Below are 211,088 nucleotides of genomic sequence, written 5' to 3' on the forward strand. Positions count from 1 at the left end.
ATGAAATTTGGGCAGACACTAGCAGGCATTTGAAATCATAGCTCACTGTAAATAATTACCAATTAGCAAAAGAAAATCTATATATGGATTTTCTACACACATGCTAGTAAAGTAATGCCCAAAATTCTCCAAGCCAGGCTTCAGCAATACATGAACCATGAACTTCCAGATGTTCAAGCTGGTTTTAGAAAAGGCAGAGCAACCAGAGATCAAATTGCCAACATCCGCTGGATCATGGAAAAAGCAAGAGAGTTCCAGGAAAACATCTTTTTCTGCTTTATTCACTATGCCAAAGCCTTTGACTGTGTGGATCACAATCAACTGTGGAAAATTCTGAAAGAGATGGGAATACCAGACCACCTGACATGCCTCTTGAGAAACCTATACGCAGGTCAGGAAACAACAGTTAGAACTGGACATGGAAAAACAGACTGATTCCAAATAGGAAAAGGAGTACGTCAAGGCTGTATATTGTCACCCTGCTTATTTAACTTCTATGCAGAGTACATCATGAGAGACGCTGGACTGGAAGAAACCCAAGCTGGAATCAAGATTGCCAGGAGAAATATCAATAACCTCAGATATGCAGATGACACCACCCTTATGGCAGAAAGTGAAGAGGATCTAAAGAGCCTTCTGATGAAAGTGAAAGAGGAGCATGAAAAGTTGGCTTAAAGCTCAACATTCAGAAAATTAAGATTATGGTGTCTGGTCCCATCACTTCATGGCAAATAGATGGGGAAACAGTGGAAACAGTGTCAGACTTTATTTTTTTAGGGCTCCAAAATCACTGCAGGTGGTGACTGCAGCCATGAAATTAAAAGACACTTACTCCTTGGAAGGAAAGTTATGACTAGCCTAGATAGTATATTCAAAAGCAGAGACATTACTTTGCTGACTAAGGTCCATCTAGTCAAGGCTACGGTTTTTCCTGTTGTCATGTATGGATGTGAGAGTTGGACTGTGAAGAAAGCTGAGCACTGAAGAATTGATGCTTTTAAACTGTGGTATTGGAGAAGACTCTTGCGAGTCCCTTGGACTGCAAGGAGAGTCAACCAGTTCATTCTAAAGGAGATCAGTCTTGGGTGTTCTTTGGAAGGAATGATGTTAAAGCTGAAACTCCAACACTTTGGCCACCTGATGCGAAGAGTTGAGTCATTGGAAAAGACTCTGATGCTGGGAGGGCTTGGAGGTAGGAGGAGAAGGTGACGACAGAGGATGAGATGGCTGGATGGCATCACCGACTCAATGGATGTGAGTTTGAGTGAACTCTGGGAGTTGGTGATGGACAGGGAGGCCTGGCGTGCTGCAATTCATGGGGTCACAAAGAGTTGGACACGACTGAGTGACTAAACTGAACTGAACTGAGAGGTGGTTTTATGGAGACATGTGATACCATATCTGTTCTGTGAGCTATGTTTTCTTGGACTTAGGCTTCCAGGACCGGGATTGACAAATCATATACAACTTGTGTGACTAAAAGTCATTTGCCTCATATGATCCTTTAAAAACCCACCCTGGCAGTTTACACATGTGAGTTCAATGGGCCAGTTAAACTATAATGAATGCAGGACATTCTTCTTGGATTTGTTGAAAAAGAACTAGGAGAGAGAATAATCACCACTTTCCTTCTAGTTGCTTAATGGCTTTAGGGATTCATGGTCTCTAACTTTAGAGGTCCTTCCCCTCTAGACTTAAATGAAAGGCAGTAGGAGAAAAAGCAACCAGGACAGAACAAAATAATGCCCTGCTGAGTCTCAGAACAATGTGCTGCTGATAAAGAAATAGACATTCGGCAAATAAGGAACTGTTATTACAGCTATAAGAAGTTCTGAGATACTACCTTGAGTAGACCAAGTTGTATATGGAAACTTTTTTTGTTTTGGACTAATTTATTTTTATTTTTGGCTGTGCTAGGACTTCACTGCTGTGCAAGGGCTCCCTCTGGTTGTAGTGAGTAGGGGCTACTTTTTGTAGTAGAACACAGGTTCTAGAGGCAAAGGCTACAGTAGTTGTGGCAGACAGACTTAGTTGCCTGGTAGCATGTGGAATCTTCCCAGACCAGGGATCGAACCCTTGTAACCTACATTTGCTGGAGGATTCCCAACCACTGGACCACTAGGGAACTCTGTGTCTTTGTTTTTTAAGTGTTAAGCTAACTTGGGATAAAAGGAAGGAGAGAAGTTTCATTTGTTTATTTACCAACCGCTTCCTAAGAGAAAATAAGCATGGGTAAGCCATCTGCCAAGTAGGCACTGTAGAATATTGAGAAGACATGCCCACACTTCACTCTGATATGAAGTAGAGATAAGCACCCTGAAGCAATGAGAAGGAATGGCTCCGGCAGTGCATCAGTTCAGTTCAGTTCAGTCGCTCAGTCGTGTCCAACTCTTTGTGACCCCATGAATCGCAGCATGCCAGGCCTCCCTGTCTATCAACAACTCCCGGAGTTCACTCAGACTCACATCCATCGAGTCAGTGATGCCATCCAGCCATCTCATCCTCTGTCGTCCCCTTCTCCTCCTGACCCCAAGCCCTCCTAGCATCAGAGTCTCTTCCAGTGAGTCAACTCTTCACATGAGGTGGCCAAAGTACTGGAGTTTCAGCTTTAGCATCATTCCTTCCAAAGAATACCCAGGGCTGATCTCCTTTAGAATGGACTGGGTGGATCTCCTTGCAGTCCAAGGGACTCTCAAGAGTCTTCTCCAACACCATAGTTCAAACGCATCAATTCTTCGGCACTCAGCTTTCTTCACAGTCCAACTCTCACATCCATACATGACCACTGGAAAAACCATAGCCTTGACTAGATGGACCTTAGTTGGCAAAGTCATGTCTCTGCTTTTGAATATGCTATCTAGGTTGGTCATAACTTTCTTCCAAGGAGTAAGTGATTTCATGGCTGCAGTCACCATCTGCAGTGATTTTGGAGCCCCAAAAAATAAAGTCTGACACTGTTTCCACTGTTTCCCCATCTATTTCCCATGAAGTGATGGGACCGGATGCCATAATCTTCATTTTCTGAATGTAGAGCTTTAAGCTAACTTTTTCACTCTCCTCTTTCACTTTCATCAAGAGGCTTTTAGTTCCTCTTCACTTTCTGCCATAAGGGTGGTGTCATCTGCATATCTGAGATTACTGATATTCCTCCCAGCAATCTTGATTCCAGCTTGTGCTTCTTCCAGCCTAGAGTTTCTCATGATGTACTCTGCATAGAAGTTAAATAAACAGTGCATATTATTCATGATTTAGGAATTCCTCCTCAGAATTTACAGCTTCCCCTCAGTAATGATTCCTGAGCAACTGGTCACCTTCCTTAGCTCATCAACAGCTAGTATTACAGTCCCTGAAGTGCTTTCTTCCACTCTCTCCCCATTTCCTTCTTACCAACCCTACTTCTCTTTCTGGTCTACCAGCCTAATGGTAACCATGATATGGTTACATGGATGTGAGAGAAAAGGCATCAGGCAAACAAGCAGAACCAAGACACAGAACCAGAGAGAATTCTAGAAGCCTTAAACACAGCTGCAGAATTAAAATGAAATTATCAAGGGAACAGAGTGTTCCAGCTGACTTAACTTCCTGTTGATAAGTCTCTGGGGAGGAGGGGTAAGGTCTGGAGTTCTAGAATTGGGGTAGAGGGAGTGCAGGGGCCTGGCCAGAACCGGGGCAGAATGCCTTTGCATGAACCGTTATTCAGAGCTGGGTTCCCATCTGCAAGGCTGTTGACACTCACTTCCTGAGCCTGGTCGTGGTCAGAGAGGCTTTCAGCTACTGATGTGCCCAACCTACAGAAAAACAGGATGTTAGCTTTCAGATCTGATTAAGCCATGAGATGCAAATTCCTTCCCCACTCCACCCCCACCCCACTCCTCAACCACTGCCACCCACACCATTCCGCCTTTCACAGCAGAGACACATTCATTTCCCTGTGTGACTTCCAGCAGGGGCTGTCTGTGTCCTTTGCCTTATTGACAACTCATCTGTGCAAGGCCAGATTGAGTGCTAAGCCCACCTCATTATGGCTTTAGATTTATGGTCATTTTGATTAGGAGTTCCTTGCCACATCCTTGGGTAACTAATGAGAAATTTCACCAAATTAGAAAATGAGAATGGTTAAATAACTTTGCCCTTTAGAAAGCACACAGGTGGTAGGGTTCTGGAGTCCCCAGTCCTCAGCTTGGCCCCTTTGCCTACAGAGTCTTTATAGGTAAGTGGTTGTCAAGTCTCTTCCCCCCACCTAAAATCCCCACCATGTACAATAAAGGAAAAAGAAACAGAAAATATAAACCAGAAGCAACTGTGCTCAGGTCAGTCATCTTCAAGATGCAAATATCACCTATTTTTGCAGAGGCAAATACCAAGCACAAAACATTCCCAGAATAAGATTCCAGGGGCAGCAGTCTCCCTATGAGGAGGCCAGGATGGATTCTAAATTTAATACCCACTTAAAGGGATAATGTGTACCATGTTGGAGCAGACCCTGCAAAGCTGAGAAGAGCAGTCAAAGCGGGCCTCTGACAAACCCTGTCGTCCTTCTCCAGCCACTCCTCACTCTTGGAGAGCCCTCTGCTCATGTGAGCCTTCCAGGCACCCAGAGCTCCAGCAGCTCTATCTCACCAAGCACACTTAGGTCAGCTGCACCTCCCTATACCCCAAGGCACTCTGTGAACCTTCCATCCTTGACCTCTTGGCCTTCCTCAGGACCTCACAGAATCCAGTTTTACACTGCTTCAGGACATTTGGCATTTACTTTGCATCAGAGTGGTGCTAGTGGTAAAGAACCTGCCTATCAATGCAGGAGACACAAGAGACTCTGGTTTGATCCCTGGGTCGGGAAGATCCCCTGGAGAAGGGCATGACAACCCACTCCAGTATTCTTGTCTGGAGAATCTCATGGACAGAGGAGCCTGGCCGGCTATAGTCCATATGGTTGCAAAGGGCTGCAAAGAGTCGGATACAACTGAAGCGACTTAGCAAGCACCGCTGATTCAAAGGTCTATTTGATTATTGCCTTGAAGGGTCTATTAATTATTGCCTTCTCAGATAAATGATAAGGTTATAAGATAGGACACTGTGTGGGCTTCACAGACTGAATAATATACGGGACACCAAGATGAGAAAAATATGAAAAAGTCTCAAATACTATCAAAGGCAGATAAGTTAAATGTAGATCTATGAGCGTAGGAAATGTAATAACGACATACTCCAAAACTGTAAAATTGTGAAAAAGGTTTCGGCACCAGTAAGTTACGAGGTAGTACAATAGGATCAGAGGAAGTAGACTAGTCAGTAAGTGGCAAGAGTTAGGAAAAAAGATGAAATCCTTGACTACACCAGAAAAAAGACCATAGTTTCTGTGCATTAAATGTATGAATTATTTACATCTGTGTAACTTAAAACTTAGGAGAAGGCAATGGCACCCCACTCCAGTACTCTTGCCTGGAAAATCCCATGGACGGAGGAGCCTGGTAGGCTGCAGCCCATGGGGTTGCTAAGAGTCGGACACGACTGAGCGACTTCACTTTCACTTTTCACTTTCATGCATTGGAGAAGGAAATGGCAACTCACTCCAGTTTTCTTGCCTGGAGAATCCCAGGGACGGGGGAGCCTGGTGGGCTGCCATCTATGGGGTCGCACAGAGTCAGCACGACTGAAGCGACTTAGCAGCTACTTAAAACTTACACATAAGTGCACGGGCTGCGCCAGACCACGCAGAAGCGTGGCTGAGATGAGCTGCCCCTCGCCCGAGGTCAGGGGAGGCTGCCGAGATGGGCAACCCCACGTCTAAGAGCATTGGCTCACAGGCACAGTGGGGCCAAGAGGAGCTACTCCACGTTTAAGGTCAGGAGGGGCGGCCGTGAGGAGATACCCCTCGTCCAAGGTAAGGAGCAGCGGCTGCACTTTGCTGGAGCAGCTGTGAAGAGATACCCCACGTCCAAGGTAAGAGAAAACCAAGTAAGACGGTAGGTGTTTCGAGAGGGCATCAGAGGACAGAAACTCAATGAAACTAAGCCATGCAGTGTGGGGCCACCCAAGACGGGAGGGTCATGGTCGAGACGTCTGACAGAATGTGGTCCACTGGAGGAGGGAATGGCAAACCACTTCAGTACTCTTGCCTTGAGAACCCCATGAGCAGTATGAAAAGGCAAAATGATAGGATACTGAAAGGGGAACTCCCTGGGTCGGTAGGTCCAAATATGCTACTGGAGATCAGTGGAGAAATAACTCCAGAAAGAATGAAGGGATGGAGCCAAAGCAAAAACAATACCCAGCTGTGGATGTGACTGGTGATAGAAGCAAGGTCCGATGCTGTGAAGAGCAATATTGCACAGGAACCTGGAATGTCAGGTCCATGAATCAAGGCAAATTGGAAGCAGTCAAACAGGAGATGGCAAGAGTGAACGTCAACATTCTAGGAATCAGGGAACTAAAATGGACTGGAATGGGTGAATTTAACTCAGATGACTATTATATCTACTACTGTGGGCAAGAATCCCTTAGAAGAAATGGAGTAGCCATCACGGTCAACAAAAGAGTCCAAAATGCAGTCCTTGGATGCAATCTCAAAAACGACAGAATGATCTCTGTTCATTTCCAAGGCAAACCATTCAATATCACGGTAATCCAAGTCTATGCCCCAACCAGTAATGCTGAAGAAGCTGAAGTTGAATGGTTCTATGAAGATCTACAAGACCTTTTAGAACTAACACCCAGAAAAGATGTCCTTTTCATTATAGGGGACTGAAATGCAAAAGCAGGAAGTCAAGAAACACCTGGAGTAATAGGCAAATTTCGCCTTGGAATACAGAATGAAGCAGGGCAAAGACTAATAGAGTTTTGCCAAGAGAACACACTGGTCATAGCAAACACTCTCTTCCAACAACACAAGAGAAGGCTCTACACATGGACATCACCAGATGGTGAACACCGAAATCAGATTGATTATATTCTTTGCAGCCAAAGATGGAGAAGCTCTATGCAGTCAGCAAAAACAAGACCAGGAGCTGACTGTGGCTCAGATCATGAACGCCTTATTACCAAATTAAGACTCAAATTGAAGAAAGTAAGGAAAACCACTAGACCATTCAGGTATGACCTAAATCAAATCCCTTATGATTATACAGTGGAAGTGAGAAATAGATTTAAGGGACTAGATCTGTTAGACAGAGTGCCTGATAAACTATGGACGGAGGTTTGTGACATTGTACAGGAGACAGGGATCAAGATCATCCCCATGGAAAAGAGATGCAAAAAAGCAAAATGGCTGTCTGAGGAGGCCTTACAAATAGCTGTGAAAAGAAGAGAAGTGAAAAGCAAAGGAGAAAAGGAAAGATATACCCATTTGAATGCGGAGTTCCAAAGAATAGCAATGAGAGATAAGAAAGACTTCCTCAGTGATCAATGCAAAGAAATAGAGCAAAATAACAGAATGGGAAAGACTAGAGATCTAGTCAAGAAAATTAGAAATACCAAGGGAACATTTCATGCAAAGATGGGCTCGATAAAGGACAGAAATGGTATGGACCTAACAGAAGCAGAAGATATTAAGAACAGGTGGCAAGAATACACAGAAGAACTGTACAAAAAAGATCTTCAAGACCCAGATAATCACAATGGTGTGATCACTCATCTAGAGCCAGACATCCTGGAATGAGAAGTCAAGTGGGCCTTAGAAAGCATCACTATGAACAAAGCTAGTGGAGGTGATGGAATTCCAGTAGAGCTATTTCAAATCCTGAAAGATGATGCTGTGAAAGTGCTGCACTCAATATGCCAGCAAATTTGGAAGACTCAGCAGTGGCCACAGGACTGGAAAAGGTCAGTTTTCATTCCAATCCCAAAGAAAGGCAATGCCAAAGAATGCTCAAACTAATGCACAATTGCATTCATCTCACACGCTAGTAAAGTAATGCTCAAAATTCTCCAAGGCAGGCCTCAGCAATACGTGAACAGTGAACTTCCTGATGTTCAATCTGGTTTTAGAAAGGCAGAGGAACCAGAGATCAAATTGTCAACATCTGCTGGATCATCAAAAAAGCAAGAGAATTCCAGAAAAACATCTATTTCTGCTTTATTGACTATGGCAAAGCCTTTGACTGTGTGGATCACAATAAACTGTGGAAAATTTTGAGAGAGATGGGAATACCAGACCACCTGATGTGCCTCTTGAGAAACCTGTATGCAGGTCAGGAAGCAACAGTTAGAACTGGACGTGGAACAACAGACTGGTTCCAAATAGGAAAAGGAGTACGTCAAGGCTGTATATTGTCACCCTGCTTATTTAACTTCTATGCAGAGTACATCATGAGAAACGCTGGACTGGAAGAAACACAAGCTGAATCAAGATTGCCGGGAGGGGGAGAAATATCAATAACCTCAGATATGCAGATGACACCACCCTTATGGCAGAAAGTGAAGAGGAACTAAAAGCCTCTTGATGAAAGAGGAGAGTGAAAAAGTTGGCTTCAAGCTCAACATTCAGAAAACGAAGATCATGGCATCTGGTCCCATCACTTCATGGCAAATAGATGGGGAAACAGTGGAAACAGTGAGAGACTTTATTTTTGGGGGCTCACAAATCACTGCAGATGGTGCTTGCAGCCATGAAATTAAAAGACGCTTACTCCTTGGAAGAAAAGTTATGACCAACCTAGATAGCATATTCAAAAGCAGAGACATGACTTTGCCAACTAAGGTCCGTCTAGTCAAGGCTATGGTTTTTCCAGTAGTCATGTATGGATGTGAGAGTTGGACTGTGAAGAAGGCTGAGTGCCGAAGAATTGATGCTTTTGACCTGTGGTGTTGGAGAAGACTCTTGAGAGTGCCTTGGACTGCAAGGAGATCCAACCAGTCCATTCGGAAGGAGATCAGCCCTGGGATTTCTTTGGAAGGAATGATGCTAAAGCTGAAACTCCAGTACTTTGGCCACCTCATGCAAAGAATTGACTCATTGGAAAAGACTTTGATGCTGGGAGGGATTGGGGCAGGAGGAGAAGGGGTCGACAGAGGATGACATGGCTGGGTGGCATCACTGACTCGATGGACATGAGTTTGAGTGAACTCCAGGAGATGGTGATGGACAGGGAGGCCTGGCATGCTGCGATTCATGGGGTCACAAAGAGTCGGACACAACTGAGTGACTGAACAGAACTGAACACAGGCTAGTAAAGTAATGCTCAAAATTCTCCAAGCCAGGCTTCAGCAATACGTGAACTATGAACTTCCTGATGTTCAAGCTGGTTTTAGAAAAGGCAGAGGAACCAGAGATCAAATTGCCAACATCCGCTGGATCATCAAAAAAGCAAGAGAGTTCCAGAAAAACATTTATTTCTGCTTTATTGACTTTGCAAAAGCTTTTGAGTGTGTTGGATCACAATAAACTGTGGAAAATCCTGAAAGAGATGGGAATACCAGACCACCTGACGTGCCTCTTGAGAAACCTGTATGCAGGTCAGGAAGCAACAGTTAAAACTGGACATGGAACAACAGACTGGTTCCAAATAGGAAAAGGAGTATGTTAAGGCTGTTTATTGTCAACCTGCTTATTTAACTTCTATGCAGAGTACATCATGAGAAACGCTGCACTGGAAGACGCACAAGCTGGAATCAAGATTGCCAGGAGAAATATCAGTATTCTCAGATATGCAGATGACACCACCCTTATGGCAGAAAGTGAAGAGGAACTAAAGAGCCTCTTGATAAAAGTGAAAGAGGAGAGTCAAAAGTTGGCTTCAAGCTCAACATTCAGAAAACAAAGATCATGGCATCTGGTCCCATCACTTCATGGGAAATAGATGGGGAAACAGTGGAAACAGTGTCAGACTTCATTTTGGGGGGCTCCAAAATCACTGTAGATGGTGCTTGCAGCCATGAAATTAAAAGACGCTTACTCCTTGGAGGGAAAGTTATGACCAACCTAGATAGTATATTGAAAAGCAGAGATATTACTTTGCCAACAAAGGTCTGTCTAGTCAAGGCTATGGTTTTTCCTGTGGTCATGTATGGATGTGAGAGTTGGACTGTGAAGAAAGCTGAGTGCCGAAGAATTGATGCTTTTAAACTGTGGTGTTGGAGAAGACTCTTGCGAGTCCCTTGGACTGCAAGGAGATCAAACCAGTCCATCCTAAAGGAGATCAATCCTGGGTGTTCATTGAAAGAACTGATGCTGAAGCTGAAACTCCAATACTTTGGCCACCTCATGCAAAGAGCTGAGTCATTGGAAAAGACCCTGATGCTGGGAGGGATTGGGGGCAGGAGAAGGGGACGACAGAGAATGAGATAGCTGGATGTCATCACCGACTCGATGGACATGAGTCTGAGTGAACTCCGGGAGTTGGTGATGGACAGGGAGGCCTGGGTGCTGCGATTCATGGGGTCACAAAGAGTCGGACACGCCTGAGGGACTGAACTGAACTGAACTGAACTTAAAACTGATTTCCCAAATGAAAGACATTCAAGATAGTGAAATTTATTCAGAATTGAGATGTGAGGAATTCCCTTTCCACCATTTTTTTCAATTTTTGGCATGTACAAGCGAAAAATGCAGAACTGAATCGTAACTTAAAATATCCTAGAACAGTCAGGAAAAGTACAGCTGAGAAGAAATAAGACAGAAATGAATCTTATCCAAGTAAGCCTGCATCCAGCAGACAAATTTATTAAAAGTAGGTGACAACTGGGAATTCCCTGGTGGTCCAGTGCTTAGGACTTGGCGCTTTTACTGCTGAGGGCCAAGGGGTTCAATCCTTGGTTGGGAAATTAAGATTGCACAAGTCAAGTAGTGTGGCCAAAAAAAAATTAGGTGAAAATCACAAGTAGATAACTTGGAATTGAGAGATGAACATAGAATTATTTTGTCAAGGCAGCTGTGTTTGGGACTTCCCTCTGATTACAATCATTTCTTCATGATAAAAAGCTGCTGCTACTATTACTTCATGACAATAATGACCCAGCCTTCATCACACTATTTTGCTAGCATTATTTTAAGCATTTCACATGTATTGATCCAATTAATTCTTATAACTCTATTTGGTAAATTCTATCATTAGTCCCATTTTATAGATGAAGAAGCAGGAACAAAATTAAGTTACTTGATCAAGGTCACAGTTAGGCCCAGGAAGTCTGGTTTCCACACTAATCTTTAAATCTCTGTGTTATCCTTTGTGTTACAACTTTTCATGTTTATACTGTATTTTTAGGTGGACATTCAAGAACTGGATTACAAAATGGATTATCTACATTTTTTACATAAAGCCAGTGTCCATTCACTCATCCAGCATGTGAACCCAATATGTGAACTCACCAAATTTGAACCCAGCACCAACCTTAGAACTTTCACCAAGAGAGAATGAAATGTGCTTTCTTTAAGATTAAAGTTTTGTGGGAAGATAAAGAAAGTAAGCAGGCAAATATAAAGTAATCCTTGCAAGGACGAGAATAGTGCAGGCATGAGGTATGCACAGAAAGCACCTCTATTCCCGGTGGCGGGAAGCTGGGGATATGTGGTGGTCGTCAGGACCATCCGGAGGAAGCCTTATCTGAGAAACAGCAGATGAATAAGAGTTAACTCTGGGCTTTGTGCAAAGCAAGGAATGTGCTTGTGCAGAGAAAAGAGCCTCTTCGGGGACCAGAAAGCACACCAGGATAGTTCCAGTGTGGAGTACTGGGTGTTCTCTGTTGAGAAGAACCTGGAGATGTAAACTTGGTCATGTTAGGAGTGTGAGTTGCACCCTCCAATGTAATCTTCAGAAAGATTACTCCCTGTAGAGTGGAAAACAGATGCAGGGAGATGATGAGTCAAGTTTGGAGATGAGGACAATAATTAGGAGCTATGGAGATGAACTATATCTAATAGTTTTCTAATCCAAATGAAAGCTGGCAATGACTGTGATTGGTGGGAGGTTGCAGGGAGTAATGTCAGGAAATTTCAGAGCTTAAAGTATATAGCACCTGGTTGGTAAAGATGACAGAAGAATTAAGAATGACTGTCAGGTTTCTGCCATGAACAAATGGATGGATAGTGATACCACCACAAAAAGGAAAGAAAAACTAACAGGTAGGAACACAGATTTTTAGTAGAATTTTGTAAATGTGCACTTTGTGCAGAAAGCTTTCCACATAATTCTTTGTTGTGCATGTAAAAAAAAACCAAGAGAATGAGTGGCAAGTGGGAGTTGGGTACTATTCATTCTTATAATGTTTCACTTTGTTAGTGTAGAATCATCAGAGATATTCATTTTAAGGCCATGTGCGTAACCTCCAGCTTTGGACAGGCTCCTGTCCAATTCATGCTACTGATTCATTTTAGTAAATGTCCTTGTGGCAAACCTGCATTACTTAATGTTAGTAAAAATATCCCAAAGAAATTGTGATATGAATACTTCATGAAAACCACCTTTATTTCTATAAATATCACCCCACTTTCTTTCTAGAAAAAATCAGTTATTTTTCTTTTCTTTTTATTGGCTTGCCATAAGAAATGTGGGATCTTAGTTTCCTGACCAGGGATTGAACCCATCTTTCTGCAGTGAAAACTCCGAGGGCTAACCACTGGATCACCAAAGATCACCAAAGAAGTCCTTTTTGTGCATGTGTGTGTGTGTGTGTGTGTGTGTGTGTGTGTGTGTGTGTTTAAGTTAAATCTCTCCTCCAGGGACTTCTCTAGCAGCCCAGTGGTTAGAGTTCCAGGCTTTCACTGACTTGACCCACGTTCAATCTCTGGTCTTGTCAGAGAACTGAGCCGGTGGGCAAGCCCCAGGGCACAGGCAAAACAAAAACAAAAAACTCTCCTCCAAAACTTTAAAAGTCCATGTGTCTGCTGCAACCACTGAAACATCACAAAGATATCTGTAAGAAAAAAACTTGAATAATCTTCCACATCATGTCTCCATCCTCTGTCTTTCCAAAAGGGTAGTCTTTCTCTCGGAGAAGGCAATGGCAACCCACTCCAGTACTCTTGCCTGGAGGATCCCATGGACGGAGGAGCCTGGTGGGCTGCAGTCCATGGGGTCGCGGAGAGTCGGACATGACTGAGCGACTTCACTTTCACTTTTCACTTTCATGCATTGGAGAAGGAAATGGCAACCCACTCCAGTGTTCTTGCCTGGAGAATCCCAGGGACGGGGGAGCCTGGTGGGCTGCCGTCTATGGGGTCGCACAGAGTTGGACATGACTGAAACAACTTAGCAGCAGCAGCAGTCTCTCTCTGCCTGCTCTCTCTCTATCACCAGTGTCAACGGGACCCTGGCCCATCCTGTGGATCTCTGGGGGTGGGTTGGGGAGGAACAGATGATGAAGGGACTGGGTAGCAAATCAGTCTGAAAAAAGAAACAGGAGAGCTCAATTCTTACCCCCACCACCTTTTTTCTTAACTTTTTTTTTTTTTAAATAATCTCAAACTTTGAAAAAATTGTAATATTAGTACCAAAAACTCCCATATATCCTTCACCCAGGATCCTTAGAGTTTTGCCAATTCTAATGATTTCTCTTTTTTCAGCTTTATCGAGCTATAACTGACAAAACAGTAAGATGCCTAAAGAATACATCTGATGATTTGATATGTGTATATTTGATATATATATATTAATATATACAAAGTATGATTCCTTCAAAATACTCTATAGTAAAAGGAGCCGATCTAGAAGCACATGGTCAACCCAATTGTCATGTGGCTCTAGTCTTCTGTAGACTAGAGTCCTTCCCCAGCCTTTCCTTGACCTTCTTGATACTGGCACTTTTGGAGATCACAGACCAGTCACTTTGAGGAATGTTCTTCCTATTTGACTTGTCCAGTGTTTCTTCATGATTAGACTCAGGTTATGCACCTTGGGCCAGAGCATCACAGAAGTGATGGTGTCTTATTCTTCTTTTTTGAAAGAATATTTAATTAGTTAATCTAATTTAACTGCGCCAGGTCTTGGTTGCAGCATGTGGGATCTAATTCCCCGACCAGCAGTTGAATCCAGGCGCCCTGCACTGCGGGAAAGAGGCTCAGCCACTGGAGCACAGGGAAGTCCTGGTGTGCTCTTCTTATTGCAGCCATCAGTAGCATGTGATGTCAATTTGTCCCATCACTGATGGTGTTTGCTTTAATCACTTTCTTGATATGGTATCTGTTAGGCTTATCTCTGGGTGGCTCAGTGGTAAAGAATCTGCCTGTGATGCAGGAGACGTGAGTTCAATCCCTGGGTCAGGAAGATCCCCAGGAGGTGGGCATAGGAACCCACTCTGGTATTCTTGCCTGGAAAATCCCATTGACAGAGGAGCCTGGCAGGCTACAGTCCGTAGGGTCATGAAGAGCTGGACACAGCTGAAGCAGCTGAACACACATACAGGCTTATCTCTAAAAAGTTACATTTTCCCCTTTGTAATTAATGAACAATTTATAGGGAGATAATTTGAAATTATTAAAATCCTATTTCTCATCCCATTTTTACCCCATTAGCTTTAGCATCAAATGATGTTTCTACCTAAAATTACTATAATTGTTGTCATATGACAATTTTTTTTACCTTTGTTAGCATTGTGCTACAGCACAATGGAGAATGGAGAACCTTCCACTTATCTATCCACTTATTTGTTTATATCAGTGTGGACTTATGAACTCTTAGTTTATTTAAAGGGCCTAATGCATTTCTGGAGCTTTGCAGGTGGCTCAGTGGTAAAGAACCTGTCTTCCAGTGTAGGAGACATGGGTTCAATCCCTGGATCAGGAAGATCCCTTGGAGAAGGAAATGGCAACCCACTCCAGTATTCTTGCCTGGGAAATCCCACGGACAGAGAAGCCTGGCAGAAGTCCGCAAAGAGTTGGACATGATTTAGTGACTAAAGAACAACAACAATGCATTGCTATCATTGTTTATTTTGATCCTTATATCGTCCCAATATTGTCCTAGGCACCCCTGCAATCTGGTTTCTGTATATTCCTAACATCTTCTTTTCATTTCTTGAGCACTTCCATATTTTCTAGCACAAAATGTTTCAGGCTTATCTTGTTCTTTACCTGCCCCAGCCTTGTAAGCCATTTTCTCCAAGGACCCTTGGTTCCTTTAGTGAAGAATGGTATTCAGAAACCAAGATCTGGGCTCTGTTCACTGATTGCTACTGGGGTATCAGTTCTTCCTGGCCCTTTCAGTGGATCAAACTAAGAAATGTGTGTATGTATGTATGTATACACATTTATATCCACATATATGTCCGTCTAGTCAAGGCTATGGTTTTTCCTGTGGTCATGTATGGATGTGAGAGTTGGACTGTGAAGAAGGCTGAGCGCCAGAGAATTGATGCTTTTGAACTGTGGTGTTGGAGAAGACTCTTGAGAGTCCCTTGGACTGCAAGGAGATCCAACCAGTCCATTCTGAAGGAGATCAACCCTGGGATTTCTTTGGAAGGAATGATGCTAAAGCTGAAACTCCAGTACTTTGGCCACCTCATGCGAAGAGTTGACTCATTGGAAAAGACTCTGATGCTGGGAGGGATTGGGGGCAGTAGGAGAAAGGGACGACCGAGGATGAGATGGCTGGATGGCATCACGGACTCGATGGACATGAGTCTGAGTGAACTCCAGGAGATGGTGATGAACAGGGAGGCCTGGCGTGCTGCGATTCATGGGGTCGCAAAGAGTCGGACACGACTGAGCGACTGAACTGAACTGAACTCAATATGTTTCTACAGATTGAAAACCATGAGCTCGCACCAATACCTCCCATTCCATTCCAATACCATAGGGTTCATTTCAGTTCCCACTCCCCTTGCATATTTGTATCTCTCTTCACTATCACTGAGAAACTTGTCTCCCATTGGCTTCTACACATCAATTTCTTTGCTCAATTGCCCTATGTAATCAATTTTCCAATTCCCAGAGGGCCAGTCAAAACACTTCCTCATGAAATCACCAACCCCGGCTGGCTGTCCTCTCCAAGCATCAACATCCTCCCTGTGGCGCAGCTGTTACCCTGCTACCTTCCACTTCAATTTACCTTTCACATGCTACCATCTTCCTCTGGGAGACTCTCCATTACCATTCCTTGAACTCATAAAAGCACTCAAACCTTGTGCTTTCATTTCAGTTTATTCAGTTCTGTTCCTCACTGACAATCACAACAGAATGAGTTATTTTGTTTTATTTTTGCCAGATTCCCGGGACTTAGTGCTGAAGTATATACATTTGGAATTGAGTATTCACAGTTCTGAGAGGACGTTTGCTTCCCACTCTGTGTTTAAAGTCAACAATCGGCAGCACCGTGTGGCCACTCACTGAGAACGGCCTGACTGCAGCTCTGTGCGGTTCTGGTTTACTAATTAACTTGTACCCTTCCACGATCTCTCTTGATCTTTTCTCTCACCAGGTCTTTTCTCCCATTGAAGACCCATCTATGGAAAAAAGGCTCTGCCTTTGATTTAAAGGCAAAGATCCTATTGATTTGCTTCAGTCATTCATTTACCCACTCATTCATTCACCAAACAGTAACATGTATTTGGTAGTATTTATTTGATAGTATTATGGGCTTCCCTACTCAAGCTGCTCTGATGTTTCTTGTTTTTCATTCTGCGCTGGCCTCTATTTGCTGCTTGGCTGATTTAGGCTACCAGGGTGTGTAAAGCAGCGAGAGTAAAGGAAGTGAGTCCTTGTGAGATGACCAGTCCCCTTGAGACCGGGAGGAACGACTCCATCAGGGCCACTTTCCCTTCCCCTTGGGTTGTCAGCTCCTCACAGCACACCGAGCACCAAGTCAGAATCCCAGAGAACCCATCAAAAGCAGGGAGTTCACCACCTGGGTTATTTCCTTTCTGCCTTCTGGGGATCTTCAGGAGGGGTGGCAGGGGAAGAAAAGGTGAGCACAAGCCCCCACCTACTCAGGACTGCTGAAACAGCTCTGGGCTTCAGCCCTCTCTCCCCATTTCCATTGCTTCCTCTCATAAATGCCTCTTCCTAGCCCAAAGAACTATGGAGGAGCAATCCTACCCTGCACATTCTGCGACCCGGGAGCAAGGTGGCGGCCAAGTTTATCTGCATTGTAGTCATGGGTTCTCACATGGCTGAGGGAAGGCCCAAGCAGGGCGTGGGCTGCAGCTGCAAGTCACCTTGAGTGACTGTGATGCTATCTAAGCCTAACGGTTTCCTTTGGTAGGCACTTCCGCCGTTCTGTTTGTGAACCAGAAACCTGTGCTGGGGCAGCCCCATTCTGAGCAGAAAGGAGGACTAGATGGAGGTTAGAAAATATGAGAAGAGACTCTGCTCCCATCACCAACTCAGCCCTGCACATTTGAAAAAAAGAGAAAAGGGAAAAAATTATATGCACAACTATGCATTGCAAGGTACCAAGAAACTTCCTTTCTTGCTGCCAACTCTGCTCTCAAACTCTCACTTCTGCAGCTGTGTGGCTGGAATGGAAAGAGACTGGGAGTAGAATCCCATTCACTGGGCCTTAGAATGCCTGGGAATAAAAGAAATATTGGGTCCCTATTTATTTGAGCTTGTACATGAGGGTAAGCATTATAAAAGTAGCTACTCAAAAAAAAAAAAAAGATGTAGATTTTTTTTCAGAGTGCCTACTAAACTATACAGGTGAGGCAAATGAGGATCAGACTGGGTAAGTGACTTGTCTCAGAAAACACAGCTAGAAATTAGCAGAGCAGGAATTCAACCTTCAATCTGCTTCTGAAATACAGGTTAGGCTAAGTTAAATGAACTAGAAAACACTCTGGCGTTAGGGCTATCAGTGTTTCAGAAAGGCAAGTCTTAGAAGATTCTACAGGGAAGAGGCCATGTTTCTAAGGCTGGTACCCAAAGCAACAATCTTAAGTGCTGAAAGTCTGCAGGGAGTGCTGGGATAAAGAGCGGAATTAGGGCAGTTCTTTGTAGTGTGAGCAAACTCTCAGCTGGATTCTTTTACCCATTTTTCCACATATCTCTCTTCACAGTGCTCATGATTACCTGGCCCGCTGTCTCTTTCCCAGGGTGAGTTGGGTGAGGGTTTGGGGTCGGGTGGGACACAACTACCCTGCAGAAAGACACAGAGGCATCCCTGTGGGCCAATCCTCTTCACACTCATTGGTCTCTGAAGGCTTCCGCCTTTTCTTCTCTGGGAGGGGTCCAGATCCGAAGGGGCACTTAGCACTGGTGACCAGTGTGTAAACTGGTAGCAGAGAGAGAAGCTGCTCCAGACTCCAGTTCCCCTGTCCCTTCCTTGCAGCTCTGTTTTCTTCAGCCTCTTTGCTGCTCAGGGGGTTGGGATGGCCCTGGGGGAGGATTGCTATGTTGAGCCTATGGGAATCGGATGTTCGGGATCTTGCCCTTTGCTCTATTTCTTAGAGTACACTTAGGAACAGCAAAAAGGCCCTTTAGCAACAAGCAGTTTGTGGGAGATGAAATTCCACAAATCCAAATACATCAATCCAATCGGGGAGAGAAAAAGACAGATTGCTACAGGGAGCTTGGAAAACTTTGCTTGGATTCCTTTTCTCCTCCTCTTCTACCTGATATACAGATGAGAGATGGATCGATTGATAAAGGTCTCCAGAAAATGTGAGACTGAGAGGTGGAGAGCAAGAGAGATGACAGAGGGGGAGGTACTTGAGTTTGCAACACCAAGCGTTGAAGGCACCGCCTGAACAGTCTCTGAGGGGAGGGGAGGAGGGGAGTGGGAGAACCATTTATCCGTCAGGGAGGGTCCTCATTCTCGGCCCAGGAACGCCGGGAAAAGCAGGTATGCGGCGAATGCAATTTCTTTTTAAATGAGGAGAGACAGGGGTAGAGATGTACATAAAAGAAGTAAATAGAAAAGAGGGGAGATAAAAAGAATGGAAGAACCACTGTAACCTTTAGGGCAAGCGAAAAGAAAGAAGAGATGTTAAAGGAGGGAGAGGCTGAGGACTGACACCGAGCAAAGACCCCGGGTCCTGGAGGAACTTCACGAGAAAGAGGGGCCACACGGACTGTCCCATCCCCATGTTTGGGCAGCTTAATGGAGTCGTGGCTCCCTCGCTTGAGTCCTGCCCCGGGAGGGGACAGTATCTGTTTAGATTTGTGTCTAAATTTAAACCCTGATCGCCGGCCTCCTTCGCCAGCTCCCCACCCTCCCCGCCTCCTCTCCCTCCCCTCCCCTCCTCTCCCCTCCCCTCCCCTCCCCTCCCCTCCTCCTTCCTAGTTCTCTAGCGCGGGGCTGGGGCGGCCAGCAGTCAGTCCTGCAGCCAGGGAGCCGGGGGCGCAGCCGGTCACTTGCGCTGTGCCCGCCAGAGCCAAACCGGTCCAGGCGGGAGCAGAGCGCTGAGAGAGCCCCGGACAGAGCGAACGCGCGCTGGCGGCGCTGAGTCGGCACCTGGAGGACATGGAGGTAAAGGATCCCCTGGCGCGCGAGCAGGGTCCGAGCAGGGAGCACGAGCGAGGCTCAGCGCTGCGGCACTCCGGAGGCTAGCCCCCGGCCTTTCCTAGGGAACCCCTACCCGGCAGGCAGGGTGTCGGCCGGGAGGACCTCAGGGAGAGGGGAGGGGCCTTTCTAGAGGTTCAGCTATTTTGCTTAGGGACTCAAATGCTTCAGGAAAAAAAAAAAAGTTAGGTGCTGTAAACTTTGTAAATGGACAAATGTGTGAGCAAAACCTCTTTAGAAATCAGAAGCCGCTGGATCTGAAGAGATGAATATTGAAAGAGAAACAGAGCTATTACCCCGAGGCACAGCTCTGTGGGCTTCCCTTTTCGATGAAAATTGAGCTTTTAAAAGTCCAGTCACCCTCTTGCTTCTCAAGTCCCACTTTTGTCTGTTACATCTTTCAGAACTTTCTGGAAACTCCCCTCATGGGTAAATGGCACTATTTCTGAACAACTTGAGACTTTCCAGTATGTCCCTGCATGCACTGGGGTGTGCTGGCTACATCTCTGTGGGGGGCTCCAGGGTGAGGCCCACCACTGCTCCTCCTGGGGTTTTCCTGGGACAGTTCCAACCAGTGGGATCCAGGAACCACCCTCCAGTGGAGGAGTGGCTGGTGTATTCCCCTCCTCCCTGCCTTTTCCATATTTTGAGGCTCCCATAGATTTTCCCCTTGAAATAGACCTGACATTTAGCCCTAAGCCTATTTTAGCTAGATTTAGGCTTGCTTTTAAACAGAAGAAAAGCAAAGGTGATTCCCGTTTTCGAAAGCTGAACAGCTGCTGCCAGTGCTGTCGTCAGCACTCTCCAGGTTCACAGTTCTGCTAATTCTTCCCCTTCGCTGCTCTACACCAGGACGCAGGTTGGCTCTTCTAAGCAATCCTCACTGCCTGCAAAGCGCTGGGACTTCTCTGTGTGGGCAATAGGTCTGTCCTGGGCAGTGGCAGTCAAGTGTCCAGCTCCATCAGTTCTCTTCAGGGATCACCTTCAGAGAGTCTTTATAAAGTGCAGGGGCCCATGGGATCCACCAGAGGCTAAGATGACCCTCTGGAAACATCTGTAAACTGGGGAAACTCCAGGCAGATTAGGGTTGGGAAAGGGTGAGAGGAAATCCAGCAGTGGGTGTTCACCAGTCTACTCAAAGATAGCCTAGAGCAACAAAATCCTTCCTGGCTGCAGCTTCCGAACCAAGAAGGGAGATGGCTCTGGGAATGCCCATACGGACAAGAAGGGAGATGGCTCTGGGAATGCCCATACGGACAAGAAGGTTCCCAAAGAAGTTGCTTTAAGAGTTGGTTTCCTCTTCTGACAGTACAGGGTGCCTCAGGCCTTGGCTAGAGGTGCAGTGTAATTTAGGACCTCTTTAATCTCTTGCAGAAATGGATGAGAGATAAGAGCAAAGCAAGTTTTAGGCTTAGAAGCAAATTGCTTACTGTTAGAGGACCAAATTTGTTCTAAGAAGACACAAGGGAATCCTTCCAAAGGTACTTTCTTCTTCAGTTGAGGAAGGAACAGTGTGTGGCAGAGACCCTGAAACTTGCCTGAGCAACTTCCTGTGTGGAAGTGAAAAGAGAGAGGGGGGCGGGGGGTGAAAAGAGAAGTGAGTGGTGAAAAGAGAAGATCCTCCAGTCTATAAACAGACGTGTAGTCATTGATGGGGGATTCTGCCAAGACAGGAGCACTGCTGGCCAGTCAGGAAGGGTGTCAGTTCACACTGAATCTGCACAGGGCATGGATTTGCTGGTTGGCAGTGACTGCTTTTGAAGTTCTCTTGTCAAAATGCCTGAAAAAGGCACTCCAACAGCTAACACTAAGGCACTCCAACAGCTAAGGAAGTAAAGAGGAAACTAAGAGGCTGGAGAAGTGACATTTCTTAGCCAGGAAGTAAATTTTTTCATGGTGGGACATGATATGCAGGAGTGAGATTTGGGAATTTCTGAAAAATCTCAGAGTAAAACTCTTTTGAGAGGTGAAACCCACGTTTGAGACATGCCACTGTATTTGATGAGAAATGGAGCTACATTACTTCCCAGTACTAGTAATTTATACCAGGCCAGTAAGAGTTACTCAACAATTCATTTTCTAGAACCCATTTAACTTTTGGAAGTCTTTGGGGAATCTTTTTTTTTAAGTTACTTTACTGTTATCAACAATATCAATCATTACTTCAGCCCTCTTTAAGCCCTCTGGAGTAAGCAAGAAAAGATGCCTTTTAAAAGCTCACAATCCAGTAGGGAAAATAAGACTAATCTTGTCATGTGCATAATTTTCAAATGCGAAAGTGCCTTAGGCTATGGCATTTGCAGACCCTAAATTCTATAGTATTTCAGTATTTCTTACGTTTCTGTGTAAGACTCAGAAGTCTTAAAAGAAAGGTGGGTGGTGAGGAGGAGAAGCCGTAAGAAATGGGTGCACGGAGAACATGCCAGCTTTGTGCAGGAAAGTAAGCCAGTTGGCTGGAAAGGAAGATGAAGAAGCAGAGAGAGAAAAAAAATGAAAATAATAAGATAAAAACCACAGGGCCTCCGAGTATAGTGGAGGCTGCCCAAGTGGGTGAGTGGGAGCTGGAATTCAAGCCATCTGGAAGGCAGGGTTACTTTGCTTTGTAAAAAGTCTCCTTGCCTAGCTGTACCCCAAAGGGATGCCTTTTTCTGATTCAGAGGCTAGCTGCAGCCCTCAAAGCCAGATAGTGGATGGCCCTGGATTCTGCTCCTTGGACAATAAGAAACTCTGAGTGGTGTTGAGTAAGGTGGCATCCACCTTGTAGCAGGGATGATATGGCAGAAATGCCAGTGTATAGAGTGAATAAGGAAACCAGACTCAAAGCTACTTTGAGAGTCCAGGCATATTCTGATTTAGAGAGAGCAAGAATGAAAAAAATGGAAGAATAAAGACCATGTGTTCTATAAGGAACCGGAAATGACTTCTGTGTTTGAGCCCGCCGGGGTGCGCAGGTGAGTAGGGTTCTCTGAGATGCCGAGGCAGTGGCAGTGCTGCTTCCACACTTCTGTAATGAGCCTTTTGTAGGCAGCGACGCTCTTACTGGTCTTTAGGTCGCCAGAAGTTTGCACAGTGCCTAGATCATCATGTAATTTCTTGAGACGAGCTTGCTTGATAAATGAATTAACAGAAACAGAGAACTCTTCCCCTCTCAGTCTGCGGCTCAAACATCTCCACCTCGGGAAGCCTGTACAGATGCCCTCAGACTCTACAGCACACTCAGGGCGCTTTTTTCAAACTGAATTAGAGTACTAGACAGACCTGTAACTGTCTGCTTACCTGGTTCTCTCTCTGGAAAATTCCTCAAGGACAGGGGCCATATATATCTAGTGCCTGATGGCACTCAGATGCTTGTTGAATGAGTAACTAAATGGTTGAAGATGGGAGAAAATCAGTTTAAAACAACAACAACAACAACAAGGTTTAGATATGTTGGTTTAGGTTGTCTAACCAGGAATGTCCAGCCTACCACGACAAGTACAGGCCTCTTGTGATGAAAATATGATTCTTCTCTAGAAGAGAGGATAGGTGAGGTTACTCTGGATAGGAACTCAGAATGGAGAAGTGTATAATAAAGAAAGAGCTGGAGACTTCGTACATCAAAATCAAACCAGTACTCTTCAGTTCAGTTCAGTAGCTCAGTTGTGTCCGACTCTTTGCAGCCCTGTGAACTGCAGCATACCAGGCCTCCCTGTCCATCACCAACTCCCGGAGTCCACCCAAGCCCATGTCCATTGAGTCGGTGATGCCATCCAACCATCTCATCTTCTCTCGTCCCATTCTCCTCCTGCCCTCAATCCCTCCCAGCATCAGGGTCTTTTCAAATGAGTCAGCTCTTTGCATCAGGTGGCCAAAGTATTGGAGCTTCAGCTTCAGCATCAGTCCTTCCAAAGAACACCCAGGACTGGTCTCCTTTAGTATGGACTGGTTGGGTCTCCTTGCAGGCCAAGGGACTCTCAAGAGTCTTCTCCAACACCAGCACTCTTAGTTGCTTGAATATAAGTTGCAGGTACTACCGGATAACCTGAGAGTGTTTTAAAAGGTTTAATTTTACCACTGAATATGTAGTGAATTTCTGATTTAGATGGAGACAGTTAATGAGCCCTTTTTTCTGAGGTAACGCCACAGTCCTTTCCAGATAGTGTCATTCATCCATTTATTCAGTATCTGTTGAACATTTATTATGTACTGGATCTTGTGTGATGAATGTTAGTTAAATACTCTCAGACTATCTTGTCATCCTCACGGGTTATCAGTATTACTAATGACAGGTAAGTGTGTATGTGTATACACTGGTACATATAATATATTCATTTTGTAACCTACTTTTTCCAATGATATCTTTTTACTTCATTAATATTGGGGCGGGGCGGGGGGATGTTGTGCCAGGAATCTTGGAGTCCTAGCCACTGGACCACCAGAGAATTCCCATACTTCATTAAATATTTTCTACCGCAGTGTCACCAACAGCCTTCGCTGGTTTTGGACCCGCCCTCTCACTGAGCCATATGTTGGCTGCTGACTGATGGGCCATAATAAGGGATTGCTTGGCCTCTGGAAGCTGGACTTTGGCTCAGTGGACTTGCAGGCTTGCCCAAGTACCCCCCACATTCCTGTCTGGCTCCCACTCTGTGGGACCCTCAAAGTACCACTGGCTTCCACTTAATAGACACTTCCATTCCCAGGACCACAGTGACAGGGAGGGTTCCAGCAGGCAGACTGGAAGGGCCCAGGCCCCCTCACAGGAGGGGGTGAGCACACATTCCCGAGCAGAATCAGGTTTCAGAGCTCAGTCCACAGCGTGGCTGCTGACAGCCAGGGCAGCCAGAAGCTGGCGAGTGCGCTTCCGTGGGAAATCTGAACACTGGAAGCTCAGCAGCCTGGTAATCTTATCAAGGCCTCAAGAGAACGTTTTGGTTCCAGAGAAATCTGAGGGCAAGTCTGCCATCCTAAAGTAATAGTTTAGGTTTGCAGAATCAGCTTGACCACCTCGACTTGATTCATTAGAATCTAAACATCTCAGAGCTCTGGGCGGAATGAAACGATCTCCACCTGCCATATAGTGAAGGAGAAAACAAGACACAGAGGTTGAGGCTGCCTAGGGAATTAGGCACCACTGAACCTTTGGAAAGCTTGCAGTTTTTCTCTCACTTAGTTTTTCTCTCAGCCTAAACCTTAAGAGGTAGAATGGTTTGTTTCATCACAAAATAAATATCCACCTCATTTTGGCCTTTAGAGTCAGGTAGATGTTTTTAATCACTCTGTGCAGAAGATATAATGAAACTGCTAACACAGTACTAAGATTTGGTCACCAGCATCAGTATTATTGCTCTAGGGACGCAGAGGAGTTCATCTACCCAGTAGATCTACCTGAGTCAAACACTCCCTTATACCTTGGTCATTTGCAGATTGAGCTCTCCATCTTTTTCCTTTTGGGTTTCCTGAATATCTATCTCCTGGGAATTGTGGGAAATGACTGCTGAGCTTATGAGATTCGTCTTGCATGAGTCAAATCTTATCTTGAGGGAATGGGCCTCTGCAGTTGGGGCCCAGGACCTCCCTAGGAGAGGTGAGATGGGCTTTCAGGGTCTTTACATCTATAATGAGCCTCCTGAGATGCCATCAGAGCGCATACTCAATGGGGAGTGTTGGGGCCCCCAGGCTGGAAGCACTAAGTTCTAGACATTGGAGCTGGATATTCTCTTAAGCCAAGATGTCCCTAGCCCTTCATTTTGAACGTGCTTGCACTGTATCAGAGCCGCCTTCCTGGCCTTGGGATAGCAATCACAACTCTTTCCTAAGCTAGATCTTCAATAATCGATAATAATTCATACAACACACTATAGCATACAACACACTATAGTTCTTTAATTAGGTCCAACAGACATATACTGAGGCCCCACTGCTGCCAGGCAGTGGAGACAGGAAAATGAATGTCTCACCCTGCTGGTCTTTGAACAGCTCTGGTCCAAGAGCAGGGCCAGCACCTATAGGCATGTGCAGAACAGGGGTTTGAATTCACGTGGACAGAGGAGAGGCATCGTACCCAGCCTGGGATTCAGACGGGCTTCCTGCGAGAGATGGTTTCTACGTGGAGTCTGGAGGGATGGGTAGGAGTTGACCAAGTGCAGAAAATGGGGAGGTGCCTTCTAGTTAGAGGGAATGACAAGCAAAGCACTGACGCTAGAAACAACATCGTGTGAGGTACAAGCAGTCCGTTTCTGGAGAATCAATCAAGATAAAGGTATTTGAAGTTGGGGAGCTAGAGGGGGGATATAGAGAAATAAAAGTTACAGTTCCTGCCATAAAAGGACCTCTGTTCTATTTGGGGAAACAAAATATACACATATGACACAACGTAAAAAAAAGTACAAGATTGAAGATAAGTTCTCAGGTGTGTGAGAATTCAAAGTCAGCGTCTCTAATGGGAGCTAGAGAAAACTTGCTTCCTCTACTGGGGACTTCCCCTACAAGTGAGGCTCTTCCCAGGCTCCCTGGCAGCCCCGGGGTTGCACAGCTAACAGGGGATTTCAGCCCAACAATTAGCATACTCAGCCCAGGGCCTGCACCTAAAAGCTCTGAGGCAGAAATCCAATTTGAAATAGACCCCAGGCCACAAGGGAATGCCTGTGGTCAAGCTCAACCAAAGCCGCCCCCACAGCCCTCTTGCCTTGTCTGACAGAAAGAGGACTTTGGGAATTAACCACATTCACACACACAAAATCTCCTCGTTCAGTTCACAGCTCCACCTACAGCCCCACTCCTACATTCCTCTCACTGTGTTCACACGTCCTGTGCCTGCTCCAAAAAGCCAACATTTCTCCTCTTTGTCCAACGGCAGCACAGGCACAAGCCTAGGTGGGCCCAGGAGCAGCAGCCAGCCACGTGCCTCAGCTCAGGCTGGGTCCAGCAAAACAGTGCAACAGAAGCAAGACGCCAAGACTTGTGACTGCTATTACACAACCCAAGCATCCACACCAGAGGTCACAGAGAATTTACATCTCATGACGTGCCATAGAGGGCTTCTGGCTTCCTTGGGGCCTCACCCCTAGACCCTCACCTGTGATAATTTCTTCCAAGCACATGAGTCAAATGGACAGTTCTCCTACCTTGATGGGGCCACCCCACCTCCACCTCCATGTCTGAAATACATTCCCAAGCTTCAGATTCGTGGCTTGTCTTACTTTCGAGATATGTTTTGATGGATAGTGCAAAATGCATTTCTCAGCATCCATACTGATAATTCAGTCCTAAACATTCATTGGAAGGACTGATGCTGAAGCTGAAACTCCAATACTTTGGCCTCCTGATGCAAAGAGCTGACTCATTTGAAAAGACCCTAATGCTGGGAAAGATTGAGGGCAGGAGGAGAAGGGGACGACAGAGGATGGATGACATGGTTAGATGGCATCACTGACTCAATGGACATGAGTTTGAGCAAGCTCCAGGAGTTGGTGATACACAGGGAAGCCTGATGTGCTTGGGGTCACAAAGAGTCGGATACGACTGAGTGACTGAACTGAACTGATACTGATGTCAGTGTAGGAGAAACCTGAAGCTTGCCATCCTGGTAATCCACTTGTTGAACACCTTCTATATACAGATGTTTTACATAAGTTTATCTTTTTAATCTTCATAAAATCCTATTCCATCGGTTTTCTAGATGAGGATGCTGGGGATTCAATATGATTAAATTGTATGCCCAAGGTTTGGAAGGTGATTACCAGAAGTGCCAACATTTGAACTCACCCCGCTCGGTGGGATCCTGTGGCCCGTTCTCTTCCTCCTATAGTAGAGAGGCTCTGGCTGCCCACACAGTGCCCACAGCATGTGTGGCAGGGAGACCACATACCCCTTGACCTGTCCAGTTCTCCTCCAGCTCAAGGCCACTAGGGAGGCCAGCGGCTCAAGGCTTGGGGCCTCTAAGGTCTGATACACATTTACTCCGAGTCCTCATTTACACGTCTGATAGGCTTCTGAAAGGCTCCATTTGTGTTTCTGAATGAAACTAGTGCCAGCATCTATGGCACAAAGGAAGTTTAAATAAAAATTCATTTTTATGGCTTAGAGTTTTGGGAGCAAGAAGGAATATTAGCTGTTTCTTTCATTCCCTTCATTCTAAAAATGAGGAGGGATTCCCTGGTGGTCCAGTGATTAGGACTCCTTGCTTTCACTGCTGAGGGGCTAGGTTCAATTGCTGGTTCTGGTTGGGGAGCTAAGATCCCATGAAATGTTTGGCAAGACCAAAAAATGAGGAAACTGACATACGTGCTATACTGATGGTCACACTTAAAGTCAGTGAGTGGCAAAGTCAGAACTAGATAAGATCTTCTAGGTCCCAGCACAGGAACCTCCCTTCTACAGGGCATGTGTGATCCACGTGTCTAAATAAGTTCATAATTACTTTATTGCCTCCGCATGTCTGTGTATAGTCTTCTTGAGGCTTTCCAAGTCCATATCAGTGGTGCTTGGTTTCTAGGTTTTATCTGGCAAGCACTGTTATAGGGGGATGGTAGGGGTCAGGGGAGATGGACAGAGAGAGGGACAGCTATTATTATCAGTATCTTAAGCAACAAGTGCCAAGAGATCTTAAACTAAGTCTGCAAGGACGCCACCCCACTAGGGAGAGTACTCCAGTGGTCCTCCGACCCTTCTTTCTATGATGCCCTCAGAGGGTCTTTCTGGAGGAGTCTTTGGCCCCTGCTGCCTAGTCATTCCTGAATCTCTTCACAAAAGCCTAAATTGAAGTACTTGGGAGGACAAGAACAAGGATGATTCCAAGCCCATGTGGAATGAATGGAAGACTCAGAGGGATGCTAGTACTCTGGGCTACTATCTAAAGCCAGTGGAGTTGGCAGATGCCTGAGTTTGCTAGACTGCCATAATACCTGACTACAAATGCGGTCTCAGAAATCTATTCTCTCATGGTTCTGGAGGCCAGGTGTCTGAAATCAAGGTGTCACAGGAGACCTTAGGGGAGAATCCATCCCACATCTACTAGAACTTCTGGTGGTGGCCAGCTTTCTTGGCTGTGATTGCTGTAATCTCTGCCTCACGTTCCCTTTACCTTCTACCCTGTGAGTCTCTTCGTAAGGACGTGTCGTTGGGTTTAGGACCCACACTGATAAACCAGGATGATTTCCTCATCTCAGAATCCTTAACTACATCTGCAAAGACCCTTTTACTAAATAAGGTAACATTTACAGGTTCCAGAGATGGGGAAGTGATCATATTTGAAGGGGGGGGGGGCACAATTTAGCTCATGACAGCAGTCAGCCCGCTCTTCATTATAAGGGCGGGAGACTTCAGGCTTGGCGGGTCAATCCTTGCTTATTGCTCGGCTCTCTTGTGACACCCTGCTGTCCTGAGGGTGAATAGCGGTGGTGGAGTCCCTCAGTCATGTCCGACTCTTATGACCCCATGGACTGTAGCCCACCAGTCTCTGTCCAGGGCATTTCCCAGGCAAGCATACTGGAGTGGGTTGCCATGAACAGCCAATTCATTGATTCTTGTCGTGAGACTAATTTCTTACCTCTAGGGTAGCCCACACACATGTATATACTGTACTGGCATGAGGGACAGCCACAGCCCTCTCTGCTCAGAGCCACAGTCGGGAGAGGAGGGAGGAGGTCTGCAGGGCCGGGGCTCCTCTCCACGGGGCTGTGAGGGTCTGCAGTTTTGGGCTCCTCTCCACGGGGCCATGAGGGTCTGCAGGGCCGGGGCTCCTCTCCACGGGGCCGTGAGGGTCTGCAGGGCCGGGGCTCCTCTCCATGGGGCCGTGAGGGTCTGCAGTGCTGGTCTCCTCTCCACGGGGCCGTGAGGGCCATCTCTCTCTGCTCTGGTCCCTTTCCCATGGGATAACTATGGTGTCAGCAGGTTGAGAAGAGCTACTTAAGATTATCTGGGATCATCTCTACCTTCAGAGAGGATTGTGTCTAGCAAGATTATAGAATTACATTTTATATGATCTCATTTGATATTTGGTTATCAAATACCTTATTCATGCATTCGCCCATTGATTCATCTAAGCTTCTCTGGTGGCTCAGTCGTAAAAAAATCTGCCTGCCAGTTTTGGAAACACAAAGAATAGATTTGTGGACACTGGAGGTGGGCAGGGGCGCGGGGAGGAGAGGATGGAATGAATGGAGAGAATAATATAGAAACATGTACATTACCTTATGTAAAATAGATAGCCAGTTTGCTGTATGACTCAAACTGGGGCTCTGTGACAACCTAGAAAGATGGGACGGGGTGGTAGGTGGGAGGGAGGGGACATATGTAGACCTATGGCTGATTCATCTTAATGTATGGCAGAAACCAACACAATATTGTAAAGCAATTATCCATCAATTAAAAATAAATAGAATTTTTAAAAAAGACCCAGCATAGCCAAAAATAAATAAATAAAATTAAAAAGAAAATGAGCTAAAATTAATTAATTAAAGTGTTAAAAAAAAAAAAAAAAGAATCCACCTGCCCATGAAGGAGATGCAAGTTTGGTCGCTGGGTCAGGAAGATCCTCTGGAGAAGCAAATGGCAACCCACTCCAGTATTCTTGCCTGGGAAATCCCATGAATGGAGGAGCCTGGAGGGCTACAGTCCATGGAGTTACAAAAGAGTTGGACACGACTTAGCAACTAAACAACACGACTGAGCAGTTACCAGATGAGAGTTTATACGACACAGTACCTGCTCTCAAGATCTGCACAGTCTGGGGTGAAAGAAAAGCAACGATTACAGAACAGTGTGACTGGCCCTGTAAAGGCGGCCTGATTGGACTAGTGAGGACAGGTGACTATAGCAGTCCAGGCAGCTAGCGTCGCTGAAAGACAATTCCATAGTCTTAGTGGCTGAAAAGAGTGAACGCTGTTTCTCACTCTGTGAAGCGATGCCTGGGGGCTCTGCTTAATGTTATTGTTGTCCTCCGGGAACCCTGGTTGACAGAGCAGCTACCAAAGCACATTGTCAGTTGTCACAGCAGATGGAGGAAGGGTTCTGGAGGACTTGTCCTGGCCATGACTCTGGCCTGAAAGGACTGGAACGAACCACAGTCAACTCAAGCCCAGGGAGGAGGAAGTGCAGTCCTCCCATATGCCTCAAGTGACGAGAGAGCTTGACACGTTTCATGACCATCATTCAGGTCCTGGTGAAATCTTAGAAGACTTCACGGAGCAGATGGCCTTTGAGCTAGTCTGGAAGTTAGACTGTTGTGTCTTTCAGGTTGACAAAGATGTGAAGGCTGAGGAAGAAAGCATTAATCTGTGCTCACTCAGGGCTCACTCGAGACTTATACTACTCTTATGGTGAGAGATGTTCTTCCTGATTAAAACAAAAGCTGCTTTGCAAGCATAAAAAATGTTTTTAGTGATTTTAGTTGTTCTTCATGCTCTGAGGTATGATTAAGAGGGGCGGGTAGATTTCAAAGAGAATTCAGGGGGTGAATATATGCCCAGTTTGTATGGGTAAACATATTTCTTTATAGTCCAACTCTCACATCCATACATGACCACTGAAAAACCATAGCTTTGACTAGACTGACCTTTGTTGGCAAAGTAATGTCTTTGCTTTTTAATATACTGTCTAGGTTGGTCATAACTTTTCTTCCAAGGAGAAAGTGTCTTTTAATTTCATGGCTGCAGTCACCATCTACAGTGATTGTGGAACCCCCCAAAATAAAGTCTGACACTGTTTCTGCTGTTTCCCCATCTGTTTGCCATGAAGTGATGGGACTGGATGCCGTGATCTTAGGTTTCTAAATGTTAAGTTTCAAGCCAACTTTTTCACTCTCCTCTTTCACTTTCATCAAAAGGCTCTTTAGTTCCTCTTCACTTTCTGCCATAAGAGTGGTGAATTCTGCATATCTGAGGTTATTGATATTTCTCCCAGCAATCTTGATTTCCCGGTTGTGCTTCATCCAGTCCAGCATTTCTCATGATGTACTCTGCATGGAAGTTAAATAAGCACGGTGACAATATACAGCCTTGACGTACTCCTTTTCCTATTTGGAACCAGTCTGTTGTTCCATGCCCAGTTCTAACTGTTGCTTCCTGACCTGCATACAGATTTCTCAAGAGGCAGGTTAGGTGGTCTGGTATTCCCATCTCTTTAATTTTCCATAGTTTGTTGTGATCCACGCAGTCAAAGGCTTTCACATAGTCAACAAAGCAGAAATAGATGTTTTTTCTGGAACTCTCTTTTACGATGACCCAACAAATATTGGCAATTTGATCTCTGGTTCCTCTTCCTTTTCTAAATCCAGCTTGAACATCTGGAAGTTCATGGTTCATGAACTGTTGAAGCCCGGCTTGGAGAATTTTGAGAATTCCTTCACTAGCTTGATAAGTATAATTGTGCGGTAGTTTGAGAATTCTTTGGCATTGCCTTTCTTTGGGATTGGAATGAAAATGGACCTTTTCCAGTCCTGTGGCCACTGCTGAGTTTTCCAAATTTGCTGGCATATTGAGTGCAGCACTTTCACAGCATCATCTTTCAGGATTTGAAACAGCTCCACTGAAATGCCATCACCTCCACTAGCTTTGTTCATGGTGATGCTTTCCAAGGCCCACTTGACTTAGCATTCCAGGATGTCTGGCTCTAGGTGAGTAATCACACCATTGTGGTTATCTGGGTCATGAAGATCTTTTTTTATAGTTCTTCTGTGTATTCTTGCCACCTGTTCTTAATATCTTCTGCTTCTGTTAGGTCCATACCATTTCTGTCCTTTATCGAGCCCATCTTTGCATGAAATGTTCCCTTGGTATCTCTAATTTTCTTGAAGAGATCTTTAGTCTTTCTTATTCTATTGTTTTCCTCTATTTCTTTGCACTGATCACTGAGGAAGGCTTTCTTTTCTCTCGTTGCTATTCTTTGGATCTCTGCATTCAAATGGGTATAACTTTCCTTTTCTCCTTTGCTTTTTGCTTCTCTTCTTTTCTCAGCTATTTGTAGGGCCTCCTCAGGCAGCCATTTTGCCCTTTTGCATTTCTTTTTTCTTGGGGATGGTCTTGATCCCTGTCTCCTGTCCAATGTCATGAACCTCCATCCATAGTTCATCAGGCACTCTGTCTATCAAATCTAATCCCTTGAACCTGTTTTTCACTTCCACTGTATAATCGTAATGGATTTGATTTAGGTCATACCTGAATGGGCTAGTGGTTTTCCCTACTTTCTTCAATTTAAGTCTGAATTTGAAGCTGAAACTCCCAACACTTTGGCCACCTGATGCAAAGAACTGACTCATTTGAAAAGACCTCGATGCTGGGAAAGATTGAGGACAGGAGGAGAAGGGGACGGCAGAGGATGAGATGGTTGGATGGCATCACCGACTCAATGGACATCAGTTTGAGTAATCTCCAGGAGTTGGTGATGGACAGGGAGGGCTGGCATGCTGCAGTCCATGGGATCGCAAAGAGTCAGACACGACTGAGCAGCTGAACTGAACTGATACCTGAATGGTCTAGTGGTTTTCCCTACTTCCTTCAATTTAAGTCTGAATTTGGCAATAAGGAGTTCATGATCTGAGCTACAGTCAGCTCCTGGTCTTGTTTTTGCCGACTGTATAGAGCTTCTCCATCTTTGGCTGCAAAGAACATAGTCAGTCTGATTTCGGTATTGACCAGCTGGTGATATCCATGTGTAGAGTCTTCTCTTGTTGAAAGAGGGCATTTGCTATGACAAATGTGTTCTCCTGGCAAAACTCTAATAGCCTTTGTTCTGCTTCATTCTGTACTCCAAGGTCAAATTTGCCTGTTATTCCAGGTGTTCCTTGACTTCCTACTTTCGCATTCCAGTCCCCTATAATGAAAGGACATCTTTTTTGGGTGTTAGTTCTAGAAGGTCTTGTAAGTCTTCATAGAACTGTTCAACTTCAGCTTCTTCAGCGTTCCTGGTTGGGGCATAGACTTGGATAACTGTGATATTGAATGGTTTGCCTTGGAAATGAACAGAGATCATTCTGTCGCTTTTGAGATTGCATCCAAGTACTGTATTTCGGACTCTTTTGTTGACCATGATGGCTACTCCATTTCTTCTGAGGGATTCTTGCTCACAGGAGTAGATATAATGGTCATCTGAGTTAAATTCACCCATTCCAGTCCGTGTTAGTTTAGATTGGATTGTTATAAGGCCTAAGTGAAGTAATGCCATCATACCTCAGAATACACAGGGAATTGGTTCCAGGAACCACCCCGCCCACTCAGATTCTGTGGATGCTCAAGTCCGTGTATAAAATGGCGTAGTTGTTATTATTCAGCCATGTCAGTTGTGTCTGACTCTGTAACTATACACATCCTCCTGTATACTTTAAATCATCTCTAGATTACTTATAATAGTTAATACGATGTAAAAGCTGTGTAAATAGTTGCTGACACTTGGCAAGTTCAAATTTTGCTCTTTGGAACTTTCTGAAGTTTTTTTCTGAATATTTTTGATCCACAGTCGGTTTAATCTAACGATGCAGAACGGTGGAATTGAAGGGCCAACTGTACTTGAGAAAAGCGTTTCGAACAGTGCCTGGCACATGTTTTATGGGCAATGATTGTCATTTTAATAAACAGCCATTCTAAAAGAGATTGGCCTCTTTTGGTTTTGACTGCCACCCTGAATGGACAAGAGAACCCCCGAAGTTCTCCAGCCTGAGTGTGGAGGTAGAGGGGTGTAGTGCACACCGCACGTCACCTCTCCTAGTGGTGCACTCCAGACTCCTGTATGCAGTTGGTGTTTGGAAACAGAGCTTTAACAGTACCCACGTTAGTCCAGACTAGAACCAAGGTGACAGCCCTATGGGAGCCTTAGGCATGGAATAGCAAATCCAAGCTGCAGGCTCACAGGCAGCCAAGGCCTGCCAGCAGAAAGTATCATTAGCTCAATAAATGCATTTCAAAGAAAGGGAGACAGCAAGTGTATTCTATGGTTCACTGTGGTATAGCAGGTGAAATGAGGAGGTAGGAAAAAAGAAGATAGTCCAAGTGATGTATGATTTCCCTTCCTCTTCCTCCTTCTTTCACTAGTCACCTCTTCCCTGACCTGTCCTCACCTTTCACACCTGCATGAGAGGTCCTGCTAGGGGGCTGAACAGGGTGGGATGCCATGATTGCAAAGACACCTGCAGGGATTGGAGAGTTAGATGGTAACCATGCAGAGCCCTTCTCAGCTAACGTCAGTCTCAGCTGACATGTATCCTGAGCTTTCTGCTGGGGCTGAAGGAATTGAGTGCCTTCATATACCAACAAGGGCTTCCCTGGTGGCTTAGCAGTTCAGAATTCACCTGCCAGTGTGTGGGAGTCACAGTTTTGATTGCTGGTTTGGGAAGATCCCCTGGAGAAGGAAATGGCAACCCATTCCAGTACTCTTGCCTGGGAAATCCCATGGACAGAGGAGCGTGGCAGGCCACAGTCCATGGGGTAGCAAAAAATCAGACAAGACTTAGCAACTAAGCAACATATACCAACAAGGGTATTCTGATTTCTCAAACAGTCAAGATTGCTCAACCTTCTCTGAATTCATCCTGCCAAAATAATTACTTGTATTACAAAGGGTGTTTTTTTTTTTTTCTTTTTGTAACCTGGACTCAGAGCAGGTTGAATTACCTTACCTGTAGTGGACCTTCAGTACGCTTTGCATCCCAGGTCTTTCCCAAGGGGCATCTCCAGGGTCAGGCCCCTGGGCTCTGTCATTGGCCCTGGCTTGTTTAACGCTTTTGTTAATGAATGACTTGAATGAAAAATAGAAAGAAGCCAGATGACCCACAGCTGGGATAGTTAATATGATACATGACATATTCAAGTTCAAAATGATTTATATAGGATGGGATGCCAGGCCAAAACCAACATAATGAAATTACACAGGGATGAACTTCAGGTCCTCTGCTTAGCTTTGGAATGTCAAGCACCAGGGTAGGACAGACCTGGCTTGGAAATACTCCTTTGTTTAGTCAACTCCATGTATATTTATCAGGACCACTGTGTGAAAGATGCTGTCTGAACCCTCAAAGGGAGTCTGACATAAACATGATATCTCAAAATGCTAAAGGTTTGGTAGTGTTTGGGGGAAGTGATATGCATATCTATATAAACACAAGGTACACAATATGAAGTGTCATGTAAGTGACAAGACCACGGGGCTGGGAGACTTTCTCAGAGACAGATCATGCTCAGCTGGTGGTGCAGCTGGAGGAGGCTTCATGGGAGAGGCTCACAGTGGGCACTGAAAACCAGGAAAATTCTCTCTCTCTCTTTTCTTTTTAAGCAGGTAGCTACAGTGAAGGAGAAAGAAGTAACGGTGGTAGTCAGCTAATGCGACACGTTGGGGGAGTGGGGAGCTATGAGAACCCTAAGTGACAAGTGGGCAAATATGTACACACATGTGCCTGGGTATGTGCCCATGGGAGTGGGGAGAGGATGAAACCAGGCTGTGAACAGACCAGAAAGACCGTGTTGATAACGTGGGCTTTCTTCAGTGGTATTGAAGGTCTTTGAAAAGTGGGGGACTCCTGTGATCAAAGGAGCACTGGAGGTCTGTTCATCTGGCCCCAGGGTGTAGGATGAATGGATGGGAGACTGGAGAGGCCAGAATACCAGTTGAGAGGCTAAAACACCTGTGAGAGAGGGCCTTGAGATTGGAAAAGCAAAGAAACTGCAGAATAAACTGAAGCAAGGATTCACATATTTGGCATTTGTGGAGAAGGCAGTGGCACCCCACTCCAGTACTTTCGCCTGGAAAATCCCATGGACGGAGGAGCCTGGTAGGCTGCAGCCCACGGGGTCGCTAAGAGTCGGACATGACTGGGCGACTTCACTTTCACTTTTCACTTTCATACATTGGAGAAGGAAATGGCAACCCACTCCAGTGTTCTTGCCTGGAGAATCCCAGGGACGCGGGAGCCTGGTGGGCTGCCGTCTATGGGGTCACACAGAGTCGGACACGACTGAAGCGACTTGGCAGCAGGAGGCTGCCATAGGGGTGGGAGTTAGGCAGAAAGTGATCAGAGTGACTGCAGTTTCAGGAAGAAGAATTGTGCTGGTTTGGGAAGGAGGGAGGCTGTGTTTAGGTTGATGTCTTGGCAGGACATTCCCAATTGGATATTCAGAACTGGCGCATGGAGAGGCAGTAGCCTGAGACAGCTTCAGCGGTCTTCTGCACAGATTGGTCTCTGCAGCTGGCACAGTGAGAGGCTACTGTAAAGTGAGGAGCAGGCCAAGGACAACGCTGTGGGTGTCCTTCACACTTGAGGAGCCCAGGATGACTAAGGATGGAGAAGGGGCAGTTCATGTGCAAAGGGTTGCGAGTTTTAGCTGATCACAAGCTTCCCATAACCTAGTCCTTTTTTCTTTTTTAAAGGAAAGACTCAATCCCAGGCTTCATGTCTGTATCCCACAAATATAGGACTTAAACTTTTTTATCCTGCCCAGGTGTCCTCCTGGAACTCTGTGTGGTCCCATCTCCTTTCCCCTAACTCTCTCTCAGTCCAGGAGCAGAGGCCTTGAGGGAATGGGCCTCAGTACTTTTAGGCTGTAACCTGGAGGTGCAGATGTGGTGCCTGAGGCACAGAGAAAGGAGGGAGAGGGAGCAGAATTATCAATCCATTAGGTGAAGGTCTTCTAAGTGCTTTTAGTGGTAATCAGGTTACAGGCCTCACATCAGAAAATTTATAGACCCATCCACAGCCTCATGCTGGAAAGGTCTTATTATTATTTTAAAGGTCTTATTTATTATTTTAAAAACAATGATAAAGCCATAATCAACAACAAAAGTCTTTTTTTAGAAAATCCTAGGTCTTGGTGTTCAAGGGTTTCTCTTTAGTTTTAAAACTATTACTTTATTTTTAAGCTAATATTAAACATTTTAAGGTAAAATTATTAAAACTTTCCTTCTAACACAACTATGTTTTGTTCTTGCTCCCTTCTCACCCTCAATTTTACCCCCTTTATCATTAAAAAAAAAAAACTGGGAGAAAAAGACAATCTCACTTAATATAACTGCTTCCAATTGTATGTCTGAATTATTTCTAGCCATATATGTAAATCTTAAAAAATTGTAATCAGTGTCTGTGCGACTCTGTACTCTATCTTTTTACCTAACGTTATTTCCTTTTTCTGTATAGTCATATTTTCACTAAAAATGTCTGCATGATATTCTGTTACACAAATGTGCTCTCATTTGTTTAATCGTTTTTCTATTTTGGGACGTGGCATTTGCTTTCCTTTTCTCCTTATTGTAAATAACATGGCTATAAACAGTACATGTATCTTTTTTTCTTCTCTTGGATTATTTCTTTGGAAGCAATTCCCAGGAGTGAAATGATTAGGCCAAAGGATATGAATGTTTTTATGGTTCTGATAAATGCTACCAAATTAGCCCTGGGCGGCCTTCCTTCTGCAAAGGCTCACTGTACCTAGTATATAAATTGCAGGCTAAGTGAGGTGTGCCAGGAAGGAAGCGTGAGGTGACAGTGCCCCGTGGAGTCTGGTTCAGTCCAGAGCCCCATCTTCCCACTGTACTCTTGTGGGGCCCGCCGCCCCTGCTAGCAGGGAGGAGGGGAGGGCAGGAAAGGGGTGTGGACACCATGGGAAATGAAGCAACCAGTTGGACTTCCTACTGGAGCAGCTGCAGATAGGGGGAAATTACATACCAGCAAGAGGGGGGCAGGGCAGAGTGAGCCAGGGGACACTCAGAACTTCACCAACAGATCAAGGATGGAGGCAGAATAGCCTGTTTGAGCTGGCCTCTAGGAAGCAATGATTGGGCTTGCTCCTAGGAAATCCCTTGCCATCATGGGCAAGGATGGTCTGGGTTAGGAAGAAGTAATCGCCACTCACTCCCTTGCTTAATAAAGATTTCCTGTGTGCCCACTGTGTCAGGCTCTATGCTGGGAATTCTGGACTCAAAGGGGAATAAAACTGGGATACTTCCCTCAGAGAGCTTGCAGTCTAGTAAGGAAATCAGAAGAACAGATGATTATTATAGTTTGGTCAAGTATGCTGATAAATCTGTGCTCAGCAGATAGATCTAGGTGTGACTCAGGGGATGGAAAGACTTCCCAAAGGAAGTGATGCCTAAGCATGGTTGGAAGGATGAGGAAGAGCTGGAGAGCTGAAGAGAGAGAAGGATGCTGCAGCTGGAGGGCGTGCTGAAGAGGGAGGGGAGAACGTGGAGTGCAGTTAGGTTTAGTGGGCGCCGCCCAAGACTCCCCAGGGCTCGATCCAGGAAGCACCAGGCTTTCCACGCAGAGCCTCTGGGGGCACAGTGCCGTTGTAAAGGGAGGGCTTAAGGGGCCAGCTTTGAAGCTGTATCTGTAGGGCAGGTACACTTAACTTAAACTGGACACGTATTTGGCATGGCTGCTGAGACTACAGGGAACGTTCAAGCTCTCAAAAGCCACACTTTGTGTTGCCCCATGGTTGAGTCCCCATGCAGTGGAGGACAGGGAGTTAGGTGATCAGATTTACATTTTGAAAAGTTCTCTGTGGCTATGGTCCCCAGGGAATGGATTGGAGAGAGCATGACGTGGAGACCTTTCGGGGGCTATTCAGTTATCTGGACTAACAACCAGGCAAGGTAGGCTTTGGAAAGGGCCATGGAGGCAGAGGGGGAAAGAGAAGCTTGAGGGGTGACCTTCCTCACAGGCTGAGAATTTTCCATCTGAGTCCTAACTGAAGACTAAGGGAAGAGGCGGCGCGGTCCCCAGGGCCCGTGCAGGTGCACTGTGTGTGCGTGTGCTGGATGAGAACCAACTGAGTCTTACAGTATAGCTGGAAGGAGCCAGGCATGGTGGTACCGGAGTTCAGGGGTCTGCACCAAATTCTGTTGCTGTGGAAATTGCTGTGGGGTCTTGAATCATTGGTAGAAGACCTGGGGCCCTCACCAGGATGATCATTCCGGCTTATTGCATGCCTGGCTTATTGGGAGGATTAAATGAGTTAATGTGTTCATTGTCAAGGACTTAGAAGAGGTATAAAGGATGGGACAGATGCGAGGTGTCGTCACCTCTGTGTTTTGAAAAACACAGGGAAATATCTGTAAATAACTTGGTGCCTCAAAGAGAAGCCTGCTCTCTGGAGTGTATGAGGCAGGGTAGGGGTGGGAGGTCAGTGGGCGTGTGCTTCTGCTTAGGCCTCTGCTTCCGCCTCTCCTGTGGTTTTTCTTTGAAGCTCAGTGCAGCTGTTACAGAAAGGCCGGGCTGGGCCCTGCCCAGATCACTCTGCTCAGAGGCAGAGGCTGCATTTCAAGCTACAAAGAGGAAACCAGTGGGGTGGGCAGGACTTCCTGACTCTAGTGTGTGGGTCCGTCCCTGGCCTGACACCCCAGGAACCTGCCAGGAGGCCCTGCGTCCTAAGGAAAGACCTGCTGTCCATGCCGGGAGGACCACCGCCTTGGCCCACCATCTAAGAGCTCTGTTCCAGCCACAGTAGGGGCAACGTTCAGGAGCTACAGGGACTCCCCCGGTCCAGTGAAGCATTTTGAATTTTAGAAGCAAAGGCACCAATTAACAGAGCATAGAGGGGAAAGGGCCAGAATCCACCCCAGCCAGTCACTCTGCTTACGTAAAGTTGAGCAGTTTTGATAGAGTAGGGAAGGAGCTGCGGTGCCTTTGCCTTGCCAGCTGTGAGCACGAGTATATACAGTATGACGGGCTGGGGAGGAATGGGGCGCGGCCTGTACTCGCTTGCTAGGGCTGCCTGAACAATGTACCACAGACTGGGCGGCTTAAACCCAGAAATTTATTTTCTCACAGTTCTAGAGTACAATCTCATCCTGAGGTACTAGGGACTAGGACATCAACATATAAATTTGAGGGATACAATCCAATATATAACAACATCCCCAGACCTAAAGCCTCACTTCCAGCTGTGGGTGAGGATGGAAAAAATTGCGGTAGAGGTCACCAAGCCACAGGGAAGGAAATGGAACTTGAAGTCTCTGAAGACCCAGCCTTTTGCTCCCTGCCTGGCCGCTTCCCGCACTCCTGCCCTGGGGCCACTCCTAGGAAGAGGCACCCTGCTGTCTGCACAGCCGTTGTTGCTGCCTGGCTCTCCTACTCTTCCGCTCTGCCTTGAGCCCAGGCACAGCTTCAGTCACCTTCTGGGTAGATAAACTCATATCACCTCTCCTGCCAACACAGAGTACAATGCGATGGACTCCACCTGAGTTTTCCGGCCATTCTGAGCTGCCTTTGGTATTCTCAGTCTTTAGGGCTCTGCCCCGAACTTGCCTGATCTTTCCGTTCTCCTCTGGGTAGTCTTGTCATCCTGGAGCTTTTACTCTCCAGCCACTAGTCCATTTAGGGGGCCAGGGCTGCCCAGCCAAGGCGAAGGGCTGAGGCATGGCGGGGCCCCTTGTCCGTCCTGACCCACCAACTCCCTGTCACCCTTCTATTCTGAGATCACTGGGCCAGCAGGAAGAGGCTGCGCTTCGGACAGGCACTCTCCCAGTTATCCTGGGGGCTGCCTCTGCCCGCAGCTCTGCCCCTGCCTGAGGGGTGGGCCTCAGAAGTCTCCTCTCTCCCCTGGAGAGTTTGTCACCAGCGCCCTTTCCCACGGGAGGCTGCTGCCCTGCTATCACGTCCTGGGAGGAGTTTTCCCCCAGCCCTGCTCCTATCTCTCTTCACTGTCCATTCCTCGTGGAGGCAGTGATTTCTCCCCTTATCATCTGGGCAGGAGAGGATATGAGTTGAAAAGGAACCATGTTCCTTTTAGTTGAAACCTCTTTAAAGTTGAAACCTCACCATGACCAGATTCTGGAGTGTATTTTCAGCCAAGAGGCCTAGCTAAAGATACAAGCAGTTGTCAGACTGGAACCAGGCCTGCCCTCCATAAAAAGAGACTGACCAGTTGCTACCCCAGCTGGGAGCACACGCTTTCTAATGACAAAAACTGTGAATAAATTCAGAGCTGATGAACAATGTTTTTTGCCCCATCTTTCCAAATTCATTGCCAGTTTTTGTCAAAGTATATTTGTATGACTCTCATTTTTGTACAAAACACTGTGAATGTCTCAGTTCTTTTTCTCTTTGTGTTCCATGCACATCCGCATGTATTAGAAAGGTTGAATATTTGTAATTTTTAACAGGAACATTGTTTTATTGCCTTTATAGTCTATCGTTTTCTCCAACTATTCTCTGAACTGTGATATTCAGATGATTTTTACGTTTTCACTTCATGTGAAAAGCAATGCTGTAGATGATTTTGTATAAGCTGCAGATTTCTTATTTCCTCCGCATATATGCTAAAAATAGAATGAAGAATTTTCAAGATCTTGTTACATCTGTCCATCTGTCCTAAATTGCTTTAGTCATGTCCTATTGTGATGCCATGGACTGTAGCCCACCAGGCTCCGCTGTCCATGGCGTTCTCCAGGCAAGAATTATGGAGTGGGGTTCCCATGCCCTCCTCCAGGGGATCTTCCCAACCCAGGGATTGAACCCGTGCCTCTTACCTCTCCTGCATTTGCAGGTGGGTCCTCTGCCACTGGTGCCACTTGGGACGTCCTCTTGTTACATAGTCCTCGATTATTGATGCAAGAGAAGGTAGGATTAGTAATGTGTAGCGCTAATATCGGTTTCTAAGGGAACAATTTCCCCCACAACCCTGGCAGTTCTGGCTTTTTGTTACTATAACATTTTGCCGATTTAATAGTGTGCATGGTTACCTTAAAGTTAATTTACATCTTGGTATTGACTGTCAACGTCTTGTGTCTTCCCAAATTATAACTTTGAGTCAGTATTTTCTCTCTCTGCTTTGGAAGTTTATCTTCTTTGATGTTTGCTGATGTTTATTGTACACAGATTTCATATGTATAAGTATGTTGTGTGACTTCCCTTAGCAAGCCTCTCCACCAAGTCTTCTTTAGATCCAAGCCATAGTTCTCAACTGTGGATACATGTTAGAGTCACATGGAGTTTCTGAAATACAGACCCTGGGGGACTTCCTTGGTGATCCAGTGGTAAAGAATCTGTCTTTCAATACAGGGGACGTGGGTTTGATCTCTGATCAGAAGACCAAGATCCCACGTGCCATGGGGCAATTAAGTTAGAGTGCTGCAACTGGAAAGGAGCCCACACTCTGCACCTACTGAACCCAGTGCTACAACAAAGGCCCAGCATCGCCAAAAAACAAATAAAATAAATGGCTTCAGGGACTTCCCTGGTGGTCCAGTGGGCGAAATAAAGAATCTGGGCCCCCTTGGGAAATAAAGGAGAGGAGCTGAGCAGACTGCTGGTGTCATCTAACAGATGGGGACCCCAAGGCCCAGGGACTTGATCCAGAAACCAAAACCTCAGTCTTTTCCAGTGGGGATGTCTTTAAACCAATAAATATTTATTGTACACCTACTATGTTAGCCACTCTGCTAGGATATAGGGGAAAGTTGAGATGAAGGCTGTGGTACGTCCTTCAAGGGGCTCACACTCTGGTGAGGGGACAGACAGCTCAGAGTGGCAAGGGAAGTGTTATGAGAGAGGTTTCCATGGCTGGCTGTGATGACAGAACCCTGGGGAGGAATCCATGAAAGCTTCTGGGGGGACAGATCAAGAGTCTGGACCTGGGATGGAGACGAAGAGATATCCAGATAGAGAGAATAAATAAGGATGAAGGAATCTGAGATGGAGCCACAGGATGTACAAAGACACAGAGGCATGGAAATGCATAGTGTGTTTAGAGGGCTGCAGACAAGTTCATGCTAGGTAAGAGTGCTATGTGGAGCTGGACTGCCAGGGTTGGAATCCTGGGTCCAACACAGCTTTGTCACCTTGGGCAAGTCCTTTAGCCTCTTTAAGCTCTGATTCCTCCATCCACAATGTGAAAATCATAACACTTGGCTGGTTGGTGGTAGATCCAATGAGATCATCTTTATTAAGCACTAAGTATAGTAGTTGGCACATGGTAAATGTTCAATAAGTATTGGCTTTTCTTATTGAGAAAAAGTTTTATCTTTTAGGGAGGAAAGATGGACAGGAGCCTTAGATAGAAGTTTACTTTTTAATGATAGTATATTTTTATTTTATTTTTTAATTATTTATGCTCAGTTGCTCAGTTGTGTCCAGCTCTTTGTGACCCCATGGACTGTAGTCTGCCAGGCTCCTCTGTCCATGAGATTTTCCAGGCAAGAATACTGCAGTGGGGTGCCATTTCTTACTCCATTTATATTATTTGTTTGTTTATTATTTGTGGTTGCACTGGGTCTTTGTTGCTGCTTGTGGGTTTTCTTTAGTTGCAGCGAGCGGGGGCTATTCTTGTTGTGGAGCACAGGCTCTAGGCACTCCAGCTTCGGGAGCTGCGGCGTGTGGGCTCAGTAGTTGTGGCTCAAGGGCTCACTGTGGCACATGAGCTTAGCTGCTTTGCATCATGTGGAATCTTCCCACACCAGGGATCGAACCTGTGTCCCCTGCCTTGGCGGGCGAATTCTTATCCACTGCTCCACCAGAAAAGTCCCATACTAAGATGTTTTGATTGTGTAGTAGGTACTATATAGTAGGTTGACCAAGCAAAGACAGATTTTAGACAGATTGTTTGGGCAGCAGAAGGGAGAATGGGCAAGAGAAAGAAAAGCAGAGGCAAAGAGACCAGTTAGGTGACCACAATCAAGGGCGAGATGATTGGGGCCCATAAGTGCAGTGACCATAGGGATATGAAGAGGCCAGGCTGGAAATAGAGCTAGAATAAAAATGTCTAGGCTTGGTGACTTACTGGATGTGATAAGGCAAGGGAGGGAGCAGGATCTGAGGTTTCCTACTTCTACCACCTTTCTGGTCTTCTTAAATACATTTTTAGTTGTGCTGGGTCTTCATTGCTGCACATGGGCTTTCTCTAGTCACAGGGAGCAGGGGCTACTCTTCATCGTGGTGCACAGGCTTCTGACTGCAGTGGCTTCTGTAACAGGAGGAGAGCGCTGACTCCAGGGTGCACAGGCTTCACTAGTCGCAGCACGCGGGCTCAGGAGTGCGGCTCACGAGCTCTAGAGCGCAGGCTCATTGGTGCAAGGAGTTAGTTGCTCTGAGGCATGTGGAATCTTCCTGGACCAGGGAGCAAACCCATGTCCCTACACTGGCAGATGGATTTTTATCCACTGCACCACCAGGGAAATTCCTCTACTGCCTTTAAATCTGCTCCTCAGCCAGATCCTGCAGGCTCAGCAATCATATCCTTTCCAAATGGGCCTGCCATCCTTGATCTTCAGGACTCTCAGGAACTGCCTTGCGGGGATTAGGAAGGCTGTGGAGGAAGAGCACAAGAGCCTTTTATGTCCAAAACTAGATGGAGGCTACCCCTCTCCCAAGGAAATGAGCTCAGCTTCCTCAAATCTTCCCTCCTACAAAGGAAATCTCAAGTCTGGTGACTTGGACCCTGCTCAGGACCCTCATTGACACAATCTTAGGCATCCAGATGTCTTGGGCTATCAGAGCATGTGGTCCAGGCCTATGTCTGCCTGGGGGGGTGGGGGTGGCCCATAGGAGGGATGCTTTGCAGAGCAGAAATGGCTCAAACCAGATATTACCTTGTTCGCTTTCCCTGTGAAAAGAAGAGACCATTTTGCTTTCCTGTTTTATTTATTTTTTAGGGATCAGTCAGATATTTTCAATTCCTCGAGCTTCCTGCCGTCTACAGGTGTTTCCTGTGGTGTTGCACTCAGAAAGGGTAGAGCCAGGGCATAATCAGCTTTGTTCCTGAGACTTCTAAAAAGTCTGCCCACTCTGGCCTGAATGCGCCACATCCAGGTCCCCATAGGCAAGGTGGGGTGAATACAGGCCTCTTGCATAACTGGCTCCGCGTTCTCCACCACTCACCTGTGGTACAAGGCAGGACTCTCTCTGAAGACCAGCTGATAAGCAGAACTGTTGGGGAGAGAGGAGAGGAAGTCTTTGGTTTTCAGTGTTAACTCTGGTTGTTGAGTGCCTAGCAACTGTGGCCTTATTGACAGAGGTGCTAGGTAACTCCAGTAGAATTACTCTTCACTGCTCATGTGTAGGCCAGTTCTCCCATCTCCAAACCAGTTATGACAGCCTCACAGAGCAGGTGCTTGTTTGCTTTTATCCCCCAAAAGGTATGCTAAACTAAAATTTTAGGGAAATCATCATGTGTCTCATGCACAACAAAAGCACATGATGAGAAATCCCTTTATCAAGTGAAGAAACTGTTAGTAAGGCGCATAGTCTCTCTCAGTTGATCTATTTGACAGTATTTATGGAGCCTTACACCTGTCTTTTAGAAGGAATGAAGCAGACATTTACTGAAGACCTTTCTTACACAGATTGTCTTTTAGAACCATCCCAGTTGTTCTGTGAGCTGGCTGTTACTGATCCATTTTGTTGATTAGGAGGTTAAGGCTCAGGATGGTTAAGGAGTCTAGTAGCTGCTGATGGGCAGGAGTGGTACCTGAACTCTTTTCATTCTATCTGGAGTTCTGTTTTCTAAGCCCCTTTAGAATTGAAGGAGAAAGTAATAATACCTTTGATACTTATATTATTAAGAACAATGGTATAGTGATGTACAAATAGTAAAAACAAATTTATATATTAAACCAGAAGTTACTTCCTTGGATTATCCAGGAAAATAGGTAGAATATGATAAAAACATACTTCCCATAAATCAGAAGTAGCAAACTGGTAGCCTTCTGGGCCAAATGCTGCAGGCAAACATTCTCCACCCCCACTGAGGTTTTCTTTTCTTTTTTATCTGAACTGATGTTAAAAACAAAATACATGGTACTTAAAAATCTGGATTTTAATCTCTTGATAAACCAGATCATTTAGTAATGCTGGACCTTGAATTATCCTTTGAAAAACAGCTCTGTGTGACCCTTGCAGGCAGTGGGCTCGACCTGAAGAGCATCTGGGAAGGCAGGGGTTTTCTCCCAAACCCCTACCCTTTCCTTTACATTTCCTGCCTGGTCTCTGAAGGCTCTAGGGTTTGCAAGGCCCATCCCAAATGATGTGGGACGAGGCTGTGGAAACAGGTTGCAAAGTACACTCAGGACCTTAATGGGTCTTGCACCCTTTTCCATCTACTCCGAAAGAGGTCATTACTCCCAGCTGCCAGGCTGCATTCTCACAGTGGCAGCCCCTGCTCAGAATTCACATCATTGCATCTAGAGTAGAAGTAGCTTTCATAGAAGGGAGGATGTCTGTGTTATACTAAAAGTCACAGTGGCCAAGTTTTGAACCCAACTCCACTATACCAGCATGTGCCTCCGGAAAAGTAACTTTATGCTTCTTTGTAAAATAGGGCTAATAATATTTACTTCTCAAGACTGTTGAGAATTCAGTGAGCTATGTCTGTGATATGCCCTGAACATAATAAGCACTCAATTAATATTAATTACTGATCCCTTTTTCCTTTCCAAAAGTAATGAATACATAAGCCCCCAGGGGACATTGCTTATCACCAGGGAGTAAATGAGTCCACACTGAGCCATCCAAGACTTTTATAGAAAATCAGAGTATCTGCTAAGATGGAAGGGGACGTTTTAGCTTCAGATTGATCGCTTCCTTGACCAGAGAGCAGTTTGTAATACCAAAAAGAGAACATTTAAAAATGTTTGGGGAGCTATTACAAATGGGGCAAATTGGTCTAGATTTTAGTAAACCTAAAAACAGCTCTAAGGTCATGTTTTTAAACTAGTGGCACCATATCTTTCTGGAATTATGAAGTTCACTTCATCCTTCTCCCCTCTGGGCGTGTGTCCTGTCCCTCAACACCCAAGCCCTTGTTTTAATATTTTGAGAAGACTGACAACTTGCTACAAAGTTTTTTCCAAGTATTTGTTCACACGAGACTTCCCTGAAAGATTTGATGAGTAAGCTTGAAACTCTCCTTTCAAAATTAAAAAAATTTTAATTTGATGGTTTTCATACTATTTCTTGGCAACTTGCTTTCTTTCCCTTGAAAACATAATCATGGACAGCCCTATGAATTAGTTCTAATGTACTCTTTCAAATACACATACACCATTTTACATGACTGATATCATAGCAAGCATGCTGAGTTTTTACAGGCAGTGTTTTTCTTTTGGTTTGCCTCCTCCAAATCAGCTCTCCTCCCCGTCACCTCAGCTTCCAGAAACCTCATATATACCTTTCTGTAGGATATTTCATATTCTTTAACTATACATATTGTTGTTGCTTCTGTTTAGTTGCTAAGTCGGGTCCAGCTCTTTGCAACCCCATGGACTGTAGCCCACCAGGCTCCTCTGTCCATGGGATTTCCCAGGCAGGAATACTGGAGTGGGTTGCCATTTCCTTCTTTAAGAGATCTTCCCAACCCAGGGATCAAACCCGCATCTCCTGCATTGGCAGGCAAATGCCTTACCTCTGAGCCACCAGGGAAGCCTGCATATAAGTTATTACATGTACATTATACACACATATGACGAATAGGTACATGTACACATAGACACAGGTGGGGATAGATTGCTTCGTTGTTGCTTTATAAAACCAGGATCATATACACATTTCTCTGCATCTTACTGTTGTCACTTTACAATTTTTCATGGAAGTTTGTAATGCTCCAATTCATCCTTTTTAATGGTTTTATAATAGCTTGTTAATGTGAATGGACCACAAAACGTTTCCCCTTTTATGGGTATTTAATTTGTTTCCAGAGTTTTGCTTCTATAAACAGCACTGCAGTCAACCTCCATGTCTTTATATACTGGGGCTTATATGTCTGTGGAGCATGGGGCTGAGTCAAAAGGTTTGTGTAATCTAAATGTTGCCAGATAAATTTCCTAAAAGGCTGTACAGCTCAATTTCCTCCAGCAATCTGCGATGGTTCCTTTCCCATTTCCCAAAGAGCGATGGCTGTTTTATCCTCTCTCCCCTCTCCTTGCCTATCTGATATGCATAAAGAGAAATCTTAGTGCTATTAATAATTTAATTTGCATTTGCCTGAAAACTTGTAAGTTTGAGCATCTTTTTATGTTTATTGGCTTTTTAAATCTGCTTTTCTATGAATTGCTTATTTGTGCTGTGCTGTGCTTAGTCGCTCAGTCGTATCCACCTCTTTGGGACCCCGTGGACTGTAGCCCACCCGGTTCCTCTGTCCATGAAATTCTCTAGCCAGGAATACTGGAGTGGGTTGCCATGCCCTCCTCCAGGGGTTCTTCCCAACCCAGGGATTGAACCCAGGTCTCCCACACGGCAGGTGGATTCTTCACCATCTGAGCCACCAGGGAAGCCCAGAAATACCGGAGTGGATAGCCTATCCCTTCTCCAGGGTTTCCCAACCCAGGAATCGAACCAGGGTCTCCTACATTGCAGACAGATTCTTCACCAGCTGAGCTACCACGGAATTCCTTGCTTATTTATATCCTTTCTTATATATTGTTCCCATCATTTTATGAGAGGATTTTGTATAACAGATATTATCTCCTTTTCATCTGTGTTACAAAAAATTTTTTGGGTCTATTGTTTTCTTTTTACTTCATTTGTAGTATTTTTGCCATTACAGAAGTTTTTCTTTTGTTTATAGTGTGTGTGTGTGCACGCATGCTCAGTCGTGTCCAACTCTTTTGTGACCCTGTGAGGCTGCCAGGATCTGTCCATGAATCTTCCCAACCCAGGGATCGAACCCCAGTCTCTTGCATCTCCTGCATTGGCAGGAAAATTCTTTTCCACTGAGCATTTGTTTTTAGTAGAGGTACTTAAATATATATATATATATATCAGCCTCCAGGATTTCTTTCTTAGTTAAAAAGGGAAATGTTTCATTTTAACACTCTTTTACCCTATACTTTGCTGTTACACCTTATGTTTCAGCTAACTAATCTCAGTTTGCCTTCAAAATGACAATGAACCCCAGAGGCAGGCGTGGGAAGCTAGCAAAGCACGCTGGAAGCTGTTACCACAGGCTCCTCTCAGGCCGCGTGTGCATTCTCTGCCCAGCTCCTGTAGCTGATACCAGCCTGGAATTTTTCTGTCCTCAGCTCTTAGCGTCTGTCTGCTCCTCCCTGCCCCACCAGTGCCCTCCCCCATTTGCTCCTTAAATAGAAGTTTTTCCATCCATTTTCCCAGCTCTCTTCTGTATTCTGTCCTTCTTTCTGGTGGGATGCATGTTCCTGACCTCTCCATATCCCTGCTCCAGGACCTCCTAGGATCACAGAGTTCTTTCCTGCCATCTGAGCTGGGTCCCCCACCCTCCCCTGGATGCCCAACCCTCTCTCCAAAAGATTGTCTTCATCACTGCCTGACTGCCCCTTTGCAGTTCTGGTTTGCATGGGAAGAATTCAGGACAAATGTTTTCCTTTAAACTCTGTGCTGGATTTACCCTTTCAGGATAAATTCCAAATACCTTGGCTTCAAATATAATAATAGACTGTGTTTAGTGAGGACTATTATGTGTCAGACTATCCTGAATACTACATACCTCACTTGATTCTTACCCAAGCGTATGATGCAAATACTGTTATCCTCACTTTACAGACGAGGCCCCTGAAATTTGCAGAGGTTGGTTACCTGCCCCAGGACCAGAGTGAGGATATGAACAAACACTCTGTCTCCGGAGCACTGTCTGTAAGCACCTTCTGATCCAGTCCCCCCGCCCCTATTCTTACTCCACCACTTCCCCTTCCTGGGTCTTCTGACACATCCACATTTACAGCATGGGCTGCTCCTTGGGCCATAGATCATGCCTATATGCACACAGCTTCTATGCCATTGTCTGCTTAACTTGCTTTTGTGTTTGATCCACCTTTGCTTCATGTTTCCCCAGCTGGACTGTCAGCTTCAACAGAACAGGGACCGTGACTTAATTTCTATGTAACTGTTCTCTCCTCCAAAGTTGTTGGCTGATTGCTTTTTATTTTTCAGGAACTTCCTTCCGTTCAGTTTAGTCGCTCAGTCGTATCCGACTCTTGGGACCCCATGGACTGCAGAATGCCAGCCCTCCCTGTCCATCGCCAACTCTCAGAGTTTACTCAAACTCATGTCCATCGAGTTGGTGATGCCATCCAACCATCTCATCCTCTGCTGTCCTCTTCTCCTGCCTTCAATCTTTCCCAGCATCCAGGTCTCTTCCAATGAGTCAGACTTGGCATCACATGGCCAAAGTATTGGAGCTTCAGCTTTAGGATCAGTCCTTCCAATGAATGTTCAGGACTGATTTCCTTTAGGATGGACTGGTTGGATCTCTTTGCAGTTCAAGGGACTCTCAAGAGTCTTCTCCAGCACCACAGTTCAAAAGCATCAATTCTTCAGCACTCAACTTTCTTTATAGTCCAACTCTCACATCCATACATGACTACTGGAAAAACCATAGCTTTGACTAGATGGACATTTGTTGCCAAAGTAATATCTCTGCTTTTTAATATGCTGTGTAGTTTGGTCATAGCTTCTCATCCAAGGAGCAAGCATCTTGGAATTATCTTGAAATTATCACGGCTGCAGTCATCATCTGCAGTGATTTTGGAGCCCCCAAAAGTAAAGTCTCTCATTGTTTCCATTATTTCCCCATCTATTTGCCGTGAAGTGATGGGACCTGATATCATGATCTTAGTTTTCTGAATGTTGAGTTTTAAGCCATTTTCTTCACTCTCCTCTTTCACTTTCATCATGAGGCTCTTTTGTTCTTCTTCACTTTCTGCCATAAGAGTGGTGTCATCTCCATATCTGAGGTTATTGATATTTCTCCCAGCAATCTTGATTCCAGCTTGTGCTTCATCCAGCCTGGCATTTCACATGATGTACTCTGCATATAGATTAAATAAGCAGAGTGACAATATACAGCCTTGATGTACTCCTTTCCCAATTTGGAACCAGTCTATTATTCCATGTCCAGTTCTGAACTTCCTTCAGCCTTCACTAAATTGTTTATAACCCAGACTCTGTAGGAATATTCAGTTCAGTTAGGTTGCTCAGTCGTGTCTGACTCTTTGCAACCCCATGAATCGGAGCACGCCAGGCCTCCCTGTCCATCACCATCTCCCAGAGTTCACTCAGACTCACGTCCATCGAGTCCATGATGCCATCCAGCCATCTCATCCTCTGTCATCCGCTTCTCCTCCTGCCCCCAATCCCTCCCAGCATCAAAGTCTTTTCCAGTGAGTTAACTCTTTGCATGAGGTGGCCAAAGTACTGGAGTTTTAACTTTAGCATCATTCCCTCCAAAGAAATCCCAGGGCTGATCTCCTTCAGAATGGACTGGTTGGATCTCCTTGCAGTCCAAGGGACTCTCAAGAGTCTTCTCCAACACCACAGTTAAAAAGCATCAATTCTTCGGCGCTCAGCCTTCTTCACAGTCCAACTCTCACATCCATACATGACCACAGGAAAACCATAGCCTTGACTAGACGGACCTTAGTCGGCAAAGTAATGTCTCTGCTTTTGAATATGCTATCTAGGTTGGTCATAACTTTTCTTCCAAGGAGTAAGCGTCTTTTAATTTCATGGCTGCAGTCACCATCTGCAGTGATTTGGGAGCCCAAAAAATAAAGTCTGACACTGTTTCCACTGTTTCCCCATCTATTTCCCATGAAGTGATGGGACCAGATACCATGATCTTCGTTTTCTGAATGTTGAGCTTTAAGCCAACTTTTTCACTCTCCTCTTTCACTTTCATCAAGAGGCTTTTTACTTCCTCTTCACTTTCTGCCATAAGGGTGGTGTCATCTGCATATCTGAGGTGATTGATATTTCTCCCGGCAATCTTGATTCCAGCTTGTGCTTCATATTGAATCTTCCTAAATCTCACTTGACTTTAAAATACCTACAACTATGGACCCACCAAAATCTCTGCTTAACTTAAGGTGTTGACTACCAAACAAGTTCTAATGTGAGATTGTTCTTGGCCTCATTAGGTGAAATCAGTGGAAAGTATTAAATAGGAATGATCAATCAATAAATATTGGCTGATAAGATACTTCCCATGCATATTTCACTTCATCATGATAATGACCCTATGTAGTAGATCTCATTTCCATTTTATAGAGCAGGAAATGAAGTCCAGAGGAGATGGATCTGGAACTATGAGTCCTCTCAAATTGCATCACAACAGCCTGTGCTTGGACAGCAGGATAATAGCAGAAAAGCCAGAGTGGCCAGTCTGGTCTATCAGCCCCATGCTGATCCTGGGGTGGAAATGAGCACCATCTGTGTTCTCTGCTTTCTGCAATCCCAGATTTTCTGTGTGATGTGGCCTGGGAGCCACTAAGAGTGGAGCTGCCTCTCCTGGAAGAGCCATGCAGCTGAAAGGTAGCTCAGAGGTATAATTTATAGGTATGCTGGAGTGATGGGATAAAGTACTGTTGGCCTGTCCATAAGAAAACCAAACCATCTTGTGAGTTATCTGCTCAAATCTCTGCATGAGAAGCACTTTGGCCATTGTCCAGAGAGAGATTTTTCATGCATTTGGTGGTGGGCGGTACAATTGCTGATAAGAAGGGAGCAGGAGGAAGTTGGTTTACTTGTATCTTAGGCCTTGTATTCATGTCTCTTGAGCTGGGGGCCTGTATATTTCTGTGTCCATACTAGGAGGATTTTTCTAGGGTCTCCTGTGAGGAACTTCTCAGAGCCTGGCAGCCCCTGCCCTCCCCCTCAGGGCCCCAGAGAGTCGTTCACCTTAGGGGGTCCGTGGCTACTCCAGATGTGTCCCTGCTAGCCTGTTCTGTTCTTAGAGCCCCTAATTCTTGCTTCAGAACTGTGAGGCTCTCAAGCTGACTAAGGAGCCGAGCCCTTGGTGTGTGGATAGCAAAAAAGCAATAGGCCAAAGGGTGTGAATGAGAGAAAACAATGCCTGTACTCATTCCTTCTTTGTATGGCTTCCAGAGGAAACCAAAATGAGGGTTATGGTTTTCCCCAGCTGGGGAGCAGTGAACCTGGAGAAAAGCCTGAACTCTCTGCCAATATACTTTCCCCTTTACAGTTTGTGCTTCTTTTGCCCTTATCCCTTGATCGGGCTTGGTATTGTTCTGTGTTACTGATTTCTCACCCACCTTCCTCTTATTTTATTTATTTTTTTGTTTTGGCTGCCTGGGTCTTTGTTGTAGTTGCCCTGTGGCATGTGGGATCAATCTTAGTTCCTTAATCAGGGATTGAACTCATGTTCCGTGCATTGCAAGGGGGGTTCTTAACCACTGGACCACCAGGAAAGTACCCTCTTTGCTCTTTAATGGTTTTCAAATGCCCCTGAGGCTATTTGAGCCCTGTCATCTCCCTGTCCTAAAACTCTTCTCTTTAAGAGAATTACCAACTCTAGTTTGCTAATGTGGAATGAAGGGATTATATCAGATTACCATTTGGTTCCTGTTTAAGAGTAGGAAGTGTTCCATTCTTAGAATCTTCTTTGGAAGAGACAAGAGAAGGAGGGATGGGGTTCTTTATAGAGCTGTGTGTCAAAATGGTGGGGGGGAGGGGTGTAATATCACTTGGGATTCCTGATCTTCCTTTCAGAGTTTGCTCTGATTCTGCCTAGACTTAGTCGGGTATCCACCTCTGTTCATCCACATGAGGAAGATAACCTAAGTGTTCCCAATTTCCTCTTAGTGATGTTAAAGTTAAAAAAAAATAGTTGGCCAGCTGCAACTGCTACTGCTAAGTCACTTCAGTCGTGTCCGACTCTTAGCGACCCCATGGACTGCAGCCCACCAGGCTCCTCCGTCCATGGGATTTTCCAGGCAAGAGTACTGGAGTGGAAAGGGCCTCGGAAAGCATGCTGGGCAAGCTCTTCACCCTAGGAATGAGGAGACAGAAGGGCAGAGTGGGGTGGCGAGTTCACACAGCTCTCCTGACTGCTGGGTCAGCGGCCTCCCCTGCCCCTAGGATGCTCAGTTCTTGAAATGACTCATCTGGATTGTCTCTTCTGACTTTGCAGGACTTGTCTGCCAAGACGTATTTCTTCTTCCCACTTCCTGCATCCTTTAAACCCAAGCATGTTCCCTGGAGAGCTTCTCCAGCTGTTCATGCACCCACCCTAGCCCTTGAGGGTCCCTGATTAGGCTTGGACCTACAGGGGCAGGCACAACCCTCAAACTCTGGCCATGAGGCTGAGTCCTGCCTCCTCTTGGTGCAGGGGCCTGGGTGAAAGGCAGGACTCTCCTCACCTGCAGAAGCCAGAAGTAGGCATTTCTCTAATAATTAGTGAACGTCTTTTCATGTTCAGCGCAATAAGCTTTCAATAAGTTATCCGCTTTATTATTGTTAAGAAAATACAATACAAAAAACTACTATTACTAATTCAAAACCAAACTAATTCAAAATTCTCTAGAAATGGCTTTCTAAAGAGAGCCATGTGATTAGTGGAAATGGCAACCCACTCCAGGGTTCTTGCCTGGAGAATCCCAGGGACGGGGGAGCCTGCTGGGCTGCCGTCTGTGGGGTCACACAGAGTCGGACATGACTGAAGTGACTTAGCAGCAGTAGGTGTAAACAGAATCACTCGGTATGGGGATAATGCTGGACACAGAGAGGGCCTGAGCAGCCCAGCAGGTCTGGACTCCTGTGGGACTCTTGACCCTTGACCCTCAGTCAGTGACTGGAGGGGACACTCCCAAATATGAATCAGTCCCAGGCCCAAAGGGAGCAGGCAGAGGGAAGAGCAGGTGGAAGAGAGAGATCAGGCCATCTCCAAGCTGAATGTCAACACCCCACCCATGCCTTTCCCAGTCAGCTGTTTTGCCCTATAAAACCTAATAGACTTTTCAAGTAAAGCAACTTAACTCAGCCTGGTGGTTTTCTTTTCTTCTCTCTGCTTCAAGACCCTTTTTGCCTCATCCCAATGAGTCAGTTTCTAAGGCAGGTAGAACTTTTCTTGTGCTTTGCATGGGGCCTCTTTGATATACCAAAGATTATGGATTCCTGCCTGGACCATCCCTGGGCAGCAAGGTTGGGGAGGACAGCCTTAGTGTCTGAGGACAGCTACAAAAATGTGAAATTTCACAGCTACAGCTATGTGAAATCCACATCAGAGCAGAGATGTGGATTTCACAGCCTGGGCAGGTACCATTCTACACTGATAGGAGACCCATGCCTTCCCTGCCTCAGTGGCTCCTTGATGAAATATGTCTGAAAGTCAATAGCCAACAGAAAGATTCAACCACTCTACATAAAGAAATAGACACATTTTAAGTATTTTTTAGATATGTCATGTTTTAGGATAGATTGAGTTAATAAAAAAAAGAAGACAGATATACCCAGGGATGGGAAATATGAAATTATAATGCATTCCTTAGCTCCAAGTAGAAACTGGAGGCTCAGATTTTTAAGTACTGGATTCATCAGGGAAGGTCTCATTCTTTGCCCTCTAGTTATACTATTCCAGTGACCTTGGCTCAGTTCAGTGAACCTTAATGAAAATATTCAAGCCTGGTATGCCCAGAGCCAAACCTGGCTGACACATTGTTTCCATTTTTACCTTGAGGCCCTGTTCTATGTTTATCAACCCCTCACAGTGTCAGGCCATTGGTGTTGGTTTACTGATGTATCATTCATTCATTCATTTGACATTATTTACTGAGTGCTGAATATGGTAATGGGCTAGGGGGTTGGGACGTGAATAACACAGGGTTTCTGTGCTTAAGGCAGAAAGAAACAAGCTTGCAAAACCATGGGTATTTGAAAAGTCTTTTGATCCACTGTGTGGATCACAACTGTGGAAAATTCTTAAAGAAATGGGAATAGCAGACCACCTCACCTGCTTTCTGAGAAATCTTTATGCAGGTCAAGAAGCAACAGTTACAACTGAGCATGGAACAACAGACTGGTTCTAGATAGGGAAAGGAGTAAGTCAAAGCTGTATATTGTCACCCTGCTTATTTAACTTATATGCAGAGTACATCATGTGAAATGCCAGGCTGGATGAAGCACAAGCTGGAATCAAGATTGCCGGGAGAAATATCAATAACCTCAGATATGCAGATGACACCACACTTATGGCAGAAACTGAGAGAGGAGAGTGAAAAAGCTGGCTTAAAACTCAACATTCAAAAACTAAGATCATGGCATCAGGTCCTCTCACTTCATGGCAAATAGATGGAAAAAGAGTGGAAACAGTGAGAGACTTTATTTTGGGGGGGCTCCAAAATCACTGCAGATGGTGACTGCAGCCATGAAATTAAAAGATGCTTGCTCCTTGGAAGAAAAGTTATGACCAAACTAGATAGCATATTAAAAAGCAGAGATATTCTACTTTGCTGACAAAGGTCTGTCTGGTCAAAGCTATGGTTTTTCCAGTAGTCATGTATGGATGTGAGACTTGGACTATAAAGAAAGCTGAGCAACAAAGAATTGATGCTTTTGAACTGTGGTGTTGGAGAAGACTTGAGAATCCCTTGGACTGCAAGGAGATCCAACGAGTCCATCTTAAAGGAAAGCAGTCCTGAATATTCATTGGAAGGACTGATGCTGAAACTGAAACTGCAATAATTTGGCCACCTGATGCAAAGAATTGACTCACTGGAAAAGACCCTGATGCTGGGAAAGACTGAAGGCAAGAGGAGAAGTGGACGACAGAGGATGAAATGGTTGGATGGCATCACCAACGCGATGGGCATGAGTTTGAGTAAACTCTGGGAGTTGGTGATGGACAGGGAAACCTGGCATGCTGCAGTCCATGGGGTTGCAGAGTCAGACATAACTGAGCGACTGAACTGAACTGAATTGAGTTCTATACATTGGCCTTTTATTTCCTCAAACACATCCTGCTCTTCTCATTTCCAGGCCTTTGGGTAAACTCTCCTTGGAATGCCCTTGGCTATACCCCTCCCTTCCTTATCACACACACACTGCTTGGATCACTTCTTCTCTTTCAGATCTCTATTTAAACATCACATTTTTGGGTCAGATCCCCTTATCACTTGCTTTTCTAGTCCTTTCCCTCTGCAGGGTTTATCACCCTAAGAAACAATAAACTGGAGTAAAAATAATGAGGTTGCTGAACGGTTGCCCTCATTAGACTGCAGCTTCCATTATGAAAAGACCTGCATCCTCTTGTTCATTGCTATATCCTGGCACAGGTCCTGGAGTACAGGAAGAATGAGTGAATAAATGAATCCAAGATGTGGTAAAGCAAAAAGAAGCCTAGCACCCAGCACTACACCCTGCCCAGGGGGACCCAACCCACAGAGCATCCCAAGAGACGTCCTGCTAAGAGTCCAGCTCCAGACTGCAAGGGGAAAGGGGAGGGAAGGAAGAAGAGCCGCTGTAATAGGAGAGGCTATAGCTAACTGGGAGGCAGGCCCTTGTCCTTGAGCAACTTGTTCTAATCTTAGAAGGTATGCTTGGGCTTTCTGTTGGGACATGAAGGACAAATGTCCCAGGCCTCAGGATTCACTCACATGTCACTCCCACTTGGGAGGCAGAAATGGTCCCCCGTGAAGGATATTATTAGGAGGCTTCCAGGTGTCTGCAGCAAACCCCAGGAGTTAGAGGGACTTTCAGCGAGATCAGGCTTCTTAGGGGACTAACCAGCATGGAGAGCATGTGACATGAGTCTCTGAATTCTCTTTGAAGAGCTGATGGGTTGTAGATTTACTTGTTGGCCTCAGCTGTGAATCCCCCTGAATCACCTAAGCTAGCTATGTAGGCATTTTTCCCATATTCTTCTCTTTCCCCTAAAAAGAAAAAACAAAAACAAAAGCCAACTGCTCTGAGGCTGCCAGGCTCACAAGGTTGAATTTGATTTTCCTTCTCTGCACACCCACAGTTGGAAGAAGACTATTTTGGTGGTGCAGGCACCCAGCCTGAACTGCGAAGTCACTGCTTCCTCCTCTTCATCCCAGGACCCTCTCCATCTCCTTTCTCGCCTCCACTCACCCAACCTGTCTTCGAGCTGAGCCAACACTTTGTAACAGGAGCCAAGTTTCAAGCGCAGGTTCATCTGACTCCAAAAATTCCAAGCTTTCAAGGATCCATCCTGGACCCTCTGCTGTGATCACTCTCCCCTTCTGGGCACCTTTTCCTTCTCTAGCCACCTCTTGCCTCTTTCCTCCTAGCCCTGCTCTCACTGGGGCTCACCATCTCTGTGGATGGCACCCCTGTCCACTCAGCATCTGGGCAGCATCTTGACTCCTCTCTGCACCTACCTGGTCCATCACTCGTTCCAGATAGTCCTTTTTCCTAAGTTGCTTTTAAGTTCTGTTAATGTTCTCCATCTCCATGGACCCTCCCCTAGTTCAGGGCACCATTCTGTCTGGTCTTATACTCTTGAGATCTGCAGTGTTGACTGCAACCCTATGTCAAGTCATCCTTGAGAGAGTTGTTAATTCCTAGATGAACTTATCTGATCTTGGTCCCAGTTTTCTGCCTCTACTGAATCCTTGCTCTCCATTTTCCTGTAAGCCTGGGAGACCTAAACACTCTGAATCCTTGGCCTGTGTAGGGCTCATTATCTACTAGTGTTTGAATCAATAAACTCTGCCTCTTGAAGGCATTTCTTTACCAGCTGTGGGCCATAGATGCTTGATTCTCACTCTACTGCCTTTAAAAAGCACCCACAAATACAACAAGCTGCTGCTCAGTAGAACTTCTGCTGAAGATTTGCAGATTTGCAAGAAGTGATCATAATGGCACAACACAGCTAGCAATTGTAAGTCAGTGACCAGAGGTTCCTATCCATCAGAACCTTTTTGGCTGGACTTCCCTGGTGGTCCAGTGGCTAAGATTCTATTCTCCCACAGCAGGGGCCCTGGGTTCACTCCTTGGTCAGGGAACTAGATTCCAGATGCTACGATTAAGATCCTGAATGCTGCAACAAAGATTGATCCCATGTGCCACAACTAAGACCCAGCACAGTCAGATAAGTAAGCATGCCTTTCGTGACAGTGGCAGTGGCCCATCCATCTCTCACACTGCAGCCAAAGGGACCATTGAAATAAACCCATTCGTTTTCGTGGACCCTCTGTTTTACTCTTTTTCTAAAAACCTTCCAATGACTTAGCATGGCCCTGAGCACAGGGTCTGCTCTGGCCTCTGTTTCCTGTGCAGCCTCATCTTCCCCTCAGGCCACATGCCATGAGCCAGGCTTAGGGACTTCTGGTAGTTCAGTGAGGAGCCCCAGCCTTGCATCCTTCGCATGTGGCTCCCTCAGCAGAAGAGTGACTAACTCTGCCCACCCTCCAAGCTTGTCCATGTTGGGGCTTCCTTCTAGAAGACCTCCTGGATACCTCGAGCCAGATTGGGTGCCCGTGTTATGCTTTTCACCCTGTCCTTCTCCAGTCACAACATCCTGAACTCAGTGTCACCTCCATCTGCTCCTCCTTGGGGAGGCCTCCTGTGACCGACCACTCCGGGCACCAACATGCACTCACTTACTGGGTCATTGCCTGTCTCCCCTGGAATGTGAACTCCAGCAAGAGTATGGACTCAGGACTCTCTTCTTCAGCACCGTGTCCCCAGACCTCAGAGCCCACAGTGGGTCAGCAAGTGCTTAACTGCCTGGTTTACTTTCGTATGGCTGATGCAATGAATGACCACAAACTTCGCAGCCAAAACAAAATTAATTTATTATCTTATAGTTCTGGAGGTCAGAAGTTCCAAACAGATCTCACTGAGACTAGAATCAAGGTGTTGGCTGGGCTGCCTTTCTTCTGGAGACTTGCCTTTCCCAGCTTCTAGAGGCTACCTGCATTCCGGCATGTGGCCTTTTCCCCCATCATCAAAGCCAGCAATAGTAGGTCAAGTCTTTCTCATATCCCATCACTCTGACGTTGACTCTTCTGCCCTCCTCTCCTACTTCTAAGAGCACTTTGGATTGCATTGGGCCCACTTAGATAATCCAGGGCAGTGCCCCACTTTAAGGTCAACTGATTAACAACTTTAATTCCACCTGCACGCCTTGCCATGTAACCTAACATCACCACAGGTTCCACGGTTAGGATGTGGACATCTTTGGGGGCTATTCTGCCTTCTGCACTGGCTGATCCATCATACTTTAAAAAAATATTTATTGATTGCACCAGGTCTTAGTCGTGGTATGTGAACTCTTTGTTGCAGCATGTGGGATCTAGTTCCCTGACCAGGGATTGAACTTGGGCCCTCTGCATTGGGAGTGCAGTCTTAGCCACTGGATCAGCAGGGAAGTCCCTGATCCTGATCATGGTTTAAATACTTGCCTAATCACCCCTGTTCCTTAGTAGGCCATAAACTCTGGGTGTGCACAGTATCCATCCTGTGCGTCTCTGTGTATCTCTTCTCCAGTGTGCTATAATTCACTGCATCCTGAGAGCCTCACAACTATCCCTAGAGGAAGTCAAGGCAGGTGCTCTTCCCACTGTACAGATGAGGAAGCTGAGGTTTCACTAGCTCATGTGTCTTGACCAAGGTCACACAAGAAAGGGCAGCTCCAAAACCATACTCAGGACTTAGTGTGTCCTTACTGGCAAGCCTCTGAGAGGTGGTAGGAGAGCATATAAAATAATAGCAATAATCATAATCAGAAGAAGGAGAGAAGGAAGAGAGGACATGACCTAGGTCATGACCTTAAAAGCTGTAAAATTACAGTCAGCTTTATTTTTCTTAATTGCTAGTTAGTACGCACATCAGTTTCTCAGGGATGGTTTGAAAACTCAGGAAAGGAATGTCTGTTAACCGTCCGTCTTGTTAAGTATCTGTTAAGTGTAGACTGCCAATGACCAACTCGTGACTGCCCATTTATGAACTAAGAATGGCAGAAAGCAGCAAGGAGCATGTCTTAGCTGGCTGGGGTTCCCTCTGGGAGACCTGTGCCCCAGAGAGAATGGAAGGGCAAGGGTAGACTAGATGACAACCCGGGACTTCCCTCAGTGTATTCTCCCCATTTCATAGATGGAAACTGAGGCACAAAGAAGTTAGGTAACTTGTTCAGGGCCACAGTATATGCGGAGCCTGGATTTGAACCCAGGCAGTCTGGAAAGAAGCCTGAGCTGTATGCTCCACTGCCCCACATGCAGCACCATAACCTGTGATCCGTACACTCTGCCTCTTGCATACAGGGCTGATTGTGAACCTTGCGGGGACTCAGGATATTGGCTGCCTCCTGCTCTTAGTGGGAGGAGGGTGGCGCAGGCTCCAGACATCAGGCACATGTTGCAGTTTGGTTTGGAGCAAAGGCCAACTGGGCCTCCCAGGTGAACCTGCCTGCCAATTCAGGAGATGTAAGGGATGAGGGTTTGATCCCTAGGTCAGGAAGATCCCCTGGAGGAGGACATGGCAACCCACTCCAGTATTCTTGCCTGGAGAATCTCCACGGATAGAGGAGCCCGGCAGGCTACAGTTCATATGGTTGCAAAGAGTCAGACACAATTGAAACAGCTTAGCATGCACGCACACACAATGGCCAACTGATGGCAATTTGGGTTGGAGGAAAGGCCAATGGATGTTAATAATCTCACTTATCAACAAGGATCCTGAGGCTCAGAAAGATCTACCCCCAATATGTGTCAGAGACAAAAGACTTGATTTACCTCTGAATTAGCTGTTCTTTCTGCTCCTGTCATATCATCCGTGCACATCCCCAACCCCACAAGACTCAAAATGCATTTTTATCCTTATGCTTATACAACAATTGACAGGTTTCAGAGAGAAATTTCACATCCATCATCTCCCAGAGTGCACCGATAAGGTCCTCGACCACCGTGACATTCGGGATGAATGGCTCCCTCCCGTTGCTTTGTTGTCCTTGCTGTCACTTGGGACTGTGCCTGGGCTAACCCTGCCTGTGCCACCACCACCAAGCCCACTGACCCCACCTGGGTGGCTGGCCAGGCCCCGGAGACTGAGCTACCCTGCTTCTAAGCCCACTGAAGCAGTCAGGCTGACGTCCTCTGACTCAGGGTTGCTTAACCCTGTCCAGGCCCCTGGGCTGTAGCACCACGTGCTGGGAGGCAGGGGAAAGCCCTGGAGGTCCCATGGAGTGACACACTCCCCGAGGAATGGCCTGTGGATCCTTTGTGTGAGCTGGGCATCCTACCTGGGTTTTTCCCTGGGATAGAGCTTCAGAGGCTAAGGACTTGCCATTTTCAAACTCTTAAAGCTGACAAGTGGGGAGGTAGAGAATATTTGCACTATTTTTGGTCTTAATGCGAAATAGTTGATCAGCATCCATGTGTACCTGTTTCTCCTCTTCTGCCTTGCTTAGTTGTTGTACTTCTTCGTCACCTGCTCTCCATCCCTCCAGCCCCCACGGCCCCAGTCACTGTTATTCCAGTGCATTGTGAAGTGTCTACAGATGCCCAAGAAGTGCTGAATATCTGACCCAGCTGCACGGATGCAGGACACAAGACTTTCTCTTCCAATGGCACTTCAGGGTTTCTGATCCTCTCTCACCTAAATCTGGCCTCAACCCAGCCTGTCTGAAGTCTGCACCAAAATGTCTGCAAGGCTCCTCCTGGAATAAGAAAAGCAGTCCCATCACTGTTGTGAATGAAAGGCAGCTCAGTGCTAATAAGGAGTTCAGTCTCTGGACCTCTTCTCCAGAGACTCTTCTCTATATTTAGACCTCTTCTCTATATCTTTTGATTTTATTTAGTTCGGTGACTTCAGATACTATCACTATCTACTGACTCTCAAAGTTTTGTTTCCAGCCTGGAAACCTCCTCTGAATTTAAGACTTGGGTGTATATTTAACTCCCACCCTGCATCTCCACATGGATATCTGATAGACATTTCAAACGGTCATGCTGCTGCTGCTGCTAAGTCGCTTCAGTCGTGTCCGACTCTGTGCGAACCCATAGACAGCAGCCCGCCAGGCTCTACCAAGAAAGAACTATTGACCCCCTACCTTTCCCTACCCACATCTTTCTCCAACAAACCCTCCCCAACCCAGGAAAAAATATCCCGTGCATTCTGTTGTCCAAGTCAAACACCTGGGAATCCTCCTTGATTGCCCTTTTTCTCTTCCCACACCCAGTGCATCAATAATTCTCAGCTGTCTCACCTTCACCCCTTTTACCACCTGCTGCTACAGTCCTGGTCCGTTCCACCATCACTGCTCAGCTGCACCACGGCCAGAACCTTCCTTCTGGCCCCCCTGCTTCCACGGTCATCCGTTCTCTACAGACAGCCTTTTGATATGTACTTCAGGTCACATCTCTCCTCAAAACCCTCCAAATGGTGTTCCATTCACTCGGAGTGAAATATTGCTACAAACTGCTTGCTATGATCCTCAAGGCCTCATGCAGTGGGGCCCAGACTGCCTCTCATCCCTTATGTCTCCTCATATTTTGGATGCGACAGGTCCCTGCCACACTTGTCTTCTCTGTCCCTCACCCTTTGTTCCTCTCGGTGCTTTCTGCTCAGAACAGTTTTCTTTCCACCTTTTTCCCAGCTGGAAGTTCAGATGGCTCCTCCTCAGAGATGGCTGCTCACAGCCCCATAGGTGAAGCACCCTATTTCCTCTTCTTCATGGCCCTGAAGTTCTCTTACTTGTTTCTCTGCTCTGTGTTTGCTGTTTGTGCCCCTCGCTGGCGCAGCCGCTCCCTAAGAGCAGGAACTCTGTCTTGTTCACTGCTTGAGCGCGGGCTCAGGACAGAGGTGTTTGCTGAGACACTGACTGAGACAATTCTTGAAGAAGAAGGGCTAGAGTTAGCAAAGCATGTCTGTGCGGAAGGAGATCTTTGGAATCCAGATAACGCAGCACTTACTAGCTTGAAGAATAAGTTAACAATTCTGGGTCACTTTCTGTTCTAGAAGAGGTGCTGTGAGAATGAGAGAATAATGTATCTAGTGCTATAAGAACAGTGCCTCCCACGTAGCCGCTGCTCTAAGTAAGGTGGGTGCGTCAAACTGGCCGGCCTGGTTCCTAGTCCATCGTACCTTCCATCATTCCCGAGTGGTAACGGTTAAGCTCGGTGGTGAACTGAAGAGTTCAGGTAAGGTAAGCACACAAAAAGACGAAGGAATCACTGTGACATTCCCCAAGAGACTGTCTGTTGATCCTTTTACAATGAAGATCTAAAAATTAAATAAATAAATAAAATGAAGATCTAAGTTGGAAGAGGGTGAGTGATCCACTGCAGTTCTAAAAGAGCAAAGAAGCGAGCATACCTTATGTTTTGAGGCTCTGGCTTGTCTGTCCTGTTTCTGGTGAGCAAGACAACCTTCCTGTTAGCTAAGAGCAGGGGTTCCTCAGGCCCCAGGCAGACCCCCCTCACTGATTCTCCCCCAAGCTGTAGATGAGGCCTCCCCTGGTGCCTTGTGACCCTGAACCGTGGACCATAGACTGGTAGAAACTTAGACCTGGGCCGAGGAGGAGGGTGGGGAAATGGGCACAGCCAGGGCAGAGTCTGACTTGGGCCTGTACACAAAGCTTCCACTATGCGAATGGTTGGCAGCATCCAGGTTGTATTTATTCATCGCAGCAACAGTGAGGGGGAAGTTCCATGCTGTCCAGACACACGGGCTCCTCAGTTCTCTGAAGAAAGTCCCATAGAAACAGAAAGTAAACTCCGGAGGTGATTTTCTTCTGGCCTCGGCAAAGTTGAGGGAACCACAGGACTGGTTTCCAAGCTTGTTGGCAGAGCCGGGCTGGAACAGTGGCAGCAAGGGCTTGGTCAGCAGGCTCTGGGCCCAGCAAGGTGGGTTGGGGGCTGCAGTCTGTAAGCATGAGTGTCAACTAAAGCAGGTCACATGTGGGAATGGGTTGAGAAAATAGATTTAAGACATGGAGATTGGTCCCAAGAAGAAAGGATCCACAGAGGTCAAAACATGACCAAGACCTGGAGGTGGGTGCAGGTGGAGTTGACGGCGTCAGTGACTCTGGGAGCAGGGGCCCAGACCCTGACACCACAAGCTGGGTTGGATGGGAGGTGGGGAAGAAGGCCCCCTTTGAGGACGACTTTCTGTGTTCCTGACTCTGTGTTCAATCCTTAATGGATAACTTTGGAACAGAGAAAGAACGCTGCTTAGGGGGTGGGGGGGTGGGATCCCAGGAAAGTTTGGGACAAGGCAGAGATGCGAAAGTCATGCTCAGATCTAAGAACAATCAAGGTAGGAGCATGACCTTCCCAAACCAGCCTCAGGGCTGAGCGAGATAAGAGAGAGAGAGAGAGGGAAAAAATGTTGCTCACCTGCCTGGGGCCAAGGTGGTGTGATGTTGACTCGCTGGAAGAGGTCAGTAGTGGTACCTGCCAGAAGTGCAAGGCCGAAATCCAGGCAAAGCCTCAAACAGGCTAAACCACAGTGCCTGACCATCCCCAAAGCCACACTGGCTCCTTTGTACCAGTGTAACCCAGTGGCTTATAATAGATTTACTATTTATATATCACTTTACAGTTTTCAAAGCACCTTCACAAATTAGGCTATTTAACTGATGTTCATTATTGGATCAAGTGTTTCTCAGATTATTTTGCCTGGCCTCTCCGGTGTGACTCTGGCTAAGTTACTTGCCCTCTCCTAACTTCTGCCCAACTGAGAGAAGGCAACAATCAATCACTCTTCCATAACACAGAATGAGAGGTGCTGGTAGTGAATGGATTTGCCAGGCTTCAACAAGCTCTGGAGTCCATAGACATTCTAAAGAAAACCCATTCACTGGGCTCCAGGAAAGCAAATTCAGACGTATCACAATCTTTCCTTCAACCTAGCTTTTAAGTCCTAAGTCCTTCCAGAAGGCTTGTAGTTCTCTCACCCCTTGCCAAGCCTGGTTTCAAGAAGGGAAGTTAGGGCGGAGTTTCTGATTCCCCTTCAGCTCTATTTTTATCTGGAACGTTTCTTCCTGCACCACCGGTGATTGGCGCCTTCGGGGCTGAGGTAAAGTGCGCTGTCAGCAGGTCGCGAGCAATAAATAGCAGCGGACAGAGAGACTGAGACAGACGGACCGGCCCAGCATGTTTGCCAGGAGCAGCTCAATTAATAAATTGCCCTGTCCCTGGAGCCTCTCCGTTGTTCCAGGAGGACATGTTCACCTCTGACCAGGCCTTGCATGGCCAGTGTGGGCACATGTCAGGGCGGGCACTGAGGCTCCCCACCCCCTTCTCCAGCGCTGTGGGGAATTCTGGCATCTTGAAGAGAGGCGAATCCTCTAACATCTTTTTTTGAAATCAGTATTTGATATTTAGGCTGAAATGGGGATAAACTTGACTTATAGCAGGGACCTGCCTTTTCCTCTAGAACAGCCTGTTCACAGATCAGAAGCTCTGTGTCCCAGCAGTTCTTTCCTATCTCTAAGCAAAGCCCTCTTCTCAAAGTTTTGCCCACACTTACTCAACTTCACCTGAGGTCAGTGTGGGGCAGGTGGTTGCCCCTCCTGCTCCAGTGGGACAATGTCATGGTATTACCAGTGATATTTCCTTCAGAGGTAGCACTCAAATATGAAAGCTCAGAGACAATTTCAGCGCAAAAAGGAGGGTGTAGGACATGTATGTGAGTATGTGTGTGTGCGTATGCGCATGGATGTGTGTGTGGAGGGATGCAAGTTTACAGCTGCAGCGTGCTTGTAGGCCATGAGCTCCATGGAAAGACCAAGATGTCTTTGTTGGGCAACTGCTACCCAGATTCTCTCAGTTTCAAGCTAGACATGAGCAGGTGGAGTGGAGAGGTTTGCAGCCTGTGTGCAAAATGCTATCATCATGGTCACCAAAAATCAAAGCTGAATGTCACTAAGACTGGACATTTTTAAAAAATTATGAAAGTCAGGGGCTTTTGTAGGCCACATGTAATAAGGCAGAAGTGAAGTGTCTGTTTCCAGGGCTTGCTGACTCCTCGAATGAGTCTTGGTGGCAAATGGCACGCGAGAGTGAGCAGTGACTGTGGTTCACTGAGGTCATCATCAAGGGTTCTTAGAAGTAGCAGTAACAACGCTTCTGAAGCTCTTATGTCCTAGGCCTTGTCCCCACACTTCAGATACATAGTAAGTCATTTGATCTGCAGAACCACCATGTGAACAACGTGCTACTGTTATCCCTACCGAGGTACAGATAGAGAAAGTCATTTGCCCAAGGTCACTGAGCTAAGGAGATGGAGCAACTCAGTGGTCAAATCCAGATAGTCTGGTTCTCATCTGCCATGCTATTTGACTCTCGTGTTGTTTATTAGCTCAACAAATATTTTCTGAGCATTTCTATGACCAAAGCACTCAAATCAAGTAAGAGAAATAAGATGCAAAAATACTTGTCAAAAGTTCAATCCAGGACTTCCCTGGTGGCCCATTGGTTAAGAATCCGCCTGCCAATGCAGGGGACATGGGTTTGGTCCTTGGTACAGGAAGATCCCACATGCCTCAAGGCAACTCAGCCCTTGTCCCACAACTACTGTGTCTGCACACCCTAGAGCGCATGCTTCACAACAAGAGAAGCCACCACAATGAGGAGCCCCTGCTCTCCACAATTAAGAGTAGCCTCCACTCTCTGCAACTAGAGAAATCCTGCATGGAGCAACGAAGATCCCCCACAGCCACAAATTAAAAAAAATTTTTTTTAAGTTCAATCCTGGGCAGTTGCTCATCCCATTAGATCCAGTCATGCACTGGACTCGCTCCAGCGCATTTTGCCAGCCTCCAGTTTTCGAAGCGCCCTTTGGCTAAGGGGAGACTGTCTCTGATAGAGCCCTCTGCAGGCCAGGTCTTTGTAGAATGAGGAACCCAGCCTTGTCCTGCCTCCTAGATCCCTGGGCCCTCCGCGACCCACCCCCCAGGGCAACTTTAATTCTTTCCAGCTAGAGCCACACCCCGGGGCCGAGGACATTGTAAATATGCATACAAAATGCAGTTGATGAATGAGGTTTTTAAATCTCTGATGCAGAAGCCAATTGCAAAATGCTGGGAGAAGGCCTCACTGTCACAGAGCAGGCCCCTCGCGTGGCCCCTTGTGCTGACGCTCAGAGTGCCAGGTGTGTATTTGCTCGTTAATTTTGGCTTCCCCTTGGTTTGCCAGGCACAGAGGCCGGCACAGACCAACGCCATCGTGGACGACTCCGCACCCCCCTCGGTGGCCCAGTTGGCTGGGCGGTTCAGGGAGCAGGCTGCCGTTGCAAAGGAGGTGAGTCAGGCGGCATCAGCGCCCCTCTCCTGGGAGGGGGCTGGAGGAAGGGGAAGTCTGGGTCAGGCCCAGAGCAGAGGGAGGGAGGAGGTTTAGTGATTACCAAATTAGGAAGCAAGTCAGAGAGGGGTCTCTCTGAATGTGAGGAATGTTGCCCTGCCGCTGGGCCTGGGCAGGGTCTTTCCTCACCAGAGTGAGGCTTATACTTTGGCCAGGAGGGAGCAGACATGGGGCTGAGCGTTGAAAGGCCTGCTGTCCGAGATGGGGCTCTGGAACCCGGGGCTGGTCCAGCTCCATCGCCCACTGATGGAGATTTAGATCTTGCACAGCTGTGCCAGGCCTGGGCTGGCGCAGAATAAAGAAGTCCCCACACCAGGCTCCTCCTCTGAGCCTAGGAATTCAGAGCAAGGGTAGATTCCAGCAGAGAACTGGGAAGCAAGGACTGACAGGGAAGTGCATTCAGATAGGAAGCAGGGATCAGAAAGGGAAGGGATCTGGTTAGCAGAGGATTCTAGAATCCTGATGGAGAGGACAGTGTCAAAGGGGGCTTTGTAGTGTTGAAATCTGGGCCAAATTTTCTCTAGTCCTACAGTCTGAGAAGCTCCCAAGTGGAATGTAGGAAGCGCACCCCAGTGTCAGGGGAGGTTTATCAATGGCCCCTTAGGGAGAATGCTTTTTTAGATGCATTGTTTTGTGGTTTTATTTTCTATCTGAAAAACCCATCTGTAATTTCAAGACACGGTAGGCATGTTATAAATGGTGAAGGAAAGAGTACTGATCTAAGGCTCTGGCAGTACTCAGAAGCTGGATGCGAGTGTTATTTTGAAATGTTGCTTCAGGCTGATGAATCTCAAGTGAGAGAGGATGCCAGCAGGAGATCACTGGGAGAAGCTAAAAGTCAGAATGGGTAGACAGTTCACTGGAGTGACTTGATAGTTAACTGGCAAAGATGGGCAACCCTCCCTCCATTCTCTTCTCCACCAGACATTCCTGAACATTCCTAAAGCCAGTTTCCACTCCTTTCTCTTCCTCCCTGTTGCCTGATTAGCTCTCTCTCTTTTTCTGTGTGTCTGTCTGTCGCCCTTCCCTCTAGACACCAGCCAGTAAACCAACCAGAAGGAAACCGCCCTGCTCCCTCTCTCTGTTCCCCCCCAAGGTAGAGCTGGGCCAGAATGGTGAGGAGGTAAGTGCTGCTGCCCCTGGGGCTCCAAAGATGCTGGTTATGATTTGCTTTCTCCTTCTTATGGAAAGAAGCACTCAGTTCACATTTTTAGACTTTAAAGGCGTGCAGGGAATTTCTCCTTTTCAGATTTAGGAATGAACTTTTTTTCTTGATGTTTCCTGTTCCTTTACTGTGAAAATGAAGCCATTCCCTCTTATTGAGCTTCCCTTATGATTTTTCAAGGACAGTAGCACCATTTTTCAAGCCTGAGCATTTCAGCCAAGAGAATGGGCCATAGAGTATTACCACATCACATCAGATTTAGGACTCATGAAAGTCATGTTTGATTCCCAGGTCTGACTTATATGATCTTCCATGTGCCCAAGGGGTCTGGAAAGAGGGTCTGCACTCACATGAGGTAGAACTGCTATGAGATAATTGAGTGTTTCTGTGGTATGTTGTACAGGATGGCTATTATTCTGGTTCACTGGAAGAAAACTGGAGCCCCCAGGAGGCCTCATTGCCCTCAGCTATAAATAGCCAATGTTACCAACATAATACAGGCTCTGGTATCATAGATCATAGCCAGCAATGGATTCCCAGCCTGCATGTTCACCTACCCTTATTTATCTAATTGTAACTGTAAGAGTAACTTGTCCACACCCTCCCAGGAGCCCATGATCCTTCACTGTGGTTGCGGTCCCCACCAGAAACAGATTTGCATGTTCTATCCTCCAGCCCGGGAGGCCAATCCCCAAATAGAGCAAGCCAGCCAAAGATAGTCCAGTCCCCATATCCACTAGCCACATGGACTTGGGTGAGCCTCTCCTTGTCTGCATTTTCTCACCTATAAAGTGAAACATCTGGAGTAGATCAATGATGTTCACACCTATTTGTCAAGCCAAGGCATATAAGCAGAAGCCCATCAGATAACTCGGAAAGAGCTGCTCCCTGTCAAGTGGAATGGAGAAAGGGGTGGTGTCTAGAGCCCCATGTGCTCTGGGAATACTACCCCCCCCCACACACACACACAATGAACAGAGATCTTCTGGGATGAGAATCTCCAAGAGGCACAGTTGAAAAACACTGAGTTTTTGAGGGGTCTCCTCATGTGCCCACATTATGATTCTGTGACTTTGTGGGTTCCTCAGCCAACATTCGGAGAAGGCAATGGCACTCCACTCCAGTACGCTTGCCTGGAAAATCCCATGGACGGAGGAGCCTGGTGGGCTGCAGTCCATGGGGTCGCTAAGAGTCAGACACGACTGGGCGACTTCACTTTCAATTTTCACTTTCCACTTTCATGCATTGGAGAAGGAAATGGCAACCCACTCCAGTGTTCTTGCCTGGAGAATCCCAGGCACGGGGGAGCCTGCTCGGTGGGCTGCCGTCTCTGGGGTCGCACAGAGTTGGACACGACTGAAGCGACTTAGCAGCAGCAGCAGCAGCCAACATTCTGACCAAATACATATCAACAGCTTCTCTTTGCTGAGGGCCATCTTCCCCTGTGACCGCCCTCTGGGCTTGGGCCTGTTAGGCAACAGGCCAAGGCTGTGGCCACTAGGCGCCTCCTGTGAGGCTGCCCCCTGACTGGACTTGGCCTTCAAGGAGTCACTGCACTGCACTGAGCCTGCTTCCTATTTTGTAAAATGGGACAAGAGCACTAACCAGTCATGGGGGCTGGAGGGGGATGTTTATTCCCTGGATAAAAGTGGAGTGAGCCAGGTTAGTTCAGTGGCTCTGGGAGAAATAAGTTTGCATGTTTCATTCCATGGGCCACCACCAGCAGTTATGGTCTATTCAGCCAAGGGCTGAATGAATGGGAGGTTGGATCTTAGAAGGAAAGTCCTGGGGTGACAGGCTGCTTGCATATGTGAAGTGTATTGCTTCTAGATATCAAAGATTCTTTGTCACCTTGAAATTCACACAAAAATAAAACAAACAGCCAGCTTTGTTTGGCTGGGTTAGATGGAGGCTGTTGTCCATCATCCTTCCATACTCCCATGGTACAGCCTGCAGAAGCTCTAATGCTGGGAGCCTTGGGGGCCTGCAGGGAAGGCCCCAGTCAGGCTGCCTCCTGGTCTCCAGTGCACAGTGCTGAAGGGGTCTTACTGTCTCTTCTTCATTCCTCCCCACTCCCTGTGCCTATAGGAGCCTGAAATGGTGAGGCCAGCCCCTGCCCCCAGGGTGTATTGGAGTTACCCTTCTCTGGAGGACCCACCCAATACTGGGTTTTAATGTAGCCACAGCCTCACCTGCCCAGAGAAGGACTGAAGAACCTGGTTGTTATTCTAGTCATTATTAGAATGTCATATATGGACATAGGTATACATAGAGAGATGTCAGGTTGACTTGATCCCTCCAACTGTGTGAGAGGCAGCTACTTGTCTGGAGCTGCTAGTTAAACAGTAAAGGAAATGCTGCCACTTGCTGCCATTCCTAGGAACTGCACTGGTGGCTTTTCTGGATTCTTCCTGTTTAGTGAAGTGAAGTCACTCAGTCGTGTCCGACTCTTTGTGACCCCATGGACTGTAGCATACTACGCTCCTCCGTCCATGGGATTTTCCAGGCAAGAGTACTGGAGTGGGTTGCCATTTCCTTCTCCAGAAGATCTTCCTGACCCAGGGATCGAACCCAGGTCTCCCGCACTGTAGGCAGACGCTTTACTGTCTGAGCCACCAGGGAAGTCCTGTTTAGTAGATCAATTCAAATCAATAAGGATTTTGTAGAGCATGAGCTGGGTTCCCAGCACTGTCCTATGAGGAAGGGGCTGTGTTTATTGAATTTTCACACTCTTCAGAAGATAACGATCAGTTATGGAAGAGAGGAGTTATTACATGAAGTGAGTTTTGTCAGCACAATTGTTGCTGCAGTTTCTAGAACGGCATCTTCAAAAACACTAGCTCACGTGAATTTTCACTGTAAAGCCCAGAAATTAAGAACAACCAAATCTATTCTCACAGTGGCCACAAGGCTCCTTGAAAGTCTGGCCACTCTGGAAATACGCCTGATGATGCAAACTCATGGAGCCAGAGGCACGTGACAGCTGGAGGAGGCCTTAGAATCGCCTATTCCAACCCACTTGCCTGCTTCGGCCTTGGCTGGGAAGGCTGAGGCCAGGGCATCCATCTAGCTCCTGTCAAAGCCAGTTGGGGACTTTTTGGGCAGGCCGGTGGTTAAGACTTCCAGCTCCCAGTGCAGGGGTCATGGGTTCAATCCCTGGTTAGGGGACTAAGGTCCTGCATGCAGTGCAGCCCCCCTCCCAGAAAAAAACCAGCATCAGAAAGGGCTGGGAGGGGGCCTCCTGAGTCCCAGCAAGTGACTGATCCACCCCAGCACCGTCCCCCCAGTGCTGGCCTTAAAAAGGTCACAGAGTTCTGTTGAGTGAGTCTCTCTCTTTCCATCACTAAAATCATCTCTCTCAATAAATATCTCAGGTTTATAAGAAATCGGTATTATTCCTCTTATAAGTCAAGTAAATTAGAATACGGGCGCAAGAAGCAATATCCCAAAATGTAGGAAACTCCTGTTGTTTTTTTTCTGCTCTGGTCTCTGTCCAACAATATGGAAGTCATCAATTTCTTTTTCTTCATCACCATCGTCATCATCATCACTGTCATCATTCCTACACGTTGAAGATCAATATGCCTGTGGAACTAGAATCAAGCTGTAAGGACTTTACACAAAACAAGGAGTCAATCTTTTTAGATAATGTAAAACCCAATAGCAGACAAGAAACCTGGCATATATTCATCACAAAAATATCTCTAACAGCATATATATGTACATATATTCTTATATATATATATACATATATATATATGTATGTGTGTGTATGTGTATGTATGTCTCAGACATCGAATGCTTTTAGAGGGCAGGCATGCACTCCAATGGTAAAGAATCTCCCTGCAATGCAAGAGACCCAGGTTCAATCCCTGGGATGGGAAGATCCCCTGGAGAAGGGAACGGCAACCCACTCCAGTATTCTGGCCTGGAGAATCCCTTGGACAGAGAAGCCTGGTGGGCTACATACAGTACATAGGGTCACAAAAAGTTGGACATGACTGAGCAACTAACACTTTCACTTTCACAAAATCATGTTCATTTTTTTATATAACCAACACAATGTCTGGAATGTGGGGGGTACTCAATAAACGTCTGCTTAATCAAAATGAAAATTCCGTGTTTTGGAAAATGATAGTTTATAAACACTATTGGTGAGGTTTCCCAAAATATTATTAGCTCAAGGAAACAATTTCAATAATACCTCTGTCGGGTTTCACTCCAGCTCTCTGGTTTCTTGTGATATTTGTGACAAACAGAATGGATAGTCACTTGCCCTTTCTGTTTGAAATCCCCTCCAGTTGTTTTCCCACATTGTTAAGGTCATGGGCTGAAGATCTTATCCCCCTCAGACAGAGTCTGCTCCCTCATAATGACCGTGAAGGCATCCTTCCTGGGACAGGAGGCCTCCTGTGTTTCGGTTTTCCTGCTTGCTCCAGTGTGTAGATTCAGGCAGTCTTGTTAGTGGCAAGAAGAGGGAGAGGGGAGGGGGCACCAGCTGTGCCTAGTACCCGAGGAGGTAAGTGAGTTCCTGCAGCTAAGCGGTGAAGTGATGAAACCTACTTTTTGTTCTCATTCCAATTGTGGCTTCTGGGCTCCAACCAGAACCCCACTTCCCTTCACCTTACTCATTTGGTTGTTTTGGTCCATTTGCTTTTATAGAAGTCACTGCCCAGTGCAAACCACCCTCCTAAAGTCAAAGTGAAGAGCTCACCTCTGATTGAGAAACTTCAGGTAAGTCCAGAATGATTACCTATCACTACCCCTCATCCAATATCTGCATGTCTTTGGGATTCCTAAGGGGAGTTCCATATGTCACCTGGATGAAGTGAAGTGAAGTGAAGTGAAGTAGCTCAGTTGTGTCCGACTCTTTGCGACCCTGTGGACTGTAGCCTACCAGGCTCCTCCGTCCATGGGATTTTCCAGGCAAGAATGCTGGAGCTGGTTGCCATTTCCTTCTCCAGGGGATCTTCCCAATCCAGGGATTGAACCCGAGTCTCCCACATTGCAGGCAGACGCTTTAACCTCTGAGCACCGGGGACGCCCTAGTGGATAGTTGGTCACCTGGATAGTTGACCTTTGATAACAAAGTAGTGATTAAAGTGCCCTGAAGGATGGGAAGCTCTACTTAAAGGCAAAACACTAAAATGAGGACCCTATAAAATGTGAAGTCAAGTCGTTAACACCTAGCAGAGAATGGGAAGAGAAGAGAATGGGATATCTTATGGGGAAAGGACATTATAGTGCAAGAAACACTCCAGGAATAGCCAAGTCCTCTCCAAGGCGTGAATGCAGTCACAGACCACTTCAACCTTATACAGGGCTGAAATTCAGTTGCTAGACATCACACCACTATGGCCAAGTTCATTGTTTGGAAAGCATTCTGCCCTTCCTCATTGCCAGTTACCTTGCATGCCCTCCCCACTGTGCCCCCTGGCTTTCCTAGGAGAGTGAATGAGGCATATAACTGCACTTATCTCACAATCTTGTGGAGACAGGATTTTCACAGGTTAGTGTTGGTCACTCAATCGTGTCTGATTCTTTACATGTCCATGGACTTTAGCCCACCAGGCTCCTCTGTCCATGGGAATTCCCAAGCAAGAATACTGGAGTGGGTAGCTATTTCCTTCTACAGGGAATCTTTCCCACCCAAGGATCAAACTTGGGTCTCCTGCATTACGGGCAGATTCTTTACCATCTGAGCCAGTAGGGGAGCCCAGATTTTCACATATGATACAATAAAAGACATATGGGAGAGTAAATACCCGAGGTCTAAATTGTGGGTAACTATCCTCCTACTGCTTTAGACCATGACTTTTTTTTTATAGTTGGTATGATTTTTCTTTTTAAAATGTATTATTATTATTTGGCTGCACTGGGTCTTCATTGCAGCATGGGGTTGCTCTGGTTGCAGCTCGTAGACATAATTGCCCCAAGGCATGTGGGATCTTAGTTCCCTGACTAGGGATTGAACCCACGTTCCCTGCTTTGGAAGGCAGATTCTTAACCACTGGACAACCAAAGAAGTCCCTAGACCGGGACTTTTTAACCTCAGCATGATTTGGGCTGGATAATTTGATGTTTAGCAGCAGTCCTTATTCACTAGATGCCAGCAGCACTCAATAAACTGACAAAGAAAAAATGTCCCCAGATATTGCCAAATGTCTCATGGGAACAAAATCATCCCCCTGTCCCCAACCTTAGGTGAGATACACTGCTCTAGAATTATGGAGCAAGAAGAAAGTCAAGTGGTCAGGAATAACTGACGAATGCTTTATGAAACACCTATTCCCCGAGTTGGTCCTTAAGAAGGGTGGCTGGAAAGGAGGGAGGGAAGTTCTCTGGTGTGGGAACAGTGTGAACTGAAATGCAGAGGAGGAGCAAGCATCATGTGTCTGGGTCAGGCCTGTAGAAGATGCTCAAGCTTTTACTGCAGTCTCAGCAAGGCTCTCCTGCACTGGATTCTCCTGTCTGGGTCCAACTGATGAAACTGATTCTTCAACCTTGTTGTGGAGCCATTCTTAGGGCTGTGTCAGGACAAGTAGTCACAGCCTCTGTAGTTCCCAGCTACGGGAGAGCCCAGAGATTTGGCCCCCAGCCTGATCTGCGGTTAAGGAAAGCACCTCTGGTTTGGGGTCATGAGCCTACTGGGTGAAGGGTCAGAAGGACTCTTTCTGAAGTTTAACGCATCATGAAAAGCCCTGATTCCATCTCAGTTGCAGGGAAGGGGTGGGCTGCCCATCACTGTAGAAGGATGCAGGGCTCCCATGTACCTCACAGGGATCTCTCACAAGGGACCCCTGAACTCAGACATGCCCCCCCCCCACTTGATGTCAAGGGTGTAATGCAGGGCATCTACCTCTGCCTCCCTGAAGCCCACCACAGACCTCAGTCAACTGCTAGAAATTATCACGAAGACTGTGTACCTTGAAATTTTGGTCTTATTCCCCTTTTCTGGTCATTAACAAGTGTCTCAGGGAAATATGGAAACCTGAGAATGAGGTTTTGATCTCCAATGGTTTAATCTTATGAAGAATGTCAGTAACAGTATATAATTTGGCCAAATCCCTTAGGAACCACTTTGTTGGAACTATGTAGGAAAAGAACTAAGAAATGCATCATCAGCTCAATTTTTCTTCTAAATATTCTATTGGATGAGATGGAAACTATGATGTTTCTTCATTGGAGAAGTTAATAATTCAAAGTTCAAGGGACTTGCCTGGTGATCCAGTGGCTAAGACTCTGCACTCCCAATGCAGGGGATACCTGGTCAGAGAACTAGATCTGGCAAGCTACAACTAACGATTCTGCATGCTGCAACTGAAAACCAGTGAAGCCAAATAAATAAAAATAAAATGTTTTTTTAAAAGAAGTTTTCCACTGGCTAGAAGACCCACTTTATTTGTGAACAGTATTTTTTAATATATGTTTATTTATTTATGTTTGGCTGTGCTGGGTCTTCAGGGTGGCTCCTCTTGCTGTGGAGCACAGGCTCTAGGGCTTGAGGGCTTCACTAGCTCTGCTCAGTAATTGCAATTGCCCAGCTCTAGAGCACATGCTCAATGGTTGTGGTGCACGGACTTAGTTACTCCCAGGCATGTGGGATCTTCCTGGATCAGGGGTCGTCTCTGTGTCTCCTGCACTGGCAGGTGGATTCTTCACCACTGAGCCCCCAGGGAAGCCTGTGAGCAGTCTGACAGAGAGAATTTCCCAGCTGGACATTGAAAGGGGAAGCAGACCTCGTTTAATGCCCAGTTAACCTCCCCACTGCCAGGAAGCCCTCCAAGCCATCCCAGTACATCAACTCCCTCAGCCTGTGTGGTCCAAACCTGTCCCTTGGTGCCTGCCATATGCTGCTTTTAGACATGGCATGGGCTCACAGTGTTGCTATTTAACTTTCATATTTTTAATTTTACTATGACACAATCTTGTCTATATTATAAATTCTTCCTAAAATCACAATAGGAGTACTAATGTCATCTTAAACATGCATAATGTTCTAGACTTTGCAAGTCCTAAAGTACCATCTAGGAGCTCTTCGGGATGACAGAGCCTTGGCTAACAGGAGGGTAACACTGAGGAAAGTCTGGAGGGAGAGGGTGTGGGTCAGATAATGATAGGAGAGAGTAATGGGACCAGAGCATAAAAGACTCTGAAGGTCAGGCTCAGTCGATTGAGCAAATAAAGAATCCAAGATACTGAAAGGCTACTGGACTCCCTGTAGGTATCAAGTAGCTATCAAGTGAAAGAGTAGATATCTGGAGTCAGATGTGTCTGCGTGGAGAGCATCGTCTGCCCTCAAGCCTGGTCCCTTCCCAGCAGACCTTGCTGCTGGCTTTCCTGCTCTGGCCGATGCAACTGGGCAAAGATTTGGAAACGTAGAGGGTAGAGCTGGAGGAGCCGGTTCCCCTAGATGATCCTAGAGGACTCAGGGCACTCACATTCAATCCCTCCTGCATCTTCTCTGCATCTTCTCCCGCCACCAACCTCATGACTCCCCCTTAGGCCCTGGTTGCCTTTGGGTAACCCCTCCTCTTTGCTTGCCCTCAGGGTTCATCTTAGCCTGCTTTCAACTGCACTGTGATGGCCAGGTTGGGGCACCCTTGCAGCTGCACTGCCAGCTCCCCCGGAGGCCTGCTCTGTTCATCATTCTGGTTGTCTACTGAGGAAGACCCTGTACTTAACTTGGAGGCTGAGGGACAAAGAGACCGGGCTTGAATCCCAGGGCAGATTCCTTAAACACTTTGCTAATTTGTGCCTTGGGAACAAAACTGAATGTGTAGGGTAGAGGGGGAAACTGCACATGCCCAGCAAAGAGGAGGCATCCTGTGAGTGGTAACTGCTACTGACTCTGACGAGAAGGATGGTGAAGCTGCTGACTTAGTGTGAGATCCTGGTGCCTGCAAGTCCTGGCAGTTGCTATCTTGGCCTCTTTGTCTATAAATTGGGACCACTCCATGCATTTTTCTTAGATCAAATCAGTACTTCCTGGGCATTCTGGAATGCAAGCTGGAGTAAGCCAGGTAGCAGAAGGTAGATAAAGTAAGCAGGTCTTCCAGGAGCAGGACGTGCTGTGACAATGGATGATTGGTTAGGAAGTAAGAAAAGCCTCACGGTCCCTAGTCTCAGTCAGTTCTAAGGCCAGGAAGTCAACATGCTAGCTTAGGAACGTTCATCTTCTCTCTACCCTTACCTGAAATTCCTCATCTTTCCCAACAGGCCAATTTAGTCTTTGATCCAGCAGCCCTGCTTCCTGGGGCCTCTCCCAAGAGTCCTGGATTCAAGGCCATGGTGTCACCATTTCACAGCCCACCTTCTACCCCCAGCAGCCCTGGAGTGCGATCCCGGCCCAGCGAACCAGAGGAGGTGCCTGTCAGCTTTGACCAGCCTCCTGAAGGCAGTCATCTGCCCTGTTACAATAAGGTACTGTCTGGGTCCTAAGTATTGTGATATCTTTGTTTATAATGTCTGTGGACATGTGGGTACTGGGCAATCCTGAATTATCTCTACCCTGTGTTGTCCTGGAGAAAGGAGGACACACCTTAGCTGTGGTCAGAGCTGCTTTTTAACAAAGGATATGTCTCCTCTTTCTGGCAAGTGATCCCTGAACTAAGATCACCCTCTACCTAGCCTGTCTCTCTCATCCCCTCTCCCTGCAACTTGCTCCCCTCACCTGAAAGGCAGGCATGGGGAGGGAGCGAGTTCTCCATCCTTTGTGGAGAGAGAGGGAGGAAGTCACAACTGACCCCAGCTGAGACTTATGTCAAAAGCAGTGACTCAGCAAAAAAGGAGGACAGGGTCACTAGGTTGTCCTGCCCTGACTTGATTTGAATACTCCTAAGTGACCCAGAATAGGCTCAAATCATTTTTGCTGCATCTTGCCCTAGTTAAGGAGCTTTCCAGGTGGTGCTAATCGTAAAGAACGTGCTTGCCAATACAGGAGACGTAAGAGATGCGGAATCGATCCCTGGGTCAGGAAGATCCCCTGGAAGGGAACATGGCAACCCACTCTAGTATTCTTGCCTGGAGACTCCATAGGCAGAGGAGCCTGGAGGGCTACAGTCTATAGTGTCACAAGAGTCGGACACGACTGAAGTGACTTAGCCTGCATGCACACCCCAGTTAAAAAACATCCAAACTGTTTCCTTTGCAAAAAAGATGTGTAACAAGGCTTGTTTCTGTGGATGCTACCTGGTACTCTGTGTGTAATTTCATCAGATCCCTGCCCTACTGGAAGGAGGGAAGAATCAGGAATCAGAGGTGCATACAATCCAATACACTCTGACAATACATGCAGCAAATTTGGGCCAGAGCCAGGGAGAGGCTAAGAGTTAAAGGGCTCCAATGCCAGGAAATGGTATTAATAAATGTATGTGACTTTAGAATTATGGATGGAGAGAGCAGGATCTTCTGGACCCTTCCAGAGAATCCATCTAAGAAAAAGAGATCAAATATGCAGAAACAGGTAGAGCCCAAGGAAACAAAGAGGTGATGGGGTGGGCTTGAGCCTGCTGGCTGGGGACAGAATAGGGATCCTTCAGCCCAGATCAATGGAGAGACCCCTGGGGACAGAGAGGAACCCCAGGGAGAGCCCTCATACTGGGGACTTTAGTCTTGTGACAGCAGTAAGGGAGCAGATGGGATTATTTCTGAACCCTGCAGACCATGAGGACTGAGGCCTTGATGGCGTGCAGGCTAGCCTCACTGTGGTCTCAGCGAAGTTTCTGGGAAGCTCTTTTAAAACCAAGCATTCATTCTAAACCACTGAGACAAAACTGGGATTGACAAACACAAAAATGTAACATGGCATGTGATAGCTTAGTTTCCCAACCAGGGATCAAACCTTTGTCCCTGCATTGACAGGGGGGATTCTTAACTGTTGGATTATCAGAGAAGTCCCTACTTTGCACATTAAATTTTAAAGGACACATCATGTGAGTAAAGTAGGGCATCTGATATAAACATGCCCATTGAACTTCTGACGAAGTCCAGTGGACGAAGGTGAGGCCTTGTTCTGAGTCTCACACACCTTCCACTCATCTTTGTCAAAGTAGCGTCCTCAAAATGTTAAAACATGACTCTAATATGAAATAGAGATTTTGTTCAACTTGTTAATTTATGAGGAAATCTATAAGATGGTAAAGCTCAACCAAAGAACTGGTTATTTATAGGCAATTAAATAGAACGAATGTGCGAATAAAATTGCTAAGTTAGACACCAAACTGATTGATGTTTTACAGAACCAATAAAATCTTAGGGTTATCTTTTCTTATTGGATAGAAAGCATTTTTATCTTCATCCACACAGAAAAAATTCTGCAGGTTACCATATAATACCATAACCCCATAGGGCTCTGCCTGTAATAAATAGCAAACAGTGCTACATCCTCGTGGAAAATCAAATGATCCTCAGGTGGGGCTTGTGAAACTGGCATTGAAAGAACATGCATCCTCACCTTGGCCGTTTTCACAGATGGACATTCCTTAACACTTTCTTCCAGGTGCGGACAAGGGGCTCCATAAAAAGGCGCCCTCCCTCCCGGAGATTCCGAAGGTCCCAGTCAGACTGTGGGGAACTGGGGGAGTTCGGGGCCGTGGAGCCTTCCCAGGAGAATGGTGCCAAGGAAGAGAGCGGGGACGAGGTGTTCCCGGCCAAGAGCAAAGCCCCAGGATCCCCTCCTCTGAGGAGGACGCCCAGCAGGACAGAGAAGCTGGAGGAGAAGAGCAGGGCTGTGGGGGAAGCCCAGGAGCCGGAGAAGATTGTGGGGGGCTCTGAGGATGGGGCTGGCCAGCATCCAGCCCGAGCCTCCAGCTCAGAGGCGGAGGATGGGTGTGGGAGCCCCAAAGAGGAGAGACCGACTGGAGAGCAGGCGGAAGAGCCTACAGAGGTGAAGGAGAGGGTGGCCAGTGAAGAGGAGGAGCCCGGACAAAGCAGCCAAGAGGCAAAGGGGCTGGAGGAGGGAGCCGCGGAGGAGGAGCCCCCTCAACCCCCTCCTGGAGAAGGCGCGGGCGGCCACAGCCCAGAGCAGGGGACCAGCGAGGAAAAGCAAGATGAAGGGGCCAGCCTCAAGCCAGGCTGCAGCCCCGACTCTGGCCACGCCCAGCCGGACACCAGCAGCGAGGTCGCCAGGACAGAGGTGGGCAGCCCGGCTTGTCCCTCCCACCCCACTCCCAACCCCCGGGACAGGGCAGGGCCAGCGCACCCTTTTTCCCATGCCCTACCCCTTCTATCTGTCACCAGTCAGCCAGGTGTGCAGTAGCACAGGTGCTGGATTGAGACAGGCTGTCACCGATGGGGAGCAACCAGAAAGGGAAGTGTGTCTTACACGCTGCCTCTCACTGCCTCGCAGTCCTGGCATCTTTCTAGGTATGACTGAGACCCACACATCAAGGCCTGCTGATGTAGTGTCTGGGCCTGGGCTCACTGCTGTGGTGGATTCCAAGAGCAAAGGAAGTACTCCTTCCGTAGAAAACTCACAGTCTAGCACCTGAGACCAGCAATTCCTTAGGGTGCAGTAAAGAAGGCGGGGCTTCTCCTAGGGAAGCCTGGGGCTCAAGTGGGGGGGAAACAGTTTGTATGTGGAGAGTGCCAGTGGAGCTTCAGGGTGAGGATAGCTTTTGATTTGGGCCTTTAAAGGAGGTTTTGTGACTACAATAAAAAAAATAGAATAAAAATTTTTAGTATTACCTATACTCCAATTAAAAATAGAATGAAATAGTTTTTAAAAAAGCACACAAAATGGATAGAGGAGGCTTTATGTTCCATCTGTGTGACCTCCCTGGTAGCTCAGATGGTAAAGCGACTGCCTCTAATGCAGGAGACCCGGGTTTGATCCCTGGGTTGGGAAGATCCCCTGGAGAAGGAAATGGCAACCCACTCCAGTACTCTTGCCTGGAAAATCCCACGACTGAGCGGCTTTACTACACTTTATGTTCCACCTATTTATGCACGGGGGTTAGATACCTACTGCACATGGGTAGGGGGAGTGCCTCAGTCCCTTCCTTCCTGCTGGGCATTTATTCACCTGGCTCCTTCCACCACTCCCAGAAAGCCTACCTTGACCTCACTTCCCTATGCCTCAGGAGCAAGACCAGCCTTCCACAAGAAAAGTTCTGTGTCCGATCCCCTACCAGCACCTCTGACAATCTCATCAACAAAGTCACCCTCCAGTGTTTCCGCCTTCCCTTTGTTTTAGTTTATTCATTCACTCAAGCCACCCTCAGCCTCTGAATGCATTAGCCTCTATCTGGCTTCCTGCTTCCATTTTTTCTGCCTACATAGTCCATTCTCTGTACAGCAACCAAAGAGGTGTGCTTGTGTGTTTACTCTCAATTTTAGTAATTTCTAAAATTACTCAAGTCCTTAGGGCTGCCATAACAAATTACCAGAAATCGGCAGCTTAAAAACAATGCAAATGTGTTGTCCCACAGTTCTGGAGGCCAGAACTCCAAACGCAGAGTATTGGTAGGGTTGCTTCCTTATGGGGGCTTGGAGGATGAGTGTGCTCCATGTCTTTCTCCTAACTCCTGCTGACTGCTGGCACCCCTGAGGAGCCTGTCTTGCCTCTTCCAGCTTCTGATGGTTGTCAGCAGTCCTTGGCCTTCCCAGGTCTGTAGACTTATCACCCCAGCCTCTGACTCTGTCTTCACATGGCCTGTCTCTGTGTGCCTCAAAACTCCCTCTCCTCTCTCTTATAAGGACCCCAGTCATTGGATGTGGGCCCACCCTAAGTCTAGAATGACCTCATCTTGAGATCCTTAAGCACGTCTACAAAGATCCCCTTTCCAAATAAGGCCACGTGCACATGTACTGGGCTTAGGGTTGGACATACCTTTGGAGGAAGACAACTCGCTCACCTCTGCTCCCCCTTGCTCCATGGCTTCACAGATTCCAAACCCTCTGTGAGGCCCTTCTCTGCATGGGGGCCCCTGCCAAGCTTTCCCTAACTCTCACCCTCTCTGTACCCCAACCCTGCCAGTGTGTTTGGTTTTGTTTTTTCAGCGGTTAACATCTAGATCCTTGAAGCAACCAGGTGAAGTAATTTATAAGCACAAAATTGGTTGAACAGACTCAGCCTGTAGCTCTCAAATGCCGTCTGAGAGCTGTCGTTTAGGACTGTGCCCAGATTACATAGGCCTGGCGTGTGTACACCCTTCCAGCCCCCCTTCTTTGTGGTTGTGTTTTTATACTCCAAATTGTTAGTGTTCAGGTCCTTCCTAATGTAACTTTTGAATGTTCTTTCTTCAATAGTAATACTTTAAAATTTTTGGATTTTTTAATTTTCAAGACGCTATTTTCATTTTTGTATTACTTAAATGCGAGGTGCTGCCTCTTTCCAAGAGCGTTAACAGCATCTCGTTTCTCATTTAATTACATGTGTTGTATCCTCACTATGTGCAGAACACTGTGCTAGTTACTGTGTGTGTGTGTGTGTGTGTGTGTGTGTGTGTGTGTGTGTGTGTGTGTGCGTGCGTGCATGCATGCAGGCAACACACACACACATCCACTCCCAAGGAGATTTTAATTGAAGAATGATAACTTCTTGAAAAAATTCTTGAGGATTTAGTATATTAAATTCTTTAATATACAGGGGTAAATATGGGTATGTGTGTGAGGTGCCAAGTGAATAGCAAAAAGAGTCAGTTGAAAATAATGTATTTTCCAGAAACTGTACATCCAAACTTCCCCTTCTTCCCTTGCATCAAACCAATAATAATATGCTATTCACTGGGACTTTTCAATTTATCTACTCTTCTTTAAGAATTGGCAAAATTTGGTAAGGTAAACAAAAGGTATGGTCTATAGATTCCTAGTGTAATTTAAAAATAGAAGCTGGAAGACATAGCAAAGACTTTCTCCTATTTTGCCTATTTTATTAATGTCAATTAATAAATTAATGAACTAAATTAATAAATGTTGGAATCATTTTCCAGCTGACCTGTATCTAAAATTACTGGGTAAGCTGTCTAATTTTTATTACATAGTGCACAGAATAAATTCTCGTTTTAAAGATTCTGGCAACATGGGAGTATGGAGAGTGGATTTTTTAAATTGATTTATGATATTGTGTAGTTTAGGTGTGCAGTCAAGTGATTTGATTATACATATGTATGTGTATACATCTATATTCTTTTTCTTCTTTCTTTTCTATTATAGGTTATTACAAGATATCAAATATAGTTCCTTGTGCTATACAGTAAATTTTTGTGATCTGTGAGAATGAATTTTGAATCTCTGCCCTCATCTTTCTCTTTGTACTTTCTCTTTTAGTACGCATAATCACCATAAATCACTCAGTGTTCATATTTTCAGTCCTATTAGGGTTTGATGGGCTGAGTTGCAGTTATTTCGGACAAAGATTTTTTTTTTAATTCCTGCATATACTTATCACTTCCTCTTGACAATCTTTGACATTGAGTATATTCTTATGTAGTTGATCTGATCAATATATTTCTACCAATCAAAGAAGATGGGGGTTAGATGTGGAGGTTGGGGCAGGGGGGCGGTACTAGAAAAGTGTTTTTTAAGTGCGTGCTGCCTCTGCCTGATCCAGAAAAGACCTGGGACAGGTATGGTATCCCTGGGGAAGCCTGTGACCCAAGGGGCCTATGTCACAGTTGTCCTCATCGGGAAATCCTTTGGCACCATTGCCTGAGGTATTTTGCTTCTAACCTTGACCAGGCTTGAGAAGACCAAAAGAGAATTAGAAGCAGTGCCCCTCCCAGATTAAATAAATTATCTGGATTTGTGCAGAGGTTTTTTTGTGAAGCAGTTTATACTGATGAGTAGAGCTGATATCCTTTGTGTCAACTTGAGCTCTGTGACTTTGGATGATTCCTGTCCCTTGGAGACAGTCGCTTGTGAGCTGTCCTTCTTCATGTTTTTGTTGTCCTTCTGCTCCTTGATCTTGGTTTCACCATGGACCTGCTCTGGTTTTCTGTATTAATCCCCAAAGTCCAGTCACTCTCACACCCACCTTCTTTGTCAAGACTTGTGAATGTCATTGGTGGAATTCACAAAACCATGCTGCCTGGATCTGCTATAAACTCTTACCAACCTGGCTGAACCATATCCGTCCTCTGCTGGGACACCCTTTCACTGCTTCTCTATCATCCTGTTTTCATCCTCGTTCTCCCAGCTCACTGCCTGCCTCTTCCTCTCCTGCTTTGCAAATGACCTCATCTCCTGTTTACCCAAGAGGAAGACCATCCTATTTGTCACCTGCCTCACACCTTCAAAGACTCTCTTTTCCCTGTGAATCCGAGGAGAGGCCCTTTATCCTTGATAAGATTACCCGCCTTGTCTGCTGTGTCAATTGTTTTCTGGACTTTTCTACAAGATATTTGTAGAGCATACGTGTGCCTTTAAGCGAGGGGGTTAGCCCAAGATTTTCCTGTTCGGTTACCCATCTGTATTTCTAGCACCTCACTAGCTCGCCCCTTTCTTCCTACAAACATTTATCTCTAATCCTAAAGATAAATCTCTCAGCTCTGCTTTCTGACCCTCACTCTTACCAATGACTTTGAAGCTCAGTCGTGGCCTCCATCCACCAAAGACCTGATGTGTCTCTGCTCTTGTCATCCTCACCTCTCTGAAATAGCTGATGCTGGCAACCCACCCTAGAAACCACGTCCATCCTTTCACCTCTGCCTGGCTGGGCTGCCCTGGCCCCTTCTCGGCCTCTGGGCAGCATCATGACTCCTGCACCTGGTCCTCCCCATCACCTCCTGGCCTCTCCTGACTGCTTAGCGCCAGCCAGGCTCTCACATGGTCCCAGCCGCACCCCACAGGCCCAGCAGCCCCTCATTCCACACGCCCCCAAACCAGACTGCTGTTTACTTTGTTTCTTCAGTTACTTTCAACTGAACCTGAAACTCCTTTTTGCCCATATACATTCCTGCTCATGAGGAACTTTTCCTCTTTCTCTTTGATTCTTTAACAGTGTTTCAGGATGATGAAATTAAAGGGAATGAGTGACGAGGGGAGAAGCTAGGGCCGTGAGGACATGGGAGGCCAAGCATCAAGGAAAAGGCAGTGTCCTTGTTGAGAGCCCAAGCTCTGATCCCAGGGTTTAAATCCTGACTCCCCCACTTGCTAGCTATATGACCTAGGGGAAGTCACTTGACCTCTCTGTGCCTTAATTAACCCACCTATAAAACAGAGTAAATACAAGTATCAAACTCCTATTGCTTTTGTGAGAAATAAATGTATTGATGAGTATGAAAAACTATGTCAGTCACATAGCATTATTATCACTATTACTATTGTTGCCTGACTTAGCATCCCCAGGAAGGCAAGCTGAGTGTCCAGGCTTCTCTACTCTCCTCCTAATTTATTCCTTCCTCTTTTGTTCTCAGGATAACACCCCTGCCCAGGACACTAAAATGTGAAGAGCACATTGCTTCTAGTGATGAAGCTGCTGGAGCCATGTCTTTGAAAGTAGCAGCAAAAAGGAAGCCATTGCAGGGCATGATGGGCTGAGAGTCTGAAGTCAGCCTGAAGACACAGGGTGCCGTTTCCCAGCCTGCACACCACTGCAGACGGAGAGCGGACCTGAGGGCAGAAGACTTTGATCAGCTTGAGTTTGTGTCACTTGATGGATTCTTTTTTCTTTTTTTTTTTTAAGAAAACTTATTTAAAACAATTTGCTGTTTTGACAACTCCCAGGGATACTGGTCAACCTGTGGGGCCCAGACCCACACCCACTTACCCCTACAGCTGACCTCAGAACTGGACTGGCATTTAGCTAATCAGATTGTGTTTATATAAAGTGATAGCCCTTTTATTATTCCTAAGTTTTCACAGTTCTCAAATATAAGTAAAAACTCATTTCAGGTGGCTAGAATCAAAGTAGTATCACTGGAAATATACATCCTGTAAGTTACAGAAGACCTGAAATTGTATGGAGACCCTGAAACAACCTTTCAGCTTGGTCCAAATGTGACTGGTCAACCAATTTTGAAAACACTGGACTCGAAGAGATAATTATTGAAACATTTGAAAATATATGTCTGTTCCAGGGACAGGAGCTTTGAAAGTGAAAGCAAAGTCGCTTAGTCGTGTCAGACTCTTTGTGACCCCATGGACTGTAGCCTATGAGGTTCCTCCATCCATGGCATTTTCCAGGATTTTCCTTCTCCAGGGAATCTTCTGACCCAGGTATTGAAACCAGATCTCCAGCATTGCAAGCAGACGATTTTACTGTCTGAGCCACCAGGGAAGCTCCCCATCTGGTAATTTACCAGGAGCTTTCCCATCTGGTAATTCTCTAGTTAGGAATTTTCAGCTCATCTCCTACTTCCAGGGGACAAGAGGCAGAGGCAGGCAGCAACTCCTTTGGGGAGGCAGAATGTCAAGAGGTTTCACAGGTCTGCACTTCATTTCCTCTTCTTGAAAGCAGAACAATGATACCTGAGCAGTGCCTGCCCTCTGGTTTATCCTGGGAAGATGAAGTTTGTGCTTCCAGAAGGGGAGCCCCGAGCATGAATTAGATATCTCCTGGGAAATGCACTGGGCATCATGATGTGCAACCTACATAATAAGGACATCCTTCCCTGACTTGAATGGAAACCCAGGGTCTCCTCCCCGACTCAGGAGGGATGGAGTAGGTCATTGGTCTGTTCTCCCTGAATAGCTCTTGCTTTAACGTTCTGTTGAGAGAGTGCAGGAAGCTTCGCTAGGAACAGGGGGCCTGACTACCCCTTTCTTAACATACTCTCTCCCCCCTTCACACACTCCTGCTGAAAGATGCTCGTCCAAATAAATTTTAATCTTTAGAGTTGCTCCTTATTCAGATTTATTTCAGTATCTCAACATGCAGATTTGGTAGTTGGAGCAGTCATTTTTCTGGAGGTCTCTTAGACCATACTCTTATCTACTCTGACTTCAAAAAGTAGTTTCCCAGACTAAAAGGCCTTATCTCACCACTGGTACCTCAGTTTTTATCACCTCATTACAATTTTTCTAACTCCAGAATAGTATTAATATTTGATATATACATTTTTCAAAAACTATTTTAAAATTGAATGTAGCTTCTAAATCTTGTAATCTAGTGAAGACTGATACTATAATAAGTTTTGTATTTTAGCAGAGTTTGGGAGATATGTGTGTCAGTTATTTTGAGATCTATATACTATCTATCATCTGTCTATCTACCTATCTAATCTCTTCACAGAGATGTATACCCTGTAAACAATACATGGATTTATTTATATATGTCTTTGGGTTGTTTATGCGTGCACATATCTAGGCAAGAGTTTTGAGAATGTGAGCTTGGCTGTGGGTGTGTGTGGTGAAAGGGGGAAATCTGCCATTCTTCCTTACTAGAAGAAGGAATGGAATAGATGGGATGTGAATGTAGAAATGAAACTATCTCACATACCTTACAGTAGCAGATGAAGGAGCAATAAAAATGACAAGAATGTGACACTGAAGGAGCATGTGTGATGCTATCAAAAGTCTCACCAGTTCTCTGTTAATCACATATTTGATCTGTTTTGCGAGAACATAGAGACCTATTCCCAGGCGTTGTTATTGGTGACTCCTAGTGGGGAATTCATGAAGCGAACGCAGGACCCTGTTCCCTGTTGGTGCTGCGGCCTGGGTGTTTAATGCTCTCTTCTCGAAACACTGTGGTTCGGTGATGCATCACTATAGTTGAGACTAGGACTTCACCCTGGGGATTAAAGAAATCCATTTGTGTTTTAGGTGGAACAGTCATCACCAGACCAGGAAGACTTTCTTTCATTCAGGTTCCGTTAATAGGTTGAAGGAAAACACTGTTTCTTCACAGCTACAAGGTTGAAGAAAAGAGTCAGAATCATTCTTCCAGTTCCTTTGTAGTCCAGCTTGAATTTTAAACTGTGTTCCTCCTTTCTCCAGAGAGGGAGCATGAAAAAAACCTGACTGTTTTGAAGGAATATGCCAGTATTGAAAAGGCTGTGATGCTGTTTCAGCTGCACGTAGCATTAGGTAACCAACCAGCTATGACCACAAAAACCCCAGAGACGCAGGACTCCACTCTCTTCACTGAGGCCACCCTGAAAAGGATCCAGTTTGCCAGACCAGTTTTGACTTGTGACCAATTGACTAATCATTAACGTATGTTAGATAATGGAATAAAGGAGTGGATGGACAAATAGTTCGTCATCATCTTTTGATTAAGTACTCTTGGAGGTGTAAAATTTTAATGCAGTTGAATGAATGAGGACCTTCAGCTGCTAATGAAAGGAACTCAAACTGGCTGATACAAAACATCTATGTCTATGAATCTCTCTCTCCCCCTCCTCCTTCTCTATTTGCCTGTACAATGTTAATATACATTGACAATCCATGGACAGACCTGAATACAATCAATTAAGCAATGTCTCTGCTTTCTTCTGTTGACCATAGTCTCAAGTAGGCTCTTCCCAGCCTGCAAACCCAATAGAAAGAGCTTATTGTTTCCTAATAACTGTAGGGGAAAATCCTACAAAGGTTTTCTGTAGACTCCATGGGGATCACATATCCATGTCTGAACCGATCGTTATGAACAAGGAGATGCAGAGATCAGATCAGCCAGCCCTCGGTCACATGCTCTCTCCTGCAGTTAGGGGCTAGGTGAGTTAGTTCTATCATCTTCAAGGACCGTGAATGGGAGTAACAGGGTGCCTCAAGGTTAAATCAGAGTGCTGTTACTAAAAGAAATGATGCTGGGTAGGCAACAACAAGAAACAAAACAGAGTCTGAGCAAAATTTAAGTGCTACTCAAATAAAACAGCATTTGTTTTCAGAAGCCACCACAGAAAATAGTCTCATTTTTCATGTGATGTTTGCTGTGTCCAGAGCCAGTCTGGAGCTCCAATGGGTTAAGTCAGTGTCTGTGTTGTTCATTGTGCCAGTGCCTCATGTGTTATAGGCACTCAATAAATACTTATTAAGTAAGGAATGACTGAGCTGATTTCGGACTGGAGTAAGATTATCTTCAGCATTTATCACTGCCCAATGGCTCCCTCACTGATACCAGATGCCTGAAATGTTTTAATTAGCAACTGATTCCACTGCCTCTAGTCTTCCCATTCAAAATGCATATCCTGAGAAAGAGAATATTTTATACCTTTGTCATCACATCTTGAATTGAGTTTGTTTTAGAAAACCTTCTAGAAGGGATTGAAAAAGAACAGCAGAGTACATGAAAGTCTAGGGGCGGTTTACACGCTTTCCTGACTTCCCAGTCTTGTTTAGAGTAAGCCAGGCCCAGTGATGTCATGATCAGAGTGCCTACGGAGGCTGAGAAAACCATTACTCCAGTTCTGCCCTCAGTCAAGAAGAGCTATGGGAATTCTGGAGAAACCACAATTGCAGTCAGATGGAGCAGGAAGCTGTGGTTCTTTGATCCTCCTCAGAGAAAGAAGAGATGATGAATGCGTGAAATGCCTCGCAGTATAAAGGGAGCCACCCACTTCAAAAACAGGAACAAAGAGAATTCTTGACTTCTCTTCCTGGAAAGTTCTGGGCGCCCCATGGTACCTGCAACACCCTGGCACAGTCAAGGAGATGCCATGAGGGAAACAGGATGTAGAAGGAAGAGGTTGAAATGGGCTAGGATTCCTCACTGGGCACTCTTGTCAGTAATGACTCTGGCCCTTGATGGTGTAGTTGTATATGAAGTTTTGAAAAAATTACTTGTATTTAGACAAACCAATAATGTCAGTTGCTTCCCAGGTGGCTCAGATGGTAAAGAATCTGCCTGCAAAGCAGGAGACCTGGGTTCAATCATTGGGTTGGGAAGATCTCCTGGAGGAAGGGCATGGCAACCCACTCCAGCATTCTTGGCTGCAGAATTCCACGGCAAGAGGAGCCTTGCAGTCTACAGTCCATGGCGTCTCTGAGTGGGACATGACTGAGCAACTAACACTTTCACTTTCATAATGTCAGTTGGGTTTCCTTGGTGGAAACCCAGTCAGTTCAGCCGCTCAGTCATGTCCCACTCTTTGCAACCCCATGGACTGCAGCATGCCAGGCTTCCCTGTCCATCACCAACTCCCGGAGCTTACTCAAACTCACATCCATCAAATTGATGATGCCATCCAATCATTTCTTCCTCTGTTGTCCCCTTCTCTTCCTGCCTTCAATCTTTCACAGCATCAGGGTCTTTTCCAATGTGTCAGTTCTTCACATCAGGTGACCAAAGTATTGGAGTTTCAGTTTCAATGTCAGTCCTTTCAATGAATATTCAGGACTGATTTCCTTTAGGATTGACTGGTTGGAGCTCCTTGCAGTCCAAGGGACTCTCAAGAGTGTTCTCCAACACCACAGTTCAAAAGCATCAATTCTTTGGCGCTCAGTTTTCTTTATAGTCCAACTTTCACATCCATACCTGACTACTGAAAAAACCTAGATGGACCTTTGTTGGCAAAGTAATGTCTCTGTTTTTTAATACCCTGTCTAGGTTTGTCATTGCTTTTCTTCTAAGGAGCAAGAGTCTTTTAATTTCATGGCTGCAATCACCATCTGCAGTGATTTTGGAGCCCAAGAAAATAAAGTCTGTCATTATTTTCCCATCTATTTGCCATGAAGTGATAGGACCGGATGACATGATCTTTGTTTTCTGAATGCTGAGTTTTAAGCCAACTTTTTCACTTTCCTCTTTCACTTTCGTCAAGTGGCTCTTTAGTTCTTCTTCCCTTTCTGCCCTAAAGGTGGTATCATCTGCATATCTTGAGACTTTTGATACTTCTCCCTGCAATCTTGATTCCAGCTTGTGCTTCATCCAGCCCAGCATTTCACATGATGTACTCTGCATAGAAGTTCAATAAGCAGGGTGACAATATACAGCCTTGACATACTCCTTTCCCAATTTGGAACCAGTCTGTTCTAACTGTTGCTAGAGTCTGTCTGGTTCTAACTGTTGCTTCTTGACCTGCATACAGGTTTCACAGGAGGCAGGGAAGGAGGTCTGGTATTCCCATCTCTTTAAGAATTTCCCACAGTTTGATGTGATCCACACAATCAAAGGCTTTAGGGTAGTCAATGAAGAAGTAGGTGATTTTTGGAATTCTCTTGCTTTTTCTATGATCCAACAGATGTTGGCAATTGGATCTCTGGTTCCTCTGCCTTTCCTAAATCCAGCTTGAGCATCTGGAAGTTCTTGGTTCACATACTGTTGAAGCCTAGCTTGAAGGATTTTGAGCATTACCTTGCTAGTATGTGAAATGATTGCAATTGTGCAGTAATTTGAACACACTTTGGCATTGCCCTTCTTTGGGATTGGAAGGAAAACTGACCTTTTCCAGTCCTGTGGCCACTGCTGAGTTTTCCCAATTTGCTGGCCTATTGAGTGCAGCACTTTCACAGCATCATCTTTTAGGATTTGAAATAGCTCACCTGGAATTCCGTCACCTCCACCAGCTCAGTTCGTAGTCACGCTTCCTAAGATCCACTTGACTTCAGACTCCAGGATGTCTGGCTCTAGGTGAGTGATCACACCATTGTGGTTATCTGGGTCATGAAGATCTTTTTTGTATAGTTCTTCTGTGTATTCCTGCTTACTCTTCTTAATATCTGCTTCCGTTAGGTACACACTGTTTCTGTCCTTTATTGTGCCCATCTTTGCTTGAAATGTTCCCTTGGTATCTCTAATTTTCTTGAAGGGATTTCTAGTCTTTCCCATTCTATTGTTTTCCTGTATTTTTTTGTATTGATCACTGAGGAAGGCTTTCTTATCTCTCCTTGCTATTCTCTGGGACTCTGCATTCAAATGGGTATATCTTTCCTTTTCTCCTTTGCCTTTTGCTTCTCTTCTTTTTAGAGCTATTTGTAAGGCCTCCTCAGACAACCCTTTTGCCTTTTTGCATTTCTGTTTTCTTGGGGATGGTCTTGATCACTGCCTCCCGTACGATGTTACAGGCGTCTGTCCATAGTTCTTCAGGCACTCTATCAGATCTAATCCCTTGAATCTATTTGTTACTTCCACTGCATAATCATAAGGGAATTGATTTAGGTCATACCTGAATGGCTTAGTGGTTTTCCCTATGTTCTTCAAGTCTGAATTTTGCAATAAGGAGTTCATGTTCTGAACCAGAGTCAGCTTCCAGTCTTGTTTTTGCTGACTGCATAGAGCTTCTTCATCTTTGGCTGCAAAGAATATAATCAATCTGATTTCGGTGTTCACCATCTGGTGATGTCCATGTGTTGAGTCTTCTCTTGTGTTGTTGGAAGAGGGTGTTTGCTATGACCAGCATGTTCTCTTGGCCAAACTGTTAGTCTTTATCCTGCTTTATTTTGTACTCCAAGGCCAAACTTGCCTGTTACTCCAGGTATCGCTTGACTTCCAACTTTTGCATTCCAGTCCCCTATGATGGAAAAGACATCTTTTTTTGGTGTTAGTTCTAGAAAGTCTTTAGGTCTTCCTAGAACCGTTCAACTTCAGATTCTTTGGCATTAGTGGTTGGGGCATAGACATGGATTACTGTGATACTGAATGGTTTGCCCTGGAAACCAAGATCAGTCTGTCACTTTTGAGATTGCACCCAAGTACTGTATTTCAGACTCTTTTGTTGGCTATGATGGCTACTCCATTTTTCCTAAGGGATTCCTGCCCACAGTAGTAGATAAATTGACCATCTAAATTAAATTCGCCCATTCCTGCCCAGTTTAATTCACTGATGCCTAAAATGTTGATGTTCACTCTTGCCATCTGTTGACCACTTTCAATTTACCTCCATTCACAGACCTAACATTCCAGATTGCTATGCAATGTTGTCCTTTATAGCACCAAACTTTACTTCTATCACTAGACACATCCACAGCCTGACATTGTTTTCGCTCTTGCTCAGCCTCTTCATTCCTTCTGGAGCTATTCCTTTGCTCTTCTCTAGTAGCATATTGGGCACCTATCCAACTGGGAGGTTCATCTCTCAGTGTCATATCTTTTGCCTTTTCATACTGTTCATGGGGCTCTCCAGGCAAGAATGCTAAAGTGGTAATTACCTTGTAGCAAAAGCAATAGAATACACTGCTGCTGCTGCTGCTGCTAAGCCACTTCAGTCGTGTCTGACTCTCTGCGACCCCATAGATGGCAGCCCACCAGGCTCCCCCGTCCCTGGGATTCTCCAGGCAAGAACACTGGAGTGGGTTGCCATTTCCTTCTTCAATGCATGAAAGTGAAAAGTGAAAGCGAAGTCTCTCAGTCGTGTCCGACCCTCAGCGACCCCATGGACTGCAGCCTACCAGGCTCCTCCGTCCATGGGATTTTTCAGGCAGAAGTACTGGAGTGGGGTGCCATTGCCTTCTCTGAATAGAATACACAGGTTAAAGTAAAAAAACAAACAAAAACGGATACAATATGGAATCAGATTTGTTCTTCCCTATGAAGAACAAACGAAGGGGAGGTGGTGCTAGGTCAAAGGTTCTGCCCACTGCCAGTGCCTTCTCCACTCCTCCAAGCTAACAAGACACCAAACCCTGTCTCCCTCCCTGCCCCTTTCATAGTCCTCCCCATCCAACACAACTTCTAAGACTTGGGTAGTTGCTGTGCCTACCATGCCACTTCCTCGCCATGTCGCCTGAAATACCTAACTGCGAAATGAGGTTAGTACGTTGGAGACAGATTGTTACAGATAACGCAGTGCGTTCAGTACATCCAAGGCTCTAAAAAGGGTGCGTGATCTCAAAATGAACGTTGGAAAAAAAGTTATCTGTCAATACTCTCCCCTTTGAGAATTCTGTGTCCCAACACTCCCTTGCAGGGATAAGGTGCATCCTTTCCCATTTCTCGCCAGCTCGTCGAGGTTTTTCCCGCTCCACCCACCCATGTCCGTCGTCGGCAGCCGAGCGTCTTCCGGCAGCCAAGCAGAGGCTGGGAATGCGGATGAGGCACGTTGCACAGAGCCAAGTGCTCTGAGGCTGATCTGAGCTGAGAGCGGCGGGACCTCCCCGCAAGTAACGAAACTGGCGGCATGGAGACCCTGGGCTGCGAGCACCTGGCGGAGTCCGAGACGTCCGAGGGGCCCTGCCTGCGCCCTCCTAGCCCTGGCTTCCACCGCCCTGCCGCCCCCTCCTTCCAGGGCTATCCTGGCTCGTGGAAGGCGGCTTCCCGAATCTTGTGCGGATGGCCGCAGGCGGCGGCGCAGAGCCGAGGCGCCGGAAGATAAGACCTACCCCGCTGGGAAAAAATGCACGTCCCTTCCTGGTGTCCCTTTGGGTGGCGAAAGCGTTTTGACCCAAGACCTGGGAAATGAGAGGAAATTCTCTAGCCGAGGTTGGTCGGGCGGTGCAGCTGGCGGTTGGATAAGGCTGAAGGGAGGCTCTGGGAGGCCTTTTACCGAGAGCGGCTCGTTGGTCTAGGGGTATGATTCTCGCTTCGGGTGCGAGAGGTCCCGGGTTCAAATCCCGGACGAGCCCAGGTTTTTTCTTTCGTAAGCAGTACAATTTAAAACTTTTTTCCCCCCCACATGGCTCATTTAAGGGCTGAAATGAAACTATTCTAGTTCCTTGAACTCAAACCTTGACCAAGAAGTACTTTTCACGAAGTAAAAGATCACATGAGATCAATTCGTACAATATGTGGTCTTTTTTCGTCTGAGGGCAAGATATGAAAATGCTTGTACCACTTTGAAACACATGCTAGGAAAAAAGACACGCCTCGTGCGGACCCCGGGGCAGCCCCGGAATACTCCGAGCGTGAGTGCGGCACGGAGGGTCGGCGGGCCCGGGTGAGCCGGCGCGCAGTCCGCCTCCCACGGTCGCTGTGCAGGCGGACCGGCGCGGGCGTGAGCAGATTTAGGTCGCACTTGTAGGCACCGGAGATGCCCAGCGAACGTGCTCGACTCTGGAACTGGCAGGAATGGGATGAGTCTTTTCAGAGCATTACATTGCTTTCAAACTTTCTACGTTTTCAGGTTATGTCGTTTAATGGTATTTGAACTTAAAGTGTGCTATAAGTTCAAAAGGTCTCAATTTTGTATTTTTCCACCAACATGTATTTATTATATTCATAGATCTAAAGTTAATTTCTTTAGAAATGGATTTAATTCAAAGAAAAGAAAAGAAAAGAGGGCTCGTCCGGGATTTGAACCCGGGACCTCTCGCACCCTAAGCGAGAATCATACCCCTAGACCAACGAGCCGTCGTTCTCAGGCTCTTCCTGCCATCGTAAAAGCAGGAAGAATTACTGACTTCTGCGTTTCCAAGCGGTTATTTACTGTTATGTGTTTATATTCCTCAGCTGTTTTGCGTTCTAGTGTAAACGGATTTTCTTTTTCTCTTGATTTTTGAAAATCAGTAATACAGAAGAAAACAACGATGTCACTATCAGTGGAATATTTATAATTTTATTTATATTTATGGCTGATAAACTGCAGTGAGTGTGTGGCAATTTCCCTGTGGCAGGTAGGTTCCAGATTCTCTCCCCTACTGAGTTCTGGATGTTGCACTTTCCAATAGTAGTGACATCGTCAGTTTCTTGCCTACACATTTTATCCTAGTGTTCAAAGCACCGTCTTTCCGGCCTTAAGTATTGCCATCTATGTGTTTTTACTCGATCCGTTTTCTTCAGCTGGAAAATCTGTTTCTCATTCTCTCTTTTGACCTTCTCAGAAAGAAATCCTTTAACAAATTAAAAACCAATTGTATGTGGTATATAACTGGGTTGCAGTCTTGTCTCTTCTAAACGTTAATAGCAGCACTGAATTCTACTGTATAATCGGCAAACAATTGTTATAATTGGTGTCCAATTGTCCCAGTATCTCTAAGGCATGGCTTCTTAACTCTATTTTATTTATTTTTAATTTTTTTTCCCAAAAGAATGTTTCACATATTTATTACTGAGCCACACGGACCTCTAGTGAGGAAACACCAAGACTCACACATTTCGTTTCTCCCATGAGCTATTCAGACAGCAGTGAGTTTGCACTGCTGTGATTCAGTTAAGATGCGAGTGACCTTGCCATAGCATAGATGAGTGCCAATTGGTAAATGAGGCTCCTTAGAGGCCCAGCTTGGGTCTTCACCAGTGTCTTTTCTTGGAGTTATACCTGATTTTATTACCAGTTTTCATTCAAATCGATTGGGGAATGGAATGATGCCGCTTTTGTTTCTTGGTCAGAAATTGCTTGATCTTCAAATTCTTGTGAAAAGACATGGGGAGGAATAAATTCGACTGCACAGAGGAAAATGGAGAAGAGAAAAGAGCTTTTTTACTATATTTTAAATTCTTAAATAGTATGGAGGCTTATGCTGGCAAAGCTGGTGCTCAATGACTAATTGCTGAATGACTGCAATATGTTCCGAATCCCTTAAAACTACAAATTTTGGTACTTGGACAATCAGTATTTGTGAATTGCAACTCTAACAAATAACTAACCGGATAGGAAACTATAAGTAGACAGAGTGACTATCCTAAATAGGCCTATTTATTTTATTTCATGTACCATTCATTGTTTATTCATTTGATTGCTCATTCACTCAAACATTTAGAGGCACTATGTGTTGTTAACTTTCTACTTATGGTTCAATGTGAGTAAATTTTAGTTCTGGGGTTCTAACATTAAGACTCCACCCTTTGTTTTATTTGAAAACATCCTAACTTGAGTCTTCAGTTCTTCTTAGGTCCCAAAGCAAGGAGGATAAGAATACCCTTTAAAAATATTCATTAGTTCTAGATGTCAGCAGAGTTTATTCATCAGAACCCAACTGGAAAAAAATGTGCCCTGGACACTTAAGAAGTTTCTATTTCTCCTGGAAATGAGGAAACTACAAAATATAACTCGTTAGGTAAAATAATGTAATCACTTCGGTTTTCTGGGAACCTCCATCTCCACAGTTACCAGGAGGTCTGTTTTTATGCTCACCTTTCCCACTTGAATTTATTATTAAGTTATTATCATTTTAGGGCTTTTATTTTTCCTATTTCTTCTTCTCTAGTGATTGCAAGGGTTTGTCTTTTATTCTGCAGGTGCCACTAGACTGTCACATTTCCCTCCCAATGATGATATAAGAAGACTGACAGTAACAAAACTCAGGATATCAGTTGTCCAACTCACAGTGACAAATGTCTCTATCCCAGCAAGAGGAATGCCTGTGATACCTCTCCAGAGCACATCGTTCCCTCATAGGTGAAGCAGAAGTAGTACATAGGTGCTGTCGGGGTACAGGGAGACAGAGAACCTTGAGGAACATTTTATCCCGGCCACAGTGAATGAACAAGCTGGAGACACATCCTTCTCCTATACAGTAAACCCTAAAGACCCTGTTACCAAGTTCTTCCAACTTGTGCCTCTGTGCCCAGGGATACCAGGGGCACCAGAGGCGCTAGAACTTGGATTTTCAGATTTTCAAAACTTTCCTAGGAAAATGCAATCCCTTTCTGGATTGAGACAGTCTCTGTAGAAATGTTAATGAAACTGATTTAGCTCCAGATAAATCTTTCTCAGTGTGTCCTGGATTCATCTTTGACTCTATCTGATATCCATCAAATCTCAGTGCTCCTGGAATGGCTTGCTGTCACCACCCACAGATCACAGCATTCCAATCTTCCTCTGGCAACAGATTTTAAAATACAAGGAGGGAGAGAATACCACTGAGAGCACAGGAAGTGGAAGAGAATTCTACTACAATCACAAAGATGTTGGAAATTTTGGTGCCTGACACTGTCTATTCTACTTTTCCCATTAATTCCAGCTCTAGAAAATTATGCCCATATATATTTGCTAGCACTAGCTGCTCCTGGCGGAGAAGGCAATGGCACCCCACTCCAGTACTCCTGCCTGGAAAATCCCATGGACGGAGGAGCCTGGAAGGCTGCAGTCCATGGGGTCGCTGAGGGTTGGACACGACTGAACGATTTCACTTTCACTTTTCACTTTCATGCATTGGAGAAGGAAATGGCAACCCACTCCAGTGTTCTTGCCTGGAGAAGCCCAGGGATGGGGGAGCCTGGTGGGCTGCCATCTATGGGGTTGCAGAGTCGGACACGACTGAAGTGATTTAGCAGCAGCAGCAGCTGCTCCTGGGTGCCTCTTATCTGATCTCTATTAAGAGAAGACTTAAAGCCCTGAGATGTTCCCAAGGCCAACCCTCCTTATTGTACTCTCTGTATACTGCATGAAGCAGGAAGTCTGAGAGGCCAATGGGTCTGTACATAGATAACTATTATCAGACAAGACTCTGCTCATGGTTTTCCTTCTTATTGACTCTGTAGGGAAAATTCTCTCCAAGAAGTCCACTCCTTTCAGAGGTAACACAGCCCATTAAAAAGACTTTACTTATCCATGGAAAGTCTTCAACTGATTCTGATTGTATGCCTGGACTGACTGAGCTGAGAAGAGGGGTTTCCAGGAGGTAGAAGCAGGTACCTAAGGAGGAGGAGGTTTGTTAAGTGAGACTCTCAAGTTCATAATAGTGATTGAAAATCCAAAGGTTGGTTTGTTTTCCATTCACTATCTCTACAGAAGGATCCAAAACTAGAATGCAAGGACTATGGCTGAAACAACCTCACATGACTTTTTCTTTGTAACTTTTCTCGATTAATTTAATAAACATTCATTCATCTATTCATTCAGCAAATATTTATAATCTACTTATGATCTGATACTGGTTTTTTTGTGGAAACACTTTGCCGCCCTTGCAAGTTCTGGTTTCATGGTAGCCTCTCTTGTTGCTTCCTTGGGCTCCAGACCTACATATCTAACTGCCTTCTAATTGACCATCTGGGTTTTCTCAGAAGTTTCAGCTGTGTTCAAGGCCCAGTTCATTAGCTTTCCGCACAGACCAGGTTCTCTTTCTGGGGTTTTTATGGTGGGAATTTTTTTCTTTATATAAAAGAAATTTTTTATATAAAAATTCCCTCCAAAAAAACCCCAGAAAGAGAACCTGGTCTGTGAGGAAAGCTAATGAACTGGGCCTTGAACACAGCTGAAATATATATATATATTTCTGTATATATGTATGTACATACATATATAAAGGTGCATCTAGTCAAGGCTATGGTTTTTCCTGTGGTCATGTATGGATGTGAGAGTTGGACGGTGAATAAAGCTGAGGGTCGAAGAATTGATGCTTTTGAACTGTGGTTTTGGAGAAGACTCTTGAGAGTCCCTTGGACTGCAAGGAGATCCAACCAGTCCATTCTAAAGGAGATCAGTCCTGGGTGTTCATTGGAAGGAATGATGCTAAAGCTGAAACTCCAATACTTTGGCCATCTCATGTGAAGAGCTGACTCATTGGAAAAGACCCTGATGCTAGGAGGGATTGGAGGCAGGAGGAGAAGGGGATGACAGAGTTTGAGATGGCTGGATGGCATCACGGACTCAATGGACGTGAGTTTGAGTAAACTCCGGGAGTTGGTGATAGACAGGGAGGCCTGGCGTGCTGCGATTCATGGGGTCGTAAAGAGACACGACTGAGCAACTGAACTGAACTGAGCTATGTACATATACATATATATATATATCCTTGCACTTGGTACTGCTTCCTTATTTCTGAGTTTGCTTTTCCTGTTTCTCTCTGGTGAAAATTTATCTAGCCTATAAAATCCGCTTCAAATGCTATTTCCTCGATGCATCTTTTCTGGACACCTCGCGGGCCAGTGGTTCTCAGAAAAGGAAGTTATCTGTATTGAAGTGTGTCATGGGCAGCAGAGAAGCTTTTAACATGACACATATCTTTGAGGATCACTGCCTGTTGGCCTTATATTTCTCCTTGATTCCACCTTCTCTTCAAGCACTGAAAAAAAATTTTAATTCAGTACTTGCCTGCTACACTGACTGCTAGACTCTGTGCTTCTTGAGAGTAAAGCCTGGGTATTCTACATCTACAGCACACAGTAGGTGCTCAGTTAATGCATTTGTAGTCTTTCCAATATATGGCATTCCAAAAACGCTTCATGAGGATCTTGCTGACAGAGAAATAAGGTGAAGTGGTGTTTTCTTGTTTGTTTGGTTTTCTCTCACTGGGACTAAGGTAATTGCTATCAGTCTGCCATACTACAAGGCTAGCAGGCTAAAACAGCAAAAATATCGGGAAGCCTGTTCATAAGACTGACTTGAAACAAAACCCCGAAATGAAGGGCTGCAGGGGAGTGCTCCTACCCTGCTCTTCTCCCCCTCTCATCCTAACTGTCTAATACTTGTTTCCTTCTCCCACACTACAAGCCTCCCACCTGGATTCTTCCTTTTCTTCCTACACCCTCATTTTTCTCGTGTTCCTGCCCTTCCGTTTCTCCCTTTCCTAGGGTGTTCTCATAAGCACCCTTCCGAACACTTTCCAGAATTTTGGGGCAACCAGTAAGTGGCAGACACTGCTAACCAACTGGAGCCGGCTCAGGCATGGCACTTCAGAGTCAGGAGGGGAACTTGCCAATTTTTGATAAATCGAGGGACATTTTCAAAAGCAAAACCCCATCCATATGTGCTCCAGGGAGTAGGAGAGAATTCCCAGTTCTCAACCCTTCTTAGCCAAAAGTGGGAGGGGAAGGGTTCCTTAGAGGAAAGTCAGACAAGATGGAGACTTCTTTTCAAGCTATTAGATTTCTCAATTTGCACATAAATTATCTGAATCCAGGCAAAATAGACTTGGGATACAGGGCAAGGGGGAAAATGTGTTCTATCTGCACGAGTGAATCAGAAGTTTCTCCCCATCTCATTCCTTTTTTTTTTAAATTGTGTAAACGAACTGCTTCTTTTTCTCTAGGTGAGGCTCAGAGAAACCGAGAAGAACAGAAACAGAGGCGAAGACAATGAAAAGATCTGGGGGGCTGGACGCTCAGAGACGCAGAGGAGACGCGCGCAGGCCAGAGAAGTCGGGCGAACGGCCACGCAGGCAGGCGGGCAGGCACCGGGCTCGGCGGCGGTCGCCTCGGACAGCCAGGGACCTCCGCCGCTGGCAGAAGGAGCCCTGGGTGGGACGGAGATGGCGCGGCCCCGCCTGGAGAGAGGGAATGACGGACAGTCGGTGCCTTCCAATCGCGTCCTTCAAAGTGTGCGGGGCAGGCCAATGAGCTGACTGCTGTGGCCAGCGCGGGGCGCAGGCCCCGGCACACTGCTGGCAGGCTGTGGCTGGGGCCGCGAGCGGGGAGCGCGGCGTGGCACTGCTCGTCGATACCGGCGACGACGAGTCCAGAGCCCTCGGCCAGCAGCCTAGCTAACTGCAGTGGGGACCGGGGCTCAGGGCCGCGGCGGCTGCGGCTGGAGGACGATGGCAGCGCCCGCCGGGGCCGGAGCACTGATTGCATCCCCAGACCGCCGGCGCTGTCTGTGGTCGGTGCTGGCGGCGGCGCTCGGGCTCTGTGAGTGATGCCGGGGCCAGAGCAGGGGCGGCGGGACCTGTGGCCGGCCCGGCGCTGGCGGGGCGCAGGGGTGGGCAGGGGGCGCGGCCTGCTTGCCCTGGGGCCTGGGGAACTGAGCTGGCGGGCGGGGAGCGCGGGCCCGCAACCGGCTGGAGAGGCGCGGAGCCTCCTTCTTCCTGGATCCCTGCGTGTAGAGGAGGCGGGGAGAATTCACCACTTTGGTCATTTTGGGGGGCTTTCTGGGGAGGGGGCCCGGCGGGCGGCTGCATTGTGCCTTCGCTGGGTTGCCCACCTTCTCCGCTTGGTGACTCTGGGTCGCCCAGGGCCGACTGGGATTCCGGTTCAGGAACCCGGGCTTCTGGCACTCTCCACCTTTGGGAGTCGGCGGAAGGTTGCAGTGTTTTCTTCTGTGGGGCCTTTGTTGGTTTGTTTCCCTGTTGAACGACTTTTGTTTTACCTTGTTGGTTCCATTTCCAGTGCTCTCCAATCCGTTTTTTAAGTCTCGGAGATGGAAGGGCCCCAGAGTTTCATATGCCTTATCTCTGTAACCTGCAGAGCACCGAGAAGAATTAGCAGTACTTCTGGGTTAGGGTGCAAAGAGCTGAAATACCACTGGAATGACCTGGCTTAACAGAGTTTCATGAAATCCATAATAATTCCAGACATAGTCACCATAATTTGACAAGACATAGGATATTAAAAGGCACATCTGTCTTTGTTAAAAAAAAAAAAAAAATCCACATTTTTTCCTTTGCCAGATATCATAAGTGAGATATAAGGTTAAAAACCTCAGGGCGGATTTACTGAATTGGATGAATTGTTTTATGGACATCTGCAGTGGTGTCTGCCATAGAACGTTTTTGTGTATTGTTGCTCAAAGCAGTGAACTTGTTGCTGTCTCAGAATGTGGTTAAGTTATGGTTATAAAGAGAGCCAGCTCCTAAGAAACCGTGGAAAGAAATCATTTCTTTGTTTTGCAAAAATATCAGTTGCATCACAGTGTCTGAACATGAAAAACTCAATAATAACTTTTACAGAAAAGCCCTGTATGTAATTTTTGGAGCCAGGGAGAATATTTAATGAATGGCTTCAGGAGCTATAAAGTATAAATGTAAAAGTCCCTTCACTCTCTGGTGGTTGATAGGTGAAGATATACTTTGTATATATAAGACAATCCATTCTGTATAAATGTCTCTTCTGAAGGAGGGAAAAAGGTTAGGAGCATGTGTTTTTCGTTGGTGGTGGTGGTGGTGATGGTAATATTCATGTTTTAGTGAACAAGTAGAAAATAGCTTAAAACTAATGTGTATCAGAACTCTTGTTTATTCATACAGAATTATTATGCATGAGAAGCTGACCTCTGTCTTTACTGAGGACAAAAGCAGAGAAATCTTAATTAAACTCAGAGTACTAAAAAGTAGCTGAACTGAAGAAATAAATATTAATGGATATGAATACAAAAAGATCATCAGAATTACATCAATACATACCTTGGACATAGCTAGCTCTTCAGTAATGGAAGATGAATGCTGATGTCTGAAAGTCAGCAACTGTTGTTATTGGTTAATTTTAGAAAACCATTGAATGTCTCTTCTTTCGGGTTACCTTTTCTTGTCATGAATACTATATATAGCAGTTCATGTTTTACAGAAAGCCTTCTTAAGTTTGATCTAGATGCAGTTATTCCACAAACATTTACTAATCATTTTTTAAGTACTAAGCACTGAAAATATTCTAGGAAAGATAGTCCCTGGCCTCACATAATTTGCAGTTCAGTGGGAGAAACAAAGTGTGATAAGCAATAGAAGAAGTCTTTCATTAATGGTTTGCTGTAAAAGCACAGAGGAGAGTCATCATCTCAGACTGAATTTCAGACTGCTAAAAGAAAGGGATGCTTGAATTAAGTAGGAATTGGGAGAAAACAGTATTTGCAGATTCATGAATGAACCCGTTGGTCAGTCAGCGTGGTGAGAGGTTGGAATGTATAGAAGAGATGGTGGGAGTTGAGGCAGGAGACCCAGCTAGAGGCTCTAACTCCCAATGGACCTTGTTTGCCATGAATAAGGCTGAATTTTATCCTAAGGGTATAGAGAGCCTGTGAAGGATTTCTCTGATTATTGAGATGTGAAGGGTGTGTTTGAATGATGTGAGGCTGAAGAAACCAGAGTGTTATATAAGAAACAAGAGCAGGAGGACTGAAGACCTGAATTAAAACAGTGGGTTATGAAGAGAGGACATATCCATGAACTTGTTAGAAAGTAAATTTGATGGGGCTTGGAAATTGATTTGATGTGGACTTGCAAGATGACCCTAAGTTTCCTGCTTAGGAAGCTGGGCATAGTTCTGCAAAGTTATGCTTTTCACAGATGAAGAATGTGGGATGAGGGAAAAGGAGTGTTGGAGGAAGAGGATGATGAAGTTACTTTTGGATATGTTGAGTTTAAGATGCTGCTGAAATATCTCAATAGAAATGGGACAGTTGCGTAGATGGTTCAGTTGGGTAGGTGAAAAGAAAGTTCTGGAAGGAGATATGGATCTGGGAGGCTTTATGTGGGTAGTAGTTAAAGCTATGGATTGCTTGGATGAGGTCAGCAAGGGAGAGGGTTCTTGAAAGAAATAGTAGAAGGCCAAGAACAGAGTTCTGGGGTATATGGAACCTGAGAAGGAGACTCGTTAAGTAAGAGAAGCAGAAGAGTGCTGTCTTGGAAACAGAGTGTGGAGCTTTAACTGTGTCAGATGAAGAGTGTGCACACTTCAAGGATTCACTGAATTTGGCAATGGGAATGAATGTCTTTGGTAACCTTTAGGTGGGCTTGAATACCCAGAACATGAAGAAGAAATCTCAGTAATTTGTACCACCCACTTCAATAAAGGGCACCATCATCCATCTAATTGCTCAACCCAGAAACCTAGGATCCACCCTAATTAACTTCCTATCCTTCAGTCCCCACATCCATTCAGTTCTCCCATTTCCAAAATACCTCTAGGACTCACCCACTTTCTTTTTTCCCTCACCTACTTTTTTCCTGTTGGTCTACTCCTAGATTTTTACTCGAAATCACTGTCATTTCTTGGCTATGTTACTGTGGTAACAGTAGCCTCCCAGCTGGACTTCGCATTTCCCCCTTGCGTCTTTTTAGTTCCTTCTTTACACAACCGCAAAAATGATTTTTAGAAAAATGCAAATCAGTTCATGTAGCTTTCTTGTTTGAAATTCTTAATGGCTTCCCATTGCATTCTGAATGGCATTCTTTCTGTGGCCTACAGTTCTCTACATGATCTGGCTTCTGCCTGCCACTCTGACTTCAACTTTTGCCCCTTGCTCACTATATTCAAGCCATGTTGCCATCTTTCTTGGAGAGGGAAATGGCAACCCACTCCAGTGTTCTTGCCTGGAGGATCCCAGGGACGGGGGAGCCTGGTGGGCTGCCGTCTGTGGGGTTGCACAGAGTCAGACACGACTGAAGCGACTTAGTGGCAGCAGCAGCGGCAGCAGCAGCCATCTTTCTGCCCTTCGACACTCATTCCCATCTCAGGTCCTTTGCCCTTGATACCTGATGTGCTCTTTCCCCAGAACTGCCCAGAGCTATCTCATTTTCATCAGTGAGGCCTTAGCCTAAGTGTCACTTCCTCAGAGAGGCCTTCTCCAATCACCCTATGCAGTGGGGTTCCCTGTTATTATTTCTTCAGTTCAGTTCAGTTCAGTCTCTCAGTCATGTCCGACTCTTTGCGACCCCATGCATTGCAGCACACCAGGCCCCCCTGTCCATCATCAACTCCCGGAGTTCATCCAAACTCATGTCCATTGAGTCAGTGATGCCATCCAGCCATCTCATCCTCTGTTGTCCCCTTCTCCTCCTGCCCCCAATCCCTCCCAGCATCAGAGTCTTTTCTAATGAGTCAATGCTTCGCATCAGGTGGCCAAAGTATTGGAGTTTCAGCTTTAGCATCATTCCTTCCAGTGAACACCCAGGGCTGATCTCCTTCAGAATGGACTGGTTGGATCTCCTTGCAGTCCAAGGGACCCTCAAGGGTCTTCTCCAATACCACAGTTCAAAAGCATCAATTCTTCAGTGCTCAGCTTTCTTCACAGTCCATCTCTCACATCCATACATGACCACAGGAAAAACCGTAGCCTTGACTGGACGGACCTTTGTTGGCAAAGTCATGTCTCTGCTTTTTAATATGCTGTCTAGGTTGGTCATAACTTTCTTCCAAGGAGTAAGCGTCTTTTAATTTTATGGCTGCAATCACCATCTGCAGTGATTTTGGAGCCCCAAAATATAAAGTCTGACACTGTTTCCACTGTTTCCCCATCTATTTGCCATGAAGTGATGGGACCAGATGCCACGATCTTCGTTTTCTGAATGTTGAGCTTTAAGCCAACTTTTTCACTCTCCTCTGTTCCTCTTCACTTTCTGCCATAAGGGTGGTGTCATCTGTATATTTGAGGTTATTGATATTTCTCCCGGCAATCTTGATTCCAGCTTGTGTTTCTTCCAGCCCAGCGTTTCTCATGATGTACTCTGCATAGAAGTTAAATAAGCAGGGTGACAATAGACAGCCTTGACGTACTCCTTTTCCTTCTTGGAACCAGTCTTGGCCCTTTGTTTATGTCCTTATTGTAATTTCTCACTGTTTGGTGGTTCTCTTTTCTCTTTCACTAGAATCCAGGACAGAGGTTGTGTTGATCTTGTTTATAGAAGTATCTCTAGGGCTCAGTGTACTGAATATGATAGATACTAATAAATACTTATTAAATGCAAGGAGGCTTAGGCATGTCTTGATAACAGTTTGTTAGCAGTTTGCTGCATGTGTTAGGATTTGGCCTGGCACATAGGAGGTATCCAAGAAATGTTTGTTGAAGGAAGGAGTATTTTTTCCAAGTTGATTTTTATGCATTATCTGATAATTTTCATTCTTTAAGTACTACTTCATATTCCTCTGATATATATGGAATAAATTAACATTCTTCGGTCACTTTAAGCACTATAATTCTGGAATTACTACTTATTATGTACGATAATTGTTTTATCATGTTTGTTGTAGTATATAAGTGTTTTATCCATAAAACTTTTCTGTTTTTTGGTGCTTGTTGCTGTCTCAAATGCAGACTTGAGACACTTCCGCTGTAGTTCAAAGGCCACTAATCTCATTACCAATTCCCTCAGCCTTTTAGTTTGGATTTACTAGTTGCGATAATAAAATAAAAATTTAGTCTTTTTTTTTTTTTAATATTGTACCACACACTTTTGTCTGAACTCCAGGGTATTAAGTGGGCTCAGAAGCTGCCAAAAAAAAAGAAAGACAATATTAAATGAAAGATATATGTATAAAGTGCATAAAATGTGAATTTGTGTTTTTACAAAATCATTATTCACTTATTCAACCAAATGAACACCTTCTGGGTGCCAGGCACTGTTCAGGCATCTTGGATGCAGCAGGGAGCCTAGATTCTAGTGGGAGTAACAGACTGTTCAAATAAAGAATGGACACCAAAGAGCAGTTGGTCCTTTGGCAATCACAATTTAAGATAATCACCAGTTGTGAAAGTTTGCAGTAAAAAAAAGAGACTTTTCTGTTGTGCCTGCAGTGCTCCCAGGAGAAGGCAGTGGCACCCCACTCCAGTGCTCTTGCCTGGAAAATCCCATGGACAGAGGAGCCTGGAAGGCTGCAGTCCATGGGGTCGCTGAGGGTCGGACACGACTGAGTGACTTCACTTTCACTTTTCACTTTCACGCATTAGAGAAGGAAATGGCAACCCACTCCAGTGTTCTTGCCTGGAGAATCCCAGGGACGGGGGAGCCTGGTGGGCTGCCATCTATGGGGTCGCACAGGGTCGGACACGACTGAAGCAACTTAACAGCAGCAGCAGCAGCAGTGCTCCCAATCCTGGGGGCATGGGTTCCATCCCTGGTCAGGGAACTAAGATCCCACATGCCAGGCAGTGTGGCCAAAAAAAGAAAAAAAGAGAGAGAAAGAGAATACTATTGGCATTACAAAATAGATATTTTTTAAACTTATGAAGGATCCACCGTGGGATTCCATTAATGGTTGCTCTTTCCTGCTGAGTTTAAAATGTGATTTAATTGGGGAAAACATGATATACACAGTTTTCCAGAAATATTGCTGCCTCCCTTCCACCTGGTAAATGCTGGTCTACTAAGTATTTCTCACATTCCTTTCTATTGTGACTAAAGCTGCTTTTGTGTAGCCTTAATCACATTTCTTGTGGATGAGTAGAATCTTCTAACTGGAGCCCAGTTGTGTTTTTACTGAAGTTGTAGCTTTTATCTGAGAATTTGGATTCTCTGTGTAGGATATGCATCTCACGTATTGCAAAGATTATTTTTAGATATTTTTTGACATATACACACTGCTCTATTTATTATTCATTTTTGGCTGCACTGAGTCTTCAGTGCTGCGTGCAGGCTTTCTCTAGTTGCCGAGAGTGGGAGCTACCCTTTAGCTGTGATGCACGGGCTTCTCGTTGCAATAGCTACTTCGGTTGCAGATCCCGGGCTCTAGGCAGATGGACTTCAGTGACTGCAGCATACAGGCTTAGTAGTTGCGACTTGCTGGCTGTAGGGCACTCGCGCTTCAGTAGCTGTGGCACAGAGGCTCATTACTTGTGGTCTGTGGGCCCTAGAGTGTAGGTGTGGCACACAGGCTCTTGAGTGTGGGCTCAGTGTTTGTGGCCCAGGCACAGGATCAAACCCCTGTCCCCTTGGGCAGGCAGATTCTTATCCACTGAGCCATCAGGGTAGTCCCACAAAGATTTTAATCTTGCTTGACTATTGGTGTCATTTTTTAAAAAAGAGAATAAATGATTTGCTTTGACATGGAATTTATTATAGATTACTTTGGTCTTTCTAGCTTCCATTAAAGGAAAGTTAATTATTGAAAAAACTAGAAGCATTGCCTGAAGTCTCAAGTATGTTGAGGCTCTTGGTCTTGCTCCCTAAGGCTGGTGAGATATGAAGCCTTTGCATGTCTTGAATGATAGTCCTTTCTTCCTTTTCTACTTTTGTTTTGCCAAATATTTGACATTAGCCATGCCCAAAGTCATTGGAATTTTGGCTGCTTAGAAGGTGGAGGTCAGTTGGCTTTGTGATCATTCAGTTCGGTTTAGTCGCTCAGTCCTGTCTAACTCTCTGACCCCATGGACTACAGCATGCCAGGCCTCCCTGTCCATCACCAACTCCCGGAGCTTCTTCAAACTCATGTCCATTGAGTCAGTGATGCCATGCAATCATCTTATCCTCTGCTGTGCTCTTCTCCTCCTGCCCTCAGTCTTCAATGAATCAGTTCTTCACATCAGATGACCAAACTATTGGAGTTTCAGCTTCAGCATCAGTCCTTCCAATGAACACCCAGGACTGATCTCCTTTAGGATGGACTGGTTGAATCTCATTGCAGTCCAAGGGACTCTCAAGAGTCTTTTCTAACACCCCAGTTCAAAAGCATCAATTCTTCGGTGCTCAGCTTTCTTTATAGTCCAACTCTCACATCCATACATGACTACTGGAAAAACCATAGCTTTGACTAGATGGACCTTTGTTGGCAAAGTAATGTCTCTGCTTTTGAATATGCTGTCAGGGTTGGTCATAACTTTCCTTCCAAGGAGTAAGCGTCTTTTAATTTCATGGCTGCAGTCACCATCTGCAGTGATTTGGGAGCCCCCCAAAAATAAGGTCAGCCACTATTTCCACTGTTTCCCCATCTATTTTCCATGAAGTGATGGGGGCTGGATATCATGATCTTAGTTTTTGAATGTTGAGTTTTAAGCCAACTTTTTCACTCTCTTCTTTCACTTTCGTCGAGACTCTTTAGTTCTTCTTCGTTTTCTGTCATAAGGGTGGTGTCATCTGCATATCTGAAGTTATTGATATTTCTCCCGGCAATCTTGATTCCAGCTTGTGCTTCATCCAGCCCAGCATTTCTCATGATGTACTCTGCACATAAGTTAAATAAACAGGGTAACAATATACAGCCTTGACGTACTCCTTTCCCAACCAGTCTGTTGTTCCATGTCCAGTTCTGTTTCTTCCTGACCTGCATACAGATTTCTCAAGAGGCAGGTCAGGTGGTCTGTATTTCCATCTCTTTAAGAATTTTCCAGTGTTTGTTGTGGTCCACACAGTCAAAGCTTTTGGCATAGTCAATAAAGCAGAAGTAGATGTTTTTCTGGAACTGTCTTGTTTTTCCCATGAGCCAGTGGATGTTGGCAATTTGATCTCTGGTTCTTCTGCCTTTGTGACTACTTGTAGTGCCTAAGTTGAGAAATTGTCATCTTCTCCTGGGACCTTTATATCTTCGCTGTTAAGCTTCTATTTATAAAATCTTTTTGAATGCATGTGGGCTGCCGTATGTAAGGGCTTCCCTGGTGGCTTAGACAGTAAAGCCCGGGTTCGATCCCTGGGTTGGGAAGATCCCCTGGAGAAGGAAATGGCAACCCATTCCAGTACTCTTGCCTGGAAAATCCCCTGGATAGAGGAGCCTGGTAGGCTACTGTCCATGGGGTTGCAAAGAGTTGGACATGACTGAGTGACTTCACTTGACTTGAGCTGCTATAATTTTTTATTCATTTATAACTTTACCTTGGTTCCCTTAGGCCTTTATCCAAGAAGAGAAAGATGGTTTCACTGATAAATTCTCTTTCAGTGAATTCTTTTTTTTTTTCTTCCCGTTGAAACTCAGAGCCTCCCAAGAAATTAGGATCTTTTGTAATACCTCTGATTTGCTATCAGAGCCTGTGGCTTAAATAGATTTCCAACAGCCGTGATACATTGTACCTAGTTCTTAGGTTTAACTAATTGGGGTTAGAGATACAATGTCTTTGCTGAGCCTGGGTTCTTTATTCTTACAGATGAGATTGACCCATAGAATGAAACCCATGACTTCAGCTTGTTAGTGCTGTGCTGTAATCAACTGAACAAATGTTGATGAATTTGCAGTTTACATGGTCTGTACTGAGACTGTGATAGTCTATAGTACTTTGGGATCTGATGAGTTTGTTATGTGCAATTTAAAGCCATTTTTAAAATGCTTTTTATCAAAGTTAAGAAATGTATTCTTTTCTCTCCAAACATTGAAGGTCACAGTGTGCAGTTATGTAAACTTAACATAAGCCTGTGCTTCTTCCAGATAACACTTGAAAAGATAAAGGTGCTTTATTGTAGGCTAAGCTTCAGTGAGAACTTGGATGACCCTATACCAGCCTGTTTCCTACAGTTATTCACATCCAGGTCATAATTGCTATATACCCTCCTCTGAAGGATATTGCTAGGAAACATAAGTAAAGGACTCAGCTTCCTAAGAGAAAAGTATGTTAAAATGCAAATATTTGAGATCTCCTAAATAGTTAAGAAGGGCAGAGAGAAAGTGAGTAGTTAGGAGGAAATTTTGAATTAATTAACCCATTATCTTTCTAGATATAGATACAGGTATATATATCTTTCTCTTTTCAACCAAGTATAACTTAGAAGTTTAGATATAAAACTAGGTTAAAAAACAAACAAAAAAAAACTAGGTTCATGTTATTTCTTTTGTTCTGCTCTCATTAATTGAGTCTGTACCATGCGCCAGGCCTTTGCTAACCAATTTATATGTATTATTTCATCTCCTTACAATTCTGTGTGGTAATTATTATTTTTATTAATTTTACAGATGGAGAAACTAAGACAGGTTGTGTGATGTGCAAACTCATTTAGCTAATGTGTAGTAGGGTTGGGACTCAAAGCTGCAAAGCATGTGTTTGCAACCACTCTGCGTTATTATGGGTCTCCCTGGTGGCTCAGATAGTAAAGAATCTGCCTGCAATGCAGGAGACCAGGTTCAGTTCCTGCGTCAGGACAATCCCCTGGAGAAGGGAGTGGCAACCAACTCCAGTATTCTTGCCTGGAGAATTTCATGGACAGAGGGCTGTAGTCCATGGGGTCACAAAGAGTCAGACACGACTGAGGGACTAATACTTTCACTTTCTGCATTATTATAGAATTTCTCCTTCAAAGTCTCTAACTGCTTTTTCAAAGGTTTCCAGGATGTCTTAAATGTTTGCAAAGAATCCTTTAACTGTCCCAGGGCATCCACCAGTGTCCTGTGTCTGTGGTCACGTTTGTGCCAAGAGCCCCATGCCTTGATGCTGCCAATTCCAACCTAGAGGATGAAGCTGCCATGTTGAAGCCTTCCTCACTGCTGATGCAGAATTGTGCCCTGCTCCTCCCTAGGGCTTGTGAATGGTGTGATTCTTGTAGTTTCTCACTCTGGTATTGCTCCCTCTGGCTAGGACACAGCATGAATCCATTTATCCAAGTGTCTGACACCGTATGAGGCTCAGAAATGTTCCTTGCCCCTCATGTGGACCAAGCCACTGAGCCTTCCCTCTTCACTTGGGCTGAGTTTCTCCCTGGAAGCTGTGCAGATCCTTCTGCAGTTAGACTCCTGGCAGACTTGCCTTACAGGATGTCCAAACAGGCTCAGAATGTTCAAAGCAAAAGCTCCTGGGACCTTTCCTGGCCCTTCCACCCCACTGGCAGAGGTTCTGTAGCCCCGCTGCCTTTCTGCCTGCCTCCAGCAGGAGTTCCAGCTCTTGTCTCTGAACTCATAGGGACTTTTGGTCTGGATCACTTTCATCTGTTTGGAATTTATTCCAAACCCCCACCCCCAGTGAATGCAAATATAGAAGAACCCTGGTAAGGCGTGATGAACTTTATATACTAGAGAAATTAGAGAATATTTTAATAATAAGCAAAGATGATGCTGATTTGTATATGGATTTCAGAACAGAAAATGCTGAGGGGCAATTTTTCATTTCAGATTATAGGTCCACAGTTTTATCAGCAATTCTGAAATCCCAAAAGCTCTGAAAACTGAAAGTTTTTTCCTAAGTTTGATACATACTCTTTTGGCTGCATAATTTGACCTGAACTGGTTATAGACTATTTCAGTTGTGATCCACTTGGAAAAATAATCATATGAAACATAAATACTTATAAACCACAGAAATACTTATATATTTGATTGTGGGATGCTGTCTTACACCCGACTGGGGCTGTTGTATAATATATAATACATGCATTGTGTTAATTTTATGAAATCTGAAAAATTCTACCTCCTGAAACACATCTAATACATAAAGCTAATGGCTTGCTACTTAAAACACCTTCATTCAAACTCATTTCTTAACTTCTGCTAGTTTGGACCCTGCGGCCTTGTCTCTATTCAGCTGATTTAAGTATGGGAATTGATGGAGGAGATGTGACTTTCTATTTTTATGATTCAAGTTAGACTTTTATTCATGTGACCTAGAACTTTTGTGCTTACACAGATCAAGTAAGAATTTAGTGGGCTGCCCACCTATATCATTTCCAGGAACACTATGATCAATTAGCCAATGCTGCCCATCTCTGAGTCAGACCGTTCTGGCTACTGCTTTCCCTCTGGTATTGCTGTGGAAACGCACTTGCCTTTGGCAGCTGAATGCTGCCACTTGGATCCAGTTCCTTCCATTGCCGTTAGGGAACATCACATCAGGTTAGCAATTCGCTCTGCAAGTTCTGGCCTACTGAGAGTGGTCCCAGGACTCTTCAAGGATGCTGGGGCTCTCCTCACAAATTTTTTTCTCATATATTCAGAAAGGCATGTCTTTTGGACCTGGGGATGGATGATTTGTCTTAAATGGTAGTCCAAATTGGGAGATTGGAATCCATGTACATGCACTATTGATACTATGTATAAAATAGGTAACTAACGAGAACCTACCATACAGCCCAGGGAACTCTACTCAGGGCTCTGTGGTGACATAAATGGGAAGGAAATCCAGAAAAGCGGGGGTATATGTGAACGTATAGCTGATTCACTTTGTGCCATAGCAGAAACTAACACAACATTGTAAAGCAACTACAATAAAATTAATTAAAAAGAAGACAAACTCCCTCCAACTTTCCAATTTCCCTGAGCCTTTGAATCCCTTCCTCTTCATTAAACCAAGGCAGATCCGGCATTTCAAGCTCATTTTCTGTGGGCCACTTTTGGCCCCTGTTTTAGCCAAGGGACCAATACAAACTGTTAGCGCTGTTTCTAATGCTCTTGAATTGCAACATTAAATGCAGAATATCTGTTTAATGGGCTCGTATCAACCAGTTTGGCCTGATTCAGCTTTATGTTCCTACCACCGTTGTTCTGCATACTTAGTATCCATTCTACACATATTCCTTGGATTCCTGCCTGTTGTTATTCAATCACTCAGTTGTGTCCAAACTCTTTGGGACCCCATGGACTGCAGCACACCAGGCCTCCCTGTCCAGCACCATCTTTTGGAGCCTGCTCAGACTTGTATCCATTGAGCCGGTGATGCCCTCCAGCTATCTCATCCTCTGTCATCCCCTTCTCCTCCTGCCTTCAGTCTTTCCCAGCATCATGGTCTTTTCCAGTGAGTCAGCTCTTTGCATCAGGTGACCACAGTATTGGAGCTTCAGCTTCAGCATCAGTCCTTCCAATGAACAGCCAGGGCTGATCTCCTTTAGGATGGACTGGTTGGATCTCCTCGCAGTCCAAGGGACTCTCGAGTCTTTTCTAACGTATCAGTTTGAAAGCATCGATTCTTCTTCCTGTGTGAATCAGAAAAATCAAGTAGTTCTTTTGGAGTGTAGTGTATCTCCTCATCGGTCACACTCTGTACCTGTAGGAAGCTTCTGTGCCTTGAGGCTAGTGATCAGTCTAGAAACAAAGAGGAGTGGTTGGGCTGGGTCCTGAGGACACTCTTCAGTGTCTTTCACGGCAGCTGCCTCAGGGGAGTCCATTAAAGTTTCCTGGCGAAGCAGGGTTAATCCCAGGCTGGGGTATGCTTATCCTGGGAGAGGAAGCTCAGTCGTGGGGGCTCGCATGCCCAGCTCCATCAGGCTGCCTGCGTGGCCTCGTTACTGCTCAGTGCCTCCCGTTGATAGTAGGCGCCTGTGAAGCTGGAGACCAAATTGCTGTATAATCCAGCCGGCGTCAGGATGAGAGTTTTGGGTTTGGTTTTCGCAGTCTCAGCTCTATGGCTGTAGGAGATAAGTACCCCTTTCAGGGAAGAAGTTTTCTGATCATTTACGAGTTCTTGAGTTGGGAATTTGAATCCTTGAGCTCATCCCATTTTTTCTGACTTTGTCTAGTGACTATAGGAGCAAATTGAACTACCTCATTGTCCTCATTAGTTTGACAAAAAATGTTCAAAAGTGTTATGTACATGGTCATCCCAAACTCCTCCTTTTCTAATTGTTTGATTGGGGTATTCGTTGGTGATGGTTTGTGTATCTCTGTTGCCACATTTTGCCAGGGACTATCAGAGCTCTCTTTACTAAATGGTCGTTAGTGGTTTAAATCTAATCAGAGTGGAGAGCCAATTCCCCAAATTCCAGAACCAATTCAGAAAATTCATCCTTAAGATTCTGTTCTAGAAAGAAGCACCCTTGGTACCAAAATCTGTTTTAGTCAGAATTGTCCAGAGACACAGGACCAGCAGGATAAACGGATGGGTGCATGGATATTTTAAGTAAATGGATCACACAGTGGTCTCCACCACTTTGTGGTGGTTGTTCAGTCATTAAGTCATGTCCATCTCTTTGCAACGCCATGGACTGCAGCGCGCCAGGCTTCCCTGCCCCTCACTATCTTGCAGAGTTTGCTCAAATTCATGTCCATTGAGTTGGTGATGCTATGCAACCATCTCATCCTCTGCTGCCCGCTTCTCCTTTTGCCTTCAGTCTTTCCCAGCATGAGGGTCTTTGCTAGTGAGTTGACTCTTTGCATCAGGTGGCCAAAGTATTGGAGCTTCAGCTTCAGCGTCATTCCTTCCAATGAGTATTCAGCATTGATTTCCATTACAATTGACTGGTTTGATCTCCTTGCAGTCCAAGGGACTCTCAAGAGTCTTCTCCAGCACCACAGTTCGAAAGCATCAATTCTTTGGTGCTCCACCTTCTTTATGGTCCAACTCTCACATCTGTACATGACTAATGGAAAAAACACAGCTTTCACTCTATGGACCTTTGTCCGCAAAGTGATGTCTTTGCCTTTTAATACTCTGTCTAGGTTTGTACAAAAAAGGTCTTAATGACCTGGATAACCATGATGGTGTGGTCACTCACCTAGAGCCAGACATCTTGGAGTGTCAAGTGGGTCTTAGGAAGTATTACTAAGAACAAAGCTAGTGCATATGACAGAATTCCAGCTGAACTATTTCAAATCCTAAAAGATGGTGCTGTTAAAGTACTGCACTCAATGTACCAACAAATTTGGAAAACTCAGCAATGGCCACATGACTGGAAAAGGTCAGTTTTCATTCCAATCCCAAAGAAGGACAGTGCCAAAGAATGCTCAAACTACTGCACAGTTGCACTCATTTCACATCTTAGCAAGGCAATGCTCAAAATCCTTCAAGCTAGGCTTCAACAGTACATGAACCAAGAACTTCCAGATATACAAACTGGATTTAGTAAAGGCAGAGGAACCAGAGATTAAATTGCCAACAGCTGTTGGATCATAGAGAAAGCAAGAGAATTCCAGAAAAAATCTGCTTTTGCTTCATTGACTACACTAAAGCCTTTGACTGTGTGGATCGCAACAAACTGTGGAAAATTTTTCAAGAGATGGGAATACCAGACCACCTTACCTGCCTCCTGTGAAACCTGTGTGCAGGTCAAGAAGCAACAGTTAGAACAGGACATGGAACAACAGATTGGTTCCAAATTGGGAAAGGAGTATGTCAAGGCTGTATATTGTCACCCTGCTTATTTAACTTCTATGCAGAGTGTGTGCACGTGTGCTTAATTGCTTCAGTCATGTTCAACTCTTTGCGACCCTGTGAACTGTAGCCCACCAGGCTTCTCAGTGGGACTCTCCGGGGAAGAATATTGGAGTGGGTTGCCGTGCCCTCCTTCAGGGGATCTTCCTGATCCAGGGATCTAACCACCATCTCGTATGCATTGGCAGGCAGGTTCTTTACCGCTAGCACCACCTGTGAATCCCATCTGTAGAGTACACCGTGCGAAGTGCAGATGATACTACCTTGATGGCAGAAAGCAAAGAGGAACTAAAGAGCCTCTTGATGAAGGTTAAAGAGAAGAGTGAAAAGCTGGCTTAAAACTCAACTTTCAGAAAACAAAGATCCTGGCATCTGGTCCCATCACTTCATGGCAAATAGATGGGGAAAAAATGAAAACAGTGACAGAATTTATTTTCTTGGGCTCCAAAATCACTGTGTACAGTGACCACAGCCAAGAAATTAAAAGATACTTGCTCCTTGGAAGAAAAGCTATGACAAACCTAGGCAGTGTATTAAAAAACAAAGACATCACTTTGCTGACAGAGATCTGTATAGTCAAAGCTATGTTTTTTCCAGTAGTCATGTATGGATGTGAGAGTTGGTCCATAAAGAAAACAATGCTGTAGAATTGATGGTTTTGAACTGTGGTGCTGAAGATGACTCTTGAGAGTCCCTTGGACTGCAAGGAGATCAAATCAATCAATCCTAACGAAAATCAACTCTGAATATTCATTGGATACTAAGTACTAAGTACTGATACTGAAGCTCCAGTACTTTGGCTACCTGATGCAAAGAGCTGACTCATTGGAAAAGACACTGATGCTGGGAAATATTGAAGGCAGGAGCAGAGGGAGGGGTGACAGAGGATGAGATGGTTGGGTGGCATCACTGACTCAATGGACATGAGTTTGAGCAAACTCCCAGAGTTAGTGAAGGATGGGGAAGCCTGGCCTGCTACAGTCCATGGGGTCGCAGAGTCCGGTATGACTTAATGACCTTAGTGACCTAACATTTAGGGAAGATGATCTGCTTTACTCAGACTCTGCCAGTTTCATTGGCAATCTCATTCAAAAACTTACCTTCATAAAAACATTCACAACAGTCTTTCAACAAAGATTATTGGCCCAGTTGGTGGCTCAGCTAAGTTGACACATAAAATTAACCACCACATCAGTAATGAATTATAAAAGATAAGCTGTAAGAGGAGATCTCAAATAGTTGATTTCCCGTCACTGTAAACAGTTCTCTTCCTTGCTCTACTTTAGCACTTCTTACGTCTCAACTCAGTGTGATCTGACTTCTGCCTCCTGTCACCTGTTTGACACTTTAATAAATGCTTAGACAATGAAGAATCTGCTTAAAACACTGGAGACTTGTGTTTGATCCCTGGGTTGGGAAGATCCCCTGGAGAAGGGCATGGCAACCCACTCCAGTATTCTTGCCTGGAGAATCCCATGGAGAGAGAAGCTACACAGTCCATGGGGTCGCAGAGAGTTGGACACGACTGAGCGACTTTCACAGACACACACCTGAGGTTGCCAAATCAGCTGACCTGTTTCATGTCTTTTCTTTCTGGACTTCTTTGCTTCCTTCACACTGTTGACCACTCTAGTCTTATTTCCTTTCTCTTTGTGACATTGCTTCTGATCCTCATCTCTCCTCACTGTCTGTTCTAAGCATTCCCCCAGCACCAGCCTGTGCCCTAATATTGATTTTTCCTTCTGTCCTGCTCTCAGCCATCTAGCCTCATCATGCTCATCTTTAGTGATCGCATCTAGTTTTTTTTTAATTGCAATTCATATCTGGCATATAAAGCATTTGATAAAGATTTATTAAATAAATGGTGACTCCCAAATATATCTCCAGTTCTTTGAACTGCAGACTCTTACCCACTGAATGTCCAGAAGCAAGTTAGACTTCCTGTTCTTAAAATTCAACTCCATATGTCTCTCCTTTCCAAACTGTGCCTCTGCTTCAGTCCACTGGCCATTGTTCTCAGAGTTTCTCACTGTCCCGTTTGCCTTTCTCTTAGACACCTAAGACTAAAACTTGAACATCATTTTAGAATCCTTCCTTTTCCTCACCCCACCTCCATGGATTTAACTAGAGTCCTCCCAGTGTTCACCGGCTTTTTCTGAATCCATCTCTTTTTTCCGTTGTATTAGCTGTCAGTCTTTTTAAGTCCAGATGACTGCAGGAGCCTGCTAATTGGTCTCCCTAATGCTAGTCATGTTCCCCTCTGGACTCCCCTCGCAGGTGTTGTCAGAGGGATCTCTTGTGGACAGACTTAATGGTGCTGCCCTTCAGCTAAGAGCCTCCTTCCCTCTCCATTATCTCCAGGATAAGCTTGGGTCCTTAGCTTCTGCCATTAGCTTTCTTGCACTTTGTTTACAGCGTTTCTGCATGATTCACTGTTTTGTCTCCTTGATTTTCTGTACGGTATGTTCACTCTGCCCGCTGATTACCCTTCTCCCTATTTATTTACCTGGCTACCTCTATGTAACCTTCCATCTCAAGTGCAAACTCCTCTGGCAGATATTCTGCAGTAAGGCCAAGTGCCCTGCCTCTAAGCTTCTACTCTATCATTTTATCTAACATTGTCTTTTTATTTGATCGTTTCACTAAATGCAGAACTGTGGCTTATCTTTCTTTAGGTTTTCATTGCTTAAAACACCACCTAGAATGTAGTGGTAAGTGTTTAGTGGTTAGGAGGTGAACTGGTAAACAGAATCCCATGTGGGAACTATAAACTTTAGAGCAGAGAGTGAGTGAAAATAGGAAGGTAGGTCCTCCCAGAACTTGGAACTTCAAGATCTAGGGAGCAGTCATTTGACAGTGATATGGCTCAGAGGAGAAACTAACCAAACTCTCAAGAGCACTGTATCCAATAAGGATATCATGTCAGCTTAGTGAGTTTCAGTGAGTATATAAATGCTGGGTGTTAGGACTTCCCTGGTGGCTCAGATTGTAAAGCGTCTGTCTACAATGCAGGAGACCCGGGTCAATCCCTGGGTTGGGAAGATCCCCTGGAGAAGGAAATGGCAATCCACTCCAGTAATATTGCTTGGAAAATCCCATGGACAGAGGAGCCTGAGTAGGCTATAATCCATGGGGTCGCAAAGAGTCGGACACGACTGAGCGACTTCACGGTCACAGTAGAATGTTTAAGTGGATTGAGTTGTTAATGTGTTTTTCTGCCTGTGAAATCCCTGACATTCAAGCTAGTTTTAGAAAAGGCAGAGGAACCAGAGATCAAATTGCCAACATCTGTTGGATCATGGAAAAAGCAAGAGAGTTCCAGAAAAACATCTATTTCTGCTCTATTGACTATGCCAAAGCCTTTGACTGTGTGGATCACAATCAACTGTGGAAAATTCTGAAAGAGATGGGAATACCAGACCACCTGACCTGCCTCTTGAGAAATCTGTATGCAGGTCAAGAAGCAACAGTTAGAACTGGACATGGAACAACAGACTGGTTCCAAATAGGAAAAGGAGTACATCAAGGCTGTATATTGTCACCCTGCTGATTTAACTTCTATGCAGAGTACATCATGAGAAATGCTGGACTGGAAGAAACACAAGCTGGAATCAAGACTGCCAGGAGAAATATCAACAACCTCAGATATGCAGATGACACCACCCTTATGGCAGAAAGTGAAGAGGAGCTAAAAAGCCTCTTGATGAAAGTGAAAGAGGAGAGTGAAAAAGTTGGCTTAAAGCTCAACATTCAGAAAATGAAGATCATGGCATCTGGTCCCATCACTTCATGGGAAATAGATGGGGAAACAGTGGAAACAGTGTCAGACTTTATTTTTGGCGGGCTCCAAAATCACTGCAGATGGTGACTGCAGCCATGAAATTAAAAGACACTTACTCCTTGGAAGAAGAGTTATGACCAACCTAGATAGCATATTCAAAAGCAGAGACATTACTTTGCCGACTAAGGTCCGTCTAGTCAAGGCTATGGTGTTTCCTGTGGTCATGTATGGATGTGAGAGTTGGACTGTGAAGAAAGCTGAGCACCGAAGAATTGATGCTTTTGAACTGTGGTGTTAGAGAAGACTCTTGAGAGTCCCTTGGACTGCAAGGAGATCCAACCAGTCAATTCTGAAGGAGATCAGCCCTGGGATTTCTTTGGAAGGAATGATGCTAAAGCTGAAGCTCCAGTACTTTGGCCACCTCATGCGAAGAGTTGACTCACTGGAAAAGACTCTGATGCTGGGAGGGATTGGGGGCAGGAGGAGAAGGGGACAACAGAGGATGAGATGGCTGGATGGCATCACAGACTCGATGGACCTGAGTCTGAGTGAACTCCAGGAGTTGGTGATGGACAGGGAGGCCTGGCGTGCTACGATTGATGGGGTCGCAAAGAGTCGGACACGACTGAGCGACTGAACTGAACTAAAGACAGACTATCCTCACAAGATTGCCCAGGGATTGTAGGATCCACTCTGGATGTGTTGACCATGATGGCTTTAGTCATTGAGCTGAAACACCCCTCCCTCCACGATTAGGCATATAAGTGACAGACACATTGGATTGGTTGAGTCACTCTCTTCACTGGAGAGTGCTGTCACATGCTAACAGTGATACTTTAGACATGAGGGGACAACCTCGAAACCTTAATTGGAAACCTTGATAGTTTCCTGCATCTTGAAAGTTTTCCTAGACAGAGAGCCTGTGATATAGAGTGTATATCTCTACAGATGACCAACATTAGTCATTGAATGTGGATACTTACTCTTTTAAAAAAATATATATTCGTTTATTTTTATTTGTGACTGCATTGGGTCTTAGTTGAGGCACACATTGAGACTTGGGGGCTTCTCTCTAACTGTGCCGTGGGAACTCCAGAGCGCATGGGCTCTGTAGTGGTGGCCCGCAGGCTTAGTGGCCCCAGCAGGTATGGAAGCCTCATCCCCTGCTTCGGAGGGCAGATTCTTAACCACTGGACTACCAGAGGAGTCCCGCTACTTTTTCTTTCAAATTCATGGACCTTCCTTTTTGTGTTTTAAATAATCAGTTCTGGGGCTTCCCTGGTGGCTCAGTGGTAAAGAATCCGCCCGCCAATGCAGGAAACACGAGTTCAGTACCTGATCTGGGAAGATTCCACATGTCTTGGAACAGCTAAACCCATGCACCACAACTACTGACCCTGTGCGTTAAAGCCACGCTCTGCAACAAGAGAAGCCACGGCAATGAGAAGCCGGCACGCTGCGGCTACAGTAAAGCCCAAGCCGCAGTGAAAACCCAGCTCAGCCGGAAATGAAACAATCAGTTCTGTACAAGATTTCAAGGTACTTGTGTTTTGTTTTTATTTTTTGGCTGCACTGTGTGGTATGTGGGATCTAAGTTCCCCAACCAGGGATCGAACCCACACCTCCTGTGTTGGAAGCATGGAGTCTTAACCACTGCCACATACCACACTAACCCCATTATTTGCTGATCTCCATTGCTCTAGTGTGTATTCTCCCTACTGTTTATAGCTGAAAATATATTATTTCTTCCTGGTATGTTTATTCTTTTCTGGTTCTCCCACTAAAGTATAAATCTTCCCTAAGATCTAGAAAGCGCCTGGGACATAGTGGGAACCCAGTAAGTATTGCTTTAAATATATTCGTTGAAGGTTGGTAGAATGTTGCAACACTTTGTTAAGGTTCATTAGTTAAAAGTTTTGAAACAAGGAGCTTTTTAAATTTTTACATTAAAATGAAAGCTTGCTCAAGCTCTAAGGTATAATTTACCTAATACAAATGTGGAAATTGAGCTCTGAAATTCTCAGTAGGTGCTGCCTTCCCATAAGCAGTGCTGTGACACCCTGTGAAGCTCCAGGGAGCCCATTAAGTAGCTGTATCCCTGGGAAATGCAGCCAGAGAGCTTGTCTGTCCCTTACTCTTGAAGAGTACCTGGATTTACCCTTTCATTCTTCATATCCCTGTTGACCACAGTCACCTTTAGGAGGTCCCCAGGTGCATGCTGTCTTGTAAGGAGCTGTTTCTTACTACTCTGAGCATCTCCTACTCTGGCCATCTCTCTTACCCTTTTGTCTTCTCTGAGCCTAATCATCACCAGAAAGTGCACCAACTCCAAACCTCATCCTATTCATCAAGATGACCTCCTTCTGACAGTCTCTCTGCGATGCTGTCTGGAACTCATTAAGACTTCGGACTCTTTCTCACTCTCTTATTTACATGAGTCACTTCCTGGCTGTTCCTCTCCGTTTCCAGCTTGGACTCCATGGTCCATTGTTACAATCATTCCCTTTCAAACACTTCTGCCTCTCTTGCCCTTCTGTCCTTTTGTTGTAATCAACTGACTGACCCTCAGCGCTATCATCTCTTTTCATCTCTTCAAGGATCTGTTGCTTTAGTCATTGCTTCTCTTTGGATCATTTTTATTACAATATAAACAAGCTCTAGAATTTCTCATCTTTAAAAATCCTTTCCTGGTCCCTCAGTCTTCCTAGCTACACTTCCAGACACCAGCTCTCAACAAAATTTCTGCAAAGTTGTCTGTCCTCCCTCCTGTCTTTGTACAGATCTCTGCCCTTCTCGCCTGCTCTCCCAGCTGCCTCCGCCACACCGCGGAAGCTTCTCACATCAGGATTACCGGTGCACCGCAAGTTGCCACGCTCTCTTGAGCCTTTTCTGTAGTCGTTATCCAAGACCCCCTCTCACTCCTTTTCTCTTCGCTTTCCTGACACCCCATCCTCTAGTTTTTTCCCTTCTCACAATCTGCTCCTTTTCACCCACTTTTGACAGGACCTTCCCTCTCTGCGCAGCTGATCTTATGTGGTGGTGTTCCTCAAGACTTAGGCCTGACCCTCAGCTTTTACTACATTATTTTATGAGAAGATGGCATTTTCTTCTGTGGTTTTAAATACCACCTGTATGCTCCTAACTTCAGAAATTTATACTCAACCCAGACCTCTGAGTTTCAGACCTGCATATTCCGTTCCCTGCTTGACTCCATCTGGAGGTCTCAGAGACTTCGCAGACTTAACATTTCCAAAAATGGGGGTGGATTTATGTTCCTTCTCCCCAGTTAAGTCTCTAGCTGTGTAAGCACCTTGGTTTATCCAGGTGTTCAGACCAGAAACTCAGGCATTACTCTTGGCTTACTCTTTTTCTTCATTCTCATATTCAGTTGTTAGCAAGCAGTTCTGTTGATTGTCCATTTCTCTTTCCATCTTCTCTTCGCTAGTCCAGGTTACCATCACTCTGTCGCAGAACCATTGCAGTAACTTCTTAATTAATTTACCTGTTTCTGCTTGTATTCCTCTCAGTTCTGTTTTCTACAGAGGCAAGAACTATTTTATTTTATTTTTGGGGGGTGGGGGGGGCTTGCCATGCGCCTTTTGGGATCTTAGTTCCCTGACCAGGGATTGAACTCAGGCTCTCGGCAATGAAAGCAGGGAGTCCTACCACTGGGCCACCAGGGAATTCCCAGGAACTATTAGAAATTGCATATCATTTTCCTGAAAAGTTTTAAAACCTAGTGGTCTGGGGCTTTCCTGGTAAAAAATTAGGTTTTAGGTGGTAAAGAATCTGCCTGCCAATGCAGGAAACATGGTTCAATTACTGGTCCAGGAAAATCCCACACGCCACAGAGCAACTAAGCCTGTGGACTGCAACTATTAAGCCTGTGCGCTAGAGCCCAGGAGCTGCAACTGCTGAAACCCAAGTGCATTGGAGCCCATGCTCTGCAACAGGAAAAGCCACTGTGATGAGAAGCCCACGTACAGCAACTAGAGAATAGCCCTCAGTTGCTGTAACTAGAGGAAAGCCCGTGCAGCAATGAAGATCCAGCACAGCCGAAAATAAATAAAATTTTTAAAAAACCTATTAGTCTGATCAAATTACTCTTATTTTCCATAATGTCAAAAGCCTGGAATATAAATATAAGAGTGTATTAATTGTTATATTATGGGCTGATATATTAATAGTAGCTTTCAAATGAAAAGGGTACTTTCCAACTTTTAAAATAAATGTACATGGATTGCTTAAAGGAATTTTGGTAAGGAGTCCCTAATCTGGTATCAGCCTACCACAGTCAGAATAGGAATAATAAGTTTCATTTTGTAATTAGTGCAAATCTAGATATGTCATTTTTTAGGTGGTGGTAACTTTAAACCAGTGTATACTATGTTTGATATGATAGAGAATTGTAAATGTAACCAAGGAATGTCTTTTTTAACTCGTTGAGTTGATAGTTTGTTGATAAGGCTTATCATTCGAAATCAGATGCTTTGTAAGAACATTTTGCAGATCTTTTTATGGCTATTGGAGACAGCTTCATAGGCAGCTGCTGCTGCTGCTAAGTCACTTCAGTCGTGTCTGACTCTGTGCGACCCCATAGAGGGCAGCCCACCAGGCTCCTCTGTCCCTGGGATTCTCCAGGCAAGAACACTGGAGTGGGTTGCCATTTCCTTCTCCAATGCATGAAAGTGAAAGTGAAGTCGCTCAGTCGTGTCTGACTCTTGGCGACCCCATGGACTTCTCCATGGATGGAGAAGTCTGGTTGACTCTCAGCGACCAGGCTTCTCCATCCATGGGATTTTCCAGGCAAGAATACTAGAGTGGGGTGCCATTACCTTCTCCTCATCATAATCACATAGGGCCTTGAACTCAGAAAGACCCTATAATGAACTTGGGGTTTAATGCTCCAAGGTCACTGTCTTGAAAGTGTTAATAATTTTTATCTTTGAATGTATATTTTGTAAGTGAAGTCTGATGAGACAGTGGGTGTGCATGGGCCTCAGAGCCTCAGCTCACATGGAAGCTTGCCTCCTGCTGCCTCCTTGCCTCCCAGGGATGGGTTTTTGCCCCACTACTCTCCAGCCCCACATGCCCTAGGGTGTCTTTGGATGGTACAGCATGGTGACCATTCCATTGCCCACTAGGTTGGCAGCACCCTAGAGGCTTAGGTGGGTGACTCAGCAGGGCCATCTTACCCTCTTGATGCAAGTACCACGCCCTCTCTACCCCAGTCTTGGGCCCTGCAAACTGTGTAGCTGCTGGCCAGGTAGGGTGACTGTTAGCAAGTCCCATGGAAAGTTTCTGGCCTAAAATTATATTGCCTATGCTTTTTGGTCTAGAATTGGCAGTATGATCAATCACTTGTACTTTAAACTGGACCTCTCCCAAAGTCATTCTGTAAGAGAAGTGCTGCTGTTGCTTGCAAGGAGCGTTCCCATGGTTCACCTCCCACCCCTGTGTGAGATGGCCATGCATGGTGAGATCTTTGATTTGGCACCTCAGTTTTTATAATCAACCTGCTTTGTTCTTTGATCTGTCAAGAATGTGGATCTACCTTTGATAATCAACACAGACCACACTGGCTAAGAATATAGCCAGAAATGTTTTGCCAAACAACTTCTTTCAGGAGCCGGTTAAGGGAAGTGATGCTTGTAAAGGATTGTTCAAGTGATAGCAGTCCGTCTGTTTCTGTAGCTGTTCCATGTCCTATCCTTGGTTTAGTTTCTACTTGGGACAGTCATGCTTTGGTTCCTTACACAGTTGTTTTCTTTGAATCCTGTTGTGGTGTGATGTCATCAGCATTTTTTAAAATGGGGTTTCATGAGAGCCTCCTTTTAAAACTCACTGTTGGACTGCTCCAAGCTGTTCTTATAGACAGGCCCCCTTATAGATGGTGGCTGGGAAAAGCGTTCTTTTAGCTGGTATATAGACCATATCTGCTGTGTGGAAGTGTTCCATTACCCTACTCCTAATCTTGATCTTTTAATGGATATTTTCCTAGTTTTGTGTTATTTAATATTTATGTCTCTATGTATTTATACCTCAGCTCCTTAATATAACTAGGCAGAATGTAAATAAATGAAAGTAACAATGCCTCTGATTTCTGATTTAAAGTAGTTAAGTCAGAGTGTTTTATTTTCCATTGCTCTGATCCTAGCTAAGTTGGCCTCTGTCTCTGGACTCTGCATGAATGCTTGTTGAACATTCTTTACTTCAGTTTAGTTCAGTTCAGTTCAGTCACTCAGTCGTGTCTGACTCTTTGCGACCCCATCAATCGCAGCACGCCAGGCCTCCCTGTCCATCACCATCTCCCGGAGTTCACTCAGACTCACGTCCATCGAGTCAGTGATGCCATCTAGCCATCTCATCCTCGGTCGTCCCCTTCTCCTCCTGCCCACAATCCCTCCCAGCATCAGGGTCTTTTCCAGTGAGTCAACTCTTCGCATGAGGTGGCCAAAGTACTGGAGTTTCAGCTTTAGCATCAGTCCTTCCAAAGAAATCCCAGGGCTGATCTCCTTCAGAATGGACTGTTGGATCTCCTTGCAGTCCAAAGCACTCTCAAGAGTCTTCTGCAACACCACAGTTCAAAAGCATCAATTCTTCGGTGCTCAGCCTTCTTCACAGTCCAACTCTCACATCCATACATGACCACAGGGAAAACCATAGCCTTGACTAGATGGACCTCAGTCAGCAAAGTAATGTCTCTGCTTTTGCATGTACTATCTAGGTTGGTCATAACTTTTCTTCCAAGGAGTAAGCGTCTTTTAATTTCATGGCTGCAGTCACCATCTGCAGTGATTTTGGAGCCCCCCAAAATAAAGTCTGACACTGTTTCCACTGTTTCCCCATATATTTCCCATGAAGTGATGGGACCAGATGCCATGATCTTCGTTTTCTGAATATTGAGCTTTAAGCCAACTTTTTCACTCTCTTCTTTCACTTTCATTAAGAGGCTTTTTAGCTGGTCTTCACTTTCTGTCATAAGGGTAGTGTCATCGGACTGGGATTCAAACTCCTGACCTCCAGACCCTAGACTGCCTGCCTGCCTAACCGATACACTACCGCAGCTTGCATTCTTTACTTAGAAACTACTTTAGAAAACTTTTCTTTTCAAGAAAAGTATATCTCATGGAGGCGCTGCTGAGGACACCCAGGCAGTGTTACACTGAAAGTGCATGGCAGGTACAGTGGGGTACTATGGGGATGACCTCTGCCCTCAAGGTGCTTAGAGCCCATTTGGAGAGATTTTTAATAACATGAAGTAAATGGGACCAACATGTTTAGACTCCCATCAGTTCAGTTCAGTTGCACAGTCGTCTCCGACTCTTTGCGACCCCATGGACTGCAGCACGCCAGGTCTCCCTGTCCACCACCAACTCCCAGAGCTTACTCAAACTCATGTCCATCAAGTCAGTGATGCCATCCAAACACCTCATCCTCTGTCATCCCCTTCTCCTCCCACCTTCAATCTTCCCAGCATCAGGGTCTTTTCCAATGAGTCAGTTCTTCACATCAGGTGGCCAAAGTGTTGGAGTTTCAGCTTCAACATCAGTCCCTCCAATGAACACCCAGGACTGATCTCGTTTAGAGTGGACTGGTTGGATCTCCTTGCAGTCCAAGGGACTCAGAGGCTTTTCCAACACCACAGTTCAGAAGCATCAATTCTTTGGCACCCAACTTTCTTTATAATCCAACTCACATCCATACATGACCACTGGAAAAAACATAGCTTTGACTAGACTGACCTTTGTTGGCAAAGGCATGTCTCTGCTTTTCAATATGCTATCTAGGTTGGTCATAACTTTTCTTCCGAGGAGTAAGTATCTTTTAATTTCATGGCTGCAGTCACCATCTGCAGTGATTTTGGAGCCCCCAAAAATAAAGTCTGACACTGTTTCCCCGTCTGTTTGCCGTGAAGTGATGGGACCAGATGCCATGATCTTAGTTTTCTGAATTCTGAGATTTAAGCCAACTTTTTCACTCTCCTCTTTCACTTTCATCAAGAGGCTCTTTAGTTCTTCGCTTTCTGCCTTAAGGGTAGTGTCATCTGTGTATCTGAGGTTATTGATATTTCTCCCGGCAATCTTGTTTCCAGCTTGTGCTTCCTCCAGCCCAGCATTTCTCATGATGTACTCTGCATGTAAGTTAAATAAGCAGGGTGACAATATACAGCCTTGACATACTCCTTTTCCTATTTGGAAGCAGTCTGTTGTTCCATGTCCAGTTCTATCTGTTGCTTCCTGACCTGCATACAGATTTCTCAAGAGGCAGGTCAGGTGGTCTGGTATTCCCATCTCTTTCAGAATTTTCCACAGTTTGTGGTGATCCACACAGTCAAAGGCTTTCCATTGTCAATAAAACAGAAATAGATGTTTTTCTTAACTCTCTTGCTTTTTCCATGATCCAGCAGATGTTGGCAATTTGATCTCTGGTTCCTCTGCGTTTTCTAAAACCAGCTTGAACATCTGGAAGTTCACAGTTCATGTATTATTGAAGCCCAGCTTGGAGAATTTTGAGCATTTCTTTACTAGCAGGTGAGATGAGTTCAATTGTTTGGTAGTCTAAGCATTCTTTGGCATTGCCTTTCTTTAAGATTAGAATGAAAACTGACCTTTTCCAGTCCTGTGGCCACTGCTGAGTTTTCCCAATTTGCTGGCATATTGAGTGCAGCACTTTCATAGCATCAACTTTTAGAATTTGAAATAGCTCAACTGGGATTCCGTCACCTCCGCCAGCTTTGTTCATAGTTATGAAGAAGGAAATGGCAACCCACTCCAGTGTTCTTGCCTGGAGAATCCCAGAGACGAGGGAGCCTGGTGAGCTGCTGTCTCTGGGGTTGCACAGAGTCGGACACGACTGAAGCGACTTAGCAGCAGCAGCAGCGTGCTTCCTGAGGCCCATTTGACTTCGTATTCCAGGATGTCTGGCTCTAAGTGAGTGGTCACACCATTGTGGTTATCTGCGTAATGAAGATCTTTTTGTGTAGTTCTTCTGTGTATTCTTGCCAACTCTTCTTAATATCTTCTGCTTCTGTTAGGTCCATACCATTTCTGTCCTTTATTGTGCCCATCGTTGCATGAAATAATCCTTTGGTATATCTAATTTTCTTGAAGAGATCTCTAGGCTTTCCCATTCTATTGCTTTCCATCTATTTCTTTGCACTGATTACTGAGGAAGGTTTTCTTATCTCTCCTTGCTATTCTTTGGATCTCTCCATTCAAATGGGTATATCTTTCCTTTTCTCCTTTTTGCTTCTCTTCTTTTCACAGCTATTTGTAAGGCCTCCTCAGACAGCCATTTTGCTTTTTTTGCATTTCTTTCTTGGGGATGGTCTTGATCCCTGTCTCCTGTACAGTGTCATGAACCTCCGTCCATAGTTCATCAAGGACTCTGTCTATCAGATCTAGTCCTTTAAATCTATTTCTCACTTCCACTATATAATCGTAAGGGATTTGATTTAGGTCATACCTGAATGGTCTAGTGGTTTTCCCTACTTTCTTCAATTTAAGTCTGAATTTGGCAATAAGGAGACTCCATACTAATGCAGTAATTTTTCAGAGAAAGGAGAGGTTATTGTCTATTTTAATAGATAGTCCAGAAGCATCACATTGAACCAATATATCTAAATGTTCTTGCAGCTGCTTATCAAATGCTTATCAGATTATGATAGGCTAGGCACACTTCTAAGCCCTTTCTAAATATTAACTCATTTCTTTTTTGTAATAATTCCGTTAGGTAGATAGTATTATTAAAGTGTATTTACAGTAGAAGAAGAGATTCCCAGGTATTTCAGTGGTAGAGAATCTACCTGCCAATGCAGGAGGCACAGGTGACACAGATTCAATCCCTGAGTTGGGAAGATCCCTTAGAGTAGGAAATGACAACCCGCTCCAGTATTCTTGCCTGGGAAATTCCATGGACAGAGGAGCCTAGTGTGCTATAATTCATGTTGTCACAAAGATCTGGACATGACTGAGCAACCCCACACATATAGTAGAAGAAGCTGAGGCACCAAGAGGTTTTTGCCCAAGGTTACACATTATTCCTTGTTATTTCAGGTAGCACTCAGGTTGCCAGAGTTGCAGACCATGTAGCCACTTGGTGGTTTCCCAGGAAAAATTGTAGATATCTTCTTTAAAAAATTACCTTACTAGGGGGAGAATTTTTGAAGTAGATCCATTGGAAAGTATGTCTAAATGAAACCCAAGAGTTCTTTGTTTTTTTGACTGCACCACATGGCTTACAGAATCTTGGCCCTGATCAGGGATTGAACCTAGCCCCACAGTAGTGAAAGTGCCAAATCCTAATGACTGGACTGCCAGGGAATTCCCCCCAAGAATTCTGTAAGAACTTATACATCTACAGATGGTTTTCCCACTTCCTCCCTCTGAAATAAGTTTACATATAGGCCTTAGGATGGAGGAGCCTGGTGGGCTGCCGTCTCTGGGGTTGCACAGAGTCGGACACGACTGAAGCAACTTAGCAGCAGCAGCAAAGTCCTTATTATGAATGCTTTACAACAGCGAATAAACATTTTTATCTACTTGTATGATTAAATTTATTTACTTTAAATTGAGAGTGAAATCATAACAATCTGCTGCCATCAATTCAAGAATAAATATTGCTGTGATCAGTCCACAGAGGTGAGATGGACACCCCGCCTGAACCCCCCAGGTCTGGTTTAGATATAGAAAGTGATGATGCTAGATGAGAAGGTATGAAAAGATTTGTTAGTCATGCACTGGGCTTTCTGGGAAGAGCAGGGCAGGCTTGTTAAGCTAGTCCAAAAGTGGCTTAAATAACAGGGAAAGAAGGCTGGCTTTGCTTTTATTGTGATTAGATGGTGGGGCTGACATCAGAGCTCCTAGCTGTGCTGCGGGTCAATGCTGGGTTTTAGTTGCCCATCTGCTCCACAGCTCCAGGCAAGAATACTGGAGTGGATAGCCAGTCCCTTCTCCAGGAGATCTTCCCAACCCAGAGATCAAATTTGGGTCACAGGTCTCCCCCATTGCAGGCAGATTCTTTACCATCTGAGCCACAAGGGAAGCCCTTTTTTTCATTATTCCAAAGGAGGTTTCACCTATGTTATCAGCTTGCTCTTAGGAACAGTTTGAAAGTTGTCAGCAAACATCAGATTCTCTCTCTATTACAAATATATTTTTAAGCTCTTTTTATTGTTTATATTATGGAGCAAAAATGTTGTCTTTGTACTAAAGTATTAGTCGCTCAGTTGTGTCTTACACTTTGCAACCCCGTGGACTGTAGCCCATCAGGCTCCTCTGTCCATGGAATTCTCCAAACAAGAAAACTGGAGTGGGTAGCCATTCCCTTCTCCAAGGGATCTTACCAACCAGGAACTGAACCTAGGTCCCTGCATTGCTTCCCTGGTGGCTCAGTTGGTGAAGTCTGTCTGCAATGTGGGAGACCTGTGTACTTTTAAAAACACTGAAACATTTAACATCTCCAGTGTGTGTAGGTTAACAGTGATGTTGAAATACTGGGTATTGCCTGGGTCACTGTAGGGCAAATAAACTTTTTTTAAGCTTTATATTTATGATTAATGATTTCTAAGTTTTATGACATTCTTTTTGTACTTTATTAGAGAGATGCTTAATAGGAACTGGTTCTTTTTCGAGATTTTTTTTTTGAAAAAAAAAATTTACCTTTATACAATTTTTAAAGGCTACTTCCCATTTACAGTTATTACAAAGTGTTGGCTACGTCTCCCTGTACAGTATATCCGTGAGTTTATCTTACACCCAGTAGTTTGTGTTTCCCCCTCCTGTACCCCAATACTGCCGTTCCCTGCCTCCCCAGTGGTAACCCCTATGTCTGAGTCTACTTCTTGTTATATTTACTAGTTTGTTATACTTTTTAGATTTCACATATAAAGGATATCATACAGTGTTGATCTTTCTCTCTCTGACTTACTGCACTTAGCATAGTGCCTTCCAGGTCCATCCATGTTGATGCAAATGGCAAACTTTCGTTCTTTGTTATGGCTGCTGCTGCTGCTGCTGCTAAGTCACTTCAGTCGTGTCCGACTCTGTGCGACCCCATAGACGGCAGCCCACCAGGCTCCCTGGTCCCTGGGAGTCTCCAGGCAAGAACACTGGAGTGGGTTGCCATTTCCTTCTCCAATGGATGAAAGTGAAAAGTGAAAGTGAAGTCGCTCAGTCGTGTCCGACTCTTAGCGACCCCATGGACTGCAGCCTACCAAGCTCCTCCTTCCATGGATTTTCCAGTACTTTATTTTGTATGTGTACATCTCACAGGTTTTTATCTATTCATCTGTTGATGGATGCTTAGTTTGTCTCCTTGGCTTGGCAGTGTAAATATGCGCCTATGAACTTTGGGGTGCACGCATTTTTTGAATTAGTATTTCTTTTGTTGTTGTTGTTTTTGGATATATACCCAGGAGTGAAATTACTGGGTCATATGGTAGTTCTCTTTTTAGGTTTTTCAGAAACCTCCATACTTTTCCCCACAATGGCTGCAACAATTTACATTCCCACCAACAGTGTTAGAAAGGTTCCCTTTTCTCCACATCCTTGCCAATATTTTTTGTTTGTAGACTTTTTGATATTAGCCATTCTAACAGGTGTGAGGTGATGTCTCATTGTGGTTTTGATTTGGATTTCCCTGATGGTTAGTGATATTGAGCATCTTTTCATCTGCCTGTTGCATTTCTTCTTTGGAAAAATATCAGGGACTCTTATTTTTAAATTTAAGTAAGTTGGACTCTTACTTTACACTGAGCATCTTGGGTTTTAGCTTCTGAACTGATTATTGGGAAGAATCAAATGTGAGTAAAATCCAAAATCTTAGATGCCAATGGGAAACAGTTATCAAGAGATGTGTTATAGGTAAACAGATAGATGGAAGACAGTATCTTTACCTTTCAGATTTGTGGGTTTTACTGCATTTTTAAAATTTTAAGATACTCAGTTTTAAGCATTCTAATATCTCTGACATTGGGATATGCCATACAGTCACTTGTGAGTCAGAGACAGCATTTTTATTTCCTGATGACACATAAAATGTGTCTTGGCATCAGTGGTATCTTAGAATTTATGAAATATCCTAATTTTTGTCACTTTATAAGTCTTTTTAAAACAAATTCATTGAAACTTCAGAGAAAATATCCATGATTAGACCCCAAGTTTAGGGAGACTTTAGAGGTGATCATCTTGGAGTTGCCTTGAAGGAAGCAGGAATGTTGGCCCAGTTTGAGGGAGTGAGTTGGTGGAGATGGCATTTCAGACAAAAAGAGTAGTAGCATATACAAAGCATATTGTTGTTAAAGACTATACTGTGTCGGGGAAAGGGCTAGAAGTTTTATATGGCAGAAATAAGGACCTAGGGTGAGATGGGAAGAGTGATAAACTGGCCAGAATGGTAACCTGGAGCCATGCTTTGAAAGGCTTGTGTGCCCTGCTACAGAGTCGAGCTATATTGACACAGCCATGCACTCTTGTAAAGCAGCTCTCCTCCCCTCTGCATCATCAAGGGGGTATATAGCACTGACAACAACAATAGAAGAGTCTGGATAAAGCAGTATATCAGATAAGGTTAACAGTACTGAACTCTTCAAAATGGAAGGAACTACACTTTGATTCCAGCTAGACAGTGGAATTCACCAAGTGGGACTGTTTCCTTCTGCCCTAGTTGTGAGCAGAGTTGGGGTTCAGTGACCTGTTTTGGAACCTTGTTTCTGGATTAGCTCTATGACAGGGTTGGTGGAAAAACAGAGAATGGTTTCAGAGGGCAATTTGAATCCATTTGGATGGAAATTTAGGAGTTGAGCATGTAGGAAGTAGTATTTCTAAGCAGTATTTGGCTTTTTCTTAATGGTCATTTATTCTTAAATTTATTCCTAAATTAAACATCATTTCTTACTTTTAATTTCCTCTAAAGTATAATGTCTGATAGAGGGAGGTTTTATAATAAATTAAAGAATATATCTGTTGCTTCTGGTTCAAGGTGGCAGAGTAGAAGGGTGTGTGCTCATTTCTTCCTGTAAGAGCACCAAAATCACAACTAGCTGTTCTGCAGCCACCGGCAGGAGAACACTGGAACCCACCAAAGGAAGACACCCCATGTCGAAAGACAAAGAAGAAACCTCAGCGGGTAGGGAAGACGGTAGGAGGGGCACAGTCACAATAAAATCAAACCCCATATCTGCCTGGTGGGTGACCCACAGACTGGAGAACAATACCAAAGAAGTTCTCCCACTGTGGTGAAGGTTCTGAACCCCACGTCAGGCTTCCCAGCCTGGGGATCCGACAGAGGGACTAGGAATCTCTGGGGAATCTGACCTTGAAGGCCAAAGGAGTTTGATCATAGGACTTCCACAGGACTGGGGGAAACAGAGACTCCCATCTCGGAGGGCACAGACAAAATCTTGCATGTACCAAGACCCAGAGGAAAGGAGCAGTGACCTCATGGGAAACTGAACCCAAACTACCTGTTAGTGTTGGAGGGTCTCCTGTGGAGGGGCCCACCACAGGGATGGGGGCACTGGCAGCCTGGAAATTCCCTTGGTGTGAGCCCTCTTGGAGTTTGCCATTAACCCACCATAGAGCCCACAGACCCCAGGGCTTGGTCACCTCAGGCCAAACTACTAACTGGGAAGGAGCACAATCCCACCCATCAGCAGATAATTGGATTTAAAGCTTTACTGAGCAGGGCACTGTCCATCAGAGCAAGACCCAGTTTTTCCTATTGCCAGTCCCTCTCATCAGGAAGCTTACACAAACCTCTTAACCTCCTCCATCAGAGAGCAGACAAAAGAAGCAAGAAGAACAACAATCCCATAGCAGCTAGAAAAAAACCCATTACAGAAAGTTAATCACAATGAAAAAGCAGAACGTTGTGTCCCAGATGAAGGGACAAGATAAAACCCCAGAAACACAACTAAATGAAGTGGAAGTAGACAACCTTCCAGAAAACGAATTCAAAATAATGATAGTGATGATGATCCAGGCCCTTGGGAAAACAATGGAGAAGACGCACAAATATTTACCAAAAACCTACAAGGACTAAGTCAGTGGGCTTCCCAGGTGATGCTAGTGGTAAAGAACCCACCTGCCAATGCAAGAGATGTAAGAGACTCGGGTTCGATCCCTGGGTCGGGAAGATCCCCTGGAGTAGGAAATGGCAATGCACTCCAGTATGCTTGCCTGCAGAATTCCATGGACAGAGGCACCTGGTAGGCTGGCACTGGCAGTCCATGGGTCACAAGAGTCAGACACGGCTGACAACGTTCACTTCACAAGAAATAAAGAACAAACAAACAAACAGTTGAATAATACACTAGAAGGAATCAATAGCAGAATAATCGAGGCAGAAGAAAAGATAAATGACCTGGAGGACAGAATGATGGAAATCACTGCCACAAAAAGAATGGAAAAAAATTGAAGACAACCTAAGAGACGTATGGGACATTAAACACACTAACATTCACATTATAGGGATCCCAGAAGAAGAGAGAGAGAAAGGACCTGAGAAAATATTTGAAGAGATAATTGCTGAAAACTTTCCTAACGTGGGAAAGGAGATAGTCAACCAAGTCCAGGAAACACAGAGAATCCCAGGCAGGATAAACCCAAGGAGAAACACACTGAGACATATAGTTATCAAACTGATGAAAACTAAAGACAAAGATGAAATATTAAAAGCAACAAGGGAAAAATGACAAATAACATACAAGGGAACTCTCATCAGGCTCCCAGCTGATTTCTCAACAGAAACTCACCAGGCCAGAAGGGAATGGCATGATATATTTAAAGCGATGAAAGGGAAGAATCTGCAACCAAGAATACACTACCCAGAAAGACTCTAATTCAGATTTGATGGGGAAATCAAAAGTTTTCCAGACAACCAAAAGTGAAGAGAATTCAGCACCACCAAACCAGCTTTCCAACAAATGTTAAAGGAACTTATCTAGGCAGGAAACATAAGGAAAAGTCTTACAGAAAATAAACCCAAAACAATTCAGAAAATGGTAATCAGTTCAGTTCAGTTCAGTCCCTCAGTCATGTCCAACTCTTTGCAACCCCATGGACGGCAGCACACCAGGGTTCCCTGTCCATCACCAACTCCCAGAGCTTACTCAAACTCATGTCCATTGAGTTGGTGATGCCATCCAACCATCTCGTCCTCTGTCATCCCTTTCTCCTCCCACCTTCAATCTTTCCCAGCATCAGGGGCTTTTCCAATGAGTCAGTTCTTTGCTTCAGGTGGCCAGTCTACTGGAGTTTTAGCTTCAGCATCAGTCTTTCCAATGAATATTCAGGACTGATTTCCTTTAGCATTGACTGGTTATATCTCCTTTCAGTCCAAGGGACTCTCAAGAGTCTTCTCCAACACCATAAAAGCATCAGTTCTTTGGTGCTCAGCCTTCTTTATAGTCCAACTCTCACATCCATACATGACTACTGGAAAAACCATAGCTTTGACTAGACAGACCTTTGTTGGCAAAGGAATGTCTCTGCTTTTAATATGTTGTCTAGATTGGTCATAACTTTTCTTCCAAGGAGCAAGCATCTTTTAATTTCATGGCTGCAGTCACCATCTGCAGTGATTTTGGAGCCCAAAATAAAGTCTCTTCCTGTTTCCATTGTTTCCCCATCTATTTGCCATGAAGTGATGGGACTGGCTGTCATGATCTTCATTTTCTGAATATTGAGTTTAAAGCCAATTTTTTCACTCTCCTCTTTCACTTTCATCAAGAGGCTCTTTAGTTCTTCTTGGCTTTCTGCCATAAGGGTGGTGTCATCTGCATATCTGAGGTTATTGATATTTCTGCCAGCAATCTTGATTCCACCTTATGCTTAATCTGGATTCCCATCTCTTTAAGGATTTTCCACAGTTTGTTGTGATCTACACGGTCAAAGGCTTTGGCATAGTTAATAAAGCAGAAGTAGATGTTCTTCTGGAACTCTCTTGCTTTTTTGATGATCCAGCAGATGTTGCCAGTTTAATCTCTGGTTCCTCTGCCTCTTCTAAATCCAGAGGCATGGGTCGGCGGTGGCCTGATGCAGGGTTGGGGGCACTGAGTGCTGCAGTGTGCGCCTGAGACTTTTTGAGGGAGGTCATCATTATCTTGAGAGTCCCTTAGACTGCAAGGAGATCCAACCAGTCCATCCTAAAGGAAATCAGTAGTGAATATTCATTGGAAAGACTGATGCTGAAGCTGAAACTCCAATACTTTGGCTACCTGATGCGAAAAACTGACTCATTGGAAAAGTCCCTGATGCTGGGAAAGATTGAAGGCAGGAGGAGAAGGGGACGATAGAGGATGAGATAGTTGAATGGCATCATCAACTCAATGGATATGAGTTTGAGTAAATTCCGGGACTTGGTGACACACAGAGAGGCCTGGCCTGCTGCAGTCCATGGGGTTGCAAAGAGTTGGACATAACTGAACCAAACTGAACCATTATCTTCATTACCTCCACCATAGTTTGGCCTTAGGTCAAATAATAGGGAGGGAACACAGCCCCACCCATCAACATAAAATTGGATTAAAGATTTAGCCCATCAGAACAAGACCCAGTTTCCCCCTCAGTCAGTCTCTCCCATCCGGAAGCTTCCATAAGCCTCTTATCCTTCTCCATCAGAGGGCAGACAGACTGGAAACTGCAATCACAGAAAACTAACCAATCTGATCACATGGACCACAGCCTTGTCTAACTTAATGAAACTATGAGCCATGCCGTGTAGGGCTACCCAAGACAGACCAGTCATGGTGGAGAGTTCTGACAAAACGTGGTCCACTGGAGAAGGGAATGGCAAATCACTTCACTACTCTTGCCTTTAGAAACCCATGAATAGTATGAAAAGGCAAAAAGATAGGACACTGAAAGATCAACTCCCCAGGTCAGTAGGTGCCCACCATGCTACTGGAGGTCAGTGGAGAAATAACTCCAGAAAGAATGAGGAGACAGAGCCAAAGCAAAACCAACATCCAGTTATGGATGTGACTGGTGAGTAAAGTGCAATACTGTAAAGAGCAATACTGCATAGAAACCTGGAATATTAACTCCATGAATCAAGGCAAATTGGAAGTGGTCAAACAGGAGATAGCAAGAGTGAACATCGACATTTTAGGAATCAGTGAACTAAAATGGGCTGGAATGGGTGAATTTAACTCCAATGACCATTATATCTACTACTGTAGGCAAGAATCCCTTAGAAGAAATGGAGTAGCCATCATAGTCAACAAAAGAGTACTTGGATGCAATCTCAAAAACGACAGAATGATCTCTGTTCATTTCCAAGACAAACCATTCAATATCACAGTGAAAGTGAAAGTGAAGTCCTCAATCGTGTCCCACTCTTTGGGACCCCGTGGACTGTAGCCCACCAGGCTTCTCCGTCCATGGGATTCTCCAGGCAAGAATACTGGAGTGGGTTGCCATTTCCTTCTCCAGGGGATCTTCCTGACCCAGGAATCGAACCCACCTCTCCAGCATTGGAGGCAGACACTTTAACCTCTGAGCCACCAGGGAAGCCCTTACTATCACAGTAATCCAAGTCTATGCCTGACCAGTAATGCTGAAGAAGCTGAACGATTCTATAATGACCTACAAGAACTTCTAGACCCCAAAAGAGAAAATAACTACCTTAAGTGTAAACAGATTAAATGCACCAACCAAAAAACATAGACTAGTTGGGCAGATGAGAACGTGTGTGCATGCATTTCCACTTAATCACATCACTCTCCTTGACCCCTCAAACTGTATGTAATTATTTTATATTGTTAGGTTAATCATGTTTCATTTTGGCTTACATTTGTAATTATCTTTCATTTTTTGTCTGGCTATTGATTGTGAAAACTGATAAACATCTTTTACCGTGTGATTATGTGATTATGATGATCTATTACTCGCTTAATACCATTGAATCATGATTGGTTAACAGATAAATAATAGAAATCTATATCATAAAAACTACCATTTAATAGAAAAACCTGTAGTCACTTTTTAAAATCCAGATGCATATCAGAATTACCTTGGAATTTTTTGAAAAACACAAATGCCCAGATACTACTTTTTTTCTCCAATGCTCCACATATGTTGCTAATTAGCAGCTGTATTGAAAAACAACTGGACTATATGATAATCTTTTATCTAGTTTGTTTCACTTTTTCCATTTCATATTCAGTGTTCCCATTTCACTTCATTTATGTTTTCCAATTTCTCCATCTTTTTTTTTAATGTTCTTCCCAAGCCTTTATCAAGTGTAGTAGAAAACCCTTTCTATACATATATATAAATAGTATGTGTAATATATGTATATAATCAGAAAACTTATGATTTGTTGCCTAGCTAAAAAATTTATGACATTTTGACTCTACTTGTTTGACTTGGTGTGAATAGAATGCTAGATTTCTAATTTAAAAAAATAGATATGCAACAAAGATTTACTGTATAACACAGAGAACTATAGTTAATAATTATAATAACTTATAATGGAAAATAATCTGAAAAATAATATATGTGTGTATGTGTAACTAAATCACCTTGCTGTGCACCTGAAGCATTGTGAGTCAACTATACGTCGATAAAATATATATATTTAAAAAAATACGTATCTTGCTTTTTTTTTTTAAGCAAGTTCGGGAATTTGATCTGAAGTTGAAGAAATTTAAGTTTGGGTTTCTTTTCAAGTAAGAGAAGTACAGAAAATTACTTCATCAAAGAGTCACTGAGATACAAAGCAGTAGAATACCAAAAGGGAAAAATGAATGGGTCCAGAATTAAACAGTATAGAAAAGGAAACTGTACTGATTTTTCTGTTACTTAAGGCTAATTTTAGTAACTTATTATCATCTACAGCCCTTGAGTGTATTGTTTTGCATACAGCTTTATATTGTCAAGCCAGTGGAAAGAACCAGTCTATTAAAAACATTTTCCAATTACATTTTATTTTTAATAAAAAATTTTGAATAGCACTATATTGACATAGTTCAGAAGTTTAGAAAGAATACATAATGGAAAATATTCCTACATCATCTTCCTATGTCTCCAGTTCTCTCGCTGAGGAGGCCAATGTTAGTTTTCTAACATTGTATCTTTCCAGCGATGTATTATGGACATGTGAGTAAATGTGTAAGCAGTAGCATTCCATACACATTGTTCAGCAACTTCTTTTTTTTTAAAAACAAGTTCACTGAGATAGTTTGCATAATGTGAAATCCACCCTTTAAGAGCATAGAGTTCAGTGTTATGTTTTGTTTTTTTAATGATTCACAGAATGGGACAGCCATCACTACTCTCCAGTTTTATAATACTCATTCCCCGTAATAAAACCCTGTATTCATTAGTGGTCACTCCCCATTCCCCTCTGTTTCCCAGCCCCCACCAGTCTATTTCCTGTCTCTATGGGTTTGTGTATTCTGGAAATTTTGTGTAAGTGGAATCACATACTATGGGGCCCTTTGTACTCAGCTTCCACTCAGCTGTTTTCGAGGTGCATTCATGATACAGCATAGATCAATATTTTGTTTCTTTTTATGGCTGAAAAATATTCCATTGTATGGATGTGCCACACTTTATCCATTCATCAGTTGATGGGTGTGGTAACCCCATGTTTAACCATTTGAGGAACTGCCAGGCTCATTTTCCATAGGGCTGCACTACTTTGCATTCCCATTCTCTACATTCCCAGCCGTGTAGAGTTCTAGTTTCTCCACATCCCTATCAATACTTGTTATAGTGTTTTTGAATAGCGACAGTAATCAACAGTATGTGAACTGATAACTTCCAGATATACAGGCTGGATTTAGAAAAGGCAGAGGAACCACAGATCAAATTGCCAACATCCATTGGATCATAGAAAAAGCAAGGGAATTCCAGAAAACCATTGACTTCTGCTTCATTGACTATGCTGAAGCCTTTGACTGTGTGGATCACAACAAACTGGAAAATTCTTGAAGAGATGGGAATACCATCTCTCACCTTACCTGCCTTCTGAGAAGCAAGTCAAAAAGCAACAGTTAGAACCTGACATGGAAGAACCAACTGGTTCCGAATTGGGAAAGGAGTTTGTCAAGGCTGTATATTGTCACCCTGCTTATTTAACTTATATGCAGAGTACATCATGCGAAATGCCGGACTGGATGAAGCTCAAGCTGGAGTCAAGATTGCCAGGAGAAATATCAATAATCTGAGATATGCAGATAACGCCACCCTAATGGCAGAAAGTGAAGAAGAACTAAAGAGCCTCTTGATGAAGGTGAAGGAGGAGAGTGAAAAAGCTGACTTAAAGCTCAATGTTCAGAAATCGAAGATCATCGCCTTGTGTATCACACTGTGGTTTCGTGTGCCTTTCCCTAATTATTAGTAATGTTTGAGGATCTTTTCATTTGCTTAATGGTCATGTGTATTGAGTATGCCTTCTTTTGGAGAAATATCTATTCAAGTTCTTTGCTCATCTTTTAATTAGTTTGTCTTTTTATTATTGAATTGTAAGGATTACTTGTATATTTTAGATATAAGTCCTTCAACAGATAGTTGATTTGAAAATATTTTCTCCCATTCTGTGGGTTGACTTTCTTGATACCTTTAAGGCACAAAGATTTTTAATTATAAGTCCAATTTACCTATTTTTCTTTTGTCGCTCATACTTTTACCATACCTAAAAACTATGTTGTCTTACAGTTTTAGTTCTTACATTCAAGTCAGTGATATAGTTTGAGTTAAGTTTTTAATATGGTGTGTCTACCTTTTGCCTTTTCCTCTTAATATGTCTTGGAGATCGTTTCATATCAGCTCTGAAGAACTTCCTCATTCTTACGATACCAGGGTATTTTCCTATATAGATTTATTAAATTTATTTAAACAATCCCCTCATTGATGGACATTTATATAAACATTTGGGTTTGGAAATTATTTCAAAATGTCTTGTGGCTTGAAACACTTCATACTAGCTTCCTCGTAATGGCAGTTTCAACCATTTGACAGACTTTGTTGTTATAAGCAGTTCTTACCATTCAGAAGCCTTTGAGTAAATGCCAGTCCTCTGAGGGGAATGATCCCAAGGAATTATTTCAAGAGTGTTCACTCCATTAGATGTTTATAGTAAGTCAGGAGGCGGAAGATTCTTTCAGTTATCAGAAAATATCTGTAAAAATACTGTTGGAGGAACAAAGTGTTCTAAAATTTTGTTATACATTTTATACTATATTTGTTTACAGATGACTTAGCATGTGTCCTCCTTTTGCTGTTCGGTGACATTGTTGTCTCTTGTGTATATGAATATAGGTGGGTAATAATCTAAGCTTTGGGCAATTCAGCCAGCCATTCAGTAAGCAATAAAATATCTGGAGATTTTGAAACATGTGAGTTTCTTTTTTAAATAAACAAGAAGTTTGGGGGAAATCTTGAAATGCACTGAACACTTTGATAATCTGCAAAGGCTTATCTGGCCATTTGAAGGTAAGCAAAAAGGCCAGGGGACAGCTAATATGAGAAAGCCCACACCTTATATTTCCTGAGCCTTTTATTTTTTTTTTAATTAAAAAAAATTTTTATTGAAGAAAAGTTGATTTACAATGTTGTGCCAATCTCTGCTGTACAACAGTGACTCGGTTTTACACATATATACATTCTTTTTTTATCCCATCAGTTTGTATATACTTTCCTATGCTCTACAGTAGGACCTTGTTTATCCATACTAAACTTAATAATTTGCATCTACTAACCCCAAATTCCCAGTCCATCCCTCTTCTTTCCCACTTCCCCCTTGGCAACCACAAGTCTGATCTCGGTATAACACAGTTCTTTATTAAGAGACAGTTTCCTCTTATTTTATGCACCAGTCAAATAAGCATGATGTCACAAAAAGTATTTTGGAATTGTTCAAATCCTTTCTCTGTTCTTGATGATAATGGATACCTTCAGTAAGTTACTTACCCTTTCTGGAACTAGAGTCTTTTCATCTGTAAAATGAATATGAACTAGATGAATTTCCAAGCCTGTGATAAATTAGAACAGTTAAGTAGGAGGTAAAATAGGATATGCTGAAGGCAAACTGCAGTCAGCAATACTGACAAGTGATTACTTGATTGGAATGATAATTGTAAGAACATTTTTAAATTTTAATGTATAAAAGTTCAAAAATAATCATGACTGGAGGCAACTGGATAGACAAATAGTCCTACATATCTGAGTGGCCCCAGAGGGTAACACTAAATTATAGTGTTCTTGATGTCCACACAAGTCCTGAGTTACCAAAGAGTTAGCCAAAATTTCAACAAAATAATATATTTATTTTTTATCTTTATTTTGATATAATTTTAGACTTACAGAAAAGTGAAAGAATGCAAAGAATACCGTCTACTGTTCAACCAGATTTCTCAAATGTTAATATTTTATTACATTTTCTTAATCCTTGTATGTATATCTTTCAGCTATGTAAAAACAGCAGAAATGTTGGTACTTTATCCTTTAATACTGTGGAGGGTGGGGGTGCCGCCTTTATCCTTAAATACTGCAATGTATATTTCCTAAAGACTAAGGACCCTGAGGAAGGCATGGCAACCCACTCCAGTATTCCTGCCTGGAGAAGCCCATGGACAGAGGAGCCTGGTGGGCTACAGTCCTTAGCGTCACGGCACAACAATACATGCCTTAGCAGGCATGCATGAAGTCCAGTGGCTAGGACTAGGCACTTTCACTGCATTTTCACAGTGCCTGCCCTATTTCTCCACTGTAAAGGAACTACTTTTCCCCTCTGATTAATAACTACCTTGTGGAGGAATGCTTCACGACTATGTAAATATTGTTTCTCTGCAAATCTTCACTCACTGTGTTATCTTTTTATGAAGACAGAAGAAAAATAATGCATTTTAGCAAGATTTTCATCAAAATGGTTATGGTGTTAAAAAATAACCTCAAGAAACTGAAACTAGCAGCCATATGACAAATATGATCATGTAGCTGCTGCTGCTAAGTCGCTTCAGTCGTGTCCGACTCTGTGTGACCCCATAGACGGCAGCCCACCAGGCTCCCCTGTCCCTGGGATTCTCCAGGCAAGAACACTGGAGTGGGTTGCCATTTCCTTCTCCAATGCATGAAAGTGAAAAGTGAAAGTGAAGTCGCTCTCGTGTCTGACTCTTAGCGACCCCATGGACTGCAGCCAACCAGGCTCCTCCATCCATGGGATTTTCCAGGCAAGACTGCTGGAGTGGGGTGCCAGTGCCTTCTCCAATGATTATGTAGAATTCCTTACTATTAATTATTTCAAAGCAATTATATGTGTACAATTCTTTTGTACATATTTAATTATGTACAAAATAATTTAAATATTATTTTGTACATAATTTAAATATTTTTAAAAATATCCTTTACATATCTAAAGTCAATTTGTAGGTTAATAAATATACAAATTTGGTTTCTTAGTTGCTTTTGAAAGATTTAGATGAGTTTTTCTGCTTTATCCAGTGTTGGGGGCAGATTGAGCAAAACAAAAATTGTTTGAGAAAATATTCAAAATGCCTCTCCTTTCCTTCGTTTTTCTGTGTCTCTTCACATCTCTGCCAAGAAGCCCACTTTCACCTTATTGCCCAACTTAAAAATATGCAGTGTTGCCCATTTGCTCACAGGATGAGGTGCCAGCTTCTCAGCTTACCCTTTCAACTGTCTTGTTATTTCACAGTACTTGCATTTCCCTCTGGTTGCACTGGGTCTTCGTTGCTGTGCACGGGCCTTCTCTAGTGGTGCTGAGCGGGGGCTCCTCTCCAGCTGTGGTGCTCAGGCCTCTCACTGCTGCGGCTTGGTGCAGCACTCAGGCTCAGGCCCTGCGGGCTCAGTCCTTGTGGAACCCCGTCTTAGTTGCTCCGAGGCATGTGGAATCTTCCCGGACCAGGAATCGAACCTGTGTCCCCTGCGTTGGCAGGCAGGTTCTTTTCCACTGTGCTTCCAGGGAAGTCCCCCCTTCGAGCTATGGCATTTTCTTCTACTCTGGCCAAGCTAATCTACACAATCCATTTTGAAACAGTGTCTCAAGCTTTTCTGTTTCTGCAAAGTGCTTTTCCTATCTGTCTTGATTCTTCTCAACATTCCAGATAAAATTCTAGTATATTTTCCCTAAAATACTCCCTGACCTCTTCATTTCTCAAACTTCAACTTTAATTAACTACATGTAGTCTATTTGCTACTTTAGGGAGATGCTTTATAGGAACTTTTCTAGGGACCGTAAGGTGGTATAAACAGGAAATAAAATACAGATAGGGTAGCCCATAAGCCTTGTTTGGAGGGCTCTTTTGTGTCCTCCCTTATTTGCTGTATACATTCTTGTGTGTTTGTATATGTGCATACTATTTAATGAGACTGCATCCCCACAGAACCTAGCACTTATTTGCTATATAAGTCAGTTATTTAACTGATGTTACTGTCTTTATTTTAACAAAGCCTGCATCTCAATAGGAAAGAGGACACATATTTTCATTCTTGTCTTGTATTTTACTTCTGTCCAAGGGTAAGCATTTACACTTGAACTCTTTCGGGAGCTGTAAATTGGTACTAATTAATCTGGACTGTTTTGCCAGATTTTTTCAAGAGCCAGAGAGTTTGAGTGGAATTAGATTTCCATTTTAGGGCAACTTGGTTTCTTTCTTCTTTTTTTCAAAGGTAATTATATGTTTCATTAACCAAAGCCTCACATTATAGGAATCCTAAAAATGCAACTGTTACCTGTCTGCTTACTCCTTAAATGTTCCTTGAGAACTTTTTGGCCACCAGGAATTATCTCCAGTGTTGGGTACACACAGGCCAAATAAGATGAGGTTCTTTCTTTCATAGTCTTGAGTCATGGTGAAGTTCAAGACAATTGCAGGACTAAGTATCAAAAAGCTTTGGCTTCTTACTTGAAAGCGCAGCTCCAGTAGACTGCAGTTATAGAGGGGCATGCAAGAAATATTGAGTAGTGGGGGGCAAGAGATAGTCAGATCAGGGAGATTTTTCCTGAAGTCCTGTTTAGGTGGAGTCAGGATTCTGTAGGATTTCAGAGGTGGCCTCATTCCCAATGGTGCCCAGAAATGTGCCAGCTGCATGGCATGTTGAAGAAAGCGAGGGCAAGCTGATACCGGCTCACCAGCAATTGCCCTCACCAAATATAAAGCAGGAGAAGGAGGATGTCGCTTTGAAAAGCTTGGAAGCAAATAAGGGAGCTTTAAAACAGGGTTTTAAATTAAAAACTAGCATGGACAAATTTGCATTTAATTCAGAACCTGCCCAAAGAATCACCAGGTAAGATCAGCTCTTTCAATACATACCTGTGGCCCTATAAAGGTTGAGTATTTCCTCCCTCATTTAATTCATTTCCCCCTGTGTGCTTAAAATGTGGTTGGTCCGCTTAGAAAACGAACTTATGGTTGCCGGGGAAGGGATAGTTAGGGAGTTTGGGAAGGTCATGTACACACTGCTATATTCAAAATGGATTGCCAACAAGGACCTATTGTATAGCGCATGGAACTCTGCTCGATGTTGGGTGCCAGCCTGGATAGGAGGGGAGTTTGGGGGAGAATGGATGCATACATATGTATGACTGAGTCCCTTCACTGTTTGCTTGAAACTACCACAACATTGTTAATTGGGTGTGCCTCCATACAAAATAAAAAGTTTAAAGTTTACAAAACAAACAAACAAAAATGTGGTTAGTCTGCTTGTCCAGCTTCAGGTTGCTGTGATAGTAGACCCTGGTTTTATACACTTAAACCTGAATTTCTCAAAAACCAAGCAGATAAGTGTTGTTTCAAGCTCTCATCAATAGACTTCTAGGGGATTTCAGGAACAGTACTTTAGAATTTCCAAATGTTTGATGTACATTTTGTTTGATTCTGAAGTGTGTATGGGTATGTATGTGTGTGTGTATATATATATGTATATATGTATGGGCTTCCCTGGTGGCGCTAGTGATAAAGAACCTGCCTGCCAATATGGGAAACATAAGAGACCTGGGTTCAATCCCTGGTTCAGGAAGATCCCCTGGAGGAGGGTGTGGCAACCCATGCCAGTATTCTTGTCTGGAGAACCTCATGGACAGAGGACCCTGACTGGCCACAAGCCATAGGGTCGCAAAGAGTCAGATATGACTGAAGCAACTTAGCACGCACATATATACACACACACACATACACATATATATGTGTGTATATATAAATATTATAAACTAATTATTTTATTTATTTATTTGGCTGTTCTGAGTCTTAGTTGCAGCTTGTGGAGTCTAGTTCCCTGACCAGGGATCAACCCCGGCCCCCTGCATTGGGAGCACAAACATCTTAGCCATTGGAGCACCAGGGACGTCCTCTAAAGTATGTTTTTAACAATTAAAATAATAATAAGGAATAGCATGCCACGCATGAACTTATACACATAATTTGGGGACTTTGGATACTGCCCCCATGATAACTCCAGCAGTGAGTGCATTCTTTAGAATAAAGCAGGATTTTGTAATTTCTGTGTATACATTTAAACTTGTGAGTGTGCATTTAACAGTGTAGTAGAGCATTGCCACATCTTTTGAAAGCTTCAGATCCACGTACGTACACTAATATATATTTTACAGGTCAACGTGCTTCTGCCTACATTCAGTTAAATGTCAGGCAAGGCTTGGCTCATCTGCTTCAGGCAGAGTCTTTTTTATTATAGTATAGTAAGTAGACTCCAACATCTCATTGGTGTGTTGGATGGTGGTTACAAGTTTAGAATCACCTGTGTGGATGTTAGTTGCTCAGTCATGTCTGACTCTTTGTGACCCTATGGACTGTAGCCCACCAAGCCCCTCTGTCCATGGAATTCTCCAGGCAAGTGTACTGAAGTGGGTTGTCATTTTCTTCTCCAGGGGGTCTTCCTAACCCATGGGTTGAACCTGGGTCTCCTGCATTGCAGGCAGCTTCTTTACCATCTATCTGAGCCACAGCCACCAGGGAAGCCCCTGAGGGCATTTTAAAATGGTGATGCCTAGGCCACAAATATGCTAATTAAATCAAAATCCCTGGGAGTAGGGGCAGGACATAGGCATCAGTATTTTTTAAATAGACTTTATTTTTCTCAGAAGAATTGAGAGGCTGTATAGCCATACACTGGGCTTCCCAGGTGGTGCAATGGTAAATAATCTGCCTGCCAGGGCAGGAGACGTGGGTTTGATCCCTGAGTTGGCAAGATCCCTGGAGTAGGAAATGACAGCCCACTCCAGTATTCTTGCCTGGAAAATGCCATGGACAGAGGAGCCTGGCAAGTGACAAGATGTGAGGTCACAAAGAGTCAGACACAACTGAGCACACAGCCATGTACCCCTATTCCTTCTGCTTTCCGCACGTGCGTAGCCTTCCTCGCTATCAGCATCCCCACCAGGGTGGTTCATTTATTACGATGGGTGAACCTGCATCGATACATCATAATTAGTCAAAGTCCATCATTTACACGCTTGGTATTCTACACTCTTGATATTGACATATATCCATCAGTACAGTATCATACAGAGTTGTTTCAGTAGACATCACTATTTTTCAAAGCTCTCTAGGTGATTCCAAAATATAACCAAGGTTGGGAACCATTGTGTTGTATTCTACTTCTAGGACTTATTTATTGTAGTAAGTTTTGAATACTTCTTGTCTGTCTTATATATGAAAACTACCCCTATCTTCATTGTGTATGGGGTTCCCTGTAAAATTTTTGTTTGAATAATATTAGGACTTTGTTAATCAAGATTGCCAGGAGAAATATCAATAACCTCAGATATGCAGATGACACCACCCTTATGGCAGAAAGTGAAGAAGAACTAACGAGACTCTTGATGAAAGTGAGACGAGAGTGAAAAAGTTGGCTTAAAGCTCAACATTCAGAAAACGAAGATCATGGCATCCGGTCCCATCACTTCATGGGAAATAGATGGGGAAACAGTGGAAACAGTGTCAGACTTTATTTTGGGGGCTCCAAAATCACTGCAGGTGGTGACTGCAGCCATGAAATTAAAAGACGCTTACTCCTTGGAAGAAAAGTTATGACCAACCTAGATAGCACATTCAAAAGCAGAGACATTACTTTGCTAACAAAGGTCTGTCTAGTCAAGGCTATGGTTTTCTGTGGTCATGTATGGATGTGAGAGATGGACTGTGAAGAAAGCTGAGCGCCGAAGAATTTATGCTTTTGAACTGTGGTGTTGGAGAAGACTCTTGAGAGTCCCTGGAACTGCAAGGAGATCCAACCAGTCCATTCTAAAGGAGATCAGCCCTGGGTGTCCTTTGGAAGGAATGATGCTGAAGCTGAAACTCCAGTACTTCGGCCACCTGATGCAAAGAGTTGACTCATTAGAAAAGACTCTGATGCTGGGAGGGATTGGTGGCAGGCAGAAAAGGGGACGACAGAGGATGAGATGGTTGGATGGCATCACCAACTTGATAGATGTAAGTTTGAGTGAACTCCGGGAGTTGGTGATGGACAGGGAGGCCTGGCGTGTTGCAATTCATGGGGTCACAAAGAGTTGGACATGACTGAGCGACTGAACTGAACTGAGCTAAACTGAAAGGTTGATAAATAGCGTAGTGAACAGAGCTAGGCTTTGGATTGGACTGTTCCATAATTGCTGAATAAGTCACTTGGGCAAGTTTTTTGCTTCTCTGAGCTTCTGTCCAACAGATAATACTCAACAGTGATGTTGGAAAATAATAAATGTACCATAGTTTGATAATATTTAACCCATAGTAAGCACTTAAGTGGTGGTTTGCTATTGCTCTTTTTCTCTTTGTCCTATTTAGGAGATAAAGAATATCCTTGCAATCAACTATAGGCAAATACTTTACCATCTTTTGTTTCGCTGTTCTTAAACATTTTGTATTAGCCTTTTCTGGCTTAGATTACATTTTGGATCAAATATCTTCTAATATACTGTAGGCCTTCTAATAATATAAATTTGAGTTAGGAAATATAGATTTATAGTATAGTGGCCTTTTGCTTGGTCTTTTGCCTTTTCAGCACTTGGGAAATACAAAGCATGTGAGAGTGTTATTCTGTTATCCATGGATATGCCTCTGGAGTTTACAACATGTTTTTTATGCTGAGCATTTAGTCCACTATACTCTGTCAGAAGTAAAACGATCTGATTTCTTCCCCAAAGTGTCTTATTTTCATTTGCTTGCTAAAAACTGAGAAATGTTTTGACAATTTTGGACAAATGTTTGGACACAGATGATACAATTCAGGTTGTGGCGTTTGTGTTGACTGCTTGATTGGAGACTTTGGACTTTGGTGGAAACTGCTCTGTCTCTAAGCCATTCTGGGTACATCCCCTCAGCCAGGCCTGGTGCCTCTGCCACTGTACTCTTGATGTTTGTTCATTTGTCTCCACGCGACTGTCCGTCCACTAAGGGCAGAAGCCAAGTCCCAGCATGGTTTGTAAGAATAATGGTTGATTGAAAGAAGGAAAGCCGTAGCAAGAAAGAAAGATGAACAGTGCATACATAGAGGAGGGCAAGCAAGAAATGGCAGTGCTTTAAGGAGTCAAGTGATTAGTGCAATGACTGGTCTGATTCAGGACCTTTTGAATCTCTCAGTTGAGAAACAGAAAGGTCTTTGTTGGTGCAGAAAGGTTAAGGGTAGAAATGTTGCCAGTTTGCCATCAATCGTGAGTGGAAGGAATCAACTCTGAAAGGAATCTGGTAATCCTGTGTGTTAGTAATAGTGCGTAAGTTTTTTTGTTTTTTTTTAACTTTATTTTACTTTACAATACTGTATTGGTTTTGCCATACATTGACATGAATCCGCCACGGGTGTGTACATGAGTTCCCAAACATGAACCCCTGCATAACTTTTTTTTTAATTGAACATTTCAAAAGATGAGTTGCCTTTGGGATTTTCTTATCTAAATAGGAAGGTGACTCTTGGAGGAAAGCTGTCTATCTAAGCTTCCTCTAAGATGATGTCAGCCTCCAAACTTGACCCTGAGTAATGTCTGCAGTTTTGTGTTGGGCATTATGCTGAAGCCATTGTTTATGAAGCAAGTATAATTTTTATGGCTGAGCTCAGATGAGTCGAGTTTGGTCCCTTTGATTCATTTCTTTCATTCATTCATTTTCCCCCTCACCATTCCGACAGATAGTCGAGCACAGTGACGGGTGGGCATGGTTTGGTAAACAAAGGGGGACCAGCCCCTGGGGGGCAGCTGGCCCCTCCTGTGGAGGGTGAGGGGTGCCTTGATGGGAAAGGCAGGATGTAAAGGGGCACAGGGTGAGAGGCCTGTGGGGCAGACATGGGGAGGAAGTCACTTTTGTTTAGATTGTGGCCTGAAGTATAACTTCATGTTCCTGACAAATAGCTTATTTTATTAATACTTATGGCTCCTTGAATAGAGTATATTTTTGTAGCCTTTCCTTACTTTGTGCCACCAAGCTGAGGCAGACCCAGAACAGCCGTGATGCATGGCAGAAGGCCGCCCCCGTTGGCCGCAGACTGGCCTCTGACTTGGCACCAGGCTTGTTTCTGCCGACACACACGGTCCGTTGACTTCCCTTCATCCACCCTGGGAGTCACAGCCACACTGGGAGAGCAGCGTGAGCTGGATGCTTTCACTGACGCATTTGCGAGTTAAATAAGTAATCTCTTAATACCTACTGGTGTCTTCCTCTCTCTCTTTAAAGTTTTTGTTATGAGAAATAAAATGTATACAAAAGAAAGAGTGTGTGCGTGTGCGCACGCGCATGTGTGCATGCACGTGAATACACTTTTCAGAGTGCACGTTACAGACAAGCTCCCACGGGGACTCGGTCCAGTGGTTGAGAGCGTCCACTACAGGGGACATGGCTTCACTCCCTGGGTAAGGAACTAATATCCCACATGCCCTGCACAGACCGTGTGGCCCAAACCAACCCCAGCTCCCACGCCCTCACTGCCTAGCCTAAGAAATTAAACACAACCAACAGTGTGTGCTGCACACATCCTGCCCTGGCCACCCGCTTACAGTCAGGACCACTAGCCTGAAGTTTGTGTTCAGTGTTCTCTCTCGTCCCCCTCTTTTACTATGTTTTAATAGGTCATATTTACGCTTGTGCTAGGATATATTACAATATCAGACTGTCAGTGTGGACCAACAGCAAATAAGAAATAAGCCAGAAAGCTGTTAGATTGCCTGATTGTACTTGTTTAAAGAGGAAAATATACTGGCAACCTCAAAGTGCTTTAAAAAAAAAAATGTCAAAACAAAAGCCTTTCAATTTCAGAGTTTGTTAAAAGGGTAAGGTTTTTACAAACCAGAGTACTACCCATGGACCCAACATTAACATGACAAGGAATTGCTTCAACAATAACAGGGAAAACATTGTTATTTTAAACCAGGCCATTAGTTCATAGTAATGCTGCTGCTGCTGCTGCTGCTGCTGCTGCTGCTGCTGCTGCTAAGTCGCTTCAGTCGTGTCCGACTCTGTGCGACCCCATAGACGGCAGCCCACCAGGCTCCCCCGTCCCTGGGATTCTCCAGGCAAGAACACTCCAGTGCATTTAAAATGATTTTGTGGTATCAGAGTTTACTGGTGTTAAAGGGCATATTGACGTGTTAGTTGGGAGACATGATTGACATTTTATTGATCATTTGAAACAGATCAGGAATAGCTCTTTGGGCAAACATTATTGAATTTGCTTTTCTTCTTTGTGGCTGTGATGGATGTTGTTTGTATTCTGTATTTGTGCCCACCTTTCCCCCCTAAACTGCTCAGGTTTGCATCCAAAATGGAAGAATATCAAGTTTTGGGTGTCGTATTTGACTACTGTAGAAATGACCCTTAGCAAGTTGATTTCGCAACTAAGTGATTATTTGTCAAATGACTTTGCAGGTGTTTTCAGTTTGAAAATGTATTTTGAAGATCGTCATCGCTGCCCTGCTGAGTGATACTTTGGGGCAGCATAGCTCCTTGAGAGGGCTTCCCTGGTGGCTCCGCGGTAACGAATCTGCCTGCAGTGCAGGAGACCTCAGTTCAGTCCCTGGGTTGGGAAGATCCTCTGGAGGAGGGAATGGCAACCAACTCCAGTATTCTTGCCTGGAGAATTTCGTGGACAGGGGAGCCTGGTGGGCACGACTGAAGTGACCAAGCAGCAGCAGCAGTTCATTTAGAAATTTATTTCCTAGAGCACGTCAGAACAGCTCTGGTTTCCATTCTGAAGCTGATCTGTAAGTTAATATGTAACTCAGAATACAAAGTTGGCCAGTTGTAAAAACATGTGCATATTACTTCATCTTTTTATTTCATTTCTATGTTTTTATTCTTGAGGCAGTTGGTTTTTCCAGGAGTCAGCAGGAAACCTTTCCCCCTATCAATGAGTTTTTAAACCACAGTTTTAATACTTTTCACAGTGGTTTTTGCCACTATTCCATAATTGTAAATCTGAGGCCTAAAAATACCTGTGATATCTATGTAATGTCTTACTCAGACTGGGAGTCCGGTCTACAGTGATGTGGGATGACGTGGATTAGAACAATAGTTTGTCTACATCTCAGTGTTCTTTATATTTGCATTCTTTAGCCATTTTAACTAGCCCCTTAAAACTCTCTTCTATGAATAATTTTACTATGTACTTCCGTAATACTCCTAGTCACTTAAAAAAAAAAAAAAAAGGCTGGACAAAGCAAACTATTTCCAATTGTTTAGGAATCCAGTGAATTCATCCCTGGCTTGGGCTACATGGAATGTAGTCTGAGAAGGCGATCTGTTTTCCCTTCTCTTTCCCCACACAGGAGAAACTTTGTAACGGGTTCATCACAGCTGATCAGAAACTGCTATAAGCACTTTGGGATTCTTTGATGTGCATGTAACCACACGCAGTGTAAATCCCTGCTGAAACTTCTCCCTGAGATCAGCTATGCAGAGTACCTTACTCCTAGCATTTCTCTAGTTTTCATGCATCACAACTTCCTGTCTCCCCATTCGTACTGTTCTCTGTCCTGGGGGCCAGGTGATGGAGTGACTGCTCAGCATGTTTAGGGGAAAGTGCAGGAGATGAGACAAAGTCTGAGAGGTGGTTGGGACTAGCTTACCCTGGGCTCTATGAGGCACTGTGAGTGCTCAGACCTGATCCTGGCTGATGTGGGGAATCCTTGGAGCATTTTGTGTAGAGTGATAAGATCAGGGAGGCCAAGAGCTCTCTGACCCTCTGTGTATTGGCTGCAGTTAAGTGGCTGAGGGTGGAAGAGAGAACCAGCTTAGGAAGTCACAGAAATAACCCAAGTGAAACATGATGGTGGAATGGACCAAGATGGTAGCACTGGAAGAGCATGCAGAGATCCATTTCTAGATATATTTTTAGTAGAGACACATATTTTGTGATGGCTTAGAGGTAAATTGTGAGAAAGAAAGGTGTCCAGAGTCTTAACCTTAGCCACTAGAAGGCTGGAGTTGTCACTTACTAAAGTGGAGGGCAGATTGGGAGGTGGGAATCATCTTTACATTGTTAAATTTAAGATGCCAGTTAGATTCAAGTGACATTGTTGGGTAAACACTTGCATATGAATGTGTGTGTGTGTGTGTGTGTGTGTGTGTGTGTGTGTGTACAGGAGTCATCAGCACTTAGGAGATATTTAAAGCCCTGAAACTAGATGAGGTCACCAAGAGAATGACTGGATAAGAGGTCAGAGGGGTGAGGGACTTGCCTGGTGGTCCAGTGGTTAAGAATCCACCTTTCAGAGCAGGGGACACAGGGTCGACCCCTGGACGGAACTACAAATCCAGATGTCACAGGGCAGCTAAGCCCATGTGCTGCACCTCCTGAGCTCGTGTGCTCCTAGCCTGAGCTCCACCGTAACAGAAGCCCCCTTGTGCTGCAACAAAGACCCAGTGCAGCCAAAATTTAAAAAAAAATATTAAGAGTTCAGAAGGATGATTTGGGGCTGTCTAGCATATAGAGGTCAGGAGACTAGAAAAGAGGAGCTGATGAGAGAATCAAAAGAGATGAGATACTGATACCAAATTGAGGGGAAAAAATTGTTCCAAGGAGGGAGTGATCAATTGTATCTAATGTAGTTCAGTCAGTAAGATGAGATTTGAGAATTAGTTGTCAATTTAGCCACGTGGAAGTCATTGGATTTCTTAACAAGAACCATTTTAGTGGAGTGCTGGGGATGAAAGCCTGAACAGGGTTTATTCAAGAGAAAATGGGAGGAGGAAGACTGGGCACAGTGACTGGACAATTATTTTAAGATTTGTAGATTAGAGGAGGGCAAAGAGATCTTACCTGGGGGGCAATGCAGGGTCAAGATTTTTTTCTGCTAAAGTATATAGTATATATAGAATAATAAATGCTATATAAATGTATATAGTTCTATGGCTGATGACAGTAACTCAGTAGAGAATGAAGAATTCAAGAGAAAAAGCAAGAGTTGCTAGATCAGTGCCTCTAGGTGACTGAGAGAAGATGAGACGCAGTACACAGTGGAGAGGGGCACACACATTTCCTGCAGAGGAAAGACAGGCCACAAAGGCAGGCAGAGGGTAGGATATGGTTGGGGACACAGAGAAGTTCTCTTCCAATTCTGTTTTCTCACGGAAACAGGCAGCATGGTCATTAGCTGAGCAGAAGCAGAGGGGGAGTCCACGGTTGAGGTTGAAGAGAAGGCATAAAGTAGTCATTTAGGAAAGTGGATCCTTGACGGAGAGGAGCATGTGGGAGGATTGCTCAGCACCATTAAGGGTCCTGTTTGACATTAGTGGTCATGGATTTAAGGGGAAGCCCAGTCAGTGGGAGTGTGTGCTTTTCTCCATCTGTGATCGGCTGCCCTGGTAGAGATGCAGATTGGATGAGACTGTGAAAGGGTTGCAGGACTGATGGGGTCTGGGTTTTAATGTGGCTGAAGGATTCAATAAAATCAGGGTTTTGGAAGAAATGTTCTGGAAAGATCAGAGGTGGTCAGTCAGAGGGTAGAGAGCCTGAAAGAAGATTGTGGAGGGGGCACAGGTATTGATGATAGGATCTGGGGCAGCAGTTCTCAACCAGGAGCAACTTACCCCTGAATAGGAGTTGTGGTTGTCTGAAGACGTTGGCTGGCACAACTGGAAGGGGAGAAGATACTTCAGACACCTGGGAGAGGTCAGGGATGCTGCTAAACATCCACGCACAGGAGAGCCTCCACAACAAAGACTAGTCTGGCCTGACTGTCAGGAGTGCCATGGCAGAGAAGCCCCATCTAGACTGTGATTATGGGAATTAGTAGCTGGGATAAGCCTGAGGACAAGATTATTGGAAAAAAGAAGGTAATGAGACCAGGGTTTTGGAAGTTTCTTCCTATGACTAATGGAATCTCCAAGAATTACAAAAGGAGTTAAGAGAAAGAGTCAGGGATAAGAGGAGGTTAACTAGCTATGTATGAAGTTATTTTATTTTTCTGCAACTAGCTGACTGGCTGGAGTTGGAATTGATTTTCCTGGCTCAAAAAACTACATGTCCAAATTAGCCAGAGTGATGATATGTTGTTGTTTTTAAAAGTCACTTGTTTTTTTAACCAGTTTTGACATAATTGTCTATCTTAAATATATTGTCTAAAAACCCATTTAGGGATTTGGTTGGTCTTTTGGTCAAAATTACATGACTGTAAACTTGGGCACTTGGCCTAGTTCCATCTTTAAATACCTTCTCAGGGTAACAGTTCTTGCAACTAGACCTTGTAGCAGGGATCTTGTTTGAGAAAATCGTTGAGAAACTTAATTTATTGATTTTAAAGACTGTGACTTTCCTTGCAGTGCTCCTCACAGTGGAGAAAACTAGTCAAAATCACACAGAGTAAATAAGGGTCACAAACCAGTGCTGCTTCCTGGAATAAGTCACATTGTCCAGTCTTGCGCTTTGTCCTTCATTCTGAGCTCAAGTGCCCTGGGGCTGCTTTTCTGCCTACCCACAATAGCACGGGGTGTCTTTTGTTTGCTTCTTGCTTAAAAGAAGGTCTTGTTTTGAGGTTTGGACCACGAATAATAATCTGCTGTTCTCTATAATAATAATCCACCCTCTTTAGCAGAAAAAAATCTACTTGATTCAGTGTGGCTATCAGTTTATTTAGAAGAATGGCCAAAAGTGCCCATTGTGTCCTGAGAATAAACATTTGGAAGATAGTTGGAGAGAATGGGGGAGTGCCGTTGCTCTCCTTGGCCTGGAATCATAAAGACCTCAGGGAGAAAAAATTCTGAAAATGACCATCAGTCCCGTGTGACAATGCCTTTCCTTATTCTACTCATCTGTTACATTCTGAGAATAATTGAAACACTGTAGATAGGGATTCTCTCCCAAATATTTCTTTAAAAAATATCTTATTTTGAAAATGGGTGTTTTTAATCTTTTCTGTATTAACTCTGTTTCCACTTTTAGGCCAAATTAGTTTCTTTCTAATCTTCATTTAGGCCATGAAAGAGTTTCTTTTGGGGTGAAGATTATTTTATCTTAGCAACAGTCCTTAATAATTCTTGCAGTTGCCTCTGATTGTAGATCTTGAAATGATAGACATTTTAATTACTATTTTCCAGGCTTAGGCTAATTGAAAAATTCAATGAGGAGAGGAATATGTGACCCAGTGTGATTAGTTATTTCTTGAGTACACATGTTATTTGACACACTGAAATTCAATGGTAGGTAAGGTTTCATTAATGAACACAAGATATGTTACGCTTTTTTCCCCCTTAAATACAGGAAAAGAGTGTGTTAAATAATGAACATGGCTTTAAAATAAAGTGATCTCTTACCTAGAACAGTTTAAATTGGTTTAAATATGGAAGATGAGAAAAGATCAACCTGATATAAATTGAAATGTAGGAGGTGAATATAAGAACCTTTTAAAGAGTTAAAAATATGGCCTCCACATCATTAAAAACAGAGCATCAGAGAAGCATGATGAGATGTCCTTCAGTAGATGTACTGATAAACTGAAGTACAAAGGATATTGTTCAGCAATGAAATGAAGTGGTCTGTCATGCCATGAAATGATATGAAGGAAGCTTAAATGAGGGAAGCCAATCTGAAAAGGCTACATTAACTATATGATTCCAGCTATAGAATATTCTGGAAGTTAGTGATACACTAATGCAAAGTGTACAATGTCACGAACCTCCGTCCATAGTTCATCAGGCTATCTATCAGATCTAGTCCCTTAAATCTATTTCTCACTTCCACTGTATAATCACAAGGGATTTGATTTAGGTCATACCTGAATGGTCTAGTGGTTTCCCTACTTTCTTCAATTTAAGTCTGAATTTGGTAATAAGGAATTCATGATCTGAGCCACAGTCAGCTCCCAGTCTTGTTTTTGCTGACTACATAGAGCTTCTCCATCTTTGGCTGCAAAGAATATAATCAATCTGATTTCGGTGTTCACCATCTGGTGATGTCCATGTGTAGAGTCTTCTTTTGTGTTGTTGGAAGAGGGTGTCTGCTATGACCAGTGCATTTTCTTGGCGAAACTCTATTAGCCTTTGCCCTGCTTCATTTCGTATTCCAAGGCCAAATTTGCCTGTTACTCCAGGTGTTTCTTGACTTCCTACTTTTGCATTCCAGTCCCCTATAATGAAAAGGACATCTTTTTTGAGTGTTAGTTCTAAAAGGTCTTGTAGGTCTTCATAGAACTGTTAACTTCAGCTTCTTCAGCGTTACTGGTTGGGGCATAGACTTGGATTACCGTGATACTGAATGGTTTACCTTGGAAACGAAGAGAGACCATTCTGTCTTTTTTGAGACTGCATCCAAGTACTGCATTTCAGACTCTTTTGTTGACCATGATGGCTACTCCATTTCTTCTAAGGGATTCCTGCCCACAGTAGTAGATATCATGGTCATCTGAGTTAAATTCACCCATTCCAGTCCATTTTAGTTCCCTGATTCCTAGAATGTCGATGTTCACTCTTGCCATCTCCTGTTTGACCGCTTCCAATTTGTCTTGATTCATGGACCTGACATTCCAGGTTCCTATGCAATATTGCTCTTTACAGCATCGGACCTTGATTCTATCACCAGTCACATCCACAGCTGGGTATTGTTTTTGCTTTGGCTCCATCCCTTCATTCTTTCTGGAGTTATTTCTCCACTGATCTCCAGTAGCATATTGGGCACGTACTGAGCAGGGAAGTTCCTCTTTCCGTATCCTATTATTTTGCATTTTCATACTGTTCATGGGGTTCTCAAGGCAAAAATACTGAAGTGGCTTGCCATTCCCTTCTCCAGTGGACCACATTCTGTCAGACCTCTCCACCATGCCCACCCATCTTGGGTGGCCCCACAGGGCATGGCTTAGTTTCATTGAGTTAGACAAGGCTGTGGTCCTAGTGTGATTAGAGAGACTAGTTTTCTGTAAGTATGGTTTCAGTGTTTCTGCCCTCTTGTAACACCTACCGTCTTACTTGGGTTTCTCTTACCTTGGATGTGGGGTATCTCTTCACGGCTGCTCCAGCAAAGCACAGCCACTGCTCCTTACCTTGGACGAGGGGTATCTCCTCACCGCCCCCTCTCCTGACCTTGAACATGGAATAGCTCCTTTAGGCCCTCCAGCGCCCACACAGCCATTACTCCTTGGACTGGGGTCGCTCCTCCTGGCATCGGGCGAGGGGCAGCGGCTTGCTTCAGGTGGGGATAGCTCTTCTAGGCTGCCGCCCCTGACATGGACAGAGGTTCGTGACACTGTGCAGGAGACAGGGATCAAGACCATCCCCATGGAAAAGAAATGCAAAAAAGCAAAATGGCTGTCTGGGGAGGCCTTACAAATAGCTGTGAAAAGAAGAGAAGCAAAAAGCAAAGGAGAAAAGGAAAGATATAAGCATCTGAATGCAGAGTTCCAAAGAATAACAAGAAGAGATAAGAAAGCCTTCCTCAGTGATCAATGCAAAGAAATAGAGGAAAACAACAGAATGGGAAAGACTAGAGATCTCTTCAAGAAAATTAGAGACAGCAAGGGAACATTTCATGCAAAAGATGGGCTCAATAAAGGACAGAAATTGTATGGACCTAACAGAAGCAGAAGATATTAAGAGGTGGCAAGAATACACAGAAGAACTACACAAAAAAGATCTTCATGACCCAGATAATCACGATGGTGTGATCACTCACCTAGAGCCAGACATCCTGGAATGTGAAGTCAAGTGGGCCTTAGAAAGCATCACTATGAACAAAGCTAGTGGAGATGATGGAATTCCACTTGAGCTATTTCAAATCCTGAAAGATGATGCTATGAAAGTGCTGCACTCAATATGCCAGCAAATTTGGAAAACTCAGCAGTGGCCACAGGACTGGAAAAGGTCAGTTTTCATTCCATCCCAACGAAAGGCAATGCCAAAGAATGCTCAAACTACCACACAATTGCACTCATCTCACATGCTAGTAAAGTAATGCTCAAAATTCTCCAAGCCAGGCCTCAGCAATACGTGAACCGTGAACTTCCTGATGTTCAAGCTGGTTTTAGAAAAGGCAGAGGAACCAGAGATTAAATTGCCAACATCCGCTGGATCATCAAAAAAGCAAGAGAGTTCCAGAGAAACATCTATTTCTGCTTTATTGACTATGCCAAAGCCTTCGACTGTCTGGATCACAATTAACTGTGGAAAATTCTGAAAGTGATGGGAATACCAGGCCACCTGATGTGCCTCTTGAGAAACCTGTATGCAGGTCAGGAAGCAACAGTTAGAACGGGACATGGAACAACAGACTGGTTCCAAATAGGAAAAGGAGTACGTCAAGGCTGTATATTGTCACCCTGCTTATTTAACTTCTATGCAGAGTACATCATGAGAAATGCTGGGCTGGAAGAAGCACAAGCTGAAATCAAGATTGCCGGGAGAAATCTAAATAACCTCAGGTATGCAGATGACACCACCCTCATGGCAGAAAGTGAAGAGGAACTCAAAAGCCTCTTGATGAAAGTGAAAGAGGAGAGTGAAAAAGTTGGCTTAAAGCTCAGCATTCAGAAAACAAAGATCATGGCATCTGGTCCCATCATTTCATGGGAAATAGATGGGGAAACAGTGGAAACAGTGTCAGACTTTATTTTGGGGGCTCCAAAATCACTGCAGATGGTGACTGCAGCCATGAAATTGAAAGACGCTTACTCCTTGGAAGAAAACTTATGATCACCCTTGTAGCATATTGAAAAGCGAAGACATGACTTTGCCAACAAAGGTCCGTCTAGTCAAGGCTATGGGTTTTCCTGTGGTGATGTATGGATGTGAGAGTTGGACTATGAAGAAAGCTGAGCGCCAAAGAATTGATGCTTTTGAACTGTGGTGTTGGAGAAGACTCTTGAGAGTCCCTTGGACTGCAAGGAGATCCAACCAGTCCATTCTGAAGGAGATCAGCCCTGGAATTTCTTTGGACGGAATGATGCTGAAGCTGAAACTCCAGTACTTTGGCCACCTCATGCAAAGAGTTGACTCATTGGAAAAGACTCTGATGCTGGGAGGGATTGGGGGCAGGAGGAGAAGGGGACAACAGAAGATATGGTGGCTGGATGGCATCACTGACACGATGGATGTGAGTCTGAGTGAACTCTGGGAGTTGATGATGGACAGGGAGGCCTGGCGTGCTGCAATTGATGGGGTCGCAGAGTCGGACATGACTGAGCGACTGAACTGAACTGAACTGAATGCAAAGTGTTAACAATGGAGAAAATTGGAACTTGGGGAAAGCAAGAGGGAATATATGGGAACTCCCTTTTTTTTTTTTTTTTTTGCCTGAAGCTCAGAGTCTTAACCTCTGGACTGCCATGGAGGTCCCAGGAACTACCTACTTTTCTGCAAACCTCAAACTGCTCTGAAAATTAAAGTCTGTTAATTCAAAGAAAACATAAATATTAGGTAGAACTGAACTAGTAAAAATGTCTTCTTACTAAAAAACAGAAATCCCAAACTCTAATATACAGTGATTGTGGGTTACTGTATACAGTTTGTAATGTTCTTTTATTTTTTCTTTGTCCTCAGATAAATATGCACAGTGGTATTCATGCTAAATCCTACTCCTAAAGTGTCCTTATCCTTCTCTCTACAGTGACATATGCTGTATCGGCCTTGGAGGTGTATACACCAAAAGAAATCTTCGTGCCAAATGGGACACAAGGGAAGCTGCCGTGCAAGTTCAAGTCTACTAACTCGACTGGCACGCTGACCTCAGTCTCCTGGAGTTTCCAGCCAGAGGGGAGCGACACCACAGTGTCGGTAGGAACGCTTATTTCATCTCTACGGGTCCTCTGTTGTGGTGTTCTTTTTATTTCTTTAATTCAAGGATAATTAAAGGATATTATGGATATGTAAAGGATATATATATTTTCCTCTCATTAAAGGATAATTGGAGGATATTATGATTTTTTTTCCATATATCAACATGAATCTGAATTAGTTATACATTTGGCCCCTTCCTCTTGAAACCCCCACCTCCCTCCCTTCCCAGCCCTTTAGGTTGTCATGGAGCACTGGTTTTGGGTTCCCTGCATCATACATCAAATTCCCGGGGGCTATCTGCTTTACTTATGGTAATGTATATGACTGAGTGCTGTTCTCTCAAATCATCCCGCTCTCTCCTTCCCCCACCGTCCCAAAGTCTGTTCTTTAGTTTCATGTCTCCTTTGCTGCTCTGCATATAGGATCGTCAGTACTATCTTTTTAGATTCCATATATATGTGTTAATATACAATATTTGTCTTTCTCTTTCTGACTTACTTCACTCTGTATAATAAATAGGCTCTAGGTTCATCCACCTCATTAGAACTGACTCAAATGCCTTCTTTCTTATAGCTGAGTAATATTCCTTTATGTATATGTACCACAGTTTCCTTATCCATTCATCTCTCAGTGGATATCTAGGTTGCTTCCATGTCCTAGCTGTTTAAATAGTGCTGCGTGAACACTGCGGTGCATGTATCTTTTTCAGTTCTGGTTTCCTCAGGGCATACACCCATTAGGGGGACCGCTGTGTTATATGGTGGTTTTATTCCTAGTTTTTACGGAATCTCCATACTGTTTTCCACAGTGGCTGTATCAGTTTGCATTCCCACCAGCAGTGTGAGAGGATTCCCTTTTATCCATATCCTCTCCAGCATTTATTGTTTGTAGACTTTTTGGCGATGGCCTCATGAGATTCTTTACTTCTCTAGTGTGATTAATGATGATTCTTCTGATTGGGCACTTGCAAAATAAGTCAGTGATGCTTCAAGGCCCTTTTCTTGCCTCAGACTCTCCAGGAAAAAACATAAGTTCAGCATCTCTTAAATGCAACTTTTTATCGATATTGTTACCAATATTAATATCTCTATCATCTATCTACTGGGTTGGGATATATGCCTGATTTCCAAATCTTCGCGTGGACTTGTGTCCCTCAGGATTTATAAAAAGGGAGACCCTTGGTGCTGTGCCTTAGAAGGAAGGAAAGATGAGGTAAAGTCAGAGATTATGTATTTAGTTAACTTCCTCATAGGGTCCAGTTAGGTATAATTCTTGGTAAAACAGAGTCCCAGAGTGAGTGAGAGCAGGAACCCATACAAATATAACATGGGAAAACAGAGTCAGAGGCATTCTGTTGCTTCCCATAAACATGTTATTAATGTGGAACATGTATCCTATAGATGCAAAATTAAACACACAGATTTACCCAGCAGAGTTCAAAGAATTGTTTAAATTTGTAATAACTTCGCGCTGATATCTTTTGCCAGACTAGAAGTAAGGGATATAATCTATAGAAAGTAGAGCATCGTCAGGAAGACACCTAGACGCTCTTTCCTTTGAAGAGCAATTCTGCTTATGCTCAAAACATCCTTGCCATGTGCGTGATGCATGCTTACATACCCTCAGCCTTAATATTAAGAGTATGCTGGGAACTTTCCCAGTGGTCCACTGGTTAAGAATCTGCCTTCCGATGCAGGGGATGAGGGTTGGGGCCCTGGCTGAGGACCTACGATCCTACATGCCTCGGGATAGCTAAACCTGCACGCTGCAGCTACATGTGCCACACAGAGAGTCCATGCGCCACAACAAAGACCCAGTGCAGCCAGAAAAATAAGAGAAGGGGCAGTATTTCTGGTTAATGCTACATTTTAGCTAATCAATTTATACCTACATATCAATCTGATCATAGTTAGTTCCAGAATGTTCAGTTACTGAAATAGGATGCTTTAACCCCTAGATGTTGGTGCACAGTTAATAAGATGAGTAGGATGCTCCTCATTTTTATGGATTTTCAAGAGAAGTAAAATCAAGCCCAAAATACCAAAGGTGGCTTTTCTGGTCCATGGAGTTAGGATCCCTGTGTCTAAAACTGAGCTCAACTTTTCTACCCAATGTTCCCATCTCTGCTAGTTGTATTTGGGTATGTATTTTCTTCTAGGGACCTGATTTTTTTTTTTTTAATCTTGTGTTTTGTTGGTGGGGTTTTTGTCCTTCCCTCCCCGATCCATAGCTTCTTCCCTTCCACTGTTCGCACTCAACCAAGAAATAAGAACATGTGCTGGATCTTCCTACTTTGTATCTGGCATCTAGATTTTTGTTAACCTTCCTGCTTCTCTGCTCTCCATTACATGATAAAAACTCTGCCAGGGCTGGTGCAGTAACACCCCTGGGTATTCCTCCACTTCATATCATCCATCTTTCAAGCCACCCCTGCAGTCCACCAGGTGCCTCATCTTAAAACACTTCTTTCACCTCATCACTGCCCTCTTTAGAATCCTCATGTTTCCCACTGCGAACAGTTCTTGTCTGGAATTCAAAACTCCTCACAACTGAGTTCCAGCCCCACTTCTGTTCTCCTATGTGATCTCCTTCAGTCTAGTGTTTTTCCACTTCTTAGCTCTTACCATTTAAGTTCTGCCCCATCTTCACATTCTGATCTGTCTAAATACCTCTTTTGACCTTTTAGCTAGTTTTTTTTTTTTTTTTTTTTTTTTTTGGCCGTGCCACAAGGCGTTTGGGATCTTAGTTCCCTGACCAGGGATTAAAACTGTGCTCTCTGCACTGGAAGCGTTGAGTCTTAACCACTCAACCACTGGACCCCCAGGGAAGTCCTCCCTTTTTAGCTGTCCTTAAAACTCCCTGCCCACATTATCTTGGCCACTCCTGTGAAAGAGTGTGCCTTACTAGAACAGTTTTACTCTTCATTATCTTGAATGGAAGCATTTTAAGGGTAGAGACCTATCTTACACTTTTGATGTCCCTCAGGATGTTATCTGGAGAAGGCAATGGCACCCCACTCCAGTACTCTTGCCTGGAACATCCCATGCATGGATGGAGGAGCCTGGTAGGCTGCAGTCCACAGGGTCGCGAAGAGTCAGACACGACTGAGCGACTTCAGTTTCACTTTTCACTTTCATGCGTTGGAGAAGGAAACGGCAACGCACTCCAGTGTTCTTGCCTGGAGAATCCCAGGGACGGGGGAGCCGGGTGGGCTGCCGTCTATGGGGTCGCACAGAGTTGGACACGACTGAAGCGACTTAGCAGCAGCAGCAGGATGTTATCACTGGCTTTTACTTGATAAATGTTGGTTGATAAGGAGATCTGATTTCCCTGGTGGCTCAGTTGGTTAAGAGTCTGCCTGCAATGCAGGACGCCTGGGTTCAATCCCTGGGTTGAGAAGATCCCCTGGAGAAGGAAATGGCAACCCACTCCAGTATTCTTGTCTGGAGAATTACATGGACAGAGGAGCCTGGTGGGCTACAATCCATGGGGTCACAAAGAGTCAGATATGGCTGAGTGACTGACTTTCACTTTCAAGGAGATCTAGTCTCTTTTTTTGTATGAGTTTATTTTATTTTATTTTTACCATTTTGTTACTCTTTCTTAGTGGTTTGACCAAATCATTATCAATCATGCAGTTCAGCAAACATATACAGTTCCAGTGATACGCCAAGTGCAGAGAAGCGCAGAGACAAATACAGTTTCAGAGGCATCAGGTGTGATGAGGGAGGGGTTGCAGAGACCCAGCAGTGGGAAAAGGTGTAGTGTAGGTTTTCATTACTGTTTCAGAAATACAGGGCAGGGAATGTCTGTAGATGAGGTAGAGAGGAAGGCAGAGACCAGATGATAGAAAGACTTGCTTGCTAAGCTGAGAGCTTATGGTTTATTTCCTGGTAAAGAAGAGAGGGTGAAGGGCTTGGGCCAGGCAAGATATGATCAGACATGAGAGGCATTAAAATAATAGAAATAGCTTAAGCTTTGAAATCAGAGCTGGCTTTGAATTCTGTCTCTTAAGACCTGTGACCTTGAGTAAGTCACTAAAGTTCTGAGCCTCACTTTGCTCACTTGCAAAATGTCTGGCAGGTGAATCTTACCTTGTAGAGTGGTTATGAGTGTCAGAATGTTATTTTTCATGGTATTTCACATTTCTGTCCATCTTGCAAGCAGAGGCCTTGGCTGCCTTTCTTGTACAGTGACTAGTCTTAGCAGGCTGAGAGGGTATCTCCTTCTGGAGCAGAAGACAGGCTTGCTTACTGTCCACGATAGTAATATGCCTCTCTCTGGGGCAAAGGTCAGATGGGCTTACTGCTCATTATAAAAGATTGGGGTTTTCCAAGCTTGGGGCTCCTCAGCTGTGATGCAGAGCCTCTGTGTGCACAGCATCCACCCTAGTCCCTCCATGCTGTCCTTGTGGACTTTGAGGGGCAGGGGCCACAGATAAAAGCATGCGGCTGGCTGTTTGTAAGTAATAGGGTTCTTTGTGTCCAAGTCTTCTAACAGAAGAACAAAGACTTCCTGTGAGTCTTGTGTTTCTGCCAGTATCTGTGAACCTATGGCTGAGATGCAGAGAGTGTAAAATCTCAGACCCTGCATAGTTCCTGATAAGCATTAGTTTATTTTAAACACAGGGTATATATTTGATAATTTTTTTTTCCAGTAATCATTTAAGCATTATGGAGGATGGATTAGAGGAACTTGAGACCAGTTAAAAGGTCATATAGTCCAAGATAATGAGGACATAAAATCAGGTAGTATTGGTGGGAATCAAATAGAAGAGAGAAACTTAGGAGATAGAATTGACAGGTTTGGGAGACTAACTGAATGGGAAGAAAGATGAATCAATGATAATTCCAAAATGTATGGTTTGGGAGACTGGCATGCTGCCATCAGTCAAGATGTTGCAGGTAGAAGCAGATTGTAGGAGAAGGTGGCAACGGGAGGGTGGGGACAGCTAAGCCAAAGTAAGCAGGTGGTTGGATTAGGAGTCTAGAGCTCCAGAGAGTACTATGGATGAGAGAGAGATTAAGAAGTTAACAAAATGTAGTAGGAATGGGTGAGATTTCAGCTTCTCTAAAAGATTCTGAAAATGTTGTGTTTGGATTGCTAGTACAGCTCAGTGGTTGACTAATGCTGATTGCCACCCCCAACCCTACAATGTCCCCATCGGTGAATAAGAACAAAGACATCAGGCCTCCAGCAGAGCCGTGTAGATTGGAGCCACATATGAAAATAGATCCCCACCCTCCAGGCCTGGCCTTATTTTCAGGGGACTGGGTTTGAGAAAGTTGCTTTGAGAAATGAGTTCCTTTGCTGAAAGCAGGTCTGCAGGGAGAATGAGACTGCAAAGACACAGGGCTGAAGGCTGAGCCTGCAAATGTGGATGAGACTGTTTTGGGTTGTCTGGGCTGTGTTCCTTTCACATATCCATGACTTTTCTGTAGGAAACAAATAAGTAAAATGGGGTAACCCACCAGACTAACTGATCTGTGATATTTCGGCTTCTTTTTCTTGCTGCCCTCGTGTATCTTAATGGTAAGCTTTGTAAATTAAGAATGAAACTTTTGGATTCACTGGGCTCAATCATGGTGTCCGTCAGAGCGTTGGCTTTGAAGAATCAGGTGGTCCTGACTTTGAATCTACCACCTGTTAATTATTGTGACCTTGAGCAAATGGCTTCTTTGAGTCTCAATCTCCTTCTTTATAAAAATATGGCTGGTAATTGCTACATCACAGGAGTATTGAGAGGATTAGAGATAGTGTACAAGTTCATTTCTTCAACTGAAAGAGGATTGGGCTCCATGATTTCTAAACCCCTGTCTGGCTTGGGTCCCGTTGCTTAAGATTTGGCATTTCTTTTATCGTCACATCTTGATGATGTGGCATTTCTTTCTGGATGCAGTCTTTTTTCCATGTCCTTCCTCCACAGTCTTGACTGGAGCTCCTCAAATGAAGTCTTTTTTAAAAAGAACCCTTCACTGTATGCCTATACTAGTGTTTAGAACTTCTGCCTTTGAGAATAGCTCATGTGTTCTTTTTTCTAATTGCAGTTTTTCCACTACTCCCAAGGGCAAGTGTATGCTGGGAATTATCCACCATTTAAGGACAGAATCAGCTGGGCTGGAGACCTTGACAAGAAAGATGCGTCAATCAACATAGAAAATATGCAGTTTATACACAATGGCACCTACATCTGTGATGTCAAAAACCCTCCGGACATTGTTGCCCAGCCAGGACACATTAGGCTTTATGTTGTAGAGAAAGGTACTTCCTTGAATATTTTTGCAGTAGTGATACAGTCCCCTTAAGAGTGATGTTTCAGGATGTGTTTGAAAGGGGTATTTCTGCCTTAGTTATGATCCCTGTGTCCATGGACTGTGGCTCTACGAAACATCCATGGGGGTCAGGGAACTCATTCCAACTGGAGTGTTCAATTTCTCCATCTATATACCTACTGTCTGGAGCATATGGATCAGATTCCAGGAGTATGAATTTTTCATTGTTAGTTAGAACTAAGACCAAATTCATTATAGTTACATGTGGTGGGTAGTGGAAAAGGAGATTAGTATTATTTTAATATTCTGACTTCCCTGGTGGCTCAGACAGTAAAGTGTCTGCCTACAATGCAGGACACCCGGGTTTGATCCCTGGGTTGGGAAGATCCTCTGGAGAAGGCAGTGGCAACCCACTCCAGTGTTCTTGCCTGGAAAATCCCATGGATGGAGGAGCCTGGTGGACTATAGTCCGTGGGGTCGCAAAGAGTCGGACAATGACTCAGCAACTTCACACACACAATATTCTCCAGGAGAAAGTTTTAACATTGGCAGAAACAGTATAGCTGTTTCTTCACCTTTTTTTGGAGAGTAAGCCAGGAAATGCAGGTTCTGGATCTCATTTTGAGACAAAGTCTGCTTTGTTGGAGAATAGATTGAGGTAAATTCACATACCCAGCTTTTCTTTGAATTAGAGCATTGAGAGGGATTTTATATATATATAAATGTGTTGAGTTCTGAAGCTCATTCTTTATCAGGTTAATGTTCATATGTCACCAGTTAGGTATTAGAATATCATAATTTGGATAATAAAAGAGTGTGTGGTAATTGCTAAAGGAAGACACTTGTTTATTAACTTGATATGATTTCATTTCTTCTCTCTATAGCGATGTACCTTAAACATATTTTGTTGTTCTTTCTCTCTAGAGATTTTGCCCGCATTTCCAGTTTGGGTAGTGGTGGGTATAGTTACTGCTGTGGTCCTAGGTCTCACTCTGCTTATCGCCGTGATTCTGGCTGTCCTCTATAGAAGGAGAAACCCTAAACAGGATTACACTGGGTAAGAAGCTCTGCTTTCGAGGGGAAAGTTGGACGGAAGGACTCAAAATTTGTGAAAACTTCTATATGTTGTATGGAAAAAGAATGGTGAAGAATTAGCTGCTGTTAACTTTCATGTCGGAACTGAGCTGTCTCCTTAAAAGGTGTTTTGTGTGGGCGAGCAGGGATCAAGGGACTGCCATTAAACGTGGAATGTGATGCTAATACCTGTTTCAGTTTCTTTCTTAGGTTTGGTGAAGTGGACTGCTCTGTAGTCTGTGCTCTCTGAGTACCTTCCACTCTGAGATTAGTATTATTAAGCCACAGATCTCTTGCTCCAGTATGAGTTTAATTTGGTCTCTTGGTAATAATCTTACAAGGCTCTTCTTTTCAATTAGGTAAATGTAATAGTCATAACAATGCCTGGGGAGAGTGTGCTGGTACCTGATGTGATGATGCAGGACTTTTCCTGTTTGTAGTTTTATAAGTAGTTTATGACTTGTTCTTGAATGCATGGCTAGACTCATCCAAGGGGGATAATAAGAGTTGAACACCAAAATATACCAGCAGTAAAGAAAAGTAGACTTTCTTTTTGCTTGTGGCTTCTCAAAGATAACACATTTGAGCAGAGGATGCATGTCTAACTGAAGGACCCTCTCTTTTTGCCACTCCAGCTGGACAGCTAGCCCATATAAGCTCTGTAGAACTTGTGTGGTAAGACTGAGAGTGAGGCTGGGTTTCAGCTGATGGAGCACGGGCTGCATCCCAAGTGCACGAAGGGACTGTGATCTGAGAGGGTTGCATGCCCTGAACTCCTTGGCTGGTGGATGGTAGGACCTCTTTCTTTGGGCTCTGCTGCTTTACTTTTTAGGAGTGCTGTGTTTTAAGGAGTTTGAGTGTTCAAATTCAGATATCACTTGCTTGGAATGTTTCTGTTTGCTGACCGTACTCGCTCCCTTGCATGGTGAGTAATTTATGATGAAATATAACCAGAACATTCGTTTTCAACATGAAACTAATCTGGGTGGTGACATGCCAATCTTAGTTCATGCTTTTGGGTTAATGAAAGCACTGAAAAGTGTGCCTTAGAATCTTGCATGGCGTCATGAATGCTGCTATTCTTCTTACTTGTTTTTTTTCCCTCCTCCCCTGCCTTTTCTACCTTGGTGTGCCAAGATCAGGTCCTGCTTGTCTTCCACTTCTTAAGAAAAGCTGACATAGACGACACACTGGGACTATAACAGGGCTGGGTCTTCTCTTCCACTCCCACTAGACACATGGTAACCAATCACACTGGCTGTTGCTGTTAATACTCCTGTGTGTGTACTCAGCCCATCTCCCTTGTTGACAACTAACCGTCTATCTCTGAGCTAACCCAACAGCTATCATGGTTTGTCCACAAATATGTCCTGTGTCTGTATTAGAAACATGTTGAGTGTACCATCCCAGTGAAATTGGGTTGTCAGGTTTTATGGTCATCTGAACATATATGTTCCTCATGTAAGATGCCTGTGTGTGTGTGTTAGTTTTTTTTTAATACTTGAATTGTATTATTACTGAGTTAGACCCTCTTTGTGTTAGAATACTCAAACCATTTTGGTTTGGGCTGTATAGCCTCCTGGTTCAGAGAAAGCACAGTTTGCAGAATGCTTTGTATGATTTGAGCTTAATAACGACCCTTTAAGTGATTCTCTCCATACTTCTAAGATTTTTAAAAAATACATCATAAAGGATTTTAGCTCTGCTGAAAACACATCCCATCAAGGAATCTGTAATGAGTTACCTCTTGGCATCAATTCTCCCTGGTTTATTTAAGAGACAGGCTTTGCTGTTGAAAACCCCCTGTGCCCCTGAAAAAGTTCAGCCCGTGTGATTTGGCATTCCACAGTTTCTTATGATCCGTGACTTCCTGGATTTTCTTTGGTTTGGTTGCGGAATTGGTGAGGAAACAAACAATGGGGACCCAGGGAATCAAAGGCGTGAGATGAACCAAGACTACAAGCCTGGATCTGTATCTGTCATTTTGGAAGCACATTCAGAAGAGGTTTGCCTTTGATGATCACAAAAGCGAATTGCTATCAAAAGGTATAGCTTGCTCCTTTAAACCTGTATGCCAAAGGAGGATTGATAGCAGGGGAAAAACCCAAAGCAGCCAAAGGGTAAATGTATATTATAGCCAGAATCCCACTCAGCATGTACCATTGTTGTAAACTGGGGCAAGCTGGTCATCCCACACTGGTTTCTTTTCCTCCCCTGGAGTAGCATCACTGGCTTGGAAGAATTAGTGTCAGGGGTAAAAATTAGTTTCAAGAAATGTGATTGTTTTGATTCTCATTGTTTCGTTTTGTTTTTATATATCTGCTACTTCATCTTGTCATCACTTGCATTTCTATATTTTATGTTTCCATTTTAATTATTTTTTTTTTACATTTGTTCTCCAAATTGCCAACTTATCAGCTGCAATACATCAGAGAATGTGTCACCAGTTAAGCAGGTTTCACAGAAGTCTCCCTCCGACACAGAGGGTCTAGTAAAGAGCCTGCCTTCTGGATCTCACCAGGTAACAGCTGATTGCGGTCTGTCCACTTACCGTGCTCTGCAGTTTGATGCTGTGCCGTGTTCTGGGATGTGGAAAAGAATAAGCTCTCACTAAAAGAAAGAATAAGCTTTCACTAAGCTGTGAAAGAGTGAAACAGAAAGACAGGGCAAGAGAAGCAGAGAAGAACATAGGGGTTGCTTTAGGAGGAACACAAGAAAGTATGTGGAAAAGAATCTGACTTGAGTAAAGGTTTCCACCAAACCGCCACTAACAGATTGGCTCAAGAAAATTAGGAGATGACTGTCAGATATAAACACTTCTTCCCTAGTTGCTCAAAGAATTAAAGCTAGTGAACTAGATTCTATATTGAGGTGTACCTTAAGCCATGAAATTCACAGGAGTAAGTTGATTTTGGTATTGATAGTAAAACAGAAAAGTTATTTTGTATGAATTCTTTAGAAGAAATAGAAAGTAAGCAGTTACTTGAATAATTAGTAGGCTTGATGAACAAGGAAAGTCTGGTTTCTCCTTTTTGTAGAAAGTACAGAGAAGAAATAACTTTTATTTGGAACTAGCATGGAATCTAGCATTGTGGTTAGTATCGTGTTTTATTCATGCTGATGTAACTATGATTGTGGCATGGCAGAAATTCCAGAGCTTAGTACTGATTCTGTTCTTCTGGGATAGAAAGTGTTAGAAGGAATGTGGCCAGTTATAACTTTGCTCTGAGGAGGAGGGATTAGGGATGTAGTGGGGTGGGTGGATTTAAGAGGAAGTAAAGAAAAGGATAACAGTGTTTTGTGGAAGAATTACCCCACAGTCTTAGACTGGAGTTGTCATATGTGGTGAGGACACGGAGGCGTTGTGATGTTAAATTATTAAAAGCACAGAGCAGTTAGCAACAGAATTGGGGCTCGAACCTTAGATTTCTAGGCAGCGTATATTCTGTCACAGCATCAGGACCTTACTTATTCCTAGTCTGTCTGTTCATCTCTCTCATTCTTTTTATCTGTGTGTCTTTCTGTCCCTCTCTCTCTCAGTTTACATAGTATGCCTCAGATACCTAATTCACTAATTTGGATTGTGAATAGGAATAAGGTTGTGAATAAAGGCATTAAAGTTACAGGTAGACATTATACCTAAAGAAGCCTTGAAAACTTTTGCTTCTGCCCTTGAAATGCTGTAGAGGGTGTTCTCCTATTGAAAACAAACTGGGGGTAGGGGAAGAAAGAAAGAATTCTCTACACTGGGAAACAGGCTGTTCAGTACCATGATTCCTGAGAGAGGGGAATAAAGGGCAGCCCCGTGATCGTCCCGGCTTCCTCAGGCATCTTCCAGACTGCGGTACTAAGGGCAGACAGAAACGGCTCAGCTGTCCCACTGAGCTGGGGAGGCCAGGGTGGCTAGGATTTACGAGGCACCGCACCAGAGAAGAAGAAAGAGTGTAGAGAGAAGACGCGTTGGGATCTGGAGTGGGTCCCCTTGAGCCTTTGCTAAATACAGATTTGTAGATGCGTGGGCGACACATCCTGGTGGCCGGAGGAAGAACTGCCTGGAAAGCAGTAGGTTGTACAGTGCCCTGAAACTTACCCAGGACCGGAAATAGTTTGTGTTCTCAAACGCAGAGCGGAGAGAGCTCATTATGTTCAGGGTATTGGTTGGAGTTCTCAGAATGGTCACACCTTAGCTGCATAAGATCTTTGTGATGCCATGGACTATAGCCCTCTTGGCTCCTCTGTCCATGGGATTTCCAAGGCAAGAATACTGGAGTAGGGAAAAAAAAATACTGGAGTGGGTTGTCACTTCCTTCTCCGGGGAATCTTCCCGACCCAGGGATTGAACCCATGTCTCTTGCATTGGCAGCAGATTCTTTACCACTGAGCCATCGGGGTAATGGGACTAAATTAGCACCTTGGTAGTAGGGCTAAATCAGTACCAGATTATGGATGCTATGGACCCACCATAAAAAGGAAGCGTTTAAAGAATAAAACTAATCTAAAAGTAATTTAGATGCACACCAACACAAAATCCAGTCTTTACAACAATATAGCAAAATCCAAGCATCTAAAGAAGTATATAGATATATAAAGTATATGTACAAAAAAGTGTATATGTATATACGTGTGTGTGTGTATAGCTGAATCACTTTGCTGTGCACTTGAAACTAACACAGTATTGTAAATTAACTATGCTTCAAGTTTTTAAAAAGACAAACACCAAAAAACAAAATCCAACACCTGCCACCGAAAAATTCCCAACGTCTGACTGGCTGTGTGTATGTGCTACACCCCTTCAGGCATGTCTGACTCTTTGCAACCCTATGGACTGTAGCCCATCAGGCTTCTCTGTCCATGGGATTCTCTAGGCAGGAATATTGGAGTGGGTTTAGATGACCTCCTCCAGGGGATCTTCCTAATCCAGGGATCAAACCTGCATCTCTTATGACCCCTGCATTGGCAGGTGGGTTCTTTGCCACTAGCACCACCTGGGAAACCTACCCCAATACAGAGGTTTTTGGTGTTTAAAAAAAAAAAAAATTCACAATGTCTGACATCAGTCAAAAATTACCAAGCATACAAAGAAGGGGGAATATAAAACATATAGTCAAGAGAAAAGTCAACCAATAGGAGCAAACCCAGAAGTGGCATAGGTCATAGAATTCAAGGACCTTAAAATAAATATTAGAAACCTTAAAAATAAACTTAAGGTTGTAAGGGAAACCTTAACATAATACGGAGAGAAATGGAAATATAAAAAAGACCAAAATGGAAGAAACTTCTAGAAATGAAAAAAAAACATTGGATGGCATAAATGACAGATTAGACACTATGGAAGAAAAATTCAGTAAACTTGAAGAAGCAATCTAAACTAACCAAAACAAAGCATGAAAGGAACACTGGGAGACATGAACAGAACTACAGTAGTAAGCTAGCAGACAATATTAAGCAACCTGATTGGAGGCTGAGAAGGAAAGGGAAGTAAAAAGAAATTTTAAGAAATAGTAGCTAAACACTTTCCATTCTAGTAGCTGTTTTAAAATTTTTATTTACTCTTTTTTTTTTTTTTTTTTTGGTTGTGCTGAATCTTTGTTGCTGCACGTGGGCTTTCTCTAGCTGTGGCTGTTTTAAGCAGGGGCTACTCTTTGTTACGGTGCCGGCGCTGCTTAGTCGGCGGCTTCTCTTGTGGGAGAGCACAGGCTGCAGCGCGCATGGGTTTCAGTATTTGCAGCAGGTGGGCTCGCTTGCTCTGCGGCATGTGGAATCTACCCTGACCAGGGCTCGAACTCGTGTTCTCTACATTAGCAGGGGGATTTTTATCCACTGTATCACCAGGCAAGTTTCTCTCTTTGCCATTTTTTCCCTGATATTTATCTTCATATTTCTGAGCAACTTTATTGCTGAATTTAGCCCCTCCCTTCAAGCCCTTCTTCCCAGCATACACTTTCAAGTATATACACGGCCACATGCTTCTTCCCAGTATGGATATGTGGTTAGGTGTTACTTTTCACTGTTACATATACCTGTTTTTGTCACTGTTGTACTGCATACATTTGGTTTTTTGTACAATTTTATTTTGTTTGTCATAGAGCTCATCTTTACTTTGGTTTTTATTTGCTTAGTTTTCTAAGTGCTTATCTATTAATGCACTCCATCTCAAAATTCTCCAGGCAAAAAACTCTGAGCACATTCAGACACATCAGATATTCTGTGGGTTTCATTTTGTTCATGGAGACATGCCAGTTGAAATCTTCTGGCTTTGTTGTGCTTCAGGCTGCTATGTAGGAGTCATCCTGGGCCTCCCCTCCCAAGAAATTTTCTTTCTCTTGCTTCTGTTGGACTTCAAATCCTCACCTTTTTACTTTATTCCCATAGTGTGGTAGAACATATCCTCCATAACTTCTTGAGAAAGGATGCACAGCAGGTACGAATGTTGAGGCTTTGTATGCTAAACAAAATAATGACCTCCAAAAGATGTCCACATTCTAATCCCTGGAACCTGTGGGATATGTTACATTACATGTCAAGATCGTTACCTTACGGATCTTGAGATGGGGAGATTTTCCTGGATTATCCATGTGGGCCAGATGTAATCAGAAGGGTCCTTAGCAGAGGGAAGCAAGAGGGTCCGGGCCAGAGATTTGAAGACTATTCTGGTGGCTTTGAAGATAAAGGAAGGGGTCATAAGCCATGGAATGCAAGCAGCTCCCATAAGCTGGGGAAAGCAAGGAAGCAGATTGTCCCTGGAGCCCCTAGGAGGAAAGCAGCTTTACTGATGCCTTGATTCACCCCAGTGAAACCCATCTCAAACTTTCGACCTCCAAAACTGTAAAATAATATGTTTGTCTTCAGCAGGTCTGAAATTGTTTTTATTCTCCTCCCTCAAGTTTGACTGAGAATCTGGTTGGGTAGGATTCCAGATTGGAAATCATTTTCCTTCAGCATTTTGAGGCATTGCTGATTTTTCTAGCTTCCAACGCCAAGAAGTTGATACTGTCCTGATGCCTCCTCCTTTGTGTAGGGCCAGTTTTATTCTCCTTCCCTTAGAGTCTTTTTTTATCCCTTGTGTTCTGAAATTTTATAAAATTGTGGGATTTTTTCATACATTATACTGGCTACTCAGTGGACTCTTTCAATCTGGAAGCTATGTCCTTCAGTTAGGATATTGTCTTCCATTATTCTCTGGAAACTTTCCTCCTCCATTTTCTTATTCTCTGTTTTAGAAATTCCTATTACGAATTGGATCATTTCCTAGAGCAGTTCTTTCTTATTTTTTCTGTTTTGCAATTTTCTTCTAGAAAATTTCTACAACTTTATCTTCCAACTTTTATTAAATATTTAATTGCTGTTATCTTCCTCTTAATTTTCAAGAACTATTACTTATTCTCAGATTCTAATAGCACATACTTGTTTTCATGAATACATTGTCTTATCTCTCTGTATAATTTTTTCTTGTTTTATATGATTTTTTTTAATGTTTTCTTCTGTTATTGTTTCCTTTGAATTCCCTTTTTTCTCTTATAATTTTTGTCATGTTAGAAGCTTTCCTCAAATGCCCAATGATCCTGGGTTGTCTGTTCACAGTGAAGGCACTCATTAAGTGGACTTAAAAATGAAAGTGTTAGTCGCTCAGTGGTGCCCGACTCTTTCAAGGTCATAGCCTGTAGCCCACCGGGCTCCCCTGTCCGTGGGATCCTCCAGGCAGGAAGACTGGAGTGGCTGCCATTCCTTGGCTGCCCTGTTTCCAGCATCCAGACCCCACCCTGCTGTGCCTGCTGTCCGTGAGTCAGAGCCAGGCTCAGCTCTCTTGTGAGTAAGCTCCTGGGGTTCTGCCCAGTCCTGACTCTGGCATTTTCTGGAGGTTAGTGGGAAGCAGTTCACACACCATCTCAATCTGTACTATCTTTTTTCAGTGTTTGCAGTCGGACCTCAGGTCGGTTTTGAGAGGAGAGCCCCAGTGCTTCCCACAGTTTTGTTCCTGGGTTATTTTCTTTGTGTTCAGTGCAGGTCCCTGAAAGCCTCTTCTCTCTCGTTGTTGTTGTTCAGTTGCCCAGTTGTGTCTAACTCTTTGTGACCCCATGAACTGCAGCACGTCAGGCCTCCCTGTCCATCACCATATCCCACAGTTTGCCCAAATTCATGTTCATTGCACTGGTGATGCCATCCAGCCATCTTATCCTCTGATGCCCTCTTCTCCTTCTGCCCTCAGTCTTTCCCAGCATCAGGGACTTTTCCAGTGAGTCATCTGTGTGCATCAGATGACCAAAATACTGGAGCTTCAGCTTCAGCATTAGTCCTTCCAGTGAGTATTCAGGGTTGATCTCCCTTAAGATTGACTGGTTTGATCTCCTTGATGTCCAAGTGACTTTCAGGAATCTTCTCCAGCACCACAGTTTGAAGGCATCAATTCTTTGGTGCCTTTTTTATGGTCCAGCTCTCACAACCATATATGACCACTGGAAAGACCATAGCCTTGACTATACAGACCTTTGTCCACAGAGTAATGTCTCTGCTTTTCAACACACTATCTAGGTTTGTTATCGTTTTCCTGCCAAGAAGCAATCATTTTCTGATTTCATGGCTGCAGTCAGCATGTGCAGTGATTTTGGAGCCCAAGAAGAGGAAATCTGTCACTGCTTCCACCTTTTCCCCTTCTATTTGCCATGCAGTAATGAGAAACGCTGGACTGGAAGAAACACAAGTTGGAATCAAGTTTGCTGGGAGAAATATCAATAACCTCAGATATGCAGATGACACCACCCTTATGGCAGAAAGTGAAGAGGAACTAAGAAGCCTCTTGATGAAAGTGAAAGAGGAGAGTAAAAAGGTTGGCTTAAAGCTCAGCATTCAGAAAACAAAGATCATGGCATCTGATCCCATCATTTCATGGGAAATAGATGGGGAAACAGTGGAAACAGTGTCAGACTTTTATTTTTTGGGCTCTAAAATCACTGCAGATGGTGACTGCAGCCATGAAATTAAAAGATGCTTACTCCTTGGAAGGAAAGTTATGATCAACCTAGATAGCATATTGAAAAGCAGAGACATGCCTTTGCCAACAAAGGTCCGTCTAGTCAAGGCTATGGTTTTTCCAGTGGTCATGTATGGATGTGAGAGTTGGACTGTGAAGAAAGCTGAGTGCCAAAGAATTGATGCTTTTGAACTGTGGTGTTGGAGAAGACTCTTGAGAGTCCCTTGGACTGCAAGGAGATCCAACCAGTCCATTCTGAAGGAGATCAGCCCTGGGATTTCTTTGGAGGGAATGATGCTGAAGCTGAAACTCCAGTACTTTGGCCACCTCATGCGAAGAGTGGAGTCAATGGAAAAGACCCTGATGCTGGGAGGGATTGGGGGCAGGAGGAGAAGGGGACGACTGAGGATGAGATGGCTGGATGGCATCACGGACTCGATGGAGTGAGTCTGAGTGAACTCCAGGAGTTGGTGATGGACAGGGAGGCCTCGCGTGCTGCGGTTCATGGGGTCGCAAGTAGTCGGACATGACTGAGCGACTGAACTGAGCTGAACTGAATGGGGCCGGATGCAGTGATCTTAGTGTTTTTAATATTTAGTCTTCAGCCGGCTCTTTCACTCTCCTCCTTCACCCTCATCAAGAGGCTCTCTAGTTCCTCTTACCTTTCTGCCATTAGAGTGGTATCATCCGCATATCTGAGACTGTTGATGTTTCTCCTGCCTATCTTGATCCTGGCTTGTAACTCACCCAGCCTGGCATTTTTCAAGATGTGCTCAGTGTTCCGATTAAACAGACAGGGTGACGGCAGACAGCCCTGTCGGACTCCTTTCTCGATCTTGAACCAGTCAGTTGTTCCATACAGGGTTCTAACTGTTGCTTCTTGACCTGCATGCAGGCTTCTCAGGAGACACGTAAGAAGGTCTGGTACTCCCATCTCTGAGAGCTTTCCACAGTTTGTCATGATCCACACAATCAAAGGCTTTAGCGAAGTTGATGAAACAGAGATAGATGTTTTCTGAAATTCCCTTGCTTTCTCTATAATCCAGTGAATGTTGGCAATTTGATCTCTAGTTTCTCTTCTTTTTCTAAACCCAGCCTGGACATCTGGGAGTTCTTGGTTTGCATAATGCTGAACATGTTGCAAGTCAGGGTTTCTGTTAAGTGACATTACCTGGAGTAGCCTTTGTCTTACTTGGTTATTTTTAATCAAGTAATAATGTATCTTTTATTTTACAGTTGTACAACTTGTTAAGTATATTTTCTGCCTTAACCTGATTCTGAAATTTATAAAGCCTTTGCCAGTCAACATGAGACTTGGAACTGTGATTTCCTTGCAGATTTATCTTCCAGTTCTTGTTTTATTTAGGTTTTCATTCAGTGGTCACCTTAAAACGAGGGCTGCTATCCTGGGGTTAAAACATTTGCTTCAAATACTCCACAGAATTCCTAAGCACCAGAGGGCCTCAAGTGACACTGGTGTGTGCTCTTACTCACCATCACGTGGCACCCTCAGTGTGCGTGACAGAAACACCTCTCTGTCTGAGCACCAGAGGAGTTTATAGAAGTTGTTCTCACCAGAATCCTTTTGATATTCTATCTTCCACTTGTTCGGACTGAAGCAGAAAAGGTTTCTGTTTGGAGAAAACTGGCTTGACCTAATATGTTCATCTTATTAGGGAATTTATGAGATTAAATACTTTTTATAAATTGAACGTAACCAAACGTAGCAGTTGTTTTGACAACCTGATCTTTCCATTGTATGTATCACTTCCACACACATCTAAGCGCTCAGCATATATGCAATGTTAGCTGAACGTGGGAAACGCAGGGATGATTATCATCTGGCCTGCCCTACAGAACCTCAGAGGCTCCTGGGTTGTTGGGATCATCTTCAAGCTTTTCCATGATATGGAGAATTTTTTTATGTGTACATCCTAACAAACAACCTTGAGGAAATCTTCATATTTATTAGATAGACATCTTAGTGTATTAAGGGTTAGTCATGTGTTACAAACCAGTATTGACTCTTGGGTCCAGCTAATGGTGTAAACTTGCAGGGAATTATTTTACTTCAGCATTTGTTCCCTTAATCTTTGAAATAATGGGTCAGGGCAAGTTGATGTCTAAACACCTTCTTATTAAATAATGGGTTAGGGCAAGTTGACGTCTAAAGACCTTCTCATTTTTCCTTTGCTAATTATAAGGGTTCATGGTACACTGCGGGCTTCCCTGGTGGCTCAGACAGTAGAGAATCCACCTGCAATACAGGACACCTGGGTTCAATCCCTGGGTTGGGAAGAGCCCCTGAGAAGGGACTGGCTACCGGCTCCAGTGTTCTTGCCTGGAGGATTACATGGACAGAGGAGCCTGGGAGGCTTCAGTCCATGGGGTTGCAAAGAGTCAGACACAACTGAGTGGCTAACACACACACATACAAGCAAACACGGCATACTGTGCCTTATGAGGACAGGTTTAGGCAGTCACTGCCCACGTACTGCAGTCAGATGTGTGAAATGGACACGTGACAGGAATATTTGCAAACTATCCCTTAGTACTTTCTTCCAATGGTTCTATCAGGACATGTTCCTTGATCAGCAAAACCTTCCATTTTCTACCTGCAGGCATCACCTGAGAGTCTAATAGCATTAGTCATTACTGTTTGAGTGAATAAATAACTCCATGTTATTTTATCAAAAGAGAAACAATACTAGTGCTCCAGGAAGGAAATTTACAAAAGATGAAAACATAATAGCCAGGCAGGGCATTAATTGTGCTATATTACTCATCTGTCTTTGGCCACTATTTTTGTTATAATTGGAAGATTAGCAACAGAAGACCTGACTAAAAGTTCCTTTAACAGTAAGAGATTTGTTAACTCACAAGCGACCCCAGAGCAGGGTACCTCTGTGTTCATTAGTTTAGTAATCCAGTAGTGTCCTTAAGGCGCAAGTTCTTTCCATCTTATTCTTTCATCCTCTGGGCACATTGTTCTCAGGCGCCTTCCCTCAACCTCAAAATGACTGCCATGCTTTGAGGCAGCTCATGAAAAAAGGCACTTGTAGGAAGAGCTGAATCTCCTCCCAGGAGGAAGGAGGAGATTTTATTATGAAGGAAAATTACCAGAAGCCCCCCAGCAAACTTCTTCTAGTTCCCTTGGGCAGAGTGGGTCACATGCTGATGCCTCTTGCCAGTCTTGTGCTAGGGGGCAGCAGTTATAACTGACTTTACCCCTGGGGGCAGGAGAGGTGAAACTGAAAGTCACTCAGTCCTGTTTGACTCTTTGCAACCTAATGGACACAGTCCATGGAATTCTCCAGGCAAGAATACTGGAGTGGGTAGCCTTTCCCTTTCCCAGGGGATCTTCCCAAACCCAGGGATTGAACCTAGAGATTGAACCTAGGGCTCCCGCATTGCAGGCAGATTCTTTACCAGCTGAGGCACAAGGGAAGGAGGGTGGAGTCAAATTACCTGAGTGAAGGGAGTGAACACCAGAACCAAATTAGGGCTCTTGGACTTGCCTGGTGGTCCAGTGGTTAAGAAACCGCTTTCCAGTACAAGGGACATAGGTTCAATCCCTGGTCCGAGAGGATCCCACATACCACAGAGTGGCTAAGCGCTTGTGCCACAACTACTGAGCCTGCGCTCTTGTGCCCACCAGCTGCGACCACTGGAACCCATGCACCTAAAGGAGCCGCCACAGAGAAAATCCTGCTCCCCGCAGCTATGGAACAGCCCCTGCTCGCTGCAGCTCGAAGAAGCCTGCTCGTGGCAATGAAGACTCAGCACAGCCAAAAATAAAGTTGGTTTCCAAATTAATTAAAAAAAAAAAAAAAGGCAGGGGGGACTCTTCCCGCAAACAAAGTGGGAAGTTGGGTTGGGAAGGGTGTCAGGTAGGCACAACTTAAGAGTTTGGAGTATCTTTCTTTGTAAAGCTTAGTTTTGAATGACATTGATTTCAAATAATCTTTGTGTGTATATCTTTGGGACAATTGGTTTTCTAGATTCTTTTCTGGAAACAATGCTTTGTATACAAAAGGCAAGTGGGAATTCCCTAGCGGTCCAGTGGTTAGGATTTCAAGCTTCTGCTGCAGAGGACACAGGTTTGATCCCTGGTCGGGGAACTAAGATCCCACAAACCACATGGCACAGCCAAAGCCAACAGGAGGCAAGTATTTTTGGAGGACAGTGAGTGGGAAAGTTATGTTTGTGTCAACTTTAGTCTATAGATGTGTAAGGTCTCCAGAAGTACAACACGTGTATTGTCTCCTGTAGTTCTCACGGCGGTCCTGTGTAAGTTCCTTCACTATCCCTATTTTACTTGTGAAGAAACCAAGGCTGAGCTAGGTTTAGTCACTTGCTCAAGGTCAGTAGTTACTGCCAGAGCTGGTATTAGACCCAGATCCGTGTGGCTCTTAAGACATAGACTTATCCTGTCCTGCCTATATCCAGTTCTTTTCAACTTTGTTTTGATAATTAGTTTCATTTATGTCAAAGAATGTCACAACACACACTGTTTCACGTCTGTATTTGGTGATGTGAAATAAGTACTGAAAATGTGTTTTGTGAACAGTCAGTGAGCATGTGGTTAAAGCAAATCTGTGTTAGGGTGTCAAGGGTGATTCCTCTAATGCCCAAAGGACCAGATTCAGATTCTAAAGGGCTATAGAGGCTATGGAGAGTGTAATTCCTGAATTACACATATTAAGAAATTAATATGTGTTCAGAGATAGGTATCCTTGCTCTTCCATAACCCTTTCTTCCTGGAGTTTCTCCCTACTCTGTCGCCACTGTGTTTTTATATTAGAATAAATTTCATGCAGGTAGTGTCCAGGGATAATTTCATTTCTAACTGGAACTAAAAGAATAAACCTAGGTCAAGCAATTAGTTTTTTGAAACATTTTTAATAGTAAGGATTATTTGTATAATAAATAGTTGAGGAAAATATGTATGTATGGAGTGATTTTTCACTTGGTTGGTGTAATTCTTTGTGGCAGCACCGAAAAAAAAAAAAAAAATAGAGGATGAGGAAAGGTGTCAGGATGTACAGTACAGCTAGGTTAGCATAGGTGTTATTATTGATACTGTTTTAACTCTCAAACACCCCAAAGTGCATGTTTTAGCAATATAGCTGGTACATTTCCAAGTCCTTGGTTCACTGACCCCTCCTGAAGTCCTCAGTGGTCTTAGCCTAAGAAAACCGTTGACTTCTTGTTAAAGTCCTGAGGCATGTTCCACAGAGACTCAGTGTACCATCAGCTTCCAGATCTCCCTCAGACCAGACCTTAGAGAGCTATTCACAACTGAACTACGTTCACTGGCAGATTCCCAATCCCCCATTCTGGTGAGAATTCCTCCAGATCCATTATTTCATGCACCTTTCATGCACCTACAGTCTGCCAGGGGCTGTTCTAGGCATTTAACAAAGCCGCTGGCTGAAGAGCTCCTAAGGGGGAAAGAGGGAGGACGTTAGGAAGCAATTTGGAGAAACAAACCCATCAGTAGGAAGGGGCTCCTTTTATCCTTCTGTGTTTTCCCAGTTCCTTTTGACAAACTGTTGTGTCCTTGTGCCGTGAAAGACCATGTCTTTCATGAAAGACCTCCCTAGTTTCTTACTATTTACTGACTGATTCAGAGGTTATTCTGTTATTTTCCTTTGTTGCTTTCTCCGTTCTCTCTCTTTCCCACTCACACAGTGTATCGGTTACCTATTGCTAGGTAATAAATCACCGTAGATAATGACTTGAACAACATTTGTTTGTTTAACTTTTTATTTTTTAGAACCACATTTAACTTGCAGCTTTCTGAGATGAATATAGAGGGTTTCAGTTTGATTCAGTATTAGCAGCATGATCTGTTGCGTTACCCATGACAGCCCTGAAAAGTATCACACGCTGACCAAACACAAAGTGACCTTGCTTGACTTATTTGATTGGTAACAGTGGTGTACTTTTAATTGTATTTGTATAACAGTGTGTTCATGATAAAAATGATTGCTGTATTTTGAATACTGTCAGACATTGCTTAAGTTTTAGTTGTAGATATCATCTAATTCTTACAACAGTCTTGAGAGAGATAATACTATTGCTAGTGCCATGTTAGAGATGAAGACAGTAATGCTTGGGGGGTTAAGAACACGCCTGGCGTGAGGCCCCACGGCTGGTGCTCAGCAGTGCTCCTGCCGTGCTCAGGACGTTCAGACTGCAGCTCTGCTGGCGTTCAGATGGGTCTAGCCCTCGGCTGTCACTGTGTAAGTCTTCTTTCAGGAGCACCATTGCATAGCTCGGTTTATCCCTTCTCTGGAAGCTGGAGTGCCTGAACTCCGCAGGATCCCACGCTACGCATTAAGGGATGCTGCCTGTAGGACTCCTAGATGGGAGTGAGGATGTTTATTTTATTTTATTCAGTTATTTCTTATAAAGTAGACTTTATTTCTTAGGGCAGTGTTAAGTCTACAGAAAAATCTAGCAGAAAGTAAAGAGGTCCTATGTACTCCTTCCTCTCTAAAGTTTCCCTGATTGTTAACAACTTGGATGGTTGCGGTACCTTTGTGACGATTGATGAATTAATACAGAGAACTTTCTAATTCACTAAAGTCCACAGTTTGTAATACGGCTCACTCTCTGTGTTGTGCATTTCTGTCATGTATCTACCATTCTAGATTCATATAGAAGTTTCAAGAGTGTTTATTTTAAACCACGGGCTTCTGGCTACTGATCTTATGACTTCAAAATTGAAAACTTAAGCACAGTAGTAGACTATTCAAGGAGAGATTCCCTGAATTGGGACAATTGCCTTTGGGTTATATTAAACTTCTTTTTATCTCTAAAGAAGGCTATTTTGTGGTAGTTGCTGTTGTTTACAGTTTTAGAATCTCTGGGTTGGAAGGGACTCTGAGAGTTGTGCAGTACAGCCAGCTGTCTCATACTTGAACCCTTGGTCCTCCCAAGAGTCAAGACTCGCTCTACCCGAGGCAGCCTTGCCTTGCTGTCCTGGTGGGACCCTGCCAGCCCTCTTCCTTACTGCTGAGGGTGAGAGGAGGGCCTCTTCTAGTCCATCTAGGGCTTTTCCTTGTAAGTCTGTAGATGTGGCTTTGGGGTTATTTTAAATTTGAAAACAGGAAAAATGTTTACCTGATCTTAGATATCAAAGAAGCAGTATATGGGTTATAGTTAGACTAAAAGAATCATACTAGAAGTAGGCATGTGGAAGAATATAGGAAGTTTTTTTTTTAAGTACCTATTTGTGTAAAATGATCAGTTCAAAATTGATTGTATTTTCGAGTGGCACTGCATATGTTGATTTCTTGTATCATTCTTAAAGTCATGATTTCAGCGGGTCTTGGGTTGGCAGAAGGGTCCATCTTTGTCCTTGAGACTCTGATGCCAGTTACAAGAGTTGAGGAATTCTGTGACAGGTATTTAAGGGTAACTCTTGAGAAGGAATATTATATTGTTATAGATATTTTAAAACAGATACAAAAGTAGACAGAATAGTATAACAAATCTCTGTGTACCGTCTTGAACAGTTACCAAGTATACCCAATCTTGTTTTAAAGTCAGTCCTGGACATACTGTTTCTAAGAAGAATATGTTCCTGAAGACATTCAAAAGGGGGGACTCTTTGCTCTGAAACCCTAACAATATCACATTAATCATCGCTTCTGTCCCTGCACTTCACAAGGCCACCAGGTTTTCCATACCTCTAATTCTGCTTCTCTTCCCCAGGGCCCAGTCATATACGCGCAGCTAGACCACTCTGGCGGACACCACAGCGACAGGATTAACAAGTCAGAGTCTGTGGTGTACGCAGACATTCGGAAAAATTGAGAAGACCGCGATCATACCCTAAGCAATAAGCAAATCCAAACTGGACTCTTGTGCAGAAAATGTGGCCCATAAGTATGTGTGGCCTTGGAAACCAAAACGTGGAGAAGCACATGTCTAGTCATAGAGGGAGAAAAAGATGTGTATAAATGTTCTATTTAATCTTCCTGGTGCAAGGAGCCAGTGTTGCATGATTAAGAGACGGTATGATTCTATGTGTATATAAATTGTCTTGCTGGTTTTGTACTTCCCATCAGGATCATTTACAGTTGAGAAAATTCGGACACATTCCTGTCACCATCGTTTAGATGTGGTTTGCCTTAATGGGGAAAGTAGCAGATCTTTTAGTATTCTGATAGACATGGCCTTTTAATATAAGGGCTTAACCCACCTTTGTGTGTACTGTAGTTGGAGAGTGGAGATGCTATGATGGAAGCATGTTCAGGATGGCCTTTAGCCCAGGGTATATCGCCTATTTGGCAGTTGTTTTTAGAAAGCATCCATTTGCTATGCCACTTGAAGACTATGTGATTTTTGTTGCTATTTTCCTCTCTAAAATACAGGGCAGTTTTCTGCTTTCAGTGTTGTGTAGACTATAAAATTACACCCTGTAGCATATCATCTCAATTTGTGGATTCATCATAGCAAGATTAGCAAAGGATCAGTGCCAGAAGTCATCTCTTTCTAAGTACTTTTACATCCATACCATAATCAATACATAATTGAAATCGAGAACCCGGACTGGCTTGAGGAGTAGTACTATTTGGAGAGCAAAAGGTATGGTATGTTCTTTGCTGAAGTCCTTTGTGCTTGTAACAAGTCCCCGTATAGCTTAAGGAGCAGAATTTCTTTTCTTTTCTAAGTAGCCAGAAATGGAATAATTAGATTGCCAGTCTCTGGTATGGCAGAGCTCTCTCTAGAGAATCATTATAAAGCTTCAGTCATTTTCCAGCAGCCTGGCTCCTATAATAGTAGCTTCAAGGCCTTTGAGGTTAAAGACAGTTAGATCTGTAAAGAATTTTCTTCATTTAAAATTGAAAATACTGATGATATAGTCCCAGAACGCATTGGGGTAAGTGGGTGTGACAGGTAATGTTAGTTTTCATCTCATTTAGTTTGAGGTCCCCTAAGAGCTGCTTCCTTTTTTCTTCCTGTCTTGTTCTCTTTGTGAGAGACTTTGAAGGCCAAGCTCTAAGGAAATAAAGAGTAATTTAGATTTGAAGATGTCTAGGAGGTGGTTACACAGAGAAAAAGTGTACGCGCTACAAACAAACTCTGCCCCATATGTGCAGTCTTTTATTTTCTGAGAGACTGCTGTTAATCCCATGGTGCTCCAGCTCCCATTCTGTTGACATATATGTCAGCAGGACTGGGTTTTGTCATCGCACGTGCCTGCCATCTCTGAGCCTGGCGTGTCTGGTCTGTGCTGCACGCTGGAGGAAGGCCTTTTGGCTCTGCTGCCTGTCCCTCCTTTGTGCCCACAGGCCCCATGCGGAAGAGGAATGAAGAACACTCGCCCTGAGCAGTTCTGCAAAGTCACCAGCTTTGCCTTGTACCCTGGGCTTCTCTAACTCCACGGTGAAAACTCCAGAACCTTTAGGAGACCTTTTTGTGTAGGGGGAGTGGGGGCAGTGGGTGGGGGGGGTATGCGGGTGTTCAGACGTCCGCATTCTTCAGGCCGCCAGGATGAGGACACTCCTGGTGAGCCCTCCCACTGTGAGAATTGTACAGCCATCCAAGATTTCAAGGAATAAGAAAATACGCTGTGGAGAGACCAAGTGTATGCATTGATGTGTGTAATTTTCTTAGTCATTTTTTTTTTTTTAACGGAGAAAAGAGGATTCTCCTTTTCCTCCTTTCTCAGCAGGTCCAATGAATCTACTATGTATGGAACATTCCTAACACCTCCTGAGAGCAAGAGCCCTATTTTTCTGCATGTTTGTGAAGCTCCCACCCAGAGCACCAGCTATCACTTCTGTTAGCACGGCTGTGAGCCTCCTCTCCCCGCCTCCACCGGGCAAGGGTCCCGGCTTCCCACTCTGGGTCTGTGACTGACTGGCCTGCAGGCAGCTGCTCACACTGGGGTGGAGCACTTCAGGGTTGGGGCTTTTTCTGAAACTCTGCATACCACCTCCTATGGATCTTTTGGCCCTTTCTCCTGGGTCCCAACATCCTCATCCCTGGACACAGACGACAACAGTGGAGCTGCTTCCAGATGGCAGACTGAGTCTCAGCTTTTCATGTCTGATTCTCAGCAGAATGAGGCCTCCTAAGACTGCACGTGGTTCTTCTAAGGGGGTACCTGCAAGGGATTACTTGACATTTAAATTTCCTCTCTGTAGTTTTTGAATGGAACTGTATTCAGCCAGGTAAAAACCCCATCATGTTCATTAATTTTTCAGTTGTTTTATGAATATTTTAATACATCTTTTTCAATTACTGGATTGTGTTGTGTGCTCAATTTAGATCAAGTGAAGAAGAGATCAAAGCCCTTTCCTTAATCTCTCTCCAGCCACACAGGCTTCTTCTTCAGGAATGCCCCCCATGTGCCTACCTCAGGCCCTTTGCACCTTCAGCCTAGAATACACCTTCTGCACATTTGTGTGGTTTGCTCCTTCACTTCCTTTAAGTGTCTGCTCACATATCACCTTCTCAGAGAGACCTTCTGTGATATGTAAAAAAGCAACCTCGACCACCCCTGGCTCTCTCTAAGCCCTTAACCCTGCTGTTTTTCTCCCTGTCAAACCATACATGTGTTGATCTGTTTTCCCTACCAGAACGTAAGCACTAAGAGGCCAGAATTTTGCTGTTTTGTTCACTGTTCCATCTTTAGTGTGTAGTACATTATCTGGCAGTTAGCAATTGCTCGATAAATATTGACTAGATGGATGATGGATAGATGGATTTATCTATTCAACAAATCTATATCCTATCATATGCCAGGCACTGTGCTAAGCATTAGGAACACACAGCTTCTCAAGGATCTTGCCACAGTAGAGGTGAGAGAAGGTGACATGGTAGTAATAATAGCTACTAGATATTAGTACTTTCTGTATGCCAAAAATTTCTTGCTCTGTTTAGCACTATGAGTCAATCCTAGTTGTACTAATCTCAAACTCAATTTTAGAAAGATAAAGTCAGTATATTACAGCAGTATTTTTTTGGATACATCTCTAAGAGTAATACAATCAAAAGCAAAAGTAAGCTAATTGGACCTAATCAAACTTACAAGCTTTTGCACAACAAAGGTAACTAAAAACAAAAAGACAACCTATGGAATAGGAGGAAATGTCTGCAAAGACGTGACTGATAGGGCTGAATTTCTAATATATATAAACATCTCACATAGATCAATATATTAAAAAAAAAAAAACCAGTCCAAAAATGGGTGCAACTTAAGTAGACATTTCTCCAAATAAGACATACTGATAGCCAACAAGCACATGAAAAGATGTTCAACATTGATAATTATTAGAGAAATGAAAAAACTGCAATGAGGTATCACCTCACACCAGTCAGAATGGCCATCATCAAAAAGTCTACAAATAATAAATGCTGGAACAGGTATGGTGAAAAGGGAGCCCTCCTACACTGTTGGTGGGAACATAAATTGGTGAACCGTACGAGGGTCCCTTAAAATCTAAAGTCAGATCCATAACCCAGCAACTTGAGTCCTGGACGTATGTCTGCAAAAGGAGAAAACTAATTAAAAAGGGTACGTGCACCCTAGTGTTCCTTGCAGTGTTAGTTACAAGAGCCAGTTCACAGAAGTGGCCTAAATGTCTACTGACAGATGAATGGATAAAGAAGATGTGGTACAAATAAACAATGAAATACTAGCCAGCCATAAAAATGAATGATAAAATGCCATTTGTAGCAACATGGATGGACAGAGATTATCATTACTAACTGAAGTAAGTCAGGGAAAAATATAATACCACTTATATATGGAATCTTAAAAAATGATACAAATGAACTTATTTATAAAGCAGAAATAGACTCAGAAAGCAAACTTATGGTTACCAAAGAAAGGTGGGGAGCAGGATAAATTAGTTTTGAATAACTACTTCCCTGGTGGTCTAGTAGATAAGACTTAGTGCTTCAACTGCAGGGTTGGGAGTTTCACCCCTGGTTAGGGAACTGAGATCTTACATGCTGTGCAGCAAGGCCACACATGAAATAAGAAAGACAAATACAATCCCCATCAAATTACCCATGACATTTTTCACAGAACTAGAGCAAATAATCCTAAACTTTTTATGGAGTCAGGAAAGACCCAGAATTGCCAAAGCAATCCTGAGGAAAAAGAACAAAGCAGGAGTCATAACCCTCCCAGACTTCAGACAATACTACAAAGCTACAGTAATCAAAACAGCATGGTTTGGGCACAAAAATAGACATATGAATAAATGGAGCAGAATACAGAGCTCAGAAATAAACCCACACACCTACAGTTAATTAATCTTTGACAAAGGAGGCAAGAATATACAGTGGGGAAAGGACAGTCTCTTTAGCAAGTGCTGTTGGGAAAATTGGACAGTTGCATGTAAATAAATGAAGTTAGAATACTCTCACACCATACACAGAAATGAACTCAAAATGGCTTAAAGACTTAAAAACAGGACACCATAAAACTCTTAGAACATAAGCAAATCATTCTGACACAAATCAGACTCCCAAGGCAAAAGAAATAAAAACAAACAGATGGGACCTAATCAAACTAACAAGCTTTTGCACCACAAAGGAAACCATAAATAAAACTAAAAGACAACCTACAGAATGGGAGAAAATATTTGCAAACTCTGTGACCAACAAGGGCTTAATTTCCAAAATATACAAAGAACTCATACAAAAAACAATCCATTTGCAAAATGGACAGAAGACCTAACTAGACATTTCTCCAAAGAAGACATGCTGTGCTCAGTTGCTCAGTCATGTCTGACTCTAAAACTGCCTGAACTGTAGCCTTGAACTGTAGCCTGCCAGGCTCCTCTGTCCATGGGATTCTCCAGGCAAGAATACTGGAGTGGGTAGCCATCCCCTTTTCCAGGGGATATTCCAGACCCAGAGATCGAATCCACATTTCCTGCACTGGAAGGAAATAATTAGAGTGAATCATAGTAAAATGAAACACTTTTATTCAGGGGGACACACACTCCACAGAGTATGGACCATCCCAGAAGATGAGAAACCCCAGGGTACAGGGTTGTCAGTTTTTATAGGGTTGGATATTTTCATAGGCCAAAGAGTGGGTGGATTATTCCAACTAATTTGGGGAAGGGGTGGGGATTTCCAGGAATTGGACCGCTGTCCACTTTTTGGCCTTTTTTGGTTCTTGTTCAGTCACTGAGTTGTGTTCAACTCTTTGTGACCCCATGGACTGCAGCACGCCAGGCTTCCCTGACCTTCACTATCTTCCACAGTTTGCTAAAACTCATGTCCATTGAGTTGGTGATGCCAAAGAAGACATATAGATGGCCAATAAGTACATGAAAAAATACTTAGTATTGCTAATTGTTGTTCAGTTGCTAAATTGTATCTAAATCTTTGCAACCCCATGGACTGGCGCATGCCAGGCTTCCCTATCCTTCACTGTTTCCCAGAGTAGCTCAAACTCATGTCCGATGTGTCGATGATGCCATCCAACCATCTCATCCTCTGTCACCCCCTTCTCTTGCCCTCAATCTTTCCCAGCATCAGGGTCTTTTCCAATGAGTCAACTCTTCATAGAGAAGTCCAAATCAAAACTATGAGATACCACCTCACATCAATCAGAATGGCCTTCATTAAAAAGACTACAAATAAAATATTCTGGAGAGAGTGTGGAGAAAAGGGAACCCTCTCACACTGTTGGTGGCAACATAAATTTGTGCAGCCACTATGGAAAACAGTATGGAGGTTACTCAAAATAACTAAAAATAGAGTTGCCATATGGTCCAGCAATCTCACTCCTAGGCATATACCCAGATGAAACTATGACTTTAAAAGATACATTCATCCTTATGTTCATAGCAGCACTATTCATAATAGCCAGACATGGAAACAACCTAAATATCCCTTGACAGATGAATGGATAAAGAAGATATAGTACAAATACACAATGGAATACTACTCAGCCATAAAAATGAATGAAATAATGCCATTTATAGCAACATGAATGAACCTGGATATTATACTAAGTGAAGTCAGAAAAAGACAAATACCACATGATATCACTTACATATGGAATCTAAAATATGACACAAGCGAGCTTATGTACAAGACAGAAACAGACTTACAGAGAGCAGATGTGTCGTTGCCAAGGGGGAGGAGGAGTGTGGGAGGGTTGGAGGGGGTTTGGGGTTAGCAGATGTGCACTAGTGTATATAGAATGGATAAATAACAAGATCCTACTGGATAGCACAGAGAACTATACTCAATATCCTATGATAAGCCATAATGGAAAAGAAATTAAATATATAAGTGAACCATTTTGCTGTATGGTAGAAATTAGCTATTGTAATCAACTATACTACCATTAAAAAAAAAAAGACAGTGTCAGGTTTAGGGTATATAACTTCCAAGGTCACTCAGCTAATAAGGTCCAGAAAGACAGGGCTGGGGCTGGCACCATTTGATCCAGACTTGTTTCTTTGTCACTCTGCACTGGAACTTTTCTCACCAAAAGCAATCTAACTTACTTATTCAGATAAAGGTGTTATGTCATTGAAATAAGGGAGGTGGTTGTGTAGGTGGTAGAAAAATGCCCAGGGACCTTAACTTCAGTTTGGAAGACAATATGGTGACCTTATCTGTTGAGAGCTGTGTCACAAATAACCTTACTAACAGTGGAAACAGTATCAGACTTTATTTGGGGCTCCAAAATCACTGCAGATGGTGATTGCAGCCATTAAATTAAAAGATGCTTACTCCTTGGAAGAAAAGTTATGACCAACCTAGATAGCACATTCAAAAGCAGAGACGTTACTTAGCCGACTAAGGTCCGTCTAGTCAAGGCGATGGTTTTTCCTGTGGTCATGTATGGATGTGAGAGTTGGACTGTGAAGAAGGCTAAGCACCAAAGAATTGATGCTTTTGAACTGTGGTGTTGGAGAAGACTCTTGAGAATCCCTTGGACTGCATGGAGATTCAACCAGTCTCTTCTGAAGGAGATCAGCCCTGGGATTTCTTTGGAAGGAATGATGCCAAAGCTGAAACTCCAGTACTTTGGCCACCTCATGCGAAGAGTTGACTCATTGGAAAAGACTCTGATGCTGGGAGGGATTGGGGGCAGGAGGAGAAGGGGACGACCGAGGATGAGATGGCTGGATGGCATCACTGACTCGATGGATGTGAGTCTGAGTGAACTCCGGGAGTTGGTGATGGACAGGGAGGCCTGGCGTGCTGCGATTGATGGGGTCGCAAAGAGTCGGACACGACTGAGCGACTGAACTGAACTGAATAAAGCGTTGACATTTTCTGCTGCTGCTGCTGCTCAGTCGCTTCAGTCGCGTCCGACTCTGTGCGACGCCATAGACGGCAGCCCACCAGGTGACTTATAAGTCACCATGGATTCACAGCGAGCTCCTGGCTTGCATAACGTGATGATTTTTTGAACAGGCAAGATCACCTGTAGGGGTGAATCTCCTGTGAAATGCATCATGTGTGATGTGGCAGAAAAAGAACAGATGCTTCCCAAGCGTGCAAGGGCAGCAGTAATAAAATGAGGTTCCCTTGGTTCCTCCCAAAGTAGAATTAGGTACTGCTGAGTTTCCTCCTTCTTCTGGGTCTCTGACTTCCAAGCTGCACAAGAACATACCGACCAAACACATGTATACATATTCCTGAGGGTGATGACAGCCCTGAGGGGGCGGGCTTAGTGTTAGAAAGGGAACCTCATGCACTCTCTTGCCCGCTTCCAGGCTCAGGCTCCCTTCTGGCTCCTCTGGGTGATTACATCGATAACTGCATTTAGGAACAAGTGGCAGGGCAGCAGCCGTGGCTACCGGGGGAAAGGGTGGGAACTTCATAGCGGGTGGGGGGGGGGGGAGAACACAATGGAATACTACTCAGCTATTAAAAAGAAAGCATTTCAATCAGTTCTAATGAGGTGGATGAAACTGGACCCTATTAAACAGAGTGAAGTAAGTCAGAAAGAAAAACACCAATACCATATATTAACACATATATATGGAATTTAGAAAGATGGTAACGATGACCCTATATGTGAGACAGCAAAAGAGACACAGATGTAAAGAACAGACTATTGGACTCTGTAGAAGGCAAGGATGGGATGATCTGAGAGAAGAGTATTGAAACATGTACATTACCATATGTGAAATAGATCGCCAGTGCAGGTTCAATGCATGAGGCAGGGTGCTCAGGGCTGGTGCACTGGGATGACCCAGAGGGATGGGATGGGGAGGGAGGAGGGAGGGGGGTTCAGGATGGGGGACACGTGTATACCCGTGGCTGATTCATGTCAATGTATGGCAAAAACCACCACAATATTGTAAAGTAATTAGCCTCCAATTAAAATAAATTAATTCATTTTTTAAACAAAGAAAAAATAACCTTTATAGGTTATAGGGGAAATTGACTTCAGGTTTGCTCACTGGTTAAACCAGCAGAGAAGCGGGTCCCTCCTAGCCCCTCAGGTTGACTGTCACAGACAGGTGTTTCCCTTTGATAACTAGCAGGGTGGAACTGTTCTAACCTAAGGATTAGAACAATCACTAGCTCGGGGCAGGAGTCGGGGAATGGGGGCTGGGCAAGCATGTGGGCAGTTACTGTTTAGGGTCTACGATGGAGGAGGAGTCAGGGGAATTATTTGGGAGTCCGGTGGTTAAGACTCCACCTTCCAATGCAGGGGGCGTGAGTTCAGCCCCTGGTTGGGGAATTAAGGTCCCACATGCTGCAAGGGATGACCAAAAAGACCCCCTCCTTTTAAAAAAGAGTTAGGGTGAGTTAACAGGTGAGTTAGGGGGTAGGTGAGGCAGGGACTGGTTCAACAGAGGGTGTACAGAGAGCAAAAGAACAGTCATCTTGAGCGGTCTGAACGGATTATACTCTCCACCTCTACACACCCTGCTAGACACTCAAAATCTTGGCCCACCCATCATCTGCGACATCCCTGGAGCCAGGTATTAGAGGTGCACTGCAACTAGGCACCACAGATACAATACAGACAACAGAAGCTAACGCAGGTTAACAGGAAACACCCGACATGCTAAGCATAATGGCTCTCCCGGAAGTGGGCGAAGTTTGGAGCTAAGTGCTCATGTGGCCACTGAGGAGGAAGTCCAGGGCGGTGATGTCCTATCTAGCTATAAGGGAAGACCACTCTGGCCCCCGCAAACCCAGAGCCACCCCCGTGGAGCAGGGAGGAAGGCCTTGGGTTTAAAGGAAGCATTCTAAAAAATAAAAATAAAAAAAATAAAAAATAAAAAAATAAAGGAAGCGTTCTGGTGGCCTAGCCAGGTGTCAGCAGTCACAGTGCAGGTCTGCCACCCCACATTAGGTTGGGTGCCATTAGTAGTGGACTGATTAGGTGTTTCCAAACAAAAAGCAGTTAATCCCACTAGTTAGATTTGTGTGGCTGGGAGCCAGGCGACTCCACTCCACACAACATAACCTGAGGCGTCCTTCATGAGCAGTAATCCTGGCAACGTGTAAAATTGTTATACAGTAATGTTTACTGACAAGTGCACTTCTGACATAGTGGTATGCTCCGGGACAGGAAGATGGTGAGCTGTCCCCACATGGTTGCATTACCTAGGGCCATTTTCCATGGAAGTCCAGAGGAAGACACCAAGGGCAGCTTGCTGCAGACCCAGCAATTAGACTCATTTTGCAGCGAGGCCATTGTTGCTGCCCACTCCATGAACAGATTTTCTCTGCTCAAGCTAAGGATGAGATGTAAGACCTCTAACAGGCATAGCACAGGGGAGATCATGACTGTTAAGCAAAATGCAAGTAGAAACCATATTCTGAAATGATACCCTCCTGCCTGTGGTTTTTTCTGGCCTATAATACAGTTCAGATAAGACAAGGTTTCAGTTATACAGAAATATGTCTAAAATCACATCTATATAGCCATCCTGCTCTATTTTGGATGCCTGAACTGTAGTTAATTTTGATTTTATATTTTTCTGGCCATAGCTTTGATTTAATTATTTAAAAGGAAGGATAGAAAAAAATAAGGGAGGGAGGAAAAGTCAGGAAACTTGGATACAACATGAACTTTAAAAATACAATGTTGGCTTTAGTTTGTGATTTTGTCATTTTGGGGACGCAACACTGTTGGCTACAGATGACGCACAATCACCTTGACCTGAGCAGAAAAACTTCAGCGTGCTCCACAATGGCTGCATCTGAAGGAGACAGATGTTTGCCCTACGTAAGTGTTGTATGACCCAATGGATACATCCCTTGCCAAATAATTATATATCACTCAAAGATTTTTATAGCATAATTTTGAATTTTAAATGTACTTTTTTTTTAATGCTTAAAGCATATGTACAATGAATGTTTAATAGGCCACAAACTGGCTATTTTGGTTAGCCGAAAGTTTAATTATGTAAAGATCAGAATGACTTCTCTTAATATGTGAATATTTCTATCATTTTCTCCTTTGGATTGCAAATCTTTTGATGGAAAGCGTTGATGATCAAAATATTTGTCCCCTGATGGTTGCTGCCTGCCCTGGGTCCACCATGTCCCGCGGTGCTCGGCCTCCTTTGTATATTACACACACACATAAATACCTAGTTACCCATGTGGGTGTAAAACTAATCAGACAAGCTCAGAGATGTGTCAATGGAGAAACATTTAATTAATCACACTGAACTGTTCCACGCTGTACATGTGCGGTTAGCAGCAGCCTTAAGGCAAGCAGTGCTACACAGTAGATCTACTCTGCGACAGCTTCGCTAGTGAGTTCTCTCTCTGTCCTGAACATTGAGGGCAACAGTACAGTTAGTAGTGAACACTAACTTTCAGTGTCGATAGGGAGAAAAACATTGGTTCAAAAGTTCAGTTGAATTAGTAGGATGGGCCTTAACAGGCTGGGCCCGGATATTTGGGTCAGTTGCCTGTCACTGCTGTCATCTTTCGGAGAAGGCGATGGCACCCCACTCCAGCATTCTTGCCTGGAAAATCCCACGGACAGAGGAGCCTGGTGGGCTGCAGTCCATGGGGTTGCTGAGGGTCGGACACGGCTGAGTGACTTCACTTTCACTTTTCACTTTCATGCATTGGAGAAGGAAATGGCACCCCACTCCAGTGTTCTAGCCTGGAGAAGCCCAGGGACGGGGGAGCCTGGTGGGCTGCCGTCTCTGGGGTCGCACAGAGTCGGACACGGCTGAAGCGACTTAGCAGCAGCAGCAGCAGCTGCCATTTTTCCTTGTGCTAGCGCGGGTGTCATTTGCGGGTAGCAGTCTCTTCTGTAGGTCAGTCCAATGGAGAGGCCCTTCTCAAGTGGGAGTATGATTTCAAGACTTAGTTTCCTCCAGTTCTATTGTATACTTAAGAATATCTGATAAGGGTCCTTTTGACAAAGTTTCTGTTAATCTGTTTTATCATTTGCACTCGTAGGAAATACTCCCCCACACTGGTTTGTAAGGTGAGACCTGCTACCACATCAATCCCAAGTATATTGTGGGATTGGGACTATGAACACTTCATATTAGGGGTGGGGGCAGCTACCCAGTTTGTGGCATCAGTGATATTCTTTTTGCTCTACCATTCCACCCCCATACCAGTCAACAATAGAGAGGGGGCCATGGGGCCAGTGGACATTTCTATATTTTAATGTCGGTTCAGCCCTGGTGTTTACCATGACTGAACAATCTTTCTATTCTTTCAGTTCAGTTTAGTTCAGTCGCTCAGTCGTGTCCGACTCTTTGCGACCCCATGAATCGCAGCACCCAGGCCTCCCTGTCCATCACCAACTCCTGGAGTTCACTCAGACTCATGTCCATCGAGTCGGTGATGCCATCCAGCCATCTCATCCTCCATCATCCCCTTCTCCTCCTGCCCCCAATCCCTCCCAGCATCAGAGTCTTTTCCAATGAGTCAACTCTTCGCATGAAGCCAATAAATGGTTAATTCTACTTGAGGTGTCTGGTTCGCCAAAACCCACATTACCAGGGCCTTCCCCTGAAGCCTATGTTTCTGTGACCTGGGATTTTCTGGGACCTTGACCATACCCCCCTAATCCAGTAGCCTTGGGGCTGACACATTCCTTCCACCACTGATGGCAGGCCTCTTCCTCTGGAGGAGTAGGAGGGCCTTGTCGTTCAGTGGCTCAGTTGGTACCCGTTCAGGTTTTAGCTTCTGCCATAGCTCCGCTAATGCAGCACCAGGTTGCTTATCTGTCTTGGTTATAGGGGCCCCGCCACTTCTAGGTCCTACCACCTCTGTTTTCTACTCAGGTGAGTCCCCAGAGAGAGCAAGGAGGAGCCGTACTTCCTTCTCCCTTTTAGGGAGTATGGTTCTGATCCCCTGGTGCTATATCTTTTCCATTTCTCCGAACTCTACTAGTTTTTGCACCACCTAGCAACTGGGTGCTCTACTAAGGGACTAAGGATGAAAACTGGCGCCCCAGACCGTTGCCCAGCGGCAGACTGGAGGACCATGTTTTTCATGCCTGAGGTAAATAGCTCATTACCTGGGCCCCATAGTGCTGGCCATCTATGGCGTGTCTCACGCCTGGTTCTCTTAATGAATCCTATAGATTTTCCATGATTTACCAACAGAGAGGAGTAGGAGGTACATCCCCTGCATTGGGCCAGGCGGCCTGGCAGCCAGCCATTACCCAAGAAAGCAGGAAAATTACTTTGCCCTCATTGATGGCTCTGTATAAGTGCTGCTAAAAGGCCGGATGCTTAGTCAATGAGGCCATCATTAACATACCCTGGTCAGTTAACATCATGCCTTCCCCACTGACATCCCAGACACACAGCAACCAAGCAATGACTGGCCTAAATTTGTCACCCAGTTCAACTCACTCAGTCCGAGTGCAGTCTCTGAGGGTGGCCAGTTTGCCCCTCTCTAGGGGTGGGAGCAAATCATTGCCTACACACTGTGCTCTAAGCTGATCTGGTTTATATTTGGTTGTCAGCACAGGGCTACCTACTGGCCTCACTGAGACAGAGACTTCCGTGGCCTCACCCCAGGCTTCTTCCTCACCAGCGCCCTCAGTGGAGTCTCACACTGTGAGGTCCCAGATCGGACGGGCCATGAGCATCTGAACTGGGGAAGCTGCCTCCTCTTAGCTAGGCCATGTGGCAGACTAATGTCTCTAACTTCCCGTCTTGTTCCCTCAACCGACTCATGTGTCTGTAGTTTCTGTTTGGGCCAGTCTAGCATTTCTCTCGGAGAAGACAATGGCACCCCACTCCAGTACTCTTGCCTGGAAAATCCCAGGGACAGGGGAGCCTGGCGGGCTGCAGTCCATGGGGTTGCTAAGAGTCGGACATGACTGAGCGACTTCACTTTCACTTTCCACTTTCGTGCATTGGAGAAGGAAATGGCGAGCCACTCCAGTGCTCTTGCCTGGAAAATCCCAGGGACAGGGGAGCCTGGTGGGCTGCCGTCTCTGGGGTCGCACAGAGTAGGACACGACTGAAACAACTTAGCAGCAGCAGCAGCAGCAGCAGCAGCAGCAGCAGCGTTTCTCCTGTGTTTTGACTCCTCGTCTAGATGCCTAACCTCAGCCTTGGCTGCTAGCTCAGCGTCTGTGGGCTTTCTGCCACAGTGAGGAACAGCCAGCGCACAGCTGCAGCCACTGCCCTATCATCTAACTTCTTTCATCCCACTGTAATGGAGGCCCATAGCTTTGCAATACGCTTAGCAGTGTCTGTAGGTTCTGGTATTCTATTGGAAGCCCCCATTTATCAAGGACAACCACCACAGGGCCCCACATGCAAGTGCGCGACCACCCCAGGATTTTACTGGCAACTATCCTGTCCTATTTCCTGACATCTCAGCACTCATGAGAGTTTCCCTGGCCTCCTGGTTGGCTTGACAGTTGTTGGGTGCACCTCGCAGGCCTGCAAGATTTGTAGTTCCCCAGTCTAAAGTAATGCTCAAAATTCTCCAAGCCAGGCTTCAGCAATACGTGAACCGTGAACTCCCTGATGTTCAAGCTGGTTTTAGAAAAGGCAGAGGAACCAGAGATCAAATTGCCAACATCTGCTGGATCATGGAAAAAGCAAGAGAGTTCCAGAAATACATCTATTTCTGCTTTATTGACTATGCCAAACCCTTTGACTGTGTGGATCACAATGAACTGTGGAAAATTCTGAGAGAGATTGGAATACCAGACCACCTGACCTGCCTCTTGAGAAATCTGTATGCAGGTCAGGAAGCAACAGTTAGAACGGGACATGGAACAACAGACTGGTTCCAAATAGGAAAAGGAGTACATCAAGGCTGTATATTGTCACCCTGCTTATTTAACTTCTATGCAGAGTACATCATGAGAAACGCTGGACTGGAAGAAGCACAAGCTGGAATCAAGATTGCCAGGAGAAATCTCAATAACCTCAGATATGCAGATGACACCACCCTTATGGCAGAAAGTGAAGAGGAGCTAAAAAGCCTCTTGATGAAAGTGAAAGAGGAGAGTGAAAAAGTTGGCTTAAAGCTCAACATTCAGAAAACAAAGATCATGGCATCTGGTCCCATCACTTCATGGGAAATAGATGGGGAAACAGTGGAAACAGTGTCAGACTTTATTTTGGGGGCTCCAAAATCATTGCAGATGGTGACTGCAGCCATGAAATTAAAAGACGCTTACTCCTTGGAAGAAAAGTTATGACCAACCTAGATAGTATATTCAAAAGCAGAGACATTACTTTGCAGACTAAGGTCCGTCTAGTCAAGGCTATGGTTTTTCCTGTGGTGATGTATGGATGTGAGAGTTGGACTGTGAAGAAGGCTGAGCACCAAAGAATTGATGCCTTTGAACTGTGGTGTTGGAGAAGACTCTTGAGAGTCCCTTGGACTGCAAGGAGATCCAACCAGTCCATTCTGAAGGAGATCAACCCTAGGATTTCTTTGGAAGGAATGATGCTGAAGCTGAAGCTCTAGTACTTTGGCCACCTCATGCGAAGAGTTGACTCATTGGAAAAGACTCTGATGCTGGGAAGGATTGGGGGCAGGAGGAGAAGGGGACGACCGAGGATGAGATGGCTGGATGGCATCACGGACTCAATGGACGTGAGTCTGAGTGAACTCCAGGAGTTGGTGATGGACAGGGAGGCCTGGCGTGCTGTGATTCATGGGGTCGCAAAGAGTCGGACACGAATGAGCGACTGAACTGAACTTAGTCTCGAGACCAAAGAAACAGCCTGGAGCTGCCGACAGAGATGTCAGTGGTTTATGGGAGAGGGGAACACACAGGAAATTAGACTCATCCAAAGCAAGGTCCTGGAGCCAACCTGCAGGCAGAATGAGGCAGCCGTCTCCTACCAGGAGGGAGGGGAGGCTACACCCGGTTATAGGGGAATTGACATCAAGTTGGCTCATTGGTTACCAGGGAAAACAGGGGAGGAGCAAGTCCCTCATAGCCTCCTGGGGTAGATATTTCCCAGCTGGATGGAGCCATTCTGGCCTAAGGATTAAAACAATCACAAGCTGGGGGTGGGGGAGAGGAAGAGTGGGTGGGAACTATGTACTCAGGCAATTCCACTTGGGCTCTGAGGTAACATCAGTCAGATGAGTAGGGTATAGATGAGGCAGGGACTGGGGGCAGGGGATATGCGGAGAGCAAGAGAACAGCAGTCTTGCATGGCCTAGTCATACAGCAGATTCCGCAACACCTGTTTTCCTGTATATTCAAGATTTTTTTAAAGAAGAATTTCAAATGTTGCAGGAAAGAGAATGGGGTGCAAGAGGATGGTCACATCCCAGGGCTCAGCGAGTCCCTGGGACAGCAGTCATGTGTGGGTTCTTAACTTCGTGCAGGAAATAATTCAAGAGCAGGTCATAGTAAAATGAAAGGTTTATTCAGGGAGATACATGCTCCACAGACAGAATACGGGCCATCTCAGAAGATGAGAGATTCCAGGGTACAGGGCTGTCAGTTTTTAGAGGGCTGGGTATTTTTATCGGCTGATGAGGGGGAGGATTATTCTATTTGGGGGAAGGGGTGGGGACTTCCAGGAATTGGACCACTGTCCACTTTTTGGCCTGTTGTGATTGTTGTTGTTCAGGCACTGAGTTTGTTCAACTCTTTGAGACCCCCATGGACTGCAGCACGCCAGGCTTCCCTGTCCTCCACTATTTTCTGTAGTTTGCTTAAAATCATGTCCGTTAAGTTGGTGATGCCATCCAACCATCTCATCCTCTGTCATCCCCTTCTTCTCCTGGCCTTCAATCTTTCCCAGCGTCAGGGTCTTTTCCAATGAGTTGGCCCTTTGCATCAGGTGGCCAAAGTGTTGGAGCTTCAACTTCAGCATCAGTCCTTCCAGTGAATATTCAGGGTGATGTCCCTTAGGATTGACTGGTTGGATCTCCTTGCTGTCCAAGGGGCTCTCAAGAGCCTTCTCCAGCACTACAGTTCAAAAGCATCAATTCTTTGGTGCTCAGCCTTCTTCACGGTCCAACTCTCACATCCGTACATGACTATTGGAAAAACCATAGCTTTGACCATACAGAGCTTTGTTGGCAAAGTGATGTCTCTGCTTTTCAATATGCTGTCTAGGTTTGTCATAGCTTTTCCTCCAAGCTTTTCCTTTAATTTCATGGATGCAGTCACCACACGCAGTGATCTTAAAGCCCAAGAATTATGGTTGGCCTAGGACTGTCTTGGTGCCTGTGAGTGTGTCATTTATCATCGTGGTTGTAGTTGTGCTCACATGTGTCTGAATCTCTGCAGCCTCACGGACTGTAGCCCACCAGGCTCCTCTGCCCCTGGAAAAATTTCCCAGGCAAGAATACTGGAGTGGGTTGCCATTTCCTTCTCCGGCGGAATCTTTGCAGATCAGGGATTGAACCAGCATCTTGCGCACAGCGGGTGGATTCTTTACTGTTGAGCCACCAGGGGAGGTCTAGTTCCTCCTCCTACATAACACTATACCTTTGAGTTCTGCAGGAAGTAAGGTCCCCACTCAGGTGAAGGATGTTGACCCTCCTGACTTCAGTCAGCTAAAGCTTGGACTCCATGCCTGAATTCTATGCTGAACTCTCCTCTGCTCAAGCCCCTTCATACATATGTATGTATTCTTCACTTAAAACTTCCCCAGTTTTGCTAGTGGGGAAATGCTGCTTTGGGAAATATTCTCAATGTTCTCCTTACTTGCTGCAAGTAATAATAAATCTTTCCTCCTCCTGATCTTTGGCTTGTTTGTAACTATTGTTTTGACATCCAACAAGAGGCAAAACCAGTTTGGGGGTAACAGTTGTACCATAAAGTTGTAACTTGTTTCTGGATATGTAGGTTGTTTCCAGTTGTCTTGTTTTGAAACTTCCCTTGTGGTCCTGTAAGACTCTGTGTACTTCAGGAGGCATGGTTTCAGTTGTTGGCCTGCTTGCTGTGTGGCCAAAAAAAAAAAAAAAAAAAGTTGTACAACCAGTTGTCTTGTTTTGTCTATCATATGTGGTAACATAATTGTGTTTGTCCATATGTACTCTAAAAAAAAATGCCCAAAGAGGTGATCATCTCCCCTCCCCCTCCTCACATCCTGGCAGAAGGCTGCTCTCAAGTCAGACTGAATCTGGTTACAAGGAAAACAACTGGGGCAGAAGGCAGGAAGGAGCTCTAGAAACTCCGGGAGACACGGCTGCGTTTACAAGAAGGAAGTACAAATCTTTCAAGTTCTGAGAGTCCTAGGAGAGCAGCTGCTTCCAGCATCTGTTTCCTTCTGAAAATAGGATGTTAAACTATTGTCTCTTTTTGGCTCAGGGTTTGGATTTAATAATCCATCCATTCCTTCACTGTGGGCTTTATGGGTCTGGTCTTTTTTATTCCAGAATGTAAGAAAGGGATTTTTTTTTTTTTTCTAATCTCCCAACATCTGGGAAGAGGAAGTTGGACAGGTTTCATATTCTCACATTTGTTTTCAATTCCTGCCCTCCAGTGCTATGTGTCTGATACGTTTGTGGTTACTTTTCCCTTTGGGGCATTAAGTAATTTCAGGCATGTGTACCTGAATCACTGCTCTGCTGTGGGCACGGGTTGGGGTGGGGATAGGGTAAGGGAGGAATAGCATAGCTGAGGTTAACTTGCTTAAGACCTGAGGTTGCCCTTCCCCTGATAAGGACTCCATGGAGACTGAGTTTTGAAACTAGATTCAGTCTAGGTTCTTTCTCTTGCTTTGAATAAAATTGGTTGTGGGAAGGGGAGGACTTTGTTTTTTGCATAAGCTTTTAATTTTTTTATTTTTTGGTCTCATCACAAGGCATGTGGGATCTTAGTTCCCTGACTGGAGATGAAGCCCAAACCCCCTGCAGTGGAAGTGTAGAATCTTAACCACGTTTTGTTTTTTAATTACAGTTTATTTCAATTAGATAAATGAAATATAAAATCTAAACTTATTTTGTAGGGCCTCTCTTACAATGTACAATAGGCTCAGAGGAATATGGATCATTTTGCAAAGAGATGTCCTTGCTCTTACTGGCCCAGAAGAACCCCGGAGACTTTGTTTATAACATATCTGAGTGTTCCTATCTGGTTAAAAGCCCTGATGTTTTTTACATGTAAGTCATTGCTGAAGGAAGTGGATCTGGCAGGGGGGGAAATGGCTCTGAAAAGTGTGTTCAAGGATCTTGGTCCCAAAGAATGTGAAACATCTGTGGAGCATGGGGCTGCTGGAAGACAGCAAGTGCCACGCCGCCTGTATCCTGCAGCAGTTGAAGCAGCTAAACCAAGGTCCCATGTGAAAGGATATGAGCCAGCACTGCGTCATCAGGAAGGCGCTCGCACCACAGAGGGTGCAGCGTGGCTCCTGAGCACAGGACCCTTGGGACACGCTAGGCTCAGACAGGAGGCTCAGCTCATGACTGAATGTTGACTAAATGGGCTTGGGCAAGAGAGAAAACAGCCCAAGGGAGAAAAGTGAAGCAAACTTAGGAGGAGAGCTAGCACTTGGCTGGAAATAACTGGCCTCCTTTCATGTCCTCCCTCGAAAATACCATGAGAGAAAGTGAAAGATTTAGGTTCATTATGAATTTTCTATTTCAATTAACTTCAGGCTTGTAGACTGTGACTCTCCAAGGGCCACCCTTCAGGCCTCCTCCTCCCTATGGCCAGCATGCATTAAAGTCATTGCAGAATGCCAGCCCTTCCTGCAGAGGCGAAGGCCCAGTAAAGCAACCTCACCACTGTATGACTTGGGCATTAGACTAACATGTGATCTCTTATTAAGCATTAGTTTGGCATCCTGGAATCACATTAAATGGAGAAATATTGGGTTGGCCAAAAACTTTGTTCAAGGTTTTCCATAAGATGTTATTACAAAAACCTGAACAAAATTCTTTGGCCAACGCAATACATATTGATAAAAGGTTTAGCTTAACTGGTGTGATACCTTTTCTCTTATGTAGTAATAATTACCCTCTGATCGAAGCTGGTGTTATTCTCTGTCATAGACATGTCCCAACTCCATCGACAATGGTTCTGTTCTGGCATTTTAAGGTTAACGCTCTTATAGCACTGTCCTAGATAATAGCTACAGGCCACATGAGACCATTAATTTAAATTAATTAAAATTAAATTTAAAATTCAGATCCTCAGTCTCAAGTGCTCACTAGTTACATGTGGTGAAGGACAGTGCAGGGAGAGAACATTTCCTTCATCACAGAAAATTCTGTTGGACGGTGATAGTGCAGACCATGCCAGAGTTATCGTTTTGAATAGTTGTGCCAGATTATACACACACACACACACATACACGCTCACATCATCTCCCCACACTCCTCTTTTCTCTTCCTATAGAGGAGTGAAAGTGAAGTGAAAGTGAAAGTGAAAGTCGTGCCTGGCTCCGTGGACTATACAGTTCATGGAATTCTCCAGGCCAGAATACTGAAGTGGGTAGCCTTTCCCTTCTCCAGGGGATCTTTCCAACCCAGGGGTCAAACCCAGGTCTCCTGCATTGCAGGCGGATTCCTTACCAGGTGTGGTGGGTGGGAGTACAAATATGCCTCACAGTGGCGGTCCTGGTGGTTGCCACTCTGCAGTGGATAGGTGGAGCTCACTAGCGCCTACTGTGTCCCACACACTGGGGGCATGTAGGATGCAACTGTGAAGACAGAGCATGCTGACAGCCTTCTAATGTTTGACCCTACACCAAGTGTACCCCCAAGGGGATAGAAAGATGAGGGAGACAGAATCCCTGCCCTTGACAAGCTCAGAGGAGACAGCCCCACAGTCACAGTGAGCTCTAGGCAGTCACGTGCGAGCGGCTCCAAGGAGAAAGGATAAATGTCTGGGCAATAAGGATGAACTGATAAGCCCAGCTCAAGGCCACAAACATTCGAAAGCAAGCTGGGAGAATCCCGAGAGACTTGGGTAAAGACCATTCCAGTTGGAGGGACCAACCCAAAGTTTCAAGGTGGGAGTGAGGCCCATGTGATTGCAGCATCAGATTTGGCGGAGAACCAGGTCTTGAACGGAACAGCTTTAGGCTATTGAAATAACAATGTTAAGGAAACGCCTGTGTCAGTCATGCATAAATGTGCAGTGATTCCCCAGTGGCTCAGCAGTAAAGAATCTGCCTGCAATGCAGGAGACTCAGGAGATGCAGGTTCGTGGGTTCAATCCCTGAGTCAGGAAGACTCCCTGATGAAGGAAGTGGCAACCCACTCCAGTATTCTTGCCAGGAAATTCCCATGGACAGAGAAGCCTAGCAGGCTATAGTCCATGGGGTCACAAGGAGTCGAATGACTAAGCACAGGTCTTGAAAGCCCCACATTCTAGGCTGAGAAATTGGAAAGTAGTCCTGAAGGCAAATAGGATTTTAAGTAGAGGAGAAACAAATGAGGATTTGCTTTTTAGCAAGCTTATGCTGCCAGTTGGTAGAGGATAGAAATCTGAAATTAAGAGGCCAGTGAATTATGTGGCTATTACAGAGCTTCATCAGAGATGACAGAACCAGATTTTCAGCAGTGGTGGGAATGTAACTGGGAAAGGTTAATTTTGAATTTATGGCTCAGATGGTAAAGCATCTGTCTACAATATGGAAGACCCGGGTTCGATCCCTGGGTTGGGAAGATCCCCTGGAGAAGGAAATGGCAATCCACTCCAGAACTATTGCCTGGAAAATTCCATGGACAGAGGAGCCTGGTAGGCTACAGTCCATGGGGTTGCAAAGAGTTGGACACGACTGAGCGACTTTGCTTCACTTCATGCTGGATCTACTTCTGTGACTTTAACCCTCATCTTGCCGTTTTTCTTATTGTAGGCATACCTAATGTGAAGGACTGTAAGGAAGTAAAACTAACACACTCCTCAGCCTGAGGTTTGCCATTCTAGAGGACATTTGCAAGGATTAAATAGTCTTTTTACTTTGTTTCCTCACTTCCCCTCATCTGTGATACATAAAAGAAACTGGCAATCAGGCCTAACAAGATGGTTATTTTGAGGAACTAGTCTGCCATCTTCTTGGTTAGCTGGCTCACCAATAAAGTCCCTTCTTCATCCCAATACCTCATCTCAGATTTATTAGCCTATCGTACAGTGAGCAGAGCGAGTTCAAACTTGGTAATAGAGAAGAGGTGAGAAGGAGGGATCTGAGAGGTATTAGGCAGAACATTAAAGGACATTGGTAGGATATGACGAGCTGATGAATTAAAGACAGAAGAGTCATGATGATCAGTGGCTGAGACCATCAACAGAGATGACACACTGTGTCATGGGTGACCTTAGGTGGGGTTGAAAAGCTGGAGCTGCAAGGCTGGGGATGGGTGGGAGGGAACAGGAAGTGAATATAATACTTTTCCAGTAAGTAACGGGAAACATGCAAGTGTTTGAAACTTTTCAGTCCTTAGTTTATGCAGCCTCTCTCTATTTATTTGTTCATTTTGAATGTTCTCCTTGAAAAGCCAGTCTCTGATTTCAGTATCTACTATTCTAATATCTTTCAAGTCAGAGCCCTTATCTCTGTCTCCACTGTCCTTTCATTACTGCAGGACATCCTATCCCAGGCTTGCAATAAGAACCATTTCCCAGCCTTCATGTTGGCCTAGCTTGCTTCCAATCCATTCTCCACCAAGAGGGTGGTCTTTCTGAAGCAGAAGTGCGGTCCATGCGCATCTTCAGTAAAGCCATTCAGTGACATATAGCTGGCAGGCTAAAGTCTCAGCCTCTAAACTGCCCGGCCCAAAAGGCCTTAGATCCTGCCTGCCTCTTAAGGCTCACTCACACACCTCCCGTTGCTGCAGACCGAGTGGAAGTACCCAGGCTCTCCATGGCCTCCAAGCTTCTCCAGCACCAGTTCTGATGTGAAATGTCTTTACCTGGCTAAATCCAATTTCCTCTTCTAGGAAGCTTCCTAGAACCTTCTAAAGACATGCTAGCATATGTGCCTCTATTTTTCCTCTCCAGCAAACTCTGTGCAGTGTTCCTCATTGCTCTGAATTTAACTGACTGTCTGTTCTCTCAACAGAATTGGGGCTTCCCTGGTGGCTCAGATGATACAGAAGACTTGGGTTCGATCCCTGAGTAGGGAAGATCCCCTAGAGAAGGCAAAGGCAACCCATTTCAGTATCGCTGCCTGGAGAATTCCATGGACGGAGGAGCCTGGTGGGCTACAATCCGTGAGGTTGCGGAGTCGGACATGGTTGAGCAACTAACACAACATGTTGGGTGCGCACATCTGAATTAACTCATAACAATGCTATAAGGTGCATACTAACATCACGCTCAACTTATAAACAAGGGAACTGAGACACAAAGAGGTTTAATAAATTGCCCATGGACACAAAGCTAGCAACTGGCAGTATGGAGAACCAATCCAGTGAGGCCCCAGGTCCACATTTGTGGGAAAAAAAAAATATTGCCTGCCATTCCAGTTCTACAAGGATCAAGCCGTTAGACATTGTAGTCGCCTCTGGGGAATTCAGGGTGGAGGAAAACAGGAAGCATTCTGTGCTTTGGATATCAGCCCCTAGATAGTTAAGAAACTTATCTATGGAAAATTTTCAGAGACCCCAGATTCTTGCATCTTCCCATACATAAAAAACACGAAATTCAATAAATATTAGGTTCCTCTTTCTAAGAGTGCCTGCAAGAATTAATTCAAAATGATCAAGTGAAAATATTAATTCATTAATTCACGCTTTCTGAGCACTAATTCTGTGTCCAGGCACCGAGAATGGTGCTGGAGACAGGGAGTGAGGACAGGGCCTCTGCCCTGTAAGAAGCCATAGACGTGGGGAGAAGAGTTCACAAGCTCATAGGAAGGAAGGAAGGAAGGAAGGAAGGAAGGAAGGAGAAAGAAAGAAAGAAAAGGTAGATCTTCACTTATTCATTACTGTCTTCCTGGAAGCTTCATGAAATTATCTGCCTTCT

At 44.4% G+C, this 211,088-nt stretch overlaps 2 protein-coding genes, 2 non-coding genes and 1 pseudogene across 11 annotated transcripts; 3 read left to right on the forward strand and 2 right to left on the reverse strand.

Moving 5' to 3' along the window:
- The first annotated feature begins 17,177 nt into the window (after window positions 1-17,177).
- Window positions 17,178-88,672, forward strand: RCSD1 (RCSD domain containing 1). Of its 7 annotated transcripts, XM_042257399.1 has the most exons (8): window positions 19,178-19,337; window positions 41,816-41,889; window positions 68,130-68,234; window positions 69,328-69,417; window positions 74,122-74,193; window positions 78,679-78,882; window positions 80,960-81,595; window positions 86,817-88,672. In XM_042257399.1, the coding sequence occupies exons 2-8, from the start codon at window positions 41,878-41,880 to the stop codon at window positions 86,847-86,849; spliced, it is 1,152 nt and encodes a 383-aa protein (XP_042113333.1). In that variant the 5' UTR covers window positions 19,178-19,337; window positions 41,816-41,877; the 3' UTR covers window positions 86,850-88,672. The 7 variants fall into 7 exon arrangements, with proteins under 7 accessions (XP_060259545.1, XP_042113333.1, XP_004002782.4 ...); XM_060403562.1 differs by lacking the exons at window positions 19,178-19,337; window positions 41,816-41,889 and adding an exon at window positions 17,178-17,319; XM_004002733.5 differs by lacking the exon at window positions 41,816-41,889.
- Window positions 88,673-95,769: 7,097 nt separating this feature from the next.
- Window positions 95,770-95,841, forward strand: TRNAP-CGG (transfer RNA proline (anticodon CGG)). Its single transcript has one exon. It is a non-coding gene; the product is annotated as a tRNA-Pro (tRNA).
- A 652-nt stretch (window positions 95,842-96,493) lies between these two features.
- Window positions 96,494-96,565, reverse strand: TRNAP-AGG (transfer RNA proline (anticodon AGG)). The gene has a single exon. It is a non-coding gene; the product is annotated as a tRNA-Pro (tRNA).
- Window positions 96,566-97,423: 858 nt separating this feature from the next.
- LOC114113255 (putative ribosomal protein eL39-like 5) lies at window positions 97,424-97,579 on the reverse strand (annotated as a pseudogene).
- A 4,900-nt stretch (window positions 97,580-102,479) lies between these two features.
- Window positions 102,480-190,033, forward strand: MPZL1 (myelin protein zero like 1). Of its 2 annotated transcripts, none has more exons than XM_004002734.5 (6): window positions 102,480-102,721; window positions 163,287-163,453; window positions 169,504-169,717; window positions 170,653-170,785; window positions 173,221-173,323; window positions 187,496-190,033. In XM_004002734.5, exons 1-6 carry the CDS (start codon window positions 102,631-102,633, stop codon window positions 187,595-187,597), a joined length of 810 nt encoding a protein of 269 aa, XP_004002783.1. In that variant the 5' UTR covers window positions 102,480-102,630; the 3' UTR covers window positions 187,598-190,033. The 2 variants fall into 2 exon arrangements, with proteins under 2 accessions (XP_004002783.1, XP_060259567.1); XM_060403584.1 differs by lacking the exon at window positions 187,496-190,033 and adding an exon at window positions 183,429-183,569.
- The last annotated feature ends 21,055 nt before the right edge of the window (window positions 190,034-211,088 follow it).

This window comes from Ovis aries, chromosome 1, assembly GCF_016772045.2.
Source record: "Ovis aries strain OAR_USU_Benz2616 breed Rambouillet chromosome 1, ARS-UI_Ramb_v3.0, whole genome shotgun sequence".
NCBI lineage: Eukaryota > Metazoa > Chordata > Mammalia > Artiodactyla > Bovidae > Ovis > Ovis aries.

Excerpts from the sequence above, each read along its gene's own strand:
- RCSD1 (XM_042257391.1), top strand. The coding sequence starts at position 49,834 with ATGAACAAACACTCTGTCTCCGGAGCACTGTCT. Across the intron at positions 68,235-69,327 it reads AGGCTGCCGTTGCAAAGGAG|ACACCAGCCAGTAAACCAAC; the intron begins GTGAGTCAGGCG and ends CCTTCCCTCTAG. Across the intron at positions 81,596-86,816 it reads GCGAGGTCGCCAGGACAGAG|GATAACACCCCTGCCCAGGA; the intron begins GTGGGCAGCCCG and ends TTTTGTTCTCAG.
- MPZL1 (XM_060403584.1), top strand. The coding sequence starts at position 102,631 with ATGGCAGCGCCCGCCGGGGCCGGAGCACTGATTGCATCCCCAGACCGC. Across the intron at positions 102,722-163,286 it reads GGCGGCGGCGCTCGGGCTCT|TGACATATGCTGTATCGGCC; the intron begins GTGAGTGATGCC and ends TTCTCTCTACAG. Across the intron at positions 169,718-170,652 it reads GCTTTATGTTGTAGAGAAAG|AGATTTTGCCCGCATTTCCA; the intron begins GTACTTCCTTGA and ends CTTTCTCTCTAG.